This window comes from Symphalangus syndactylus, chromosome 14 (assembly GCF_028878055.3).
Source record: "Symphalangus syndactylus isolate Jambi chromosome 14, NHGRI_mSymSyn1-v2.1_pri, whole genome shotgun sequence".
Lineage (NCBI taxonomy): Eukaryota > Metazoa > Chordata > Mammalia > Primates > Hylobatidae > Symphalangus > Symphalangus syndactylus.
This window is the reverse complement of record NC_072436.2, coordinates 37,157,642-37,445,999: the sequence shown is the minus strand read 5'-3', so window position 1 is coordinate 37,445,999 and position 288,358 is coordinate 37,157,642. Positions and strand designations below refer to the sequence as shown.

General features: G+C 43.8%; 3 protein-coding genes and 1 non-coding gene across 40 annotated transcripts; 3 read left to right on the top strand and 1 right to left on the bottom strand.

The window, feature by feature from the left end:
• Positions 1–76,412: 76,412 nt before the first annotated feature.
• Positions 76,413–76,546, top strand: LOC129463312 (U8 small nucleolar RNA). Its single transcript, XR_008651106.1, has one exon. It is a non-coding gene; the product is annotated as a U8 small nucleolar RNA (small nucleolar RNA).
• Positions 76,547–86,054: 9,508 nt separating this feature from the next.
• On the top strand, positions 86,055–209,984 carry REEP1 (receptor accessory protein 1). Of its 4 annotated transcripts, XM_055243961.2 has the most exons (9): positions 86,062–86,257; positions 142,524–142,596; positions 160,441–160,517; positions 168,443–168,563; positions 171,175–171,288; positions 190,144–190,321; positions 195,564–195,599; positions 203,875–204,026; positions 206,879–209,984. In XM_055243961.2, exons 1-9 carry the CDS (start codon positions 86,226–86,228, stop codon positions 206,948–206,950), a joined length of 855 nt encoding a protein of 284 aa, XP_055099936.1. In that variant the 5' UTR covers positions 86,062–86,225; the 3' UTR covers positions 206,951–209,984. The 4 variants fall into 4 exon arrangements, with proteins under 4 accessions (XP_055099938.1, XP_055099936.1, XP_055099937.1 ...); XM_055243962.2 differs by lacking the exon at positions 195,564–195,599 and having other exon boundaries at positions 86,063–86,257; XM_055243963.2 differs by lacking the exons at positions 195,564–195,599; positions 203,875–204,026 and having other exon boundaries at positions 86,055–86,257.
• Positions 209,985–210,178: 194 nt separating this feature from the next.
• On the bottom strand, positions 210,179–225,365 carry MRPL35 (mitochondrial ribosomal protein L35). Of its 2 annotated transcripts, XM_055243968.2 has the most exons (5): positions 224,899–225,006; positions 218,113–218,302; positions 216,761–216,905; positions 213,397–213,530; positions 210,179–210,341 (listed from the first exon to the last, which is right to left on the bottom strand). In XM_055243968.2, the coding sequence occupies exons 1-5, from the start codon at positions 224,939–224,941 to the stop codon at positions 210,320–210,322; spliced, it is 534 nt and encodes a 177-aa protein (XP_055099943.1). In that variant the 5' UTR covers positions 224,942–225,006; the 3' UTR covers positions 210,179–210,319. The 2 variants fall into 2 exon arrangements, with proteins under 2 accessions (XP_055099943.1, XP_063473677.1); XM_063617607.1 differs by having other exon boundaries at positions 210,179–213,530; positions 224,899–225,365.
• Positions 225,366–229,056: 3,691 nt separating this feature from the next.
• On the top strand, positions 229,057–282,860 carry IMMT (inner membrane mitochondrial protein). 33 transcript variants are annotated; one of them, XM_055243953.2, is made up of 15 exons: positions 229,057–229,309; positions 244,353–244,426; positions 246,416–246,602; positions 252,526–252,637; positions 254,981–255,061; positions 255,419–255,514; positions 259,621–259,757; positions 264,203–264,306; positions 266,618–266,753; positions 267,730–267,859; positions 273,214–273,228; positions 275,288–275,511; positions 278,970–279,101; positions 280,610–280,739; positions 281,917–282,860. In XM_055243953.2, exons 1-15 carry the CDS (start codon positions 229,265–229,267, stop codon positions 282,528–282,530), a joined length of 2,217 nt encoding a protein of 738 aa, XP_055099928.1. In that variant the 5' UTR covers positions 229,057–229,264; the 3' UTR covers positions 282,531–282,860. The 33 variants fall into 33 exon arrangements, with proteins under 33 accessions (XP_055099928.1, XP_055099922.1, XP_055099925.1 ...); XM_055243947.2 differs by having other exon boundaries at positions 254,960–255,061; positions 255,422–255,514; XM_055243950.2 differs by having other exon boundaries at positions 254,960–255,061; positions 259,627–259,757.
• Positions 282,861–288,358: the final 5,498 nt, after the last annotated feature.

Below are 288,358 nucleotides of genomic sequence, written 5' to 3'. Positions count from 1 at the left end.
CATGGCTGCTTGAGAGCTCTTTCTTACTAATAGAATATAATAATAGTTTTTAAAAATTGTTTTATTTATGTAGTATTTTTTAAAGATGGTCTATTAAACATAGGTTTACCATATGGCCCAGCAATTCCACTTCTAGTTATATTCTCAAAAGAAATGAAAACCGGTACTCAAATGAAAAATTATACACAAATATTTATAAGCAGCACTATTCACAATAGCCAAAAGGTAGAAACAACCCAAATGTTCATCAACTAATGAACATATAAACAAATATCCATACAATGGATATATATCCATACAATGGAATATCCTTAGGCCATAAGAGGTAATAAAGTACTGATACATGCTACGACAGGGATGGACCTTGAAAACAGTAGGCTAAGTGAAAGAAATCAGACACAAAGCCACATGTTGTGTGATTCAATTTATATGAAATATTCAGAATATGACATTCCAAAGAGACAGAAGGAAGATTAATGGTGGCTAGGGGTTGGAAGGAGTGGGGAATGGGGAGTGACAGCTTAGTGGATACAGGGATTTTATAGGGGGTTGTGATGAAAATGTTCTGGAACTAGATAGTGGTGGTGGTTGCACAGCATTGTGAAGGTACTAACAGCACTGAACTGTATACTTTAAAATAATTGAGATGGTGAATTTTATGTTATGTGAATCTCACCATACACACACGCACACACATGCAGCCTATTCAAATGGAGCTGAGAAAGTGTAGAAAGCTGGTTGAGTTCTTTCTCCTTCTGACCAGTTTTCCTTCCATTTTTACCTTCCTTGTGACTTCCTGTTGAGCAGGGATGGTAACATGTCTAGGGCACATTGCCTCCTTGGCTTTCACCACAAACCACTGGGCCTCCAGTCCTCCTCCCCCTGGCACTTTTTGAGGAAGATTCTGTTTGCCACCGGACTCAGTGCTGGGCCCCTTTTGCATAAGGATCAAGGATCTGGAGCAACAATCTTAACTGTAGAGGTCCGATGTCTAGATGGTCTTCAGAGCCAGATCTGAATAATTTGCCCCTACTAAGATTTAGGGCTTAAACCTATGCATGTTTCAATGGATACTAGGCTAATCCTTTCAGGGGATGTGGTAGACAGAATAATGATACCCTAAAGATGTCTATATCCTAATCCTTGGAACCTGTGAATGTGTCGCCTTACATGCAAAAAAGACTTTGCAGATGTGAATAAGTTAAGGATTTTGAAATGGGAAGATTATCCTGGATTATCCAAGTGGGCCTGATATAATCACAAAAGTCTTTTTTCAGATTCAGAAAGATAGATTCAGAAGGAGATGTGATAATGGAAATGGGAGTCATGGAAGAGAAAGAAAGGGAGGGGGAGGGTTGAAGATGCTGCTGACTTTAAAGATGGGGGCAAGGGGTCACAAACCAAGGAATGCAGGTGGCCTTGAAAGCTGGAAGAGACAAGGAAATGGATTCTCCCCTTGAGTCTCCAACAGGAACACAGCTCTGTTGCCACCTTGACTTTAAACATTCTGAGCTCCAGAACTGTAAAATAATAAATTTGTGGTGTTTTAAGCCAAAAAAAAAAAAAAAAAAAAAAGATATCCCAGTTGAGCCTTTTCGGTTCCCCCTCAAGAAAATCCTAACACCTTAAAAATATTTTGTCTTTTTTTCTGTATAGCTGTAATAAAAAAGAACTTTTTTCTTCTAGCAAGTGAATAATATAAATAATAAAGGCTGTCATTCGTTCATGGTTTGTAATATAATTTGTAAGCTTTATCTTGTGGAGCCTTCAAAATAGCCTTATAAGATAGGTGTAATTATTACTGTTTTTCTGATGAGAAACTTGAGGCTTCGAGAAGTTAGGAAACTTACCTAACAGCATGAAGCTATGAAGGAGGAATTAGTGTGTCTTCAAGTTGGTGCATGTATTTACAGGTCCTGTACTGTTTGTGACTCTCAGAGTGAAAAGGTGCCTGTCATCCATAGGAATTATTGACTGCTGCAGCTGCCGCTGGGCACATGCAAGGGGTGAGGGGGCCTCCTGGCAGGCTCTGTTGCTTTGACAGATTTGGGCTGCCAGCTGCTTATTATTGCAGTGTGGTTCCTTTCCTGGAGCTTTCCAGGGGCTCCCACTGGGGGGTGGGGGCTGGGGTCCTGCTCCCTTTCTCTGCCCATCCAGGACCTCCTTTTAGTTCCCTATCGTGGCTGCTGCAACCCTAAATTCCTTCTTAAACACTCACCCTTAACTATTTTTCATGTGTATTTTGTACCTTATTAAGGATTTAATCTGAAGTATTTTTGCCTTTGTACCTTTGTGTTGTCTTAGTATGTTTTTTTATTCTGACTTATTATATTATATTATTTATTCACCTTTCAGGTTTTGCTATTTTCTAATTTTATCTTTCCAATCTTTTCATATTTCTGTTTTGAATGTTTTCTTCCTAAACTTTTTATTTTGTATGCAATTTGAACAATTGCATACAATTATTTCTAGCGTTTTGTTTTATTTTTAATGTTTTGGGGGGGCTGTTTTTCTTTCTTTAATCTTTTTCTTTTTTCACCCTGCTATACTTTAGCAATCACTATTTTATCTTCAATATTTTTGATCTTCTAGTTTTACTTGTTTCTGTCTTTTTAAAAAATTATTTACATTTTAAATTATTTAGCTTAGTTTTTATAGGCCATTTAAAGAACTTTATATTTAGCTTCTTTATTTTTACTTATTTTATAATTTCTGTTCTTTGTCTTTTATTCCCTTTTATTAACTGAGCATGGCATACTGGCTTTGGGATTTATTTAAAGGTCATTTTAGTACTTTTTGTTGGTGTTCATTTTCGTATTTTGTATGATTTTAAATTCTTTTAAAAATAATTTTATACTTAAACTGTGCCATTAATTTTCCCAGATGAATGATTAAGCTTCTGGTTTTTCTGTTTTGAATTTGTTTCATGCATTTGAACCATGATTCTTTCCTTCCTCTTTTTATTTTTTTACCTTTTCCTCTTAGAAACATAGCTTTTCATCTTAATAGTTTTATCTATTTCTTCCTATTCTTAAATTTGGCTCTTTACTGTTTGTTTTCATAATGGTTATCAGGAAGTTGGTGGGAAATTGAAAGCTTCGGGAAAAACTCACTGTAAACTAGGGAGATTTATTTGCATCTATGGCTACAGCTGTCTCGCTGGCTTCTCTTAATAGATTTCACATGCTCTTCAGCACTACTGAAAAAACTTGAAAAGAACAGTAAGAGAAATAAATCATCCCTCCTGACACGAGGGCCTTTCCGGCCGTGCAGACCTCCTCTCATTTGCCAGAGCTGCGCTGTCACTGTCCTTCCACTCTCTCTCTCCACCCTCCTGGTGTTCCCATCCCTCCCAAACCTAGGTCAGGACTAGCCCTCAGAACTCTGTATGGAACCAATGAGTTGCATCTCTGGAACTGCATTCTCTGCTAAGCCAGTCTTCCTAGCCTCAACCTCTTTCATCTCTTGGCCTTAACTGCAACCCTCTTCTGCTGTAGCACCTTGAGTGTGGGGAGTTCATTTTCATTCTTCATCCTAGAGGAAAGGCCAGTGCTCTTTTTGACCCAAACCTTTCCACCTTTGTGTAAAAACACCTCCTCCTTAGAGACTGGTTCCGCTGGCTTGTATCACCTTCCCTCCTTATTCTCACTCATCCACATTCAAGGAAAAATTTAGTTCCTGCTTGACAGTATTTCTGCAATCATCCCAGGTGATTTCATTGTTGATGTGGATGACCCAATGACTCTTGGTTTCCATAGTAAACTCCCAGACTGGTCAATTTTCCTAAGGTTTTTCTAACCGTTAGCTTCTCTAAGGGTGGCTTTACTTAAGATCCATCTTCTTTTTGGCATCTGTGTGGGTGGAATCTTCATGCCTTATGTTACTGGCATGGATTACTGAGTGGAAACCTTGCAACCTCACTTTGGAGTAGTTACTTTTATTAAAACCTACTTTGCAGATGAGAAAACTGAGGCTCAGACTCTAGGAGGAACCATTTGGCAACATTTATCATAATGTAGTAAGCACTTACCCTTGACTCTACAATTCCATTTTAAAGACTTTGTCCTCCTGGTCTACTCAGGCTCATGTGCACATGCTCAGTGACTTATGTAAAGATGTTCACTATAAGATTAAGAGACTGTTAAATAAAGTATGATACAACTCTGGGATACTATGCAGCAGGGAAAAAGAAAGGAAGTAGCAGGGAATGATTGTCAGGCCATATTATTAAATGGAAAAGCCAGTGTAAAACAATGTGTATCATTTACTCCAATTGTGGTTTTTTTTAAAAAAACACATCTGTGTTTTGGCCAGGTGTAAAGGCTCTCACCTGTAATCCCAACTCTTTTGGAGGCTGATGTGGGAGGATTACTTGAGGCCAGGACCTGAGCAACAAAGTGAGACAACCCTTCTCTACAAATTATTTTTTAGGCCAGGCGTGGTGGCTCACACCTGTAATCCCAACACTTTGGGAGGCCAAGGCTGGCAGATCATTTGAGATCAGGAGTTTGAGACCAGCCTGACCAACACGGTGAAACCCCATCTCTACTAAAAATACAAAAAAATTACCCAGGCGTGGTCGTGGCTGCCTGTAGTCCCAGCTACTTGGGAGGCTGAAGCAGGAGAGTCACTTGAACCCAGGAGGCAGAGGTTGCAGTGAGCCGAGATCGCACCACTGCTCTCCAGCCTGGGTGGCAGAGTGAGACTCCATCTCAAAAAAAAAAAATTTTTTTTTAAATTAACTGGGCATGGTGGCACATGCTTGTAGTCCCAGCTATTTGGGAGGCTGAGGCAAAAGGATTATTTGAACCCAGGAGTTCAAGGCTGCAGTGGGCTATGATCACATCACTGAGAGAGACAGAGAGAGAGAGAGAAGAAAGGGAGAAGAAGAAAGAAGGAACGAAGGAAGGAAGGAAAGAAAGAAAAGAAAGAGGAAGGAAGGAAGAAAGGAAGGAGAAAGAAGGAAAGAGAGAGAGAGAAAGAAAAAGAAAGAAAGAGCAAGCAAGCAGGCTATTTTAAAAAAGAAAATAGACTACTAACTTCAGCTGAGCCCAGCTGACCTACCAGCCCATCGCCTACCTCAGTCTATACCATGTGGAGTAGAAGAATTAGCCAGTCAACCCATGCCATGACAATCATTGGAAAAGAATTCATGACGGAATTGTCAGATATAATAAATTATCATTTTTAAGCCATTATGTTTAGGGGTGATTTGTTACATAGCAATAGATACCTGATACACTCCTGTACTCTCAAATGCCAGAGAGGTGATATGAGCCTCTGTATTCCATCTGTATATTCCATCCTAGTTCACCCCAGGTGAATGTCGTAGCAATTTCCATTCTTAGAGTCTGCTTCCTAGAACTGATTTCAATACCAATCATCTTATGTCAAGTTCCCTGGAAGCGGAACCTGAGACGGAATTATTGAGGGCATGTGATTTGTTAAGGCCACGCCGTCAGAAGAGAGGGAATGAGAAAGCTAGATAACACAGGGAGAAGGAGCTAGGCAAGGATGTGGTCTCAGCCTGAGCAGCCTGACCACTCAGGAACCTCTGAAGTGTGAATTGTACCACAGTGCTGATCCTGCCTTGAGTCAGGAAGCTGGCTTTTTGTTTGTTTGTTTGTTTTTGTTTTTGTTTTTTGTTTTTTGTTTTGAGACAGGGTCTCTCTCTGTCTCCAGGCTAGAGTGCAGTGGCGCGATCTCGGCTCACTGCAACCTCTACCTCCTGGGTTCAAGTGATTCTCCTGCTTCAGCCTCCCGAGTAGCTGGGACTACAAGGATGCATCACCATGCCCAGCTAATTTTTTGTATTTTTAGTAGAGACGGGGTTTCACCATGTTGGCCAGGATGGTGTCGATCTCTTGACCTTGTGATCTGCCCACCTTGGCCTCCCAAAGTGCTGGGATTACAGGCGTGAGCCACCACACCCAGCCAGCTTTTTAAAGACATCTTTATTGAGATATACATATACCATACAATTCACCCATTTAAAAGGATACACTTTAATGGTTTTAGTATGTTTACAGACATATGCAACAATCACCATCATTAATTTTAGAATATTTTCATCACATCGAAAAGAAACCCTGTACCCTTAATTATCACCTCCCTATACTCCATCCCTTCCAGCCCTAAGCAACCACTAATCTTCTTTCTGTCACTGTAAATTTCCTTACTGTGAACATTTCATATAAATGGAGTCATACACAACATGCAGTCTTTTAAGACTGGCATCTTTCACTTAGCATAATGTTTTCAAGATTCATCCATGTTGTAGCATGTACTTCATTCCTTTTTGTGGCCAAATAATATTCCTCTGTATGGATATACCACATTTTATTTATTCATTCATCAGTTGATAGAAATTTGGGTTGTGTCTACCTTCTGACTACTATGAATAGTGCTGCTATAAAAATTTGTATGTTTGTCTAGACACAGGTTTGCATTTCTCTTGTGTATATATTTAGAGGTGAAATTTCTTAGTTATATGGTAACTCTCTGTATAATTGTTTGAGAAAACTGTGTTCCAAAGTGGCTATACCATTTTACATTCCAATGAGCAGCATTTGAGAATTCTGATTTCTTTGGATGCTCACCAATACCTGCTCTTCTCTGGACTTTTGATTCTAGACATCCTCATGGGTGTGAAGGGGTATCTTATTGTGATTTGATTTGCATTCCCCTGCTGACTAATGATGTTGAGCATGTTTCTAAGTGCTCATTGGCCATTCATATATCATCTTTGGAGAAATGTCTGTTTAGATTTATTGCCCATTTTATAATTGGAATATCTTTTTATTATTGAACTGGAGGAATTCTTTATACATTCTAGTACAAGTCCCTTATCAAACATATTATTTGCAAATATCTTCCTCCATTCTGTGGGTATTTTAATTTTCTTGATGGTGTCCTTTGAAGCACAAAAGTTTTTCATTTTAAGGAAGTCTAATTTATTTTTTCTTTTATTGGTCACACATTTGGTGCCATATATAAGAATCCATTGTCAAATCAAAGTCATGAAGATTTACCCCTATGTTTTCTTCTGAGAGTTTTTTGTTTGTGTGTTTGTTTTTTTAACAGATGGGATCTTGCTTTGTTGCCTAGGCTGGAAAACATGATCATAGCTCACTGCCACCTAGAACTCTTGGGCTCAAGTGATCCTCTAGCCTCAGCCTCCTGAGTAGCTACGACTATGGGTGTGTACCACCATGCCCAGCTAGTTAATTTTTTTTTTTTTTTTTTTTTTTTTGTAGAGGAGGGGTCTCACTATGTTTCCCAGCCTGGTCTTGAACTGCTGGCCTCATGCAATCCTCCCACATTGGCCTCCCAAAGTGTTGGGATTACAGGCATGAGACAACATACCTGCCTGAGAGTTTTATAGGTTTAGCTCTTACATTTAGGTCTTTGATCCATTTTGCGTTAATTTTTGTATATGGTGTGAAGTTAGCATCCAAGTTTATTCTTTTACATGTGACTATGCAATTGTCCCAGCACCATTTGTTAAAAAGATTATTCTTTCCCCATTAAATGATCTTGGCACTCTTTTCAAAAATCAGTTGGCAACAGACATATTTATTTATGGACCCTCAGTTCTATTCTATTGATCCTGATGTCTATCCTTCTGTCAGTGCCACACTGTCTTGATTAATGTTGGGTTTTGTTTTGTTTTGAGGCAGGGTCCCACGCTGTCACCCAGGCTGTAGTGCAGTGATGCAAACACAGCTCACTGCAGCCTCAGCCTCCTGGGCTCAAGTGATCCTACCACCTCACCCTCCAAGTGAGGTGGGATCATATGTGTGCACCACCACACTCAGCTAATTTTTGTATTTTTTATAGAGACAGAGTCTCACATGTTGCCCAGGCTTATCTTGAACTCCTGGGCTCAAGCAATCCTCCCACTTCAGCCTCCCAAAATGCTAGGACTACAGATGTGAGCCATTGTGCCTAGCTGATTAATGTGGTTTTGTAGTAAGTTTTGAAATTAGGAAATTTGAGTCTTTTTACGTTGTTCTTTTTTTTTCAAAATTGTTCTGACTATTCTGAGTCCCTTGCAATTCCATATGAATTTTAGAATCAGCTTGTTAATTTCTACAATGAAGTCTACTGGGATTCAGATGGGGATTCAGGTAGGCATTGAATCTATAGATAAATTTGGGAAATATTTTCACCTTAACAACATTGTCTGGATTTAGATCTTGAATTTCCTTCAATAATATTTTCTAGTTTTCAGAGTGTAGATTTTGCACTTGTTTTGTTAAATTTATTCCTGAGTGTTATTTTTGATGCTGTGCTAACTGAAATTGTTTGGTTTGTTCATTTTGAGACAGGGTCTTGCTCTATTACCCAGGCTGGAGTGCAGTACCGTGGTGATAACTCACTGTAGCCTCAACCTCCTGGGCTCAAGCAATCATCCCACTTCAGCCTCCTAAGTAGCCCAAACTACAGGCACATGCCACTACATCTGGCTAATTTTTTGTGTATTTATTTATTTATTTTTGTAGAGATAGGATCTTGCTAAGATGTCTATGCTGATCTTAAGCTCCTGGCCAGAAACAATTCTTTGTCTCAGCCTTCCAAAGCATTAGAATTACAAGCATGTACCACCGTGCCTAACAAAATTGTTTTTAATTTCATTTTTGGATTGTTCAATGCAAGTATATAAAAATACAGTTGATCTTTTTCTTATTTTATATCCTGTAACCATGCTGAATTCAATTATTAGTTCTAATAGGTCTTTAGTAGATTCCTTAGGGTTTCTATTAATATATATAAGATCTGTGAATAAAAATAGTTTTACTCCCTATCCAACCTGGACGCCTTTTATTTCTTGTTCTTGCCTAATTGCTCTGGCTAAAATCTCCAGCACAATGTTGAATAGACGTGGTAAAAGTAGGCATTTTTATCTTGTTCCTGATCTCAGGAGGAAAGCAAAGCACACAATCTTTCACCATGATGTTGTGTTTTTTTGTAGATGCTTTTTATCAGGTTTAGTTGCCTTCTATTCACAGCTTTTTAGTGTTTTTATTATAAAAGGGTGTTGGACTTTTTTTTTTTCTAAGACAGGGTCTCACTGTGTTGCCCAAGCTGGAGTGCAGTGTCACGATCATGGCTCACTGCAGGCTCAGCCTCCTAGGCTCAAACGATCCTCCTGCCTCAGACACCTGAGTAGCTGGAACCACAGGCATGTGCCACCATGCCTGGTTTTCATTTTTTGTAGAGACAGAGGCTCACTATTTTGCCCAGGCTGGTCTTGAACTCCTGAGCTCAAGCGATCCTCCTGTCTCAAGCTCCCAAAGTGCTGGGATAACAGGCATGAGCCACTGTGCCTGGCCCTAAGGTTTTTAAGTTTTGTGGGTACTAAATAATAGGTGTATATATTTATGAGGTACATGAGATGTTATGATAGAGGCATGCGTGTTTGACTTTTGTCAAATGCTTTTTCTGTGTTTATTGAGACAATTATGTGTTTTTTTGTTTTTTTTTTTTTTACTATTGATATGGTATATCACGTTAATTGGTTTTTGAATGTTAAACCAACCTTTCATTCCTGGGATAAATCTCACTCGGTCATGGTATATAATTCTTTTTATACACTTCTAGAGTCTGCTTGGTAGTATTTTGTTGCACATTTTTGTGTCCATATTTATAAAAGATATTGGCCTGTAGCTTTCTTTTCTTTTGATGTCTTTGGTTTTGGTATCAGGGTAATATTGGCCTCACAGAATTAGTTGGGAAGTGTTCTCTTCTATTTTTGGAAAAGTTTGTGAAGCCTTGGTGCTAACTCTTTTTTATAAATGTTGGATAGGATTAGCAGAGTAGCTCTCTGGGCCTGGGCTTTTCTTTGTGTGTAGTTTTATACTACTAATTCAATCTCTTTATTTGTTATAGATCTATGTAGATTGTCTATTTCTTTTTGAGTCTGTTTTGGTAGTTTGTGTCTTTTCAGAAATTGTCCATTTCACCTAAGATATCTAATTTATTGGCATATAACCGTTCATAGTATTCCTTTGCAGTGCTTTTTATTACTATGTGGTCAGTAATAATGTTTCCTCTTTTATTTCTGATTCTGATCACTTCAGTCTTCTTTCTTTTTTCCGTGGTTAATCTAGCTAAAGTTTGTCAGTTTTGTCGATCTTTCAAAAAACCAAATTGTGGTTTAAGTGATTTTTCAATTTTTCTATTCTCTATTTTATTGATTTCTGGTCTAATATTCAATATTTCCTTCCTCCTGCTTTTTTGGGGTTTAGTTTGATCTTCTTTTTTCAGTGTCTTAAGATGGAATGTGAGGTTACAATTTGAGATCTTTCTTATTTTATTTTATTTTTTTTTGAGATGGAGTCTTGCTCTGTCACCCAGGCTAGAGTGCAGTGGCGCGAACTCGGCTCACTGCAATCTCCACCTCACGGGTTCAAATGATTCTCCTGCTTCAGCCTCCTGAGTAGCTGGGACTACAGGCTCCTGCCACTGTGCCTGGCTAATTTTTGTATTTTTAGTAGAGATGGGGTTTCACCATCTTGGCCAGGCTGGTCTTGAACTCCTGACCTTGTGATTCCCCTACCTCGGCCTCCCAAAGTGCTGGGATTACAGGCATGAGCCACTATGCCCGGCCAAGATCTTTCTTATTTCTTAGTATAGGTATCTACAACTATAAACTTCCTTCTAAGCACTATTTTAGCTGCATCTCATCAGTTTGGAAATGTTGTGTCTTCATTTTCATTCATCTCAGAGCATTGTCTAATTTCCCTTTGGATTTTTTCTTTGACCTCTTGGTTATTTGGGATTGTGTTTTTTAAATTCCCACATAATTGTGAGTTTCCTGAGTTTCTGTTTTCACTTTTTAACATCATTCCATTGTGATGGGAGAACATACTTTGTATTAGTTCTAGTCTTTTAAACTTGAGGTTTATTTTATGGCTTAGCAGACGGTCTATCATGGAGAGGAATCCATGTACTCTTAAGAAGAATATATATTCTGGTGTTGTTGAATGGAATGTTACATAAATGCCTCTTAGTTTTAGATCGCTTCTCGGCCTTTTGGCTAAGATCAAGTGTAGTTTTAGAGTGTTAAGTATTCTATTTCCTTCTCAGTCTTCAGGGCTAGTTGTTCTATTTATTATTGTAAATGGAGTATAGGAGTCTCCAAGTATTATTGAATTGCCTGTTTCTCCCTTCATTTCTGTCAGTTTTTGTCACACATATTTTGGTGCTCTGTAACTAGGTACATATATGTTTATAGTTGTTATATCTTCCTCATGGACTGACATTTTATAATGATCCTTTTTAAAATCTCTACTAATGTTTTTAAATTTTAAACTCTATTTAATCTGGTAGTAGTATACCTACTCCAGCTTTCTTGTGGTTGCTATTTGCATGCTATATATTTTCTTAATCTTTTACTTTCAATCTATTTGTATCTTTGAATCAAAATATCTCTCCTGTGGACAACATATAGTTAGATCTTGCTTTCTTTAATCCAGTCCGATGATTTTTTCTTTTGATTGTATTGTCTAATTCATTCACATTTAATGTCTTAATTTATATAGTTGGATTTATGCATGCCAATTGACCTTTTTGTTTTCTATGTGTCATATGCTTTTTGTTCCTCTATTCCTCCTTTACAGCTTTAATGATTTAAATATTCATTTGATGTATTATATATTCATTAAATACTCATTTAATGCCTCAAACGAATATTTTTAATGCAGCCATATAATTACTTTAATGATTTTTACTATATATTTTGAGTTATTTCCTTAGTGGTTATTCCAGGGCTCATTATATACAACTTAACACTTCAGGAACAAATTTAGGTTTATACTAACTTAATTCCAATGAGATATAGAAACATTATTCCTATATAGCTCTATTCCCTTTTCTTTTTGTGGCATTATTATTACACATATTACATTTATAAATGTTACAAACCCAAAAATATATTGTTTTAATCATTATTATATATGTTTTCATGTGTCTTATAGAAGCTGAGAGAAGAAATGATAGTAAGGATTTATTTCATAGGTTTTGTTATATTAATCTTCTTACTGATCACTTCTGGTTCTTTTCATTTGTTTTTCTGGATTTGAGTTACTATCTGGAGTCGTTTCTTTTTTACTTTATTTATTTATTTATTTATTTTGAGACAGGGTCTCACTCTGTCACTCAAGCTGGAGTCCAATGGCATGATCTCAGCTCACTGCAATCTCCATCCCCTGAGTTCAAGCGATTTTCCCATCTCAGCCTCCTGAGCATCTGGGATAACAGGGGCCCCATACCTGGCTAATTTTTGTATTTTTAGTAGAAATGGGGTCTCACCATGTTGGCCAGGCTGGTCTTGAACTCCTGACCTCAAGTGACCCGGCTGTCTTGGCCTCCCAAAGGGCTGGAATTACAGGTGTGAGCCATCGCACCTGGCCTGGAGTCATTTCTTTAGCACAGTACAGCTTTGCTATCACCCACTCCTTTGTGTTGTTATTGGCAAATATATTACATTTCTTTTTTTTTCTTTTTTTTTTTTTTTTTTGAGACAGAGTTTCACTCTTATTGCCCAGGCTAGAGCGCAATGGCATGATCTTGGCTCACTGCAACCTCCACCTCCTGGGTTCAAGTGACTCTCCTGCTTCAGCCTCCTGAGTAGCTGGGATTATAGGTGCCTGTCACCACACCCAGCTATTATTTTGTATTTTTAGTAGAGATGGGGTTTCATCATTTTAGCCAGGCTGGTCTCAAACTCCTGACTTCAGGTGATCCACCCATCTCAGCCTCCCAAAGTGCTGGAATTACAGGTGTGAGCCACCACGCTCGACTGACAAATATATTACATTTCTATTTGTTACACACCAAACAATACATTACATACATGTTGTTTTATTCAATTGGTTTTTAAATCAATTGAGGAGAAAGGAAAAAGAAAATGCATTTATATTGTCTGTTTAAATTACTTAATTACCTTTACTAGTAGTTTTTGGTTTTGTTTTGTTTGTTTTTTAGGATTCAAATTACTGTCTGGATCACTGCTTTCATCCTGTATTGCTCGTAAGGAAGATCTGCCAGTAAAACATTCTCCCAGTTTTTGTTTATCTGGGAATGTCTTTATTTTGCCTTCGTTATTGAAAGATAGCTTTGAGAATGTAGGATTCTTGGATGACAGCTTATTCCTTTGGGCACATTGAATATGTTACTTCACTGCCTTCTGATTTCCAATGTTTCTGCTGAGAATTTGATCTTACTGAGTTCCCTTGTAAGTGACACATCATTTTTCTCTTGCTGCTTTCAAGATTATCTCCTTGTCTTTAGCTGTCAGAATTTTAATTATGGTGTGTCTGTTTGTGGATCTTTTTCTGTTTATCCTACTTTGGGTTTATTTAGCTTCCCAGAAGTGTTGGTTGTTGTTTTTCAATAAATTTGGGGATGTTTCAGCCATTATTTCTTCAGATTTTTTTCTGCTCCTTTCTCTCACTCTCCTTTTTCTGATAATCCCATTACATGTATGTTGGTGTGCTTACCAGTGCCCCCATATTTCTTTGAGTCTGTTAATTTTCTTATTCTCTTTTTTCTCTGCTCTTCTGATTGTATAATCCCTATCAATCTATCCTCAGGTTCTCTAATTCTTTTTTCTGCCAGTTTAAATCTGTTGTTGACACCTGCTAGCAAATTTCTCATTTCAGTTATTGTAATTTTAAACTCCAGAATTTTCATTTGTTTCTTTTAAAATTTTTATATCTTTTTGTTGATAATTTCCATTTGATACAACATTGTAATCATACCTTCCTTTGTTTATTTAATCATGGTTTCCTTTCTTTCTTTTTTTTTTTTTTTTTTTGAGACAGAGTCTCGCTCCGTCGCTCAGGCTGGAGTGCAGTGGCCCAGTCTCGGCTCACTGCAACCTCCGCCCTCTGAGTTCAAGCAATTCTCCTGTCTCAGCCTCCTGAGTAGCTGGGATTACAGGCATCTGCCACCGCACCCAGCTAATCTTTGAATTTTTAGTAAAGACAGGGTTTCACCATCTTGTCCAGGCTGGTCTTGAACTCCTGACCTTGTGATCCACCTGCCTCATCCTCCCAAAGTGCTGGGATTACAGGCATGAGCCACTGTGCCTGGCCGGTTTCCTTTATTTCATTGACCATATTTATAATGGCTACTTGGAAAGCTTTGTCTGTGAAATCTAACATCTAGTCGCTCTGAGGGGCAGTTTCTGTTGCTTGCTTTTTCCCAGTGTGTGGGTCATACTTTTCTATTTCTTTTGCACACCTTATAATTTTTTGGTGGATATTGAACATTTTAGATAATATATTATAATAAACATTTTAGATAATATATTATAATGACTATTGGTGCTAGTTCCCCCTCTGGGGCTTGTCATTATTATTCACTTGTTTATTTGTGTAATAATTGGCTGGATTATTCTAGTGGAGTCTACTCCCCTACCTTCCATAGTATTTAGCCTCTGATGTTGCTCCTTAAAGGAGGCAGCTTTGGGTATGACCATTTACTCCACATGACAGTGATTTTGGCATTTCTTTCCCTGACCACACCCAGCAGTTAAACTCCACTAATTGTCAGCTGATATGTCCTGGGGCATAACTTGCTTCACAGACTAAACCAATAAAATTTAGCTCCTTTGAAGGGTTAGTTCCCTAGATCAGTGTTTGAGATTTGTCATGATCCCAGGCAAGCTGCTCTAGTTCTTTCCTTCCCTAGTTCTTTCAGGAAAACCGAGTGGCCTCTGGTTTAGCCTGTATGTCCAATGAGCCTACCAGTTTCCTCCCAACTGTATTTCACCACAACTTCCACTGTTTTTGAAAGTGTCCTTAGGCTTTCCACACTCCATTGCAAATAAAGGTAGTTCCTTGAAAAGAGACTAGGCACTATCTACTTTATGGTCTGTTTTTCCTCCTAGGGAAAAAAAAATTCTGAGTCACAGTCCTGGAGGTAGAAACAATGCCATTCTTTTCTTTGAGTGACACTCCACTTGGGAGCTGAATATTTGGTGACAGTGAGGCAGTAGACTTGGATATTCTTGGGTTGTCTTTCCTGGCATGAAATCACTGCCTTATAAGCTGGAGTGAGGGAAATTGGGGTCCCAGTATTCTCAGTGGGTACTACTGCCCAGGGTAGTCTCCCACCCTATGAGTGCAAGCTGAGAGGAAGACAGGAGCCCCCACCAGTCAGCCACACTTACTTGGGATATTTGGGATAGGTAACTGAAGGCCAGATGAGAAATACTGATGCCCTTTACCTCCAACTGGGAACTGGGGAGAGAAGGAGCCCTGTGTTCTTTGCTAAACCAGTCTAGAGTGGTGTTTCCATCTCACTGAGTTGGAAGGTGGAGGGAGGGAGCATGTCTGGGTTCAAATATAACAGACTCTTGCTTTTCATGTCAAATTTTGTTATATTTTCTTTTTTTTTTGAGATGGAGTCTTGCTTTGTTGCCCACCTAGGCTGGAGTGTAGTGGCATGATGTCTGCTCACTGCAGCCTCCGCCTCCTGGGTTCAGGCAATTCTCCTGCCTCAGCCTCCCAAGTAGCTGGGATTACAGATGCCCAACACCACGCCTGGCTAATTTTTGTATTTTTAGTAGAGATGGGGTTTATCATGTTGGCCAGGCTGCTCTTGAACTCCTGACCTCGTGATCTGCCTGCGAAGTGCTGGGATTACAGGTGTGAGCCACTGCGCCCCGCCTATATTTTCTTAAATAAATATTTCTTCATTTACTATATGTCCTTGGGACCATTTCCAGATATTTTAAATGTTTTTCTTTTTAAATAATTGTCACCAGTTTCACTGGGGAGTGGGCCCACAGTGCCCCTGACACTGTCATGCTAACAATTTCTCTTCTTTGGCTATGGGCTACTCATGAATGGGGATGGGAAGGGGAATAATGTCAGAAGTGAGACAGCTCCCATTTGGCTGAGGGCAATTCTCTGGAGAAAAAGTCAGCCATGAGCTGTTAGCGGCCAACTCTACAGCAGCTGGGGGATGGATGTCTTACTCATATAAAGGGATCTGGGTAGGCAACAACAGAGTTCCATTACATCACTCAGAGCTGGGTCTAAGGTGAGGTGATTAAGGCACCCACTCTCAGGGTCACACAAGTGCAGGCTTGATACCTGAGAGGGAGCACATCCTTAAATTGTCCCCCAGCTTCCTCACTTGCTTCACCCTGGCCCTGGCCCCAACACTGCTACTCATCCTTTCATTCCCCCACTAACCATGGCTGTGCCTTTCACCCCACCAATAGCTCCTCTTTGAGGCATAACCAATTCCTCAACCTCCTGTGCATAATATTACCCTGTAAATTCTTCCATTGCAATACATAGGGCATTATATCATTTTTGTGTATGTGTATCTTAGTTTTTCCCTCACATCTTGCTCACTCACTGGACATTGCTCCACAAAGCCAGGAATAAGGTCTAATTTTTCCCAGTATCTTTAATCCCAAAGCATACTAAGCATTCAATAAATGGTTACCCAAAAAAAAAAAAATGAATAAATGAATAGATGTTGAAAGAATCTAACAAGTCACTCAGCTCCTACTTGGCAGTAAATCTATAAAATGCATATTAGAGCTGGATCCCCCCTTCAAGGGCATCTAATCCAGTGCTTCTCAAACTTAAATAATATTTACGATTGTTTTAAACAGAAAAAAAGTTTCACAAAATCCCTGAAACTCATTTTGTGGACCCCAAGGTCCTTGTCCCCTAGTTTGAGAAAAGCTCACATATTGTCTTTAGAAATGGTTTAAACAATTTTTGACAATATCATCAAATGAAAGCAGGAAATTAAAAATTGCTCTTGGAACTAGGCCTCCTGCATATACCCCCCAGGTCTCACCCCAACCCCTCATTTTAACTAAGTTTGCTACAGCTGGGGACTTGGAGTCTGCATTTCAGTTCTTCCAATGTTTCACTTTGGAGATTGGCAAGTTACTATTCAGAGCCTGTTTCCTCATTCATAAAGGTGCAATAATAACATTGATTATTATTGATGTCATGGGGTTGTCACAGCCATTAAATTAGAAAATCCAGGAAAATGCTTTAGAAACTGCACTGGGCCATACACATTTGTAATTATTGCTCATGGGCAAAGCATGGCACAGAAAGCTCCAGACCTTTCCATTAGCACTTTGCCAGGCATTGTGGAGATGGGATGGAACCCAATACATGAGAATGGGGGATCTTCTCTCCCTGTCTCACATTGCTGGCAAATCAAGATTGCGTTGTTTGCTCAGCCAGGAAGGATGGAGGCTTCCCAGGGTACTGTTCTCTACCCTGGGGTGTTGTTCTGTTTCATTCACTGCCTTCTTTATTTATTTATTTTTACATAGTTTATTTTTATTTTTGAGAAGGAGTCTCACTCTGTCACCCAGGGTGGAGTGCAGTGGCATGATCTCGGCTCACCACAACCTCTGCCTCCCGGGTTCAAGCGATTCTCCTGCCTCAGCCTCCTGAGTGGTTGGGACCACAGGCATGGGCCACTATGCCCAGTTAATTTTTGTATTTTTAGTAGAGATGGGGTTTCACCATGTTGGCCAGGCTGGTCTCGAACTCCTGACCTCAAGCGATCCACCTATCTCAGCCTCCCAAAGTGCTGGGATTACAGGTGTGAGCCTGTAACACTATAACAACACTAAAATGGACTAAGACAACTTTGTGATGATTAATGCTCTGTGTCAACTTGACTGGGCTAAGGGATGCCCAGATTGCTGGTAAACAGATAGCATTTGAGTTACAGACTGAGTAAAGAAGATCCAACCTCACTTAATGTGAATGGGCATTAACCTGTTCATTGAGGGCTCAGATAGAACAAAAAGGCAGAGGAAGAGGGTATTATCTCTCTCTTGAATTGGAACATCCATTGTCCTTGGACATCGGAGCTCTTGGTTCTCACACCTTTGGACTTTGGGACTTATACCAACTGCCCCCTACTTCTTAGACCTTTGGACTTGGATCATATGTTGCAACATTGTCTCCACTGTTCTCAGGCCTTTGGACTCAGACTGAATTACAACACTGGTTTTCCTGGTTCTCCACCATGCAGACAACAAATTGTGGGACTTCTTGGCCTCCATAATCATGTGAGCCAATTCTTATAATAAATTTCCACATATATGTAGAGAGAGAGAGAGAGAGACAGAGACTGTGCCTGACTTATAATGGCTCAATTTTACAATTTTTTTTACTTTATGGTGGTGCAAAGGCAATAGGCATTCAGTAGAAATTATACTTTGAGTACTCATACAATCATTTTCTGTTTTTCACATTCAGTATAGTATTCAATAAATTACATGAGATAGTCAACACTTTAGTATAAACTAAGCTTGTGTTAGATCATTTTGCCCAACTGTAGGCTAGAGTAAGTGTTCTGAGTGCATGTGAGGTAGACTAGGCTAAGCTATTATGTTCAGGTAGGTCGTGTGTATTAAGTGCTTTTTTTGAGACAAAGTCTCACTCTGTCGCCCAGAGTGGAGTGCAGTGGTGCAATTTCAGCTCACTGCAACCTCCGCCCCCTGGGTTCAAGCGATTCTCCTGCCTCAGCCTCCCGAGCAGCTGGGATTATAGGCATGTGCCACCACACCCAGTTAGTTTCTGTCTTTAGTAGAGGTGGGATATCATTATGTTGACTGGGCTGGTCTCAAACTACTCACCTCAGGTGATCTGTCTGCCTCGGCTTCCCAAAGTTCTGGGATTACAGGCCTGAGACACCACACCTGGCCCCTTAAGTGCATTTTTTTTTTTTTTTTTTTACTTATAATATGTTCAAATTATGCCAGGTTTATCAAGATGTGACCCCATTGTAAGTTGAGGAGCATCTATATATCCTATTGGTTCTGTTTCTCTGGAGAACCTTGACTAATGCAAGCCCAGAGCACCCACTGCAGGGTCAGCCTGGAGCTCCCCTCCTTGGGACTTGCTGGAAATTGCACCTTGCTTACCTGCTGTGCTTTTGTTGTGTTGGGGGTTTTTGAGTGGTCTGAGTTAACCAGCTTCTCCAAGAGTGACATTTCCCCTTCAGTTAGATTTGCATCAGACATGAGTCTTAGACACTGTCTGATGCTCAATTTATTCTGGTGGCACTTTTATAAGACAGATAGGAGCAGGCTGGTGGCATGGGCCAGATAGTCAGGGGATTAGATGACAAATGACAGAGAGGGTCTCCATCTGGAGACTGTTCTCAGAGTTTGGGGGATGCTTCCCCCTTTCTTATACCTGCATTCAGTCCAGGTCAATTACCTCAGTTACCAAGGGTTTCTTTCATAAATGGAGTTGAAGCTATTCTTGTAAGAGTAAGCTTTGTTTTAGGATTTATGAAAGTTGCATCTATGCCGAGGTGGCCTTGTCTCCTGGAAATCCATGGACCAGGGTTGGAAATCTCCAGGTCAGGTTGTAGCATACTACCAAGTGACCAGTAGTATCAGCCCTGCAAGATGCATGAGTGGGCCTTATGGCTGCCATTAATCTTATAGCCATGATATGCCTTTTCCAGTGTACTATACCTTTCCCCGTCCTGCTGCCCCCCACACCCTCAGAGATGTCTTCTGGAGTAAGTCTACTGCACAAGACCCTCTCAGGGTCTGCTTCTGAGGAATCTCTCCTAAGTGGGGGAATCCCAACCCTCTTAGTCCCTTTGGGCTGCTGTCATAAAGAGTAATAGACTGGGTGGCTTACAAATAACAGAAATTTATTTCTCACAGTTTTCTTAAATTATCTGAATCAAATTTAACAGTTCTGGAGGCCGGAAGTCAGAGAACAGGTGCTGGCATGGTTGGGTTCTGGTGAGGGTTTCTTCCAGTGACAGACAGCTGACTTCTTACATCCTCATGAGGGACAGTGTATTAACTCTCTGACCTTTTCTTATAAGGGCACTAATCCCATTCATGAGGGTTCCACCTTCATGACCTAATCACCACCTAAAGGCACAAACTGCTAATATCATCACACTGGGATTAGAGCTTCAACATAAAAATTTGTGGAGTGGGGGGACACACACTTTCAGTCCATTGCACCAACCTTGAAGAGACTTTCCAGTTTGGCCTCAGGGACTCCTTCTCAGGCTCCTCTTAACATTTGACACCATGCGCCCCTCTCCTTCCAAAGCTGTTTAATGTGACACGGCATTCTCTAGTGTCTGCATTCTCTCTGATGCTCCTTCTCTGCTTCTTTGTCTGGCTCCGAGTACTTCCTCCAGCCACTAAGGGAGTGTTCCTCAAAGTTCCTTTGTCTTCTCTTCTCTCTCTACACTTTTTCACTTGCTGATCTTACTCACCATCATGATTCAGCCAGAATCTGTTTTCTCTCCTGAGCTTCAATATCGCATTACCAACAAATCTCCCATATTACCAACAAATCCTGGTAGTTCATCTTCACCGTGTCTAGAACGGACTCTTCCTCCAACCTGCTTCTCCTCCCTGTCTCCTAGTTCTGTGAGTCGCTCCTCCACCCAACTTCAGTGTCATCTCGGGCTCCTCCCTCTACTTTGTTCCCCTTTCCAGGCAGTTGCCAAGGCCTCTTGATCTTGTGTCCACAATTCTTGACTCATTGACTCTCTCTCTCCATTCCACCACGACCCCAGTGAGTCGAGTCCATATTTAAGTCCAAGACCATCCATGCCTTCTATTTAGTCTTGCATAATTTCTGGTCCTATCCCAAGATATTACAAATGTTGGGACAGATCCTGGGATCCCAAATTTCTTTTTCTGAAAGAATCACTAATGGATTCCATGGCTGTTACATCTGTTTATATCTAGTAGATTCATGTTATGGTGTTCATGTCAGAAGATATTAATACTGGAAATTATAGGCATTAGTGGTCAAAAAAGAAGCGCTAGACATTTGTGGAATAGAGAGGAGAGATGACTTAAATTCTTTGTACCACAAACTATGACTTAATAAGTCTCTTAACAAAGGTTACTATAAAGTAAATGAGAAAATACTCATCTCATGGGCATGCAATGAGCTGTAAAACCACAGTAATTTGCTGAAAATAACTGGATCAAAATACCTTTTTCATGAAACTTTGACTAAAGTGGTTCATTTATATTATTAAAAAGCAAATAGCTTGTTTCAACTGGGTAAAACTTATATAAATATATCACTGACACCATCAAAATAGAATTCAAAAAATACTGACTTACTATTTCACTGACTTAATTTCCTCCACAGCAAAATTTAGCATGCATCTGTGTCGTAGGTAATTATTTATCTCATCTGCTCATAATAGCAACATCCTTCTTCCAGGAAACTGCCCCCAGCCCCCAGCCACATGAGTCTGCCATTTGTGATACTCTGTGTTCTGGCCACCAGTGAATGCAGATGACACAAGTGGGATATTAATTCCCAAGGGCTTGGTTTGGGCCAGGAATTGACACATGACCTAAGCCTGGCCAATCAGAGTTTTCTTGTTAGATTTTTCTCATTCGAACTTGGAAAAGAGAGCTGTGGTTGCACACGGTGTGGATGTAATGCTGAGACTGCCCACGGCCATATCCCTTATCTCATGGAGGAGCCAGTCTAAGAAAACAAAGCTAGCAAGGAGATAAGAAGAGAGCCCCAAGGACAGTATGAGAGTCCTGGCAGTTTAAGCCCTGGATCCAGCTGAACCTACTCTTTCTATAGTCTTTCTCCCTGAGCCAATACATTTTACCCTTGTGCCTAAGCTAATTTAAAGAGTTTTGACCAGCAAATCCTTGTAGGCAGGAGATATATTTTCTATCAATCTGTGCCTCTTGGCATCTAGAGCAAGTGAGGGTTTTAGGAAGACCTGCTGATTGATTAAAGACTAATTTATTAGACAATTATCTGAATCAAATTTAACTGAGTCATTTCTTTGGAATCTCCAAGACAGGCATGCAAGTGTGCACGAGCATATGCACATCACATACTCACATACACACACAGACTAACTTTGGTGGCCAGGCATGGTGGCTCATGTCTATAATCCCAGCACTTTGGGAGGCCAAGGCGGGAGGATCACTTGAGCTCAGGAGTTTGAGATCAGCCTGGCCAACATAGAAAAACCCTGTCTCTACCAAAAAATACAAAAATTAGCTGGGCATGGTGGTGTGCACCTGTAATCCCAGCTACTTGGTAGGCTGAGGTGGGAGAATCACTTGAGCCCAGGAGGTGATCTTGAGATCACACCACTGCACTCCAGCCTGGGAGGCAGAGTGAGACCTCATCTCAAACAAACAAACAAACGAAAACAGACTAACTTCAGCATTCTCCATTTAGCAGACCTGGAGAGTGTGCACGTGTGAACAAGCATACGTGCACACACACACACACTCATCCAATTCACACAATACTCTTTTCTAGGAACACAGAAAAGCTTCACAGGTCATATTGGCAAAACCAAGTTCTTTTTTTTTTTTTTTTTTTGAGATGGAGTCTCGCTCTCTCGCTCTGTTGCCCAGGCTGGAGTGCAGTGGCGTAATCTCGGCTCACTGCAAGCTCTGCCTCCCAGGTTCACACCATTCTCCTGCCTCAGCCTCCCGAGTAGCTGGGACTACAGGTGCCCACCACCAGGCCCAGTTAATTTTTTGTATTTTTAGTAGAGACAGAGTTTCACCGTGTTAGCCAGGATGGTCTCGATCTCCTGACCTCATGATCTGCCAGCCTTGGCCTCCCAAAGTGCTGGGATTACAGGCGTGAGCCACCATGGCCAGCCGAAACCAAGTTCTTTAGGGAATGTTTTCACACTATGTATAAGATGGGGAAGAAAAACAGTATTATACAGCTTTCATTTTGTTTCAGGGACTGTACTTTGTGTTGTAATATATTTCCTCTCATTTTCTTCCCGCAAAATTCTATCAGGTACACATTATTATCCCCATTTGACAGATGAGGGAGCTGGAGACTTGAAGCTCAAGGCCATACAGCTGCTATCTCTATCTGGAATTCAGCATGGACCCTGGCTCCTTGTGGACTATGCTGCCTCCCTGTGGACTATGCACTGCTCCTGAGGCAAAATGGAGACCACAACAATCCATTTCTTGAAACACAGCCCAAGTTTCCAGAATCAAGATAGGTGCATAGCTAAAGTATTTGTCTATGCAAATAGAAATGGGCACAACGGAAAGACCAGGGTCATGAAGGGAAAGTCAGCGAAGGGCGAAGGGGGTGGGGGGCAGAAAGCCAGAAGTTTTGCTGAGGCATTAACCGAGTCCCACAGCTGACACTGGCTCTAGACTATGAGCTCACCCATACACAATGATTATGGAGCCTGTGCCACCTGATCCAGGACTTGGCACAGGGTAACTTCTCAGTGTTTCTGACTGAACTGGGGGAGATTTATTGAATAGCATGGGAAGGAGTAGCAGTCCTCAAAATACTGCCTCCAGTGTTTTATCCATGAAGATGAAGAAAATAACCAGATCTTGCAGCAGCGCTGAAAACTATGACCAACAGGCAATCAATAGACAGATAAATTGGTATCTGATTATGAGGCAGATATAACCATTTTGAGAAAAGCACCCAAGCTACAGCTCCTGGTACGAACCCCAGCTTTGCCTTCTGAGTGCTGGATGTAAGTAAGCAAGCTTGATTCTTCCATCTAGGTTTTGTCCTTGGGCTCAGATACACAAAACATAGGAAGAACAAAAACTGGCATTTAATTCACCCCTCTAAATCCCTTGGATATTTATTTATGCACCTTTGTGCATTTTGTGTGCACTTCCCTTCTCTTTTATACCCTCTATTCTCACATCCCATATTTCTGGAGATAGAGGCTACCAATTCCAGGGAATGGGGCAGTAAGTGAGTCTTGTGTATGTGCATGTTGAGTGGGGGCTGGGGGAAGTGAGTGTGTGTATAGTACATCTTGGGAAGTTAGTTCTAGGAGTAAAGAATTATTGGGCCAGGTGTGGTGGCTCATGCCTGTAATCCCAGCACTTTGGGTGGCCGAGGTGGGCAGATCCCCTGAGATCAGGAGCTCGAGACCAGCACGGCCAATGTGGTGAAACCTAGTCTCTTCTAAAAATACAAAAATTAGCCAGGTGTGGTGGCAGGCACCTGTAATCCCAGCTGCTCAGGAGGCTGAGGCAGGAGAATCACTTGAACTCGGGAGGCAGAGGTTGCAGTGAGCCAAAACTGTGTGGGAGAGACCCAAAGGACCTTGCAGTAGTTCATCCAAGATATTCCATTCATTTAGGGAAACAGAGGAATGCAGAGAGGGTGTATGAGAAAGCTGCCATGTGGGTAGTGCAATGCTTCCCTGGGAAACAGGCAGGGAGATTTAAAAAATCAACCTAATCCAAGCTGTAGATTTGAGAAGAGAAACCAAGCACTGTGGAGATGACGACCCAGAGCTGCCCACCCCCAAATAGTCTGTGTGATCACACCTTGCCTTGTTTGTTGTGGAGTAAAGAGAACTGGATTTATAACAACATCTAAAGTGGCATTTAAATAATTTAAAACAACATTGGATTTACAACAAAATAATGATTTTTTTTTTAACATAGTCTTGCTCGGTCACCCAGGCTGGAGTGCAGTGGCATGATCTCGGCTCACTGCAACCTCCACGTCCTGGATTCAAGCAATTCTCCTGCCTCAGACTCCCGAGTAGCTGGGATTATGGGCACGCGCCACCATGCCCAGCTAATTTTTGTATTTTTAGTAGAGATGGGGTTTCACCATGTTGGCCAGGCTGGTCTCGAACTTCTGACCTCATGATCCACCCGCCTCAGCCTCCCAAAGTCCTGGGATTACAGGCGTAAGCCACTGCGCCTGGCCCCAGCTATCTTTCTTTTATCAATTTCTGATTTAATTCTATTGTAGTCTGAGAGCAGAGATTGTGCAGTTCCTGTTGTTTTAAACTTGCTAAGATATGTGCATTGCCCATAATGTGGTCTGCCATGGTGAATAGAATATATTTTTTACTTTTTAGTATGTGGAAAAACAGTATAATGAACTATATTTTCATCACTAGGCTTCAACTGTTATCAACACATGGCCAATCTTATTTCATCACTGGTTTCTCTCTCCCTGGCTAATTTAAAGCAAATTTTAGAAATTATATCATTTTATCAACAATTGCTTCAGTATATATTATAATGTGGGCTTCACCGTTGAGAATGTGATCCTTAAGAATTCAACAAAATCATCCTGTACCAAGACCCACTGATATCCTTGCCTTTACCTACCCTACTCTTTGCCCTATACCTTGGCCCAGGCTAGATGAATCTAATTTGTCTCTGTGCACTGAAAGGACTCTGCAGGTTGCTGATATAAATATGCCTTTGGGAAGCTACTTCGGGTGGCCAAGGGGACAGTATTGCAGTTGGCAGTCTGACTCCAGCTGTCACCACTTGTGAGCCATGTAGCCTCAGACAAGGCATTTAACCTCTAGAGCTGTATCACAGTTTTTCTCTTCTGATTAAATGGAGAAATAAAACCTACTTCACCAAATTGTTATGAAGCTTAACTAAATAAAAGTGAAAGTCAGGTTAGTCATTATTATCACAGTTTATGCAGCAACAAAATCATGTCAGGGAAGTCTTTAGTGTAGGGATTTCTTTTGCATACAGGAAGCCCTGTGCCAACTTTAGAGAGTCCAGAAAACCCCATGAAACCACAAGACCTGGGCACCGATTCCCAGAACAAGGCTGAATTTAGTCCCTGATAGAGTCTGAATCCTGACCATGGCATGCTAGGCAACTCAAACTGTCCATTGTGAACTGGGCATTATCTAATCCACTGAGTCATAAAATTGGAATGTGCAGCAGTACTCAGTATAAAATGGAAATGGTGTTTACAAGATAAGGCCCAAGCAGGAATAAAAGGCTCAAGAATATTGCACAAGCAGGTGGCTCACCCTCCCACATTTTTTGCTTCTACTACTTTACCACCTCTCTCAGCCCACACGAGTGGCCTCAAGGGGAGTTGCCTGGGACTAATTGACAGAGGAAGGAAAAGCACAGGCTTGGTTTGCAGTGGGTCTGCATGACAGGGCTGCAAGTGAACAACTGCTGTTTTACAGCTCCCCTGAAGAGTGAGTCTGAAAGGCAAGGGTGAAAGGAAATCCTCTTAATAGGCAGAATTTTAAGTAGTACATCTGTTGTCCACTTACTGTAGAAGGAGAGATGCCCTGGAGTATGTAACTATACCAATTTATGATCAAGGGTTAATGGATTAGAAGAGTGGTCACTGACTTCTGAGGAACAAGATTGGAAGACCAGTGACAAGGAAGTCTTCAGGAAGTATGTGAATTAACTCTTCAAAACGGGCACTAAAAATGTACATATTTGTAACCACTATGAATGCTCACCAAAGGGCATCTACTGAAGAGGCAGCTCTCTGTGGTCTAGTGGAGTGCACAAAACAACCCATGTGTGGCTGAAAGTGATTTCCTTTCCCTAAACATTTTGATGCTTACTCAATGGGCCCACAAACAAAATGTCCATGGTGGCAGGGGTAGATTTTACATGAGCTCACCAACTTGGATTCCTCTCACCAAGACTAATCTAGCTAACGTCACTGCTGAGTGCCCAATGTTCTAACAGCAGAGATAACACTGGGGCCTCATTATGACACCTATCCTTGGGCTGCCAGCCAGCCCCAGTGTCTTAGGTTGATTATACTGGACATTTTCCATTGTGGAGGAGACAGCAATTTGTCTTTATGGGAATAGATACTTATTCGAGATAAGAGTTTGTCTTCTGTGCCCACAGTCCTTCTGCCAGCACCATTTGTGGGCTTAAATAATGCCTTACTCAACACCTGCAACTCACACAAAATTGCCTTTATTAAGGAGATCATTTTATGGTGAAGGGCATTCTATAGACATGAGCTCGTTACTTGTGTCTATAGAATTCACTGTTTTTGCCATGTGCTACACATCACCCCAAATCAGCTGGCTTGATTAAACAGTGGAATGGCCTGTGGAGGGCTCAATTACAGTGACAGCTGGGAGGTTAGGGTGCTGCCCCATAGCATGCAGTATATGCCATACACCAGTGGCCAAAACATGGTTATGGTTAAACTCTTTCCTAAAATTTTCCTCTGGATCTTTCAGAGGCTTTGCCTTCCTTTTAATTCTTCCTAATGCTATTTCCTCTTAAAAAATTCATCATTGGCCAGGTGCGGTGGCTCATGCCTGTAATCCCAGCACTTTAAGAGGCCAAGGTGGGTGGATCACCTGAGGTCAGGAGTTCCAAATTTCATATGGAACCAAAAAAGAGCCCATAGAGCCAAGACAATCCTAAGCAAAAAGAACAAAGCTGGAGGCATCATGCTACCTGACTTCAAACTATACTACAAGGCTACAGTAAGCAAAACAGCATGGTACTGATACTGAAACAGATATATAGACCAACGGAACAAGACAGAGGCCTCAGAAATCATACCACACATCTACAACCATCTGATCTTTGACAAACCTGACAAAAACAAGCAATGGGGAAAGGATTCCCTATTTAATAAATGGTGTTGGGAAAACTGGCTAGCCATATGCAGAAAACTGAAACTGGACCCCTTACTTACACCTTATACAAACAGTAACTCAAGATGGATTAAAGACTTGAACCTAAGACCTAACACCATAAAAACTGTAGAAGAAAACCTAGGCAATACCATTCAGGACATAGGCATGGGCAAGGACTTCATGAATAAAACACCAAAAGCAATGGCAACAAAAGCCAAAATTGACAAATGGGATCTAATTAAACTAAAGAGCTTCTGCACAGCAAAAGTAACTATCATCAGAATGAACAGGCAATCTACAGAATGGGAGAAAAATTTTGCAATCTATCCATCTGACAAAGGGCTAATATCCAGAATCTATAAGGAACTTAAGCAAATTCACAAGAAAATAACAACCCCATCAAAAGGTGGGTGAAGGATATGAACAAACATGTCTCAAAAGAAGACATTTATGCAGCCAACAAACGTATGAAAAAAAGCTCATCATCACTGGTCATTAGACAAATGCAAATCAAAACCACAATGAGATACCATCTCACGCCAGTTAGAATGGCGATCATTAAAACCTCAGGAAACAACAGATGCTGGAAAGGATGTGGAGAAATAGGAATGCTTTTATACTGTTGGTGGGAGTGTAAATTAGTTCAACCATTGTGGAAGACAGTGTGGTGATTCCTCAAGGATCTAGAGCCAGAAATACCATTTGACCCAGCAATCCCATTACTGGGTATATACCCAAAAGATTATAAATCATTCTACTATAAAGACACATGCACACATATGTTTATTGCAGCACTGTTCACAATAGCAAAGACTTGAAACCAACCCAAAGGCCCATCAATGATAGACTGGATAAAGAAAATGTGTCACATATACACCATGGAATACTATGCAGCCATAAAAAGGATGAGTTTATGTCCTTTGCAGGGACATAGATGAAGTTGGAAACCATCATTCTCAGCAAACTAACACAGGAACAGAAAACCAAACACTGCATCTTCTCACTCATAAGTGGGAGTTGAACAGTGAGAACACATGGACACAGGGAGAGGAATATCACACACCAGGGCCTGTTTGGGGGTGAGGGGTTAGGGGAGGGATAGCATTAGGAGAAATGACTAATGTAGATGATGGGTTTATGGTGCAGCAAACCACCATGGCATGTGTATACCTATGTAACAAACCTGCACGTTCTGCAAATGTATCCCAGAACTTAAAGTATAATAAATTAAAAAAAAAGCAAAACTAAAGAGGTGGCTAACACAGTCATGTGGTTTGTTTAAAAAAGAAAAGAAAAGAAAGATAGCTGGAAAATACCCAAATACTTGGAGATTAAACAATACACTTTTAAAGAAAACATAGGCCAAAGAAGAAATCTCAGTACAGATTTAAAGATATTTTTAACTAAATAAAAATGAAAATACAACTTATCAAAATTTGTGGTATACAGTGAAAGCAATACTAAGAGGAAAATGTATAGCATTGAATTTATATATTAGAAAAGAAGAAAGATGTAAAATCAATCATGTAAGCTTCCACTTTTGGAAACTGCACAAAAAGAGAAAAGTAAATGTAAAGTAACAGAAAAGATAAATAAAAATTAAAGCAGAAATCAATGAAATTGAAAACAGAAAAGCAACAGAGAAAATCAACAAAGCCAAAAGCTGGTTCTTTGAAAAGATGAAAAAAATTGATAAGCCTCTAGCCAAGCTAAATAAGGAAAAAAGAAAGAGAACACATAAAAAATAAAAGAGGGGACATCACTACAGATCCCATGAACACTGAAGGAATGATAAAGGAATATTATGAAAAACACTGTGCCCATAAATTTGTTAACATAGATAAAATGGACCAATTCCCTGGAAGTCACATTTTGCCAAAACTCACCTAAGAATAAATAGACAATCTGAATAGGCCTATAACAATTAGAGAGATTGAATAAATAATAACTTTCCAAAACAGAAAGCACCAACTCCACATGGCTTCACTGGTGAATTCTACCAAATATTAAAGAAAAAAATATACCTATTTTCTATAATCTCTTCCAGAAGACAGAAGCAGAGGGAGTACACCTTAACTCATTTTATGAGGTCAGCATCAATCTAATAACAAAACTAAACAAAGGCATTATAAGAAAATAAAACTACAGATCAGTATCTCTCATGAACATAGATGCAAAAACTCTCAACAAACATTAGATAATTGAATCTAACTGTGTATAAAAAGAATTATACACCATGAACAAGTGGGATATATACCTGGTATTCAAGGCTTGTTCAGCATTCAAAAATCAGTTAATGTAATCCAACACATCAACGAGCTAAAGAAGAAAAAGTACACGATCATACCAATCGATTCAGAAAAAGCATTTGACAAATTCCAAAACCCATTTATGTTAGAAATTCTCAGCAAACAGAATAGAGGGGACCTCCCCCAACTTGATAAATGGTATCTACAAAACAGTATATAACTAACATCTTATTTAATGGTGAGAAACTCAAAGCTTTTTCACTAAGATCAGGAACAAGGCAAAGATGTCCCATCACACCATTCCTTTTCAACATTGTATTGGAAGTCCTAGCTAATATAACAAGACAAGAAACAAACAAAAAAGGGTACACAGATTGAGAGAGAAGCAACGAAACAGTCTTTGCTTGAAGATGACCTGACTGTCTATGAAGAAAATCCAAAAGAATCAACAAAAAACACCTGGAACTAATAAGTGATTGTAGCAAGATTGCAGAATATAAGGTTAATATACAAAAGTCAATAACTTTCCTTTATGCTAGCAACAAACAGGTAGAATTTGAAATTTAAAACATATAACCACTTAAACACTGACTATGGAACATGGTAAAAAATAAAAATAAAGAAATGAAAACACACTACCGTTTACATTAGCACCCCTCAAAATGAAATACTTAGTTATAAATCTATCAAATATGTATATGATTCATATGAACAGAACTGTAAAACTCTGAAAGATAGCAAAGAAAAACTAAATAATTGAAGAGATATTTCATGTTCATGGATAGGAAAACTCAATATTTTCAAGATGTCAGCTCTTTTCAATTTTACCTATACATTCAATGAAATCCAACTCAAAATCTTAGTAAATTAGTTTGTGGATATCTACAGACCAATTCTAAAGTTCATATGGAGAGGCAAAAGACTCAGAATAGCCAACTCAATATTGAAGGAGAGGAAGAAAATCAGAAGAGTGACACTACCTGGCTTCAAAAGTTATTACAGAGCTATAGTAATAAAGATAGTATAATATTAATTTTTTTTAAGTTTGGTGATGTTTTGTTTTGTTTTGTTTTGTTTTGTTTTGTTTTGTTTTGAGACAGAATCTCACTCTGTTGCCCAGGCTGGAGTGCAGTGGCACAATCTTGGCTCACTGCAACCTCCACCTCCCAGGTTCAAGCGATTCTCTGCCTCACCCTCCCAAGTAGCTGAGATTACAGGCCCACACAATCATATGTGGCTAATTTTTGTATTTTTAGTAGAGACAGAGTTTTGTCACGTTGGCCAGGGTGGGCTTGAACTCCCGGCCTCAAGTGATCTGCCAACATGGGCCTCCCAAAGTGCTGGGATTACAGGTGTGACCCACCACAACTGGCCAGTGTGGTATTAATTTAAAAACAGGCTGAGCATGGTGGCTCACATCTGTAATCCTAGCACTTTGGGAGGCTGAGGTGGGAGGATAGCTTGAGTCCAAGAGTTCGAGACCAGTCAAGGCTACATAGTGAGACCTCGTCTCTACAAAAAATAGAAAAATTAGCCAGGTGTGGTGGTGCATGCTACTCAGGAGGCTAAGGTGAGAGGACCACTTGAGCCCAAGGGTTCGAAGTTGAGGCTACAGTGAGCTGTGATTGTGCCACCACATCCCAGCCTGTGTGACAGAGTGAGGTCCTGTCTCAAAAAAAATAAATAAATAAAAATAAAAGACAAATTGGGCAATGGAACAGAATAGAATAGAAAGCCCAGAAATAGACCCACATAAATATAATTATCTTTGGCAAAGGAGCAAGGGTAATACAGTGGAACAAAGGTGGTTATTTAAACGAATGATGTTAGAACAACTAGACATCCACATAAAAAAAAATTCATCTAGACACAGACCTTATGCTCTTCACAGGAATGAACTAAAAATGGATTATAGATCTAAATGTAATACACAAAACTAAGCTCCTAGAAGATAACATAGGAGAAAATCTAGGTGACCTTGGCCATGGCAATGACTTTTTCAATACAACAACAAAGACAGATCTACAAGAGAAAGAACTGATAAGGGGGACCTCATTAAGATTAAAAATTCTGCTCTGTGAAAAACAATGTCAAAAGAACAAGAAGATAAGCCACAGTTTGGGAGAAAATATTTGCAAAAGACACATCTGATAAAAGACTATCATCCAAAATATACAAAGAAGTCTCAACCATAAGAAAATGAACAACCCAATTAAAAAATGGGAAAATAACTGAATAGACACCACACCAAAAAATATATACAAATAAATAGTATGCATACGAAAAGATGTTCAACATCATATGTCATGAGGGAATTGCAAATTAAAACAACAATGACACACTGCTACGCACCTGTTAGAATGATCAAAATTCAGAACACTGACACCAGCAAATGCTGGTGAGGATGTGGAGTAAAGGAACACTCATCCATTGCTGGTGAGAATGAAAAATTGTATGGCCACTTCAGAAGGCAGTTGGGCAGTTTCTTGCAAAATGAAACATGCTCTTACTAGATGATCCAGCAATCACACTACTTGGTATTTATCCAAATGAATTGAAAATATTGTCTACATGAAAACTTGCACACGAATGTTTATAATGGCTTTAATCATAATTGCCAAAACTTGGAAGCAACCAAAATGTCTCTCAGTAGGGAATGGATAAATAAACTGTGATACCTCCAGGCAATAGAGTATTATTCACTACTAAAAAGAAATGAGCTATCAAGCCATGAAACAACATGGAGGAAACTTAAATGCATATTACTAGGTGAAAGTAGCCAGGCTGAAAAGGCTACATACAGTATGATTCCAACTCTTGGAATTCTGGAAAAGGCAAAACTATGGAGACTGTAAAAAAGATAAGTAGTTGCCAGGGGTTGAGGGAAGGAGGGATTAAATGGGCAGAACATAGAGGATTTTTTAGGGCAGTGAAACTATTTTGTATGATACTGCAATGAGGGATACATGTAATTGTGCATTCGTCCAAACACATAGAATGTACCACAGCAAGAGCAGTCCCCAGTGTAAACTATAAATGTAAAAGTCCCTAAATGTTAACTATACAATGGTGAAGTAGCAGTGTACGTTTATGGATTGTAACAAATGTACCACTCTGGGGCAGGATGTCAATAGTTGGGGAGGCTGTGCACATGTGGGGCAGGGGACATATAAGAAATGTCTCTAATTTCTGCTCAATTTTGATGTGATCCTAAAACTGCTCTAAAAATAAGTGTGTGTGTGTGTGTGTGTGTGTGTGTGTAAAATAGCTTATACATATCTACTTTTAACATAGCTTATACATAATCTACTTTTAAGGGGGGTGAGGTAGGAAAGAGGGAGCTGTACAATCAAATAAATATAATTGGTATGAATCTCACTCTTGCTAAATTTATTTTCCTTAAACCAACTTAAATCTGACCCTGGGACCTTGTCCTTCCTACATAATCCATGTTGGACACTCTTAGGTTCTTCTTCCTGCCAGGGTGTCCAAGATGCTGCTATAGAGCCCTGAGAATCAGAGGGATGTCCCTACTCTGCATTTCATCACAGCTGCCTCTGTCTTCCTCATTGTCCAGGCCTGTAGTATTTCCAGGTAGGGTACCTTTTTGCCTTGAGGTCACATATGGGGCCCAGGAGACTTTGCTGAGGTCGGGGATGCCCTACTGGGGTCTCAGCCTCCCTCTTCTCCATACTCACTCATCCTCTTGAGGCCTGGCTACCCTCTCATGGGACCTAATGCAGGGTAAGAGTAACCACAGCTCACATGCCTCCAGATCTCCTTCCCTTTCCATTCAATTGTGTGTGAGTGCAGGGGGAGGGCCTGATTCTCAAAGGCTTTGCACCTATCTACACACCCATCATAATACTTTTAGTGGTGACCTGCACCATGACAGCAGACAGGCCTCTCTCTCAACACCATCCTGATGTTCTGCTTCAAGAAAAGTCCAGATGGAAGGGACTACTTAGCTTGGCCACCTGGGAAAACTGAGAGGACAAGAAAAGTGGAGGGGGGCACAAAGAAGAGAAAAACAATTGTTTTCTACTTTTTCAATAGATGATCGCACCTGGTAAGAATCAGGATGGGCCATGGGTGCTGTTGAATTCCACCGGCTCCTCCTCCTCTCCCTCCCCACATCTGAGTTATGTCAGCTCTGTGAGGGTCCTCAACTCATGGGGCTGCCCCCTATCCAGGCTCCTCTCTGCTTGTGCCCCACAGCTCACGGCTGGGGCCTCTGTTCCTCTTCCTTGGCCTTGAGGTAAAAAAGCCACTTACCTGCTGTCTCCACCACTACACCATGCATTCCCAGGACCTCAGGGGCTTGGGGAGCTGAGTCTGGGGCCTGACACGCAGAGAGTGATGAAGACAGTTGTGTGAGAAAGGCATTCCACGTCTTTCTACCCAGCAAGCCATGAGAGCCAGGGGGTTAAACTCAACCTGCCTCTCCTCAGATTTCCTCACCTTGCAGCTGCCCAGGAGGCCTCAGGGGCAGAGGACACAGATGGGCCATTCCCGTGGGCATGGCTGCTCCCCCTCATGAAATTCCCTCTTAATCCGCTCTGTGAAATTCCCTATTTCTACTCCTCCCATGCGCACCACAGCAGCAGGAGCCAAGGGGCTGCAGAAAGTGGGTATCCCCAAGCTGCTAAAACTCCAGAGCCTTCCCAAGTTTTCTATAGGCCATAACTGTATGAACATGGGCTCCAGCAGGTGGCTCACCTGGGGCAGCCAGGGGAGTGTGATCCCATCAGAACTCAGGGTGCACTGACATATACATTCTTCCCGAAAGAAGGCTTTTACTCAGATACTGGGGACCAGTTACGCATACACTGACTGTGTATTTATTGAATCCGGGGTCACTGGGGCAAGCTTGAACTGCTCATCCTGTCCTGCCCAACACACTTTTACAGCTGCCACAGGATGCTCTAGGAACAGCTCTCCCACAATGTCTCCCCAGATTCACCCTCTCTTTCATCTCTTCACTCTTTTTTCTTTTTGAGACAAGAGTCTCACTCTGTTGCCTAGGCTGGAGTGCAATGGTGTGATCTCAGCTCACTGCAACCTCCACCTCCCGGGTTCAAGTGATTCTCCTGCCTCAGCCTCCCTGAGTAGCTGGGACTATAGGCACGCACCACCATGCCCGGCTAATTTTTGTATTTTTAGTAGAGACGGGGTTTCACTATGTTGGCCAGGCTGGTCTCAAACTCCTAACCTTGTGATCTGCCCGCCTCAGCCGTCCAAAGTGCTGGGATTACAGGCATGAGCCACCATTCCCGGCCTATCTCTTCACTCTTAAACTCACCTCCAGTGATCATGCCTGCACTCAAAATAGAAATGTGTTAGGTTATAATGTAACGTTTCTACCCTGCGCATGCACTACCTGTATGATTTTTCCCTCACATGTCTTTCTACAATTTGTTAATTTTTTCATGGTATGCCTTTTGTTTTTTACCTAAATAGATATCAAATGCCATAAACAGAAGAACTATAAGAATAAATATATATCTAACAGTGCTACTTTTTTCAATACAGACCTGCCAACATTACTAAGGATGGAGAAGAGAGAATTGAGATTCACATAGGTGGTATTGTAGGCCAGGCAGGTCTGGAAGTGGTGATGCCACTTCTCTCTACAGTTCATTGTCCAGAACTCAGTCACAAGGCCCCAACCCAAGGGCAAGTGAGCTGGGAAGTATAGTTTAATTATGTGGCCAGGAGCATAATGCAACGGTTTGGTGGCCTCTTAGCCAGACTCTGCCTTCCTGATGTAGTGAGAAAAGCATTAGATGAGGCAATAGAGTCATTCTTTCACTATCCACAGCTCTCCAGGCCTTGGTGTATTTGAAGCATGGAAAAAATAATACCAGCCTTATCCATCTCACTGGGTATTTTCAGAAACAAACAACATCAGGATGAAGTTTATAAATATTGTTGTTAAATTGAACTCTAAAGATATGTGTTGGTGGGGGGTGGAGTTCCTAATTGGGGAAGGATCTAGAGCAGCCAGAATTGCTCTGCAACAAAAAATATTTTGTTGACTTTTCTTTAGGTAGGAGTCAAAGTTTCAATCGACATAAGAAAGACATATAAATATATAATAAAATTTCTTGAAAACTGCCACTCATTCAGTTCAAGTTTTTTGGCCTAGTTAATTTTCTTTATTTTAGTGTGTTTTAATTCTTTGGGGAAAAGACACTGAAAACAAAATAAAAGAAAACATACCCCTAAGCTCCTGTCTTTTGAGTTACAAAAATATGTGAAAATCCTTGCTTCTGACTGCTCCTATTTCAGTCTCCAGAGTTAACCTTGCCTACAGTTTATAATTTATCATTTCCTAAATTTGCCACTGCTTATAAAGGCACACTGTTGTAAAAACACAATATAATGGTATATTCACATAATGAAATGCTACCTAGCTGTAAAAAGAAACAAACTTTTAATATACACAATTTGGATCTCAAGGACAATAAGATGAATGAAAAAAGCCAGTCTCAAAAGTCACATGCCATATTATTCCATCTATATAACATTCTTAAAATGACAAAATTATAGCTATGGAGAGCAGATAAGTGTTGCCAGGCATTAGAGAAGGGGTAGCAGGAAATAGTTCCTTTTGGTGATGTAATATAATAGTTCTGTGTCTTAATTGTGGCCATGCTTATATGAATTTATACATATATGTGATAAAACTGCATAGAACCTATATATGCAAACACTCAAATCAGATTTTTATATGCAAATTGGCATATAAAAACTGATGAACTCTGAATAAGCTTTATAACCTAGTTGGTATTGTACAAATGTCAATTTCCAAGTTTTGATATTTATAGTTGTGTACAATTTTATCACTGGGGAGAGTGGGGTGAAGGATACACAAGCTCTTGCTGTACTATTTTTAAAACTTCCAGAGTGGTGTCAGCAAGATGGTGAATAGACAACCCCCAGCACAAAAGTACAACTAGCAACTACAGAGAAACAACAATACCATCCTGAATTCACCAGAACTTGGGGGAGAAGTAGAGAAGCTCCCTGGGCCCACAAAAATGAGAAAAGCCACAACTAGTAAAAGAAAAGGTCGTTTTAGACTGCACCACCCACTCCCCTAAGCTGGAATAATGCCATTCATGGAGAATTTCCATGAATGGACCTACAGTTTCTGAGCTGGGAGGAGGGAATTGGAGGTGGATGTTTGTTCTCCCTACTAGTATAGTAATCTTCATGGAAAACCCACTCTGGTCCTGTTCTACCAGAAGCATTGGGAGTAACAAGAGGGCTGACCCACCTGAGGTGATCTGGAGACAAAGAGTGGGAGTGCTGATCTCAGCAACTACCATGCAGATCTCAGTAGCTGCTCTTCTTTCTGATCAGTGGGGCACCATAGTACTTCAGAGGTGCACGATCCACAGGAAGGCCCAAATCCCTGGCTGGATTTCCCATACAGCCCACATGTTCAAATGGAATGTCTCCCTGACTCAGAAGCAACTGAAAGGTTAGCAGTTAAGTTGGTCAAACAGGAAAGAATCTGAGAGCTCAAAGACAGAACATTTGAAATTACCTTATCAGAACAGCAAAAAGAATTTAAAAAGTGAGGAAGGCCTACAGGAATTATGAGACACTATCAAGTGAAATAACATCTGCATAATAGGAGTTCCCAAAGGAGATAAGAGAGAAAAAGGCCTAGCACACATATTTAAGGAGATAATAGGTGATAATTTCCCAAATATGGAAAAAGACAACACCATCCAGATACAAGAAGCTCAGAGGTCACCAGTCAAATTCAACCCAAAGAAGAGTTCCCCAAGGCACGTCATAATCACGTTATCAAAAATCAAAGACAAAAGGAGAATACTGAACGCAGCAAGAAAAAGAGAGAAAAATATATCACATTCAACAAAGCCCCAACATGACCTTCAGCAGATTTCTCAAGAGAAACCCTGCAGACCTAGAGAGAGTAGGATGGTATATTCAATGTTTTGAAGGGAGGGAAAGAACAGTCAAGAATACTGTACCCAGAAAAGCTATCCTTCAAACATGATAGTGTGACAAAGACTTTCTCAAACAAATAAAAGCTGAGACAATTTATCAACACCAGACCTCTCTTAACAGAAATGCTAAGGAAGTTCTTCAATCTGAAAGATAGATGCTAACGTGTAACAAGAAAACATCTAAAGGTATAAAACTTATAAAACTTACCAGTAAAAGTGAATATACAGATAAATTCAGAATACTCTAATACTGTAATTAAGGCACTAAAACCACTTATATTTTTAGTATTAAGACTAAAATATAGCTTGTAATCCCAGCACTTTGGGAGGCCGAGGCGGGCGGATCACGAGGTCAGGAGATCGAGACCACGGTGAAACCCCGTCTCTACTAAAAATAGAAAAAAATTAGCCGGGCGTGATGGCGGGCGCCTGTAGTCCCAGCTACTCGGAGAGGCTGAGGCAGGAGAATGGCATGAACCCGGGAGGCGGAACTTGCAGTGAGCCGAGATTGCGCCACTACACTCCAGCCTGGGCGACAGAGCGAGACTCCGTCTCAAAAAAAAAAAAAAAAAAAAAAAAAAAAAAAAAAAAAAAGACTAAAATATAACACCACTAAAGATAATAATAACTATAACAATGGGTTAGAAGGCAATATAAAAAAATGTAATTTGAAATATCAGAAAACCAAAAAGTGGAGGAGATACTGTTAAAGTGTAGAGTTTAATTTTGTTTCTTTGCTTTGTTAATAAAGTTAAGTAGTTATCCATTTAAAATAACATATTATAACTATAAGAGTGTTTTATAAGCTTCATGGTAACCACAAAGCAAAAATGTATAATAGATACATTTATAATAGAAAAATAAATAGCAGGCAATCAAAACATCTCTACTAGAGAAAACCACTTAACTACAAAGGAAGACAGAAAAAAGGAAGAAAGGGTCTACAAAACAACCAGAAAACAAGTAACAAAATGGTAGTAGTAAGTCCTTACCTATCAATAATAATCTTGAATGTAAATGAATTTAATTATCCAATTAAAAGACACAGAGTGGCTGAATGGATTAAAGAAAAAATAAGACCTAACTATATGTTGCCTACAAGAAACTCACTTCACCTATAAATACACACAAGACTGAAAGTGAAAAAATGGAAAAAGATATTTTGATGAAAAATGGAATAGCTATACTTATATTAGACAAAAACCAGGGCTGGGTATGGTGGCTCAAGCCTGTAATCCCAGCACTTTGGGAAGGCAAGGTGGGCGGATTACCTGAGGTCAGGAGTTTGAGACCAGTCTGGCCAACATGGTGAAATTCCGTCTCTACTGAAAATATAAAAAAATTAGCTGGGGGGCATGGTGGCACGCACCTGTAATCCCAGCTACTTGGGAGGCTGAGGCGGGAGAATCACTTGAACCCAGGAGGCAGAGGCTGCAGTGAGCCAAGATGGTGCCACTGCACTCCAGCCTGGGCGACAGAATAAGACTCCATCTCAAAAAAAAAAAAAAAAAAAAAAAAAAGGAATAGCTATACTTATATTAGATAAGAAACCAAAAATGAGCAGGATATCTATACTAAAACAGACTTTAAGTAAGAATGGCAAAAAAAAAGGCAAAGAAGGCCATTATGTATTTATAAATGAGTGAATATAGCAAGAGAGTATAAAAATGATAAATACATATGTGCCCAACACTGGACATCTAAATATAGAAAGCAAATATATTAATAGACCTAAAGGGAGAGATTGACTGCAATGCCATAATAGTAGGATATTTCAATGGCCCACTTTCAGCAATGGAAAGGTCATCCAGACAGAAAATCAACAAAGAAACATTAGAGTTAAACTACACTATAGACCAAATGGACCCAATGGACATTTACAGAACATTTTATCCAATAGATGTAGTGTACACATTCTTATTAACATATGGAACATTCTCTAGGATAGACCATATGTTAAGCCACAAGACAAGCCACAAAATATTTTTTAAAATCAAGATCATATCAAGTATCTTTTCTGACCACAATGGAATAAAATTAGATATCAATAAGAGAGGAACTTTGGAAACTGTACAAATGCACGTACATTTTACAACATGCTCCTCAATGACCAAAGGGTCAGTGAAGAAATTGAGAAGAAAATTTAAATATTTATGAAAATAAATGAAAATGAAAACACACCATACCAAAACATATGGGACACAACAAAAGTAGTACCGATAGGGAAGTTTATAGCCATAAACACCTACATCAAGAAAGTCAAAAAATGTCAAATAAACAAACTAATGATATACCTCAAGAAACTAGAAAAGCAAGAACAAAACAAACCCAAAATTAGTAAGACGAAAGAAATAATAAAGATTAGAGCAGAAATAAATGAAATTGAGACTAAAATAATATAAAAGATTAACATAACAAAAGTTAGTTTTAAAAAAAGGTAAACAAAATTGACAAGCCTTTAGCTAGACTAAGAAATAGAATCTGAGATTTAGAAAATATGTTACATGTGATACCACAGAATACAAGGAATTATTAGAGACTAGTATGAAAAACTATGTGCCAATAAATTGAAAAACCTAGAGGAAATGAGTAAACTCTTAGACACATACAACCTGCAAAGATTGAACTATGAAAAAATAGAAAACATAAACAGGCCAATAATACATAATGAGATTGAATCAGTAATAAAAAGTCTCCCAATAAGAAAAGTCAAGGACTGGATGGTTTGACTGTTGAATTCTACCAAACTTGCAAAGAAGAATTAATACCAATTCTTCTCAAACTTTTCCAAAAAACTCCAGAGAAGGGAATTCTTTCTAACTCACTCTACAAGGCCAGCATTACCCTAATACCAAAACCAGAGAAGGACACACACAAAAAAGAAAACTACAGACTAATAACCCTGATGACCGTAGATGCAAAAATCCTCAAGAAAATACTAGCAAACTGAATGCAACAGCACATCAAAAAATTAAAACACCATGGTCAAGTAGGACTTATCTAGGGATGCAAAGATGATTCAACATACACAAATCAACAACTGTGATACATTGCTTGAACAGAATGAAGGACAGAAACCATATGATTATCTCAATAGATGCAGAAAAAGCATTTGATAAAATTCAACATTTCTTATGATAAGAACTCTCAACAAATTAGGTATCAAAGAAATGTACTTCAAAACAATAAAGGCCATATATGACAAACTCACACCTAATGTTATACTGAACAGGGAAAATTTGAAAGCCTTTCCACTAAGATCTGGAACAAGACAAGGATGCCTACTTTAACTATTTTTATTCAACATAGCACTGGAAGTCCAAGGTCAGAGCAATTAGGCAAAAAAAAAAGAGAGAGAGAGAAAGAAAGAGAGAGAGAGAAAAGAAAGAAAAGAAAAGGAAAGGAAAAGGAAAGAAAAGAAAAGAAAAGAAAAAAGAAAAAAGAAAAGAATGGGAGGCCAAGGTGGGCAGATCACGAGGTCAGGAGATTGAGACAATCTTGGCTAACATGGTGAAACCCTGTCTCTACCAAAAATACAAAATTTAGCCGAGTGTGGTGGCAGGCGCCTGTAGTCCCAGCTACTCGGGAGGCTGAGGCGGGAGAATGGCGTGAACCCAGGAGGCGGAGGTTGCAGTGAGCCGAGATTGCCCACTGCACTCCAGCGTGGGTGACAGAGCGAGACTCCGTCTCAAAAAAAAAAAGAAAGGGCATCTAAATTGGAAAAGAGAAAATCAAAATTTTCCTGTTTGCAAACAACTTGATCTCATATTTTTAAAATCCTAAAGACTCCACTAAAAAACTGTTAGAACTGATCGATGAATTCAGTAAAGTTGGATAATACAAAAATCAATGTACAAAAATAAGTAACGGCTGGGAGCAGTGGCTCATGCCTGTAATCCCAGCACTTTGGGAGGCCAAGGCAGGAGATCACCTGAGGTCAGGAGTTGGAGACCAGCCTGACCAACATAGTGAAACCCTGTCTCTCCTAAAAATACAAAAAATTAACTGGGCATGGTGGTGTGGGCCTGTAGTCCCAGCTACTCGGGAGGCTGAGGCAGTAGAATTGCTTGAACCCAGGAGGGGTGGAGGTTGCAGTGAGCTGAGATCACACCACTGCACTCCAGCCTGTGTGATACAGCGAGACTTTGTCTTAAAAAAAAAAAAAAAAGTAGCATTTCTATACACTAATAGCAAACAATCTAAAAAAAATTAAGAAAGCAATTTTATTTATAATAGCTATAAAAATGCCTAGAAGTAAATTTAACCAAGAAAGTGAAAGATATTTCCAATGAAAACTACAAAACACTGATGAAATAAAGAGGACATAAAAAATGGAAAGACATGCTATGTTCAGAGGTTGTAAGAAATAATATTATGAAAATGTCTACACTACCCAAAGTGATCTACAGATTCAGTGCAATTCTTATTAAAATACCAGTTACATTCTTCACAGAAATAGAAAAAACAATCCAAAAATGTGTATGAAACCACAAGGAGCCTGAATAGCCAAAGACATCCTGAGCAAAAAGAACGAAGCTGGAGGCATCACTCTACCTGACTTCAGAATATTCTACAAGGCTATAGTAACCTAAGCAGTATGGTACTAGCATAAAAACAGGCATATAGACCAATGAAACAGAATAGAGAACCCAGAAATAAATTCACCTATTTGCTACCTGATTTTCAACAAAAGTGCCAAGAACATATATTAGGGAAAGGACAGTCTTTTCAATAAATGGTGCTGGGACAATTGAAGAATACATGGAAGAATAAAACTAGACCACTATCTCTCACCATATACAAAAACCAACTCAAGATAGATTAAAGAGTTAAAGACGAGAAACTATGAAACTACTAGAAGAAAACAGGAGAAATGTGTTAGGATGTTAATCTGGGCAAAGATTTTTATGGATAAGACCTCAAAAGCACAGGCAACAGAAACAAAAACAGACAAATGGGATTATATAAAATTTTTAAAACTTCTGCACATCAAAGGAGCCAATCAACAGAGTGAAGAAACAACCTACAAAGTGGGAGAAAATATTTGCAAATTATCTCTCCAACAAAGGATTAATATCCTGGATATAGAGGGAACTCAAACAACTCAATAGCAAAAATAATAGTGATAGGCTGGGCACGGTGGCTCACACCTATAATCCCAACACTTTGGGAAGCCAAGGCTGGTGGATCACATGAGGTGAGGAGTTTGAGACCAGCCTGGCCAACATGGTGAAACCCCATCTCTACTAAAATTACAAAAATTAGCCTGGCATGGTGGCATGCGCCTGTAATCCCAGCTACTCAGGAGGCTGAGGCAGGAGAATCGCTTGAACCCAGGAGGCAGAGGTTGCAGTGAGCCAAGATGGCGCCACTGCACTCCAGCCTGGGCAGCAGAGTGAGACTCCATCTCAAAAAAATAAATAAATAAAATTAAAATAATAATAATAGTAATAATTTGGTTTAAAAATGGGCAAATGATCTGAATAGACATTTCTCAAAAGAAGACATACAAATGGCTGACAGGTATGTGAAAAAATGCTCAACACCACTAATCGTCAGGGAAATACTAATAAAAACCACAATTAAATATTATCTCACCCCACTTAAAGTAGCTGTTATCAAACAGACAAAAAATAACAAATGCTGGTAAGGATGTGGAGAAAGGTGAACTTTTATACACTGCTGGTGGGGATGTAAATTAGGACAGTCATTATGGAAAACAGTATGGAGTTTCCTTTAAAAACTAAAACTAGAAATACCATGTGATCCAGCCATACCACTACTGGGTATGCAGCAAAGAAAATAAAATTCAGTACGTGTATCAGTCTGTTTTCATACTGCTATAAAGAACTGCCTGAGACTGGGTAATTTATAAAGGAAAGAGGTTTAATTGACTCACAGCTCAAATGGCTCAGCAGGCCTCAGGAATCTTACAATCATGGCAGAAGGTGAAGGGGAAGCAAGGCACCTTCTTCACAAGGTGGCAGGAAGGAGAAATGCTGAGTGAAGAGGAGAAGAGCCCATTATAAAACCATCAGATCAGGAAGGAGAAATGCTGAGTGAAGAGGAGAAGAGCCCATAATAAAACCATCAGATCGCATGAGAACCCAGTCACTATCATGAGAACAGCATGGTGGGGGGACTGCCTCCATAATTCAATTACCTCCACTCAGTCTCTCCCTTGACACATGGGGATTATGGGGATTACAATTCAAGATGAGATTTGGGTGAGGACACAAAGCCTAATCATATCGGTATGTCAAAGAGATATCTACACTCCCATGTTTATTGCATCACTATTCACAATAGCAAAGATATAGAATCAACTATGTGTCCATTAACAGATGAATGAATAAAGATAATGTGGTATATATACATAATGGAATATTATTCAGCCATAAAAAAATAATGAAATTCTGACGGCTGACTGTGGTGGCTCACACCTGTGCTCCCAGCCCTTGGGAGGTTTGAGGTGGGAGGATCACTTGAGCCCAGGAGTTTGAGACCTGCCTGGGCAAAAAAGTTAGACCCCATCTCTACAAAAATAAAAATAAAAAATTAGCCAGGCATGGTGGCACACATCTGTGGTCCCAACTACATGGGAGGCTGAGGCAGGATCACTTGAGCCCAGGGGGTCAAGGCTGCAGTGCGCCATGTTTGTACCACTACACTCCGCACCGCTACACTGCAGCCTGGGCAGCAGAGCAAGACTCTGGAGAGAGAGAGAGAGAGATAGATGAAATCCTGTCATTTGAGGCAAAGTGGATGAGCCTGGTGCTGGGGGACATCATGTTAAATGAAATAAGCCAGATACAGAATGTCAAACATTGCATGTTCTCATTCATATGTGGGAGCTGAAAAAGTTGATCTCATAGAAGTATAGAGTGAAACACTAGATGTTACTAGAGGCTGGGAAGGATAAACGGAGGGGGAGATAGGGAGAGAATGATTGATGGTATGAAATTACAGCCACATAGGAGGAATTTGTTCCAGTGTTCTATAGAACAGTAGGGTAACTATGGTTAACAATAATTTATTGTATATTTCAAAATAGGTAGAAATGATTTCAGATGTTCTTAACACAAAGAAATGATAAATGTTTGAGTGATGGATATGCCAATTACCCTGATTTGATCATTATACATTGTATGCATGTATTGAAATATCACATGTATCCCATAAATATGTACAATTTTTGGGTCAATTAAAAGTAAAAAAAAGACAGTTTAAAAACTTTCTGTGAGTCTATAATTATTCCAAAATAAAAAAGTTTAAAACACACATACAGCTTTTTGTTTTTTAACAAATTAAGTTTTATCATACAGATAGAGCTTTTTAAAAACCCAACAGGGAACAATTTCTATATTCTGCTTGGCAACCTTCTTTTTCCAGGTGAATATCTATAGAATTACCTCATTCTTTACCTCATTCTTTTAACATTAAAATAGTACTATTCTGTACTTATGGATATATCATAATTTATTTAACTATCATCTATTGATGAGCATCGAGATTGTTTTTACATTTTCACTGTTTCAAGAAAATGCTGTAATAAACACTGCTTCTCAATATGCCTTTCTGGACTTTTGGTATTATTTCCAAAGTTTCCTAAGTGTGTTATTGCTGGCTATAAGTGTATGTATAATTTCCATTTTAACACACACAGGCAAATTATGCTCCTTCACTCTTGCACTGGTTTACATACCATTCAACATTACAAAGGAGTTCCAATTCCCCCACTCTCACTGTGGATGGATGCTCTAGGTCTACTTAATCTTTGACACTCAGTGGGTTAAAATCATGTCTTCCTGTTTCACCTTGTATATATTTGTTTTTGAGGTTGAGAATTTTTTATTTCTTTATAACCATTAGAATTTCTGCTCCTGTCAATTGCCTGTATATGTGCTCTTCTTCCTTGTACACCCCCCCATTACTGAATGTTAGCCTCTAGATTGCAGAGTCTTTGTTTGTTTACTTCAGCGCCCTATCCTCAGCATGTAGGATAGTGCTGGGCACATGCTTGGGATTCAACAAAACCATTAGAAAAAGATGGATTGATGAATAGCTATTTTCCTATTTCACTGTTCATCTTTTTCTTATTGACTTGTAGAAGATATTTGCATATTGGGAATATTAATGTCAATTTTCCCAGTCTATTGCTATCTTTTTAAAAAGATATATTTATTTATTGGTATTGTTTCCAAAGAAATAATACAATTACTTGATACCAAAATAGAATTACTTGGATAGGGTGGTGAAGTAAACAACATGCAAAAAAGAAAATACTTCAAAAAGTAATCTTCCTCCTCACTCTGTATTACAGCTGCCTACATCTGGTCCCAGCACATCCGTTACCAGTTTCTTGGGTCATTCCTGAGCTGCTGTATGCATGGACACACTCATGTCATCTAACCTGGCTTATAGTGTCTTCCATCTTTCAAGCTATTTTTACATAATCAAACAACACTGTTCATCCTGTAGGACTTCTGCCAGCCTGGATTTTTGCTGATTGTTTCCCCGTGGTGTCTTTTAACATGTTTCTCTTCTCCCTATATTCCCTGTAAATTAGTGAGGTCAAATCACTTCTGTACTCAAAATCCTCCACTGGCTTCTCAAAATGCAAGCCAGAGACCCTGCAATGTCCTCCAAGGAGCTGTGTTAGTGCTGATCAGAACAATGTTACCTGTCCAGCACACTGTGGGGCTCTTGTCCCATGCATATGCTCAGCCACCAGTTCTAGGGTCCTCATTGCCAGCTAGCCAGCAAATGACCCATTTCCAAAATCCCTTTTTACAGTTGGCTTCCTAGGACCACTCCCGGCACCAACTATATTACAATGAATTCACATTCTGAGATGGAAAAAGGCTTACAGAGGGGTTATTGGAAAGTGCTGGCAGTTATGCATCTTGCAGATGGGAATAAGGGAACAAGGAAGGCAGGACTGGAGAGAGATAGAAACCATCCTGTAATGTGGTGACAGATCCTAGATCCCAGGGGGAGCTCTTGAGCTGGAACAATGCCTTATAATTGCTCCAAACTGAAGCAGGACAGGCTGGCTTTTGTATCCCTACATCATCAGCCAGTCACTGACTATGTGTGGGCTGCTCACACCCAGGGGCCAATTCCCCACAGCCAGGGCAATTCCCAGTGGATACTGGTCAGCAACAGTATTCTCAGCAGCTGAGAGATGAGTGCATCTGCCCTGGAGAAGGGATATGGGAGGAGTGCCCCAGAACCCATGATAGCCAGGCCTCCAGTCTTGGTCTGGTCTCATATGATAGCAGTCATAGAGTTGACACTACTTTCTACCCAGTATTCCCTCAAGGCAAAGGGATCCTGGAGATTAGCATTTCTCTCCTTTTTTAAAATCTAACTACTGTATCTTTCTTGCGGAAGGGAGGCTCAGAAAAATTTGACAGCTCCCTCATGCCACTTAAGAGCCGTGGGAACACAGGTAAGACTGTCCCAGGACCCATGTGTCCCTGGCATCTCATTCAGTCATTGTCACGCTACAGTTCCCACTGCAAAAGGGCATGAGACACTCCTGTGAGGTACCAGAGTTCTGGAGAGAAAGAGCGAACAGAGCTCCTCTGCTCTCAGATCTCCAAACTTACTCTGCCTCTGTTTATGCTGTCCAAACAGGAGCCATAGCCACGTGTGGGTATTGAAATTTCAATTAATTTGAGGTCTTGCTTCCTCTCCAGCTGTCTTCTGCCCCACAGGCCAGAGAGGATTTTCATGTCCTTTCTAGTGTGCATGTGTGTGTGACCATGTGTCTGTGTGAGTGTAGGGGGGCCATACTGGTTGATAGTTTAAACAACTCTCCCGGTAGCTGTCCCATTCATCTTATTCTTTCCTATTTCCTCAGTGATATCTGTTATTAAATTGCTGGCCTTCCATCAGACTCTTGAAAAGAGGAAGGAGTTGGTCACACTGTGACTTATTAAAAGTGTCCTATGAAAATTCAATGCTTTTTTTATTGTATAAGAAGCTATTAAAATAATATAGATTAATATATTTTATTACTTGACTTGAAAGTTAGATTATTTTATCATTATGCAGCATGCATATCTTTACCATAACTGAGTTCTTTTAAAAAAGAAAAACAAAACCAGAATTCTGGAATGCTGCTGTTCTGACAAGCGAAAATCTGAGAAAAAGAGAATCTCATCTTATCCCAGTGATTGTTTCAGAAGGAACATCGGATACAAATGAATTGGTAAATATCTAGCAGAAGAGGAGGGAGGGTTGAGGAGGAGGGAGGGAAGTTCTGCAGTCAGTAAATACACAGTGGCTGCTCTCAGGAGCAGAGTTTTATGAAGGCCATGTTATTACACTGCTGCATATTTTTGTTCTCTCTCTCCTTCTGCACAAAGGAAGGAAAGATTCAAGAGATATAGGAAGAGGAAATGATATGGGCAGAAAGATCTCTGTCTCCACCCACACCCCAGTGGAGCTGTAAACAGGCAGTTAAAAGTCTGTACTCCTGAAGAAAAATCAGATCTTAAATGTAAGCTTCCAGAAGGAATCGTGAAGCCAGGCTTCTCTCCTGCTACTGAATGCTGGAGATGTACATATTCCTTAAAACATGCTCACATTTTTTTAATTATAAAGATAACACATGCTCAGTCTAGGAAATATGAAAAATATAGACAAGCATGGAGAAGAAAATAAAAATCACCATCCAGAGATAAACACCATTATCATTCCTTCTGTTTTATTAAACATACACACACATTCTTTTACATTTTAACATAATTGGGAATGTACCACAGATACTATTCATGTCCTTTTTTTCTTTTTCACATTATATCATGAGTATATTCTCATTCCATTAAAAATTATTTTAAAATATCATTTTAATGACCTATATTTCACCTTGTAAACACATCAGAATTTATTGAACCATTCCCCAGATATCAGACTTCTAATCACATTTTCCATCTTTCTAGTAAATATCACAGCAATAAACAATTGTTTACCTCTGCTTGTCCATAGAAATGGAAGTCCTAGGTGAAAAGACATCAATTTTTATAAAGTTTTTGATGCACACATGGCCAGGTACCCATCAGGCATGCCTCTACCTGCATAAACTCCAAACTTAGACAAGATCAAACTGTTTTCTACAGGTAATATGGAATCAAAGGATACACTTTTTGAGTGTCCTGAACCTTCTAAGATAGTTATGGGGTGTCCCAGTTACCAATTCATTGCTTTTCAACTCCAAATTCACCCTTTTTGCTTGCTCTGTGAAAATCAAGCTGGGACCTATAAATATTTTTCTTTTTCCAAGGAAAGTTTTGTGAGTAGAGGGCGCTGGAGAGACATTGCAGGAGGAAAGAGTTTTGCTTCCTGCTTCCAGTGCACTGCCTAGTTCAATAGGTTCCTGCGGCAAGCACAGCTTCTCCAGTCCCAGGCTCCTGCAACACCTGGAGGCCAGCAGCTTCCCCTGGCACTCCACCTGTGGTGGTTTTATAGTGGAGTGCCTCCACTGACACCTCCCTAGGAGCAGCTTTCCCTAGCACCCTAGAAGACTGACTTCCAGCAAGTTGTGCTGGCAAGCACCTAAGCAACTCTGCTATCATACAGGCCCAAGTAGCCCCCAGCATAGCAGCTGCTCCTTATGTCTGCCATTCCTCTATTCTTTAGAGTTCTCTTTTTGTTCTTTTAGCCAATCCCTTGTTATCCAATTCACTTTTATGATTTATTCTTTATATTGAACTTTTCCTGTTCAAATTATTGTGTGGTATCTCTCTTCTGCTTAGATCCTGACTGATCCAGGGGCTAGCTTGTCCTGAGCTCAGAGAAGATCTCTCTAATGAGTGATGTGGTTTTGAGAGGTGACAGCGTGCTGGCAGTCTTCATAGCCCTCGCTCACTCTCGGCGCCTCCTCTGCCTGGGCTCCCACTTTGGTGGCACTTGAGGAGCCCTTCAGCCCACCGCTGCACTGTGGGAGCCCCTTTCTGGGCTGGCCAAGGCAGGAGCCGGCTCCCTCGGCTTGTGGGGAGGTGTGGAGGGAGAGGCACCAGCGGGAACCGGGACTGCGCGGCGCTTGCGGGCCAGCTGGAGTTCCCGGTGGGCCTGGGCTTGGTGGGACGGCACTCGGAGCAGCCGGCCGGCCCTGCCGGCACCGGGCAATGAGGGTTTTGGCACCCGGGCCAGTGGCTGCTGAGGGTGTACTGCGTCCCCCAGCAGTGCCAGCCCACCAGCGCTGTGCTCGATTTCTCACCGGGCCTTAGCTGCCTTCCCACGAGGCAGGGCTCGGGACCTGCAGCCCACCATGCCTGAGCCTCTCATCCCCTCCATGTGCTTCTGTGCGGCCCGAGCCTCCCCGACGAGCGCCACCCCCTGCTCCACAGCGCCCAGTCCCATCAACCACCCAAGGGCTGAGGAGTGCGAGCACATGGCGTGGGACTGGCAGGCAGCTCCACCTGCAGCCCCGGTGGGGATCAACTGGGTGAAGCCAGCTGGGCTCCTGATTCTGGTGGAGATGTGGAGAACCTTTATGTCTAGCTCAAGGATTGTAAATACACCAATCGGCACTCTGTATCTAGCTCAAGGTTTGTAAACACACCAATCAGCACCCTGTGTCTAGCTCGAAGTTCGTGAATGCACCAATTGACACTCTGTATCTAGCTGCTCTGTTGGGGCCTTGGAGAACCCTTATGTCTAGCTCAAGGATTGTAAATACACCAATTGGCACTCTGTATCTAGCTCAAGGTTTATAAACACACCAATCAGCACCCTGTGTCTAGCTCAGGGTTTGTGAGTGCACCAATCGACACTCTGTATCTAGCTGCTCTGGTGGGGCCTTGGAGAACCTTTGTGTCTATACTCTGTATCTAACTGATCTGATGGGGACATGGAGAACCTTTATGTCTAGCTCAGGGATGGTAAACGCACCAGTCAGCGCCCTGTGAAAACAGACCACTGGGCTCTATCAATTAGCAGGATATGGGTGGGGCCAGATAAGAGAATAAAAGCAGGCTGCCCGAGCCAGCAGTGGCAACCCGCTCGGGTCACCTTCCACACTGTGGAAGCTTTGTTCTTTCCCTCTGCAATAAATCTTGCTACTGCTCACTCTTTGGGTCCACACTGCCTTTATGAGCTGTAACATTCACCGCAAAAGTCTGCAGCTTCACTCCTGAAGCCAGCGAGACCACAAGCCCACCGGGAGGAACGAACAACTCCGGACGCGCCGCCTTAAGAGCTGTAACACTCACCGCGAAGGTCTGCAGCTTCACACCTGAAGCCAGCGAGACCACGAGCCCACCGGGAGGAACGAACAACTCCAGATGCACCACCTTAAGAGCTGTAACACTCACCGTGAAGGTCTGCAGCTTCACTCCTGAGCCAGCGAGACCACGAACCCACCAGAAGGAACAAACTCCGGACACGCCGCCTTTAAGAACTGTAACACTCACCGCGAGGGTCCGCGGCTTCATTCTTGAAGTCAGTGAGACCAAGAACCCAGCAATTCCGCACACAGTTTGACTCCTCAGAACAGTCTGGATCCCAGCTCCAAGTGTACTGTGTTGCAGTTTTAAATAATTGAAACTCTGGCTTAAATTTCCTCTTATGCTTTCAGGCTGCAAAGCCTTATTTACATTTAATTTAGGAGGCCAAATACAGGTACTACTGAACGATTGATTCTTCTTTCCTGAAAGCCTCCACCAAGTTCAGTCAAATCCTCCTTCATTTCTTCTCTCCTCCTCTCTGCTGATGTCTCTTCCATCTCCATCTCCCCATTTTGGACACCTGGCCCTCCACACACAGCAACACATCATTGCTGTCACCAGGTGGTTCTCCTCTCTGCATTTTGCTCCTCTACTCAAAACCAGTGGCGTCTGGGTTCACAGTCTCCAGTCCTGACCTCGGGTGATTAGCAACCTTACGTACTGATGAAGATCATTTATTTTTGCTCTCCCATTACCATGAGAACCACCAGCAGATGATGCTGCCTGACTTGCCCCACAAATAAAGATATTAAGGAAAACAATTATTCTGCTCTGTTTGGTCTAAAAGCAAACCCTTGGTTTAAGGACGGTTGAACTATTATTAAGTAATAATCAATTTCTCCTTCTCTGATTGCTGAACATGATACATGCCCTTCAAAATCCAAACCATGAATCATTGTTTCAGTGATTCTTTCTGCCAGCTTATCAGTAGAAATGAATCCCTTCTTCCTCTGCACCCTTACTGTGTTTATCCCTTGGCTGGGGTGCACATCACAGTTGTCTGGGTTAAAATTGAGTTTCCCATCATTTTGTGAACTCCTAAGAAGGTATTATGTCTTTTTCATTTTTGTGTTGGTTCATAATAAATGCCGAACTGATGGATGCTCTACTGTTATATTAACAGTAGTAAATATCAGTACTATGTGATAAAAATACAGAGGAAAATAACCACCAGATGAAGATGAACTCTAGACAGTGATTCTCAAACTTTAGCTTGCATCAGAGCCCCCAGGAGGGCTTATTAAAACAGATTCCTGGGCCCTACTTGTACAGTTTCTAACTTAGTAGGCCTGGGGTTGGAACCTCAAATTTGTGTTTTTACCAAGTCCCCAAGTGATGCTGAAGCCGCTCTTTAGGGGCCATACTCGGACCCACTAGGCTAGCCCACTCCGTCTGCTTCAATATTCCCTCCAAATGCACTTCTGTAATCCTTAGATTAACCCCAGGTGTGAGCAGGACCCCCCCACAGTGCATTTTTTCTTAGAGCAGCACCTGTAATAGAATCACAGATTCCTGACAGATATTTCAATCATAGAATCTCCAGAGTTTTTTTTTTTTAATTCCAATTTTGCACCCGAAGCAGAAATCCCTTTGACCACCAGTGCCCCCAGTCATCCTATTCCTGTTGCATATGACACTCTCTGAGTTGGACATGAACAGTTTCCACCTCGCCTGGCTGCCTCTGATGAACCCAGGACTGAACAATGATGTCTAGATGTCAGCTCACCAGCACTAGGGACTGTCACCCATGCTGGCTCCTGTGGGCACCTCTCTCGTTTTGAAATTCTCATCCATCTGTTACCAATTCATTCCAGACCCTCACAGGAGATAAGTGTTCGATCAGTCTGGATGATACTTGGGTTTAACTTAGGGACTTCACTGAGCTGCAGTATCTCCCGATTGGCCAAGTACCTGTTGAAAGCAATTTGGTCTCTCAAGCCCCGCCTCCTCCCCACCCACTGCGTTTTTTTTTTTTTTTCCAGGCGTTCCCTGCTGGCTCCCCCAGAGGGCGCACCCGCCCCAGGCCAAATCCCCAAGGAGTCCCCTTCTCTGGGTTGCAGAACAGGGTCCTTCTCTGGGCCAGGGGGCTCTCTGGGGAGAGAAACTGGGTGGCCCAGACCGGCTTCTCACAGGAACAGACGGCAGGGTGCAGGCACTGGACAGGAGCCATCTGCTTGGGTTTGGTGGGTGGATACAAATCCTGCTCTGACACTAAATCCCTGTGTGACCTTGGGCAAGTTACACACTGAGGTCTCTGAAACCACAGGAAATTGCACAATTCATTTGAAGATTTAAGGAGAAAATGCATTTAAAGCACTTTCCTCCAGCCTGGTGCATAGCACTGTTATATTAGTTACTATTAAGTTTGGATCAATTGACTTCTGTTTGAGTTGAGTATTTTGTCATCTGATGGAGGGATGTCTGCAGAAAAGAGCCACAATTGGGACTCCGCAATTAGAGGAAAGTGGGGATAGATAAGGAGGGAGCAGAGTAGACTGGGGGTGGGGAGGAACCAACGTGAATTTAGTAATACTATGTGCCATTTGTTTTGCAGACACTGTCTGATATCATCCTTGGAATAAAGCAAAGCAAATACAAGAAAACCATCCCTGTTTTACAGGTGAGGAATGAGGTGTAAGGAGGATAAATAAAAAACTCATCCAAGGACAGCAGGTAGCAGAGCTGGGCTTTGAGCCCGGGAGTTGAAAGACTGTGCAGCTTATCAGAGTAGGTTGCTTGGAAGCCAGGGCACTGCAGAAGCTCAAGGCGAAGGGCACCTGGACAAGGGCAAAGGGGACTCAGCAAGGAGACAGGATTGACCAGCAGGCTGGGTCTTGGAGGACATTGTCCTAGAGCTCCCCTAGAGCTAGTTACAAAGGCCAAGGCCCCAGACCTGCCCACCCCACACACAGCCCAGCAAACCTCCCTCTGCTCCTGAAATTATATCCCAGACCTCCTGACTTTTGTCCCTTACCGACTCTCTCTCGAGATTGGACCACAAATGGATATATCACCTGAGTGAGGCGAAGTTTAATAGTCTGGTGCCAGGCTGCCTGGGTTTGCATCCCAGCTCTGTCACTAACCAGCTCTGAGCCCTTGTGCAAATTATTTAACTGTTCTGGCTCTCAATTTTCTTATCTGTAAAGTGAGAAAATAATAATATTCACCTCTCAGGATTGTCATGAGTTTAAAAGAATGATATTCGTGAGGCCCTTAGCAGTGCCTGGCATAGAAGAAGCATAGGTCAGGGTTATGGGAGTGTTATCTGACAGGTCAAAGATTGGTTTGGCTTGGCTTTGTTACTAGCCAGCCTGGCCACCTGCAGAAGTTGTTTCCTGTCTCTTGTCAGCAGTTTCCTCTCTATAAGTGATAGCAGAATCTTTTGGCTAGTACTAGGTGTCCACACTATTCTATGCTCTTGACATGCATTGAATAATAGAATGCTACTGGCCACCCTCAGAGATAGGTGCTATATTATCCCATTTCACAATAGGGACGCCGAAGTTCAGACAGGTGAAGGAGTGAAGAGATGCGTCCAACATCACAAGACTACAGGGAGCAAAACTGAGCATTCCATAGACATAATCCCGTAATGAGATACTGTGGGTAAACAGCTTGGCGTCGGCCAGGTGCAGTGGTTCACACCTGCAATCCCAGCACTTTGGGAGGCCAAGGTGGGTGGATCACATGAGGCTAGGAGTCTGAGACCAGCCTGGCCAACATGATGAAACCCCCTCTGTACTAAAATTACAAAAAATCAGCCGGGTGTCATGGTGCGCGCCTTGATCCCAGCTACTCAGGAGGCTGAGGCACAATAATCGCTTGGGCTGGGGTGTCGGAGGTTGTAGTGAGGTGAGATTGTGCCACTGCACTCCAGCCTGGGTGACAGAGTGAGACAAAAACAAACAAACAAACAAAAAAACAGACTCAGCTCAGAGCAGTTTGGCTCAGGGTGGAGGAGGTAGGAAAGGGCCTGGAGCCCAGTGTCACCTGATTCTTACCTATCCCTCCCCCAGCAAGTCTCAGGACCCTCCAGCTCAGGAGACCACAGAGTACTTTCCCAATGCCTTTAGTGTTATTCAGCCACCCATAACTGTTTTCTTCATCTCCATGCTCTGGGTCTACACCTGACTTCAGGATAAAATATACCTCTTCTGAATCTCTACTTTTTCTCTATGCAGTCTTTCCATCTGGAAGGCTCTGGATGTCTGCCCCATGCGTTTTAATAATAATTAGCACAGCTCATGTTTATTGAGACCTTACTATATGCTAGACACCCGAGGAAAAATCCTTTGAAACATTAGCTCATTTAGGCTTCAGAACAACCCCATGAATTTGGAATTATTTTGTCTCCATTTTACAGATTTTTCTACCACTGCATGTTGCTTCTTCTGCTAAATTGTGTCCTACGCACATGCTATCTTCAGCTGTGTTGTTCCTTCCTTTCTTTTAATGAGCACATGTCTTATCTGCCCTCTTCTGTTACTTACTAGCTCCTTGACCTTGGGCATGTTATTTATGTCAAAACGCCTGATGGGAGGCGAAAATGACACAATGCTTATAAAGTGCTCTGTGCCTATGCTAAGTGCTCAATAAATGGCAGTTTTGTCATTACATTATTAATAAGAACTAGATTACAGCCTTTAAATGCTTGTGGCCTCCTAGTTGTCTCCTCAGCACCCAGCCTTGCATAGTTTTAACAAAATTCTGCTGATTTACTAATATTACCTGCACACTCAGGGTATGTAATCATCTCTATTGTAGCGGGGGTGGGGAACTGAAATGTGCAGTGCATCCTGGCTCTCAGCCAATCCCTGGACTTTGCAAAGGGCTATTTTCGAAGGGCCACCCTGTGGCTGGCTGTGACAAAGCCACAGTCCTGTATGCTGTGCTTATACAACTGAGAGTCCCACCCTGGGCCCTGTGGGTGATGCAGGAAGAGCCCTGACCACAGAGGACATGGAGAAGCAAAGGCAGCTATAAGGGGGACTCTGAAGGGAACCTCCCTGTATGATCCCCTAGGGCTGCCATAGCAAACTACCATAATCTGGGGAGCTTAACACAACAGAAATTTATTTTCTCACAGTTCTGGAGGCCAGAAGTACAAAATCAAGGTGTTGGCGGGGTTGGCAGCTTCTGGAGGCTCTGAGGGAGAATCTCTTCTGTGCCCCTCTCCTGGCTTCTGGCAATTGCCAGCAATCCTTGGCATTCCCTGGCCTGCAGCTGCATCACTCCCATCTCTGTCTCCATCATCACATGGTCTCCTTGGATATGTCTCTGTGTGTCCTTTCCTGCTCTTATAAGGACCCTAGATACTGGATTCAGGACCCAGCTTAACCCAGTATGACCTCATCTTAACTAATTACATCCGCAAAGACACTATTTTCAAATAAGGTCACATTTTCAGATTCTGAGTAGCTATGTGATATAGTTTAGATATTTGTCCCCGCCCAAATTTCATGTTGAATTGTAATCCCCAGTGCTGGAGGTGGGGCCTGGTGGGAGGTGTTTGGGTCATGAGGGCAGATCCTTCATGGCTTGGTGCTGTCTTATTGATAGTGAGTGAGTTTTCATGAGATCTGGTTGTTTAGGCTGAGGCAGGAGAATGGCGTGAACCCGGGAGGTGGAGTTTGCAGTGAGCCGAGATTGCGCCACTGCACTTCAGCCTGGGCGACAGAGCGAGACTCCGTCTCAAAAAAAAAAAAAAAAAAAAAAAAAATGTGTGGCACTGGGTTGGGTGCAGTGGCTCACGCCTGTAATCCCAGCACTTTGGGATGCCAAGGTGGGCAGACTGAGGTCAGGAGTTCGAGACCAGCCTGGCCAACATGGTGAAACCCTATCCCTACAAAAAAAAAAAAATTAGTTGGGCATGATGGCAGGTGCCTGTAATCCCAGCTACTTGGGAGGCTGAAATGGGAGAATTGCTTGAACTTAAGAAGCAGAGGTTGCAGTGAGCCAAGATCATGCCATTGCACTCCAGCCTGGGTGACTGAGCAAGACACCGTTCCCCAACACACACACCCCCCCCAAAAAAGTGTGTCGCACCCACCTCCCACCCCGTTGCTCCTGCTCTGGCCATGTAATATGTCTGCTTCCCCTTCACCTTCTGCCATGATTGTAAACTTCCTGAGGCCTCCCTAGAAGCTGAGCAGGTGCCAGCACCATGCTTCCTGTAAAGCCTGCAGAACTGTGAGCCAATCAAACCTCTTTTCTTTATAAACTTCCCAGTCTTTGGTATCTCTTTATAGCAATGCAAGAATGGCGTAACACACTATGCATTTTTTCTTTCAATTTTTTAAATATACGAAAACATCACACAATGCAAAGAAATATAGAATGTATTATGAGACTGATGATACTTGTCTGAAGATAACTGAGAGCAATGGTTAAATTAGTCATGCTGCTAATTTATCTCCAAAAGTTTGTTTAGCATATCAGAAATCTTTTCTTTCTTTTTTTTGAGACAGAGTCTCACTCTGTTGCCCAGGCTAGAGTGCAGTGGTACGATCTTGGCTCATTGCAACCTCCACCTCCCGGGTTCAAGTGATTCTCCTGCCTCATCCTACTGAGTAGCTGGGATTACAGGCATGTGCCACCATGCCCAGCTAATTTTTCATTTTTAGTAGAGACAGGGTTTCACCATATTGTCCAGGCTAGTTTCGAGCTCCTGACCTCAGGTGATCTGCCCACCTCAGCCTCCCCAAGTGCTGGGGCTACAGGCAAGAGCCACTGCTCCCAGGCAGAAATATCTTTTATTAACTATGAATTAATAAGGGGACACTATTCAACAGGCTCACTCTCTCACCTCCCATCCCATCAGTGGCAGTACTGCTGTTCCCAGGATCTGACCCAATGGTCCCTCACAGGGAGAGAGAGAGACACGGTCTACAAATTCATGAGACTACACTTAGATTCAAAGAAACACAGAAAGACCTTCCTTTAATTGGGACATCTTTACAAGGCTAGAACATGATGTTTGAATTGAACTGATGCTATCGTTCACTGAGAGTGAGGGAGAGTAGTAGTAGTAGGGATAGAGAGGGGAAAAAAATATAGTGTCACAAATTTAGCCCTGACTTCAGATCTGACAGGAAGACCTCCCAATGATTTTTGAGAAAATGATAGTTAGTGTTTGGAGATTTTTTCTTTTTTCTTTTTTCTTTTTTTTTTTTTTAGACAGAGTTTTGCTCTTGTCCCCCAGGCTGGAGTGCGATGGTGCAATCTCGGCTTACTGCCATCTTCACTTCTCAGGTTCAAGAGATTCTCTTGTCTCAGCCTCCCAAGTAGCTGGAATTATAGGTGTGTGCCACTATGCCTGGCTAATTCTTGTATTTTTGGTAGAGATGGGGATTTCATCATGTTGGCCAGGCTAGTCTCCAACTCCTAACTTCAGGTTATCCACCCACCTCGGCCTCCCAAAGTGCTGGGATTACAGGCATGAGCCACTGCACCCAGCCTTGTGGATAGTTTTATAATTCACTACCAAAGCCAGATATGGAAAGAACCTGTATAAATTCATTAAAGTGTAGTTATGGGCTGCTATAACAAAGTATCATAAACTGGGTAGTTTATAAACAACAGAAATGTATTTCTCACCGTTGAAGGCTAGAAGGTCCAAGATCAAGGCTGATTCAGTGTCTGTTGAGGGCCTGTTTCCTAGTTCCCAGATGGTGCCTTCCTGCTGCATTCTCACATGATGGAAGGAGTGAGGGGTCTCTTTTGGGCCTCTTTCAAAGGGCACTGATCCTAATCATGAGGGCAGAGCCCACACAACCTAATCATCAGCCACAGGCTCCACCTTTTAATTCCATCACCTTGGGGGTTAGAATTTCAACATATAAGCCTTGGGGGAGGACGCAAACGTTCATATAATAGCATGCAGCATTTGGATAAAATGTAAAGATAGATGTCTTGGCTTGAAATATATATATTTTTTTAAGATGGAGTCTCACTCTGTTGCCCAGGCTGGAGTGCAGTGGCATGATCTCAGCTCAACACAACCTCTGTCTCTCAGGTTCAAGTGATTCTATTGCCTCAGCCTCCCGAGTAGTTGGGATTACAGGCACGCACCACAATGCCCGGCTAATTTTTGTATTTTTAGTAGAGACAGGGTTTTGCCATGTTCGCCAGGCTGGTCTCGAACTCCTGACCTCAGGTGATTCAGCCACCACCTCTGCCTCCGAAAGTGCTGAGATTACAGGCGTGAGCCACTGCACCCAGCCAAAAGATTTTTAAATACTGGGTTTTTGAGGTGCTGCCTGAATGTTTTTGAGATTTATAACTAAGGCCTTTCTGCTTCCTGTGTTTTCTAAGACAATCCACTCATTATCCAAAGCAGCATATTTGTATTTGTCTGATTGCTGTTCCAATTTGGGGGCATGTAAAACAAAACAATGGCCAGGCATGGTGGCTCACGCCTGTAATCCCAGCACTTTGGGAGGCTGAGGCAGGAGGATCTCTTGAGGCCAGGAGTTCCAAACCAGCTTGGGCAATATATCGAGACTCAGTCTCTACAAAAAATTTTAAAAATTTGAAAAGTTAGCTGGGTGTGGTGGTGCATGCCTGTGGTCCTAGCTACTCAAAAGGCTGAGGGAGAAGGATCTCTTGAGCCCAGGAGCTCAAGGTTAAGGTAAGCACTCTAGCCTGGGTAACTGAGTGAGACCCTACCTCTAAAAAATGGACCAGTTACTCTGCCCTTACCACATAGACAGTCCTTCATTCAACATATAGAGCACCTACTTGCTCAATTTTCGTGGCCCCTTTGTCCATAAAAATATATTAAAAATTGTATTTTACTATGCCATGGATACAAAGTACATGATCCAGGCTAGACTTATGTTCACTTTTTTCCCTTCCCTTTTTTAAAAAAAATTAAACATTTTCATGGGTCCGAAATATATTGTGGCCCCTAGGCACAGTGACTACTGTGCCTGGTGGATATGTTAGCCCTGCCGCTCCTGGACATTTGGACTAGTGGGGCTGGGGAATTTGCATTTGAACATTATGATCTGACTGCACCTAGAGGAAAAAAGAGATCTGTGTCTTCAGTAATGGCCTTAAATATTTAAAAAAAAAAAAAAAAAAGAACAGGTCCCAAGAGATGGCCCTAGAGAGACCCCCAGGTGGCTTTAACCTCAGACCACCCTGCCCCCTGAATGAGGGGCCTGTGTGTGGTGGCGCAGGCTATCATGAGGAGAGTTGCCAGGAGCGGGAGGTGGAAGCAGAACAGAAGGTGGGAGGGGAGATTAGACATACACTTGGCAATTTCAGGATGAAGATTTTCAGCCTTTTTGGGGAGTGGGGCTGTCAATGACATCTTTGAGAGTTGTGTGGAAGCTTTGGATCCACTCCTGGAACAATGCACGTATGCAAACATGCACGTATGCAAACATGAACCAACATTTACACAAACTTTTCAGGACTAACAAAGGGTTCGTAGGTCCCAGGTTCACACCCTCAGGTCCAAGGCAGCTCCTTGCAGTCTGGAGAAAATAAACAACACACCAGGATCATTTTCCTCCCACACCTCGGGCTCCCTGCTGCTCGAATCCAGAATCCAGGCTGGAATACCTGGCTACTGTGTGGGTTAATCAGACGTCGAAGCTGGCTGGCACCTTACCACTATGGGCAGCACAGTTTCCATGGGGAAATGCATTCCTGCTTCCACAACAGACTTCTAAAGGACTCTTGCAGCACAACTGAGTTTGTCATTTGGGGGTTGGTTGTCCTGATGGTAATCCACTTTAATGAGCTCAACGGTAAGAACAAAGCAGCCTTTTCTTGTGGCCCTGGCTCTAAGCTTAAATGCTTCCCACCTCTGAATCCAAGTGTCCTGCAAGCATGGCTCTCCTGTGCAGCGACTAACCAGCACTCACTACAATAACGTGGCTCTGGAAGGAATAATTAGACTTTATGGTGGTAATTCACCCGGCTTTCACAGAACCCTCTTCTGCGTGGAGAGAAAAAGAGAAGGCTTTAATTGACTCTGAATTAAACTAACTAGAAAAAAAAATCCAATCTACCAATCAGAGAAAGCAGACTTAAAATTACAGCCAGAATTTCAAGTTTCACACACTAATCTGGCTCAAAGTATTAACTCTGATATTGTTTTTGAAGTAACCATTTAAAACTAAATCAATTCAAAGATAAAAACAAAAGATTGTTTTGTTAAGGTAGAATGTTTTGTACAAATGAAAATAACATAAATATGCAGTATACATATAATATTTATATATTGTTTATTTAAATATATACTTATATAGGCCAGGCACAGTGACTCACACCTGTAGTCCCAGCACTTAGGGAGGCCGAGGCAGGTGGATCACCTGAGGTCAGGAGTTCGAGATCAGCCTGGTCAACATGGTGAAACCCTGTCTCTACTAAAAATACAAAAATTAGCTGGGCATGGTGGTACACGCCTGTAATCCCAGCTACTCGGGAGACTGAGGCAGGAGAATCGCTTGAACCTGGGAGGTGGAGGTTACAGTGAGCCAAGATCGTGCCACTGCACTCCAGCCTGGGCAGTGGAGCAAGACTCCATCTCAAAAAAAAATATATAAAAAAAATATATATACACACATATATAAGTAGTATTTATATTATATATTTGTATTTTAAATAATCATATAAATATATTTGGGCATATAGATATTATTTATTTATACATGAATATATATTTATATTCTTTTCATTCAATAGCCAGGTACTATTATTTTAACAAAACAATCTTGTTTCATTGCAGTTGTGGCAGGGAAGCAGCTGAAATTTAGGGAGTGATTTCTTTGTGGCTTCCCTGGTGCTACCTGCTTCATTTACCTCACCTGATTTCATTTTATCTTGTAATCAACCCTGTGCACCATTTGTGGATAAGGAAAGTGAGGTTTCCAAAGCTACCGTTAATAATAAATTATTGTTGCTATTATTATTTCTACTGAGATAGACTCTTCTTCCTAGAATAGCTAAAATTTTTGTTTCCTGAAGGCAGGGGATGAACCAGGTGAGTTTACATTCTAGTCAGGGAGAGAGATACTAAATAAAATAAATTAACAAAGTACAATCTATTGTCCTTATTCCCACTTGTCCTGATCTACAAAGTCCCTACAAACACTGAATTAGCAAATACTGGACTTTTGCTCCTAGAGGCAATACAGGGTGACGTTCCTATGAGACTCTGGGCATGACATTTTCATCAACCAATCAATACGTAACCTTGCCTTATGTGTGTTTCTATCTTATGACAACTTGTTTAATATATATTGTTGATTCATTAACATTGAACTCACTGCCACAGCACTATAACTCTTGCCTGAATGAAGCACATTTTCTCCATGAGACACATCACAGCTTCCTGCACTTAGGAACACCAGCCAGCACTTCAGCACTATGTTTGGGGCCATTTCAGACAGCACAATCACCAACATAAAGCTCAAAAACTCAGCAAAAAAAAAGAGGACAGGAAGTACATCACAGAAAGGACACTTGATGACAGTATGAGAACCAAAACAAGAAAGCAGAACACTGGCTTGTTCAACCTCAGCTGCTAACTTGCACGTTGGACAACTCAAAATTTTCACCATTTTGTGCACGTCTGTGTTCCCTCTGGTAGAACCCATGGCTGGAGTCACCACACAAGGGGAGGCAGGGGAATTCCCACAAGAGGGTGCTTCCAAAATGTCCCAAGATAGAGTGATTGGGATTTCAAAGAAAAAAGCACATGCTACTATAAAGACACATGCACATGTATCTTTATTACGGCACTATTCACAATAGCAAAGACTTGGAACCAACCCAAATGTCCATCAATGACAGACTGGATTAAGAAAATGTGGCACATATACACCATGGAATACTATGCAGCCATAAAAAAGGACGAGTTCATGTCCTTTGCAGGGACATGGATGAAGCTGGAAACCATCATTCTCAGCAAACTATCACAAGGACAGAAAACCAAACACCGCATGTTCTCACTCATAGGTGGGAACTGAACAATGAGAACACTTGGACACAGGAAGGGGAACATCACACACCAGGGCCTGTCGTGGGGTGGGGGGAAGGGGGAGGGATAGTATTAGGTGATATACCTAATGTAAATGACCAGGTAATGGGTGCAGCACACGAACATGGCACATGTATAGATATGTAACAAACCTGCACGTTGTGCATATGTATCCTAGAACTTAAAGTATAATAATTAAAAAAAAAAAGAAAAAGAAAAAAGCACTAAACCTCAGGGTGATCAATCCAAAGCATTTACTAGGGGAACTCACAGAGGAGAGCCGCTGCCAGTGCTCGTGGGGGTGTAGTGGGGGGACAGTGAAAGAAGCGGGTGTTCTGCCTAGGTGTGTCTGCAGCAAGGAGTCAGGGAATGGAGTTTACATGAGGGTTTAAGAAATTTGGCTCAGGGCTGGGGCTAGTTTCTTTCAGTGCTTTGGGCAACACCTGGATAACTTTATCAGTGCCTGAGAATGTTCAATGCTCCAGCTTGGGTTCAAACCTGCTGGGAAAAACAAGTAGCTGGCTGGGTCACAGAGCAGTCAAAGCACTCTGTGTTTCTTGATCAGCACAAGAGCAAAAGTGGGGGGACCTGGGGGACCCTACAGTCTGCATATGACTAAGAAACTTCTGCGTGTGTTGGTTGTGGGGTTACAAATAAATTTTAGCAAGTAGGCAAATTTACACACCCAGAATCTGCAAATAATGAGGATGGACTGCATGTAGCATAGGAGAAAGTGATAAATTATGAAGGTAAATGAAACTCTCTTGAGAAGCTTTCTGAGCTGAGGTGTGGTTTAGGGTCTGGGGTGTGGAGGTGGGCATCAGGGTTCCCATCCCAGAGAACCAGCACAGAGGCTTGCTATGCCTGTAGTGGCTGTTGGTGAATATCCCATAGCCTCCAGGGCTCCTCAGTGGTCAGAAAGCCTTTGATGGGAACAGGGGCCCTTTGCACACCTTTATGTTCACATCTAAGTCTTGTTTTCCTCTCTACTCCAGGAAGGGATAAACATCTCATGGGGATAACAAGAATCACGTGGAGGACTTTACAGAGCAGTCTTATTTGAGCCTCACAACAATCACATAAGGTAAGAAGGGCAAAGATCATTGTTACTTTACAGGTGGAGATGAACCCTGAAGCTTAGAAAAGTTATAACTAGCCGTGATGACTCTGGAATATTTGGCTGATATTTAGAAGCCTAGGCTGGAGGGGATGGGGCTGGGGATCCCACTTCAGATTTATTGATGTCTTGTTGGGTTCAACAAGATTGTATCCAAAGCTCTCCTGTGATGTAAGGAATATAACGTTCTGATTCCTCTAAGAGCATTTATTCATTCATTCAACAAGTATTTACTGAGTACCTGCTATATGCCAGTCACTATTCTAGGTTCTGAGGATACAGCAGTGACCAAAATGAACACATATCCTTGCTTTCATGGAGCTTACATTTTAGTGACCATAGACAGACAATAAAACAGAATATAAAGGAAAAAAGATAGTGCAACATAGCAGCTGCCTCTTTAGGTCATCTGTAACTCCTATTTGTTGAAGGCAGCTTGATGTAGAGCAAGCTTTTCCAACCCGTGGCCCATGGGCCACATGCAACACAGGACAGCTTTGAAAGTGGCCCAACACAAATTCATACACTTTCTTAAAACTCTATAACATATTTTTGTATTTTTTTAGCTTATCAGCTATCATTAGTATTAGTGTATTTTATGTATGGCCCAAGACAATTATTCTTCTTCCAATGTGGCCCAGGAAAGCCAAAAAATTGGACACCCCTGGTAGAGGAAAGAACATGGAAGGCTGTCCTAGAGCTGCCCCTTGCTGGCTAGGTGACCCTGGGTCTGAGTTGCTGCATCTATGATAACTGTGTACAGGCCCTAGAGGTTACAGACAGGTGTAACCAACATGTCTGCAATTCATTTTTAACTTTTATCAAACATATCGAGCATGCAAAAAAAATAGAGAATTACATAACGAACACTTACATACTTACCAGTTTTTAGACATGAAACTGCAAATTCAAAGTGGCTTTGTAATGGGTCCACTTGGTTGGGCTGAGCTACATTTCCCAGAATCCCCTTCCCTGGATGTTTCTGCTTCAGTGGGCCACAGAAGACCATTTTTGAGATTTAGAGGACAGAGCTGAAGCAGCAGCCATATTATTTTTTACACATGGAAGGCCCAGGTGGGTGCTTTTATTGCACGTTGGTGCCTCTCTGCTTACCTTGTTGGCAGGGACAGCGTCCGGGCCTGCACCTGCTCCCCCTGGCCCTGCCCTTTCCTTCAGTTCCTATGACTGCTGAGCCAGGTGTGTGTCTAGCTCCATGACAAAGGGTACCAGCTTCTCCTGCAGGACACCCTTCATCAAGGTGGGAGGTGGTGAGTGACTGACACAGTTTCCTGTCCGTTCTTGTGGGTTTCAGCTTATATTCCTGGGTTCCATCTTGTCCTCATTCTTCCCCAGTTTACATCCATCTTCCCTTCCTGACTGCCTGCCCTGGGGACTTTAAACTCCAGCATCAGAGAAGTTAACAGCTTTCCAGAAACCATTTAACCAGATCCCACAATTGCATAAGGTCAAATCTTGTAACAGAGAACATGTAGTGATGGATGGATGGGTGGTGGGATGGATGGATGATTGATAGATAGATAGATAGATAGATAGATAGATAGATAGATAGATAGATAATCTTCTGGTGTTTTTGCGTCTCTGGCTGATATATCCTGTGTACTTGGATCAGATGATACCCCCTCTATTTCCTGCCTAAAGGTAAAGGATCTCCATTTTAGTATTTTTTAAATTTCTATTTTTACTCTATATGTATATGTCCATACATAATATACAATATTGGTTATTGGATTCTCATTAAGTTTAATATTCAATAAACAATCGCTCAAGACCCCAATGCCTTGATTATTGATTCTCAGGTCCTCCTAGAGCCACAAAGTGTCTTCCTTGGTTATCGCGGGGGTGCCCAAGGAGCACTTCACGTGAATCCACAAATCTCTCTGTCCACTAAGGTTCCCACGCAGCAGCTGCAATGTTCTTCCTTTCTTGTTCCAAAGACCTGAGACAATCTCAGCATGGCTGCCAGCGGTGTACCCTGCATATCATGAGGACTGTGCCAAAGGAGCTGCCTCCCTGGCTCCCGGTTCCCTCATCCACATGCCAAAGCAGGTCTAGGTTCTGTCTGCAGAGGTCAGGGACAACCTTTCCTCTCTTCCTAATACCACACATCTTCACCCCAGTCTCCAAGCAGCCTAGCCTGTGTCTCGGGCCCCATACACTCTTTCATTAAGTCAGGCCCTTCCTATCTTCCCCTCCATCCTCAGACCCAGCAAGTGACACCCTTCCCCCTACTAAACCAAACCAAAATCCACCCCCATCACCACAGCAAGAGGAAGCTTCTCAAAAAGACTGCCTTCTAGATTCATTCACAGCCACATAACATTTACTCACGGTTGGAAATTAAGGATATGCAGAGACAGAGGAAAGGCTGGATATATCCCACAGCTACAGAGTGCAAGAGCGCACAACAACTTCACATTCCCAGCCAGGGCTCTTAATGCTGGCATGTAACCATATGACAGCAACGGCCTCATCTTCCCAAGAACAATGGGTGAGCACTTACTTTACCTTTCGGACACATTAAGTTTTACTGGTTTTGGCCATTTTTATCAAGTCGAAGAAACAGTATGTCCCAAAGGTTCATTCATTCAACACATATTAATTGAGTTCCAGCCAAGTGTCAGGTGCTATTTGAGGTTCTTGGGATCCATTGCAGAATAAAACCAACTAAGAGCTCTGCTCTTGTGCAGTTTCTATTCCAGACTAGAGTTCTAGAACAGACATCTTCTAGCAAAGATTAAATAACAGTTTATTCTGTCTGGGAGGTGAGGAGCGCCTCTGCCCGGCCACCCATCGTCTGGGAGGTGAGGAGTGCCTCTGCCCGGCCACCCATCGTCTGGGAGGTGAAGAGCGCCTCTGCCCGGCCACCCATCGTCTGGGAGGTGAGGAGCGCCTCTGCCCGGCCGCCCCATCTGGGAAGTGAGGAGTGCCTCTGCCCGGCCACCCATCGTCTGGGAGGTGAAGAGCGCCTCTGCCCGGCCACCCATCGTCTGGGAGGTGAGGAGCGCCTCTGCCCGGCCGCCCCATCTGGGAAGTGAGGAGTGCCTCTGCCCGGCCACCCATCGTCTGGGAGGTGAGGAGCGCCTCTGCCCGGCCACCCATCGTCTGGGAGGTGAGGAGCGCCTCTGCCCGGCCGCCCCATCTGGGAAGTGAGGAGTGCCTCTGCCCGGCCACCCATCGTCTGGGAGGTGAGGAGCGCCTCTGCCCGGCCACCCATCGTCTGGGAAGTGAGGAGCGCCTCTGCCCGGCCACCCCGTCCGGGAGGAAGTGAGGAGCGCCTCTGCCCGGCCGCCTCGTCTGGGAGGTGAGGAGCGCCTCTGCCCGGCCACCCATCGTCTGGGAGGTGAGGAGCGCCTCTGCCCGGCCACCCATCGTCTGGGAGGTGAGGAGTGCCTCTGCCCGGCCACCCATCGTCTGGGAGGTGAAGAGCGCCTCTGCCCGGCCACCCATCGTCTGGGAGGTGAGGAGCGCCTCTGCCCGGCCGCCCCATCTGGGAAGTGAGGAGTGCCTCTGCCCGGCCACCCATCGTCTGGGAGGTGAAGAGCGCCTCTGCCCGGCCACCCATCGTCTGGGAGGTGAGGAGCGCCTCTGCCCGGCCGCCCCATCTGGGAAGTGAAGAGTGCCTCTGCCCGGCCACCCATCGTCTGGGAGGTGAGGAGCGCCTCTGCCCGGCCACCCATCGTCTGGGAGGTGAGGAGCGCCTCTGCCCGGCCGCCCCATCTGGGAAGTGAGGAGTGCCTCTGCCCGGCCACCCATCGTCTGGGAGGTGAGGAGCGCCTCTGCCCGGCCACCCATCGTCTGGGAAGTGAGGAGCGCCTCTGCCCGGCCACCTATCGTCTGGGAAGAAGTGAGGAGCGTCTCTGCCTGGCCGCCCTGTCTGGGAAGTGAGGAGCTCCTCTGCCCGGCCGCCCCGTGTCTGGGTAGAAGTGAGGAGCTCCTCTGCCTGGCCGCTCCGTCTGGGAGGTCTACCACGGAGGCCAGAAGCAATGTGGGGGCTGGACGTGGTGGCTCACGCCTGTGGTCCCGGCACTCTGGGGGGTGAGGCGGGTTGATCACTTCGGGCTAGGAGTTCGAGACCAGTCTGGCCAACTTGGCGAAACATGAAGAATACAACAGACAAACCAACCAACCAACTCAGTGACAACAAAACAGGTCTACCCTGGAGTCATACTCTAATTTTTTCTATTTTCCTCCCTTTCTGATCCTTTATCCCACTTTCTTTTTCTTCCTCTTCCTTCTCCCTCTTCTTTGTCAAATAGAGGATTGAGTTATTATCACTGATCCATATAAAGTCCCTCTCTCATTTATTTTAACTCCCACCCCCCATTTCTATTCCCCGACTTCCCATGTGCAACCTTCCTAATATGTTTGATACGCATCTTTTTGTTTGTATGTATTTTTAGAAAATGTTTATTGTTTTTGTATGCAAAAAAATTAATAAAAAAAAGTAAAAAAAAAAAAAAAAAAAAATAACAGTTTATTCTTCCATCCCACTTTTTGTGTCTTCCTTTTATAATTCCAAAATACTTTGTAGCCCAACGTTTAGCCAGGGCATCACATTCCATATAGATAGAAGTTTTGAAAATCAATTTTATAGGGATGTTATTTCCATATAATAAAACCCATACCATTTCAAGTGTACCTTAATTTAATTTAATTTTATTTTATTTTATTTTTTGAGACAGTCTCGCTCTGTCACCCAGGCTGGAGTGCAGTGGCGCAATCTCGGCTCACTGCAACCCCTGCCTCCGGGGTTCAAGCAATTCTCCTGCCTCAGCCTTCCGAGCAGCTGGGATTACAGGCGTGTGCCACCACGCCTGGCTAATTTTTGTATTTTTAGTAGAGACAGGGTTTTGCCATGTTGGCCAGGCTAGTCTCAAACGCCTGACCTCAGGTGATCCGCCTGCCTCGGTTTCCCAAAGTGCTGGGGTTAAAGGCGTGAGCCACCATGCCTAGCATATTTATTGCATTAAAAAAATGTATATACTGTGCAACTGCCACTACAATCAACATAGAGATTTCCATCATCTCCAGAAAGTTCCTGTGCCCTTTCCCACTCAATCTTCTCTGTCTTCCCTATAGAAACGCTTAGTTGCTTTCTGTCACTCTAGGTTGGATTTGTCTTCCCCGAAGTTTCATCCAAATGGACTCATACAGTATGTGCTCTTTGGCTACTGGGTTCTTTTGCTCATCAGAAAGTTTTCGAGATTCATCCATGTTGTTGCATGTATCAGTGGTCCATTCCTTTCTATTGCTAAGTAGTATTCCATTGCACACATACACAAAACCCACATTTTCTCTACCCATGCACCTGTTGAAGGCCATTTGGATTGCTTACCTTTTTAGCTGTTATAATGTTCACAGTACAATGCGACTATGAACATTCATGTACAAATCTTTGTGTAATCATATGTTTTTATTCCACTTGGGTGCATACCCAGTAGTAAAGTTGCTGGACTGTGTGGTAAAAAATTATTTGTTTTGTAAAGATTTATGCCTTTTTCCATACTAATGCATTTTAAGTGCATATTTCACTTCATAGGAAAATGCCACCATATTATCCAAAGTGGTTGTATCCTTTCACATTCCTATCGACAATGTTCAAAAGTTGCAGTGCTCCTCAGGCATAATAGCACTGGGTACTGTCAGTCTTTTTAATAATAGCTATTCTCATGGGTGGGTGGGATATCTCAACATGGCTTTAAATGGCCTTTCCCAGGCACTGTTTTAAGTGCTTTATTTTATTAACTTACTTCTCACAACAACTTTATGAAGTACACATTATTATTATTGCCATTTTACAGACAAGGAAACTAAGGCACAGAAAGGTTAGGTAGCTTGCCCAAGGGTACAACACACCTAGTACGTGGCAGAATCAGTGTTCAATCCAGGTACTCTGGCTCTGGAAATGAGACTCAACCCCTTGGTCACACCAGCCTCCCAAGAGTAAGTTCTTGGGCTCCACCGTGGGTGATCCGTTATAAGCACAGCTAGAAAGACTTGCCAGCCACCTAAGAAGAGGTGTTGTCTAAGATAAAGCCTTATAGCCTAAAGACAGGTGTCTGAAGAGCCACACACCAGGAAACAGAAGAAGCCACAGCTGCCAGCCCACGTTTGAGGGCTGGACCAGGATGAGGGCTAAGAGCCACTGGTCTCAACCTCTGCCTTTCATGCCAAGTGCTGGCAAGGGCCACTGTGGCAACAAAGATCTCAAACAGTGGCCGGGGGTGGGTGAGGGATGACCTTGCCTTCAACAGAGAGTGCAAGGTCATCCCCCATTCACTTCTGTCGTTCACTGTTTGAATCCTCTTGGCGCCTGGGGAAGGGCTCCATCTGACTCAGTAACTGTTACAGGAATCTGGGGTGTGTCTGGAGAAAGACTATCCTTTTTGGAAGCAGGTGGGGGTATAAACTATAAATGAACACATGTGCTAATCCTAAAAGGGAATAGGGAACGTATTAGTCAGGGTTCTCTAGAGAGACACCACCAATAGGATATACATATGTAGATGATAGATAGATGACAGGGGATTTATTAGGGGAATCGGCTCATGCAATTTTGGAGGCGGGGATTTTCCACGACAGGTTGTCTTCAAGTTGGAGACACTGGGTTGCCTGTAGTGTGGCTCAGTCCAAGTCCAAAAGCCTCAGAGCCAGGGAAGCCGACCGTGTAATTCTCAGGGTAGCAGTGGAGGGTTGCTGGCATAAGTCCTGGAGTCCAAAGGGCAAGAAGCCTGGAGTTCTGATGTCCCAGGGCAGGAGAGAAGAGTGTCCAGCTCCAGGAGACAGAGGGAGGAAATCCTATTCTCTCCTTTTTTTGTTCTATCTGGGGCCCCAGCTGATTGGATGGTGCCTGCCCACATGGAGGATGACTCTTCCCCACTCAGTCCACTGACTCACGTGCCAGTCTTCTCAGGAAACAGACACAACCAGACACACCCTCACAGACACAACCAGAAGCAACACTTTACCAGCAATCTCCAGTCAAGCCAACACCTCAACCATCACAGGGAGCAACCAAAGAAAACACACAACCCGGCCGGGCGCGGTGGCTCACGCTTGTAATCCCAGCACTTTGGGAGGCCGAGGCGGGCAGATCACGAGGTCAGGAGATCGAGACCATGGTGAAACCCCGTCTGTACTAAAAATACAAAAAAAAAAATTAGCCAGGCGTGCTGTCGGGCGCCTGTAGTCCCAGCTACTCGGAGAGGCTGAGGCAGGAGAATGGCATGAACCCGGGAGGCGGAGCTTGCAGTGAGCCGAGCGGAGATTGCGCCACTGCACTCCAGCCTGGGCGACAGAGCGAGACTCCGTCTCAAAAAAAAAAAAAAAAAAAGAAAAGGAAACACACAACCCTACAACAATGTCAAGCTTCCAATGGATCCACCTCTGATCTAGGACACCCAAGGAGTAGAACAGAGCAGGGGCTCCTGGACTTTTGAATGTTAAAGACCAGTGAAGCTTTAAAAAGGAAAGGTAACTGAATGGAATAACATAAGCTTCATAATTTTTTACTTTGCTGAGTAAGGACATTAATAAAATAGCCACCATTAAGTGCCATCACCATTATGTCATAAAAGAAATGACACATGAGTAATTCCAAAGGTAGGAAAGACAATCTCAGAATAATATTTGTTTTTTTTGGCTGGGCACAGTGGCTCATGCCTGTAATCCCAGCACTTTGGGAGGCTGAGGTGGGAGGATTTCTTAAGCCTAGAGGTTTGAGGCCAGGCTGAGCACATAGCAAGATCCTATCTCTACAAAAAGTTTTTAAAAAAAATTAGCCAAGCATGGTGGTGCACACCTGTAGTCCCAGCTATTCAGTAGGCTGAGGTGGGAGGATTGACTGAGCCCAGGAGGTCAAGGCTGCAGTGAGCTGTGATTGTGCCACTGCACTCCAGCCAGGGCAACTCTCTCTCTCTCTCTCTCTCTTTCTATATATATATATAATATATATATTATATATAATATTATATTATATATATTATATAATATATGTATAATATTATATTATATATATTATATAATATATAATATATATTATATATTATATAATATATATAATATATATTATATATATAATATATATTATATTATATATATATAAAATTTTTTTCAATGGAATACATTGGCTGTATTAAAAAATTTACTACATTTTCCTGATCTTTTTTTTCTCTCACTAAAATGCTATCACTGATAGGCACCAGCTTTCAGGAACCAGTAGTAAAGTAGAAAGTTCACAATCTGTAGAATCAGCTAGATAAGTTCAAATCCCAACTCTGCTACTATACCTGGCTCTTTACTGGCATCTGGGTTACCTATCTATTGCTGTGTAACAATTTACCCCACAATGTACACCCACAGATACTGTGGGTCAGGAATAGAGGCAGGGGAGAGAGGGAGGCCTTGTCTCTACTCCAAGATATATTGAGACTCAGCTGGGAAAACTCAGATGGCCAGGGGTGACTCTAATGACTGAGGTCTAGAATCATTCGAAGACTTCTTCGCTCACATGTCTGGTGCCTAGTCTGGGGTGATTTAAAGGCTGGGCTCAGCTGGGAATATCAACTAAGCACCCACATGTGGTCTCTCCATGTGCCTTGGGCTTCCTCATAGCATGGTAGCCTCAGGGAAGTCATATTCTTTTATGAGCCTGGTGGCTCAGTGCTCCAAGAATGTGTAATACATAAGCAGAAACTACGTGGCCTTTTATGACCTAGGCTTGGAAGTCATGTGAAGTCACTTCCTCTGTAAAATATTAATTGAGGCCATCACATCCTCACCCAAATCCAACAAAATGTGAGACAGACCCCACCTCTTGATTAAAGGAGCGTCAAAGAACTCACATTTTAAAATACCACTGCATTGAAGTTGTTGTTTTACATTTAGCCTTTACAACAATACAAAGTGTGTATCATTATTTCTATTTTATAGATGAAAGAAATTAGGCCCACAAAGGCCAATAAATTCACTCCAAACTAGTAAAGTACTGCGCTAAATGTCTGCCTCCCTGCATTTTCCTGTTCTCATGGCCTCTCAACACAAACCTTTAATCCAGCTGACCATATCCCCTCACCAAGCAGGCGAAGGGCCTGTAGATGCCTATCGCTGCTTGCAGAGAGGCCAGGGACCTGCCTTCCTCCTTGGCTGATCTAGTCCCATGAACTAGCTTTTCAGGCCCCCCTCTGGCCCCCTCATTCATGGGCTCTTACAGTGCCCTTTGGGCTCTGCGTCAGGTTTTGCTTCTCTGAGTTTTAACTGTTTGCCTTCAAGGATTTTGCCCTTATTGTCCCTCTGCCTTTCGCAGGCCACCCTGACTGTATGAATCCCATCTCCAGCATGGACATTAACCCACTTGTGTCTATGCTGCTCTTGCCTGGCCTATGGCCAGGGGAATATGGACAACCTGAGCTATTCAACAGCCATGATACATGTGTGGTAAGAGCAGTGCTCATCCGGGCGTGGTGGCTCATGCCTGTAATCCCAGCACTTTGGGAGGCCGAGGTGGGCAGATCACCTGAGGTGAGGAGTTTGAGACCAGCCCAACATGGTGAAACCCTGTCTCTACTAAAAATATAAAAATTAGCTGGGCATGGTCGTGGGCACCTGTAGTCCCAGCTACTTGGGAGGCTGAAGTAGAAGAATCGCTTGAACCCGGGAGGCAGAGGTTGCAGTGAGCTGAAATTGTGCCACTGCACTCCAGGTTGACAGAGAGAGACTCTGTCACCCCCCACCTCCCCCACCCCCCACAAAAAAAGAGTTAGCAGTGCCATCTGGGCCGTCCTTCACTGAGGTCTCTGAGAAGGTGGACTGGCCAGGAGCAAACAGCCTCACAGGGAAATACATTTATTTCTCAGGACTCTTCCTTGCAAGTGCCAGAAGCTCACCCTACGCCCAAAGAGGGTGTGTGGTTGGAATATTTACAAAAACGGGAAGGTCAGGGATGAAACTGGACCCAGAGCTCTAGAACCAAAGATACTGTGCTGCTGACATCTTCCTTCCCTTCTCTTGTTTCTGTATGTCAGCCAAAATTCCTCCTAAGCCTGATGGTCTTCTTCCACATAAAGGGGTAAATGACAGCAACAGCTTCTGAGCCATGCACTCTCTATCAGAGTGGGATTATTACATTTCCCTGATTCCAGCTTGAAAAATCTGAGAGAAGGGCTGGATTGAGTCAGTTATCCACCCTTGGGTCAATCTACAATGGCCAGGGAGAAGGTGTCAACCCAGATTTGATCTCTTAGACCCCACCTTCCCATGTCTGAGTTTTCCCCTGTGAGTCAGGCAGCCCTCCTATGTACTAGGTACCTCAGTACAACATGACCAAAATCCACAGGCCAAGAGGCCAGGCGAATTTCTGAGATCTTGGCTAGGGCCAGGGCTCAAGGTTAAGTTTGTTCCTCCTTTCCTTTCCCCACTGCACACCTCAGATTGTCCCTATCATTGATGCCCTGGTGTGGGTTTTTCTAGGTAGAAGCTAGAAGCCCAATGAGTACCTGAGATCATTGTCTGAAGCCTGTTTTTCTCAGTCCCAACTTGGACACCACTCCCTTTTCATTATATCTTTTCTTTTTTTTTGGCGGGGGTGTGGGGTGGGGGCATGGACAGAATCTCGCTCTGTTGCCCAGGCTGGAGTGCAGTGGCATGATCGCGGCTCACTGCAACCTCCACCTCCCAGGTTCAAGTGATTCTCCTGCCTCAGCCTCCTGGGCAGGTGGGATTACAGGCACCCACCACCATGCCCAGCTAATTTTTTTGTATTTTTAATGGATATGGGATTTCACCGTGTTGGCCAGGCTGGTCTCCAACTCCTGACCTCAGATGATCCACCCACCTCAGCCTCCCAAAGTGCTGGTATTACAGGCATGAGCCACCACGCCCAGCCCTTCCTCCTAATTTCTAAAGCTGCCAGTAAGCCCCCAAAAAGTTACTTTGTCCTTACAGGTCCTCTGAACCTGAAGGTGAGAATTGGCAGCAGGGGTGAGGCTATCTGAAGGAAGATGTCAGAGTTGCCATCGGATGGGGATATTGGCAGGAGCTAGGCCCTGTGGTTGAGAAGGTTCTTGTCCATCTGAAGCAGGGTGAGTCAAACACTCTGGAGTGGGCTCCAGGAGAGGCTGGAGGCTGGGAGACTGGTGATAATGGAGCTTCTTTTGGGAAAGCAGGGAGAGATTTTAGGATGTGAGCCATTGAGAGGGCCATCACGTGGAGTAGGACACCTGACTGCTGTAGGTGAGGACCCTGGAAGTATGCACTGAGGGTCTGTCCCAGCCTCGGTCTCTCAGCATTGCATCAGCTATTTGGATGGAGGCATGAATGATAGTTGTTGGGGGCTGAGTTGTGTCCTTCGTAAAGAAATGTTGACATCCTAACCCTCAGTACCTGTGAGTGTGACCTTATTTGGAAATAGGATCTTTGCAGATAATTCGTTAAGATGAGATCATACTGGATCAGGGTGGGCCCTAGATTCAATGACTGTTCTCCTTATAAGAAAGCCATGTGGAGATGCACAAACACACACCAAAGGAAGATGCGCATGTGAATTCAGAGGCAGAGATTGAAGTGAGGCCAAGGAATGTGAAGGGCTGCTGGCACCCACCAGAAGCTGGGAGACCTGAGGAGAGATTATTCCTGGATCCTTCAGGGGTGCATGGCCCTGCCAACACCTTGGTTTCAGACTCTCAGCCTCCAGAACTGACAGAGAGTAAATTTCTGTGGTTTTAAGCCTCCTACTTTGTGGTAATTTGTTATGGTAGTCCATTAGCAAACCAAACAGCAATTTATCCTTCTTGTAGATGAGACACTGCTGGTTGCCTACCCGGCTGCCATTCACCCATTCTCCTTACATTATAACCCTGAGTTTGTTCAGCATCACACAGAAATGTGCTCAGGGAAGGTGGCCCAATACTCGAGGGAAAATGAATGGCCCAAGCCAGTCAGAGTACATTCATTTCCCTTTGCTAGGAATCGTGGAGGGGATGACACTTGACTCTGCTTTGGCCTCTGAAATGTGAGGGAAAGTCTGTGGGCAGCCTCCGGGCAGCACTGAAGGAAAGCCTCCTCTGCCTTCATTCCTGCCTGAGAGATGGTCATGTGAGGATTTACTGTCTGCAGCCGCTGAAGCCCTGGCTCAGCCATGACAGAAGGTGACCCAGGGCCGTGATATTGTTGAGCTGTTAAACCCACAACCTTCAAATGGACTTTTTGTCATGTGAGAAAGATGAACTTATATTATTTGGTTGGATGTGCTGTTACTCACAGCTGAAGACAATCTAACAGGCATACTGGTCCTGATCATTAATACCACTGATAATGGAATCAGGATTAAAAATAACCTAAGACCGGAAGACTTGCTCCAAATAAAACAGACAAACTGGAACAGGAATAAATGCATCATCAGGTGGGATAATTCTTACCTATTTCTCCTTTTGGAGGGCAGAAAGAATAGGCTGATTGGAGATGCATGAAACATGGTTAATGTCTCTGGGTAATCAGGACTTGCAACACCCCGATTACTCCTTTCTGATTCTCTGTGAAGAAAAAAAAAAGGAATAAATGTAAAATTTTTGCATTAGGGAGGAAGATGACTTGCTCTATTAAGATAAAATATAAATGAATATATATTTTAAAATTCTGTATGTCAAAAATACCATGGATAAATTTAAAAGAAAAATTACATACTTGGAAAATTACAACACAATAAAATATGAAAGTTTGTTATCCTTATACAGAGAACTCTTGCAAACCAAAAAGAAAATGGCAAAACAAAAATAAAAACAAAAAACCCCCACATACTTCAATAGAAAAATGGTAAGGAATAAGGAAAGGCAATTCCCAAAAAAAGAAATTGAATTAATCAATTAGATGAAATTCAACTTCACTGAATTCAGTAGAGAATGCAAATTAAATACAATAAAATACACAGGGATATATTCAGGTTTTGTGAAGCCTGAAACTTAAAAAAGTGTGGGAGCTGGGTCTTCAAAACTGTGATTTCAAACCTAAGTGTGAATAAAAACTTTATTTGGAATAAGAAAATAAATCACAGCAAACTATAATGTTTCAAATGCTAAAAAAAAAAAACCCACAAGTGTCAAAAAACAGCAAAAATAACATTATTTTTATTGACTAAAACTTGTTTATAAATTTTTTCCTATATTTTCTGGATGCCTACACTTTCATCATTTCTTCATTTGACAACAACTTTGTATTACTATTTTCTGTAGCGAGGATAAAAATATAATTTGTCCTAACATAGTTTATTGAACTATATTTCTTCTTATTTAGAGTTGAGATTCATAAAATGTATGACTCCACACATAGATTTGTTTGCTGTTTGTAACACTGCTATAGGTTTTTGCTTTATAAAGTCAGACATTCCAATATGTTCTCTTTCACATCATGCCCACCAAAAAGGTTAAAAAATAGATGTAGTGCATTTGTAATGGTCTATACTGCATCATGGAGTATATTCCTGAAAGAGGAGAACCATTTTGACTGGGTACAGATGAGAACTGAACCCTCCATTCATAATTTTCCACATCTGATGACTGGAAGAATAGATACAGACTAGATGCTGGCTCTGTACATTTCAAACTGTGTTTCTCTTCTACTCTTCAAGCAGTTCCAGAACCAAGGCTGCAGGCCACGATCATAGTATGATACAATCTTTATCTCTGCCTATGGTGTTGTGGAGCTGAGTGAGTTGACACAGTGGGCAGTAGCAGTGTTTTGGAGAGCCATTCCTTTACTGGGGAGCAACCATAGCTAAAAGGGACATGGAAGTCACTGTAGCTCCATACATATGTCCCACTAAACTTTAAATGTATTTTCAATTTCATCTTAGCCAACTTCCAAAAATGCCTCCAGCCAGTTGGATAAACACTCAGCACAAGGAGAAGTGTGATTGAGAATTAGAAAAACAGCTGCCTTAACATATTTTAATAAAAATCTTTAATTTTGCACATTTTATTAAAGACATCTAATCATGTTAATAAACTGCTAGAGTCATTCCCAGAGTCCTAATTAGATGTCCTAAAATGTAAGCTTTATCTTCATGGTAAATCAACTCTGGGTGTAGATACACTTGATGTTGAGTTTCCATATCAATGTCAATGTTTAAGGCAAAAATTTGATACAGTAAAAAATTATTTATATGGCCCATAATGGTCTAACACAATGAGCTTTTCCTCAGGTTGTGGATCAGATCACTTTCCACTTTTGTTCATTTCCAGTTGAAGCTGTGGAGGTGCTTATGATCATGTTGTACAAACAATATGGATGTGTGAACACTAGAATCACACACAGAGTGTGGGGCTCTCACAGGAACCAAGGTCTATGGAGGAAACAGCAGAGCCACCTCTCCAGTATCATCAGCTCAGGGCGCCTTCTCATGAAGTCATGAAGAGAAAGGACAGGCAGAACCCCTGTAATACCGGCCATTTTCCTCTTTCTCTTTCTTTCTTGACCTCTGAAGTTTAATTCAAGTAAGTTATTGATTGTATGATGAGACCTTACTATACCACATGTAACACTTATAATTTACAAAAATTAGAACAAACATTTCTGAAACATTTTGGGAATGTAATTTAGCATTATGCATCAAAAGCCCCCCAAAAAGTTCATACCCCTAAAGATTCACTTTCCAGCAATTTATCCTAACTAAATCATTATGAATATATTAAAATATATAGCTACAAGTGTGTTCACTGCTAAATTATTTTTTAATTTTTTTTTATTTTTAGAGAGGGAGTCTTGCTTTGTTGCATAGGCTGGACTGAGACTCCTGGGCTCAAGCAGTCCTCCTGCCTCAAGCAGTCCTCCTGTTGCATAGGCTGGACTGAAACTCCTGGGCTCAACTAGTCCTCCTAGTCTCCTGAGTAGTTGGGATTACAGGTGCAAGCTACCATGCCTGGCCCTAGGCTTTTAATCAGTAAAAACTGGAAATGATCTATTACTATATGGCCAATGATATGGAATTGTTTAAATTAATTATAGTATATTTACACAATGGAATACACACATTGGTTCAAATGGCAATGTAAAGAAATGTGAAAGATCTGCTTGAAGAAAAAATTGAATGCTATTAAGAACACAGCAGATAATTTGTATAAATGAAAACAAATACCTTGCTCTTGGATAGGAAGAGAAATACTGTCATGATTAATTATTAATCTAAAAATTTAACCTCATCTCAATTAAAAATAACAATCAGAATTATCAAAAAATGAGAAAATATGACTGCAAAGTCTAATGAAAGTATAAATGGCAAGAATAACCAGAAAATTTGTAAAAGGAAGTGAAGGGACTATCCCTACTAAATAGTAAAATATATTATAAAACACTGCAGTAATTAAAACTACATCCATTCATGAGTGGATGTGCAGAACTGAACAGAGTCTAGAAAAACTAGACTCTGATGTAATAAGGAACAGAGTATATGATAGAAATGGCCTTTCAACTTAAAGGAGAAAATGGTGGCTTGTTGAATAAATTGTATTAAGACAAGTAACCAACTCATACACTAAAATTAATTCCAGGTGGACTGTAAAATAAAAAGTATAAAATTAAAATTTAAAATGTAAAGGCAGGCCGGGCGCGGTGGCTCACGCTTGTAATCCCAGCACTTTGGGAGGCCGAGGCGGGTGGATCACGAGGTCAGGAGATCGAGACCACGGTGAAACCCCGTCTCTACTAAAAATACAAAAAATTAGCCGGGCGTGGTGGCGGGCGCCTGTAGTCCCAGCTACTCGGAGAGGCTGAGGCAGGAGAATGGCGTGAACCCGGGAGGCGGGGAGCTTGCAGTGAGCCGAGATCGCGCCACTGCACTCCAGCCTGGGTGATAGAGCGAGACTCCGTCTCAAAAAAAAAAAAAAAAAAAAAAAAAAAAAAATGTAAAGGCGGATGCACAGAAATATTTTTAATTTTAAATTTTTAAAAATTAAGAAAAATTTAAAAAATATGTAATTTTAGTATAGGAGAGGCAAATAGTATATATAAGCCAATACAAAGCTCACAAGCCATAAAATATATATAAAAATGATTACATAAAATTTTGAACATTTTGAAAAGAAAAAATGTCATAAATAATGTCTGAAGGGAAAATGATAACTTGGGAAAAAGATTTCAATGTGGATGACAGTCAAAAGGCTTATTTCTCAATATATAAATATTTTTAAATAATAAATAAGAAAAAGGCCAGTAAAAACATGGTTATCCACAACTACAGAGCTTCTCATAAGATATCATAGAAAAATATGTTTTCTATTTTTTATTACTTAGCTTTACTGATGTATAATTTACATACAACAAAACCTGCCAATTCTAAATGTAAAGTTTGATGAATCTGTTTATGGTTGGTAATTACCACCACAATTAGGATATAGAATTTTTCCATCATCCAAAACAGTTTCCTCTTGCCCTTTTACAATCAGTCTTCTTACCCCACCCCTGACATCTGGGAACCACTATGCCCTTTTGGTTACTATGGTTTTGTCTTTTCTAGAATTTCATAAAAATGAAATTATATAGTATGAGTCTTTTGTATCTAGCTTCTTATACTTAGCATAATGCTTTTGAGATTCATCCATGTTGTTACAAGCAAATGTAGTTAATTTCTTTTTTATTGCTGAGTAGTAAATATTCCATTGTATGGATATACCACAATTTGCACCAGTTGATGAAAATTTGGGTTATTTCCAGTTTGGGGCCATTATGAATAAAGCTGCTATGGACAAGTCTGTGTGGACATGTTTTCATTTTTCTTGGGTGAATATCTAAAGAATCGAATTTCTAAGTCATATGTAAGTATATATGTAATTATAAAAGAAACTGGGCCAGGCATGGTGGCTCACGCCTGTAATCTCAGCACTTTGGGAGGCTGAGGTGGGTGGATCACCTGAGGTCAGGAGTTCGAGACCAGCCTGGCCAACATGGTGAAACCCCATCTCTACTAAAATATATTAATTAGCTGGGCATGGTGGCGCATGCCTGTAATCCCAGCTACTCAGGAGGCTGAGGCAGGAGGGTCGCTTGAACCTGGGAGGCAGAGATTGTGGTGAGCCGAGATCATGCCACTGCACTCCAGCCTGGGGAACAGAGCAAGACTCCATCTCAAAAAAAAAAAAAAAAAAAAAACCCTATCAGACCAGTTTCTAAGGTTTCTAAGGTTGGAGCATGGGGAGAATCATTCACCAAAAAAAAGTAGAGAGTTCTTCCCAGAAGAAAGGGGAAGGGTGTGAGGCATAAGTAATTTCCACTTTTTTTGAAATATAGAAAACCATTTTTCAAAGTAGTATCATTTTACATTCCCATCAGCAGCATATGAGAGTTCCAGTTGCTCCATATCCTTGCCAGAACATGAAATGATCAGTCTTTTTCATTGTAGCCATTCTTAAATGTGTGCAGTAATATCTTCTAGTGATTTCAATTTGTATTTCCCTAATTAATGATTAATGATGTTGAACATTTTTTTCATGTACTTTTTGTTTTTCCTTTTGTATTTTTTCTTTGGTGAAATGTCTGTTCAAATATTATATAATTTAAGGCACTTGTTTGCTTATTGCATTATTTCTGTCATTTCATGGTCTGTTTCTATTGGTTGATTTTTCAACCTGCTTACAAGTCATGTTCTTTGTATGCCTGATAATTTTTGTTTGCATGTTGGACATTGTGAGTTTTACCTTATTGGGTGTTGGGTTTTGTTGTTGTTTGTCTGTTTTGTAACTAATTTTGGACTTTTTTTTCTCTGAGCACAGTTAAGTTATTTGAGATCAGTTTGATCCTTTTGAAGATTGCTTTTAAATTTTGTTAAGGCAGGACCAGATAAGTGTTTATTTTAGGGCTAATTTAGCCTCCCCCTTCATTAAGATGATACCCTTCTGTGGACTCTGGCCAATGCTTTGTGTATAAAAGGTCTCTGTTTTGGCTGGTATGAAGACAATTTACTCCCAGCCCTGTGTGAGCTCCAGGAATTGTCTGGCATACTGCTTTCTGGTAGTTCTTCCCATTGCCTCACAGAATTTCACCCATGCATGCTCAGGACAGTATTCAGCTAATGACTTGAAGTGACTGCTCGGCAGATCTCTGCAGCTCTCTCTCTAATCATCTCCCTCCACTCTTATGTTCTGCTTCACAAATTCTAGCCACTTTGGCTTCCCTGGACTCTGATCTGTCTCCTGTGTTCTGTGAAATTTCTGGGCTCTGTTTGGGTTCTCCATCCCTACAGTGATGCCTGGAAACTGCTTTGAGACAGTAAGCTCAGACATAAGACTCACTTCATTTGTTTCTCTTCTCTTACTTATCACAGTCCTGTGCTGTCTGTTGTTCAATACTTAAAAACAACTGCTTCATGCCGGGCGCGGTGGCTCACGCCTGTAATCCCAGCACTTTGGGAGTCCGGGGAGGGTGGATCACGAGGTCAGGAGATCGAGACCATCCTGACTAACATGGTGAAACCCCGTCTCGTCTCTACTAAGAATACAAAAAATTAGCTGGACGTACTGGCGGCTACCTGTAGTCCCAGCTACTTGGGAGGCTGAGGCAGGAGAATGGTGTGAACCTAAGAGGCGGAGCTTGCAGTGAGCCGAGATCACACCACTGCACTCCAGCCTGGGTGACAGAGTGAGACTCCATCTCAAACAAACAAGTAAACAAAAACAGTTGCTTCTTTTTTTGATCTTGTTTTTCTAGTTGTTTGCAATGGGAGGACAATTCCCACAGCAGCCAATGCTTCATAGATGAAAGTGGAATTCTCTTTTTTCTATTTTCAACTTTAAAAATCCCAAGGGAGATCGTTGGCCCAGTTTCTGTTTGGTGATCCCCCATAAGCCAATCAAGATAGTGAGGACATATAAGAAAATCACAGTTTCTAAGGTTGGAGTGAAAAACAGAGAGCTCTTCCCAGAAGAAAGGGGAAGGGTACAGGGTAAAAACAGGTGAGAGACATCTATTATCAAAGCAGTTCTTAAGAAAAAGAACTTGAAGTCAAGCAACTGATAGAGCTGTAAGAGTTCCATTGTCTAGTAGGTGGAGTCCATTCCCCGGCCTCATGTTTTCCAGGGCCAAGGACAAACAAGAGGAGGTCCAGGATAGAGAGATACAATAAGTGTAACAGTTACACTGAAAGAGACAGAATGCAGTAAAAAACCAACTTTCTTTCTTTCTTCTTTTCCCTCCTCTACCCATCCAAGTCCGCTTTATGGACAAGTTCTTTCTCATCCCTTGTGAGAAATATGGGTTGGTCTCACTAGTTTTCTGGTCCACTTCAGCTAACAAAAAGACCTCAAGATATTTTAACCCCATGAATAGTTTCATTTTGGTAATTAAAATGCTCAGTCCTGTGCAATAGTCAAATCTGAGAATTCCACTTATAGGGAGTAGGGAACAAGCATGTGGTCACCTTCTTTATTTTCCCACCAACAGGGTCTCTTTGAACCACAGTAGTCCATCCCTCTGCTGCTCCCCCTGCAAGATGGGTAACAGCGTTTCTGACCCAGGGAGTATAGGTGAGGGGTATGGATGGAGGGGAAGGGAGCTCTCAGGAAGGTCCTCTGTGCTGGGTAGTGTCCTGATCTAGCTTTGGTGTTCTCTCTGCCTAGTAAGTATTGTCAGGCCTCTGAGCCCAAGCCAAGCCATTGCATCCCCTGTGACTTGCACGTATGCATCCAGATGGCCTGAAGTAACTGCAGATCCACAAAAGAAGTAAAAATAGCCTTAACTGATGACATTCCACCATTGTGATTTGTTCCTGCCCCACCCTAACTGATCAATGTACTTTATAATCTCCCCCACCCTTAAGAAGTTTCTTTGTAATTCTCCCTACCCTTGAGAATGTACTTTGAGAGATCCACCCCTGCCCCCAAAACATTGCTCCTAACTCCACCGCCTATCCCAAAACCTGTAAGACCTAATGATAATCCACCACCCTTTGCTGACTCTCTTTTCGGACTCAGCCCGCCTGCACCCAGGTGATTAAAAGCTTTATTGCTCACACAAAGCCTGTTTGGTGGTCTCTTCACACGGACGCACATGAAAAGTATGGAAAGCTTTTCCCTGTGGAGCATTGTTTTACCCGTATAACCTTACCTTGAGTGAGATATGGTGGGGCCAGACACAGATCAAGAGAGAGAAGCTGGAAAGAGTTTTAGAGCTTTTTATATCCACAGTTTCCTGGAGAGATCACAGCACACCATGCAGGGCCACTCAGGGCCAGGGTCTGTCACAGAGAGAGGGAGAGAGGGGAATTGTGGATAAACATCTTTATCATGGTTTCTGAGGGAAGGAAAGAGTGAAATAAGGCAAGCAGATATAGGATAGGCTAATTTGGATAATTTCAGCGGGTTCTGAAGTACAGGGGCTGTAACTAGTTGTTTGGTGCCTAGCCCTGGGCAGGTGTATAGTGTCCCGCGTGTGAGAGCCTGCTAACGGAAGTGGTTGGGGGTATGGGGTTAATAGACTGCTGGAGAAGGGGAACTGACCAGCCTCCAGCCTGAGCCTCAAAACTGGGTCAAGGCAGCATGAAAAAACTGCTACATTACAGCTATTTTATGGGTTCTTTGGAGACCTGAGATATGAGAGCATGTCTCAGCTGCAGTTCCTTTGTTGTCCGTGAAGTCTTTCTTCTGCCTATACCAGGCACACGCACTCACAGATTCTGCTACATCTGAGGGTACTAAGCTGTCTCCTGCGCTTCTCACATCTGACACTGAATTATACATGACACCATCATCAGCAAAGGACAGGGCACTGAGAGCACCACGCAGAACCTAAGCTATCGGAGGGTGGGAAAAGCAGCAGCAGAGCCGAGGAGTACAGGACAAAGTGTTTCCAGTGTAACAGAATAATGTACTATCTGCGGCCGGGACTAGGGTGAGCAGACTGAGGCGCTCAGTGAGGGTGCAACATTTAAGAGGTGCCATAAAATTCAGCAATTAAAATACATAATAGGTGGCTCACTCCTGTAATCTCAGCACTTTGGGAGGCCGAGGCGGGCGGATCACGAGGTCAGGAGTTTGAGACCAGCCTGGCCAACATGGTGAAACCCCGACTCTACTAAAAATACAAAAATTAGCTGGGCGTGGTGGCGCACTCCTGTAATCCCAGCTACTCATGAGGCTGAGGCAGAAGAATCGCTTGAACCTGGGAGGCGGAGCTTGCAGTGAGCCGACATCGCTACGCTGCCCCCCAGAGCGGGACTCCGTCTCATAAAAAAAAAAAAACCATAATGTTTAATACGGTATTTAAAAAAATACATAAAAACGTTTATATAGGGTGCACAAGTTCCCTTTTGCCTAAGACTTCAACGTGGCTCAGCGGGGCACTAGTACTATACAGTCGCAGGTTCTAGTCTCCTCCTGGGGCCCGGAGCAGCCCCCAAGAAAAGGCCTTCCCTAGGAGGAAGTAGCCCTTCAGCCCAGCCTTGAAGAAGGAGCTGAATCAAACCAAGGCAGGACGATGAGGCGTGGCGTGTACGGACAGGGAAGAAGAAACAGCAAATATTTGAGTCCAAGATGCCTGGAGGGAAAAGAATTAGAGGACTATTTGGGGAAATGGTCTTGGCAACACGGTTCTAGGCAGGTACCACGATCATATAGGGACTCTGTAGAATTTTAAGTAGGGAGGCAAGCGCCCAGGTTTGTTTCTTATGCGGAAAGTGCTGAGCAAGGGACAGACTGAAGAGGTTAGGTCTGGATCCAGGTAAACCGTTTATGAGGCTAACGCACTAGCTGAATGAGGGATGACAGCATCCCACCTAGACAGGTGCAGACAGATTCCCGAGGTCCAGATTCGGCCTTCAGTTTCTCCGCTGAAACGCTGAGGATGGGGCGGCACCCGGGTCCCTGCCCTGCAAACGGGGCCGCCGCAGGGTTCCCTTGGCGGGGCCGGTGCCCCGGGGAGCGCGCAGGACGCGCCCGTCTTCAGCCGGGGGCCGGGGCGAGCGGGGCGGGGCGGGCCCGCGGGTGCCCTGACCGGCTCACCGCCCAATCGCTGCGGGCCCGCCGAGCCCCGGGGGGCTGGGGCCGCCGCCGCCGCCAGAACGTGCCGCGGCTGCGCCAACGCGCCAACGCCGGGCAGGGCGGCGGGCGCGCTCAGTCTGGCGGCGGCTGCCGTGAGCTGACGGACGTGCCGGGAACGCCGCAGCAGCCCGCGCCGCCCGCAGCCTAGCCGACCCGCGCCGCCCGGGCCTCGCCCGCCCGCCTGCCCGCCATGGTGTCATGGATCATCTCCAGGCTGGTGGTGTAAGTGGACTTCTCCCCCGCGCCCCTCCGTCCCCTCCCTCCCCGCCCCCGGCCCCGGGCTGCGCGCGCCCCTGCAGAGCCCGGCCCCAGTGGCTCGGGCTATTAATACCCGGCGCAGCTAAATTTAGCAGGTACAGTAGCCGCCGAGGACGCCTGCGGGCTGACGGGCGGCGCAGGACGCGGCTGCTGCCCAGGAGGCAGCAGGCGCCGGCGCCCGCTTGCGGGGAGCTGGGCCGGGACTGCGAGGGCTGGGGCGCTCGGGGGTTCAGTGGGGGCTGTGTCTTGCCGCGCCCCGGCCGCTTTGTTCCCCAGCTCGGTTGATTTGCGGAGGCCCCGAATGGGCGCGCCGCGGGGACACGCGTCTCTCTCCTTTGGGAGAAATGTGCGGTCGCCGGGCGCCGCGCCCCGCCGTCCCAGCTTTTGTCAGGTGGAAAGGACAGCGCTGACGAACCAGGGGCGCTGCCTGGAGGGTCAGCGCGGAACGGGTGGAGAGGCAGAGGCGGGGCTCCCAGTGGGGTTGGAAAAATCCTCCTTTTTAGATGCCTACATCGACAGCGGCAAAGGCAGGTGGGACATGGGAAGACGCATGTGAATCTTGGAGTAAACGTCTGGAGCCCCCGGCTCCGACTCCTTTTGCAGGGGATTGAGAGACAGGGGCAGGTACCTCCAGGAGTGCACGTGAAATTTTCAAGTGACAGCCACCCGCATGGTGGCGATGACACCTCCCAAGCCTTGCAGGAGAGCGCAGTCATCTGGGGTGAGGTCTGTGTGAAGTCATTGGGGGTGGGCGTGGGGGCCGATTTTCTCTTTCAAGCCCCAGGACCCGTAGATGTTTGAAGAGCTTCCCCGGTGGATTTATTCTCCTTTGGAGATTGACGTGGCTGTTCCAAGTCCCTGTTCTTCACTAACCGTCCTGGCCTGAGTCAGAACAGATTTGCCACCTGCTCTAGCTAGCAGGGGCTGAAATGGGTGTGGGGAGTCTAAGGCGGGGAGGAGGGTGGCCCGTACCTCGGGCTTTTTCTTTGTCTGAGAACGCGGGGCTCTGGATCCCAGTGATTGTGCACCATCACTCTCCACGTTTTGAAACACCTCCCATCTCCCTTCACTTCTTTACTGATTTTCCCTTCCGAAGTGGATCTCAGCATTGTCTCCCGCCACCATTCAGGGCTTTCCTCCCAAAGCCAGTGTCTGTGCCTTTCAGCCCCCAAGTCATTCCGTGAAGGCCTCTCCACAGCTGTTCCTGACTGCGGGGGGTTTGCGCTGCACCTTGAGGTGGCATGTTAAATATTTAGAAGATTTCTGCCGGCAAAGCCTACATGAATAATAAGGGAAGTGGCTGACACGCCTTGCCCTGCCTCATGCCTGACCAACACTGTCTTGCCTTCAGGGTGGTGTTTCCTCTCTGGGATCCATATTGCCAGTGGCTTCTGGGGAGCCCTAAGGGTGGGGCTGGAGAGTTGAGCTGGCCTGGCTGGTGGGCTCTCTGTAGGTCCTGCTGGGCTGGGAGTGAGGGCATCTGGTCCTGGGTCATGTGACTATCATTAGTTTTATTAGCACCTCCCTCACCCCTGCCCTTTTTTCCTTTTTTTTTTTTTTTTTTTTTTTTTGAGACTGAGTCTCGTTCTGTCGTCCAGGCTGGAGAGTGCAGTGGCACAGTCTCGGCTCACTGAAGCCTCTGCCTCTTGGGTTCAAGCGATTCTCCTGCCTCAGCCTCCCGAGTAGCTGGGATTACAAGCGCCCGCCACCACGCCCAGCTAGTTTTTGTATTTTTAGTAGAGACGGGGTTTCATTATGTTGGCCAGCCTGGTCTTTTTTTTTTTTTTTTTTTTTTTTGAGAAGGAGTCTCGCTCTTTCACCCAGGCTGGAGTGCAGTGGCGCGATCTCGGCTCACTGCAGTCTCCGTCCCCTGGGGTTCACGCCATTCTCCTGCCTCAGCCTCCCGTGTAGCTGGGACTACAGGCACCCGCCACCTCGCCCGGCTAATTTTTTTGTATTTTTCAGTAGAGATGGGGTTTCACCGTGTTAGCCAGGATGGTCTCGATCTCCTGACCTCGTGATCCGCCCGCCTCGGCCTCCCAAAGTGCTGGGATTACAGGCTTGAGCCACCGCGCCCGGCCCCAGCCTGGTCTTGAACTCCTGACCTAGTGATCCGCCTGCTTCGGCCTCCCAAAGTTCTGGGATTACAGGCATGAGCTACTGTGCCCGGCCCCTCCCCCTTTTTTACAATGGGCAACTGTTGGGGGTGGAGAGGAGAGGCATATATTTGGGAGGTGTCTCAGGGATGTGCTGTTGCTTTCTAAAACAACCACACTCCCTAGAACCGAGACTTCAGAGAATTTAAATGAACAGCATTCTGTGGCCCAAGGAGAGTTGATGGGATTTGCGATTGTTACTTCCACTATCAAATCCAAAAGGTCAGGGATACCACTTATCCCCCAGTCCCTAATTCCCTGTAGAAACCCAGCATAGGCCGGGCACGGTGGCTCACGCTTGTAATCCCAGCACTTTGGGAGGCCGAGGCGGGCGGATCACGAGGTCAGGAGATCGAGACCACGGTGAAACCCCGTCTCTACTAAAAATACAAAAAAATTAGCCGGGCGTGGTGGCGGGCGCCTGTAGTCCCAGCTACTCGGGAGGCTGAGGCAGGAGAACGGCGTGAACCCGGGAGGTGCAGCTTGCAGTGAGCCGAGATTGCGCCACTGCACTCCAGCCTGGGCGACAGAGCGAGACTCCGCCTCAAAAAAAAAAAAAAAAGAAACCCAGCATAAGCATATTGATTATGAGTTATGAATATCATTTTTAATAAACAATACCTGTTCCATGAAGACAATATTTGTTAATTACAGGAAAATTAGAAAAGATAAACTGAAAATCATCCACATTTCCACCACACAGAGATAACTAATAATAATGATGGAGGGCATATTCTTCAAGAAATTTTCCTGTATGCATATATGTACATATATTTGTAATTCAAGGATATTATTGATTCAGCCCAATATTCTACGCTCCACATACCTTGAGGAACTTCTTATCAAGAGGGGGAATACTGTGTTTGGAGTCAGAACACCCGTGGTTCAAATTCCAGTTTTGCCTCTTCCCAGAAGATCCCAGTTCACAACTCAGATCACAGCAGATGCTAGTCCACAGCTAGTTAACCTCATGTTGCTGTTGCAAAGATTTCCATGACACTTGATATATAAATTGCCAAGCACCACGGAGAGCACTAAATCAATGATGAGTCCTTCCTTCTGTCCTCCCCAGGAACCCAATGAGAGGGGCTCTCAGACTTAATTTAATCCTGCGGTTTTCAAACCGGGTTCCCCGAGGGCCACCCAGCCTGAGCAGATGGGCTCTGGGCTCCTCATCCCTGATTCAACCCAAGCAGTTCCCTTTTTGTTTGTCTTATATATTGGGGTTCTAGATAAAATACAATTCAGAAAAATATATGTGTTTTACTGCTAATAAAAACAACTGATCTAGCCCTCCCCCTCATCTGTAAAACTGCAGAGGAAATATGCCTTGCTCAGGGACACAAGATGAGCTGGTAAAGAAAACAGGCTCTGGATTTTTAGTCCAGTCCAGTGCTTTTTCCACCTTCACTCCCCACTGAGAAAAACTGATCTCTTTCAAGCTCCCTAGACCTCTGGTATGGGAGCATCCTATGATTTTATCCATGAGTCACGTTTTGTGTAACCAATCTTTTCATGGATTTGTAAGCCTCTGTCACATCAAAGAACATGTAAGGAAGACCTATCACTGTGTTCTGAGGCTAGAGAGGGAGTGTCTTCCTGTCTTTGTGTGCTCCCAACCATCCGACCAGAGGTATCACGACAAGCTGATGGCCTCCAGGGACAGCCAGCCAGGGCTCACGGTTGTCTCTGTTGCTACTGGCCGTGAGCATTTTGAAGAAAGCGATTATGGCTTGTTTCCCTTTACAACCCCTTTTCCCCTGCCATGGGTCTTTCACGAAGTACCTGGCACCTGAATGCACTGAGTGAAGGTTGGTTGTGTTGAAGGAAATCCCAGGCCCTGGGGACAAGCAGAGTGGCTGGCTAGTGCTGTCCCCTGGGGATGGAGGTCAGCAGGCATCAAGACAGGCTTGTGCCCACGGGTGAGGCTCTTAGAGTGAGGACCAGTTTGAGATGCTTCTTTCTTGCCAGCTCTCTTTCTCCTAACTTCCTTGGCTCAGCCTGTAAAGAATTAAGGAAGAGATACTCAGTGCAATAGCACTCAGAACCTGGTTGATACCTTCATGGGACACAGGGGCTTATTTAGGACTTGCCTGCTTTCATTTTCTTTACACTCAACTCAAGGCCTAGGCATGAATGAATTTCAAACTGAGGAGAGCATGTTTTTGTGCACCCTTTTGGATGGGGGGACACCAACGTTGCTCTGTGACTTCTTGGAAGAATATGCCATTTTTGAAGCATTATTGTAAGGAGCAGGTATTGCCTTGTCTTGGCCAAGGCCCAGAACGTTGGCTGAAAGGATCAAGAGCTTCTCACCCCTTATGGGATTAGTAGACTAAAACCCCAACTCACTACATGGGGAAAAGAGAGTTCTAAGTCCACAAAATTTTCCGAATAACTAATGGCTGTGCAGAAAACATTTTATTTCCACATTGCACATTTTAAAAAATATTAGTTTTTAGAAAATACAGTGTGATGATCAAGACAGAGTCTTAGTTTGATGGCTGAAGATCTGGCTAAGTTCCAGGACTGGGATGTGGAGCATGAAGTCTGTCCTGGGTCAGGGATGTGAAAATGGATGGGGCTCGGAGGAATGTGGATGGTCCTCAAGATGTTCCCCAACTGTTGCAAAACAAATGGAAAAAAAAGAAAAGATTGTAAGTCCTTAAATATAAGCTAGCCTTTCTTTGGGGCCTGCTTTTAAAATGTGGCATGCAGGAAACTGATTCAGTTAATGGAGGGTTCCAGTTGGTTGAGGATTGATTTCCTGGCACCGTGCCGTAGTACACTGTGGGAGCTGGGTAAATGTTTCAGTTGAATTGTGAAAGGAAAGATGTTAGGCTAGTAGGCAACAGACATATGTTCTAGTCCCAGTGCTGGTCTGACTCACTGTCACAGTCCTAAGGGCAACTCCCATCCACCTGAGCCAGCTCCCTGTCTAAGAGACAGGTTTTTGGCCACAGTCACCTTGCAGGTCCTAAGAGCTCCAAGAGTCAGTGTTCCTCTAGGTCCCTTCCTTCTCCAGCTGGCCTGTATGCATCACGTTTATTTATAAACAGGAGGAGTATCCTCAAGGAAGTGAAAAATATCAGCTTAGATTTCTCCGCTGTTGAGCTGCCCTGTTTCTTTGTTTGCTAATCCTGCCTGCCTGCTGAGAAGAAGCTTTCATGCACTTCTTCCCACTGTGTCTTATTTGAGGTTAGCTGACAAGTGAGGGTCTCACCTAATTATTACTGGGTCAGTCTCCCCACTTCCTTCTGAAGCCAGCTATCTTTTTTGGAGGGTGTATTATGTCGGGGGAGGAGGAGCCCTGGGGAGAATGAGGGAAGGGGGAGTCAGGTCCTCTTTGGCCACTTAGTGAGGCTGTTGTTTTGTGTACATATGAGTGTTTGTGAGTGAGCGTGTGTGTGTGTGTGTGTGTGTGTTTGTGTGTGTCTGTGTGTGTGTGTTTCCAGGAAAGTTTGGGAGACTAGGGAAAGGAGAGACATGGCAGTGCAGCAGCCATAGCATGTGGCACCTTTGGAATTTCACTGCCAGGGATGAGCCACACACATGCCCAGCTGGTTACCAGAATTCTTAGTCTAGGGGTGTTTTTCCAACCCCCAACAAGAAGTAAGGAGCGGGTGCACTTGGGCACTAAGGATGTTTTCCTCTCGATTCTGGGCCTTGGGAAGGGAATTGGGATTCTTGAGGAACTAGAAGTTGGATCATTATATTCAGAGTATTTATTCTGAATTTTCAGATCTCATCTGTCTTTATACAGAAGCACATTATTTTCACTTTGGGTTTTTTAAGTCACACTGGGGCTTCCATGGGAATACAGGGAAAAAGGAAATATAGATTGAGGACCAACTATTTGGCACACAGTAGGGATTTCAAAAGGAATCTTGAAAGGTAATTTGGTATAGGCCTTCAAGCATGCATGGGTACCCAGACCGGGATGGCAAGTGAGGTTCATCTCTTATGATTAATGTGAGGCTGCCTAGGACACTGTCTTGAGGAGCAAGAAGCTGAGTTAGGCTTAGTGGGGAAGGAGTCCCAAGAGTGCTTTATGCAGGGAAGATGGCAATGGGGCACATGTATTGGTTCAGTATTTGCTCTTCCACTCTTAGCTCATTCCTGATCAGAAAAGGTCTGCCCCATTGTCAGATTTATTAGATTAGTAAACAGAGAGCATCTGTTATTTGAGTTAACATCTCCTCCTGACATCCCATCTCTCTCTCTCCCGGTGGCCTTGTCAGTCACCTGGCAGTTCTAGGACAAAGGTGCCTCCTGTTGCCACTGTAGGGAGCTGTCCAGCCTAGAGGCTGTCTTGCCCTTCTTCTCTTTCCTCTTAGGACTATCATGCATAGCTACACTACATTCCCCGCCCCCCCACCTTTTTTTTTTCCTTTCACTGATCACAGCTCAGTTAAAGTCTGCCTTAGGCATTCTCCTGCATACTTATGTGTGTATATCCTTTCCCCCTCTTTGTAGGGGACTCTGGATAGTACTTTGGGCTGCAAAACTAGTTTTCCATTCCCTTCTGGTAACATGCTCCATCCTGCCTCCCTCCACTCAGCCACAGAAGTCAGCATGTGACCCAGGGCTAGATGTGCATTTCCCTGGGCACGGATATTGGTCCAGAGGTGGGCAGGTGACCCAAACTGAGATCCTTCCCCAGGGTTTCTTGATTTGGAGCTGAGGGAGAATAGCCTTGCCTATGGGGCCCAGAGTTGGAAAGATATGAAGTTAGGGCTGAGGCATCTAAAGCACCTGGCATACATGGAGAAAGTCCATAAGCAAAAGTGAAGAATACAGCAAAGCAAAAATAAATGGAGATGAGACTTGGGTGAGAGAAAGAGGCTGGCACAAGAGAGTCTTGGTTCTGGTTGCTCGGGCCCCAGTTCCTGCAGCTGCTGTTTTGATGCCATAAGCTGTCCCATATCCTAGAATGAAAACTTTAAATGATGCTTATAACCAATTAAATATTTGTTGTTAGGATGGACTGGGGTATGCTGCAGGAACAACTCCCAAATCCCAGTGGCTCAAGAAAACAAAGGTTTATTTCTTGCTTTCTGCTGCCTGTTCACTGTGGGTTGGCAGGGGTACTCTGCTCATCGCATTCACTCAGAGTCCCAGGCTGACTGGATTTCCTTTGTCTTATCATTATAAGACATCAGGATTCTGGCTGGGCATGGTGACTCACTGTGTAATCCCAGCACTTTGGGAGGCAGAGGTGGACAGATCACTTGAGTCCAGGAGTTTGAGACCAGTCTGGGCAACATGGCAAAACCCCATCTCTCCAAAAAATACAAAAATTAGCTGGGTGTGGTGGTGTGCACCTGTGGTCCCAGCTACTTGGAGGATGAGGTGGGAGGATCACTTGAGCCTGGCAGCTGGAGGTTGCAGTGAGCCAAGATCACGCCACTGCGCTGAGCCTAAACAACAGAGTGAGACCCTGTCTCAAAACACACACACACACACACACACACACACACACACACCAGGATTCACTGTGGTAGGGAGAGAAAAATAGAGAGTCACATACTGGCTCATAAGTACCTGCACTTGGAGATGATAACGTGCCATTTCTGCTCACATGTCATTGGCCAAACCTGAATTCAAGTGGATGGGGAATTACACTCTTCACTAAAGAACAGCCCTAATGACCACCATATATATTGAATGAATGACTCCTAACCAGCTTTGCAAACCTAGAAATGTCCTTGGCATAATATGGTATTGTGCAGCTGGGAGAATCCTGACATACTGCTTGAATCTCTACACTAGAAATATCTCTCTCACTTCCCTTTTAGTCCCTTTATTCTGTTTGTGAGTCAAGAAAGGAGGTCTTAAGTCTGAGGAGAAATTAGCAATTAACAAAGAACCGATGCCATTCCATAGCTAAAGCCTTGGAAGGTGCCCTCTGGCTTTTACTACACTCTCCATATGTGTCTCTACCTTTCTCCACAAAGCCTCCCTTAGGTCCCCTAACCAAGAAAGATTTCTGTCCTCTGGAGCCCCAGAGTGGCATTGTCACTTTGTTCCTGGTGCTATGGTGGTCTGTGCATTGATATCCCCTTATAGACCACATCTGCTTTGTCTCCCTCACAGTTTCTCATATGCAGTAGGTGCCCAGCGAGTGCGTGTTGGATGGTGAATGAGTCAGGACCTCAATCCTCAGAGTGTGATCTGTGCACCAGCAGCATTGGCATTACTGGAGTAGTTAGTAATGCAGAGTCCCAGGCCTAGTGAATCTGCATTTTAACAAGATCCCCATAAAGCCTGAGAAGGGCTGAATCAGGAGACAGGGTGCCATCATGTCCCCTGTGAATTGAAAAGAGATGGACTTGCCTGAGATCCTCATTATTGGCTGTGGACCTGGGACCTGGGATTCAATTGCAGGCCACCATTTGTGCTAGACTGTCATTCATGCTTTCTGGTTCTGAGAGGTTCTGACCCCAACTTTTTATGAGTTCTAAATAGCATACCTGGGCTCTGTCAACCCAGTGCCCAACCAAGAATCTTTTGTTACGGACAGGGGGCAGGGAAGTACTGGGTAGAAGTACTGGGTAGTTCCCTGGCAAAGGCCCCACCCTCAAGCCTGGAAACTGTGGCCCTAAATGAGAACAGTTATCCCTGTTTTCCTGCCCAAACGTTGCTTTTTCCAAAACCACTCTGGCCCACCACACCCTGCATCCTGTATCCATAAAAACCCCAAACTCCACTGGCAGAGAAGCAGAGTGGCATGGCAGAGGAGAGAAGAGAAGCATCTGAACGTTGAGAGGAGTTCGGCCAGGGATGGCCGCACTCCAGGGGAAGATTATCTTCCCACTGTCTGTATCCCCTTTCCAGCTCCCCATCTCGCTGAGAGCCACCTCTATCACTCAATAAAATCTTCACATTCACCATCCTTCTGTGTGACTGGATTCTTCCAGGATGCCGGGTTCTTCCTGGAACCCAGATACCAAGAGGGCAGGGTGTAAAAGTCTGTCACCCTAACTCTCCACTGAGCTGGTTAACAGCCATCTGCAGATGGCAACTGCTAAAACAGCATTAATTGTAACACACCCCTAGACGCTGCCATGGGACCAGAGCCCAAAAGTGCTCACCCCAGCCCTGGCACCTGCTCACCTGCATGCTTCTCTTCCTACAAGGGGTTTGAGCACTGCAGGCCGAATAAGCAAGCCACACCCCTGTCACAAGTCCCACAGAGGGGTCAAGGGAGCCCTCCTGTCTCACTTTCTTTTTTCTTTTTTTTCTTTTTTAAGACGGAGTCTTACTCTGTCGCCAGGCTGGAGTGCAGTGGCACCATCTTGGCTCACTGCAATCTCCACCTCCCGGGTTCAAGCAATTCCCCTGCCTCAGTCTCCCGAGTAGCTGGGACTACAGGTGCCCGCCACCACACCCAGCTAATTTTTTGTATTTTAGTAGAGACGGGGTTTCACCATGTTGGCCAGGATGGTCTCGATCTCCTGACCTCGTGATTCCTCACCTTGGCCTCCCAAAGTGCTGGGATTACAGGCATGAGCCACTGGGCCTTGCCTCCTGTCTTACTTTCACAGATGGGCTGCCTAATTGTGATCAGTGTAAAATTGTCTTGTCACAACTGGGGCTTAGACTGCCAAAGCTAGGCCTGTCAGACAGAATATTGGGCTGAGTGGGTCACACTGCTCAGAGGAGAGGGAATACAACCTGCCTTGAGAAAGAGGCTAGTGAGCCTGGCCAGCTGATGCCGGAGATTCACACTGGATTTCCAAGAACATGCAAGGACTTTTTCTCATGAGCACATGAGGTTGAGAACCACGAGTCCACATGTGCTCCTCCTGAGGGAGTTGCAGGATCCAGCAGGATCTGTGCACACTTCAGGCTGTGTGTTGTGGAATCCAGGCTCTCAGCAAGTTCTCCTAACTCTGCCTTCAAAATACTCACCTGTCTACCCATGACTCCCACCTCCACCACTGCCACCCTGCTCCAACCAAATACTGTTGCTCTCCTGGACCATTGAAAACCCTCCTGACTGTTTTCTCTGCTTCTATTCCTGTCCCTCCAGTGATCTCATTAAAATGTAAGATAGGGCCGGGCGTGATGGCTCACCCCTGTGATCCCAGCACTTTGAGAGGCCGAGGCGGGCAGATCATGAGATCAGGAGATCGAGACCATCCTGGCTAACACGGTGAAACCCTGTCTCCACTAAAAATACAAAAAATTAGCCGGGGGTGGTGGCGGGCACCTGTAGTCCCAGCTACTCAGGAGGCTGAGGCAGGAGAATGGCGTGAACCCGGGAGGCAGAGCTTGTAGTGAGCCGAAATTGTGACACTGCACTCCAGCCTGGGCAACAGCGAGGCCCCGTCTCCAAAAAAAAAAAAAAAAAAAAAGTAAGATAGGCCATCTTTCCCCTGCTATTTAAAAACTGCTCCATCTCACTAAGAGTAAAACTCAAACTCCTTACCATTGTCAACAACACTCAACGAGGTCTGGTTCCTGCCCACGCTCTGACCTTACCTTGCAGTGGCCTCCCCTCTCTCACTTGGCTCCAGCCTCCTCACTATTCTTAGAAGGTGGCAAGCTTGTCCCATCCAGCAGCCTTTGCACATACATATATTAATAATATATATTATTTCTATAATAGAGCTACCAGTTAGAGACCTTAGAATAAGTCTTTTTTAAAATGAAAAAAGAAATAAAGCAAAGAATTGAAAATATAAGAAAATAGCATATCCTTGGGGAGGGAAATAGGCCCATGTGGAAAAGAAGCACTTCTGGAAGCAAAAAAGTTGACATGAAAAATCCAATGAATAGGTTAAAACAGTGAAGGACTAAATGCCAAGAAGGTGGTGTTTTTCACACTGCGTCTTAGAGCTAGAAGGAGTCTTGGTGATGTCGTGCCCTTGTTCAACAGACAAGGAAGATGGGGACCCACAGAGATAGGTGATCTGTGAAAATCACTAGCCTGATTGACTAGGCCAAGACTTAAGGCCAGGTGTCCACGTTCTGAAAATGTTTTAATGTGAGAAAGAGAGTAAGCTTGTTTTATATGGTTAGAGAATTGGACTAGAACCGGTGGGTGGCTAGAAGATAAATTTTTGGCTTGTTGGAGGGAAAAGGTTTCCAGTAGTTTGCACTGACAGCACTGGGCTGCCTTGTGAGGCAGGGAGCTCCTGGCTTCCAACCCTAAAACTGTCCAACCCTAAAACTTTAAGATTTTTTTCTTTTTTTTTTTTTTTTTTTTTGAGATGGAGTTTTACTCTTGTCGCCCAGGCTGGAGTGCAGTGGCATGATCTTGGCCCACTGCAACCTTTGCCTCCCTGGTTCAGGCGATTCTCCTGCCTCAGCCTCCTGAGTAGCTGGGATTACAGGCACGCACCACCATGCCTGGCTAATTCTGTATTTTTAGTGGAGACGGGGTTTCACCATTTTGGTCAGGCTGGTCTTGAACTCCTGACCTCAGGTGATCTGCCCGCCTTGGCACCCCAAAGTGCTGGGATTACAGGCATGAGCCACTGTGCCTGACCAAAACTTTATGATTTTAATCTTTTTCCTTATACTGGTTGAGGAAGAGAGAGAAAAGAGCTATTAAAAATATTTCCTTTTTCAGTGATTAGGACTTCTATCCTTGCTCAAGATTGATTGATTGATTCATAGCTTGGTCAATTTATTCATTGATGTACTGCTCATTTTTTTGACCATTTGATGCCTGCCAGGCACCAGGGATATAAAGACGAATAAGTTCTGATTCCATCTTTGAGAAGTTTATGAGGTCACATAGCCAGTCACTGGGAGACTGGGACTTGAATTCAGGTGTCCCTCTGCCTGCCCAGTGCTGTTTCCATTGGGTGGATATTTTGTGGGTGTGTGTGAATGACTTGTCTGGTTTTGGTTGGAAATTGTAGGGATAAGCCCTTTCAGCAGGGGAAGTGGTATGTCTTACATATGAAGGAATTAAACCACTGCTTTGTCTTCCTACTGGGGGGACACTGTGGCATCCAATGTTGGAGAGAAGAGAAGGCAGAGGACAGGGTGTGCTAAGTGGAAAACAATCTGAGACGAAGAGGTGAGTGAAGTCAAGCATCTTTTCCCACTGTATTAGCCTATGATTGCTGCTGTAACAGGTAACCATGAATTTAGTGGTTTAAAACAACAGAGGTTTATTCTGTCACAGTTCTGGAAGTCAGAAGTCTGAAATGACTCTTTTGGGGCTAAAATCAAGATGTTGGCAATGCTGGTTCCTTGTGGAAGTTCCAGGGGATGCTCCATTCCTTGCTTCTTCCAGCTTCTGGTGGCTGCTGGTATTTCTCGTGGCTGCATTACTCTAGTCTCTGCTTCTGTGATCACTCTGTCTTCTGTTCTGCCCTTACATCTTCCTCTTAGGACACTTGTGATTACATTTAATCACATTTAATCACAAATCAAATAGGGCCCATTTGAATAATCCAGGATAATCTCCCCATCTCAAAACCCTTAATTTAATTCTACCTGCAAAGTCCCTTTTGCCTTATAAGGTAACATTCACTGGTTTTAGGAATTAGGACCTGGATATCTTTGCAGGCCATTACTCAGCTGACCACACCCAAGATCACAGGCCTTACTGCCTCCAGGCTGAGGAGAGTTCATCTAAGAACAGCCTAAAGAAAGGGGAAACACACAAGGGAACACTTTGATGTTCTAACGTCTTTATCTTTTTTTTTTTAATTTTTGTTTAAAAGACAGGATCTCACTCTGTTGCCCAGATTGGAGTACAGTGGTGAGATCATAGCTCACTTCAGCCTTGAACTCCTGTCTTCCAGCAATCCTCTTACCTCAGCCTCCCAAGTTGCTGGGATTATAGGTGTGAGCCACTGCACTTGGCTTCTAACATCTTATTTTGTCTCCGTTTCTGGGCTCTCCTTGATTTGCAAAAAGTAATTAATGAGTCAATAGAAAAGACTATTTATAAAGAAAAGGTGGTTAGGGAATAATGGATAATAGTACAGTGAACACTCATTTACTCACCACCAGTTTATGAACTAGAACACTACCTTTATTGTATGAATATACCACAATGTACTTATCAGGCAAACTCTTGATGAATGTTTAGGTTTTTCTAGATTTTTCTTTTGCACTCTCTCGGAAAGAGTGCTGCAGTGAGCATTCTTGTGTTTCCTGGGATAACTTTTCACAGGTTTTGTTAGGGTTAGTCTGGCCGAGGCAGAGGATAGTTGCATCTACTACTTGACCAAATAACATAAATTAAGTTTCCATAGAAAAGGGGGCCTATCCTGGGGCTTTTTATCCTGTGTCATTGATCACTTTGACTGACCCTGCACCAACACCACACTGTTGTAATTACATAGCGTGATGAAAATTCTTGATGTCCGCCTTGGCAAGTGCTCCACCATTTGTTCTTCATAAACTCTTCTCCAAGCCCGTTTTCTTTCAGCAGTGGGTGCGATTCCATTTACACCGTGTCTTTACCATCACTTGATATTCTCACACTTAGAATTTTTGCCAGTCTGATGGGTACCAAGTGGAATCTCTTTATGGATTTAATTTGCATTTTCCTGAACACTCATGAGACTGAGCATCTTTTCATATGTTTATTGGCCATTCATGTTCTCTCTTCTGTGAAGTGCCTGCTCAAGTCTTGCCAGTTTTTCTCTTGTCCTTATCTTACTGATTTGTAGGAGTTCTTTAACTCTTCTGGATGCTAAGCTCCTGTCATTTATGTGTTACGAATGTCTTCTCCCAGTCTGTGATTTATTTTATCATCTTTTTTATAGTCTACGTTGATAAACAGAAGTTCTTAATATTAATGCAATAGATAGCATTTTTTTCGCTTATAGTTTGTGCTTTTTGTGTCCTAGGAAAATAAAATTGTGAAATTATTCTTCCATATTGCTCCTAGCAGTTTTCTAGTTTTTCTGTTCACATTTAATTTCTTAATCTATCTTGAGTTGATTTTTATATATGATATGAAACAGCAGTCTAATTTTTTTTCTTTTTTTCTTTTTTCTTCACATGAAAAGCCTGTTTCTATTTATTCAAAAGTTCATGCTTTCTCTTCAGACCTGCAATGCCCAGCCCTGTCATAAAGTGAGTTTCTATAATGTGCAGGCCTGTTTCTGGGCCCTTCTTTCTGTACCATAGAGTAGTTCGTCTGCCTGCCACAGTGCCACGCTGTGTTAGTTACCAGAACTTTATGAAAAGTCTTGATGTCTGTCATGGCAAATTCCCCACCTTGTTCTCCTTCAAGAATGCCTTAGTGCAGTGGTCCCCAGCCTTTCTGGCACCAGGGACTAGTTTCATAGAAGACAGTTTTTCCATGGATGGGGGTTGGGGGGGCAGTTTTAGGATGAAACTGTTCCATCTCAGATCATCAGGCATTAGTTAGATTATCATGAGGAGCTGTGCAACCTAGGTCTCTCGCATGTGCAGTTCACAATAGGATTAGCGCTCCTGTGAAAATCTAATGCCGCTGCTGATCTGACGGGAGGCGGAGCTCAGGTGGTAATGCTGCTGCTCACCTCCTGCTGTGCAGCCAGGTTCCTAACAGGCCACGGACCAGTCTCCGTCCCTGTCTGCAGCCTAGGGGTTGGGGGCCCTGCCTTAGTGCTTTCTTCTCCCATAATACATGTTTAGAACTAGCTTAGAGTTATGTGTTATAGCACATACACAAACATACAAATCTGTTGTCATTTTTATTGGACTAGCACTGAATGTACGAAACAATAGAATATTGATGTTCTTTATTTTTAATTTTTGGAAACGGAGTCTGGCTCTGTTGCCAAGGCTGGAGTGCAGTGGCACAATCATGGCCTACTGCAGTCTTGACCTCCTGGGTGCAAGAGGTTCTCCTGCCCTGGCTCAGCCTCCCAGGTAGCTGGGACCACAGGTGTGCACCACTGTGCATGGCTAATTTTTGAATTTTTTTTGTAGAGACATTGTCTCACTATGTTCTCACTGTTTTGCTCATGCTAGTCTTGAACTCCTGACATTAAGCAATTCTCCCACCTCTGCTTGGCCTCCCAGGTGTGAGGCCTTTTATTTTTTTAGAGACAGCCTCTCACTCTGTTGCCCAGGCTGAAGTGCAGTGGGGAAGTGTACTGCAGCCTCAGACTCCTGAGCTTAAGGGATCCTTCTGGTCTCAGCCTCTCGAGTAGTTAGGACTATAGGTGTGCACCACCACGCCCAGATAATTAAAAAAAAAAAAATTGAGGGCCAGGTGCAGTGATACATGCTTGTAATCCTAGCACTTTGGGAGGCCGAGGCATGTGGATTCCTTGAGCCTAGAAGTTCGAGACCAGCCTGGACAACGTGCTGAAAACCTGTCTCTACCAAAATAAATACAAAAATTAGCCAGGCATGGTGGCACACACCTGTGGTCCCAGTTACCTGGGAGGCTGAGCCAGGGCAGGAGAATCTCTTGCACCCAGGAGGTCAAGAGTAGCTCTGGTCCCAGCTACTCAGGAGGCTGAGGTGGAAGGATTGCTTAAACTCAGGAGGTCAAGGCTGCAGTGAGCTGTGATGGTGCCACTGCATTCCAGCCAGGGTGACAGAGCAAGACTCTGTCAAAAAAACAATTTTTTATTTTTAGAGATAGATTCTGTCTCTGTTGCCCAGGCTGGTCTTGAACTCCTGGCCTCAAGAAATCCCCCCACCTCGGCCTCCCAAAGTGCTGGGGTTACTGACATGAGCCACCATGCCTGGCTAATATTGATGTTCTTAATATGTTTGTTGCACTCCATATATATGGTGTCTACCTTTATTTATTTGGGTCTTCTTTAATGACTTTCAATAAGATTTTATAATTTTGCTATAAATGTCATACACATCATTTGTTAGATTTATTCCCAGGTATTTGATATTTGTTGAAGCCAGTGTATTTAGTATCTTAATAAAATTTCATCTCCCAACTGTTGGAAGAATACAACCTTGCTTACCTGTAGGTTCTTTTTGGTTTTCCAGATAAATAGTCATGTCATTTGAGAACAGTGTGGCATTGTGCCTTTCTGGTCATTATTCTTTTTTATTTCCCCATTTTGCCCTGGTTTGGATGGTGCATGATGACTAAAATTGGTGAGGCAGACACTCTTGTCTTGTTCCTGACTTAAAAAGGAATGCTTCAACATTTTCCATAAAGTATCATGCTTGCCGTAGGATTTTCGGAAATATATTTTGTCACTCTCAAGTGATAGTTTGCTAAGAGTTTTCACAATGAATGATAATTATGTTTTATCTAACGCTTTCATTGAGACAATGTGATTTCTTTTTGGTCTTTAATCTAAGTGATAAATTGCATTAATTAATTTTACCATTAAACTAAACTTGCCTTCCTGGATAAACCCAATTTGGTCATAAAGTTGTTTTTTCTTTTTTCTAGTTAAAATGATCCTGGAGGTGATTTGCTAATATTTAGGATTTTTTTTTAAGCTATGTTTGTGAGTGGTATTGGCTATGTTATTTTTGTATGGTTTTGGTATCAAGATTGTGCTAGCCTCATAAACTAAGTTGGGGGTATCTCATCTTTTTCTGTACTCTGAGATAGTGTGTGTAATATTGGATGTCTTTCTTAAATGGTTAGTAGAATATGCCAGTAAACTGCTCAGAGCCAGGGGCTTTTTCAACAGGAAGATTTTAAACTACTGATTCAATTTATTTAATGGTTATAGGTTTATTTGATCTTTTCAGATCAATATTATTTTACGACTTAATTCATTTCTGTAATTTTTCAAATTTATTTACAGTTTATAATATTGCTTCTGCACCGTATTCCTTCTCCCCTCTTCTTCTAGCACTCTCATTAGACATGTGTTAGATGTTCCTACTCTGTCTTTCAAGTCTCTTCATTTCGGCCGGGTGCGGTGGCTCACACCTGTAATTCCAGCACTTCTTTGGGAGGCCAAGGTGGGCAGATTACCTGAGGTCAGCAGTTCGAGACCAGCCTGGTCAACATGGCAAAATCCCGTCTCTACAAAATACAAAAATTAGCCAGACTTGGTGGCGGGTGCCTGTAATCCCAGCTACTCAGGAGGCTGAGGCAAGAGAATCGCTTGAACCCAGGAGGCGGAGGTTGCTGTGAGCCAAGATCGTGCCATTGCACTCCAGTCTGGGCAACAAGAGTGAAACTGTCTCAAAAAGTCTCTTCATTTCTTATTTCTGATTTATTTTTCTGTCACTGCTGCATTATGAATAATTGTGTGCACATCTGTCTCCTCAGCCATGTCTAATCAGCTGCTAAACATATCCGTTGATTTACAATTTTTTAATTATTAGATTCTAAAAATTCTATTTAGTTCTGTTTCAAAACTGGCCATATTTTATGATGTCTGTTCCTTCTACATATTTTAAATTCCTTTTTATTCCTTTAAACATATTAAACATATTTATGTTATGTTCGGAGTCTGATAATTCTAGCATCTAAACTATTTTTCAGGGGCAATTTAGATCTCTTTTTTTCTGGTGGCTCCCAATCAAGGTGCGTTATGTATCTTGTAATTTTTTCTTTTTTTTCACTGTGAGCTTGTATTCCTTGGGATTTCATCTGTAGGAGTTCTTTAGGCATGGATCAAAGGTGAATTCCTCCAGGGAAGATTTGCATTTGCTTCAGTTAGGTGTCTAGGGACACTACCAATATTGGACTACTGAAAAGTAATTTCTTGAGATTTTAAAATTTTGACCACGTTGGTAGTGTAAATTTGGGCTGCAAACTTATGTGAGGATGAGGTTAGTGGTTACAAGTTTTCAGGGGAAATACGGTTTCCTCTTCACCTGCTGCTATGACTAGAGAATGGGTGTTTTTACTTTAACCTTTAGTGATTGCAGCAGGCTTCTCTCTCTTCACCCTTTTACTGATGATGTAGTGCTTTGGGGGCTAGTTTCCTGGTGCTGCCGGCACACAGTGCCTCAAACTGAGTGGCTTAAACTGACAAAAACTTATTATCTCACAGTTCTGCAGACTAGAAGTCTGAAATCAGGGTGTACCATGCTCTCTCTGAAGTCTGTAGAGAAGAATCTGTTCCCTGCCTTTCTCTTAGCTTCTGGAGGTTGTCAGCAAGCCTCGCCCTTCTTTGGCTTGTAAATGCGTCACTTTAATCTCTACCTCCATTGTCACATGGTGTTCTCCCTGTGTCTGTCTCTTTTCCTCTTTTATAAGGACACTAGTCAATATTGGATTAGGGGCCACCTTAACCTAATGACCTCACCTTAGCTTGGTTATATCTGCAAAGACCCTTTTCTTTTTCTTTTCTTTTCTTCTTTTTTTTTCCTTCTTTTCTTCTTTGGCAGAGTCTCACTCTGTCACCCAGGCTGGAGTGCAGTGGCATGATCTTGGCTCACTGCAACCATTGCCTCCTGGGTTCAAGTGATTCTCATGCCTCAGCCTCCCAAGTAGCTGGAACCACAGGTGCACACCACCATGCCCAGCTAAGTTTTGTATTTTTAGTAGAGATGGGGGTTTGCCATGTTGGCCAGGCTGGTCTCAAATTCCTGGCCTCAAGTGATCTGTCCATCTCGGCCTCCCAAAGTGCTGGGAGTACAGGTGTGAGCTACTGTGCCTGGCCAAGACCCTATTTTTAAGTAAGATCACATTCACAGGTATTGGGGATTAGGACTTCAATATATCTTTTTGAGCAACAATTTAATCCATACTACGGTCCAAGCTTTATAGAAGGATGCCCTGGGCCAGTGTTACTCAAAATGTGGTCTGCGGACCATACCATTACCTCACCTAGGAGTTTAATAGAATTGTAAACTCTCAGCCTCGCCCCGTCCAGACCTACTGAATGAGAATATCTGAGGTTAGGGCCCAGGAATCTGTGTGTTAATATACTCTCCAGGCTATCTTATGCAGACTGAAGTTTAAGAAGCATTGCCCTAGACTATGTCTCCTGTACTTGACACTCTGTCAACCCTGTAATTTGAAATTCAGTGCTTCAGTTAGCAAGTGCCCTTAATTTACCTTTCTGGGACTCCACTTTTACTTTGCTTTTGGCCTCTAAAGCATTTTACACTGATATTGAATATCAATATGTTTACAAATATTATTTATATTGATTACACTTTTTGTTTTGTTTGGAAACCTGTATAAAAGTTGAAAGAACAGTACGATAAATACTTGCATTATTCTTACCTTGGCACATCCACTACATCTTTTTTTATATAAATACAAACATTTCCCTCTTGTCTAACCATCTGAAAGGAGGCTGCAGACGTCATGCTGCCTCACCCCAAATACTAAAGTATGTCACTCAAGGACAAGATTACCCTCCTGTACCAGTGGTTCTCAAACTTGTTGGTCTTGGCCGGGTGCAGTGGCTCACGCCTGTAATCCCAGCACTTTTGAACGCCAAGACAAGTGGATCACCTAAGGTCAGGAGATCGAGACCAGCCTGGCCAACATGGTGAAACCCCGTCTCTACTAAAAATACAAAAATTAGCCGGGAGTGGTGGCACAGACCTGTAATCCCAGCTACTCGGGAGGCTGAGGCAGAGAATTGCTTGAACCGGGGAGGCGGAGGTTGCAGTGGGCCGAGATCACACCACTGCACTCCAGTCTGGGTGACAGAGCAAGACTCTATCTCAAAAAAAAAAAAGAAAAAGAAAAAAAGAAAAGGAAAGAAAACTACTTTTTCCAGAAAAAAGGCAAAATAATGTCAAGAAGAGAGTACTGTACATTTTTATAAGTCTTTTTTGTATCAAGGTTAATTTCAATGTGGAATCTGAAACCTTATTAGTGGTGGTTGGTCTATCTTATAGTTTGAGTGGATCTTTTCTGTATGATTTTTAACATTATGCATTGGTCATTTGGAAACTATTGGTTCACCAAATAGATGCAGATCTTCAAATGTTGACACATTTTGTTGTATAATATCCAAAATCCTTATGCATTAATATCACTGTTGATTTCATCAGAAATGCCTTCAAGTATTGGGATACTGTTAAGTTAATGGTAGTGGATAAAAATATCCAAAATTCTAATTTTTGCTTAAAATCTCAAATCTCATCATAGCAACAAATACTGTTTGTTTTTTCTGATGAGATCAATCATTTCTCTAGAAAAGGATTACAAGATACCCAGATCTGAATAACCGTAGTTCATCAGTCATTCAAATAACTGGTGTTCCATGAAAAACGGGGATAATTCAGCACACAACTCAGTGACACAAGTGCTTTTCCTCTAGACAATCATTATACTTTAGTATGCAGCAGAAACACTGTATGAGTGCTACTTATTTCATCACAGAATGATAAGAACATCCGTACTCAAGGGTCTGGATTTAATGAAAGTGATGATTTTTACTATATCATCTATGACATTCTTAAATGGAACAAGATTTTTTTTCCCCCTATTGTATTATGGTGAAGAACACAGTGATGACAGATGGAGTTTGGTGCTACTGCTGTGATTCATGCAAAGTACTAGTGGCAGTTTTACCTTTCATTGGTTTTGCACCATCAGTGCAAATTCAACACAGCGAAAAGGCAAATGTCTTGGTAATATTGTTGAAATTGACCTCATGGACACTCTGAAGGGGTTTTAGGGATCCCCTGAAAGGGTCTTGAGATCCCTTGGGAGTCTGTAGATTATACTTTAAGAATCACTCACTGTTCTGTACAGTCAGAAACCATTACCACCCTAAGAAATTCAACTCTAATTCCTCACCTTTATCCAGCATGAGGTCCATACTCAGATTAACCCAAATTTGTAAAAAAAAATCCTTTATTGATTTTTTTTTTCCTGTTTCTATTGGGATGCAATTAGAGTTCACACACTGAATTTGGCTGTTATGTCTTTTGACCAACCTAGAATAGTTGCCCCGATTTATTGAAGAGTCCAGGTCGGCTGTGTGGAGAGTGTTCTGCATGTGTCAGACTCGTCCTAATGATTAGACCCAGGTCTGACAATTGTGGCAACACCACCACATTGATGAGGAGGTGCACCCTCGACTGCGTCCTGTCAGGAGGTCAGAGTGTCAGACTGTCTCACAATTGGTGATGCCAAACTCAACCACTTGGTAAAAGATTTACAATTTTTTTGAATCCAGAATTTTTCACTGTTTTCAGTGGGACAGTAAGTCAGGGTATCTTGTCCGATACTGCCCAAAACCATGGTCTCCTTTTGATTATTATTATTATTTTTTTGAGATGGAGTTTCACTCTGTTGCCCAGGCTGGAGTGCAATGGCATGATCTTGGCCCACTGCAACCTCCGCCTCCTGGGTTCAAGTGATTCTCCTGCCTCAGCCTCCTGAGTAGCTGGGATTACAGGCATGCACCACCATGCCCAGCTAATTTTTATATTTTTAGTAGAGATAGGGTTTCACCATGTTGGCCAGGCTGGTCTTGAACTCCTGACCTCAGGTGATCTGCCCGCCTCGGCCTCCCAAAGTGCTGGGATTACAGGCATGAGCCACCATGCCTGGCCCTTTTGATTTTTTGTTGTTGTTGTTGTTGTTGTTGTTGTTGTTGCCCGGGCTGGAGTGCAATGGTGCGATCTTGGCTTACTGCAACCTCTGCCTCCCGGGTTCAAGTGATTCTCCTACCTCAGCCTCCCAAATAGCTGGGATTACAGGCACCCACAACCACACCTGGCTAATTTTTTTTTTTTTTTGTATTTTTAGTAGAGATGGGGTTTCACTATGTTGGCTAGGCTGGTCTTGAACTCCTGACCTCAGGTGATCCACCTGCCTCAGCCTCCCAAAGTGCTAGGATTACAGGTGTGAGCCACTGCGCCTGGCCCCTTTTGATTATTTTTTAGGTTTGCAGGCATATCAGTTAAAATTCTTTTGGTTTTAGAAAAAGTAATACAACTGAGGCTGGCTCACACATCTTAAAAGTCTAGAATGGTGCTGATTTCAAGTGAGGCTTGATCTGGCAGCTCAAGAGTGTCACCAGAGCAGCAGGTTTTCTGGTGTCTCATCTGTACTCTTTGGTTGGTGCCTGTTTCAGCCTAAGCCTGGCTCCCCTGGCTGCTAGTGGCTTCTGGGGGCCTTGAAGCCCTCATTTGTGTCCAGCAGAAAGAAGGCACCTCTCCCAGAGAGAGAGCATCTCCTACGGGAGACAAGGAAGCTTTTTCCCTGAAGCCCCTAGCAAGCCTTTAGCTCTCCTGATTTTGGTCACATACTTGTCATTGAGCCACTCCCTATGGCATGGGCATGGGATGTGTTTGACTGAAACCAGCCAAGACCCACCCTGGATCTGGGGATAAGATCAGTTGTCCAAGCACATGGCACTGGGATGGTGACCCAGAGAACATCTGGGTCCTGTTACCAATACTAAACCTGGCCCTGTGGGCTATCCAAAACCACCAGCGTCCACCAAAGAGTTTTGGTATCCATGAGGGTATAAAACACTTTACTGAGTACCCTCTATGCAGCAGCTGTTATGCCATGCCGTTCTTTATTCACTCAACAGGTGCACTCTATCATCTGGTCTTGAGTGAGCTGGCACTGTGAGCCGGATGTGGGTCACCACTGAGGGAAACAGCTGGAGTTTCGCCTCATAGCATTTCTCATGTAAGGCTTCATAATTTAATTAATGCAGCAGTCATACAGGTGGACATTACTTGTCTCTTCCCCAGATGATAAAATTGTAACCTGAAGCTAGGCAGGCTGTGCAGGTTACCCAGCAAGTCAGTGGTTGGTGCCAGACAAGCATGATGGCACCATAGTGCCAGCAACACTATCTGGCCCTGGACTGGATGTGACTTGGGGGTATCACTCAGCCCTTTCTGGGCTGAGTGACCTTGGCCATGGGACTGTGCTTCCCAGGGTCCATGGAGCAGAGAGGGGCTCACCCTCCTGGCAGGCAGCTTCCCTGATTGTTCATACCATCCCATCTTCTACATTTCTAAGAGTCCTGGCTACTCTGAGCTAGATACACCCTCTTAGACCCTCCAGGGTCTCAAGGCCCCTGCAGGGTCTTTGATGTTTATGGTGAAGAGCTCGTGAGGACAGGAGACTAAGGAGGAAAGAGGCCAGAGCCTTAAGAACTGCCTCCAGCCTGGGCACAGTGGCTCATGCCTATAATCCTAGCACCTTGGGAGACAGAGGTGGGTGGATAGCTTGAGCTCAGGAGTTTGAGGCCAGGCTGGGCAACATAGTGAGACCTCATCTCTAGAAAAAATAGAAAAATTAGCTGGGTATGGTGGGGCATGTCTGCAGTCCCAGCTACTCAGCAGGCTGAGGTGGGAAGATGGAGCATCTGCTTGTTGGGCTCAATCAATCCTCCCACCTCAGCCTCCTGAGCCAAGATCAGGCCACTGCACTCTAGCCCGGGCAACAGAGCAAGACCCTGTCTCAAAACGTGCCTTACCTCAAGAGAGGCTGGGATCCAAACTCTGAGGTCAGCCTGAGCCAGCCCAGCCCTGCAGTGTCTTCCACGGTGAGACTGAGGCTCAGCACGTTCCTGGAGGCAATTCATCCAGTTTAATGAGACTCTGGGTGGGGAGGTGGTTTCCCTATAAGGCATGGGCAAATTTCTCAGCTGACAGCCAGGCATCTAAGCTGCTGCCACTGGGCTGGCAGCAGGATGAGATCAACTGTGGTTGTGGCCTTCCTGGCAGTAGGTAAGGCTGGGTGAAGTCACTCAGGTGGAAGCACTGCTCCCGGGAGAATTTGCAGAAGCTTCCTGGGTAGATAGATCATTCTAGTCACTGTGGGTCAGCCTTTCCTTCCCATTAGTCTGCTACTTGGCAGTTTGCAAATGGCTTCACATCTGTTGTTGGATACAAGGTCACAAACATGGTGGCTTCTGGCTGAAATCAGCCTGCATATTGCTTGTTTAGCTTGTGGTGTTTTAAATTTGAATCTACTTAAATAGAGAGATGTGGCACCAAAATCCAAATTTTGGGCTTCTCTTGAAGAGTCAGAAGATCTGGCACTGCAAGATGATTCCATCGGGGCAGCATCAGCCAAGCTGAGAGGTGGCTACCCCCAGGGCCTGTGCTCCCTGATCTGCCTAGCCCCACCTGGCCCAGTTACTGCAGGCTGTGGTGGTTACCATGTCTCATCTCACCTGGTCTTCTCCATCACTGGCCTGGCCCTTGATTCTGTATTTCAAAGCGAACTGGGGAGGTGGGCATTAGTATCTCTGTTTTGCCGGGGAGGAAACCGAGGTTCAAACTCGTTTTAATATGTCATGTAGGAAAATAGTCATGGCCCAATTCAATCGTGGCTCTGCCATTTAACAGCTCTGTGACATTGGGTGAGTCACTTGCCCTGTCTGGATCCCAGCCTTCCCATTCATAAAACAAAGAGGTTGAAGGCTAGCTAGGTAGCAAACTTCTCAGTATCAGAAACAGATGGAATCCAGAGAAGCTGGTAGAGAAGAAGGAAACAAAGGAGAGGTGATGGCCCAGCAACCTAGCAGAAACGCATTTTAAAAGGATCTCTAGCCTGGGTAACATAGCAAGACCTTGTCTCTACACACCAAAAAAAAAAAAAAAAAAAAAACAAAACAAACCAGCCAGGCATGGTGGTACATGCCTGTAGTCCCAGCTACTCAGGGTGTAGGGAGCCTGAGGCAGGAGGATCACTTGAGCCCAGGTGGTTGAGGCTGCAGTGAGCTGTGATTGTGCCACTGCACTCCAGCCTGGGTGATAGAGCAAGACTCTGTCTCAAAATAAAAGAAAATAAAATAATTTCTGATATTCTTTTAATCCATTTGCTTTTCTGTGATATAAACTTGCTCTATGTCCCAGAATTTTAAGCAAAATTGGTTGTTCACACTAAAAAAGAAAAAAAAAAAGAAGAAGAAGAAGGATGGTAGCTAAATGCTCTCTGGGGTTCCCGTCTGAACTGATGTCTGTCACTCTGAGTAGTCATTGGCAGTGTGCTGCTAGGTGCCAGAGGGACACAGGATCTGTGCCCTGATCCCCAGACCTAAAGGCAAAACTTAGATCCATTTACCATAATAAAAATAAGTATGTTTATTGACACAAAATTTACAAGTGTGCTTTATGTCAGATGTTGTATTGAAAGTTTGCATACATTATTTCTCTTAACCCTGACAGTAGCCCCATGGGGTAGGTAGTATTATTTCCATTTTACAGATAAGCAATCAGAGGTTTAGAAAGGGTAAGGAATTTGCCTAGCTCTTTTTTCTTTTTTTTTTTGGAGACAGGGTCTCACTTTGTCATCCAGGCTGAAGTGCAGTGGCATGATCAGCACTCACTGCAGCCTCGAACTCCTGTTGTTCAGTTCTTAAACATTACATATTAGAGCCAGGAAGTGAATTCAAATCTGTCTGATTTTACAGCTCTTGTGTTGTCTTTGCCTAAGTGTTGCTGCAGCCCCGTCTCCATGAATGGATCATTTACAGTGCAGGGCAATGAGATTAGGGTCCAGTGCTTCTGCAAGCAGGAAGAATGGTTGAAATGCAGAAGTGCTATGGGCTGGACTGGCTGGTCCAGGGAGGATGCATGGAAGGGGAGTAAATGGTCTTCCAAACACAGTTTGGATTCCCTTCTGCAGCCAGTATGAAGTTAGGTGTGAAGCTGAGATTGTGCCAGTTGAAGGACCAGACTGGCCTGAAAATTAGTGTCATCTTAGGAGTTCAGGTTGTAAAGGTAGATGTTGAGGTCAAAATACAGAACTTTGCTTACAGGCAGGGGTGAGCTAGTGAGGGTTTGTCAGGAGGCGTGATGTGAAAGCAGTGTGTCTGTGTCAGGTTGGAAGCAACAAGGGCTGAACCTGAGTCTTGGCAGTGAGAATGAAAACAGAGGGCTGAATTGGCAAATCAGTAGAATGGGAACAATCGGCAGGACTTGAACCACACATGTGCAAATCAGAAGGAATTTTGGAAGTCATCTAGTCCCATCTTGTCCCAGCACAGGGACTCCTCCGTTGGTGACCTCTGTGATAGCTGTGCATCAAGTCACTGCCAGTGCAGGATGGTAGAACAGGATCTTACATGGCAGGTAGCTTCTAAGGCCAGCACATAGGGGTGACAGATACTTAGTATCTACCTTGGGTTGAATAATGTCTCCCCAAAATTCATATCCACCTGGAACCTCAGAATGTGACCTTATTTGGAAATAGAGTCTTTGCAAATGTAATCAAGTTGGGATGAGTTCATACTGGATTAGGGTTAGTCCCAATCCAGTGATTGGTATCCTTATAAAAAGAAAATCTGTACACAGATTGAGACATGCAGAATACTGTGTGACAATTGAGCCAGATTGGAGTGATGCCTGTCCAGGCCAAGGAACTCCAGGGATTGGCAGCAGCTGTGAGAACCTAGGAAATGGCAAGGAAAATCCTCCCCTAGAGCCTCCAGAGGGAACGTGGCCCTCATGATACCTTGATTTTAGACTTCTAGACTGCAGAATGATGAGAGAAACAATTTCTGTTGTTTTAAGCTAGGAAATTTGTGGTGCTTTGTTACTGCAGCCCTAGGAAACTAATGCAGTGTCCACTACCTTTAAAAACCCATGGGCCCCTGCTGGCCTCCCTGTTGCAGGAGGAAATAAGGGCAGCCTGGCACCGTGCAGGCAGAACCTGGCAGGACTGGTGCAGGCTCCCGGTATTTGTCTCTTTCCTTTCTAGTGCTCACAATTATTTTAATAATTCCATCTAGAAGTTTGCATTGGTGTTCAGTCACCCCATAATGTAGTCCTAGGGGAACTTCTGTTCCTGACTATTCCTGATTTCTGTGAATTGGCTTGAATCATCACTACCCTCTCCAGAGTGCCATCTCTCCTCCCTCCCTTAGCTATATCTGTCTACTTTTTCTTCCTAGACCCTTCTAGACTAAAGTAGATTCTTTGTTCTGCCACCTCAAAGCACACACTGTTAGCACCAATTATTGGACAATGACCTACATAGCTGTCCAGAGGTATCGTGTGTGTTTTTGTATTTCTTAACTCATAGATTTGTTTTTTTAACTTCACCAGTGTTTATGTCTTGCCTCTTAAGTTTATGTCACAGTCCTTTGAAGGCACGCAGCCTGTCTTTTGCTTCCTTTTATCCTCTATACACTGTACATTGTTATTACTACACACACGCACACACACACACACACACACACACACACACACACACACAGAGAGAGAGAGAGAGAGAAAGGGGAGGAGAGAGAAGTAATTATGGAGGATAATTTTCCTCATCTAGGAAAGATTAGAAAGAAGAAAGGTTGAAAGTTGACTTGAAGGAGAATCTTGATCTTTAGGGTGGAAAGCATGCTCTGGCCCCTAGAAGGTGATGATATGTCTATATACAGTTATGCATTGCTTAATAATAGGGGTATGTTCTGAGAACTGTGTCACTAGATGATTTTGTCATTGTGTGAACGTCATAGAGTGTACTTACACAGACCTAGGTGGTACCGCCTGCTACCCATCTAGGCTACCTGGTATGGCCTATTGCTCCTAGGCTGCAAACCTACACAGCATGCTACTGTGCTGAATACTGTAGGCAGTTGTAACACAGTGGCATTTGTGTATCTAAATATAGAAAACATACAGTAAAAATACATTATTATAATTTTGGGGCCACAGTCGTATATGCCGTCCATTATTGACGGAAACATCATTATGCTCTGAGCAAGTCCAACCTCATTTGTCTGTAAAAGGACAACAGAGCCATTGAGCATCTTCCATGTGCCCAGTTCTTTGATGGACCATGGGGAGGTGATGCTGAATAAGACAGACAAGACCCTTATCCAGTGCTTAGTTTTGTGGGGAAAATGGGAAGTAACTACTTCTTGACCTGATTCCCTGTGGCTTTTCATTCTGGTGGCAAGGTACAGACAGGCTTGGCGATCATGGTAGGCCCCCGGCAGCCTTGTTTGTGCTGCAAGACCTGCCCTCTCCACTTGGCTATGGCCGGTTGGATCACACATGGACATCTGACCCAAGCTGAGCCAATTATATTTTCCCCCTCCTAGAACCACAGACGTTAGATTCAGAGGCAGCCAATTGCCCCCCCAAATTTGTATGTTGAAGTTCTGATTCCCAATGTGATGATATTTGGAGATGCAGCCTTTGGGAGATAGTTAAGTTTAGATGGGGTCATGAGGGTAGGGCTTTTATGATGGGATTAGTATCCTTAGAGGAAGAGACACTAGAGAGCTCTCCTGCCTCTCTTTTCCCACCATGTGAGGACACAGCCAGAAGGTGGCCATCTGCAAGCTAGGACGAGAGCCCTCACCAGAACCTGACCAGGCTGGCACCTGATCACAGACCTCCAGCTTCCAGTGCTGTGGGAAAATGGATTTCTGTTGTTTAAGCCATCCAGTCTGTAGTGTTTTGTTATGGCAGCCTGAGCTGATGAATTCAAGAGGCAGGAGCTGTAAAGAGTAAGAGTCAAGAGGTGTGAAGGCCGTGTTTGGCCATGTGGATTGAAGAGCAGTTCACATGAAGAGCACGTATGTTGTGATTTCTTTCAAAGTTGGTCTTCAGGTCTCTCCTGAGAGTGGCTGTAAGCCAAGATAGCCTTGACCAGGGGGAAGTTAGGCTTGGGTCTTCCAGTCAGGTGAAATACAGTGAGGAGGTGAAACCAAAATGCATGAAAGAGAAGACATTTATTACTTACAGGTCCAGAGAGGTTAGGGGTGCTGAGGGGAGGCCGAGGGGAAGTTTGGAAGTGGCAGAGAGCTCACCCAGGGAGTGGCAGGAGCTGGCTGGAGAGAGAGAAATGTAATTCCCCCACAGCGAGGGGTATTTTTAAACAGGCCAAAGGTGACAGGGTGCTACTGTGTTTCAGATAACTCATGTCAGGCATAAAGGTGGATACCAAGGCAGCACCTATATTAAACAAATTCATGCAGTGTGGGAGGTGGGTCAGCAGAGGAGGAGGAGTGATGGAGACACTGGAGAATGCCGAGGTGGCAGACACATGGCCTGGCCTTCCAGGACCCTCCAGTCCCTATTTCTAGACTGTTACAAGGCCCAGCTGCCTTGGGGTTTGTATGCTAAACCCTCTTTGCACCCGTGTCCTCCCTACAAATTCTCTTTATTGCTTATGTCAGTTTGAGTCCATTTCTGTTACTTATAAATAACCAAAAGAACCTCTACCAAGACACTTCCCACTTTACAAGTGAGAAGCAGAAGAGCAGAGAGGCTGAGTGACTGCCCAGGGTCCACTGGTGAGTGACAGTGCTCAAGTCTCACTCCAGCTCTTCAGACCAGTTCCCTGCTGTGCATGCCCTTCCAGTTGTCACGTCAAGCTCCTTAGGGAAGCAGACCCAGGGCAGTTCTGAAACCACAAGGAGAAATCCTAGTTGTTATTCCTCTAGCACTCCCTCTGTTGCCCAGGCTGGAGTGCAGTGGTGCAACCTCAGCTCACTGCAACCTTCGCCTCCCATGCTCAAGCGATCGTCCCACCTTAGCCTCCTGAATAGCTGAGACTGCTGGAACTACAGGCGTGCACTACCACGCCCGGCTAATTTTTTTTGTATTTTTAGTAGAAATGGGGTTTCACCATGTTGCCTAGTCTGGGCATCAACCTTTTAAAACATGGTCTGTGTTCTGTCATATTAAAAGTGCCATTCACACATCAAATATGCTTGCCCCCTTTTTTCTGTAATGCTGTCAAATGGAGTAGCTCAGCCTTTACCACTTGCATTATTGCCTTTGGATCTTGCATCTAAGAGATTCTTAGCAGTGTGCACTGGTTGATGGCCAGGATCTTCCCATGCCTTCGTGCGTTCTTTGCATTTATCTTCCTTTTGTTCTAGTGATCTGACCCATATTTATATCTCAAGGACAGGTGATTTTCTCTGAGCTATATGATAGGGAATGCCTGACAACCCCTGTTTAGTTTCTATATTTATTTTAAGATATATTTTTTAAATGAGCCAATTAATTGGAAAATATTTATATAGAAAGGAAATGTTATCACTCTTTCCATCATCCTACCACAACTGCCGATAACATTGTAGAGAATCTTTCTTCTAGTTTTCTATTTGTGAACTTAATTTGTAAAAATATATCATTGTAATTATATATATTAAGAATTTTGTATTTCACTTCTCTTGGTAACATAATAGAAAGTCTTCTGTTTCGGCCGGGCACGGTGACTCACGCTTGTAATCCCAGCGCTTTGGGAGGCCGAGGCGGGCGGATCACGAGGTCAGGAGATCGAGACCACGGTGAAACCCCGTCTCTACTAAAAATACAAAAAATTAGCCAGGCGTGGTGGCGGGTGCCTGTAGTCCCAGCTACTCGGAGAGGCTGAGGCAGGAGAATGGCGTGAACCTGGGAGGCGGAGCTTGCAGTGAGCCAAGATTGCGCCACTGCACTCCAGCCTGGGCAACAGAGCGAGACTCTGTCTCAAAAAAAAAAAAAAAAGAAAGTCTTCTGTTTCAAACATTTTGTAAATATCATTTTTTTCTTTTCTTTTCTTTCTTTTTTTTTTTCGAGATGGAGTCTTGCTCTGTAGCCCAGACCTGGAGTGCAGTGGCACCATCATGGCTCATGGCAGCCTCAACCTCCTGCAAAGTTGGAACTACAGACATGTGCCACCAAGCTCAGCTGATTTTTACATTTTTTGTAGAGACAGGGTCTCACTCTTGCCTAGGCTGGTCTCAAACTTCTGGGCTCAAGTGATCCTCCTGTCTTGGCCTCCCAAAGTATTAGGATTACAGGCATGAGCCACTGCACCCAGCCCTAAATATCATTCTTAATGGCTGTATCCATTCTAGTAAGTTGAACACAATTTACTTAAGTGTATCATAAATCCTTTTGGGCACGAATGGACAATAAATAAATATAGGAAATGTAAGAGCCATGCCTCTATTTGTTAGACATTTAGGTTGTTTCTGATTTTTGTGTGTGTGATTATAGGTAATGGTATGGTCTACCCCTTTGTTTTTTGGGGTCTTTTCCTTATGCTAGATTCCATAAAGTAGAACATGGATAAATAGGTGTGACTTTTTTTTTTTTTTTTTGACATAGTCTTGCTGTGTTGCCCAGGCTGGAGTACAATGGCGTGATCTCGGCTCACTGCAACCTCCGCCTCCCAGGTTCAAGCGATTCTCCTGCCTCAGCCCCCAAGTAGCTGGGACTATAGGCAGTCACCACCATGCCTGGCTAATTTTTGTATTTTAGTAAAGATGGGGTTTCACCATGTTGACCAGGCTGGTCTCGAACTCCTGATCTCAGATGATCCGCCTGCCTCAGCCTCCCAAAGTGCTGGGATTCCAGGCGTGAGCCACTGCGCCCGGCCAGGTGCGGCTTTTCAAAAGGCTTTTTTTGTTTTCTTTTGGCTCCCAACAGGAAACTATCAAAGGACTTTTGGTACATGCCATCATGTTGCTTTTCACGAAGAGTACTGATTTATTCCCCTACCATGGGGACCAGCAGTGTGACGCCTGTGAGAATCTCTGCCTTGGCCTCTGAATAAGTAATGTGTAAGAGTAAATACACATGTTCTATTAGTGTCTTTGAGATCTGTTAGGAGAACTACTACCAAACACCAATTTGTAGATCAGATAACACTCATCAGAGGACAGGGAAATGCATTTTGTTCTTTCATTTGATAAGGTTACAGTAACTGCTTGTCCCCAGCCTCTGGAAAAATGTTGCTTATTGCAGTACTTTAGATAGTTTTACATAAAATCCTTCCATTGTCTTTGTGTTTTTTCTGATGGATGAGTGAAGACTAGGTAACAGTTTGAGCAAACTGGGAGTATTTTATTATGATCATACTTTTTCAAGCAAAGGGTGGGATGGAGAGCTAGATTATCTTGACTCAAATATTTTTGTGTATTCTGTGTTTTGGGAAGAGGAGCCTTTGTGTTTTTAGGCTAGGGTGGTGGAGAAGGTCTCACAGAAGAGACCTGATTTGGGATTTCAGACGGGTTAAGAGAGAATGAGGACACAGCATGAACATACTGAAGACTGGGTTAGAATTTATGTGGTATGTTGGTTTTGGCTGGATCAGCAGGTATGGGCTGGATTGCAAGATGTTGGAAAGTCAAGCCCCAGAATCTGGAAAAAATTTAATAGTCCATATGGAGTCATTCAAAAGTTATGGGGAGGGAGGGAATGAAATGGTACAGCCACTTAAAAAAAAGTTTGGCAGTTTTAAAATTAGGTTAAATATATACTTATCCTCTCTCATAGCAAAATGAAAACATATGTCCACACAAGACTTTACTCCAATATTCTTAGTAGCCTTTTTCATAATAGCCAAAGGTTATGAGCAGGTGAGTGGCCCGAGGAGAACTGTACCTCAGGCAGAGGAATCTGGCAGTGAGGCGCAAGGTGAGTCGAAAGGGGAGGAAAGCTGGTTAGAAGTTTCTGAAGTCCTCCGGGCATGCAATGAAGAGGGCTGGAGTTGTGAGAGTAATAAGGAAGGGCTGAGGAGGAAAGTTCCTACAGAGGAAAAGTCCAAAGCCTGGAGCCTGCTGGCTGCGGGTGCCAAGGGAGAGAAGGAGGAGGCAAATCTGAGTGGCAGATGGTGGTACAGAGGGCAGGGGTCTTCAATGGAGGACCAGGGGCACTTGGTAGAAGTGCAGATGTTCAGACCCCACCTCAGACCTGCTGAATCAGACATTTTGGGGGTGGGCCCGGCAATCTGTGTTTTAACAAGCCCACCTGGTGATTCTCATGCCTCTCAAGTTTCAGTTCCTGGAATAGGGAAATTGGCTTAAGGCAAGGATACATGATCCCAGAGGAAATCTCCCACAGGCTGTTAGAGGCAGGAGAGCAGCTGGGCTGATGTGGATGCTAAGCTTGCTCAGCTGGTGCAGACCAGAGTGCAAGGGCTTGCCCTGAGGGAGGAAGCAGGAACACAGAAAGGCAGAGGGCTGGGGCCAAGCTTGGGGAGGTCTCAGGGAGATTCCTTTGGATGCAAGTAACAGAAGCCTGCTTCACACCAGCTTGAGCAAGCGAGGACATTTATGGGAAGGATACTGGCCCAGCTCCTGGACTGTTAAGACTAGAGGGACCATCCGGGCCTCATGAGGGCCCAGAACCCACACAACTTCTATGTCTGTCTGTCTGTCTCTCCTTTCCCCCTTTTAATTCATTTAACCAATATCTGTATATCTGTTGAACATCTAACAAGGTACCTGTTCTAGGTACCAATGGTAAGCTTAAAAAAAAATAATGAAGACTCGACTTTGCCCATAGAGCCTGTCTGCCTGTCTGTCTTAGCATGAAGTGTCTCTGCTTCTGTCTGTTTCGATCTTCTTCTCTCTGGAGACATCCGTCTCTCTTCTGGTGAGCATTTGGCCAGATGTGGCCACCCCACAGCTGCTTAAGTTTACAGTCTTTGTTTTAAGTAACCTGCAGACATCTCAGCCATGATTCTATATTCCTGGGGAAAAAAAATCTGAGAGGATTTTGGGTCCAACTTTGGTCACATCACCTCTAGCTAGAGACAGAGTCCTGTGGTGGGTGCCCAGGGGTGGGAGTGAAGGTGGGTGGTCTTTATAACAGAGGGATTGGGCAGCATAGCTGTGCCAAACAGGGTGTGTTTCAGGGGCATTGTTTTCATCCTTGATGCTGTAAGCTGGAGCAGGGAGATGGTCTTTGTTTGCTTAACTTAACTTTTTAACAAGCACTCCAGCATAGCGGCTTTTGGAGGGGAGTGTGGGTTTGTGTCTGCTAAATGAAAATTAGAAAACCTTACTGTTGGGAGGAGCTTGTGGGTGCAGAGGATTCAAGCTTGCTTTTTTCTTTTAGGGGGTAGGTAGATAAGCTTTAAAGTCCTCCCCACACCCTGAGAGTCTGCGATTGCGAATAAAACAACAGAGTTCGGGCAGCTAACTTGAAGGAAGGGAATTGTGGTGGCATCTGTAGTCTTTCCTCTTATCCAGAGTAGACTCATCTTTTATCTAGTTACTGCTGTGACAAATTTGGATACATTCATCTTTCTTCACTGTGAAATAGAGGGCTTGGTTGCTAATGGTTTTACAGAAATTGTTCCTTTGATTTGCTGGAATATCGATGAGTCCTGGGAGACCATAAGAGCACATATGCGAATGGCTCTTTACCCACCTTCCTTAGTGGGGAACTTCAACTGTCTGGTTGCCTTCAAAGCCTGCGTTGTAAACTGCTTTTCTAACCTCTGTGCTGTACCTTCACCACTCGTACATTCATTCATTTAATCATTCCTATTTACTACATATCTACCAAGTGTCGAGCACTGTGCTAGTAGGTTGGCTTCATATTTTCAGTCACCAGCCTAGCCACCTTCCTCTTCAGTTTTTCCTCCTCCTCTCACCCTTTGGATGGATGCTGTCAGATGTGCTCTGGGGTGATTGCTCCGCTCAGCCTAGCTTCTGCCTGACCCAGCTGCACTGAGCCTTTTGTAGCCGCAAACCCACCATGCTCTCTCATGTTTCTGGGGTTTACTCATGCTGTTCTCCCCTCCTGAAATGCCTCCCCTACCCCACCTTCTTCCAGAATCTACCAAATCCCTGCTCACCTTTCAAGATCTGCTGGAGCATCTCCTGCCCATAGAAGTTGCTGATTTGGAAGTCCAGCCTTAGGCCTGGTGTGGGACTCACACCTGTAACCCTAGCACTTTGGGAGGCCAAGGCAGGAGGATCACTTGAGCCCAGGAGTTTGATACCAGCCTGGGAAACATAGCAAGACCCCATCTCTATACATTTTTTTTTTAACTAGCCAGGCGGCCAGGCATGGTGGCTCATGTCTGTAATCCCAACACGTTGGGAGGCTGAACTGGGAGGATCACTTGAGGCCAGGAGTTTGAGACCAGCTTGGCCAACATGGTGAAACCCTGTCTCTACTAAAAACACACACACAAAGTTAGCCAGGCTGGTGATGCAGGCCTGTAATATCAGCTGCTTGGGAGGCTGAGGCACGAGAATCACTTGAACCTGGGAGGCAGCGCTTGCAGTGAGCCGAGATCGTGCCACTGCACTCCAGCCTGGGCAACAGAGTGAGACTGTCCAAAAAAAAAATTAACCGGGCATCGTGGTGTACTCCTGTAGTCCTAGCTACTTAGGAGGCTGAGGTCAGAGGATCACGTGAGCCTAGGAGTTCGCAGCTACAGTGAGCTAAGAAGGTGCCACTGCACTGCAGCCTGGGTGACAGAGCAAGACCCCATTTCTAAAAAATAAAAATATTTTTTTAAAAAGCAATTCAGCTTCAGCCCTCAGAGCATTCATTTTGGGTGTGATGATCCGCTTGAGTGGACTCCAGCCACACTTGCACTCAGTGAGATGCAGGACTGTCCCACTCATCTTTGTATCATGACAGTAAAAAGGATCTGTCATGGATGAAGGGTCAAATGCTACTGTGGTCAATAGGATGGGGAAGAAAAGGAAAGGATAAAGAAGAAAATAAAAATCACTCATAATTCCACTACCCAGAGATACATTTTGGAGGGTTCCTTAAGACTTTTTGAATACAAAATTTTATGATTAAAGTTACCGTGTATCTTGCTTTTCCACTTAATATTAATATATTAATATTTTCTTATTGCCCATAAGAGTCCTAAGATAAGATTTTAGTGACCTTTTAATGTTTTATAGCCAATTCTTTCTTTATTGTTGGATGTTTATATCATTTTCAGCCTTGGACATAAGAACACCATGGAACATATTTATGTGTTAATCTTTGTTTGCCTCTGATGATTTCTTTTGGATAGATTCCCATAAGTGCAATTACTGGATCAGAGGATAGCAACACTGTTAAGGTTTGAGAAATAAGCCAAATTGTCTCCCCAGACTGTGCCAGTCTCTGTTCTCATCCTCAATTTTTGATGGATGGGTTTGTGAATTCTTTAAAGAGATGGAAGCAAAAAACTGAAGCACCAATGGCCTCATTGGCTGTTGTTTCCATTTGGAGGAAATGGCAGCTTTTCTTGTGATAGGAGCCAGGGTGTAGAGAAAAACCTGTCCCATTGCAGCCCTAGAGTCTGGGAAGCTGGCCCTCAGTGACAAGGGCCCGTGTTCTCAGCCTCCCTGTCCTTTTCCAGGTGGGACTCTGGGACCCAGGAGCCTCCTGAAAAGACTGCACAGCTTTCTGGAATAGGGAAGGGAAGGAAGCTTCTTGGTGACCTTTGGGCACAAGCTGCAGGCAGCACTCCATTAGCTGCACATCCATTAATGAGGAAGTCAAGCTTCAGGAAACTGGGCTGGCTTTATAAAGCCTATGGGGAATTAAAGGAAAAAGGAGTGTGGATGAAGCATTTGTTGCTGTCATGGTTGGGGGAGGTCATGACTGGGCATTCGTCTGCATGGGGCCTCCTGGCCAGTTAATCCCAGCAGCAAATGTGGGTTTTAAGAGGTTAGTCATCTGCCCACAGGGAATTGGACCTGCCTGGGAACCAAACTTGCAGCCTCTTGGACAGGCTCATCTGTTGAAGTATTAAGTATACTCTTGCTTATTTTTGCTGACTTTGACATTTATGGAATTGATGCAACTTAGAGGACACTTTGAAAAATAAAGTGAGCCCCAATCAAGTTGTTATTTTCCAACTGATCATATATAGTGAGGATGCTCTCTCATAAATGATATTTTAAAATTGACGTTACATTGTCATTTAGTAAATTTTGAAAATGAATGAAATAGTTCAATATGAACATGACGAGAGATAGGAAACTAGTATTTCTGGTATTGTCACGCTGGTCTCTTGAAAACTCTTGTTTCATTTAATCCTCAAAATAGGAATTGTTGTTACTTATTTTTGTAGATGAGGGGACTGAATCTTAGAGAAGTTCAATAACTTAATCAAAGTCATAAAGCTAATACTTGGTAGAAATGAGATGAGAATCTATGTCTGACTGCAAAGCCCATGCCCTGCCCGGTATGCAGGGAGTTGTTTTTCCCCTGACCCTGGCAGGAACTGGAAGGAAGACCTTGCAAGCCAGCTGCCATTATCTGCTCCTAGGGAAGTGGGGGATGTATGCCCATGGAAAAGCCTGCTGTGGTTTCTGCTGGTGCTGTGATCTGCTCTGAGAAGCACTTAGAGCCCGCTGCAAGGAGCTTCAAAGAGAATGTGGATGAAGGAGTTGGACAACTCCCAGCTTCTCTGGTCTCACATCTTCACTGTGGGTGCTTGTATTTAGTTGGTGTGATGTGACTTTTTATGCAAACATGCACGTTTGGTGGTCACCTTATTCACATCTGGATACTGCTTAATTGGATTCTTGGCTCTGACAGCTTCTGAATTGGATCCTCACCTTTGGTGCCAGCATAACCTGGGTTTGTCAGTGGTACCCGGAGGCGTGAAGGGCTTTGTACACAGAGATGCATGATCTTCCATCAGAGGGAACTCGGTCAGCCCCAGTGGATGTGAGTTTAAGATGGAGAGGAGAAGGCTAAGGGGACCCAAGTTTTGGGGCATCCATTGTCAGAGGTTTCGAGGGCTGTATCTGAGTCAAGTCCTCTTTAAGCTTTTTTGGTTTGGGTTACATGAACCAAGACAGATAAAACCAACTGGGCTTAGCATGAGCCAAAACGACAACTCTTTATTGTAAAGAGGCAGGGAGTTGCAGCTGACTCATGTGGCCCTGGGACCTGGAAGGCAGTTGAGAAGCCTTCCCTGGGCCCTGGTCTCACTTATCTGCTTCTTTGGCCACATCTGCTCGACTCTCTGTGTGTGTCTCGTACTCTCTCTGACTCTCTCTCTCCCTAGACTTCTACTTTTCATGTGTATATGGCCAAGCACGGCCATGCACAGTTGCAGTCCCCACTCTTGAGTTTATATTCCTTTAGTTCAAGTATCCAGCAGGAATTACTCAAGTTTCTCAGTACCAATGCCAATTCCTATGAGACAGAACCTGACTGTTGAGGGCCAGGAAAGGTTGTGTGGTATGAACCTGGCTTCTGGGGCCCATCCTAGTGGATGAGAGGCGCAGTTCTCAGCGCAGAGGAAGGAGGGCAAGACCTGTCGATGGGAAATAGAGAGAGTGGACCGATTTGGCTAAAGAGGTGGAATTTGGACTGGACCAAGGAGTGAAATCCCAGGTAACAAATTTTAAGTCAGTAAAACAAAGAGCTCCTTAGGGTGGCCCAAGGTGGACCAGCCTGTGTGAGATGATAGCAAGTTCCTATATGTGCAGAGGTTCAAACAGTCCAGGACAGCATTCTAAAGCAGATCCAAGCATCTGCTGGGGTGGACAAGATGGCTCTCATGGTCCCCCCAGTCATGTCAGTCTGGCCCTGGGCTGCTGCCTCTGCTGCAGATTTTTTCCTTGGATTCTCCACTCACAGAAGGAAAATTGGAGGGTATTTTACTGGTGTACTTGTATTAGAGGGCCATATTCAGTCTACCAGTATTTTAACTACTGTTGTTGCTGGGTGTTGGATTGTGGATGATTTTGATTTTTGTTTTATTTTTTACGTATTTTAAAGTTTTTCTACAATCAACATAGATGAGTTGTGCTTATGTTAACAGAAGTTAAACCATAGTTTATTAGTAGCCAATAACTACTTTATTAGTAGCCAATAAATAGTAGCCAATATTAATTGCTACTCTAGATGGTGTTGTGGCTTGTATAAGATGAACATGGTATTGTCCTTGCTCTTAAGGAGCTTGTAGCCTAATGAGGAAGGTATGATATAAGCACATAATGCAAGCTGGAAGAAGGCTAGTTAAGTGCTAATAGAACATTACCAAGTGTATAGAAGGCACACATATAACCCTCATTCTAAGGAGCTCAGGAAAAGGTTTTATAAAAAGAATAGCCCTGGATCTAGACTTAGAACAGTGGTTCTCAAGCAGGGGTGGTTTTTTTCTGAGAGGACATTCAGTGGTGTCTGGAGATGTTTTTGGTTGTCACACTTGGAGTGGGGTCATCTAATAGTTAGAGCCCAGGGATAATGCTGAGGACAGCCCCTCACAACAAAGAATTTTCTGGCCCAAATGTCAGTAGTGCCAAGGCTTCTAGTCCAATGCATTAGAAGAATGCATAGGATTTTGGCAGACAGAGTTGGGGGCAGAGCACTGCAGGCCAAGAGAATGATGACTGAGCACAGTGGCAGAGATGCATGAGTAGACAGGAATCAGCAGAGGGCCCAAGAAGCTGGTGGGACACCTGCAGGTAGATGGCAGAGGCCCTTGATATCAACATAAGCAGCTTGGACATTTTTCTTTGGGCAGTAGGGAACAATGGTATCTTTTGAGCTCTATCAAGAATAGAGTCAGTTCTTAACAGCCCAGCTTTGCTTCATTGATTGCTCATCTGCACAGCCACAAAGATGAAAACACACCCGTTTTCCTGTTTTTCTACCCAGCCTGTCCACTCTTTGTTTTCCACCATCCAGAGGAAAGCTCAGTCAGCACTCTGCCTTGCTGACCCAGGATTCCCATCTGCTGGTGACAAAGGGATACAGCAAAAAGCCATCCCCTTTTGACCATTCTCCTTCCTGCTGCAGTTTCCAGGAATGTACCATGGCAAGGGTGACTGTCCGTGACTCTTCTGCTGGCCTCATAGCAGCTTTGCTTTGCCCACCGTTGTTTGAGTGTTTACTAACATCCTCACACTATCTCCGGAAGCAGGGTGAGTGTAGAGGGCCCAGTTCATGCTCAGAGTGTCCACACGGTGGAAACAGCCCAGCAGAGGCCAGGGCTGGACCTGGGTCAGACTGAAGGCATGGGGATAAACAATGCTTGAGCTGTGGAAGGGGAGGGCACCCCAGAACTCAACATGGTGCTCTCTTCATGTGTTCACTCCTGCCTCACCAGCAATAGAACAGTGTTACACACCCATACTGGTAGGCACTAGGTGAATGTTTTCTGAATGAAAGAATGAAGAGACAGATCCAGGGAGGGGATGTGATGGCCTAAGATTACCCAGCCTGTTGGGATCAGAGCTGAACCTGGAACCAGGATTCCTGACCCCCAGTTGGGAGCCCATCCCTGTGCCACATCTCCCCTTCCATGCCCGGGGACCTGGTGCTATCATCCTGGGTCCTGGCCAGGCACCTTTAGCCAGCACCCTGTTCACCAAACTTCTCCCATTCCTTGAATTCCACGATTCCCCAAACCAACCAATCCATCAACCCAGGGAAACAGCCTAGCATGCCCTTCCCTACCTGCTGCCAGTGGCCACAGAGCTGTTAAACTACTCTCCACTAAAATGTTGGAGACGCTAGTTAGTTACTGTGGTTATCCACTTCCCCCAGGGTGTCTCTGATGATGCCTCAGCCCAGGCATTTCTTAATGGACCAGTTGGGGTGGGACGTGGGAGATGGGACCCTATATGGTGCTGAAGTTTTTGCCAAACTATACCATTTATAGTAAGGCCTTCTTGGCTCAAACACATCTAGGGAAAGTGAACAGTGTGAACTTGTCAGTTATTTTCTCTTTTTGAGAGGGACCCAGGCTGGACCTTAGGCATCCTCTGAGATCTCCCAGTCTTCTGGGAAGAGGCATTTCCCTCCCACCCAGAACCAGTGAATGAGGAGGTAGGTTGCTTTTATGATTCCACCGAGACAGTGACACTCCTCCCCCTGGCTTCAGAAAACATCCACCTTGGAAAAGTAAGTGTTCTCTTCCTCCCTCCAACCCCCAGGGAGAATCTCTCTTGCAGGTAGTGGCTGTTCTTGGTCTCCCAGCTAGGTGGCATCCCTGCATCTTTTAGGTACCAGGGCTTGTACCAACTCCACCCCAGTACTGGTTAAATGACTCCCATGATGGCTCCTATGTCAGCCCTTCCAGTGGTGGGACACCATAGTCCATGGTCCTCTGGTCAGAGCTTCCCCCGTAGGAAAAATATTTTTGCAAGTCTGTGCAGCATTTCCATTTTCAAGTATCATAACGTATATTATCCCATTTGACACCACATTTTGCAGAGGAGATAAAACAAGTGAGGCTTCTGTGCTCTTGTCCATGAACCCATGTCTAGTAAGTGGTATAGCAAAGACCAGAACCAAGGTCCCCAAGCTGCAAGCTCTCCTGAGTGGTCCCTCCTTCCATGGTGCAGCTTGGAGCGGCTTCACAGCCAGGCAGAACAGAGGCCACACCCCTGTCACATGTGCTGGCCAGCTCTCTGGGCAGGGGAAGCCTCTGGATGTTCAGTATGGAAGGAGACCATGTGGGTGGTTGGTAGCACAGTGCCTGCCTGGAGTAGGCCCTCAGCAAGGGGCACTGGGTCTGCACGCCTGACGTGCACGACGTGGCACATGCTCTGGTGGGAGATGCTGAGGGAGGGGGTAGATCCACAACATGGAGGGAGCAACACAGTCCCTCGCTGTTTTGATTGTTTTCAGCAGAACCCAAGTTGTGTTACAATTTTCATGAGGCTTGTTAAATGAACTTATGTATTAGACAATCTAATTTTTTTTCTTTTTCTCTTTCTTTTTTGAGATGGAGTTTCACTCTTGTTGCACAGGCTGGGGTGTAGTGGCGCGATCTCGGCTCACTGCAACCTCCGCCTCCCCAGTTCAAGCGATTCTCCTGCCTCAGCCTCCTGAGTAGCTGGGATTACAGGTGCCTGCCACCACTCCAGGCTAATTTTTGTATTTTTAGTAAAGATGGGGTTTCGCCACATTGGCCGGGCTGGTCTCAAACTCCTGACCTCAGGTGATCTGCCCGCCTCAGCCTCCCAAAGTGCTGGGATTATAGGCATGAGCCACTATGCCCGGCCTTAGACGATCCAATTTTAAACCAATCCTCATCATGACTTAAAAATATTTCCTCAGCAAAGCCAAGGACTTGTGGTAATACAAATACACATGATCAAAATATTTTACTGATTTTGTGCAATCAAAGAAGTTGGGGCATCCATGGTTTAGTACCTAAGCTTTGAAATCTCACATTCTAGTTCTAGCTCTGCTACAAACCTGGTGTGTGACCTTAGTCCAACTATTTAACTTCTCTGATCCACATTTCCAGTCTGTGAAATGGAAATTATAATCATGTCTACTTCATAGAGTTTTTGTATGTGCAAATGGATATAAACTGCTAAAAGCTGTGTACAGAGCGTGCATTATATTGTAACCAGTGCTATTACTGAGGAGTGCTATACTAAGGTTTTTTTCCCCAAAGCGTGAACCTTTCCTTTTTAGTCTTGATTCCTGGATAATAGGACATTCTTCACTTGGACTCTCCCTTATGGTCACCTATGATTGTGGCCATTTGAGACTCACAAATGGAAAGAATGTATATTGTTTTCATTCTGAAGCAAATAAAATTTCTTACATTTCCATGCTCAGAGCTAACTCTTTCTGTTATTGTCTTGGAATTTTTTTCTCCTTAGTGACCTAGTTTTATCTATTCTCTTCAGATCTGCAAAAGCAAATGGCACAGTTGTTAAAGAGGAATTCTCATTCCGTGGTAGTTGAGAGAAATATCTTTATTTTCTAAACAAAGCAGCTGTGGGCCGGGCACGGTGGCTCACACCTGTAATCCTAGCACTTTGGGAGGCCAAGGCGGGCGGATCACGAGGTCAGGAGATCGAGACCATCCTGGCTAACATGGTGAAACCCCATCTCGTGGTGGTGGGCGCCTGTAGTCCCAGCTACTCGGGAGGCTGAGGCAGGAGAATTGCTTGAATCCGGGAGGCAGACCTTGCAGAGGCGGAGCTTGCAGTGACTGGAGATCGCACCAAAGCGCTCCAGCCTGGGCGACAGAGCAAGACTCCCTCTCAAAACAAAAACAAAAACAAAAACAAAAAACAAAGTTTTAACTTTTTAACTATTATGCAGTATTCCACCATACTTTTTAGAGCATTACCGAGGATTGCCCTTCAAAGCATCAAACATAAAAAATCGTTATCCAAAGGAGGACCTCACCTTCCTTACACAGGGTCTGTATTGCACATGGTGGCCAGGGCCCTTGGAGCTGTGCAGCCAGCAGTGGCTCTCCTAAGTCATCTAAAGGGCAGGTGTGCAAGAGGTACATACAGTGGATTCCTGCCCCAGTCTCTCTGCTTCCTTCTTTCCCAGGTTGGCCAACTCAGGAGCGAGGTCCAGAACTTCCAGCCAGAAGCACACTTTAGCAGCTGTGAGCTGCATTTGTTCCCTGACTGTCCTGACTCACTCATAATTAAGACACGTGCTGAAAATTCTCTCAGAATTTAAATTTTGCTCATTGAAGTAAAGCTGCTGTTTTCCAGCTTGCTTTTTTTTCTTTTTAAATAGGTTCTGGGTTCTAATTAGGGTGCCATGCTGGACCTGAGCCAAACATCCTTTGTTTCACACAATCCTTGTTCTTCCGTGGGCAGGTGGGACGTAGTCCCATCCTCCCCTTCTAGTGAGGTGACAACCGTGCTTTTGTTAGCAGTTCTGAGCCTTTCTGCTGCCAGACAAACCCAGTGGCCTGGAATCATGGTAATTTCTTATGAGCCACACAATTATTTATAACCAAGCCATCTCAGATCCTTTCTGGAACAAATCAGAAATCAATCTATCTATCTATCTATCTATCTATCTATCTATCTATCTATCTATCTATCTAAAATATCAATCTCAGAAACATTTTAACAGTGTAACTTCTTAATAGAACATAATATACAGCAATGTTTTTTCCTCTACAACCAGAACCAGTAAAAAACATATTTACTTGTATTACTTGTTAATTTTCACTCATCTTAAATGTCATTACAATGGATTGAATAAATTGAGATGTTTGAAAATTTTAGTAAATTTTACAAAATAGCATTGTCGCATGAAACAGATATAAATTGAAAGATTATATGTTCTGTTTTCTTATAACTTTGTTAGAAGTAATCTTTTATGGATTAAATGAACTAATGACCTATACTAAGTAAATTCTGTTTTTATAAAATTTTTAAGTATGGATGATTTTGAACAAATATTCATGCAGAGATTTTTTTGGTTCATAAATGTCATAAATTTATTTTAATTGTGATAAAAGCACATAACATAAAATTTACCATCTTAACCATTTTTTTTTTTTTTTTTTTGAGATGAAGTCTCGCTCTGTTGCCCAGGCTGGAGTGCAGTGGCGCAATCTCGGCTCACTGCAAGCTCCGCCTCCTGGGTTCACGCCATTCTCCTGCTTCAGCCTCCCGCGTAGCTGGGACTACAGGCGCCCGCCACCTCACCCGGCTAATTTTTTGTATTTTTAGTAGAGATGGGGTTTCACCGTGTTAGCCAGAATGGTCTCGATCTCCTGACCTCGTGATCCACCCACCTCAGCCTCCCAAAGTGCTGGGATTACAGGCGTGAGCCACCACGCCCGGCTTAACCATTTTTAAGTGTACAGTTTAGTAGTGTATATTTATTACACATTGTTGTATAACCAATCTCCAGAAGCTTTTTCATCTTGCAAAACTGAAAATTGTAACTCCACACCCATTATCAACTCCCTATATCCCCCCAGCCTGTGGCAACCACCATTCTACTTTCTGTTTTTATGATTTTGACTTTTCTAGTTAAGGAGTTGAGTTATCTAGAGCAGTCCACTTATAAATGTAACCACTCAGTATTTGCCTTTTTGTGATTGGCCTATTTAACTTAGCATAAATACTCATAGTTCATCCATCTTTTAGCAAGTGTCAGCATTTTCTTCCTTTGAAAGAATGAATAATATTCATTGTTTATTCATCTGTTGATGGTCACTTGGATTGCTTCCATCTTTTGGCTATTGTGAGTAATGCTGCTATGAACATGGGTGTGCAAATATCTTTTTGAGACATAACCACTTTAAGACTTAGCTATATTCTACTCTGTTAACTTGGCTGATTTTAACAGATGAGGAAATCAGTAACTAAATGTATAAGACCAGCCTCATTTGGCAGTGTTTGTTCACATGGTATCACAGGACTGTAAACAGAAGCAATGCAGCCGCAGTACAGCTGAGTGAGGGGGCTGGAAAAACCTGAACTTTCCTGTATAATTTGAATTCAAATCCTGATTTTCCTGATTAAATTTCCTGTATAAATTCCTGATAATTTGCACACAGTGAAATTCACCCTTTTTACTGTATAGTTTTGTGAGCTTTGACAAGTGCATACAGTCATGTAATCACAACTACAGTGTAAATATAGAACAGGTTCATTGCCTCCAAAACTTCCTCCATGCGCCTTTGTAGTCATCATCTTCTTCTACCCCACTGCCAGCCTCTGGCAGCTCATCTGTTTTCTATCTCTGTAGTTTTGCCCCTCATCATTTGTCTTTCTTTCCATACTTAGCACACGCAGCTTTGCCTGCCACCTATCTTGTTCTGATACACCTGGCACCCCGGCCATGTTGTGACTTCCCTGAACATAAAACCTCTGACCTTGAGGTATCAAGTTGGATTAGAAAGAGCAAAGAGTTTGAAGCCAGGTAGAGCGTTTGAATCCAGCTCATTCAGTTAGCAGCTCTGTGACCTTGTGTTGGCCTCAGAATCTGACACAGAGTAGGGACTGAATAAATGTCTGTTGGATGAACAAACGAACGAATGAATGAATGAATGAATGAATTTTACCTCTTAACATCCCAGGTCCCTCCTGTGTAAGAGGGGATGATGGTAGTCACCTCAGCTGACTTCTGTGGGGATCATTGGCTTGTACAGTGCCTGATGGGCATTAGTAAAGGTTCGTCCTGTTCCCATGGCCTTCCCCAGGGCTTTTGATACCCTCTGCCAGACAGACACATGGACTCAAAGTTGGCTGGGCCCTGGCAGAGGACATCAGTACCTGCTGTGTGAGAGCTAAGAGGGCACCAGCTGAGCAGACAAGTCCCCAGAAAACCCCACAGATACCCGCTGACCACCTGCCAGTCAATCTCAAAGAGCTCCTCACTCCTTCCCCCCACCCCTTTTTCATGGTGCACATAGGAAGGCCCAGCAGTCCTTTTCTCAGCCTAAATATATACCATGTAGGGGGCTTTAGATGAAGCCCACCAGGAGGAGAAAACCATAACCCTTTAGCACAGAACCCTCTGGCTGGGGGTCAGGTCTCTGGCTCTGAGGTCTTAGGAGGGGAGCATAAGCTGGGAAATAGGCAACCACAGGACAGTCATTGTAAATGAATCTTCTCTCTTCTTCAAAACAGACTCAGCAGGACTCATCACAATTATTGTGATGACAATAACCACTTTTTTGTATAATTATCTGCTTGCTACCTGCCTTTCCTATCAGATGGCCCAGGGCACACAGTAAGTGCTCAGCACATATTTAATGATTGAATGAACAATATTTTGTGGTTAAAAAAACTGGCATTTGCAGTAACTGTTTCTGTAGAAGGGAGGGGAACTGATATTTGTCATTCATCTAGAGTGTCTCTGGTATGTTAAATTTGTACCTACAATCTCCTCATTTAATCTGCATAATGGCTGTTGAAAGTAGGTGTTCTTGGTCTCTATACTGGAGGAAACTGGTTCAGAGTAGTTAAGAAGCGTGCTTGCCACTCCACAGCGAGTCAGGGATGAAGCTGGATTCAAACTCAGGTCTGAAGTCAAAGCCCAGCCTCTTTCTACCACACACAATAAAGCTGGGTTTCTTAAGAATAGGAATCTCTACAATTAAGACTTAAAAACAAACAAAAACAACAGATTCAGGCAGATATTTGTGGTTGAGGGATTTGTGTGGATTGGATTGTGGAGTGGAATGGTATCAATTGGAAATTTACAGAATGTTTGTTCCTGCTTGCATCAGACTTTCTGTTTTGTGCTTTCCTAAGTTGGGTTTGGGAGCGTAAAAATCTAACTTAAAATGGGATTTTTGCGGCACACATTACAGACAGCTTTAAATAAGCAATGAAACTGCCTCTTCATGCTAAGAGAGGCAGTGTGGACCGGGGACTGGCCATGGACTTGGAGACAGGAGGCCTGGGTTTGCATCTTGTTGGATAGGAGAAGGGCTTTGGAATATCCCTCAACTACTCTGAGGCTCAGTTTTTTTTTTATTTGTAAACTGGGAAAGTAATTCCATTATCTCGGAGGGATACAGTGCAGATCAGATGAGGAAATAAGCAAATGAGATGTTTGTGAGGTGGGTTACCCAAGGAAGAGTTGTGTATGTGTTCACTCTCTCAAATCTGCAGAGAGGAGCAGGGTCTGAAGCCAACTGGGAAAGGAAAGACTACAGAGAGGCTGGCAGAATCACATGCCAAGGTGAAAAAGAAGGACATGGCTCATTTCTGTTTTCCCAAGATCAGCTCAGGTTGGGAGAGAATCTTGTTTATGTGAAGTTTATGTGCTTGAAACCCTGTAATTATACTGTCACCTGTTGTCAGTAAATCTATAATTTAGGGCCAGAGTGGAATTCCATTAGGCAAGGAAGCAGGCAGCAGTCTTCCTCCCACTCTCCTACTCCTCATTTATTCATTCAGAGACCAGCTGCAGACTCTCAGCCATGTACTGCAGATTCAGGAAGGCAGTGCATCATAGCAGTGAGGAGATGGGCAGTGGAGTTAGACATGGGTTTGACTTTGGCCTCCTCCCCTAATTGTGAGACTCAATTATTTATTTTCACTAAACTTCAGTTTTCTCATTATTATGAAGAAAATGATAATACCTGTCTCACATGAAGGTTAAAAGTGAGCACTCAAAAATAAATGGCTTATAAGTCACAATAATACAGTCTTCAGGGAACCAAAATGCATAGTGGGCCAGTTCTGCTGTTTTCCTGTTTCTCCCTCCAGCCCATTAGAAAGTCACTGTGAGTAAGCAGAAGCCCAGGGGTTAGGACCCATGGCAGCCAAAGCCCTAGTGGTTTGCTGTGCTATGGGAACCTGAGCTGTGTGCTCAGACGGAGGATCTCTTTTCCCAGATTAAGCTTCTAGAGAACCATCGTGAGTGAGGATGTTCCCTGGGGCAGTATGGTAAAGGTCAGAGTTTCTCAAGCACTTAGATCCCAGGCCCACAGCGTATCTGAGACAGTCCTTTCAGTGCTAGAGGATCAGTGGGTGTTGGATATGGGTTATGGTTTTGGGAAGGCTTGTTTTGCCACACATGGACCTTCTGACATCAGGAAGGTACTGGTTGTCTCAGAGCTTGGAGGCTGATGCTCAGGTCAACTTGATCCACTTTTGGAGACCCACGACACACCTCACTTGTGAGTGTGAATTCCTCTGAATGCTTTGGTTTTTTTAAAGGACAGGTGTATAGAGGTGAAATTGGTAAAATTCACTCTTTTTAGTGTGAGTTTTAATTCTGAGTTTGTGCAAACATATACAGTTGTGTAAACAGCACTACAGTCAGGTAGGCAGCAGCTCCATCCCTCCCCCAGATTCCTTCACATTCCTGGAGTCAACCTCCCACCTCCCCGTCTAACCCTGGCAATGACTTATCTGGTTTTTGTCCCTATAAACTTCCCTTTTTCAGAAGAGCGTATACCAGCATGGCCAACATAGTGAATCCCCATCTCCACTAAAAATACAAAAATTAGCTGGGTGTGGTGGTGCACACCTGTAATCCCAGCTACTTAGGAGACTGAGGCAGGAAAATAGCTTGAACCCAGGAGGTGGAGGTTACAGTGAGCTGAGATTGTGCCGCTGCACTCCAGCCTGGGTGACAGAGTGAGATCCTGTCTCAAAAAAACAAAAAAAGAAAGAAAGAGCATATAAATGGAGTCATAACACATGTTGCCCTTTGAGTTTGCTGCTTTCACTCACCGTAATGCATTTGAGACTCCAAATGCTTTTGACTACAGAAAGGTTAGTGGTTCTGAGAGCAGCCTGGAAAGTCGGTAGCATTCCTATATACCATGAGTAACCACTCGAAAATCTAATTTTAAAAATCCACAATGCCACCAAAAAAACTCCCAAAACCTAAAGTGCCTAGCAGTAAGACAAAACATGTACAAGATCTTTATGGAGAAATTTACAACACATAATAAAAAGACATTAAAGAAGACATGAGGAAATGGAAGCCACCATGTTCACAAAGAGGAAACTTGAAACCATAAAATGGTGATTCTTCTAGTAAATTTTATGAATACAGTGAAATTCCAACCAAAATCTAAATAAGGTTTTATGTGGGACTTGACAAACTATCATGAAATTTATATAGCAAAACAAAGGGTCAAGAATAGCCAAGATTCTACATTGAAATTTCTGATAAAAAAAAGAATGGCCAAGACAATTTTAAGAATATCAGGATTTATTATAAAGTCATGGTTGTTAATATTATGGTTATTATAAAGACACTGTGGTATAGGTGCATGGTTAGACAGTAGAACAGTCAAATAGAGAGCTGAAAATAATACCTATGCATTTTGGAAACTTTATATATGACGGGTAGCACTGCAAATCAGTGGGATGGGACAATTGGGATCCATGTAGAAGAAAATAAAATTGAATTCCTAACTCACATCATACATAAAGATCAATTCCAAATGAATGAAAATCTAGTATTGAAAAAGCAAAAGTTTAAAACTCTTGTAAGAAAATATACATGACCAGGATTTTCTCAACAAGATAGAAAAAAGCTGGAAAAGACTGATATATTTGTCTATATAAAATTTAAAGCTAGAAAGCAAGAAAATGCACCACAAGCCAAGTTAAAAGAGCTTATATTGAGGAAAAACATTTGTAACGCATATGTCCAAGAAAGGATTTATACCCAAAATTCACAAACTAAGAACAAGACAAACTAATATAAAAGGGTAGTTAAACAGCCCAAATGGCCAACAGGCATAAAAAGTTGCTTAACTTCACCTGCCACTGAGGAAATGCAAATTGAAACAAACATGGGATACCATTTTACACCCATCACAGTGGCAAAAATCTAACAGTCTGACTATGTAAGTTTGGCAAGATGGGGAGTATTAAAATCTTTTACACATGCAGGAAGGAGTATAAATTGGTACAGTCATTCTGGCAAGCGGTTTTGCATTATCTGGTGGAAGATGCTGTACCTTCTGACCCAGCAGTTCCACACTATGTAGATACCCTAGAGAAGGTCTCAAATGTGCCCAAGGAGACATGTATAATAATGTTCATCACAGCCCTGTTTGTAAAGGGGAAAAACAGGAAGGAACCTAAGTATGCATCAACAGAATAAACTATAATATGTTCATATAGTAAAGTGGTACACAGTAGTTAAAAAGGATCTAAAAAAACTGGATGCAGGTGGCACATACCTGTAATCCCAGCTACTTGGAAGGTTGAGGTGGGAAATCAGTGAACCCAGGAGTGCAGGACCAGCGTGGGCAACACAGCAAGACCCTGTGTCAATACAAATAAATAAATAATTTTAGGCTGGGTGCTGTGGCTCACGCCTGTAATCCTAGCATTCGGGAGGCCGAGGCGGGTCGGTCACCTGAGGTCAGGAGTTCAAGACCAGCTTGGCCAACATGGTGAAACTCCATCTCTACTAAAAATACAAAAATTAGCCGGGTGTGGTGGCTTACGCCTGCAATCCCAGCTACTCAGGAGGTTGAGGAAGGAGAATCGCTTGAACCTGGGAGGTGGAGGTTGCATTGAGCTGAGATTGCACCAGTGCACTCCAGCCTGCACAATGGGAGTGAGACTCCATCTCAAAAAAAATAAATAAATAAAACAAATAATTTTAAAAAATGATCTAGAAAGACAAGTGTCAACATGGATTGAATTTCAAAAACATAAGTTTGCATGAAAAAACTTATCACAGTGGAATACATCTAGTGTAATTCCATTTGTAGAATATGTAAACAGGTATAAACACTTTTTTTTCTGTTTATGCATGGCTCATGTAGTTAATAAAAACATAGTGAGAATGATAAACAGCAAATTCAGGATAGTGGTGAGTTTTGGGGAGGAGGAAAAGGATTGTATCAGGAAAGTACATAAAGGGGACTTCAAATATATCTGCTCTGTGTTACAGTTTTCTCCAGAATAAGAATTATAGCATATTTATTGGAATGCCAAAAGGAGCTGAAGAATCAGGGAGGATTCTTCTGTTAGAGTAGACAGCAAAAACAGTCTTGGAGATTAATTCTCATAAAAAGTGATAAAAATGGATTTATATGTTTTTAGAAAGTATCTTCAGAAAACATAATTCAAAATTGTATTTTTATTAAGAACAAAAAGCACAAAACAATCAGTGTAAATTTTAATACATTTTAATGCTCAGATGAAACAGTGTGCCTTCATGAATTGGAAGACTGCAAATTTATTTTCTTGGGTACTGTACAACATTTTTAAAAATTATGAAATAAGGCTGGGTGCAGTGGCTCACGTCTGTAATTCCAGCACTTTGAGAAGCTGAGGCGGGTGGATCACTTGAGGCCAGGAGTTCAAGACCAGCCTGGGCAATGTGGAGAAACCCCGGCTCTACTAAAAATACAAAAATTAGCCAGGTGTGGTGACGCATACCTGTAATCCCAGCTACTCGGGAGGCTGAGCAGGAGAATTGCTTGAACCTGGGAGGCAGAGGTTGCAGTGAGCAGAGCTCATGCCACTGCAGCCTAGCCTGGGCAACAGAATGAGACTTTGTCTCAAAAAAAATTATGAAATAAGATGTGTACAGTTTTATATATATTTGTAATTATAAAGCAAGTGCTCAGGTCAAGAAACAGAGCATTCTAGAAGCCCTTGTGTGACATACAATTTCTTCAGTGTGATTTGTTTTTTACTGGTATAAACAGCTGTATAAATACGCTTGTTATTCCTCTTACATTTAAAAAAATTAATCTTAGAAAAATATATTGCCAGCATTGATTTTTAAATTTTTAGTACAATTTGGGATTGGGACATGTTGGTGCAACTCTGGGATGCCTGAGAAGACTGTGGAAAATACTAGTTTGTTTCATGGTTTGCAGAGGACTTGGCTACGGTCAGCAACAGCAGTGCCACAGCTTGTAGTTATGCCCTAGGTCAGCAATCTCTCTCTTCTGGCCAGAGCCCCAGGAAGTTGATAAGCAACTTCAGAGCTGTGTTTTCCCTGACATTGGCCAGCAGGCTACGTATGTGGTCTTTACCATTTGTGGCCATCCCCCACTATCAGAGCATTTACAGTTTTTCTTGGGACACTGGACAGTTTTTGAACTCTTGGGGTTCAAAAAAATGACTCTTGGGGTTCAAAAAATGACCCTTGATGGTCTGGTGAAGATTCCATGGCCCAAGGACCAGGAAACAGCACACTAGTCTAGAAACTGGGGTTTCTCAGCAGTGGCACAATTGACACTTTGGACTGGATGATTCTTTGTTGGGAGGGGCTGTCCTGTGCATGATAGGATGTTTAGCAGCATCCTGGCCTCTACTCACTGGCTGCCAGTAGCACCCTTTCAGACAACCAGAGTGTCTCCAGATATTGCCTAGATTACCCTGGGAAACGAGATCACCCCAGTGGGGAACAACTGTTTCAGAGTGTAGTATTCACATGAGGCTCATGCTCCCATCTCGATGCTGCAGCTGTGGAGGAGGTGGGTGGGGAGGCAACCTGGATAAAGACCCCTAACTTGGAGCAAGAGGAGGAGTGAAGGGCAAAGATAAAAGGGAAATGCTGCAGGCAGATCCATGGAGCCTTTACACAGAGTTGGGGCTTCAGGGTAACAGTTAATGACAGTGGGGGGAAGGGAGGGTGGGCGCAGAGCTGTGAGGTGCGAGTTGCATTCAGAGATAACCGAAAGGAGTGTGTTAGTGCAGTGCCTGGTCTCTCTGGAGGATGGCACTCCAGCCTTCCACCTTCATTCGGCTTGAGCCCAGCTCAAGCATTAAAGGAGCTTTAGACCCTCTTATTTTACCACAGTTTTTCTGACTTCGTAGAAAGTTATGTGAGTCTATCAGTGGGCTGAGTTCCTTGGAGAGAGATTGAAATTGCTTGTTTGTTACTCAACAGAATTTCAAGCACCCACTTAAAGGGGGAGGTGCTGTGCCAGGCATGAGGAACCCTCCTGATTGCCCAGGACTATATGATCTGACTAGGGAGACAGACTCAGCCAGCACAGGCAGCCCTGGGAGAAGGCAGGCTCTGTTGTCAGGCTGCCTGGGTTCAGATCCCAGCTCTGCACCTGGCTGTTGTGTCTCCTTGGGTGAGTGAGTAATGATGCTAAGCCTCAGTGTCCCAGTCTGTAAAATGGGGTAGTAAGAATTCTTTTTCCCTATGTATGTGAGAGGATTAATTGAAAGAGTGAGTACAGCTTGTAGAACAGTGCCTGGCATCAGTGAACACTCAATGATATAATATTATAATATTATTTTAAATGTTTTATTATTGCTGCTACTACATAAGGCCTGTCACAGGCTTAAACAGTATCAAGAAAACTGAAGGGGCAGTAACCAAAGGCTTCACAGAAAAGGTGGCATTTCTGAGATGGGTCTTAAAGGATTAGTGGCGCTTTATCAGGAAAAACGAGTTGTGGGATTGGGGAAGATCCTGTGCTAACATTCGGACAGAAGAAAGAGCAGCCAGAAAGTCACAGAATGCAAGTGAATGTGGCTTAATCAGGGGACAGCTGCTGGCTGCTGGCTCTGTGAACCCGAGGCTGAGGGAGAGGTGGGAAGCAAGGCCAGTGAGGCCGGTAGAGAAGGGCCGTGTGGGGGTACTTGGTCTGAAGGGGCAGAAGTACCAAGCCCCTTTGGCTTGAGCCTGCTTCCTTCATTATTTCTTACCTCCAAAATAGGTTAAGAAGAACTGACCATTTTCATCCCATTTCCGCTTCCCCAGGGCAGTGAGATGCTAAGTGTTACTGAGCTTTTAGAAACTGAAAAGCAAACTCGTGTGTAGGGACCTTGTGCTGTCACACAGGAGCCAGGCGGACGATGCTCGCAACCAGCTCACTCCAGAAGAGTCCAGCCAACCTAGCACAGGCCTTCCTGTCCTGCCTTCCCTGCTCCGTGACCACTCAGAGGGTGTCACGACCCACTGGGGTTCACAGGGATCCCATCAATCGGCTGCTGGGTAGCGCTGTACTTCTCACCTGTCTCTCCTCTGCTGCTCACATGCTGTCCCAGGGCAGGGGCTGGAAACCATCCTGGAAGACATGGGTAATAACCATGGCACCTGTGCCCGAGGAGTGGTGTATTTATTTCCCCCCAGTCCATGGCGTGGTGCCCGGGGCTTTGCCAAATCAGCCTGGTGCTGTCTGGCGTCCACCTTGCTACCGAGACCTCAGTCCCAAGGTCATGAGCGTTCCCTGGACGGTGCTGGCTTTGGCTTCCCCATTCTGATACTTCACACAGTGAACACTTACGGAGCCCTTCCTGCTATGCAGGGCACAGGGGTGTGTTATGAATGAGGGACGCCATCTCTGGCTTTGTGGAACACACAGTCTTGTGGGAGAGATGCGCCCTGAGCTGACCAAGTAGATACGGTGGACAAGAGCTAAGAAAGGGGCAGGTACAGGAGCTAAAAAGGGAGAGGAGCCCAATGTTCAGGGGGTGACCAGGTCAGGAAAGGCCTCCCCGAGGAAGTGAGGCTCCTGGATAACTGAGAATGCTTAGGAGGGGGCAGGCAAGGAGGCAGTGTGGAGAAGTGTGGGTACCTTCCTCACCAAAGGGGCGATGACCAAACCCAGCAGGCTTCCCCAGCCACCTCCCCCTTGGCCTGCCTGCTGTCTTTGGCACTACCCTGTCTTAAATGTTTCCCCCTCACCTGCAGTCCTACTTTTCCCCCTTCCTTCCACTACTCTCTCGTCCCCCCAGTGGCTCATCCTGCTCTTCACACAGGTCATTTCAGCCTTCCTGGAGGGTGGGCGGCTCCCCAAGGTAGTGCACAGTGATCACAAGAAGCCAGGCTTGGAGGAGGCTGGCCTGGCTGGGCTCCAGCACCTGCCTTACCCTTCACTGGTCATGAGGCCTTAGACAAGTAAGTGACTGGCTGCTCTGTGCATTGGAGTCCTGTCTGTAAAAGGGGTTCCCTTGGACAAGGCAGTCTAAGAGGGATAAAGCACTTCGCACAAGGTCTGTGTGAGTCAGGAGTTAACAGCCCTTTCCCTTTCAGTGCCAGAAACAGACTTGGTTCAGTTAACTTTGTTTTCCCTGGAAACGTGATGATTGTGGAATGTCAGGGTGTTCCCTGGCAACAGTGCTCATGGTAAAGCTGACCCCTGCTAGGTAAATTGCTTCTGGACTAGAAGTTCTCTGTACAGCCTCTCAATACCCAGTGAACCACAGCTTTGGGTTTCTTCAGTGTGGTGTCTTCTGTAACTAGGCTAGCTCTTTGCAGGGACTCTGAAAGCTCCATCTGTGGGGTTGTCACAGGAGATGTCAGCTCATATAGTGGCTGGGCCAGGCCCACTCCTGCACCCAGTCAGCTTGGCCCTGAGTTGGCACCTGGGGTGATCTCATCTGTCAAGTGAAAAGATTAAACCTCCAGCTCAATTCATTTATTTACAAATATCTGTTGAGGGCCTACTATGGGGTAGGTTCTGGGAACACAGTGTTTAGCAAAACAGATCCATTCTCTGCCCTCAAGGCACTTACAGTGCTGTGGAAAGAGGGCTGTCAATCAAAGCATCACACAAACAACAATAAAAGAACACCCTGATAATAGGTACATTGTGCTATGAGTATAGTGGGGAGGTTTGAGCTAGTTAGGGAGGCCAGGGAAGAAGTCATACTGGAGCTGGGATATGATGGATGAACAGGCATTAACCAGACAAAGAAGGGGGAAGGAAGACTCCAGAAGGAGAGAACAGCACAGGCAAAGGCTTTCTGGGTGGGGGATAGTGCGTGGTGGAGAGAATGAGGGCAGGTGGAGATCTGCCGTGCAGGTCCTGAGAGGCAGGGCTGAGCACGAGATCATTTAATGACCCAAGGCAGCCCTGAGCATAGATCAGTGACAGCTGCTGCCCAAACAGTGTCACGTTGTTGGTATTTTTGCTTCTTCATCTTAAGAGCAATGAGAAACAGGCTAATGCAAGATGGGGCTGTATTGGTGAGAGGAGGGCTTGGCCTGATTGGATTTACATTATGAAATGTGAAGAGTTTATTCTAGCTGCAGGATGCTGAGATCAAGTCCAAGGGGAGTGAAATTTGAGGGGAAAGGTTTTGATGGAGAAAGAAGCCTGAGGTGTTTGCAGGCTTAATAGAGCTTCAGAGGGGGGTTAGCAGCAGGAGAGGAAAGGCAGCCTTTAATTTCAGGGGTCTAGGTGCCTTCACATCCTCATTTTTGGCTTCCACAACCCCCAGCCACCCTTCCATGTTGCCAAACCACAGGTTGAAGGAAGATGGGTGTGGGCTTTAACAGAAGATAGAGGTGCCCAAGGATGCCCCAGCTATGAGCAGAACACCTTCAGGGTGTTCATAAAAATAAATCAAGCCCTACAGCAGCACTTTCTGTAGCTTAGAGAGCTGCTCTTGGCATTGAAGACAGACATTTTCCATTAAATAAGATAAATGAAAAATCGTATTTCTCTTTGTCTCTCTTCCCTCCAGGCTCATATTTGGCACCCTTTACCCTGCGTATTATTCCTACAAGGCTGTGAAATCAAAGGACATTAAGGAATATGTAAGTAGCACTGTGTATTTTGGAGGGGGTTGGCTGGAGTGAGGTTGGGTGTAAAATGTTGGGGGAAGGGGATGCCCTCCTTGCTATGGGCACTGGAAGCAGGGAAAAGGAGTCCCTTCATCACAGTTCTCATGAGACATCACAGGAGTCCTCTTTTCTGTCTAGACCTTCCCCTGCCTAGACCTAGAGTGTTGAGGTGAGAAAAGCAGGGAAGTATGGCAAGAGGCTGTGTCATCTGGAATTGGAGGTTTCTCAGCTCTGCCACAAGCCACAGGTGACTTCACCTCTCTCAGCCTTGATTTATTTGTCTGGAAAACACTCTGTAGACCTTAAAGCACTATGATGGAGAAACAGTCTAGCATTGCCGGCAGGAGCACGGGTTCCAGAGTCTGGCAGACCTGGGTTTGGTTCCTGGTTTTGCAGCTCTGTCTCCATTCCATTTCTTTCATTCCATCTCCACAATTCAGCACAATTCAGGCCGTGTTGCTCTGTAACCTTTTGAAGGCAGAGGATTTTTGTTATCCTATATCTGTTTTCTTTTTTTTTTTTTTTTTTTTTTTTTTGAGCCAGAGTCTCACTCTGTTGCCCAGGCTGGAGAGCAGTGGCACAATCTCAGCTCACTGCAACCTCCGCCTCCCAGGTTCAAGAGATTCTCCAGCCTCAGCCTCCCAAGTAGCTTGGATTACAGGTGTGTGCTACCATGCCCAGCTAATTTTTGTGTTTTTAGTAGAGACGGGGGTTTTGTCATGTTGGCCAGATTGGTCTCGAATTCCTGACCTCGTGATCTGCCTGCCTCAGCCTCCTAAAAGGCTGGGATTGTAGGTGTGAGCCACGGTGCCCGGCCCCTATATCTGTTTTCTGTAGCACATTGCAGAAGGTGAGCACATAGGAAGGGTATCTGGGAGGACTTACTGGTCAGAGGATAATATCAATTACTGTTGGATGATCTGGGTGCCCTAGTCACCAGCCCTGAATGTGTTGGACACCTTCAGGCAGGAGAACCATTAGACCACCGCTGGCTGAGAAAGACCTGCTGGGTGGGTGGTGAGGGAAGGGTGTCCTTCCCCACACAGGACACAAACTCAAAATGCAAAAGGTGTGGATTTTGGCATCAGAAGACCGAGGTTGGTCAAGTCCTGGCTCTGACATTTGAATGATGCAGTGCTAGGTAAGTAGCTTAAACTTCCGAGAGCCTAAGTGTCCTCATCTGAACAGCGGGGTGGGTAATAGCCATGCCTTTGCCTCTTTTACTCAGATGTCTCTTGGCAGGTTTGGCGTAGGTAAAGAAACAATTCAAAGTGGGCTTAGAAAGTCAGTATTTTCTTTCTCACATTTCCCAATAAGTCTTTATGATGAAACCGACCATCTCCAGATCAACTGCAACCAAAACTCACCCCCCACCCCGCAATCTCGCACTTTCCCAGAACAACTTGCCTGGGCTTGCACCTTGCTGTTCGTAAGCAGCGAGTTCCAGAGGGGGGCAATTTTTCTTCTGGAGACCAGGTCTGTGGTATGTGTGAGGGAATCTCAGAATGCACGCTATAAATAGCTGTTAAATTGCAAGCACAGAACCTCCTGATTCTCAATTGACTTGGCACAGGGCAAAGCATTAGGCAGCCTCTTCTAGCCCTCCCTCTCCCAACCCTTTCCCGCCTGCAAACTGTGCCAGAGAAGGAGACCTTACCAGGATCACTGTGGTATAAGGTCTAATCCTTCACTTTGCAGGGGCAAAAACAACTCTGTCAGCTCTTCTGAGAGAGATCAAACCCTGGTAAATTGTTTTGCTCTGACTAAACTCAGAAGCCTGGTTTATGACTAGAATGGCAATTCATTAATTTAGAGTGAAAACCATAATTGACGAGCAGAGCAGCTGTTTGTGTTGGCTGCTGAGCACACGCTTTTCCCAGTAGGGAACGTGCAAGAGTTAAGATTAGAAGGTTTCTTGGTAAAAAAGGAATCTGAAGAAACGAGCTGAGTAGTATCAGGAGGGAACTGCCTTTCTCTGCACTCACCCTCCTGTGTTTCCTTCCTGCAGTCCTTTTGACTAATGGGCCCATTTTGTTCAAGAGAGAAACCTGCGAGTTTGCTTAACACACCCACACCCACCTGGTTGGTGACCACGTCCCTTCATCCCTATCTCCTGAATAATCTTCCAAACCAGGTCTGTCTTCCTTCTCTGCTGCCACTCTCAGAAATGAGATTCTCACTATTTTCCCTAGAAGGTTATAATAGCCTCCTATGTTAGTTTTTTATTGTCACCATTACAAATTACCATGAACTTAGTGGCTTAAAACACCTGTGTACTATTTTATAATTCTGAAGGTCAGAAGTCCAACGAGTCCCTCTAGGTTAAAATCAAGCAGGGCTGTGCTCCGTTTGGTGGCTCCAGGGGAGAGGCTGTGTCCTTGCCTTTTCCAGTTCCTAGAGGCCATTCCTGCATTCTTAGGCTTGTGCCCCTTCCTCCTCCTCCTTCAGAGCCAGCAACATTGCATCTCTCTGGCTATTCTTCCATAACCACATCTCCCTCAGGCTCACTGGGAAAGGTTCTCCACTTTAAGGATTCATGTGATTACATGGGGCCCACCTGGGTCATCCAGGATACTCTTCCCATCTGAAGGTCCTTAACTTAATAATGCTACACAGTCCCATTTGCCATATGGGGATTAGGACATGGACATCTTTGGGGAGCCATTGTTGTACCTATCACACCTCCTAACTGGTTCTGCTGCCTCCTGTCCCTCCTTTCCCACTCTGTTTCCACATGACATCCAGTGCCATTTAAAAATGAAAGTCTATTTATTTCACTCCCCGTGGGTCATTTAATGGCTGCTTATCACCTGCAAGATCAAGCACAAACTTCATTACACAGCATTTAACACCCTTCTCGATCTTGCTCCTCCCTACTTCCCAGCCACTTCTCTACAGGTCTTCAGTGCTGTAATCTCAACACCCAAGGTGTGGTTGGTGGCCAGCATTATCCGCGTCACCTGGGAACTTGCTTGAATTGAAGACTCGGGCTTGTCTTTCTGTGGAAGGCACAGAAATGGTTATCATGAAGGAATTTTTGACTTGCATTCCCCTAGAAGTAGGAGGCATGGCATGCCATGTAGGGCCACACAGGGGAACCACCAGGGCTGGTCAGGAAGCAGAGGGAGCTCTCCTAAATAAAAATGGGCATTTTTCACAGGATCTCCAATTAGAAACATTGCTCAGGACATTTGTAACTGCTTATGTCTTTCCAACCAAACTTACTATACCTGGATTCAAGGTTTTGGGATGAAAACTTAAACAGAAAGGAATTTACGAGAATTTGTAGAATTAACTAGGTAGCAGGAGAAAGATACCCAGGAACTGGGGAGGATCCAAGGAGGCTGGGTGGTGCTGATGGCCCAGCTCATGCCATAGGAAAGGGTGTGATTAGGAAGTCTCTGCCAAAGTCACATCTTGGACACTGGCTGCTTGTGCTGTCGAGGCATCCCCTGACAGTGCAGAGTCCTGGATAGGGGCCCAAATAACAGGACTTTCCTCCCACAAAGATGCTCATGTTGGGAGATGTCTCCCAGTTTAGAAGGCTTTGGATGCTGAGTAGTCATGGAAAAAAAATAAGCAATAATAGCTGCCTCTTAGGCTACCCCAAAACTACATCCACATCCTCATCCATTCCTTTACCCATATTTTGGCTTAAAAACAAGCTTCCAACAAGAATTCTATACAACTTACTCACTTGTCAAATCCAGATTCCATGAGTTGCTGAGTCCAGCTCCAGGCCCAGTATCCCTGGGCAAAGTCCTCTCCTCCTCTGGTTCTGACAAGACCCAACCTTAATATTCAGCATTCCGAACACTGAATTGTTAAGTGAACTGTCACCAATGCAGCTCACATACTATTTTACTGGGGAGGGAAAGAATTAAAATATAATTACTTAAAATATTAAAATCTATACTTAACACAGAAAGGAGGAAAATATGGATAGAAGATACAGTCCATATTCATGCAACTGGTCATGAGTTCATAGCTGTGTTTGTGTCTTTTGTTAAAAGAAAAAAGTTTTTAGAGGGTGGAATCATGACTCTTGAATGAATATAAAATGAACACATGTTGAAGATTTTGCTTAACTCATGAACTAATGAGGGAACCAGTAAGGTGTTCAAAGGAGACCCCAAATAACAGACATATGTAGGCAATCAGAAATGTTGAAATGGATTTGTTAATAAATATTAAACTGATTACTCGGAGAGTGGGATGGGGAGATCAGTTGTATCTCTGCTGGACAAAATTTATTTGCACCTCCGTGGGTGAAACTATATGCATTGCAATCAGTTTTAACTTATAAAGTTGTAAAATAGCTCAAAGACATTGAAAAGCAGGACACCTGCAGAATCAAGATAATTCAGAAGGACATGCTGGACACCTAGCATTCCACAGGATACTCATTCTGTAGTCTTTCTCAGGTTTTCCTGAGGCTTTCCTCTTCCACCATCCAATTCATGCTCCCGTTGCCTTCAGCTAGAGCTTTAGTGGGATTGGTTCCTCATCCTGTGATGGGGCCCAAATCTTCATTCCTGAGGAATCTGAGGTCTTGGCAGTTTTGCCTCTGTAGGGCTGTAGTAATGACCCACTGATTTTTTTTTTTTTTTTTTTTTTTTTTGATACAGAGTCTCGCTCTGTCACCCAGGCTGGAGTGCAGTGGCACGATCTCGGCTCACTGCAACCTCTGCCTCCCGGGTTCAAGTGATTCTCCTGCCTCAGCCTCCCGAGTAGCAGGAATTACAGGCATGCACCACCATGCCTGGCTACTTTTTGCATTTTTGTAGAGATAGGGGTTTCACCATGTTGGCCAGGCTGGTCTTGAACTCCTGACCTCAGGCAATCCACACACCTTAGCCTGACAAAATGCTGGGATTACAGGTGTGAGCCACCACGCCAGCCGACCCATTGACTTTTACCCCTGAATAAGACAGTACTAGCAGGCCCCCCCAAGGCTGTTTGACTTCCATCTGCTCTTCTTTCTGTCTCATTGTGTAGCAGCAGTCCTGGTTCCCCTTGATAATTAGGATCAGTTACCCCCTCAAAGCCCATAAGCCCCTTTATCATCTATTTCCTACTGGTGTGAGTATCGTGAAGCCACCAGGAGATAATATAAGTCTCTGCTTCTACTTCGTTGAAACCATTTTGCATCCCCTGTTGGAAGCATCCATCCCTCAAGTACTAAAATCATTAAGAAGCAGAGATCAGAGGTCTGGGGATGAGAAGCAAAAATGTTGTGAGTGCGTTAGAGTAGTGATTCTCAAACTTTAACGTGCATATGAATGAACAGGGGATCTCATTAAAAGCAGATTATGATCTAGTAGGTCTGGGATAGGGTCTGAGATTCTGCATTTCTAACAAGTTCCCAGATGATGCCAACAGTGCTGGTCCACGGACCTGACTTTGATTGCAAGGAGCTGGCATCAGGCTTAATCATAGATTAAGAAACCCTCATTTCCTCAGTTCCTGCACCTTTAGATTCTGGCTAAGAAGCACCACCATATGTTGGTCACTGGTTCAGAGGAGAAACCTCACCCTCCAGGAGTGTACACCAATCTCATAAAATGCCGACTCCCACCTTGCTTGCTTTTGGAACCCTCCAATGCCAGGTAGCACTGTATAAGGCCAGCCACCACAGAGCATTGGGTGCGTAAGATCTGTGACTCCCCAAAGCATCAGCCTATTGCCTTATTTCTTTTGCTATAAAGGAGGGTCCTTGATGAGAAGCAGTATTGTGTGGGATGCATCAAAAGGAAAAGGGTAATCCCTGAGTCCACAGCTTGCTGTGTGGCTGCCAGAAGCAGAGCAGTAGGAAAAGCAAGTACACATGCAGAAAAAATGAATATTCCAGAAAAGACCCTATGCCGCCCGCTCCATGAGGGAAGGGGCCTGGTGGAATGAACCTGCTTCCAGAAGGCTGGCTGGTGCCTTGTGATGTGGTATCACCCTGGAGATGCTTGGTCACTGCTGCTGGCAACATGGTCTCTGAGCAGTGGTTGTGGCCAGGTCAGCCTTGGCGAGAGGGATTCCACATTGCTACCTCTGTCACTTCCACTTGGCTGCTTGGTACATGAGCCCATTGAACATGCACTATCAAGCCTGAGGAAAGAGGCTGGCTGGCATCCACAGACCTGGCCATCTCATGCACTCGGTCACTAGGAGCCTCCTTTGCTGTGGGACCTGTTGGTGAGCATAAGCGTTGGGCCACCAATATATTCATTCTCTGGGCCCATTCACCTCCTTCCCAGACCACCTCAACAGGAGTCTCTCAGCCTCACTTCTTCCAAGAACCTCATCCTCTAGACAGAGCCTTAGCTGGCGTTTGAAAATGTGCCCGGGATTTGTTTTACTCCGGCATGGAAAGACACAAAGACGTGGAAATGACTGCCATGAAGGAAGAAGTCCAGAAGTAGGAGGGCCACGTGCTTTGTAGGGCCACATGGGGAAGCACTAGGCCGGTCAGGAGGCTGATGGAGAATGGGAAACGTGGGCAGTGGGCTTCGTTGTGGTTTCTATGAGAAAGGTAAGGCAAGACAGGGTAAACAGATTTCAGATTAGCTAGGTGGAATCATTTCAGCAGGCTCCAAGTTGTGGGTGCTGCCTCTAGTTGTCTGGGACCTGGCCTGGGGTGGTTATGGTTGGGGAATATTGCTCAACCTGTGGGAGCTCCATAAAGGAAGTAATTTAGAGTATAGGCTCTGGATTGGTTAGTTTGCATATGAAAGGTGTGCTGGGGCAAGGCTAGCCCTGGAAGGGCAGTCCCTCTGTAATCAGTGAGGCCCCAGATGCCAGAGCATCAAGAATACAGAAAATAAGAAAATGGAATTCATATACTCAGTGACAGTGCGTGAACATTAACTTAGGGCATTTCTCCCTCCAGGCTAAGTGCCCTGCTCAAAGTCCTGCCTGCAGGGAAATTTCATTTTCCTGCTCCCCCAGGGTCACCCCTGACTATATAGCCATCCACGGTGCGCTCATACTAGCAGATGGTGCAGAGTCGTCTGTAAAGCAGGCTTGAATTTTTTCTTTCTGTCATATGGCACAGGGAATTCCCTGTGAGGCTGAAGCGCAGGGCCCAGATGCAAGAGGGATGTGAAAGGCTTGAGAAATTGAATGTGCCTGGTTAGAGGAGAGTCCAAAGGTGAGGTGAGGCTAAAGAAGTGGCTAAGCCTGCTCCTCTGCAGCCCATAGGGAGGCCTTTGGCAGGCTGCCAGAAGCTCTGGCCGTGGAGTAGAATGGACCACGGAATTTCAGCCAGCTGCTGTGGCTCATGGAAAGTCTCCAGGCCGCTTCCTACCCTGAGCTCTGGAGCTTCTTGCTGTGGCTGAGGGTCACAGCATCTTTCCCATCTCTTCACTCCTAGATCCTGCTCCTGACCAGTTTAGAGAGACTCCCCAGTCATACTGTCAATGTTCCATTTGTCCAGGAGAGTTACTCCTGAATATTACCTCTCAAATTGGCCATAGCTCCCTCTCTCTATTCTGACTGAAGGCCCACCCAGGCTCCCCATCCCTATCTTGAAGGGAGGTTTGGATAGAATCTTTCAAACGTGAAAAATTATATTTCAAACCTTGGGGAAAATAACTGTCATTTGATTTCCACGAGGAATGATGAGGAAGATAATTTCCTAGTAATTTTAGATGGATATGGTTTCCATCTCTGAGTCACCAGTGTTCCGTTGACCTTGTTAGCCTCAATGAGTCATTCTCAGATCTTTCTTTCTGCATGAAAGTATTTCAAAGGAGTGCATCATGGGAACTTCTTCAGGAGAATGCATTAAGTCCCCTCTTTGCCATGGCTGCAGTATCTCCGTCCATAGCCTCAACCTCCTTCCTGAGCTTTGGTCTTGCCTTTCTAGGAATCTGTTGGGCATTCTTCTTGGCTGCCCTGAGCCGCATAAAGCTCAAACTCTTCTGCCTAAATTGGCTCTTTCTTTACTTTCTTGTTGGTGCAAATGGCCCCATAATTATCAGTCACTGATGCCCTGACTTCAACAGGTGCCTTTCTTCCCATGTTTATGCAGTCGTCTACTCAGTAGGCACTCATAGGGAGCATCTGTTGCCTCACAAGTTGTCTACTTCTGTCTTTTCTTCTCAAAAAGCCATCTAGACAGTATTTCTCAAAGTATACTCCTTCTTAACCTTTTGAAACCATTCTTTCTGTCCCATTCACAGTGCCAGCATTCTAATCCGATCATTTGAAACATACTCATTCAGTACCTATTATATGTCAGGAACTGTTTTGGGCACTAGAGATATAACGATGTGTAAGAAGAACTGGTCTCCACCCTCAGGGAGCTTACAATGTATTAGGAAAAGCAGGGGAATAAACAGGTACTTTCAAAGCAATGTGATAAATGTTATGACAGGGAATGTGTGTGGTACCATAGAGAAAGACAAGGAGAGGGTATTTACCCAAACTTTGGGTATGTCCTAGAGGCTGTCACATTTTTGCTGAGATCTGAGGGCTGAAATCAGAGGCAAAAAAGATGCTCTGTTGAGAATTGAAAGACTCATATGGTTGGAGTGGAAAATGTGAGAGGGTAGGGGTGTGGATGAGCTTTTGATGAAAATAATTAGGGGCCAGCTTGCAGGTGTGGTGGATCACGCCTGTAATCCCAGCACTTTGGGAGACTGAGGCAGGTGGATTGCTTGAGCTCAAGAGTTCAAGGCCAGCCTGGGCAACATGGTGAGACCCTGTCTCTACAAAAAATACAAAAAAACTAGCCAGCCTTGGTGGCATGCACCTATAGTCCCAGCTACTCAAGACGCTGAGTGGGAGAATCACTTGAGCTCAGCAGGTCGAGACTGCAGTGAGCTGTGTTTGCACCACTGCACTTCAGCCTGGATGACAGAGCGAGACCCTGTCCCCCCTCAAAAAAAAAAAAAAAAGATAGGGGCCAGTTCATGCTAGGCCTCATAAGCCAATGTAAGGAATTTGGGCTTTATCTTAACAACAGTAAGGAACTATTGAAGGCTTTAAACTAGGAAAGAAAGTCACCCACTTTAGGTTTAAGAATTTTTTTTTTTTTTTTTGAGACAGGGTCTTGCTCTGTTGCCAAGGCTGGAGTACAGTGGTATAACCACAGCTCACAGCAGCCTTGACCTCCCCAAGTTCAGGTAATCCTCCTGCCTCAGCCACCCTAGTAGCTGTGACTACAGGTGTGCGTCACCATGTCCAGCTAATTTTTGTGTTTTTTTAGAGACAGGGTTTCACCACATTGCCCAGGCTGGTCTCAAACTCCTGGGCTCAAGTGATCCACCTGCCTCAGCCTCCCAAAGTGCAGGGATTACTGGCATGAGCCACCATGCCTGGCCTTAAGAAAATCATTTTGGCTGGAATTTGGAGGATGGATTGTGAAGAGGACAGAGGTGTAAAGACCAGCATAGAGTTGTAACTATTCTAAACAGGAGATGGTGGTGGTCTGAAGTAAGGAAATGGCAGAGGAGAATGGAGAAAATAAAATAGGTTCAAGAAAAAAACAAGAGGGTAGAAGTGACAGAACTTGGGGATTGGTTACCTGTGTTAGGTGAGGAATGTACAGTTTTCCCTAGGGACAGTGTCTAGTCTAGAGTTAGAAGCAGATGTCTAGAACAGAGCTCTAGGGAGGAAATGAAGACACTGAAAAGAAGTAGCAAGAAAAGCAAGTGGGAAACCAGGACAGTTGTAGTGTTGGGAGAGCTTTTCAGTATGTGATTGTTTCACTACCAGCCAAAAAGTCAAGCAAGTCAAGTAAAAACTGAAAAGAGGTTTCTTACACTTCCTTGAAGTATGTTACAAAGTGGAGGCCCCAGTGAGAGCAATTTTGATGTAATGGATGCACTGCAGTGAGCAAGTGAGGAATGAGAAAGTAGATCTTGCAAGTATAGATGACTCACTGGAGAAGTTTGTAGCTAAGGGTTGCATCAAGAAAAGGGATTTTTAAAAGATTTTCTGAGATGGAGTTTCGCTCTTTTTGCCTAGGCTGGAGTGCAGTGGCGCGATCTTGGCTCACTGCAACCTCCACTTCCCAGATTCAAGCAATTCTCCTGCCTCAGCCTCCTGAGAAGCTAGGATTACAAGTGCATACACCACACCTGGCTGTTTTTTGCATTTTTAGTAGAGATGGGGTTTCATCACGTTGGTCAGGCTGGTCTCAAACTCCTGACCTCAGGTGATCTGCCCACCCCGGCCTCCCAAAGTGCTGGGATTACAGGCATGACCCACCACGCCTGGCCAAGGAAAGGGATTTTTTAAATTGTTATCATTGTCCTTTTGCTCTAATTGAAGACCCAAAACATGAATTGACTACTAAAAAGAAAAATCCTATAGAGAAGGAATTCAGGCTCTTGACAATGTGTCTGGATACTGGTGCTGAGAATTCCCAGAGCCTGAGCCCCAGCAGGCTATAGACTTTACAGCTGGACAAAACCTCATTTGCCCCCTGCTAAGGAGTCAGTCCTGCTACAGACAACCTTGGCAGTGTGCGGTGTCTCAGACAGTAGTTATTTGATGGACTAAACCTACCTTGTTTTTCTGATAGAGAAGATCTATAAGTAATCCATTGAGAAACATGTTTTAGAGTCACAAAGACAGCAGGGATTCACCAGAACAGCTTTCATTTTTGAAAGATATTTTTGCTGGGTATAGAATTCTAGGTTGACATTTTTTTTTCCTTTTAGCACTTTAAAGATGTTATTCCATTTTCTCTGATAGTCATTTTTTCCAATGAAAAGTCAGCTATCATTCTTATTCTCATTCTCCTGTGTGTAATGTATCTTTCCATCCTCTCTGCTTTTAAGATTTTCTATATGGTAATGATTTTTCTTTTTTTCTCTTCTTTTCTTTCTTTTTTTTTTTTTTTTTAAGCAGTTTTACTATGACTTGCCTAGGTATGGTTTTCTTTTTCTTTGTATTTATCTTGCTTGGGATTCACTGAGCTTCCTGGTTCTTTGGGTTTGTTTGTTTGTTTGTTTGTTTGTTTGTTTGTTTGAGACAGAATCTCCCTCTGTTGCCCAGGCTGGAGTACAGTGGCATGATCTCGGCTCACTGCAACCTTTGCCTCCTGGGTTCAAGCAATTCTTGTGCCTCAGCCTCCCAAGTAACTGGGACTACAGGCACTCACCACCATGCCCAGCTAATTCTTATATTTTTAGTAGAGACAGGGTTTTGCCATGTTGCCCAGTCTGGTCTAGAACTCCTGGCCTCAAGTGATCCACCTGCCTCAGCCTCCCAAAGTGTTTCCATCATGCCTGATCATGGTTTGTTATTTTTTTAATCAAATTTTAGAACTTTGTAGCCAGTATTCTTCAAGTGTTTTTTTTTTTTTTTTTTTTTTTTTGGTTCCATTCTCGTGTTTCTTTCCTTCTGGAATTCTTATTACATGAATGTTAGACTGCCTGATGCAGTCCAACAGATATTGAGCCTCTCGGTGTTGTTTTCCAATCTAGGCTTTAGTCTGCAGGGCTTTAGTCTGGATTTGTCTTCAAATACACAGATCTTTTCTTTTGTTGTATCCAATATGCTGTTAATTCTGTCATACTGTTTCATTTCAGGTATTGTGCTTTTGAATTCTAGGATATCATTTGTTTCTTTTTTAAGAGTTTCCTTCTTTCTCTTGAAATCCCCCATCTCTCCACTCATTGTATTCACATTTTCTTTTAGATTCTTTAACATATTTATACTTTTTAAAGAAAGACATGGCTGGGCACAGTGGCTCACACCTGTAGTCCCAGCACTTTGGGAGGCCAAGGTGGGCAGATCACCTGAGGTCACCAGTTTGAGACCAGCCTGACCAACATGGAGAAACCCTGTCTCTACTAAAAATACAAAATTAGCCGGGCATGGTGGCGCATGCCTGTAGTCCCAGCTACTTGGGAGGCTGAGGCAGCAGAATCACTTGAGCTTGGGAGGTGGAGGTTACGGTGAGCTGAGATCGTGCCATTGCACTCCAGCCTGGGCAACAAGAGCGAAACTCCATCTCAACAAGCAAACAAACAAACAAACAAAAAATCAAAAGAAAAATAGTACTGAACACATCCTTTTCCTCCTAGGATAAGTATCTTGTTATGTGGTGACAAAACAAAAGTTTAGTTTTCATAATAAAAGTTTTGTTAAGAAGTTGCTGTATATCTGTATATCTTCTTTGTGGAGTGTCTGTTCAGATCTTTTGCCCATTTTTTAATTGGGTTGTTTGTTTTCTTATTGTTGAGTTTTAAGAGTTCTTTGTATATGTTGAGTACAAGTCCCGTATCAGATATATATCTTGCAAAATATTTTCTCTCAATCTGTGGGAGTAAATTGAGTTATTTTCTTATTGTTGAGGTTTAAGAGTTTTTTGTTTATTTTAAATATAAGTGCTTTATTAGATATGTGTTTTATAAATATTTTCTCCCAGTCTCCTTGTTCTCTAAATGTTATCTGTGCAGAGCAGAAGTTTTACATTTTATTATTATTTTTTTCGTGATCACCTATTACCATCATGTCCTGCACTAGTGTTTCAGGTTTATTTTTAAATGTCCTTTGCTTGGAGGAAGGGTCCATTCAGTCGGTTTGGAGCTTAGAATTTTATTTTTGGCTTACAATCCAGTATGTAGATGGTTTGCTGGTAGCCTAAGAATCAAAAGAGCAATGCAAAATTGATACTTTGGCTTTGTTAGAATTCCTCACCTCACAGGGACTTCAGACCTCACTGGACAAATTGTAATATTGTCAAACCGAGGTAAAATATTTAGGACATTTGTCACTGAGTGTCATAAAATGTTATAATCTAGGAGTTAGCTAATTTTGCAGATGAAATGGCAACAACAAATATAACTTAGACAATTTGGGGGACTAGTTGGATATTTTCCACAGTGGAGTCCAGGGTCAAAGGCAAAATTACAACAAATTTAGTTTAAATACCTCAGTTGGCTTTATTATGAGCCTAGAATTGGGCAACACTTCATTCTATAAAATAGAACAAGTGTTCTAACAAGCTGAGCTGAAGGGATTGGCTTTATAGAGAGAAGGGATGAAGAAAAAAAGTTTTGAATTTTAATGAAGTCCAACTTAACGATTTTTTTCTTTCATAGATCATACCATTGATATTGTATCCAAAAACTCAGTGCCAAAGCCCAAGGTCTTTAGATTTTCTTATATGTTGTCTTCTAGAAGTTTTTTAGTCTTATGTTTTGCATTTAGACCTATGATCCATTTTGAGTTAATTTTTGTGAAAGATATAAGGTCAGTGCCTAGATCCATTTTTCATTGTTGTTATTGCATGTGAATGTCCAGTTTTCCCAGCATCATTTGTTAAAAAGACCATCTTTTCTCTACTGAATTGCTTTTGCTCCTTTGTCAAGGATCAAATCACTATACTTGCGTGGGTCTATTTCTGGGATCTGTGTTCTGTTCCATTGATCTATTTGTTTATTTTTTCACCAATTGCACATGGTCTTGATTATTTTAGCTTTACATTAGGTCTTGAAGTCTGATAGTTTTAGTCTTTCAATGTTGTTCTTCTTTGGTATTATATTAATTGTTCTGGCCTTTTACCTTTCCATATAAACTTTAGAATCAGTTTGTTGATACCCATAAAAAACTTGCTGGGATTGTGATTGGGGTTGCATTGAATCTATAGATCAAGTTGGGAAGAACTGACATCTTGACATTATTGAGTTCTCCTATATATGAACATGAAATATTTCTCCATTTATTTAGATCTTTGATTTCTCTTCTTTATATAGACTTTTTACATATCCTGTTAGATACATTTCTAAGTTATTCATTTTTAGATGGTACTAACATAAGTAGTATTTGTGTTTTAGTTTCAAGTTCCAGTTATTATGTAGGAAAGCAATGGACTTTTATATATTAACCTTGTATCCTGCAACCTTGCTATAATCATTTATTAATCCCAGGAGGATTTTTTTGGTGAGTTCCTTGGGATTTTCTACATAGACAGTTACACCATCTATGAGGAAAAATGGTTTTATCTCTTTCTTCCCAGTTGCTATATGTTTTCTGTTTCTTGTCTTATTGCATTATCTAGGACTTCCATTATGATATAAGAGTGATGGAAGAGAATATCTTTGCCCTTTTTCTGATCTTAGGAGGAAATCATCTATTTTCTCACCAGTAAGTCTGTAGGGTTTTTAAAAAAATATGTTCTTTATCAAGTTGAGGAGCTTCCCTTCTATTTCTACTTTGCTAAGGTTTTTTTTTTTTTTAAGTCACAAATGAGTGTTGGATTTTTTTCATTACTGATTCAGTTTCTTAAATAGACTATGGGCCCTTTGCATGTTTTTAACTGGGTTATGTACCCTTTTATTGTTGAGTTGTAAGAGTTTTTTATGTATCTAGATATAAGTACCTTATCAGATGAATGATGTGCAAATATTTTCTACCATTTTGTGGGTTGTCTTTTTACTTTCTTGATGGTGTCCTTTGAAGCAAAAAAGTTTTTAATTTTGGTGAAGTCTGATTTGTCTTCTTTTTGAGGTAGGATCTTGCTCTGTTGCCCTGGCTGAAAGGCAGTGACATGATCATAGCTTACTGCAGCCTTAAACTCCTGGGCTTAAGCCATCCTCCTCCCTCAGCCTCCCAAATAGCTAGCTAGGACTACAGGTGTGTGACACCATTCCTGGTTACTTTTTGAGTTTTTTATTGGAGACAGTGTGTAGTAGTCTGTTTTCACACTGCTATGAAGAACTTCCCTGAGACTGGGTAATTTATAAATGAGGTTTAATTGACTCACAGTTCTGCATGGCTAGGGAGGCCTCAGGGAACTTACAATCATGGTGGAAGGTGAAGGGGAAGCAGGCACCTTCTTCACAAGGTGGCGGGACAGAGAGAGACAGCAGAGGAAACTACCTGTTATAAAACCATCAGATCTTGTGAGAACTCACTCACCATCATGAGAACCACATGGGGGAAACTGCACCCATGAACCAATCACCTCCCACCAGGTCCCTCCTCTGACATGTGGGGATAAAATTGGATTACAATTTGAGATGAGATTTAAGTGGGGACACAGCCATACAGCCAAACCATATCATGGGGTCTCACTATTTTGCCCTGGCTGATCTCAAATTCCTGGCCTCAAGCAATTCTCTCATCTTGGCCTCCCAAGATAAGTTGATTTTTAGTTTGTTTGTTTTTTTTTTTTCCTCCAAAACAGAGTCTTGCTCTGTCACCCAGGCTGGAGTGCAGTGGCCCAATTTCAGCTCACTGCAGCCTCCTCCTGCTGGGTTCATGCCATTCTCCTGCCTCGGCCTCCTGAGTAGCTGGGACTGCAGGCGCCCACCACCGTGCCTGTCTAATTTTTTGTATTTTTAGTGGAGACGGGGTTTCACCGTGTTAGTCAGGTTGGTCTCGATCTCCTGACCTCGTGATCCACCTGCCTTGGCCTCCCAAAGTGCTGGGATTACAGGCGTGAGCCACTGCACCTGGCCTTTTAGTTTGTTTGTTTTGTGCGTGTGTATGTGTGCTTTTGGTGGCATATCTAAGAAAGCATTGCCTGATCCAAGGTCAGAAATATTTAATTGTATGTTTTTCTTGTAAGTGTTTTATGGTTTTAACTCTTACATTTAGGACTCTGATCCATTTGAAGTTAATTTTTGTGTATGGTATGAAGTTGTTCAACTTTATTCTTTTACATGTGGATGTCTAGTTAACTCAAAACATATTGGTACCTTTTAAAGCCCTTGTCTACTAATTCTAATATTGAAATCATCTGTGGATCTGTTTGTATTGACCAATTTTTCTCCTAACCATGGATTATATTTTCCTATTCCCTCACATGTGTAGTATTTTATTGTAAACAGAACCTTGTGTGTGATTCATTGTGGAAACCCCAGATATTTTATACATTTTTCTTATTTTTTTATGTTTATAGCTTTAGGGGGTACAAGTGCAGGTTTGTTACATGGATATATTACATAGTGATGAAGTCTGGGCTTTTAGTGTAACCATCACCCAAGTAGTCTAAATTGTACCCATTCGGTAGTTTCCCTCATCCCCTTCTACCTTCCCACCTTTTCAAGTCTCCAAAGTCTATTATTCCACTCTCTATGTCCATGTGTACACATTATTTAGCTCCTATTTATAAGCGAGAACATGCAGTATTTAACTTTCTGTTTCTGAGTTATTCCACTTATGATAATGGACTCCAGTTCCATCTATATTGCTGCAAAAGACATGATTTTTTATGATGGTTGAGTAGTATTCCATTGTGCTTATATATATACATCTATACGTGTATATATACACGTATAGATGTATATATATGTGTGTATGTGTGTATATATATATATATATACACCCCATTTTCTTTATTCAGTCTTCCATTGATAGACACTTAGGTTGTAGATTTTTTTTTTGCCTTCTTGTGAAGAATATTGAGTGTTGTTCTAGCAGGCAGTTAAATTCAGGCAGATCACCTTGACCCTGTGGCAGCTAGATAAGTTTTGTTTGGGCAGGTATATTTAAATTTTGCTCTTAGTCATAGAGTTAATCTCTTAGTGTTAGGATGTAATTTTTACTGCTAAGATGTGGTCTTCCAGGTGTTTCACTGGAAATTCCAAATGCTTACCAAACCCCTCTAACTTTGCATGACTTGAGTTCCAAACTTTGTTTCTCCAACAGTGGGCAGGAGCTGAATCTCTGCTCAACTCTGAGCTTTTCAGCTTTCCAGCTGTTTATATCTACATTTATATCTATATGTATTTATATCTATATTATTATACAGACTTCTTTGCTTGGAGTCTTACCTGCTTCTGTGCATTTCAGTGACTTGCCAAGTTTTTGAAGGGAATTTATATGTAGATTTTTGGGGCTGCCCCTTTGTGGCTTCCCTAATTCTGAGATTTTTCTCTGTCCACTTCCGGCATCTCTGGCAGTCTCAAACTCCACTCTCCATTTCTTTGGACAAATACGACTCTGGATTTGAGCTCGAGTTCTCTCTGCCCCATGATGTGCAGAGTGAGAACTGTCCTCGGCCACACTGACTTGTACTAACCCAGTACCCAGTGTGGTTCCCGTACTCCAGAGCTTGAATCCCTTCCAGTCTCTGTCTGCTTTTTATATTGCTCTCCAGTGCCTTCAAACAGTTGTTTTGAAATATTTTGTTTGGTGTTTATTATCATTATTAGCAGGAGCCTTAGTTCAATATAAGCTACCCCACTTTTGTCAGAAGCCAGAAGGAGTAGACTAAGGAATCTGGACTTGATTCTGCAGGCTGGGATATTTTAAATGGGGTGATAGTCTGATGAGTTTATACTTTTGGGAGAATAGTACAGGAGTGGCTTGGTATTAGGATGGGTTGCTGAGGGGAAAGTCAGGAAACAAGGGAAGTAGGAGTAGTTCAAGAGAGAGGGGACAAAGGCCTTAGTTAGGGGAGAAAGGCAGTAGAAATTGAAAAGGATGGTCACATGGGAGAGATAAAAAGGAAGGTCAGAATTCTTAGATTACTACCACGCCATCCCAGAGAATGTGGCCCAATTACACTTCATTCCAGGGTGTGTCTGTGTGGAGGCCTAGAGCATTTTCTCCTCTGATGTTCTGAAGAATGACCTGATTGAATCCTGGGTCACTCTTGATCTGCAGGTCTCCCCGGCTCACTTGAGGGCCATTTGACCTTCAGCCTGAGTCAGTTGTGGAACAGCCCATTTGCTTCCAGCTTCAAGATCTGGAGCAGAACTGGACATAAGCTGGGGAAGGATAGGGAGAAGGCTACAAATGCAGGCTGTACCACCTGGACATGCCTCTGTATCTGCCACCGGGGCCTATTCTTCCTGGTGTTGGGCAGTGTTTTTCCTGGACCTTTTCTACCATCTGTGTTGCTTTCTGTTTCAACAGGTCAAATGGATGATGTACTGGATTATATTTGCACTTTTCACTACAGCAGAGACATTCACAGACATCTTCCTTTCTTGGTAAGTACTCCAGGAGTTGGGATGTTTCTGAGGACGATTTTGCTTAGTGTCACTCAGGGGGAGGTGGGAAAGGGCTGAACCTAGCCTCAAACCTCACCTCAGGTCAGAGAAGCAAGTGCAGGGATGTTAACTGGAGCATTTTCAATAGATTAGTCTACAAAGTTGTTCTACAAGTAAATATTTATTGAATGACCTTATAAAGAGCAGTTATTGTTCTAAGCCCTGGGGATATAGTCATGGACAGGACAGATACACATCCTCAATTAATGGAGTTGGTAAAGAAGCATTCATATGTTAAAAAAGAAAAGGAACAAAAGAAACAACGCACAAAAATGCACAGGAAAAACTGAGTTTCCTTCTCACTCAATTAATTGTCAACTAATCACTATTCACAGTTGTGTATCCTCTTAAACTAATATATGGCCTGGGCGTGGTGGGGCATGCCTGTAATCCCAGCACTTTGGGAGGCTGAGGCGGGTGGATCACCTGAGGTCAGGATTTTGAGACCAGCCTGGCTAACATGGCTAAACCCCATTTCTACTAAAAAAAATACAAAAAAATAATTAGCTGGGCATGGTGGTGCGTGCCTGTAGTCCCAGCTACTTGGGAGGCTGAGGCAGGAGAATCACTTGAACCTGGGAGGTAGAGGTTGCAGTGAGCCAAGATTGCATCATTACACTCCAGCCTGGGTGACAGAGCAAGACTCTGTCTCAAAAAAAAAAAACACAAAAAACAAAAAACTAATATATGTGTGTGTGTGTGTATACACACATTTTACACACACTTCTTGTTTAAAAAAGCAGTATTATAGTATACATAAGAGTTCTCACTTTGCTTATTAAATTTATTTTGGAAATAGTTTTATATGAGCATAAATACATCTACCTATTTTTTAATGGCCACATAATATTTCATGGCATAGATGGAGCATAATTTATTTAAGTCATCCCCTTTTGATGGGCATTTAAGTTGATACCCATTTTTTTCTCTTAAAAGCAATGCAGCTATTTCCAGCAATGAAGCAATTAAAAGCAAGCTAGATATTTGTATTGCTATATTGTGCCTTCTTAGGTGAAAGAAGCTATAAATAATATATCGATTTCTGTTTGTATTTAAAGAGTTGAGTGTATGCACATGTGAATGTGAATGTGTATTAAAAGTAGTGTGGAAAATATAGTTAACGAGGGTTATTTCTACGACTTGGGATCATAGGGTTGGTTTTGCATTTGCTGTATTGTGCGAATGTTTTAACCATGGTGAAGTGTCATCAGAGAAAGTAATAAAGATATTTCCACTTTGGAGATAACAGGTTCTTACCCAAAAAGGATCGGTATGAAATTACCCTCTGGGATGTCCTAGGCGAAGGAATAGACCTGAATAGCACTCTCTGAAACCTGTTTTGAGTCAATGGCCTTAATTATCTTGGTATGTACTTTCCCCCACAACATAGCTTTCACCTCCACTGAGAGAAATAGATGTCCCAGCCATTGTGGCCTCAAGCTGCAGTGAAGGAGTCTGGATTTCCTAATTCAATATGCTTGTGCCTTCGTGCCCTGCACTGTGCACAGATAATGCAGCAGACTCTGGATGGAGCTGAGTCTCCTTAAGTGGAGATAGAGCTTTCTGCTGAGCCATCCCTTGTCTTCCCGAGGCCTTGAGGCTGGCCCTGGAAGTCAGGCCATTTTGTACAGAGCTACGTCAGGAAACTCCTGTCTGATTCACAAAGATGAGAGTAGAGGCCGGCCCAGTCAAGACTGTGTAGTCAATTAAATAGCACCTCCTGCCATCCAGCCTTTCCTCCTTAACCAGGCCCTCTGTCTGGTGCTAGGGGCCTCTTCTGTCCCCCCTGTGTTAGTCTCACGAGCTCATTCCTGGGGATATTAGCATTTCAGCTTCACTGCTTTTTCCTGGGTGGAAATCCTATCTCATGATGGCTGTGTTCCTCCTGGGTAGCTGGAATATGCCCTTACCTGTGGCCCTGGAATTTTAGAGTTTCATATCTAGTAAGTGCTCAACAACTATTTCTGGAATTGATTTCATTTTGATTTTGGGAGGCATATTAGTTTTCTATTGCTGCCATAACAAATTATCACAAATTTAACAGCTTAAAACAGCACAAATGTATGATTCCACAGCTTCTATAAGTCGGAAGTAGAGGTGGAATCATCCTCTGCTTAGAATCTCACAAGACCAGAATCAAGCTGTGGGCCAGCCTTGTCTCTTATCTGAAGGTTCTGGAGAAGATTCCCCTTCCAGGCCCATTCAAGTTGTTGGCAGAATTCAGTTCCTTATGATTGTAGGACTGAGGTCTCCATTTTCTTGACACATGCCACCACCTTCATCTTCAAGCCAATGATGGCATGTCGAGTCCTGCCCGTGCTTTGACTCTCTGTCTGCTTCTGCCACTAGTTAGGGAGGATCTCTGCTTTTGTTTTAAGGGCTCTTGTGATTAGATTAGGCCTACCCCAATAATCCCGTATAATCTCCCTATCTTAAAGTCATCTGATCAGTAACCTTCATTACATCTGCAAAGTCACATTTGCCATGCAAAGTAACGTATTCATGGGAGTTACACCAGGGAAGAAGAACTTGGCCCAAACTCTGCCGACCACAGGAGGACGTTTGCTACCTGGTGTGTTTGGAGCATGTATGCAGGTATGGGTAGAATCCCCCTCTCTTCCTGACGCATGTGGAGGCTTCTTCTGCTCCCTTATTTGGTCTCTTAGCTGGGGGTGTCCATGCAGTTTGTGGGTGGGAAGTGAGGGTCCTTTGCTCTTCTCCTGGTGGTCTGAGCTCTGCTTCTGCAGGAAGGAGGCTCCTTAGGAACCTTTCTGCCTGCTTTATCCCACAGCCTGATCATGCCCTCACCCTGCTTTCTCTTTTTCTCCCAACCTCCAGGTATCATAGATCCTAGTCTTCTTCTGGGAGGGTCCTCTCTCCTTTCCTCTCACCCTGAGAACAGGCACAGGATGGCCCATCAGGGAATGTAGGAATTTTGCTTCACTTCCAAGGACATGGGCACCATCTCCACAGCTCTGAGCATTCTTTACTATTCAAAAAGATTAGGGGGATAGTTTCTGTCATAAAATATGTCTTCTGTCTTCCTAGAAGCACCTTTAACTTCTGTTCTCTTCCAGAATTGGAGCCCCTTGTATGGACCCTCTTTTCCTCACTCTTCACTCACCCCCAATTCCCCTCTTCCCACTTCTTCCCTATGGCAGATCCCTTTTCATGGTTAACTTTGTAAAACTTTCCATCTTGATGAAAACAAAAATTATTTATAGTCCCAGAATAGATAAGATGGTGCCTTGTTTCACAGGTTGTAGAGGTGATTTCATTTAGTTTTTTTTTTTTTAATTATAAAATAATACAGGCTAGGCGTGGTGGCTCATGCCTGTAATCTCAGCACTTTGGGAGGCCGAGGCGGGCAGATCACTTGAAGCCAGGAGTTCGAGACCAGCCTGGCAAACATGGTGAAACCCCATTTCTACTAAAAAATACAAAAATTAGCCGGACGTGGTGGCGCAGCACCTGTTGTCCCAGCTATTCAGGAGGCTGAGGCAGAAGAATCGCTTGAACCTGGGAGGCGGAGGTTGCAGTGAGCCTAGATCGCACCACTGCACTCCAGCCTAGCGACAGAGTGAAAGTCTGTCTCAAAAAATATATATAAAAATAAAATAATACATACATCAGGAAAAATGAAATAGAAGCAATACACTGAAGAGTAAGTGTCTCACCTCTCCCAGACCCACAGTCTCCCTCCCTAGAAGTACCACTGTTTTTTTTTTTTTTTTTTAGACAGAGTGCAGTGGTGTGATCTTGGCTCACTGCAATTTCTGCCTCCCAGGTTCAAGTGATTCTCCTGCCTCAGCATCCCGCGTAGCTGGGACTACAGGCATGTGCTACCATGCCTGGCTGATTTTTTGTATTTTCACCATGTTAGCCAGGATGGTCTCAATCTCCTGACCTTGTGACCTGCTCACCTCGGCCTCCCAAAGTGCTGAGATTACAAGCGTGAACCACCGTGCCTGGCAAGTAACACTGTTAAAAGTTACTTGTGTTTTCTTTTCTTTCAGAAATGCTCTATACACATTTATTGCGTGTATTTTGGACAGTTTCATCCCATGTCTAACCCTCTTAGAACACATCTGCCCCTCTAGAGTGTCTGGGTGTTATATGGGGAGAGTGGGGAGAGGACAACTGCCCTGTGCTCCAGTGCTGTGCATATGCCTTGGAAAAGATGGAGGAAATGTGGTGGGTTCCTCTGGCCTTTTCAAATACATCTCAGAGGTCAGGGCTCTTCAAGGAGTTCTCATTACAAAATGAGTAAGGCCTTTCTCTGCCTCTCGAGGTAGGCTGGAAGAAGACTTGGTGGTGATTGTGTTGGTAGAGCCAAGGGACCCCAAGGCCTCTAGGAAACACCGGGTCTGAGTGGATCAGCTTATATTATCTTGTGATGCCTGGCAAGGACCTGGTTTTGTATGTGATGATTCCAGAAGCAGCAGGACTGTTCCCCTCCATCCCACACCCCCGCACTTCAGTGACAGAGATTTTAAGGCTTTATGTGGGGAGGGCCTGGCTTTAAATCCGGAGTCAGCATACTTTTCTTTGTAAAGGGTCAGATAGTAAATGTTTTGAGCTTTCAGGCCATATGATCTTTATTGCAACTACTCAACTCTGCCATTAGCATGAAAGGAACCATAGACAATTAATAAATCATTGTGCATAACAGTGTTCTAATAAAACTTTATTTATAAAAACAGATGACAGGCTGGATTTGGCCCATGGGCCATGGGTTGTTGGGACCCCTGGATCCATTCTAGCAAGCAACAGAGACCCCTCTGACAGACTCAAGGAAAAGAAAACAATGACGCTCTGTTGGTAGATGCTGAAGTAACTCACAGAATAAAAGGAAAAGCGGAAACACTAAGACTCGGGGAAGGGAGGAGCCAGAGTGCCTCAGGAACCCTAGCACTGAAGCACTGATAGTTACTCCCCTCGGCACTGTTCACAAAGAGGTTCCCTTGTAGCTGGGCTGAAGCAGCTAAAGATCATAACCATCGTAAACATCCATTCATGGGGGCCTGAACCGGTGCTCATACACTCGTATGCAGCCGTTAAGATGAGTGAGATAGGCCAGGCGTGGTGGCTCATGCTTGTAATCCCAGGTGGGCGGATCACCTGAGGTCAGGAGTTCAAGACCAGCCTGGCCAACATGGTGAAACCCCCGTCTCTACTAAAAATACAAAAATTAGCTGGGCATTGTGGTGCACGCCTGTAATCCCAGCTACTTGGGAGGCCAAGGCAGGAGAATTGCTTGAACCCAGAAGGTGGAGGTTGCAGTGAGCTGACACCACGCGATTGCATTTGCAGCCTGCGCAGCAGAGTGAAACTGTCTTAAAAAAAAAAAAAAAAAAGATGAGTGAGGTAGCTATCCCTGTAGTGGTATGAGATAGTCCCCAAGGCATACTGTTGATTGTGTGTACGTGCTGGGAGAAGCAAGATGTAGTAATGGGTGTATAGAATGCTTCTGTGTGTTGGGGGCAACTCAGGGAGTCAAATATACCTGCATGATGTATCCCTGGCCCTAGTCTACCTCTGGAAGGATATGCAAGTAACTGATAATGTTTTTGCTTTTAGAAAAGGGACCAGGGGTCAGGCGGGGGAAGGAGACTCTTTGTTGTATACTCCTTTGGACTTTTAGAATTTTTTTTAACTATATGCATGCATGACCTATTTTTTTAAAAAAGACATCTTTTATGTAATAAATAAAAGAGCCGCAGTGCGACAGATTATCTATGTGTCTTGTGTTCGTGTCTGAGCTTGCTGGATTCATTTCCTTTCCCCTTGGGGCTGGTGAATACTTGTTTTCAAAACAAAATTTCCTGCGTTATTAATCACCAGAGTGTTCAAATGTGGGAGAATCATACCCCTGTTCTTCAGCCTCTCTCTTTTCTGGCTATGAAACATTAAACAATCTTGCCACGAAAGTGCCCACTAATTGCTGAGGGAATATTCAGGAAGCACCCACCAGAGGCAGAAGGCAGGGGGCCAGGAGACCTTGGTGAGGAAAGGAGGCGTGGGTGGCGCTGCTGACTGGGGAATGAGGGTGTCTGTGTGAGAGTTAAGGGCCCTCCAATGACTTGCTGGTTTTGATTTTCTGACCGCTTATCTGGGGAGGATGCCTGGAAAGGACTTTCTGATCTCTAAGACTAGGACAGGTGACTGTCTCATCTCATAGCATCAGGTTTTAAGGATACCTGGGATTTGTTTTAAGTGAATGTGGGTAAGACACAGACATGGAAATAATGTCACGAAGGGAGAAGTTTCTTTGGTCACAGATTCCTAGAAACAGGAGGCACAGCACACCATGCAGAGCCACAATGGGGGCCACTCAGGGTCTGTCAGGAGAAGAGGGAGGAACCAGGGTGAGGGCCTTTATCGTGTTCCACATTAAAGGAAGGAAAGGGCAAAGCAGAGTGGGCAGGCTCGGGCTCAGCTGGTTTGAATAATCTCACTGGGCTCTGGGGTGTATGGGGCTGTCTCTGGTTGTCTAGCCCTGGCCCTGGGGTGATTGAGGCAGATGGATAGTGTCCTGGAATGTGAGAGTCCATTAGAGGCAGTGGCTGGAGCCTGGGCCCATGGATTGGTTGGTTTGCATATGAAAGGTATGTTGCAGGTGAGTTCTTTACTGTCTCTAGCAATTGGCTCACCTTGGGAGGGGCAGTTCCTCCAGAGTCAGCAAGGCCCCAAAGTACATCAGAATACAGAAAATAAAAAATAAACCATAAACGCATGGTTACTACACCTCCGGACTGCCAAATATGGTTGCTCAGGTTGTTCACAGCAAAAGATATCTGGCCAAGCAGGTGAATTGGGCTGAAATCCAGACCAAGCTCTGTGGTTCATGTGGCCACAGAACTGCTTCCAGTTGAAGAGGCCAGTTTTCTTCTAATACATTCAAAGGCACCATGTGGGCTAGCACTATGGCGCTTGTCTCAGATTTCTGGTCTATATTATTTGTGATTGTTTTATAAATCTCTGTTTCCCTGACTGGACCCTTAATTCCAAGGATGCCAGAATCTTGTCTGTGTTTCCCACTGGACCAGAAGCTCCATGAGGGCAGGAATCAGGTCTTCTTTGCTCACCGTTGCCTCTCTGTACCTCCTTGTACCTGGTGCTTGGTACAAGCTGGCACATACAGGGAATGGGTGCCTGTGGGGGGACAAATAAATGAGCAGGCTTGAGGGTATACAGGACCGCAAACTCCAGAATTACGTGTTATCTGCACCGTGGACTCTTCTATTTCTTGGCACTAAGAAGATCAAAATCTGTTTGCCTGCCATTGACTTGAGTAGGGTGAGTAGCATTCTCCTTCCTGCCAAGAGCTGGGCTCTTGTTCCTGCCTCTATTTGGGCCAAGAAGGCAGCCAAGAAAGAGAGGCTTTCATTCTCAGTCTAGAGATTTTTTGTCAACTCTTCCCTGCTGTAATTCCCCCTGGTGTTTGTCCCTTCTTGGATGTGACTGAAGAGTGAGTGACTGGGTGTACAGCGTAGAAGAGATCCTCTGAGCCTGTAGGCTGTGGCTGGAGCCCTGGCTCCAATCTAAATGAGCATAGCCCAGCAGGAAGCTCCAGCCTATGCCAGGCAGGCCATGGGGGTGATTGCTGGAGAGAACCTGTGTTCCTGGTTTGCTTTGGCAACAAAAGAAAACATGAACTGGTTTTCAAAGAGAGGCGTTGGGGTTGTACTGTGTGTGTGCAAGTGTGTGCCCTCGCCTTCATAGGTGGAGGACAGAGGAATCTGGGAAACTTGCAGCCACATGCAAGCAGGAGAGGCGTCCTTGCCGCCCACCGGGTCTCATCCTTCGAAAGGGCAGTGTTGCTGAGAACCTAACAGAACTTGTGTTTTCATCTCTCTTTCCAGGTTTCCATTCTATTATGAACTAAAAATAGCATTTGTAGCTTGGCTGCTGTCTCCCTACACAAAAGGCTCCAGCCTCCTGTACAGGAAGTTTGTACATCCCACACTATCTTCAAAAGAAAAGGTAATATATGCTGCTGTGTCTTTCATTCTTTCTAGCAAGTGAGAAAATAAGTAATAAATAAAAAGGGTTGATCTTATTGCAGGAGACTTCTCATTTGGCTCTCATTTGCCTCCAGCAAGTCATTCCTCCTAATCGTTTTTTTAAATGTATTTCTGAGACGTGTTTAGAAATAGTGGTGAAGTTCTCTAAAAGATGTTATTTGTCATTATGTACTGGAAAACATTTCATAAATTGAAACAAAAGAAAGAAAAAATTCACTCACAATTTAACCATGCAAACTGAATTTCCTTTCTTTTGTCATGCTTAGCCCCTGTCCTTTTATAGACATGATTTTTACATAGACTATTTTAAATCTTACCTGGAAGCCAGGTGTGGTGGTGCATGCCTGTAATCCCAGCTACTCAGGGGTATAAGGTGGGAGAATCACTTGAGCCCAGAAGTTCAAAGCCAGCCTGGGCAACCTAGAGAGTCCCCATCTCTTAAAAAAAGAAAGAAAGATTAAAATTTTATGTAGAATTTTTTTTTAAAAAATGACTTAACATAAATAAAATATTTGTATCCTGAGATCTTAAATGTGTTTGCACACAAATCCATTTCTACTTGGTCTTCGTAATACCCATGATGATGTTCCCTTACTGCTAGATATTTAGATTGTCTCTACTTTTTCCTGATATAGATAGTTCTGCAGTGAGCACTACCATTCCTGGAGTTTAGTTGCTTCCTTTGATTGTCTTAGAATTAATTCCCAAGAGCAGGATTATTGAGTCAAACGATTCCAACATTGTATCATTTGTTAACTATATTACTTACTAAGCTGATTGTGTAGTGGGGTTTCTTAACATAAAATAGGAGCGTCATAGGTGGCTCGATAGATTAATGTCTATTGTTTCTGAAAGTTGAATTCTTTGGACTAGAAAGGGGAAGGCTTTGGGAAACATGTCAGTTGAATGAGCAGGCTACTGTACAAGTTTCTGAAAATCTCTTTAGGAACTAGGACCGCAGCACTTCCTGTCTCAGAAGGGTGGATTTTGAGGAACGGATCCCTGTCTTGACCTGGTTATCAAATCTCTACTCGTCCTACTTCCCTTTCCCCAAATGCTGGGCTTCCCCTGAAGCTGCCAATGTAACTTCCATTGAAGTGAAGGTGACTGACTCTTAAGAGTTGCCAAGAATCACTTCCAAAGGGGTGGTGGTGGGGGACAGGCAGGTCACAGTTAGAGGGCCTGCTGCTGTGACTTCCTGGGGAAGCCTTCCACAGGGAATCCAGCAGGAGGTTGCTGACCCACTTGCACACCTCAAAGCAATGGAAATACACTAATGCGTGGAACTTGACTAAGGCTGAATGTCATTGTCTTTATCAAACTCTGAAATGAGCAGCTGTGATGAAAAACAGCTTATTTTTTTGGGACGGAGTCTTGCTCTATTGCCCAGGCTGGAGTGCAGTGGCACAATCTCGGCTCACTGCAACCTCCGCCTCCTGGGTTCCAGCAATTCTGCTGCCTCAGCCTCCCGGGTAGCTGGGACTATACGCACGTGCCACCATGCCCGGCTCATTTTGTATTTTTAGTAGAGATGGGGTTTTACCATGTTGGCCAGGCTGGTCTCGAACTCCTGACCTCAGGTGATACACCCACCTCGGTCTCCCAAAGTGTTGGGGTTACAGGCGTGAGCCACCACACCCAGCCGACAAACAGCCATTTTCTTAAAACAATGACAACAACAAAACACTCCCAAACAAACAAAAAGAATACACCAAAGTTAATCCAAATTTGAACTAAACCAATATTGTACTTCGCTTTGGTCCCTGAAGAAGATCTCAATCCTGTTTTCCATCCCACCTTTACCTTGTAGCATGACACTGGATGACTTCTAATTTCTGATTTTATTTGAATATCTGTAAAACAATCTCCCTTATCCAGTAATACTCATTTCTTTCGGCTTTGTAATACCTCCCATCAATATATAAATGGGGTGATATTTGATTTTAGAATTAAATAACTATAGAATAACAGAATTTTAGAACTGCAAGGGATCAACCCTGTCAAGATAAGGAAGATGACATGGCTATCATTTATTGAAACTAGCCACTGTGTTAGATGTTTTACTGGAATTACCTCATTTAATCCTCACCACGCTCCGCAAGTTGGGTATTATCATTATCCTCGTTTTATCCTAAAACTGTGTGTAGAGAGGCTAAGTACTTGCCAAGGTCTGACAGTCAGGTGGGGCAGGTCTGAGGCTAGAAGCTCGGTCCTGGGCATTCTCTCTACCCTGGGTGCTTTCAGTGTCTGGTGAGTGGCTGTGTGTAGAACGGCAGGCAGGGCTGTCCACATCCAGAACCTCCTAGAGCCCCCTGGAAGGTTAGAGGGCTTTAGAAACAATCTCAGGGCATCGCTGGATCCATAAGTTGCAGTGTTTTCAGAGTTCCGTTTTCTACTCTCCTGTATCTCTGCTCTCCACTCTGCACACACACCCTCAAAGTGCCTACAGCTTTTCAGGCCCAGCAACAACAAGGATTGGGCAAGCTGCCAAGCCCAATGCTCAGAGGAAAGGAAACAGAGATGTATTTGAACCTTCCAACTCAGTGTGCCTCTGTTTTTTCCTTTGACAGGAAATCGATGATTGTCTGGTCCAAGCAAAAGACCGAAGTTATGATGCCCTTGTACACTTTGGGAAGCGGGGCTTGAACGTGGCCGCCACAGCGGCTGTGATGGCTGCTTCCAAGGTACTGTGCTGGAAGTACCACAACTACACGAGTCTCAGTCCCTCTAGTTTGCCCTGCTCATCACCTGTGCAACCACACAAAACAGGCTAAGGACCAATCAGTGGTTTTTCACCTTTTGGGGGTCCTTTTGAAGATCTGATGGAAAAAAATCTTGCCCCAGAAAATTCTCACCCCCAACACACATGTCCACACACTTGCAATATCAAGTTTCCCAGAGCCCCTGAAGCTCATCTGTGGGTCCCAGGTTAAGAATTTCTAACTTATTCAACCCCACTGGAGACAAGAAAATAATAGAATTTCTAACTTACTTGGCACTTAGGCCTGGGAGAAACAGAAGAGGGCAGGGGAGAGAGGGAGAGAGTGCTCCTCTGCAGTTTCCTAGGGTGCACTGGGAGAGTCAGTTAAATGCAATGGACAGGTGGAGAGACTACCTGAGCAAGCGGGTGGACTCACTCACGCCCATGTGGCCCAGCAGATCCAGGGGAAGGAACCCAGGTCCCAGAATAAGTTGAGTGGTCTAGACATAGTGGTCCAGACATGGAGGTCAGTAATGTGCCAAGCCATAACAACTGAGGCGGAGGAGGTTTGAAATAAACATCGGTCTGTGGGATGTTGCGGTGTGAGCATTACTTCTTTCTCTATTCTCTCCAGCCCTTTTCAAAACTGTGTTTCTTCCTAGCATCTTCTCACATCACCTTCTCATTGTTGTTGTCAATTTATCATTATTTATGTAGACCCGAAAAGTTAAATTGGTCAGATATTTCCTCTCACGTGAAATCAGCAGATCATCCTAGTGTTCCCCAGGGACAAGCCCAACAACCATATGTGAAGTAGAGACCTACATTCGGCTGGTGGTGGAGGGAAGGCAGTTATGCTGATGTTTGGAAAGACAGTGGTTGGGAGGTGAGTTGTATTAGCATAATGAAGTTAGTCCCTCGTGGTGATGTGAGGGTTTTGGGAAAGGAGGCGATGGGGCTGTAAAAGGTTTGCAAGAAGATGATTGGTACAGATCTTGGTGCTCTATGAGCATTGCGCGGATGGCAGGATGGAGGGTGCTGAGAGCCAGTTTCAAGAGACTGAGCTGGGTTTTCCTTGCCCTGAACCAAAGAGAAGCACGTTAGGATCATTTCTGGAAGAGACTCAGCACACTGGGCCGGGTGATTGCTTGAAAAGTACCTTTCAGGAAGCCAAGGAATTCTGCAGACAAAGCCTGGGCAAGAGGGAAGGGGAACCCAAAATGAATGATTCCTCTTTCAGACAAGACCAGCTCCGTCTATAACACAGAATTGTAGCTAGGTGTCCCGCCACTCCGTATGGCAGATTTCGGGGTTGGGGGTCCAGGGGGTCTCTGCCCCCGTAACTATAATAGCTGCTGGCAAAATGAGGGATCCCGGTGAGTATCTTTGGAAGGGAAATTCTGCTTTGGTTTCCCAAGATCAATCAGGATTTATGAACAGCAATAAATTCCAAGAACCTTTTATTTGAGATGCAACCATTTTATGCTTTAATCTTTAAGCTGAAACTGAAACAAAAGAGAACTCAGAATTGCTAAATTCTGAATTCATCAGGCCAACCTGGCAACGTAAAGCTACGGAAACCCTGTCTCAGCCTCTCTCTACCCCATCTGTTCTGCCTCTGAAGCCTAAGGAAAACAGGCTGCTGCTCTTTCCTCCGTTCGTCCATGGAGTATAAACGTGCTGTATTTGTCAGGGTGGTTCAGTGTGGGTCACCTGGTGGCACAGCTGCGTGCGTGTAGATTTCATTCTGACAGTAACTTCCGCAGGCCATCCTTTTCTGGGTCTGCCTCAAGATGGAGCCTCCAGAGTCTTCCTATCATCCTGGCCAGTCACTGCCTGTCCCCTAACCACCTGGGAAGCCCGTGAGCCTGTCTTCTGCATCCAGGCACCTTATAGCAGCTGAAACCTAAAAGAAGCGCCAGACAGTCTGAAAGTTGCCTCAGGAAATAACTGCTCATTAGTTCTTTCCAGCTGGACTAACGTAGTGAGGGACATCTGCTTTCTGTTGAATTCGGTTTCAGATAGAAAATTTTCTGCCTTGTGGGGCTTTGCTTTTTCTCTCTAAATATAAATATCTGGAGAGAGAAAACACATATTCTCTTCTAAAAATAATGCCCTCTATTTTTGAAACAGATGTGTACTTAAAAAAAAAATAAAAGAAGAAGAAGTAAAATCCAAAAATCCAATCTAGCTGAAGTGTACATCAGTGTTTTCCATAGCAGCAGTGGATCACTTCAGGCCTTGGTCAAAGGATGATGACTCACCAGTGGGTCCAAATCTGGCTTGCATGCCCAAGGCACCTGGAGAGCTTTGCTTTTTATTTTTTTTAATAGATTCTCAGATGTGCTGAATCAGAATCTCAGGCAGTGGGCCCATGAATCTCTATTTTTAACAAGTTCCCCAGATGATTTTTAAACAGCCAGCTCTGTGCAAGTCACTGCCTGAGGCCTCATACAGAACCATAGGGGGCACAGGTGACTAGGGTTAAAGCAGTTAACTTCTGTAACATTCCTGGAATGCAGATTCACCTCCTTGGAAGCCTTAACCTTGAGAATGAGGAAAGCAGTGGCGTGTGTGTGGGAACCGGACAGCGGGGAGGGGGAGGCTGGTGTTTATTTCTCCAAAACTTACTGCCAATTGAGAAATACTATAATGGGACTACAAATTCTCCCACTTTTTTTTTTTTTTTTTTTGAGACGTAGTCTCGCTCTGTTGCCTAGGCTGGAGTGCAGTGGTACAACCTCAGCTCACTGCAACATCCGCCTCCCGGGTTCAAGCAGTTATCTCTGCCTCAGCCTCCCGAGTAGCTGGGATTACAAGCGCCTGCCACCATGCCTGTCTAATTTTTATATTTTTAGTAGAGACTGGGCCTCGCCATGTTGGCCAGGCTAGTCTTGAACTCCTGACCTCAGGTGATCCGCCCGCCTCGGCCTCCCAAAGTGCTGGGAATACAGGCATCCCACCTCTTTTGTAGTGCTCCCGAGAGCCTAGCACAGTGCCTTGCACCTGGCTGAGCCCTTATCAACCTTGTTGATTACCCAAGGGGAATAATTAGAGCAACTGCCTGAGAAAAAGACACCCTGCAAAGTCACCCATGTCTGAGGTGACTATTTAATTTATTGTTCAAACCAGGACACATTTGAGAATGTAAAGGATGTTTATAATAATTACTCTGAAACAACAGGTCTAAACTAGGCCTGTTTGGCCAGTCATGGTGGCTCACACCTGTAATCCCAGCACTTTGGGAGGCCGAGGTGGGAGAACTGCTTGAGCTCAGGAGTTAAAGACCAGCCTGGGTAACATAGTGAGACCCTGCCTCTACAAAAAATTAAAAATTAGCCAGGCATGGTGGCATGTGCCTTTAGTCCCAGCTACCTGGGAGGCAGAGGCAGGAGGATCATCGCTTGAGCCCAGGAGGTAGAGACTGCAGTGAGCCATGATCATGCCACTGCACTCTAGCCTAGGTGACAGAGTAAGACCTTGTCTCAATAAATAAATAAAAAATAAATAAATAAGTAAAATAAAATAAATAAAATAAACTAGGCCTGTCCCAAGGAAACCTGAGTTATGATCAGGTGACTCCTGGCTTCATTTTAAATTTCTTGGACCTGCCTGTCTTCTCCTCCCACAAAACACCCTCAACTTACAAATCAGTTCTCACTCTCAGTATCTGCTGCATTTAGTGAAAGGGATGCAAGAGAGAGTGTTGCATGGTGAGAATACTCTTCCTTAGGATCATTCCTGGAAGAGACTCAGCACACTGGGCTGGAATTACAGGCCAGGAAACAGATTAGTTCTGACGGATTAAATGGAGGCTGGGATAAAATGATGGGATGAAAGAGTAATTCCTCCTTCCGTCTTCTTTTTTCCATACTTCAGTGACTTTCTAGGAGGAAACTATGGAGCTTAAACTGAAGAATGAAAAATCTTTTGACTACACTTTTAGTTAATCCTTTCAAAAATAATGTTGAGCCCTGTGTCCTTTCTCTAATAAAATTAATGTTTGCAGGAGTGTTTTTTTGTATCATCATGAATTGTGGAAAAAATTTCTAAACCACATTATTATATAAATAGAAGTCCTGGCCAGGCACGGTGGCTTATTCCTATAATCCCAACACTTTGAGAGGTCGAGGCGGGCAGATCACTTGAAGCCAGGAGTTCGAGACTAGCCTGGGCAACATGATGAAACCTCCTCTCTACTAAAAATACAAAAATTATCCGGGGTGGTGGCAGGCATCTGTAATCCCAGCTACTCGGAAGGCTGAGGCAGGAGAATCGCTTGAACCCGGGAGGTGAAGGTTGCAATGAGCCACTGCACTCCAGCCTGGGCGACAGAGTGTGAGACTCCATCTAAAAAAAAAAAAAAAAAAAAAAAAAAAAAAAAAAAAAAAATGGAGGTTCTTAATTTTTTTTTATATAAGGTCTTTCTATGTTGCTTAGGCTGACCTTGTATTCCCTGGTTCAAGTGATCCTCCCACCTCAGCATTCCAAGTAGCTGGGACTACAGGTGTGCACCACCATGCCCAGCTTATTAATGTTAATGTTACTGTTTTTGTCTTAGAACTGGAAGAGCTAAAACAAACAGAAAAAATCAGGCATGAGAAATTTCTTCCTGGGAAGTTAACCCCTATCCCACCCTCAAATTCCCTACAAGGCTAACCCCTATCCCCAGGAAGTGTTGATGCATCTTTCTTTGAGTGAAAACTGCTGTGCGTCCTTCCTGAGGAGACACTTCTCAAGTACCCTCTGTCTCCGCATTCCTAGTCTCTGCTGGCTCTGCTCCTACATGGTACCTGTCGCCTAACCCATCATTCCATCCAGAGGGAAAATTGAACCCCAGGTCTTTTTAAGACTAGAAATGAAAAAATCTCTCTCTTTAAAAAAAAAAAAAAGATAGGGCTCTAGAAATTTATTTGTTAAGCAAAACATATTCTCACATGAAAAATAAACCATAGGCTGGCCGCGGTGGCTCACGCCTGTAATCCCAGCACTTTGGGAGGCCGAGATGAGCGGATCACCTGAGGTCAGGTGTTCGAAACCAGCCTGACCAACATGGAAAAACTGTCTCTACTAAAAATACAAGATTAGCCGGGTGTAGTGGTGCATGCCTGTAATCCCAGCTACTCGGGAGGCTGAGGCAGGAGAATCTCTTGAACTCGGGAGGTGGAGGTTGCGGTAAGCCGAGATCACACCATTGCACTCCAGCCTGGGCAACAAGAGTGAAACTCTGTCAAAAAAAAAAAAAAAAAGAAAGAAAGAAAAAAAAGAAAAGAAAAGAAGAGAAGGAGAAACCATAGTGAGACGAACCACTGAACAAAAGTTTTAAAACCATGGGGTCTCCAGGCTACCTTACTTCCCTTGCAGTTTGAACCACATATAGGTTTCTTCTGCCTGCTGAATTCTCGGACCTGGTAAACTAACATTCGTTTTTCACTTGTCTCATAACTCGAGAAATAACGTTTTAGTTTCCCTGGTGATCTTGTCTCCAGAACATTTCCAGTAGTACCAATACTATTACTATAGTCCACCTATTGAAGAAAGCTGCTCTAAGTAAAACCAGCATTCTGTGAATTAGGGATTCTCTGGCAGTTTGTTTTCAGAGTTGTGTTTGTGTGTATATTGCTCCATCCTCCACCATCCCCAAATCTGGTATTGTAAGCTTCTTGAGATGAGGGGCTCTGGCTTCTTTTCCTTTGTTTCCTGCTTAAAAAAATAAACAACAGAACAATGTTTTGTTGTTTAGTGCTTTGCACTCATAGCTGTTCATTAAGCCTTGTTGATTGATTTGAAGTATATACCTTTTTGATTCCTCCAAACCTGCCCTGTCTAATATAGTAGCCACTTGCCACATGTAGCTGTTTAAATTTAAATTAATTAAAATTGAGTATACCAGCTGGGCGCAATGGTTCATGCCTGTAATCCCAGCACTTTGGGAGGCCAAGGCAGGCGGATCACGAGGTCAGGAGATCAAGACCATCCTGACTAACACGGTGAAACCCCGTCTCTACTAAAAATACAAAAAATTAGCCAGGCGTGGTGGTGGGCACCTGTAGTCCCAGCTACTCGGGAGACTGAGGCAGGAGAATGGCGTGAACCAGGAAGGTGGAGCTTGCAGTGAGCCAAGATAGTGCCACTGCACTCCAGCCTGGGTGACGGAGTGAGACTCTGTCTCAAAAAAAAAAAAAAAAATTGAGTATATGTTGGGGACCAGCCTCAACACCACCCATAGGGTACCTGAAGTCCGGTGGCGACAAAGGAATGAGAAGAGACAGGTTAAGAGTTCCTAAAGGTGGGAGCCAGGGGGCCAGTTGCAAAATGGAGGCTGCAAAAGGCCCAGAGTTCTGGTCTCCACACTATTTATTGAGTACAATCCCTTAGATCTAAGAAGCAGATGTTCAAGGCAAAACAGTGAAAAGGAGGCAGTACGCCATGGGTGCAATCTATAGCAATAGTGGTTTAAATGAATCTCCTTTGTGCTCAAACAGCATATCTTTAACTTATCAGAGAGTAGCTAGTGGGAGTGGGCTTAACTAGGAGCCTGCACGTCTGTCCACATTCCAGTGTTTCAAAGGAGTGTCTTTCTCCGTGAACACAGTGTTTACAGATAAGAGAGCAGGTCTTGCTCTGAGCAGGGGAACATGATGGCAATTAGGAGGCTTTCCTCCACAGAGGCCTCTTGTGGCTTTCCACAACTTATTGTCCCATATTTTTATGGCCAGTTTATACAGGCACCCGACAAGCCCTTTTCCCAACAGTATACCTAAAATTGAATTCCTCAGTCGTACTAGCCTCCCACCCCCTTTTTTTTGAGACGGTGTCTCAGTCTTGCCCAGGCTGGAGTACAGTGGCACAATCTCAGCTCACTGCAACCTCTGCCTCCCAGGTTCAAGCAATTGTCCCTGCCTCAGCCTCCCGAGTAGCTGGGATTACAGGTGCCTGCCCCCATGCCTGGCTAATTTTTGTATTTTTTAGTAGAGACAGAGTTTCGCCATGTTGGCCAGGCTGGTCTTGAACTCTTGACCTCAGGTGATCTGCCAGCCTCAGCCTCCCAAAGTGCTGGGATAACAGGCATGAGCCACCGCACCTGGCTGTACTAGCCCCATTTCAAGTCCTCATTCACCAGTATGGCTGATAGCACATTTCCATTATTGAAGAAAGCTCTTTTGGACAGCACTGCCCTAAGCCCTCTGTTAACCCTCCAGGGTTCTCCTTTGCCTCTTTTTCACCCCTTTGCCCACAGTTGCTCTGGCTTCGACAGGACACCCACCTCTCCTTACCTACTCAACTCCTTGGGGCCTCTGTATATAAGGTTCACCAGGAGCTGGAAACTTAGCCTATAGCAGCACCCATGCTGTAGCTCTTATTTCTTCTTCCTCTTTACTGATCTGGCCCTGCTTTCACACCATGACCTCTGCTTTCCTGACTTGCTGTCTAAAACTCAGGCACTTGGCCTGCAATTATAGTCAGCGGCCAACAGGGGATAGCCAAGCCTTGGTTATAGCCCTTAGCATCTGAACAGCCAGGCGCAATCCACTGAGAGTTAAATTATTTTGTTTTTCCACTTAAAAAAAATTTTCCCACTCTTTCCTTGAAAAGAAAAAGAAGCTCTATAAAACAGTTCAGCACAATAGAAAAAAAAAAAAAAGCCCTTTCCCACATATCCTTATCTTTTATCCATCAATGCTCTATCTAAATGTCTAGCTTGAATAAAATACTGCTGTAAAATCACCATGAAACTATTTTTGGAATCAAAAGCTCATTTGAGGAAGTTCATAAGCCCAGTGATTTGGGGTTTCTGACCTGACTGGAGTCAGTTGCCATGCCTTTGTTTTGCTTTCTAGCAAAAAAAAACTACCTGTTTACAATTAGTCAGAGGGCAGGCATTGATTTTCTTTCTATAAAACCTCCCTGTGTCAGCTCATACTTAGGAGATATTTCCAAGGATGGAGAAGAGATGACTGCTGTCCCCTACCCAGATCCGTATGTTTCACCTCTCTGGCTTTAGTCTCTACCATCTATTGAATCAAAGAGGGTAAGGATTCCAGAAAGCCCTGTGTTTGTCTCTTCATCCCTCAGAGGAGCATTTCCTGGCCACTGTGCTAGCTCACATCAAGTTAGCCTTCTTTCTTCGTTTTTTAGCCAAGGACTATGTGACATGAAGTTAATATTTAGAATTCACCACAGCAACCATTTTTAAACACCAAGATTATCTAAACTGTTACAGACAAACTGCTGAAAAAGTTTGGAAGTATTCCCTACCCTCCAGTCTCCCAAATATTAGTCAACTCGTACCCAAGTTTCACCCAAAATGTGTCGAAGCAGAACCAAGTAAGACTGTTTACCAGTGTGCTGGATTCCGGCTCTCCCAGTGTTTCTACCTGGAGTGTTACCTCACCTCACACTGCTCCATGCATAGTGAAGTGCATTCAAATGAATGAAACACCCACATCACCCTCTGCTGAAGAGGAAGGGCCAGGAATTCACACGGAGTTGGTGGTCCGACATTACTTACCTACTCTGTTCTGTGGCTACCTGTGGAGACTGTGCAGCCTGATGCCTCAAGGGTGCAAGAGGAAAGAGGGAAGCCTGCCTGCCTGACCTCACAGGGCCCGGTGGAACCTAGAGGTCTGAGGAAATATTTGAGGATCATGCGTGAGTGGGAAGGGCTGTCTCTTGGCTGTGGTGACATGGCACCTCCTCATTCTCCTTTTCTCTCTGATTCCCCTCTCATGTTTGCCTCCTCCCTCCTTTCCTCACGCCTCAGTGCTAGATGAATTTCTCTGGGCCCCACCTTTCTCTCTCTCCTAGCACCATCTCATCCTGTCCCTGACCTTCCGCTGTCATCTGATGACCTGGTTCCCAGATGGGCTTCTCTGCCCAGGGCTCAATCCAAGTGTTCCCGGTTCTCTGCTGAACATCTCCCTTGTTTCCTTCGTACTTTAGTCGATAGTCCTGTAACTCCAAATCTGCCCTTCCGTGTGTCCCACCATTCTGATGATAATGAAATTACCATCTTGTCAGGCACCCAAGCTCCAAATCTCTGTCACCTTTGATGCCCCACCTTCCTCCCACTTACCTTTCAAGTCCTGACCATTTGACATCCCTTCTCTGCATTTGGGCCTTCCTCCAAACCCTTTCTTCTAGCTTGGACTGTTGCAGTAGCTACCCAAATGGTCGACTGCTCTCTCCCTTCCTGTTTAAGTCCTGTGCAGTCCGACCCTGATCCTAGCCTTTCAGTCTTGTCTCTCCTTACCTCTCTGGCTCTTGTGGTACTGCATTCACAGAACTGCCTTCTGTACTATTCTGGAAATAGCAACTCTGAGCGCTGTTTTCAAAATTTTCTCTTTCTTACCTCTGCCTTTGCTCATGTTGGTGCTTCATCTGCCTCTGTTTCTACTTCTTTGAAATCCTCCCCACTCTTCCAGGTTAATGCCATCTCCTCCGTGAAGCCTCCTCTGATCCCAGGTAGAACTGGCCTCTCACTCCTGGGTCCTCTGCACTAATGTCATCATGTATATTTGTGTCTTACCTGCATCTCCATAGGTGCTCAGTAAATGTTAAAGGAATGAAAGACTGTTGTGCATATTTTTAGCTGCCATGACCAACAGAGCAATACTTAGTATCAAGGATATCCAAAGTGGGCTTTGGAGATAAGCAGGCCAGGTTTAAAAGTCCCAGCTTCCTACTTACTGCTGCACCTCTGTGAACCTCGCTTCTTCACCTGCAAACAGGGATGATCATAGTACCTACCACAGGAGTTATGAGGCAGTGTAAAGACTTCACAGAATGCAGAGCTCATAATAAATGTTTAATAAAGGTTGCCTGTTATTTGCTCATATGTCAGTTTGATCTCAGGCTGATTATGATCTTCTTTTTCTTCACTGTTGAACAGAATAAAAAAAAAAGTCGGGCCCTGGCATTGAGACGTTATTTACAAGGCAGGCTCTTCTGCACAGGAGGCTGACTTTCCTACCTTGTCCTGGCCCACCTCGCATGTGCTGTGTCTTCCTTTGCAAGCCACACTCCCCTGGGCTCAGGGTTCCCAACTGTTCTGGGCCTGACTTTTCATAGGGGTGCTTCTTCCTCCTCTTCCACCCTGAGGTGTGTGGGCCCGTGAGGGGCAGCTTATGATACGTGAGCACCTGCCACCCGCCAAGACAGGAGGAAGGTCAAACGTGGGCTGCTGGAGCAGCTGGAACCCTCATTTCAGGGAGGAAACCAAGCAGGGGTTTGAGTGACTTGCCCAAGGTCATGCAGCTGTTAATTGTTGAGCCGTGATCAGCACCAGGGTCTCTATTTCCTCCAGTGTCCTTGCATCACTCCAAGCACTCCCCACCCTAACACACACACCCTAAACTGATACTTCCTGGCCATTTTGTGCTTGGATTACACTACCAGGCCCTGGTGGCTGAGTACCTGGACTGTCCCTCACTGAGGATTTTAGAGTCTGTCACACCCCAGGGTACTGCTCTTCTGACGATCGATCAGCTCTCTCTTGGCCTTGCGGCAAGGCTGGGAAACACTTAAGGCAGGGTGAAAGAATGAGGATCACAAGTACATGTCACCGTAAGTCACAGTTCTGTAAAACTCGATCACGTGCGATAGCATGGGCATGTTTGCACACCAGTATAATTAGAGCTCACTTTGCACCAGCGGCTGGGCAGATTTGTCCTGTGGGTCCCCCTTCCCACCCTTAGTCCTTCCTGCCTTCTCATTGTCCCTTTCCAGCAGGGCCTTTGCCTCTGAAGGAGGAAGCATAGACGAGGCAAAGCTTCCAGCTGAGACTTCCACAGGCAAGGCCGGGGCAGCTGCTGTATGTGGAGGGTCCTTCCTGGTGGCCCTGACTCCCCATCACTGGGCAAGGGCCTGGCTCAGATGGCCAGGCTTGGTCTGGCTACAGAGACCTGACTCGCCTGAGCACTGTCATTGGTCAGCACAGGCCTGTCTCACCTCCCAGGCTTCCACTCCTCACCTCCCATCCAGCCTGCTCTGAACCAGAAGCACCAAGCCCACCTCCCTCACCAGTTAATGCTTGTTCTTGCATGCTGTCTCTCCTTAAGGGCACTTCCCAGAAAGGAGACTAGAAAATACTATCTGTATTCCAGACAACCACGTGCCTGCTGCAAAGTGAGAGAAAAGGAGAGAACAGATACTGGGGGCAAGTTCTTGGTGTGTGCCACATGGCATATCTAGGATGTTCTCATCATTCTAACATCCTGCCTCCTTCACTGCTCACCTCTCAAAAACCCTCAGTGGAGTGCTCAGTTTATTGTCAAAAACCAAGTTTAGGCAGCTGAAGCCCAGTTCTCCCAGGCTGGTCTCCTTTTACTCACTGGCACCAAAGCCTCTTCTCCCCAGGTGGGTTCACTCACCGTTTTCCAGGTGCACCTTGGGTTTTCATCCACTCTCACGCCCTGGCCCACAGCACTTCCCCCCCAGCACGCGCCTTCCCCCGCCTGCTTCAGAGGATGCAGCCCTCACCTCACTCCTCACTCGGGTTTGACTCCTTGTGTAAGAGGACGAGGCCTCTGCGCGTGCTCAGCCACGGTGACGGTGCTGTCCCCTGCCCTGTACTCTGGCATGATGTTGGTCATCTTTGTCACTTGTGGCCTTGTATGCACTTTTGTGTCTTGGTGCCCCAGCTAGACTGTGAGCTCCATGGGAGCAGGGACCGTACCATCCTAGTCTTTGTTCCTCTGCGGTGCTTCACGCAGAGCTTCGTGGACACTCCAGCAGCGTCTGTTGCGAGTGAGTGAATAAATGGGTGAGCGAGCGAGGGAGTGGTGGGGGGAAAGAGGTGAGGACTTGGCTCCCTTCCACCCCGTTTTGTTGCCTTGGTGCCCATGGCTTTTTTCTCCTTTTCCCCTTTATCAGGTGGCTCGACTCTTTCATTTTATCTTCTCTTTGGACCTGAGAGAAGGGCAGGTAACCCTGTTGAGAGGTGTGACTAACTCCAAACTGATCCAGTCGGGCAGTGAGTCCAGGTCGCCGGCTCTGCTCACCAGCACGTGGTCTGGATCAGAGGCAGGTGTCCCCCCTGCCTCGGCACCTGCGTGTGCGTGTGTGTTAATCCATGTGGGGCACACGGAGCCGGGCCCCACTTCATCGTATTTCCAGAGACTCTTATGGTGTGAATTTGGTAGCATCTAACATATGATTAACTTACTTGGGTTTTTTTTTTTTTTTTCTTTGTTTAATGCCTGGAGAATGGATTGAATTTGATGATGGATGCTATTGCAGTAGAAATTCTCCTTCTCTGTTTGGTTTGTTAATCCCATTTTGTGTCACAGACAAGGGCCTGGTCCTCATGCAGCATGTCACTGGGAGCCTGCTTGGCTTGGATGTGGCGCATGTATGGCTGTGGAGGCTCACTCCACCAGTGAGGCGGGCACCCCATGGGGTTTGGAAGGAAGTACTAACTCCTGAATTACCGGTGGGAAATGCGGTTGTGCTGGTGGCTTTGTTATCAATTTCCTGACTCACTAAAACCCTTTGTCTTTATTGTTGTTGTCCTCAGCAGCAGGCATTAGATATTGTGTCAAGTGAGATGGGCTAAACTTCGTGCTTTGCTGGAGCCTTCCCCTGTGACTTGGTGTGTCCCTCTAGAAAAGAGGGCCTCATTAAAGGCTCAACACTCATTCAGTTTCTGGAGATACCATGTACTCCTTCTTAGTTCTGTGTTGCTGTTATTGCTGTTTTAATTACTCCTATGTCTTTTTTTTTTTTTTTTTTTTTTGGTCTAGATGGCATTGGTCAGCATCATGCACACTGTATATTCACAAAATGAGGTCCTCAGGGTGACCTTGAGTGAGTGCTGTAGGTGTTACTGAAAATTAAATTGTACTGATTTTTTAAAGGTAACGCATGTTCTTGGGGCGGAATTATAAAAGGACAAAAGAGAGTGTCCAGTGAAGAGTAAGTCTTACTCTTACCCCTGCCTTCCACTGGCATAGTTGTTTACAAAGAAACTACGTAGTCTTTCTGCAGGCATTTCCGCTATTCAGATACATCCCTGGCCGTGAACAAGGTATAAGTGGACTAAGTGGACCCCCATCTCCTTAGCACACAAAACTACAAAGACCTCACTTGGGGTGGATTGAAGTGGCCACTCTCAGTGGTGACAAATACTAACACATATTCCTTCTTTTTCTACCTGGTCTCCATCTTCACCTACCCAAGTCCTCCACCCACCCAAGTTCAAGTGCAGTCTCCTCTGGGACGCCTTGCCTCTCCGATGTGTGCCCTCTGCCCTGTGCACCCACAGCCCTCTGACACTTCTTATACACTCCTTGCAGACACATCTCAAGGCTTGTTCAGCAGGATCCTCTTTCAGGTCTGGGACCCTGGCTGATGCATCAGGCTGAGGTGGGGATTTCCCACTGTCACGCTTCACCCAGGCGGCAGCTCCATAAATGGTCATACGTTCATTCACGCAACTCCTTAACCCCAAATGTGTATCAAGTAGAGTGGCAGATGTCAAGGCTGCAATAGTGAATAAAACAGACAATAGCAATACTTAAATATCATTGTGTGGAGTACAAGAGAGAAGTACAACTCAAAGGCTGTAGTGACAGCATATTACAGGGAACTGGGATGAGTAGAGAAAGCTGCTCTGAGAAGTGCAACCATATTTCATTGAATCTAAAAAGCTGTGGTTTCTGAGACACATCATTATCTTATGTTCCACTAAGAAAGATAATATTGCCAATTAAATTAGGACACAATGTTTTTCACTTAGAATGTTTATTTATTTATTTATTATTACTATTTTTGAGACAGAGTTTTGCTCTTGTTGTCCAGGCTGGAGTACAATGGCACAATCTCGGCTCACCGCAACCTCTGCCTCCCGGGTTCAAGCGATTCTCCTGCCTCAGCGTCCCGAGTAGCTGGGATTGCAGGCATGCACCACCATGCCTGGCTAATTTTGTATTTTTAGTAGAGATGGAGTTTCTCCATGTTGGTCAGGCTGGTCTCAAACTCCCGACCTCAGGTGATCCACTCACCTTGGCCTTCCAAAGTGCTGGGATTACAGGCGTGAGCCACTGCGCCCAGCCAGAATGTTTATTTCTTCTTATTAAAAAGACTCTTAGACATCTTTTTTTGTCACTTTTATAAATACATTAAAAGGAACACAGCTGGGCACGGTGGCTCACATCTGTCCCAGCACTTTGGGAGGCTGAGGTGGGTGGATCACCTGAGGTCAGGAGTTCGAGACCAGCCTGGCCAATATGGCGAAACCCCGTCTCTACTAAAAATACAAAAATTAGCCAGGCATGGTGGTGGGTGCCTGTGATCCCAGCTACTCAGGAGGCTGAGACAGGAGAATCTTTTGAACCTGGGAGGCAGAGGTTGCAGTGAGCCGAGATTGTGCCACTGCACTCCAGCCTGGCTGACAAGAGCAAAACTCCATCTCAAACAAACAACAACAACAAAAAAAAAAACAGAGAGAAAAAAAGAACGCATTAGCACAATAAGTGATTAATTTAAGATCTCTCTAACCTCATTTTTTCACTTTCAGAGTCTCCTAAATCACTTTTCACCTCAGCGTGTCAGTATCCACTTATGACCATGCCATATCATTCTCTGTTCCTTCCAGTGTGTTGGGTGATGTTGAGCTGTTGTTTCTGGGATTTTCATTCATGCCAGTTGTGATGCTGCCACTTTCTTGATCATACCAGAAAGTGTCAGTGAGATATGTGTTAGACAACTGAGATTCATATTCCTTTCTCAGTTCTTAAATGGTTTGTTAATTAAACACTCAGGTGCTTCAGTTGTCCAGTTATGCCAGGGAGAATAACAACCAAGTATATCTATGTGTAGGCATTGACAATGATGTCAGGGCAGCAGCAATTGTAAGACCCACCCCAATTTCAGAGATGAAAAATATGTCTTAAAATTGATGAAAATCATTTTCAAGAAGTCTAGGAGTAGGTGGGTGCTGTCATTATTATTCTGGTGACTTAGTGATGTCTATTTTAAATTTTAAAAATAGAGACAGGGTCTACCTATGTTGCCCGGGCTGGTCTTGAACTCCTGGGCTCCAGCAATCCTCCCCCCTCATCCTCCAAAGTGCTGGGATTGCAGGCATGCACCACCAGATGGGCCTTCTCAGAGCTTTTAGTATGATAATGTGGCCCATGGAATTATGGGGAATATGGTATTAACGCTTTCCAAATTTAGAGAATCCAAATTTATTTCCCCAAAGTAGGGAAACCAATTTTGCAGAATACCAATGAACAACTCGTGGTTCTTCCCAGAAGACAATGGTCTAGAATAACAAAGATTCTGCAGAGTGGAGCTGAACTGACACTGTGGAATGGGGTTTGTGGAAAGTGAATAGGAATGAGATTTTGTGTAGAAACTCAGAAGGGCTGAAAGGTTTACAAATGAGAGAGGCATGTTGATTTTTTTTTTTTGAGACAAAGTTTTTGCTCGTTGCCCAGGCTGGAGTGCAATGGTGTGATCTTGGCTCACTGAAACCTCCACCTCCCGGGTTCAAGAGATTCTCCTGCCTCAGCCTCCCGAGTAGCTGGGATTACAGGCGTGCACCACCACGCCTGGCTAATTTTGTATTTTTAGTAGAGACGGGGTTTCACCATGTTGGTCAGGCTGGTCTCAAACTCCTGACGTCAGGTGATCCACCTGCCTCGGCCTCCCAAAGTGCTGGGATTACAGGCGTGAACCACTGTGCCCGGTCAGGCATATTGATTTTAACCATCTCAGAGTGTTTCGATGGGCAAGGGCTAATTTGTTTTCAGGAGTCTTGTATCTATGCCACTATAATTTCCTCTGACACAGGCCTAGGTTGATACTGAGCTATTATTATCTCCCTCTCTTTCCTAACCTCTGCCCACTGCCAGTGTGATATTGGAGCTAGACTGGCTGGCTTCTGGGAGTTGAATGGAGCACTTTGCTAAAATGAACGTGTACAATGCCTGCTGTTGCTTTCTCTCACATATGTTGCTGAGCAACAATGAGCAAGAACTGGCAAACTGTGTTGAGGGAATTCGTCCCTGGCCGTTTATTTGGGCTTGGGGTCATGAAGCTCAGGAAGTGACCTTTTCCACCTCTGCTTTCAATAGCAACCTTTGTGTCTTAGGCAGCTTTCAATAGCTTTCAATAGCAACCTTTGTGTCTTAAGCAGCTTTCAATAGCAACCTTTGTATCTTAGGCAGTAGCCACAGTATCAACATCATTATCATCATAGTTGACATTTTTGAAGACTAAAGATGCAATGGGCTATGTGATGGGTATCTTAAGGATGTAATCTCATTGAATCTGCACCAGCAGCCGGCCATTTGGATCCTCTTCTGCAAATGAAGGTCTTCAGGTGGACAGAGGTTAAGATCACTCAGCTGTTGAATGACAGGGCTGGAATTTGAATCAAGGCCTAACTCAGAAACTAGTGTTCTCAATCTTCACTTTCTGTAGCTTCTGCTAGGGCACTTCTGTGTTGTATCTGTACATTTGTCGTTTTATGCTTTCTCAGAAATCAAACTGTATTTTTGGTGTTTCATGTTAACACCTAGCACCATGTTCTTGCCCATAAAAAGTACTTGGTAATTGTTGAACAAGTAAAGTAAATGAAGAAATGAGAGGATGAATGAAAGAGTGAGTCAGTGAATAGTTTGCTTGAACACTAACCTAACATTGAGTTACTCACTTATAATTAGCAGAATATTTTCTCACTCATTTCAGAATCAAGTTTTGTTCCTTAGTCATCAAATTTCTTCTAGATTCTAGATGCTGCCTAGAATGTTTCTGAGTAAAATGATCATGGATCATTGGCTGTTATATTTGAAGGGGTTATATAATGGGTGTCTGGCTGGTCCAGCCTCCATTTTGTTGGCAAAGACCACCCAGCTGTTCCTGCCAAGGACGTGAGGCCTCGGCCCCTTGCCCACCATCACTCTAGAGCGGTGTCTGAGGCAACCAGGGTGATTTCTGTCTTTTTTCACATAATATCCTCCAAATACTTCTTGGCCTGGACTTACAATTCTATTTAAATAGTTTTCTTTGTGTTATTGTTGTTGGTTTCCTGGCGACATGGTTTTTACATCTTTGGTAGGTTGAGAACAGATCTAGTTTATATTTTAGTGCATCTTTTAGTCTGACACTTCTTTCTTTCTATTTTTTTGAGACAGGGTCTCACTCTGTTGCCCAGACTAGAGTGCAGTGATATGATCCCGGCTCACTGCAGGCTCTACCTCTTGGGCTCAGGCAGTCCTCCCACCTCGGTGTCCCGAGTAGCTGGAACTACAGACATATACCACCATACCCAGTTAGTTTTTAAAATTTTTTGTAGATACAGGGTCTCGCTATGTTGCCCAGGCTGGTCTCGAACTCCTGGACTCAAGAAATCCTCCTGCCTCAGCCTCCCAAAGTACTGGGATTACAGGCATGAGCCACCATGCCTGGCCTCTTCTGGCATTTCTTCTAAACCTGCCTGCAAGCCCCTTTTGTTTCCCCCTCCCCTCTAATGAACTCATTTTGCGTCTGCTCCTTGATCCTATCTGGATTTTTCACTTCAGCGAATTGCTGTGCTTTATTGGTTCGTTTTCATTATTTTTTATAGTAAGTAAAACGAAAAAATCTTCCAAACCCTTCTCTCACCCCTGAAAACCTCTTACTCAACTGTTTTGGCCCTTGCTTGTTTCATCAATCCCACCAGCAGCCCTCTTGTCAGCAGCGTGAATGTGCTGATTTGTTGGTTCTGTTATGTCTGTTGTGCAGTATTGTCCCCAAGTCCCCCAGATCTCTGGGACCACTCTTTCCTTCATTATCCAAGTGGCATAGAATACCTCTCCCATGCCACTGCAGTGCCATGCACCCGAGGGAAGCCTGCACACCCTCCAGGCTTTCTTCTTTCTGAAGATGTCTGAGTTCATTCATTTGCCTGGTAGTTACTTGCCTGTCATTTCTTGCTCCAAATCCTAGCCGATTCTCAATTTCCCCAGTCTCCTCCCACTCTCAGGTTTCCGTAGCCTCTCTCTGCAGCCCCTGAGGCACACTTAAAGCAATGCCACCATCCCTGAGCCTTCACTGTGATCGTTTTCACTCTGACACATTCTCTCATCCAGACAGTGAGGAGCTGCTCTTTCATAAGTAAAATGCATTGATCTTGCTTTCCAAACCAAAGAACAATCCCCCTCCGAGATTAATTCTCTGTCTCTCTCAGAATATGAAATGGTTACAGTCAGCAGGGTTTTTTTAAGTCATTTTTTTCCTTCCTGATTCATTACCATTTGGGTATTTTATGAAGCTGCAATGCACCAGCAGAAGTAAACGTGCCTCGTAGACAGTAATATGCTATACAAATAAAAGAAATTTCTGTTGTCAAATATTTAGAAAAATATTGTCTGTATTTTGTGTCCTTTGAAAATAATAAGAACTAAGCACATAGAATATTAGGTTTTGATTGCCTGACCAGATTCTCATGTACTGAGAAAAACATAGATACATGTGGATTTTTATTTATGCAAAGCAAGAGAAGCAGCAGGTGGCCTGGAGGGAGTAGGAGCTGCAGGCAGTAGTCATGCCCTTGGCCCTGGGTCTGTCTGAGGCTCCGGATCATCATTGTATCATCGTAGTGGTGTCTGAGGGTAGGGAGGGAGCCTGGAGCCAAAGGAGCAATTGCTGAGCCCCAGAAGAGGCCCTGGAAAATTCCGGGATTTGACCCTCTCTGTGTTTCCAGCAGCTATGTCTGGGCACCTGCGCCTCAGAGTTGATCCAGGTCTTGACTTCCATCTTGCGACCATCAGAGCTCCCTCTTGGCCTTTGTCAAGTCTGACCTGTGGAGCAGGACCTCTGATGTGTGCCCCTCCTGTGTTGTATCCAGGGACAGGGTGCCTTATCGGAGAGACTGCGGAGCTTCAGCATGCAGGACCTCACCACCATCAGGGGAGACGGCGCCCCTACTCCCTCGGGCCCCCCACCACCGGGGTCTGGGCGGGCCAGCAGCAAACACGGCCAGCCCAAGATGTCCAGGAGTGCTTCTGAGAGTGCTAGCAGCTCAGGTAAGTGTCACTTTACTTCCCCTCTTTTCGCATTCCTTGGGCCTTGCTTTCATTGAGAGAGGCCCAGTCCGCAGCGTGGCATGCAGCCTGGCCCTGGCCCCACGGACATGCCACCAACAGAGGTGTCTATCAGATCATGCCAGGTCAGCCAAGGGGCGGAGCAACCTTCAGGCCATGCCAGGAAACTGGCCTGGTGACTCTGATCAGGGACAGGGCTAGATCACCTGCACCAAAGGGTCCCCCTTCCTCCATGTGATTGTCTGGGGAATTGGGGGTAGTTGGGCGCTAGTGTCCAGGCAAAGCCTGGAGGCAGCAGGCACAACTGGACCTGGGCCCCGGGAGCCTTCTGTGTTATCTTCTCAGACTCCAGGGAGGCGTACTTGTTGACACCTGAACGTTGTCTTCTCACCCGGGGCTTACTGCTCTCCCGGCCCTCTTCCCTGCCTGAATATTGCCTGTCCTCTCTCTCACTCTGCTGTCTCCTTCTCATCTCTGACCTCTCATGTACCTCACACCATCCCCAGCCTCTGCATACCAAGGGCTGTGCTAGCTCTGAGTTCTCCTTCCTATGGTGACTGGGACCTTACAGTAACCACACCTCTGCCTCCAATGTCTGACTCTGGTGTCACATGCCCGTCGTGGGATTGCCGGTATTGGGACTGACCTGGGGACCTCGTTAAACATGCAAAGTCCTGGGCCCATCGGCAGAGGCTTCAGTAGGTCTGGGGTGAGACCCAGAAGTGTGATTTCATTGAGATGCAGCCACGTTTGGACCCCCCTGGCATTGGATCCACCAGCAAAGGTTTCAAGCTCATGGAGGGTGGGGGCACGGGCTAGGGGCACACAGTTTCCCAGGCTGCTCCTTGGGAGGATGCCAGGGGCCTTGGCTCTCAGGGGCTGAGCACAGCAGCTGCCCAGGACTGATGGTGGGGTATGGGGGACGGTTCTGGATCACCACTTCTGCCTCCCTGTGGTGAGAGGGGTGGGAATCTATGTCCACAACATATGTCTGGTGGCTGCCTGGCCCTTAAATCTACAAACGGAGATGTCTGGCCACTTGTGACCATGTGCTGTAAGGTGCAGCCTGCAGGGGACACCTTGGCCATAAGCCCCACGTCCTGACAGACCCCATCTGATGCTCGGGGGTCTTAGCCATCGACAGGAAGGCATGAGGCCTGCTGCTGCCTGGGAATGGCAACTCATGCTCAGAGGCAAGTGCAGCTCGGGGCTCCGTCCATCTCCTCCCTCTCGGCAGTGTGCCCTTGGCCCTTCGCAGGTTTTAAGACTTTGGCTTTTCTGTTGGGAGATGTTTTAACCCTGTCACTGCTGGAAGCAGGGCAGGGTTGGGAAGGTGGAGGCTCGGCTGTGGGGGTGACGGCCACTTCAGGGAGGGGTTACCCCCTGAAGGACCCCCCCCCCCCAGGAATGGAATCCTAAAAGGCCAGACAGGAAATGACCTCAGGGATCTTTCAGTCAAACCCAGTGATTTTACTGGTGAAGAGACAGAGGTCCAGAGAAGGGGACTGTGCAGGGTCACCCATGCTGGGCTTCAGTAGAGCGTGGCCTCCTGACTCCGGGGCCAGTGCCCTTGGTCACTCACTCATCAACCATCCAGGCTTTGTCAAGCATCTACAGCTTCTGATCTGCCGGACACTGCCCCAGAAATAGGGATACAGAACGGAGTTAGGTCTCATCTCCACACTGCATCAGCTCATCGTCTACCAAGCCTCAGATGAAAGCTGCCCCTTAGATGGAAAAGGGGCCTCAATTCCGTGAAACCCAGAGAGCAGAGAGCAAGAACCAATGGGGTGAAGTTCGAAGGGGGTAGCCACTTGCTTGCTGCATGACCCAGGCAAGCTGTTTACTCTCTCTGCACCCTAGATTTCTTATCTACACAAGGAATGACACCCCTTTGTAGAGTTGTTGTGAGGCTTCAAATGAAACAAGCCATGTAAAAGTGCTTATGGTCATGCCTGGCACCAGTACATAGTAGCTGTTATCATTGTTCTTTTTGTAATTTGTCTCTCCTGAGAAGGCACATTGTCATGCTGAAAGTGTCCAGGAGCAAAATGGGCCATCTTGGGAGGTAGTGAGATCCCTGACATTGGAAGGACACAAGCCAAAGCTGGATGGTCAGGTTCGAGGGAGGGATTCCTGCTTTGGCTAGGAAGCAGGCCTAGGTGGCCCTGGCGTCCCTTTGCCTCTAAGAGTCTGTGTTGCCATTTTAGAGGTGAGCCCAGTGGAGGAAGCAGGCTCAGATAGGTTGTGCACTGGGCTGAGGCCCCCAGGCCCAGAATCCAGGCCTACTGCCTAGACCTCCCCTGGTGAATTATTCAGGGCAGCCTCAGACCTGGGAATGCAAGAAGCTGGCAGGGTCTGCAGGGAGATGGCAGTGTCTTCTGGGCCTAGAGCATCTTCCCAGCCCAGCACCAGGTAGAAAAGCGTCTGGGATGATTTGCTTTGGCACTGGCTCTGCCACTCTCCATGAGCAGAGGTGATGACGTCCCCTGCCATGCCCCAGGGAGGCAGTGGGGAGTGTTCTGGCTGTCCCAGGCTGAGAGGACCAGCTGTGCTGCATCATGCCCCAGCCCTCCTCACTGCTGGCCCCCTCGGCCTCAGCACCTATGACCACAGGGGGCAAAGAGGAAAGGTGTAACCCAGCAGGGAGGCCAGGGACAGTGTGGTGCTCTTTCCAGCTGTTCTGGAGCCTAAAATAAAAGCCATCTCAAAAAGGAAGACAGGAGCCGGGTGCAGTGGTTCACGCCTGTAATCCCAGCACTTTGGGAGGCTGAGGAGGGTGGATCACCGGAGGTCGGGAGTTCAAGACCAGCCTGACCAACATGGAGAAACCCCGTCTCTACTAAAAATACAAAATTAGCTGGGCGTGGTGGCGCGTGCCTGTAATCCCAGCTACTCATGGAGTAGCTGAGGCAGGAGAATTGCTTGAATCCGGGAGGTGGAGGTTGCAGTGAGATGAGATCGCACCATTGCATTCCAGTCTGGGTAACAAGAGTGAAACTCGGTCTTAAAAAAAAAAAAAAAGGAAGACAGGTGAAAGATGGCCTGGGGCCTGGATATGGGGCAGAATTTCCTGGGTCAGAGGCTCTTGGGCTATCATACCCTGAAGTAAGGTCAACATGCCTGGGAGGAAGTCTGGGGAAGGAAGCCAATTTATACCAGGCTGGTGTACTCTTCCCAGCTCCGCCCCCAGTGTGGGCCTCAGATGCCAGGCCAGATCAGGTAGCAGAAAGGGCCCCAGAAGAGGGGAAGAGGCTAGACTTCAACCTGGCTGGGTGATGCTGGGCTTGTGCAGACACAGCAGATGCAGCACAGCAAGGCATGCTTGTTCCTCCTGAGCCTCAATTCAGCCTCAGAACTTCTCTCAGAACAACCCAGGCAGTCGCTACCATAGATTTGACCTTGGCACAGAGGACAGACCTGATTCCCTTAGGCTTTCTTTGTAAAAAAGGCCCAATAGTCCCTATTCAGCCTATGTCTTAGGGTTGTGAGGAGAGAAAACCAGAGAATTTGCAAACCCTGGACAGGTGGCAGGAGTTGAAGACAACGTGGAGAGAGGTGGGAGCTGCACCTTGTGGAATTCTCTGCAGCCGCTGGAAGCAACAGATTAAATGTGCACACAATGGAACTTGAAAGCATGATGCCAGGTGAAGAAAAGTGCAAAACAGAATGAGATTTTATCTAACAATTTATGTAAAAAATATATGCCTATCATGCAAAGTAACAATACGGAGTTTATATGAAGAACATGTTCAAACAAAAAGTTGCACATTAAAATATTAAAAGTGACACTCCTTGAGGAGGAAGGAGAATGTGAGTGGGGTGTGGGAATAAAAGCCATGTAAAGGCACATAAAAAGGGTTGCCAGGCGTGGTGGCTCACACCTGTAATCCCAGCACTTTGGGAGGCCAAGGCGGGTGGATCACCTGAGGTAGAGAGTTTGAGACCAGCCTGACCAACATAGAGAAACCCCGTCTCTACTAAAAATACAAAATTAGCCGGGTGTGAAGGCGGGTGCCTGTAATCCCAGCTACTCGGGAGGCTGAGGCTGGAGAATTGCTTGAACACGGGAGGCAGAGGTTGCGGTGAGCTGAGATCACGCCATTGCACTCCAGCCTGGGCAACAAGAGCGAAACTCTGTCTCATTAAAAAAAAAAAAACAAAAAAGTGAGGGGGATCCCATGAACCAGTGTGGACCATTTGCTGTGAGCCAAGAAGGGACATCCATGCGACCTCCTGCATCTTGAGAAAAGGAAGGAAGATGCACACAAACGAGGAAGGGAGGAAGGGGCACAAAGACTGTCCCTGCACGGTCACTCACCGCTGCAAGCTCCTGGCAGGCAGACAAGGGTTCTGTGCTACCCTCTGTAAATGCCTACCCAACATACCCACCACATGCCTGGCACACAGAGACCTCTGCATGTGCGCTGAGGACACAGGGTCTAGGCGTTGGAGAAGGGGAAGGAGAGTTCTTTCCTGCTGCTTTCAGCACCCAGAATGGGGCTGGGCAGTGTACTTGGCCTGACCCTCTCTCTTGCCTGGAGTTTTCCTCTTTGCTTAAAGGGTCAGGGCAGGCAGGGACTGACATGGCCCTCCCTGCAGAATGAGCTGGGAGGTGTGTAGTCAGATACCATATGCTGAATGCCTAGCACTGGACACCAGGAAGTGTACAGGAAATGTTGAAAGAATGATCCTGGCCTTCCATGGACTTGGAGTCACTCAGTGAGCATGTATTTAGTGGGCACCTACTCTATGCCAAGGCCCAGATGTGCACCAAGACCAATGGCGTGTACAAGACAGCAGCCAGTTAGGCCTTTGCAAATGCCCAGATACGAAGCACTTTGGGGTTCAGAGGTAAGTCTGAGGAGGTTTCCTGGAGGACATTCTGAACTGGAAAGCAAAGAGAGGAGGAGGCTCTGGTCAGGGGTGCTTGGAGTTATTTCCCAGAGGGAACTTTGACTCTGTCTCCTGCCTTCCCTAGGGCTGCAGGGTGCAAGGACTGACTTTGTGTGCCAGGTGAGGGTATCATCTGTACCTGAGCGGAAACTGAATCTGAGATGACTCTTTCCCCACTTTGGTGTCTCTGCAGAGACCCACCTTCCTGGGATCCCTATATTGTACACACTGGGATCCCCACACCTCTCTGGGGCCTCCCTGTTTGCCTGGGGCTGGTTCCTGTCCAGTGGGGGATGTCACTGATGGTGCCCCCACCCCATTCCCACAGTGTGTACCTGCTGCTCCACCTGCAGGACCTGGAAAGGTGAGTAAGCAGCCAGCCTCTCTGCAGCGTGCTGCACTCTCACTCGGGAAGAGCTTCTAAGCAGGAGCGGGCACCTGACCCTGGGGCTCCCTTTCAGCTGCATGGTCATAGGGAGGGGTCAGGAGGTTAACCCTTTATAACAGCAAACACAGTAGCTTACAGTTCCTGTGGGCTAGAAACCTGGGAGCAGCTTAACTGGGTGGTTCTAGCTCAGGGTCTCTCAAGAGGCTGCAGTCAAGATGTCCGCCTGGGCTATCAGAGGGCTTGACGAAACTGGAGGGTCCACTTTCAAGATGGTGCTCTTATGGCTGTTGGCTGGAAGCTCCTTACCTCATGGGCCTCTCCAAGGCTGCTTAAGAGTCCTTACAACATGGCAGGTGGCCTGGCCTAGAGTGAGCCTTTCAAGAGAGAGAGGGCAGGCAGGAAGCCAGGGTACCTTTTCTGTCCTAGGTTTTGAAGTCACACTCATCACTTCTGCCTTATTCTATTTGTTGGAAGCAGGTCATTAAGCCCAGCCCACATTCAAGGGGGGGAGAATTAATCTCCACCTCTTGAAGGGAGGAGCATCAAAGAATGTGTGGAGATATCTTAAAACCACCACAGGGTCACTGGGCACGATGGCTCATGCCTGTAATCCCAGAACTTTGGGAGGCAGAAGTGGGAGGATTTCTTTTTTTTTTTTTTTTTTTTTTGAGATGGAGTCTTGCTCTGTCACCCAGGCTGGAGTGCAGTGGCACGATCTCGGCTCACTGCAAACTCCGCCTCCCGGGTTCATGCCATTCTCCTGCCTCAGCCTCTCCGAGTAGCTGGGACTACAGGCGCCCGCCACCACGCCCGGCTAATTTTTTGTATTTTTAGTAGAGACGGGGTTTCACCGTGGTCTCGATCTCCTGACCTCGTGATCCGCCCGCCTCGGCCTCCCAAAGTGCTGGGATTACAAGCGTGAGCCACCGCGCCCGGCCCAGAAGTGGGAGGATTTCTTGAGCCCAGGAGTTCGAGACCAACCTGGGCAACATAGCAAGAATTAATCTTTACAATTAAAAAAAAAAAAAAGCCAGGTGTGGTGGTGTGCACCTGTAGTCCCAACTACTTGAGAGGCTGAGGCAGGAGAATTGCTTGAGCCTGGGAAGTCAAGGTTGCAGTGAGCCATGATTGTGCCATTGCACTCAAGCTGGGTGACAGAGCAAGACCCTGTCTCAAAAAAAAAAAAAAAAAAGCCACAACAGGGTCATACTTCCTTGTGCTCCAGGTAAGGACGCGGGAACTTCAGAGGACTAAGGTCCTCTGAAATGATGAAGTCCTGAAGTTCCAGGGGTTTCTGGTCCTGGGGCAGCCAAGGGAGCCCTGGTCCTGCTTTGCCACTTACTAGCTGTGCAACTTTGCGTGAATCACCTAACTGCTGTGAGCTTCAGTTCCTCCTCTTAAAACGGAGATGAGATCCCTGCTTCCCAGCCTCACTGTGCTGTTGTGAAAGTGGCTGTGAAAGGGCCATAATAATCCTGGGAAAGTTGATGATGATGATGATGATGATGGTGGTGGTGGTGGTGATGGTGGTGGTGGTGGTGGTAGTGGTAGTGATGGTGGTGGTAGTGATGGTGGTGGTGGTGGTAGTGATGGTGGTGGTAGTGATGGTGGTGGTGGTAGTGGTAGTGATGGTGGTGGTAGTGATGGTGGTGGTGGTGGTAGTGATGGTGGTGGTAGTGATGGTGGTGGTGGTGGTAGTGATGGTGATGGTGGTGATGGTGGTAGTGATGGTGGTGGTGGTAGTGATGGTGGTGGTGGTGGTAGTGATGGTGGTGGTAGTGATGGTGGTGGTGGTAGTGATGGTGGTGGTGGTGGTGATGGTGATGGTGGTGGTAGTGGTGGTGGTGGTAGTGATGGTGGTGGTGGTGGTGGTAGTGATGGTGGTGGTAGTGATGGTGGTGGTGGTAGTGATGGTGGTGGTGGTAGTGATGGTGGTGGTGGTGATGGTGATGGTGGTGGTGGTAGTGATGGTGGTGGTGGTGGTGGTAGTGATGGTGGTGGTGGTGGTGATGGTGGTGATGGTGGTAGTGATGGTGGTGGTGGTGGTAGTGATGGTGATGGTGGTGGTGGTGGTGGTAGTGATGGTGGTGGTGGTAGTGATGGTGGTGGTGGTGGTGGTAGTGATGGTGGTGGTGGTGGTGATGGTGGTGATGGTGGTAGTGATGGTGGTGGTGGTGGTAGTGATGGTGATGGTGGTGGTGGTGGTGGTAGTGATGGTGGTGGTGGTGGTGGTGGTGGTGATGGTGGTGGTGGTGGTGATGGTGATGGTGGTGGTGGTGGTAGTGATGGTGATGGTGATGGTGATGGTGATGGTGGTGGTGGTGGTGGTGGTGATAGCCTGGAGCAGCCAGGAGACCCCAGGGAGAGTGGAGGTCTCCCAGTTCTGGACAGAGACTCCTGTTGCTGCCCTCCCAGTGTGTGAGTGATGGCTCGTTGGAGCCACAGCCACCTGGTGGTTGCCATGACCTGCTTCTCCAGTTACCTTACCTTAAGTAGACACATTAGGGACTAATGAGGGTCCTGGACTAATCCAGTGCCCCTTTCACGCTGCCTGGCTCCACATGGAGAAGCTGCCTTAGGCTCGGAAGGCAAGAGGGGCCGTGCCTGGCCTGCAGCCTGCTGGCTGGTGTCAGGGGAGGAAGGAAGGCACGCAAGGTGCCTAATATAGCTTTTGCTCCAGCCCTGGTGCTGCGGAGGCATGACATGCCCCTCCCACATCAGCAGTGAGCAAGACAGGAAACTGCATTATGTGATGTGTCCTGTTTTCCCTGCATTGCTTTATTTTTAAGGCTCTCAGTGCTCAGCTTTTTAAGTCCTTTATAGAAGAGCTGGGGATTAGGACGGGCGCAGTGGCTCACGCCTGTAATCCCAGCACTTTGGGAGACCGAGGCAGGCAGATCACCTGAGGTCGGGAGTTCGAGACCAGCCTGACCAACATGGAGAAACCCCGTCTCTACTAAAAATATAAAATTAGCCAGGTTGAGGTGGCACTTGCCTGTAATCCCAGCTACTCGGGAGGCTGAGGCAGGACAATCGCTTGAACCTGGGAGGCGGAGGTTGTGATGAGCCGATATCATGCCATTGCACTCCAGCCTGGGCAACAAGAGCAAAAGTCCATCTAAAAAAAAAAAAAAAGCTGGGGATTCTGGAGGCCATAAGGCCAAACTGAACTGACAGAGGAGTCTGAACAGGGCTGCAGGTGGAGACAAGCGTCCCAGCCCATCTCTGACTCTAACCCTGTGTCCCTGTGGGGCCTCCTGGTCCAAGTTGGAAATGAAGGGGCTGCGTTCAGCTGTTTCCAGCACTGGGCACTAGACGCTGGCCTGGTGGACACACTAGTTCATGGGAAACGACCCTGCGGTGCCAGTGGCTCCAGGCAATTGCAGAGATTTCTGTCTATTCACACTGTAGTTTTGAGTCTGCAAATTCTGTGAGCCATTCCAAAAGCCTCTAATTCTGGGAGACTGGCACTTGGGGGTCGGGGAGTGGCTGCCCTCTCCTCCATTCTTCCCCTGACACTGCTCTGTGCTGCTCTCAGAAGCCCTTCCCTGCCATGACACCTGGTGGTTTCATGATCAGACACAGTGTTTCTAGTGCATTTCAATAGAGCTGTGGTTGATTGTAGGAATTGAATAGTTCTGGAAGGCTGCATGTGCATAAGAGTGTGTCCAGGATTCAGTGTCCAAGTTCTGGTTCCTCATCCCTGAGCAGGCTGGGAGCTGCTGGGATGGGGGTTGCTGGACAGTGGGAAGCAGGTGAGGCCTGGTGGTGGCCTCAAGACCTGGAAGCCGTTGCCCTAGCCCTTCCTTTCTCGGGCCTCTGCCTCTCCAAGGGCCTCTTAACACCTGTGCCCTGGCTCTCAGGTCTTCATGCAAGGAACCCTTTAATGATTGGCCTACACCATTCCCTCTGAGGCCTTGGGAAAGCCCCTCCACTCTGCAGGCCTCAGTCTCCCCCTCCATAAGGTGTCCCTTGGTCCTCCCAGCTCTGACAGTCTCTACTGGGTTATGCAGTGGTTGCAGACGGTGTTGGCGGAGGTCTTTCTTGCACCTGGGGCTATAGGCTGACTCTTAAGCAGTAAGAGGATTTCACAGGTGTCAGGGACCCTTTCCTCCTGGTCCCCTGAAGTGTTGTCACAGGAGGTGCTCACTCAGGCCAAAGCCTGGGAAGATTCAAATTACCTCTGGGGCCATGTAAAGCCCCAGGATCCCTCAGCAGACAGGAACATTTTCTAGGAGTTGTAAATTCAGGTCTTAATTCATGATGGGGGTAGGGAAAGGAGGCATTTCGGAGGCTGCTAAGTGCCTTTTAGGGCAGTGACAGAGCTTGGAGGCCCCAGAGGGCAGCAGCCTCTATTCTAAGCTGCACATCTCAGATGCCAGAACATTCTCTTCCCATCTTTCCTCTGTTCCTGCCCCATTTGTCAACCGATTCCCTATTGTTTTCTGCATGTCTTTGTCTCTTTCTGTGTGTCTATTATTATCTCTTTTTTTCTCTGCCTACCTCTATGTAATATAGAACTGAACTCTGGATTACTGCCTGTGTGGTTAGTCATAGAGGTGTCCCTCTCCCCCTTTTAAAATCAAGCGTGTAGGACATAATTTTTAAAAGCAGTCATCGTTTTTGTCCTCTCAGAGAGAGAGAATTGCATTTTGAGTGTGGCCTCTAGGCAGTGTCCTTCCGATTATAGCAGGAGGAGCTGCCTGAGGTTTAGAGCATGGGAAGTGAGTGAGCATGTGTGTGTCTACGTGTGTGCATGTGAGTGTGTCTGTGTGGATGGGGATGTGTGCATGGTGCACACATGTGTGAGTTTCGGTGCCAAAGACCCTTCTCTAACAGAATGTTCTTTTCTCTCTCCTCGGTGCTGTTGGGGACGTGGATGTAAGTGTTCCAGACAGGCGTGCTCTTCTGCAGACATTTGCTGCCTTCCATTAATACTCCCGCTACTGTGTGCTGTGTGGGATGTTTTTGCTAACCTGGGGGAGGTTCTGCTGCACTGCAGGGGTGGGGCAGCCCTGGGCCCAGGGCAGGCTACACAGGCCTTTAAAGGGCTGAGAGGCTCTGCCAGTTTCTCCCTCCCTCCCTTCCCCACAGAGAGAAGAGGTGGAGCCTGCAGCCCTGGCTGCTGTAGCCCTGCTGACACATTTGCTAGTACAGAAACATCAGCCAAGGCCACACACCCATTCCCCTGCTGTGGTAGACAGCAGAGACCCTGCCCTTTCCTAGAAGCAACCCAGCTTTGGGCATCATAGTGGCAGCTCTGCAGGCTCAAGGCCGTGGCCACCATCACCTGAGGTTTGCAAGTTGTTATGGCCATGACCTTGGGCGGGAGACCCTCCTCCCATACACGTTGTCTCTGGGAGCCAATTAGAGTACTAAGATATGGATAGCAATACTCTTTCAGGCCTGTTGCCAGGGGTAAGGACCTGTTGGGTCACCAATCTTTAGATCTTCAGGGACAAGAACACGGAGAAGGCAGAGCATGGGATTTTCTACCCAGCCACTCACTCTCATGCTCCTCCTGGTGCCCCTCTTTTGGGACTGTGTTCTGTGAGGTTCATTTCTCCATGTATACTCCTTCCTGATATAAAAAGGAGTTAGGTCTACTTGTGGAAATATATCTAAAGTAGCAAATCAAAGTAAGAAAATTGAAGCATGGGGAAAAGGGAATGGGCAAGTAAGATGGAATCAGTGGGGAGAAGGACATTTTAAATGCATGCCATCAAGGTGTAGACTGTCGAGGCATCTGACTTCCTTGAAACCACTGCAAAGAGGGAAATACAATTATTAAGAGATTCAGTCCACTGTGCAACAGCCAGCCAGAGGTGTGGAAGCTTGTCTTATTTAGAATGTTTATTCTCACTGGTTCTGAGAGTAAGGCAAATATTATAGACAACACTCTTGGCAGAAATGCTCAGCGGACACAGTGACTAGGAGAGGGCTTCTCTTCTTAGGAGGTTCTCTCCGTAGCTTCTTCCTGAGGCTACTTCTGGCTCCCTCACTGCCCACACTGGCCTCTTTTGCTCCCAGCCTCTGTTGAGCTGAGCACTTGTTTCTATTCCTGCTTGGATATCTGGGTTGTCCTTGAACCATCACTCCTACTGGGCTGGAGGGTCATTTCTTTTCTACCCTGCAATCCTTGCAGTGGAGAACATGCACAAAGCCATTTCGGTTTTATTACTGAGATTATAGTGATGGTGATTTTGGTAATGTGTGAGTTCATTGCTCCACCTCAGTGAATCCAGACTGGATGACTGGCCTGGGTTGTTAGATGCCTGAGGATCTCACGGTGACTTCGGGCCACCTTCTGACACCCACATCCATCAGTACAGGGAAAGCCTTGGACCTGGATGTGGAGGGTACTGCATATGCATAGGCACAGTCTCGAACCGGTACCCACCCCACTTCCATGTCATGGAGTTTGCTGCTGGGGTGGAGCTGGCCAGGCTGCTTCTGCAGTTTTTGCCTTGGTCTGAGGGCTTTTGGTCTTTTTTCCCTCCTGCCAGGCAGGAGGTACCTGTGTCCAGAAGGAATTTCCTGGTTTGGTTAATGGGGGTGTCAAGCTCTGACTTGGGACTAGAGCTGAGCTCTCTGAGATGACTTCAGAATTCTATTTAGTTTAGTTTATGAGTGGCCACTGTGTGCCCAGCCCTGGGTCAGGTGCTCAGAGGGACTGAGGGAGGATCAGCCATGGCCCCCCAACCTCAGGATGCCTTCTGTTGGCTGAGGCAATGAGACTGACATGAGGACCAGGGCACCCAACACAAGCTGTGTGGCACAGCCTCCAAGCACTGTCGGGTCTCAGAGTGGGGAGGCCAGGGAGGGTCAGAGTATTCAGTGAGGGCTCCCTGGAGTCACTGGTCTTTGTGCTCAACAGGAAGCAGCTGATTAGGACAGAGGAAGGGAGCAGAGGACAAACTAAGCCCAGAGTAAATAAGCTGAGGGGAGTGCAGAGTAGAAATAAAATAATAATAATAATAATATAAAAAATCAAAGGAACATCAATGATCTCAGGACTTTATACTTCCTAAGGCCCAGTCTGAACCAATCACACCCCAGCCTAAAATTCAGCTTTGGGTGTTGTGCTGCCCCCTGCTGGCTGTTGGGGAGCACAGCAGTGGTAACTGGTAAAGCTGCCCGAGATTAGGGTTCAGTTGTCTGTTTTTACTCCACGCCTGGTGGTGTTATAGTCTAGCAAGTCCACTGTTGATGGAGAGAGCACATTCAGTGGCTGAATATGTTCTTAGGAGCGGGGTGTCTCAGGAAGAGCTCTGGTTTCTATCTAGAGTCCTCACGGTGATTGGACCAGATGACTTGAGAACCCCTTAGTCTTGCATTCTATGATTCTAGGTAAAAACAATAGATGAAGCATAGAAAAATGTGTGTGTGTGATACCAGATAAGCTGGGTAGGGGCAGAAGATATTTTACATCTCAACTAAGAACCGCCCAGCCAGATGACATGGAATATGTATTAGCATTTAACATTTAAAAAATACTGTGCGTTCAATGAGATGAATTAATTCTGAAGCTTTTCCTGCAGATGTATTCAAGGCAGACTGAAACAGGAATCTTGCTATCATTTTTTTTGGCAGAGGCTTCTGTCAGATTCTCCTTCCTTAGGTTTCTCTGCTTCTCTAGGACTTGGCCTTCACAAAACAAACAAACAAACAAAAAAACTATATAGCTTTGTTTAAGGTTATCCCTTAAGGCCTCCTGGCATTTTATATCCTGTCTCTTACAGAATGCTTGGAATTGAATATGCTAGTATAATATACAATGTCAACATGGCTTGGATGTGTAACATAGAAATTGCTCCCCCACCCCACCCCACATCACTGCTGCCATCCTCTCTAGAGGAGTTTCTTTCCCTGAGCATTCACCTGGTGTGGGATCACAGGACTGAGCTGCAGGGATTGATGTGTCTCAGTTAAAGCTGCTTCTTTCTTCACCCAGGGAAGTGGTGCCCCCTTAGTGAATCTACTGAATTGCTCAGAATTCATTAGATTCTGAGTCTGTGGTTGTTTCTGTGCACAGTGCCTGGAGATTCATACAACTGCACTTTCACAATCCCAGATCCCCTATAAGGAGGCCCCCAGAACATCAGTGCTTCCTCAGACCCAGGGGCCTCAGCTGTCCTCACAGGCCTGGTTTGCTGTGCTGTGTGCCTAACCTTGCCCTTCCCTGCTCCCTGCACTGATGCCTCCTTGCTATACTTTGTCTCCTCTGTGTAGATTGTAAATGGACATTAAGTGGTTGAGGGAGATGTGAATGAGGGTGGTGTGAAGGCATGGGAGCCCCACCAGGTCCAAAACCCATTGGCGTTTTCTGACGAGGAGGAGGAAGACCTGCTGGATTTCATGTACAAGTATAAAGCACCTCGAAGGACGGAATTGCCCCTGGAGGTACACAGTGTCTGGGGCTGTGGGTTGGAGTGTGTTTGTCCAAAGGCTGTGCCCTGGAGATTGGGGGTCCTGGGAGCAGCATCTCTTGGGGCACCAACATCTCCTCAGTACCTGGGGTGGAAAGATCTCCCTCCATCAAACGAGCAGAACCAGCCACTGGATAGCATCCAGCTACTTGCCAAGGAGAGGAAATCCTATTAATTTCATTTAGAAATAGGAGCGTGAGCCAGGTGCAGTGGCTTACACCTGCAATCCCAGCACTTTGGGAGGCCGAGGCAGGTGGATCACCTCAGGTCAGGAGTTCGAGACCAGCCTGGCCAACATGGCAAAACCCCTTATCTACTGAAAATATAAAAATTAGCTGGGTGTAGTGGCGCACACCTGTAGTCCCAGCTACTTGGGAAGCTGAGGCAGGAGAATCACTTGAACCCGGGAGGAGGAGGTTGCAGTGAGACTGCACTGCTGCACTCCAGGCTGGATGACACAGCGAGACTCCTTTTCAAAAAAAAAAAAAAGAAAAGAAAAAGAAAAAGTAGTAGGAGAGTGGTAAAGTATCTAGGTCTTTATTGTTTTGTTTTGGTTTTTCCAGGTATTAACAACTACCACTCTAAATTGATGTACAAGTGGAAAGCAACCCAAGTTGACTGTTTTGGGGGAAGAAAACTCAGAATGTGTTATTTGAAAAGTTTTTATAAATAAGAACAAGGCTTGTTCATCGCTGTATCTCCAAGACACAGCATGGTGCCTGGTACAAAGTAGCTATTCATGAAATTGTTAGTGAAGGGGTATAGCCTTTTAGAGTTACCAAAACCAATACCCTTGACATATATGCTATTGTCAGTTGTAGGATGTGGATGGAGTTCTGGCAGCAGGAGGGCTGAGCCTGGAGCCTCCTGGGCCTTGCTCTGTGATGTCGGTAGGGAGTCACCAGTCATGAGCGCAGGTGCAGGGACCCCAGTCTTTCTCTCTGCTTCCTAAGGTCTCCTCTCCTATTCCCCATCTGCTGAGTATCACGGCCTGAGAGGCCATCTGAAGCAAATAGGAAGTCTTCATACAGACCCTTGTGAGACTTATATGGGGAGATGCCTTGAAATGTTCCCTTCCACAGACACTGAGCAGCCTAGCATTCTTATTCGTTAGGACTGTAATTATGACCACCTCCATGTGCAGTTCATCAGGTTCCTTTGCAAGCTGAGGCACACATGCATCCCTTTTAAATTTAGAGTGTTTGGGAAAGGATGTTCTGGGCTTGGACACTGCTGGTTGAGTCTGGCCTGGGGGCCTGGGCAGCCTCCTGATGGGGAGAGGAGTCCAGCCTAAAGAATTCTAAGGCTGAAGGGTTTGTGCTGTTTTGCTTTTGTTTATTGAAGCTGCACAAACTTCTTTACTGTTTACTGTTCACCAGCCTGCCAAGAGGCAGATTACTGTAAAGGGGGGTTCCTTTGTTTCTGTTTTCAGTCTCTGTCCAGAGGTGGCTGGTAAGCATTTCCTAGTGGTAAGGCTGTAGCATGAGGACTCTATGAGATGGCCTGAGTCTTGTTTTCTGGCTTATTCACTTCCTCCCTTCTATGTGCCTGCCCAGAACTGAGCCACTCACCAGGAAATGGTGGTGAATGCGACATGGGCCTGCCCTCAGGAAGTCCCCAGTCTGGTGGGGAGAGAGTGAGCAGGGCCCCCACACACCCCCTTCCCACTGGGTGCAAAGTACTCTGCTGTGGGACATGTACAAAACATGAGAGAACAAAGGAGGTGACGATACCTGGTTGTGCGTGGCTGGGCAGTGGCAGGACGGGCTCTGGGAAACCTTTGCAGAAGTGACTTGAGCTGGGTCCTCAGGAGGCCTAGAAATACGCCAGACAGAGGAGGGAGGGAAGGGCTTCCAGTCAGAAGGAATAGAGGTATGAATGGGCACAGTGTAGAGAAAGAAGTTCTCTGTGTATACAGAGAAGTGGACAGACACGGGGGCCGAGGGTAGGTTGGGGCCAGTTGTGTGAACCCCCTTGAGTGGTGTGCCAGAAAATGTTCCCTTCACTTTCATTGAAATAGGAACTCCTCCTGTGATCTATGTATCCCATGGAAGAGGGGTGCCTTGAGAGTCATTTGTGGGAGAGATGAGGTGGAGCCCTTTATATAAGTTGAGCATCCCTAATCGAAAAATCTGAAATTCCTTTGAGTGTGGACAAGACGCACAAAGATCATGCTCATAGGAGCATTTTGAATCTCAGATTTTCAGATTGGAGTGCTTAATTGGAATGTATATGCAAACATCCCAAAATCTGAAAAAAAAAAAAAAAAAAAAAAAAAAAAAATCTGAAATCCAAAACACTTCTGACCCCAAGCATTTCCAGATAAGGGATATTCAACCTGTACTTCAAGGTGGTGTTTGCCTTTGTGGTGTGGTGTGCTGTACATTAAGAGGTTTCACATCCAGAAAGGGGACTGGAAATTTGAGGCATGTACCAAAAAACATTAGGCTGGTTCCCAAAGGAAATAACAAAAGCAAAGGAAGCGATGCAGAGGTGTCTCTTTCTGCTGAATCATTTAAGGTAATTTTGCTCCTCGGGCGGAAACAAGAAAGATGTGTCATTCTGCACAACCGTTCCCTTGGTTGATTGAGGAGCATAATTTAAGAGGGAGGCATCAGCCTCTCAAAGGGCTCAGCTTCATGGCATATGTGGGATGGGACTCTGACGATTGCTTCCTGTTGTGGAGATTCAGGGAGACCCCAGCCCTAGCCAGCTGCATTTGGCCAAAGGAGCTGGAAGTCTCAACACAATGCCTTCCAGGTGCTGACCTCAAAAGATTCCACATTTACACCAAACTGAGAGACACCTTTCTGTTTTCTCTACCAGGCACCGCCTAGAATCCTTCGATCTCGCTTCAGGAAGAAAAGTACCTCATCCTCGGCCACCGAAACCACGTGAGTGAGATGAGCCAACAGCACCGGATCCACAGAATGTTTCTTCTCTGCCTTAAAGAGCTATTCACTAATAACATAGAAATCCGCAAGCTGGGTGTGCTTTGAGTGTGCAGCCTCACAAACATGGCCTTTTCTCTCTCCCCTTCCACTTTTAAGGATTTATTTTTCCCCCCTTTTCTTTATTTTGCTGGGGAGAGGCTAAAGGGAAAGGTAGTAGGGGCGGGGGTGGTGACCTTTAAGTCTTCTGAGGTTGGTAATTTTCCACAATTGGATCGTCATTACAGACAGCAGTGTGTTTTTTAGAAAGATAAGAGAATCACCCCTATGCTGCTGAGATGTACATTTGTAATTTATCTGTTGCATACTTAGTTTTTAGTCCTGTAAATGCAAACAAAGCATTTTTTAAAACTTTCTTTGTTCTTGGTACTAATACTTTGAACTATGATGTACATATTTATGGCTTTTGGCTTTTAATATAATGGACTTGCAAGGGCTGCCAGAGGTTCTGATATGTAAGAAAACTGCAAAAACAAATATAGAAAAATATTTTGATTCTAGAGAACGTCTCAGATGTGCTTATAAAGCTTCCAAATACAACTCCAGTAAGACATCCCTTTCCCTGCAGGAATGTGGTCTATATTCTTTAGATAGTTGTTTAGTCAAAAGACCAGACAAGTTACAAACTAAGAGAAACAGTATTTCACAACACAGTAAAGTGTGATAAGAGGTCAGGAGAACATCCCAGTAAAAGAGAAGAGTCACAGGAAGCTCATCTCCTCCCTGGATTCTGGATTAGGAGCTTCTGAATCTTTTCCAGGGATAGGCAGGTAGCTCACTCTTGGTGCAATTTCTTGAGGATGCGAACATGTAGAGCTGTTGGAAGGAGTAATTCTGTGCTTGACAAAGGACGATTTCTCCTTTATCGTGACCAGTGCTGCTGATTTCCCCACAGAGGAGCTTATACTCTGAGCACCTTGTTTTAGCGAACTCTAGCGAAACTTGTTTAGCTTAGCAAAAACAAACACACAAACTGAGAACTCTGCTGTTTCAGATATGCCATAGCATACATCTGAAACACATGTGTAACAATCAAAATGGTGGGCTCTAGAATGGTTTTAGAGCTTGAGATCTTTATGGGTTAGACTTGCTGGTCAGACCCAGGAGCACCTGTGGCACATACCTTCTGTTCCCCTCCTGGCCTGTGCAGAATGTAAACAGCAGACTCACACTCAATGGGCACTACAGGCCTTATCAGACGTTTTATTCAAGCCTGGATTGCTTAGTAGGGGAATAAGGCACTCTCTGAGGGGCTTTCCACTTAGATTGAGAATTTTATTTGAAAAGAATCTGGTTTAAATGGCACTGTGGTCCGAGGTAGCTGCTCTCCCCGCTGAGAGCTGAGCCGAAATGTAAGAATAATATATTTGTGCTTCGAGTTGGTGTTTCTTTCAGTGTAATGCATGCAGTGGTCACAACCCAGTTACTCATAATATTTGGATTGTATTTGTTCGTAGATATGCCCAGAAGACTAGAGAATTAGTGTTATATACCATATAGAACTTACTGTCAATCAACTATAAACAGGCCCAATTAAAAACTGTTCCATTACTACGCAAACACATATTAGAGGCCTTTGCTGATGACACATTAGCTGGATCTTAGCCACCCCAGAAAGGGTTTGATTTGAAGCTGATTGTTGCCAGATACGCATATTGGAATCCCGTCTACCCATAGTTCCTCTGAAGGTGATTTTGTAGTTTGCAAAAGGGTATAGGAAAATATACCTAAAAGCAAATTTGTGGCTGAGAGGATAAACAGAAGCTGTTTGCTCATGTTGTGTGCCCCACACCCACCAATACCTAAATCTGTTAAGGAAGACAGAAAATGTTTTCTTTGTGCTCATTGAGTAGTTCCAGACAGAAGAATATACTCTTTAAAATGTATTTACCTGTTAGCTGGAAGTACCCAGAATTATCAGAAATGAATGCAAAAAAAAAAAAAAAAAGCTTACACAGCTTCTTAGCAATTTTTTTTTTTTTTTTGCCAAAACAATAAATTGCCTTTAGCAGCAGTTTAAAATCCTATTGTGAACAAGCTATATTTTCACCATTTTACAATGGAAAGTTGTGACAAGTACAGGTTATCAAGTTTGCACTTAACTATGCCAAAAAAAGCTTGAAGCGCTCTATTCTCAGACATGCTGTATTATTACTTCTCATTCAAGATTGAAAAATATAAAGATATCCAAACTGCTGTCTTAATGTAAATGTAACTATTTTCCTTCAAGTGTTGACTAGGGAGTCGGTTTCTCTCTTAAAGACACTCACTGTACAACTGAAAGCAGCTGTCATATTTCCAGCAAAATGTGTTTACGTATCTGACAAGCTGTACATTTGTGTATGAACTGACATAAAATGTGAAAGCCTGTAAGTGTACATGTAGTGGTGTGGTGTTGTCTAGAGGATACAACTGAATGTTTTTAATTTGCTGACTTACAGACACAGGCTGTTTACAAAATGCTAGCTGGAAAGTCTGTAATGTTCATGTCATAAACTTTTAGTTAATTGCCATTGAGCACCTGTTCTGAGGAGGTGGGATGTGGACTTGTGCTTATAAACTGGAGAGTTTAGTCATAATCCCTCCTGGCTTTGTGTGAATAGCTTGCTCACTTTGCTGGCCTTTGAAATGTGTTCTCCGTGATAAGCTGTCCATGTGTTTGTGATAAGAGTGCTTGTCAACCATGACCATCTTTGAGCCTTCCCAGTCCTCCACCTGGCACAGTATTTGAAATGGCAAAGGATGTGCTTCATCCTCTAACAGTGTACACTCCCAGAGCTGATATTCTGGATTGTGGCTGTGCACATTTCCTCTAATTCATTTCTGTAGTCCCTATAGAACGATCTGTAATAAAATAGTATACTGGACTGTGCATCAAAGGGATGTAAAATTACAGTATTCCAAAGGTTGAAGTTCTGCTGTTTTGTTATAATGCCTGATACACATCTTGAATAAAGTCTTAACATTTTTCTTTTAAAAAACATCTTTGTAATGTTGGGCTTAAAAGGAAAAAGGAAATACTTTTATTCAAATATGGGAGGTAGCAAAGATTAGAAGCTGAGTGTGCAGCCACCGACTGGCCTGGTGACTTGGCCCCGTGCCTGTTGCATAAGATGTTGTGAGGGAAAGAAGATATAAGTGTTTTGAAAACCAGTTCATCACACAACTACAAACCTGAAAGTATCACTGTTTATTTCACATTTAAAAAAATCATCAGCAGAAACTAGGTAGCTGTGAAAATAGAATAGTCCATTGGTAGAGTTTCAATTGTGCAAACAGACCTTTGGTCCATCATTTTTCTTCTCTGAACATTTCTTCATCTGCAAATGGGGGAGTGCCTGTGCAGGTGACAACAGGGTGGTGAAGGGCCACTGTGGGTGGAAGGGATGCCCTTAAACCTGCTGCAGCCCTTACCTTTCACATCTGAACAGGCAGACTCAAACTTCATTGGGTGGCCACAAAGACTTCGAAGCTCAAAATTTGAAACATCAAAATTAAACACAGACCCAATTTCTTTGCATTTTTAGTCCTGTATTCTATGTTTGACAAAACCACTGTAAAATAAAGCAGCAGTAAGAAAAGAAGCAGATTCAGAGGACTAAAAGCAGGAAGAGATGGTGAAAAAAAAGGCTGGAAATCCATTCATCTGTTTATTTACTGAGCCTGGTCCAATGTTGACAGAACTGGGATTAACCAGGTTAAGAGTTGGCAAAGGACAGGAAAGCAAAGTAATAAAATTTAAAAGCTGAATTGGTACAGTGTTATGAAGAAGTGTTTATTTAGTATTTATAGTACCAGATTACAGTCACTTGTTGATTTAGATATGAATTTTCGTATGTTGTTAGAAGACTCGGGGAAATACACAGGACCCCAAGGAGGGCGATTGAGATTCTGGGTCTTATTAGCTGTACTTTGGGTAATTTACTTAACCCTCTCTCAGCTTCAGTTTCCTCAAATCTAAATTAGGGCTTAACTAATCATTATGTCCTTTGTAAGACTGGAAATGTGGATTAGCAGTTAGATAGTATGTATGTACCCAGTTTTGTAGATATGCTGGGACATAGTAGGTGTTCAATAAATTATACATATACCTGAATAAACAAACTATACATAAATATTTTATAAGTTATACATATAATCGAACATCATTTAGGTAAACTCTTTAATGAAAGATATTTATTGTCAGATTATAAAATCAGTGTTGATGATTGATAAGCCCTCCTACCCATAAAACAGAAATCGTATGTATGAAATTCCCTTTCCCCTAAGTTATGTGCCTGTCAGTCGTCCCACTTCAGTCCGTCTTTGGATGCTGAGGCTCTGGTTGCCAGTCCTTATCTCTATACCTCCTGTCCCTGGTCTAGAGGAGAAACGAAGGTGCTCTGAGGCCCCTGTAACAGAGACCCTTGTCACCATATTTGCGTTAAAGACATCATGGAGGCTGTGCAAAAGTGTCCTTCTCCCCAACTTCTGCAGGTACCATTTCCATCTCACTACCCAGAGGTACATCAGAGGGCAGGAGCCAGGCAGGTGACAAAGATGTGCAAGACTTCTAAGTGGTTGGCTTTGCCGTCTCAGAAGTGCGAAGAAATGAATATCCATCAAAACAGAATGCCATTCCATGTTTCAGGCTTTTACTTCACCTCGAATCAAATGTCTGTTCTTTATTTATTGGTCCCATAAGTAGACACACACTTGGACTTCTGGTTTTAGAACATTCTATTGTTATCCTTTCTCCTTTTAATAAACACACACTAGTTTCGAGGAATCCCCCTAATAATCCTGGCCTGACATGCTGCAGAACTTCAATTTCGTAATTTTACTAACAGAGGAATTTCATCTTATCACCAACTACCACATTAAAGGCTCTGAAACAGTAATTCATGCATAATTCTATTTAATAATGGTTTTCAAAGTACTTTGCTGTTTGAAAATGCTTCCCAGATGATTCTGATCAGAGAGTTGGGAACCACTGCCCTAGACTGTAACCACTCAATTGAATTTTACTCAGTGCTGCCTCCCTGCCCACTTCAAGTAAACAATGCTTAACTTTTTCATCGTTTCTAAAACAACTGAGATTACTTTCTCCCCCTTAGTTTCTACAATGATTGTTGAAAATTTGTGGGAAAAGTTTATCCTTACAAATGAAAACATGAAATCTGAAGTGGATAAACTAACTTTTAAGAAATACATATCCTTACTCAGGAAGATGAGGCAGGAGGACCACTTGAGCCCAGGAGTGCGAGGCTTCAATGAGCTATGATTGCACCACTGCACTCCAGCCTGGGCAACAGAGCAAAACTCCTGTCTCTAGAAAATATAAATACCTATCTCTCAAAACTTCCATAAAAAGCCCTTGTCTTCACTTGTACAGCCTCTTCTGTTTCATGAATGAGCATGCTGAAGGGCTATTTACTCTCCTCTCTATGAAAAAATGTTGTTACAATAAATGACAAGTGTTATGAACACAATGAACCTGGTGTGTTAGACGTTAAGTGTGCTGCCACCCCATGTGAACCTCCAAGTGAAACTGCTCACATAACTGTTTTTTTGCTGCATGCAAACCTGCTAATACAAAGCGGGCTCCTGACTTAAGAACAGCCAATCCCTACTCTAGACAATGACCCAACCAGACCTAGTATAAAAAGGTAGTCTGGCCCAGTTAAATTCCCTCGGCAATTGGAGACTAGTGACAGGAGCTGAATGAAGGTCATGATGTAGAAAAGAACCTCAAAGGTGCAAGTTAAAGTTATTACAAAGGAACAGAAACTCTAAGTATGCAAAAGCTGTGTAGAGAAGTTGGTGAATACAGAGAGAATGGAGTTAACAATGCAAAAAGAAGCAAGTCACATGCGTGCAGAGCCCACGCCTAAACATCCACCTTCCCCTGCTGAGGAGCACCACCCAATTTCTGCTCTTCCTGAGGCTGGGGGGTGATTTCTGGGTGGGAGATGGGGTTGGTGAGGTGGTTCCTGAATTGCCAGGCACATGTCTTTGAAATAATGTCACACTGCTTGAGCTAACTTGTAGCTTTTGAATCTTTTTATGTTTGTCCCACTTGAGATTCCTTGCAACTAAAAGAGCATAATTGAAACAACTAGTTAAGCCAATACCATTTGTTAAAAATAATGCACCATTCTAAATTTGTTTCCCTAACCAAATCTGGCAAAGTCTGATCCATTAAGTTTTAAAACTTTTATAAGTTTAATGTTGTCACTGTATGTTTACATATTCATTGGTACAATTTACATCAAGTTTTGTACTTATCCATTTTTGCAAAGATATCATGTACACAAAGATACATATCCAATAACTGAGAAACAAGTGAAACTTCTGATCTATACTTTCAGGTTTGTTCGATCATGATACTTCTGATAAGGATCATCAACATACCAGTTTCGCCTCTTCCAGAAGGACGTTGTCATTTTATCTAAGAGTTTACTCTGGGTTTTATTGCAGAATACAAATTCCCTCAATCGCTTCTTCCTTGCAGGTGTCTTTTTCCATAATTTTTTCTTATAGCCAGCCTGTCAGATATTACAAAGAAATGTAAAACATCATATTATGTATGAAACAACAGGTATCTTCACAACTCAAGGTTTATAGACCCAGTAAGAACAAAAAACAGACTTCCATAGGGGCTGGAATATTTCTTGGAAAGATGTGATTCTCAATGGCCGGGGGAGGGGAGAGTGGGAGGGGGTGTGGAGAAAGCATGTGTAGTTTGAAAAAGAATTAGTAATAAATAATATTTTAGAAAAAAATGTTATTTAAATTAAACTCACAGAAAATAAAACTAAATGTGTGTGGCTGGGAAAGTACAAGATAATGACATAGAATTATAATCACTAACTTAACAGGTATGATCTTACTATCTCTTCAGCAATCTTTAACAACATACTATTATTCTATTTTACATCTAAAAAAAGAAACCATTGATTAGAGAAGTAGCAGACAGAGGTCTGAGGGCTAACAAGAGTTCTTTTTTTGTTTTGTTTTGAGACAGGGTCTCACTCTGTCACCCAGGCTGGAGTGCAGTGACATGATCACGGTCACTGCCGCCTCTACCTCCTGGGCTCAAGTGATCCTCCTGCCTCAGCCTCTCGTATAGCTGGGACCACAAGTGTGCACCACCATACCCAGCTAATTTTTTAAATTTTTGTAGAGATAAGGTCTCACCATCTTGCGCAGGCCAATAGGAGTTCTTAACCACTGTCTTTCCTAATGTAGAGGAGGATGGAGTGCGGGCTAGGTAACAACATTAATATTTATTAAGGAGGCTGAGTATTACAAGGGCTGAGAAGCACAGTTCTCAAATATATTGCTTAATTTATTCTTTTCACACACAAGCGACCAATTTTTATAGGAAGTACTTTTCTAAGGAATTATGAATATGGTAAGACTATTATTAGGAGTGGTGAAGGAACAGTTAACCCATATATTTAACCCAGAACTTTCATATACACCCATACAGGTATTATTCATTTTGAAGTATTTATTTTTAAAGACGGGAAAGGAAAATTTGATTGAATATAAAAACTGTAACATAGCCTGTTTAAACTAGAAGGGATCTTAGGTGCCACCCAGCTTAACATCTGGCTAAAACCACACAGCCCTTGGGTCCTTTCGTGCCAAGGGCTCTTTATGGCACAATACCAACTGAACAAAACCATGGCTCTTTGCCGAGTATGTGCCTTGAATTTCTGACATGTCTTAGTATCATCATTGTGACCATCAACTTCTATAAGGACAGTGATGAAATAAGGAAAGGTTATTTAAGAGTTCTGGTTTTAAAATGCTAGAGGTTAGATTTTTGCTACTCACTGCTTAGAATTTTAAATGCAAACATTTAAAGCCAAATCTCCCCATTTGTGTAATAATTTCATAGTTTGCAGGCCAAACTGGGTTACTATGGATCTCTGACGTACAAACACATAATGTGCTGCCCTGCTCATTACCACCAGTATCCTTTAAAGATTATTCACGGAATGGAACCACTATGAAAATGCTTGGAATTTTTTAGACAATCTCTAGATTCAAAAATGGAAGGAGGGAATAAACAATAAATACCAAGGACTGCTGGATGAAAACGTGTCATGGAAAATACTTTGTTTTACACATTAGTATGAATTCATCTACCCAGATTTTTTGTTTTTCTCTGAAAATTAGATTTTGAAGAGGCAGGGCATTCTATACAGGGTATACTTTCGGGAGCCCTGAACTGAAGCTAGGTATTATGACTGGAGAGTATGATCAGGTCCTTTATAGTAACATGAGGGCTCCAGAGCCCAGTAAGAGGGACATGGAAAGGAAGGCAAGGAAACCCACCCATTTCATTTTACCTAGGGCTAGAAGAGGACCTGGAAATAATTGGTATAAAAACCAAAGGGGGGGACTATGCGCCATGGCTCATGCCTGTAATCCCAGCACTTTGGGAGTCTGAGGCAGGTGGATCACTTAAGGTCAGGAGTTCAAGACCAGCCTGGCCAACATGGTGAAAACCCGTCTCTGCTAAAAATACAAAAATTAGCCTGGCATGGTGGTTCATGCCTGTAATCTCAGCTACTTGGAAGGCTGAGGCAGGAGAATGGCCTGAACCCGTGAGGCAGAGATCACAGTGAGCCAAGATTGCACCACTGCACTCCAGCCTGGGCAATAGAGTGACACTCTGTCTCAAAAAAAGAAAAAAAAAAAACCACACACACAAAAGGGAAGAAATGTTTCCAGTGGTCCCAAATTCACAAAACTCAGAACATTAGAACTTTAGTTTAGCTGCTTATGGATTATATGAGCTTCTGCTGACTGGTGTAGGAAACTACCCACCACAGTATTTCAATAGAGAAATGAGCTGAGAGTTCCAACCAACCCATTTATCTATTAATTTACTACTGTTTATAAAACAGGGGAGAATCCTTTCAACCTTTCAAACATCAAGAAAGTTCTACCAACTATTTTATTTTTACAGGGAACCAAATTTTGATTTTTAAAGATTTAATTTCCAAGTAATGAAAGGGAATTAGGATTTGGGCAGTTACTAAATCTCAAAAATGGTTTTGCAAAACTGGTCTTAAGCTGCTTTCTTTTCATTTTTTGAGATGAAGTCTTGCTCTGTCACCTAGGCTGGAGTGCAGTGGCGTGATCTCGGCTCACTGCAGCCTCCGCCTTCCAGGTTCAAGTGATTCTCCTGCCTCAGCTTCCCAAGCAGACGGGATTAGAAGCACCTGCCACAATGCCTGGCTAATTTTTCTATTTTTAGTAGAGATGGGGTTTTACCATTTTGGCCAGGCTGGTCTTGAACTCCTGACCTCAAGTGATCCGCCCGCCTTGGCCTCCCAAAGTGCTGGGATTACAGGCATGAGCTACAGTGCCTGGCTGAATTCTGAATTCTGTTTGATTTTAATCTGCTCACACTCCTTTTTTTTTTTTCCTTTCCTTTTTTTTGAGACAGAGTCTCGCTCTGTCGCTGAGGCTGGAGTGCAGTGGTTCGATCTTGGCTCACTACAACCTCCACCTCCTGGGTTCAAGCAATTATCTGCCTCAGCCTCCCGAGTAGCTGGAATTACAGGTGCCTGCCACCATGCCTAATTTTTGTATTTTTAGTAGAGATGGAGTTTCACCATGTTGGTCAGGCTGGTCTTGAACTCCTGACCTTGTGATCCACCCGCCTCGGCCTCCCAAAGTGCTGGGATTATAGGCGTGAGCCACCATGCCCGGCCTCACATTTCTTTTTCAATTTAGTAACAGTGTGAAGACTCACCTTTCTCCTCACCCAAAGGCCACAATGAAGTCGAAGAAACCTATAGATGACAGCTTTCACGGTCTTTCTTTTGCCTTTTCTTGCACTGAAGTATGTTAGAGATCTGACTGGCAGCTTCACGACACTTGGAAGCACGGGGGCCACTCTAAAAATATATTTTAAAATTTTTAGCTTGTAATCAGACTGATTAAAGGATTAAAATTCATATCTATACTGAGAAATGAGAAAAGCTGCTCCAATGGAATGGAACTAACTTTTCTTTTTTTTTTTTTTTTTGAGACGGAGTCTTGCTCTGTCTCCCAGGTGGGAGTGCAGTGGCGCGATCTCGGCTCACTGCAAGCTCCGCCTCCCGGGTTCATGCCATTCTCCTGCCTCAGCCTCCCGAGTAGCTGGGACTACAGGCGCCCGCCAACACGTCCGACTAATTTTTTGTATTTTTAGTAGAGATGGGGTTTCACTGTGTTAGCCAGGATGGTCTCGATCTCCTGACCTCGTGATCCGCCCGCCTCGGCCTCCCAAAGTGCTGGGATTACAGGCTTGAGCCACCGCGCCCGGCCTGGAACTAACTTTTCATATACAATATTACTTCCAATGACCCATGACATTAAGCATAAATTAGAATAGCAACCATCACCAACTCGCAATCTTCTAAAACCTACCCTCTCAATCCCTGTAAAATAATTCATTCTATTATCATCGCTTGATTTCTTATCCATCTTCCCACCAGATTGCAAACTCCTTGAGGACTTCAATTTGTTTACCCTTGTGTCCTTTTTGCCAAGTACAGTGCTAGGCACCCAGGGGTGTTTAACTATTTGCTGACTGAATGACCAACACATGCAGCCCATCCTTATAAGCTGAGCATCTTGTGCACCCTCCACTTTGGATGACAGCTTCCATGCAGGAAAGCACACATACAACATCAGAAGCATGCTGTGTTTGGCATTTTCCTGCTGCAGGCGCCTAGATACATGGATGTCAGTCAGAGTCTCCCACTCAATCAAGCAGACGTCTACATAATTAACTGCAGGTAGGCAAAGAATACCACCTACTTCTAGGATACCCCTGCAGGCATGAATATCTTGCAAAGTTTGTCTAAGCATCATGTTTATTGTAATATACTCTACCAGGCAGGCACAGTGGCTCACACCTGTAATCCCAGAACTTTCCAGCTACTCAGGAGGCAGAGGCAGGAGAATCGCTTGAACCCCAGAGGTGGAGGTTGCAGTGAGCTGAGAATGCACCATTGCACTCTGGCCTGGGCAACAGAGTGAGACTCTGTTTCAAAAAAAAAAACAACAACAACAACAAAAAAAAAGAACAAATAAACCCCACAAAGAAATATACTCTACCTATTAAGGATCGCTGAGGTATGCCCACATGTCAGGTTTCTCTCAGACGTGGTAAGTCTGGGAGTAGAGGAAACAACTGGTGTCTGAATATGACTAAAACGTCCAGTGGACCATGCAGAAATAAGAGAGGCATTCTTGACAGAGTTGCGGTAGGTTGAAGATGCCAAAATATTCAGGGGCCGTAGGATTCCTGTAAAGATAGGAGCATATATATTTAATACTCCAAAATATGCATCCAGATATTAAAAATTAAGAGATGTATCACTGCCACCAAGTATTAAACATAATTAACGTGCCCTGAGCATCAGACTCACCTGTGAAGCTTTTACCACCTTACTAAGGTATAACCATAAATTAATTACTGATTTTATGTATACAATTCAACAATTTTTGGAAAATTTAGAGAGCTGTGCAACCATCATCACAATCAAGTCGGATGTTTGCTAGCTCTATGTCCAGTACTAAGAAAAAAGATGTGTGTAACATTTATTCCCACCTCCCAGATCTTATACTCTGGTGAGACAGAGTTCCCACACACAGTACAATGGCAGGTCAGGGATGCAAGAGCATGGACCCTTCCTGGAGAGACAAGAGTGGCGAGAGAAAGATTCTCAAAGAGAAGAGGCACTTGAGTTCTCTAGAAAGTGAATAGGCCCTTAGAGGAGGAGGAACACATTTCAGGTAGGACGAACAACATAAGCAAAGACATGGGGAGTGAAACAAATACAGGTGACCCTTGAACAACATGGGTTTGAACTGCACAGGGCCACTTATGCACAGATTGTTTTCAAAAAAAGTTACACCGAGTGTGCCTGCCTTTCCAGCCTCCCCTTCTACCTCCTCCACCTCTTCTTTCTCTGCAATCGCAGAGACAGCAAAACCAACTCCCCCTCAGCCTACTCAATGTAAAGATGATGAAGACCTTTATGACGATCCACTTCCACTTAATGAACAGTAACCTATTTCTCTTTCTTATGACTTTTTCTCTAGCTTGTTTTATTGTTAAGAATACAGTGTATAATACATATAACATGCAGGATATATGTTTTTTAAATTCTTTTTTTGAGGCAGGATCTTACTCTGTGGCCCAGGCTGGAGTGCAGCGGCACAATCATAGCTCACTGCAGCCTTGACCTCCTGGGCTCAATCTATCTTCCCACCTCAGCCTCCCAAGTAGCTGAGACTACAGCATGTGCCACCATGCCTGACTAATTTTTGTAGAGACAGAATTTTGCCACGTTGCCCAGCCCAATCTTGAACTCCTGGGCTCAAGTGATCCACCTGCTTCAGCCTCCCGAAGTGTCAGGATTACAGGTGTTGTAATCTGTAATTACAGGTGAGCCACCGTGCCCAGCCTCAGAATATATGTTAATCAAAGGTTTATGTTATTGGTAAGGCTTCTGGCCAACAGTAGGCTATTGGTAATTAAGTTTTGGAGGAGCCAAAAGTTATACTTGATTTTCAACTGCTTGGGGGTTAACACCCCACCTGCTGTGTTGTTCCAGGGTCAACTGTACATGTATGGGTTGAGGACCAGACCTGCCTCAGAGGCTGAGACTGTTTGCCTGACTATCAGAGACGCCTGGGGAGAAGTAGTGGGCAGTGGGGTGGAATAGGTCAGAAGGCAAATTTCAGAGAGCCTAGACGTGTGGTCTGGATGCAGTCCTCTTATCAGTCCTTCCCACTATGGCCAGACTAATAGTTCATGGCTGCAAATCGGAATCACTCGTGGAGCTCTGGCTCCACCCATAAATTCTGACTGAAGTCCAGTTTGGGACTCAAAATTGTGTGTTAAAAAAGTTCCACAGGATGATGAAAATGTCCTCAGAACTTAAAGTATAAAAAAAAAAAATGCACTAATAGAAAACTAAAAAAAAAAAAAAAAAAAAAGTCCTAAAGCTGGAATGTGGTATTGGTTGTACAGCTTGCTAAATTAATAAAAAGATCATAAAACTGTACACATAAAATGGGTAATTTTATGGCATGTAAATTCTACCTCAATAAAGTTGGTTAAGAATAATACTCCGGCCAGGCATGATGTCTCACGCCTGTAATCCCAGCACTTTGGGAGGCCGAGGCAGGCGGATCACCTGAGATCAGGAGTTCAAGACCAGCCTGACCATGTTCAAGACCAACATGGAGAAACCCCATCTCTACTGAAAATACAAAATTAGCCGGGTGTGGTGGTGTGCGCCTATAATCCCAGCTACTTGGGAGGCTGAGGCAGGAGGATCACTTGAACCTGGGAGGAAGAGGTTGCAGTGAGCCGAGACCGCAACATTGCACTTCAGCCTCAGCAACAAGAGTGAAACTCCATCTCAAAAAAAAAAAAGCGAAAAATACTCCACCTGAGTCTGATGCTTGGCTGGGACTTAGAACTACTCTCCTATTTTCTACCGCACTGATTTCAGATAACAAATGAGGGGGCCATGTTGATATAGAAGTGCTAGGATTTGAATCAGATGATTTGGGCTCATATTCTAGCTCTATGACTCCCTTGCTGTGTAACCAGGGGCAAGTTACTTAACCTCTCTGTGCCCCAGTTTCCTCAAATTTAAATGAAGTTAATTATGGAGAGGTAATGAGACTTGAATGAGATGAAGCACGTATAGTGCTTGGAAGCGTAGCACAGAGAAAACGTTTAATTAATGCTAACGGCAGATAATAAAGAAGAGGGATACTTAGCAAAGACGATACAGGTTGAGTATTATCTGAAATGCTTGTGACCAGAAGTATTTTAGATTTTTTAAAATTTTGCATAAAGGAGATATCTTGGAGATGGGACTCAAGTCCAAACACGAAATTCATTTGTTTCATTTAAATCTTACACATATAGCTTAAAGTAAATTTTATACAATATTTTAAATAATTTTGCACATGAAACAAAGTTTTGACTGCCACCCATCACGTGAGGTCAGGTAAAGAATTTTCCACTTGTGGGCCGGGCGTGGTGGCTCACGCCTGTAATCCCAGCACTTTGGGAGGCCGAGGCAGGCGGATCACGAGGAGATCAGGAGATCGACACCATCCTGGCTAACACAGTGAAACCCCGTCTCTACTAAAAATACAAAAAAAATTAGCCGGGCATGGTGGCAGGTGCCTGTAGTCCCAGCTACTTGGTAGGCTGAGGTAGGAGAATGGCATGAACCCGGGAGGCAGAGCTTGCAGTGAGCTGAGATTGTGCCATTGCACTCCACCTTGGGCGACAGAGCGGGACACCGTCTCAAAAAAAAAAAAAAGAATTTTCCACTTGTGGTGTCATGTTGGTACTCAAAAAGTTTCAGATTAGAGATGCCTAACCTGTATATTAATATGTGGCCATCAGTGATAACAGGGCCGGGTGTGGTGGCTCACCCCTGCAATCCCAACACTTTGGGAGGCCAAGGCGGGGGGATCACCTGAGGTCAAGAGTTCGGGACCAGCTTGGCCAACATGTGAAACCCCGTCTCTACTAAAAATAGAAATGTTAGCTGGGCAGAGTGACACGCGCCTGTAGTCCCAGCTACTCAGAGGCTGAGGTAGGAGAACTGCTTGAACTCAGGAGGCAGAGGTTGCAGTGAGCTGAGATCTTGCCACGGCACTCCAGGAGACAGAACAAGACTCTGTCTCCACAAAAGAAAAAGAGAAAACAATTTGCAACTGAAAAGGGTAGTATAAACATTGGTGCAGAAAACTGATGAGAGAGCCCTTACATAGGGCCTTGGAAATCAAATAAATAAGTTAAATCTCAAAGAACTGAAAAGATGTGCAGATGTAATAAGGCAGGAGGTAATCTTTGGAAGATTAAGTGCATTGGAGGACTGTAGATAAGAAAATGTTCCAATTTTCACAGGTCATCAGATTTTGGTATCTCTCAGTTAAAAAATTAAAAAACTAAGAAATTCTTTTGTTCTCAATTTTTATGAAGATCCTGAGGCTGCATAAGACATATTTATCAATTTTCCCAAAAAGCAAGCTGGGAACGATGGCTTGTTAATGTATTTGTGAAGAGACAGAGTATCAGAACTCCAAGTGATCTTAGAGAGAAAAACAGATCAAAACCAACAAGATGAAATCAGGAATAAATACACTGAAGTTAGAAAAAAATGGGTACGGGAACAATAGGAACTGGGAACTTGGTTGAGAGCAGTTCATGGGAAAATATGTGGGGAGGCTCTATCTACTGCGCCTTCTGGTGGATCAATCATGTGATTAAGCCTGTGAGGGAAACCTAACAGTCTAGCTTTGTTAACAAAAGTGCAGTATATCAAGGGAAGTAACTAATTTCCTTCAGTCCTCTGCCCCGTCTGGGCATTTTCATACAGACTAGTCTACTCTAAACACACTGTTATATAGAGAACACAGATGTTTTCACAAAAGAGGTAACACAAAACCAGAGTTTTGAAAGAGTACGAAGAGACAGAGGGAATAGGACGTACAAAGGTGATGATGTACATTTGGGGAATTACAATGGCCCTATGTGGCATGAATCAAAGGCATGAATGGGGGACATGAACTGCACTGGATGGGGGTGGAGGAGAGTGTGACAGTATCGAAACCAGGAGTCTTCAAGATTTCTGATGCTATGTTTCCTAAAAGAATTTTGAAAAACCACCCTTTCACAAATTCTTAATATCTAAAATATCAAATAGCTTAAATTGTTAAAAAGGCTATAATTTCCAGCATATTTAAAATACTGACATTTAAAAATAAGCTGTCACATCACTCTTTAAATTGTTTTCAGTAGAATCTAAATTAATAGTAAGTTGATAACTACCTACATCATCTATTTAAAAATTACAAGAACTATAAATTCAAGTAGATGAAAAATAACTTTTCGTCAAAGGGCACTCCAAAATAATGTAAAAAAGACAAGCCTGAGTGGGAGAAGATAAAGGACACACATAAATGAAAAACAAAAACAAAAACAAAACAAAAAAATACTCTAAATAAATAAGACAAACAATCCAATAGGAAAATGGGCAAAATATTTAAGTGGATATTTCATAAAGGAAATTCAAAAGGCCAATAAAAATGTGTAAACACACTATAGCTTGTTACTAATCAGAGAAATGCTTATTTAAATCTCAATGAGATACCATTACAAAGCCACCAGATTAACAAAAATTTGTAGGTCTGACAATATCAGGTGTTGGTGAGGATGTGGAGCCTCAACGGTTTGGCAGCATCAGGCAATGCTGAATATATACATATTCTCTGACCAGGCAATTCCACAGTGAGTTTCACACATACCCACATCCTTAGAAACAATTAAGACTCATGCGCCAGGACAAGATCAATCAGCTTTGTACATAATTGCCCCAAACTGGAAATGGAGAATTGTGGAACAGTCATATAATATTATATAGCAGGCCAGGCACGGTGGCTCCACCCGTAATCCCAGCACTTTGGGAGGTCGAGGCGGGCGGATCACCTGAGGTCAGGAGTTCGAGACCAGCCTGACCAACATGGAGAAACCCCATCTCTACTAAAAATACAAAATTAGCTGGGCGTGGTGGCGCATGCCTGTAATCCCAGCTACTCCAGGGGAATCACTTAAACCTGGGAGGAGGAGGTTGCAGTGAGCCAAGATCGTGCCATTGCACTCCAGCCTGGGCAACAAGAGAGAAACTCCGTCTCAAAAAAAAAAAAAAAAAAAATTATATAGCAATGAGAAAGCATTAGAGCTATGCAAAATGAATGAATCTCACAATGTAAAAGAAGATACTAAAGCATATATACTGTATGAACCAATTCATGTGAAGTTCAAAACCAGGCAAAACTATGTTCTTGAGAGATGCACATATAGATGCTAAAACTACTATAGGAAAAATAGGCAACCTAATAGTAATTATAAAAATGAGAACAGTGTTTATATTTGGGGGGGAAGTAGAGAATTTTGATACACAGGGGAGAGGAGGCTTCTGGTGGTGCACTGTTTTGACCTGAGTGTTAAACAGGTGTTTGCTTTAGAACTGTTAAACCATTCATGCATACTATATAAAATTTTCTTCATATGTATTATATTTCGCGAACACAAAAAATACTCCACATAAAAAAAGCTTTTCTCTAACGGGAAAATTTACATTGTTGCATTTTCTTGACTGATCTCGTATATTCTCCCACAAAATGTTATCCTAACAATATATTTTGTGTTAAAGTAACTTACTGAGCATCCTGTGGTATTTAGATGATTTTTAACTTTTTGCAAAAAGTACTTAACGTGACGGCAACTTAATTTAGTCGCCTTTACTTCTGCTATCTCTCAGTCAAGAAGTCCTTATACCAGCCCTTGTGCCGGGGGCTGTAGTTAAAAATTAAATTAGCCTTCAAGCTTACCATGTGTCAGACAGACACTGCCCAAGACGCTTTACGTGCATTATCTCATTTAATCCCCAGGTAGGCGGTATGACCCCCATTTTAGAGGTGTAGAATCTTAAGTTAGGAGAAATTAATTCTCAAGGTTAAAGGTCGTGAATGGCAGGTCGTAGCCTCTAAATCAGAAAGTTAGGTGAGACTTTTTGGTCTCCCTCGCCCCCTCCGTTCCAGTTTCTCTGGCTTGTTTTCTAGGGAAAAAAAGCTAGTAAGGAAGCGGCAAATGCGTGACACACAGGCCCGCGTGAGTCCGAGTCGGGGGACTTGGTACGGGCTGCCGGTCACACCGCCCCAGAGAAAATTGGGCGCAATCTTCTTATCTTAAATAATGACCCTTTTTACTTGTTAACCTCCAGTCTAAACGCCCATTCCATCCCTCACCAGTTTCCCCTTCTGTGAAGGCATGCATGGAGTATGTCGCTCTCTACTGACCTGAAGCTGCTCTCACTGCACCAGCAAAGGCAGAGGCAGCCATCTTCACCTTCGCCTACGGCGGCCGCTTTGGGTTTAAAAGCACAAGAGCAAAAGAGAATGAAGGGAAAGCAAGGAGGCGGAGTCAAGGAAGAGGAAAAGAACAAAGGAGTTGTCCACTCAACCTTTATTCAATGTCATCTGCCGGGTTCCGCTCTTCGCCGCTGTAAAACGACTGCCTATAGAAGGTTCTACAAAATTTCTTATTTAAAAAAATTATTGGGGCCGGGCACGGTGGCTCACGCCTGTAATCCCAGCACTTTGGGAGGCCGCGGCGGGCGGATCACAAGGTCAGGAGTTCGAGACCAGCCTCGCCAACATGATGAAACCCAGCCTCTACTAAAAATACAAAAAGTAGCCGGGCGCGGTGGCAAGCGCCTGTAATCTCAGCTACTCGGGAGGCTGAGGCAGGAGAATCGCTCGAAACCGGAAGGCGGAGGTTGCAGTGAGCAGAGATCGTGCCACTGAACTCCAGTCTGGGCAAAAGAGCGAAACTCCGTCTCAAAAAAAAAAAAAAAAATTCTTGCCGGCGCCATCATGCCTGTAATCCCAGAACTTTGAGCGGCCGAGGCGGGCAGATCACGAGGTCAGGAGATTGAGACCATCCTGGCTAACACGGTGAAACCCCGTCTCTACTAAGGGGTACAAAAAATTAGCCGGGCGTGGTGGCGCGCGCCTGTAGTCCCAGCTATTCGGGAGGCTGAGGCAGGAGAATTGCTTGAACCTGGGAGGCGGATGTTGCAGTGAGCCGAGATCCAGCCCACTGCACTGCAGCCTGGGGTACAGAGCAGATATAGGGTGTATTACCTTGGAACACTATTGTTGCCAACTTGATCTCCCACCTATGGTGGCCACTTTGAGTCCAAAAACAGGCACATACGCTAGACAAGTATATTGAAACATTCATAAAAGCTCTTTGAATTGGCAACAGGAGTCGTTGCACACTTTTTTTTTTTGAGACTAGGTTTTGGTCTGTTGCGAAGGCTTGAGTGCAGTGGTGCGATCACAGCTCACTGCAGCCTCGACCTCCTAGGCTCAAGCAATCCTCCCATCTAAGCCTCCTGAGTAGCTGAGACTACAGGCACACACCTGGCTAATTTTTAAATTTTTTGTAGCGACCTAGGTCTCACTATGTTGCCCAGGGTGGTCTCAATTGTTTGGTATGGAATCAAACAGGTGTCCCACCTTGGCCTCCCAAAGTGCTGGGATTACAGGTGTGAGCCACTGAGCCTGGCCTCACTGCACATTTTTGAACAAGTGAGTGACTTGATTTAAATTTTGTTTTTTAGAGACAGGGTCTGAGTGCAGTGGTGCAATCACTGCAGCCCGGAATTCCTGGGCTCAAGGGATCCTCCCGCCACAGCCTTCCAAGTAGCTGGCACCACAGGCATGCATAATCATGCCCTGCTAATTTAAAAAAAATTGTTTATAGAGATGAGGTCTCAGTTTTTTTTTTTTTTTTTTTTTTTTTTTTTTTTTTTTTTTTTTTTTTTGGAGACAGAGTCTTGCTCTGTCGCCCAGGCTGGAGTGCAGTGGTGCCATCTCGGCTCACTGCAAGCTCTGCCTCCTGGGTTCACACCATTCTCCTGCCTCAGCCTCCCGAGTAGCTGGGACTACAGGCGGCCACCACCACGCCCGGCTAATTTTTTGTATTATTATTATTTTTTTTAGTAGAGACGGGGTTTCACCGTGTTAGCCAGGATGGTCTCCATCTCCCTACCTCGTGATCTGCCCGCCTCGGCCTCCCAAAGTGCTGGGAGAGGTCTTGCTCTTTTGCTCAGGCAGGTCTCAAACTCCTGGGCTCAAGTGATCCTCCCACCTCAGTCTGCCAAAATGCCGGGATGTGAGCCACCATACCCAGCCCCTGATAACTTTTTTTTTTTTTTTTTTGAGACGGAGTTTCGCTCTGTCCACCAGGCTGGAGTGCAGTGGTGTGATCTTGGCTCACTGCAGCCTCTGCCTCCCGGGTTCAAGTGATTCTCCTTCTTCAGCTTCCCAAGTAGCTGGGATTACAGGCGCGCACCACCAAGCCCAGCTAATTTTTGTATTTTTAGTAGAGACGGGGTTTCACCATGTTGGTCAGGCTGGTCTCGAATTCCTGACCTCAGGTGATCCACCCACGTCGGCCTCCCAAAGTGCTGGGATTACAGGTGTGAGCCACAGCGCCTGGCCTGCCTGATAACATTTTAAAGCAAAAATATTGACAACTTCCATGTGGAGAGTGAGGACTCTCCACATAGGTTATGAGGGGTTGGGAGGCTAATTTTGAGGTTTGAGATCTTGAAGCTAGAGAGGTTGCTAATGATGTTCAGGAGCAAGTTGTGGCTGTGACGTACATGACTGAAGCAGAATGAAAACATTCACTGGCACTGAGAAATTCAAAGCCAAGGGTGTCAGAAAAGTCATCACATTGGCACGACATGACTGAAGCAGGATGAAAGCGTTCACTGGCATTGAGAAGTTCAAAGCCAAGGTTGTTAGAAAAGTCATCACACTGGCACGACATGACTGAAGCAGGATGAAAGCGTTCACTGGCATTGAGAAGTTCAAAGCCAAGGTTGTTAGAAAAGTCATCACACTGGCACGACATGACTGAAGCAGGATGAAAGCGTTCACTGGCATTGAGAAGTTCAAAGCCAAGGGTGTTAGAAAAGTCATCACACTGGCACCACTGGGCATGACAGCAGTGGGCAAGGAGGCAGCAATTCTATTGCTAAAATTACTAAAGAAAACGGGAGACTGCTCTGGAAGCTAAGTGAAAGAGATACGAAACATATGTAATTACTGTAGTCTCCTAAAAACCATAGAACATAGAACATATACAAACATAACCATTGATTTCAGATAATTTTCAAGTCCATCTCTCCATGCTACAAGTCATAGCGCAGTCTACCTCTAGAGAGAATACATATTGTAACAAATTACCCAGTTAAGACTTGGAATACTTTGCAAACTCAATAGAAGACAGAAAAGTTAGTTTCCACGATATTGCAATAAGATGCTAATAGTATTAACACTAACATATTAATTCTGGAGTATACATGGAGTATTAATATCATGCTTAATATTTAACATGTTTTATTTTGATTACAGAATCAATGGAATACTTTTTTTGTTTTTTGAGACAGAGTTTCGCTCTTGTTGCCCAGGCTGGAGTGCAATGCCGTGATCTCGGCTCACTGCAACCTCCGCCTCCTGGGCTCAAGCAATTCTCCTGCCTCAGCCTCCCGAGTAGCTGGGATTACAGGTGCCTGCCCCCATGCCTGGCTAATTTTTTGTATTTTTAGTAAAGACGGGGTTTCACTATTTTGGCCAGGCTGGTCTCGAATTCCTGACCTCAGGCGATCCACCCGCCTCGGCCTCCCAAAGTGCTGGGATTACAGGCGTGAGCCATCGCTCCTGGCCCTACTTTTCTTTTTAAATTTTTTTTGTTTTGTTTTTCTATATAGAGACGAGGTCTCACTGTGTTGCCCAGCCTGGTATCAAACCTCTGGGCTCAAGCGATCCTCCCGCTTCGGCCTCCCGAAATGCTGGGATTACAGGCGTGAGCCACCGCGCCCGGCCCAGTGGAATACTTTCAACGGTGCTTCTGCACTGACTTCCCATCTTCCAACCCATCCACAAACTGCAGCCAAAATGATGTTACTACAGTAACAACTTGGAGAAAGCAGTGTGGTTTAATCTGGAAGGAGCAGAAGCTGTGGAGTCCAAAGGACTCGTGTTCCTATCCTTGTTGTGCCACTTGACACGTTCCGCACAAGGGTCCCCACAGTGTTAGTTCACCGTCTCCAGCAATCAGGATGACTCCCTGAAAGGCTGTCAAACGAAACAAACGCGCAAACTGAGACAATTCCATTGTTTACGTAACTTTCGCCAAACAGGCTCCTTCCTACGAAATATCCAGCTCATAGAGCAGGCTGAGATGCTTTGTTGCTTTAATTCTCTTAAGAGTCACAGCTGTCCATTTTCCACGTGCAGCTGAAGAATGGATTTCAGAAGACTCTCCCTCCGGCCCTGTTCACCTAGTAACCCCAGCTTGGGGATAAGGACCTGCAGCCCGGGCGCGACCCGGAAAGGGAATCCGCCCTTTTCGCCTCCTTCGCACCAATCGCCTGGAGTTGGCGTTTCCGCAGCCGGGACACAGCCCACCCTCCAAGAGCCGCGGAGTCGGGGACTGTAGAAGGGGCCGCGCGTGCGCAGTGGCGTCGGCTGTGCTTCCGGTGCGCCGGGCGCGGACGCGGGCACGCACACACGCAAGCACGCCTCCACTTAACTGGCGCCGCCGCGGCAGCTCGAGTCCACCAGCAGCGCCGTCCGCTTGACCGAGATGCTGCGGGCCTGTCAGTTATCGGGTGTGACCGCCGCCGCCCAGGTGAGCACTGGGGCTCCCGAGGGCGCGTGAGGAGGCTGACCTAGGACCGTCAGCGAAAAACGGGGGAGCCTTGGTCGCTGCCTAGCCTCCAGGACAAACGCGAGTCTCAGGGCCACCCTCGTCGGGAGAGGCCCGGGCTGGCAGTGAGGCAGCCACCAGGGAGTTCGCCGGACTGGCATGACTTGAGGTTATTGCAGCAGCGGGGTGGGGTGTGGGAGAGTAGCGGGAGGCGCGGCTTCGCGGGGATGTAGTCCAATCAGCGCCGCGCTGCCCTCGTCCAGGACCAATCCTGGCTGCTGGCGTCTGGGTCGCCGGTTGGGCGCGCGATAGGTTTTCAGTGCCGAAGGTCGACGGGGGAGAACTACAGTTCCCGGCAGGACGAGCGGAGCCGCGGCTTGTTGCATCCTTAATAAGGAGGTGCATGGACTTCTAGCGAGAGTACACATTTTAGGGGTCAAGGTTGTAATTATCTGGGAGGGAATGCCTTTCTTTTCGCAGCTGAAAACACTTCTGAACTATTCTTAATCCAAACAAAAGCGAAAGATTTTCATTTGTGGAGCTGAAACTCCTGGTCTTCAAGGGAAGACAGGAGTCATGACCTTGTGGCTCATTTCTGAGATTAGCACAGGGATGTGTGTCTCCAGGCGCTGGCACTACTTTGACATTCAAAGAGCCTAAATACCCAGTTACTTTTAGTTTTGCGTAATTGCCAAAGTCACTTTCTAAAATTGAAAATTAAAAAGCCTGTTTCCACTGCTCATGATTTTCAGAAAGTTGATATTTTGGCAAAATGTAGATAGCAAAACAAGTACTGTGACTCAAGCGGTAATTGAGCAGAATCCCTAGGAATAGTGAGTTAGAGACCATAAAAGTCAAGCTTTGTTTTTTCAAGTTCGCCTCTCTTCCTATTTGCTGCTAGGTAACAGAAGCAGCCCCTTCCATAGGAAATGGAACAAATCTGTGTTAGTTTTCTATTGCTGCGTAACAAATACCACAAATTTAGCAGCTTAAAACAACACCCATGAATGACCTTACGGGTTCTGTAGGATAGAAGTCTGGGCACGGATGATCTGTGTTCTCCGCTCCAGGTCACACAAGGCTGCAAAGTATTAGCCATGCTGTGGTTCTCATTTGGAGATCAGGGTCCTCTTCCAGGCTCATGCAGTTTGTTGGCAGAATTCAGTCCCTTGCAGTTACAGGACTGAAGTCCTTCTTTTCTTGCTGCCTCTTGCCAGCCACTGCTCCCAGCTTCTACAGCCTGCCTACAGTTCCTTGCCTCAAGGCCTCCAGAGGCCATTCATAACATGGATGTTTGCTTTCGTGCAGGCTACCAGGACTTGTCTCTCTGACTTCCAAATTTCTTTTACTTTGGTCTTTCCTCTCTAGACCCAGATTTAAAAGGCTTATGTGATTAGACCAGGCCCACCTGGATGACCTCCTTTTCAGTTAATTCAGAGTCAACTTTTTGGGATCCCATTTGGGAAATAAGAAAACTAATTAAAACTTGGTAATAAAAAATGAACCCTTTTATAGCTCTGAATCAGGATGTCTAAGCTTCTTGAAATTGCTATCTTGTAAAATTCTTTGGTTTATTCTCACCATCTCCTCAATCATTCTGTAGCATTTGATATTGCTGCTTTATGAGGCTCTTTGCAATTTTGGCTTCTATCAAGTAATATTTTGGGTCCCATCTCTCTTGTTTTCCTTTACTGAGTCTACTTCTTTGTACCTCGAAATATACACCTTCTCATCTCTTCCTGTCTCTTTATAGACTCTCTAATTTGAGATTACATCAACTCTCAGAACTTTAATCCCCAAGCAGGTGACTCTCTAGCCTCGTCGTATTTGATTGTGTCAACTTATCCAGAATATCTCACTTGTCAAGATCCTTTCCACTTTATTAAACCCCATTTTCTTTCTTTTCTTTTTTTGGATACGGAGTCTCACTTTGTCACCCATGCTGGAGTGCAGTGGCACAATCATGGCTCACTGCAGCCTTGACCTCCTGAGCACAAGCAATCCTCTTACCTCAGCCTCCTGAGTAGCTGGGACCACAGGCATGTGCCATCATCCCTGGCTAATTTTTTAAAAAATTTTTGTAGAGACGGAGTCTCTCTGTGTTGCCCAGGCTGGTCTCGAACTCCTAGGCTCAAATGGCCCTCCCACTTCTGCCTCCCAAAATGCTGGGCATATAGGCGTGAGCCACTGTGCCCAGCCAACCCCATCTTCTTAAATGTCTTATTGCTTTTACTGTTCCCTCCTAGAATCCATTCTTTACTCTAGGAGGGAATAGTAAAAGCAGTAAGACATTTAGTAAAAGGCTTTTTAAAATGCAAACATGAGGTCATGCTCTTTAGAGACATCCTATCACATTCAGAATAAAATCTAAACTGCTTACCATGGGCTCTTGATGTGACTCTTCTCGTATTTCATTTTTCTACTGCCTCAGATTTTCCTGGTAATCTCCAGCATGTGCCTCACTGCCTTTGCATCAGGTGTTTCTTTTGCCCTGAACTCTTCTCACACGTTTGCTTAGCTTATTCCCTTCAGTTATTTTCTCAAATGTCACCTTCCCTTCAGAGAGGGCATCCTGATCCAAAATAGAATTCTGACTACTCTTGCCTTCCTTGTGTCACTATATCTTTACCCCATCCTACTTTGTTATACTTTGTAGCTCCTAGCACTACCTGATGTTATAATGTGTATTTATTACACAGTTTCCACCTTTAAAAAGTAAGCTCCACAATGGAACTGTGTCCATATTTACTGCTGTATTTCCGGTATTGACAATAGTCCCTGGCTCTGAGTAGATGCTCAGTGAATGTTTATGACATATATAAATGAAAGAATGAATGTGTTCATGAATTTTTTTTTACTTTTAAAAAATTTTTTAGAGAGAGGCTCTCGTTATGTTTCCCAGGCTGGTCTTCAGCTTCTGGGCTCAAGTGATATGCCCACCTCGGCCTCCCAAAGTGGAGTTTTTCTTAATCTCTGTAAGTGGATGTGACCCCCCTTTAAACATCCCATAGATTTTCGAACCTCTGATTATATATTCAGGTTCTCCAGAGAAACAGAAACAATAAGGGTGTGTGTGTGTGTGTGTGTGTGTGTGTGTGTGTGTAGATAGGGTCTCATTCTGTTGCCCAGGCCGGAGTACAGCACTGTGATATCATAACTCATTGCAGTCTCAGTCTCCTGGGCTTAAGCGATCCTCCCACCTCACCTCCTGAGTAGCTGGGACTACAGGCTCATGCCACCATGCCTAGCCAATGTTTTGGACTTTTAATAGAGATGGGATCTCACAATGTTGTTCCAGCTCATCTTGAATTTCTGAGCTCAAGCAATCTCCCCACCTTCTCCTCCCCAAAGTGCTGGGATTACAGGCATGAGCCATAGTGCCCAGCCTAGGAAGATGATTTATTTATTAATTTTTTTTGAGATGGAGTCTTGCTCTGTCGCCCAGGCTGGAGTGCAGTGGCGCGATTTCAGCACACTGCAAGGTCCGCCTCCCGGGTTCACGCCATTCTGCTGCCTCAGCCTCCCAAGTAGCTGGGACTACAGGCGCCTGCCACCACGCCTGTCTAATTTTTTTTTTTTTTTCTGTATTTTTAGTAGAGACGGGGTTTCACCATGTTAGGCAGCATAGTCTCGATCTCCTGACCTTGTGATCCGCCCACCTTGGCCTCCCAAAGTGCCGGGATTACAGGTGTGAGCCACCGCGCCTGGCCGGAAGATTTATTATAAGGACTCTACTCACACAGTTATGGAGGCTGGCAAGTCCAGAATCTGCTGTGTGGTTTGGCAGACTGGAGACCTAGGAGAGCCAATATTGCAGTTGCAGTCCACTGGCCAGCAACCTGGAAACCCAGGAGAGTGGATGGTGCAGTTTCAGTCTGGAGGCAGTCTGCTAGAGAATTGCCTCTTGCTTTTTGTTGTTTTTGAGCCCTCAACTGATTGAAGGAAGCCCACCCATGTTATAGGGCAGTGTTTTTTGTTTTTTTTGTTTTTTTTTTTTTGAGACAGGGTCTTGCTCTGTCACCCAGGCTGGAGTGCATTGGTGCAATCTCAGCTCACTGCAACCTTCATCCACCAGGCTCAAGCCATCCTCCCACCTCAGCCTCCTGAGTAGCTAGGACTGCAGGCATGCACCACCACACCCAGCTAATTTTTGTATTTTTTTTTCTGTAGAGACAGGGTTTCGCTATATTACCCAGGCTGGTCTCAAACTCCTGGGCTCAAGCAATCCACCTGCCTTTGCCTCCCAAAGTGCTGGGATTACAGGAGTGAGCCACCATGCCTGGCCACTAGTTCACCAATTAAAATGTTACTCATCCAAAAACACAATCCAAGTTGACACATAAAATGAACCATCACAGGTAGTATCTACCTTATTCTTTGCCCAGACTGGAATGCAGTGGTGCGATCTCGGCTCACTGCAACCTCTGCCTCCTGGGTTCTAGCAATTCTCCTGCCTCAGTCTCTCGAGTAACTGGGACTGCAGGCGCGTGCCACCATGCCTGGCTAATATTTTGTATTTTTAGTAGAGACAGGGTTTCACCATATTAGCCGGGATGGTCTCGATCTCCTGACATCGTGATCTGCCTGCCTTGGGCTCCCAAAGTGCTGGGATTACAGGCTTAAGCCACTGCACCCGGCACAGTATCTGCCTTATTCTTTTTTTTTTTTTCCTTTTTTTTAATTAATTTTTTTTGCACACAAAACAATAAACATTTCTAAAAATACATACAAACAAAAAGATGCATATCAAACATATTAGGAAGGTTGCACATGGGAAGACGGGGAATAGAAATGGGGGGTGGGAATTAAAATAAATGAGAGAGGGACTTTGTATGGATCAATGATAATAACTCAATCCTCTATTTGACAAAGAAGAAGGAGCAGGAAGAGGAAGAAAAAGAAAGTGGGATAAAGGATCAGAAAGGGAGGAAAATAGAAAAAATTAGAGTATGACTCCAGGGTAGACCTGTTTTGTTGTCGCTGGGTTGGTTGGTTGGTTTGTCTGTTGTATTTTTCATATGTTTCGCCATGTTGACCAGGCTGGTCTCGAACTCCTAGCCTCAAGTGATCAACCCATCTCGGCCTCCCAGAGTGCTGGGACTACAGGCGTGAGCCACCACGTCCAGCCCCCACATTGCGTCTGGCCTCCGTGGTAGACCACCCAGACGGGGCGGCTGGGCAGAGGCGCTCCCCACATCCCAGACTGGGTGGCCAGGCAGAGGCGCTCCTCACTTCCCAGACGGGGCGGCCGGGCAGAGGCGCTCCTCACTTCCCAGACGGGGCGGCCGGGCAGAGGCGCTCCCCACATCCCAGACTGGGCGGCCGGGCAGAGGCGCTCCTCACTTCCCAGACGGGGCGGCCGGGCAGAGGCGCTCCTCACTTCCCAGATGGGTCGGCCGGGCAGAGGCGCTCCCCACATCCCAGACGGGGCGGCCGGGCTGAGGCGCTCCTCACTTCCCAGACGGGGCAGCCGGGCAGAGGCGCTCCTCACTTCCCAGACGGGGCGGCCGGGCAGAGGCGCTCCTCACTTCTTCCCAGATGGGCAGCCGGGCAGAGGTGCTCCTCACATCCCAGACAATGGGCGGCCGGGCAGAGGCGCTCCTCACTTCTTCCCAGACGGGGCGGCCGGGCAGAGGCGCTCCTCACTTCTTCCCAGACGGGGCGGCCGGGCAGAGGCGCTCCTCACTTCTTCCCAGACGGGGCGGCCGGGCAGAGGCGCTCCTCACTTCTTCCCAGACGGGGCGGCCGGGCAGAGGCGCTCCTCACATCCCAGACAATGGGCGGCCGGGCAGAGGCGCTCCTCACTTCTTCCCAGACGGGGCGGCCGGGCAGAGGCGCTCCTCACTTCTTCCCAGACGGGGTGGCCGGGCAGAGGCGCTCCTCACTTCTTCCCAGACGGGGCGGCCAGGCAGAGGCGCTCCTCACATCCCAGACAATGGGCGGCCGGGCAGAGGTGCTCCTCACTTCTTCCCAGACGGGGCGGCCGGGCAGAGGCGCTCCTCACTTCTTCCCAGACGGGGCTGCCGGGCAGAGGCGCTCCTCACTTCCCAGACGGGGTGGCCGGGCAGAGGCGCTCCTCACTTCTTCCCAGACGGGGCAGCTGGGCAGAGGCGCTCCTCACATCCCAGACGATGGGTGGCCGGGCAGAGGCGCTCCTCACTTCCCAGACGATGGGTGGCCGGGCGGAGGCGCTCCTCACTTCCCAGACGGGGCGGCCGGGCAGAGACACTCCTCACTTCTTCCCAGACGGGGTGGCCGGGCAGAGGTGCTCCTCACTTCCCAGACGGTGCCTTATTCTTTATGTTTGGGCTTATCATCCTTGCATTCCTTAGATGTGGGTATTCAGTAAATGTGCTTTAGAATTCTGGTCCCTCTGTTTTTGTTTTCTTTTTTTATTCCTCAGACTAACACCATCTTTCTTCTCTTAGTCTCAATACTGCATCACCAGGCCCAGCCTTTTTGAAGTGGTCAGTGAGTTTGGAGGACATGGGCTTTCCGCCTAGCCTAGCCTTTTCTCAAGCTACAAACCTGGAAGTGGTCATTTACATGTGGAGTAGTCTTTCCTGCTTATAACTTGAAAGAAGAAGAAGAAACATTATTCTTGAGGATCAACGGCACCAGCTTACTTAAGACCAAGTTTGATAACCCAGCTAGTTTAGGATTGAACTTGTGTGTGGACATGAGCGATCATCTTCTAGAATTCCTTCTTTCTGTTAGGATTATGAAACATGATGTTACTCAGTGATAGAGATAGGCAGCCAGCCACAGGTGCTAGAAAGTAGTTTAGCAGATCATGCGGCCAGGTGTTTGCTTCTACCCATGCTAGAATCCTCTTCATTATTCCTTTCTTCGTATCTCTAGACCAGTAGCCTTCAAACTATTTTGAAATACATCTTACGCCGTAACTTACTACACCCAAGTGATAACATATAAAATATATTCACATATATGCAGGGAAAACTAAAGTGTCAGGTTCCTGCTTTTGTCATACTGATAAGTATCTGCCATTTCAATAACTAAAGAGCACGTGTTCTCCTAGAATAGAATATGTTTATACTGAAATGTAATGCTGCTTCAATGTAAAATTGTAACGTAAAATGTAAAATTTCAATGTAAAAACTTACTGGATTTTTTTATGGGATGTACTTTTTAACCTTAATGCATGATTCTTATAAACTATTTTAAATTAACAGTAGAAAAGGTTAATTTGTTGTATATCAATCTATATTTCAAATGTAGAACTGCCCATTAACTTATGGGTGCCTTTTTCATTTGTGTGGGAGGAGTCCTTATGACAAGATCCACAAAAACGTTATCAGTTGACAGCAACCAGCAGTCTGTGGAGGAAACCTGGAACCTCTAGTTAGAGTTCACATGAGGCAGCTCATACTACAGGCTCCATGTCCAGGTTGTCATGCTGGATTGTGGTTTCTTTATGTCTTCACTTTAGTTTGGTAGAGCTAAGGAACAGATGGTCTTTGTAACAACATTAATCATGGGGTGGAACACTTGAGGTCAGGAGTTCAAGACCAGCCTGGCCAATATGGTGAAACCCCGTCTCTACTAAAAATACGAAAATCAGCCTGGTGTGGTGGCAGGTGCCTGTAATCCCAGCTGCTCGGGAGGCTGAGGCAGGAGAATCTCTTAAACCCAGGAGGTGGAGGTTGCAGTGAGCTGAGATCATACCATTGCACTCCAGCCTGGGTGTCACAGCGAGATTCCATCTCAAAAAAAAAAAAAAATTACATGGGAATTGTATGTTTCCTCTTTTTTTTAATATCACATTTCTGTGGGTTAGAAGCAGCAAGGCTAACCTTATAACATATGTCTAGACAGATTGCTTTGAAACAGTGTTGTCCTTTCTATGTCATAGGTCCTTATTAATAAAAAGGAATTCCAGGACAAAAAAGTAGCCAATATTTTGTGCGTTAATATAGGATATTTAGTTTATGTTAATAGTTTAGTACTTAAGAGAGCTCTGGAGACAGACCTTATGTTTGGCAATGGTTTCTTAGCTATAATACGAAAAGCACAAGCAACAAAATAAACTAAAGATAAATTGGACTTCATTAAAATTTTAAATTTTTGTGCATCAAAGGGATACCTGAGAGTGAAAAGGATGAAAGTATTCTAATGGATACTAGGTATTTTGGATACTAGACCCTCATCGTATCTGATGAGGTGTTTCTTTTTAGTTAAGGAACTCCTGCAACTCAGTAACAAAAAAGACTACCCAAATAAAAAATAGGCAGAGGGCCCAGGCTCTGTGGCTCATGCCTGTCATCCCAGCACTTTGGGAGGCTGAGGCAGGCAGAACGCTTGAGCACAGGAGTTCAAGACTAGCCTGGACAACATGATGAAACTCTGTCTCTACAAAAAATACAAACATTAGCTGGGTGTGGTGGCATGCACCTGTAGTCTTAGCTACTCGGGAGGCTGAGAGGTGGGAGGATTGCTTGAGCCTGTGAGGTCGAGGCTGCAGTGAACCATGATGGTGCCACAGCACTCCAGTCTGGGTGACAGAGTGAGACGCTGTCTCCAAATATATACATATATGTATTTGTGTGTTTGTGTGTGCGTGCGTGCGTGTGTGTGTATGCATGCGCAAAGGACTTGAATAGACTTTCATCCAAAGCAGATATACAGATGGCCAAGAAGCACATGGAAAGATGCTCAACATCCTTTGACACTAGGGAAATGCAAATTAAAACCGTGAGATACTCAGTTCACAACCACTAAGATGGTTGTAGTAAAAATGGAAAATAACAAATTAGCCAGGCACGGTGGTACACACCTGTAATCCCAGCTATTTGGGAGGCTGAGGCAGGAGAATCACTTGAACCCGGGAGGCAAAGGTTGCAGGGAGCCAAGATTGCGCCATTGCACTCCAGCCTGGGCGACAAGAGAAAAACTCCATCTCAAAACAAAAATGGGAAGTAACAAATGTTGGTGAGGGTATAGAGAAATTGGAACCCTGCTACATTGCTAGTGGGAATGTAAAATGGTACAGCTGCTATGAAAAAATAGTTTAGTGGTGTCTCAGTAACTTTTTTTTTTTTTTGGAGACAGAGTTTCACTCCTGTTGCCCAGGGTGGAGTGCAGTGGCGCAATCTCGGCTCACCGCAACCTCTACCTCCTGGGTTCAAGGGGTTCTCCTGCGTCAGCCTCCCGAGTAGCTGGGATTACAGGCATGCGCCACCACGCCCAGCTAATTTTGTATTTTTACTAGAGACTAGGCTTCTCCATGTTGGTCAGGCTGGTCTCGAATTCCCAACCTCAGGTGATCTGCCTGCCTCGGCCTCCCAAAGTGCTGGGATTATAGGCATGAGCGACTGAGCCTGGCTGTGTCTCAGTAATTTAAACATAGAATTACCATATGACCCTGAAGTTCCCTGCCAAAAGAATAAAAAACAGGTGTTCAAACAAAAACTTTTAGATGAATATTCATAGCAACATTATTCACAATTCACAGCCAAAAGGTGAGGCAACCCAAATGTCCATTAACTGATGACTGGTTAAACAAAATATGGTATATTTATGTGATAAAATATTAGATTCAGCCATAAAAAGGAATGAAGTACAAGCTACATATGTGATACATGTTACAATGTGGATGAATTGTGAAAACATTATACCAAGTGAAAGAAGCTGGACAAAAAGATGTACATTGTATGATTCCATTATACAAAATATCTCAAATAGGCAGATTCATAGAAAGAGAAAGTACATGGTGGTTGCCAGGGGCCAGAGAGAGGAAAATGGGGGATGACTGCTTAATGGATATAGGATTTCCTTTTGGGGTAATGAAAATGTTCTAAGATTAGATAGTGGTGATGGTTGTTGTACAACATTGTGGATGTACTAAATACCGTGGAATTGTACATTTTAAAATGGTTAGAATGGTGAATTTTATGTTAAGGGAATTTTGTCACATAGAGGAAAAAAAAAATACCTGCCACCAGGTATTTGCAGATGGCCTGAAGTATAGAGGCAGAGCTAGATACACACATACACACCCTAAACTTGAAGAGGCTTCCATTGACCCAAGATAGGAAAATTTGAGCAAAAAGACAGTAATTGCAAATGGTTGAAATCCATCAAAAGTGTTTAAATCTATGAATTTAAAAGTTCTGTTCTTATGAGTTACAGCTGCATAACAGGCCACCTTGAGCTTGGGGTAAAATAACAGTATTTATTGCCCTACTCAGTTCTGGAAAATTTTTGCTCAGAGACCCTCGTGAAGTTGCAGTCAGATAGTTACTAGGTCTACAGTCATCCCCAAGTCTTCTTTACTCTCATGTGTGGCGGTAAATACTGGCTGCAGCTGACACCTCAGCAGGGACTGTTGGCTGGATCACCCATCTGTGGCATCTTTAACTGTCTGGACTTCCATACACTTTGGTGGCTGGGTTCCAAGGGCAAGTGTGACAAGAGGCAGAGCCAGGTGGAAGCTGTATCCTTTTTATGTCTTAGTCTCAGGAGTTACAGAGCATCACTTTCACTGCCTTCTATTAGTGAATTAGTAACAAAGGCCTGCCCTTGTTTAAGGGAAATGTACATAAAACTTGTTATTGTTGGGAGAGGGGCACGTTTCTGGAACAGCATGTGGTATAGGAAGTATTGCAGTCAGTTTTGGATATTATCCTCAGCCTTCTGGACACAACTGACATCCCTCCCACATGCAAATACACTCACAACCTTCTCCAAGACCCTCCAGAGTCTAATGCCATCAAAGCATCAGCATTAGGAACAAGATCTTGTCATCTAAATCAGATCCTACTATGGATAAGACATCTTGAATGTGGTCCCTACGGTATAGCTTCCTAAACACTTTTCTTGGTGATCTAAAGCCCTGTAAACTAAAGAGACAAATTATCTGCTCCCCATACATTCAGCATATGGTGGTATGACAGGCACAGAATAATCACTCTAGACACTCCTGTTCAAAAAGGCAGAAACTAAGAGGCACACAGCAGTCACCATTCCATAACAAGTGTAAAATTCAGCTGGCCCTATGTTTCTAATTCCGTAATGAGAGCTTAGTCCTACTGCTTGGGAATGATTCTCCTCAGCTCTTGGTTCTACCCTTTGGGCTCCTGGTTTTACACTTGAATTATTCTTCCGTTTCCAGAATATGTTGCCTGTTGCAGCTAAATTGTTTCACAGCCTACTTCCTGTCTGTAGAAGTTTAAGAGTCCAGAAGCTTCTTTTCATTTTGTCCTCTTTTTCACTTTAAGCCAGCATGTTTTTTATTGACAATTCTCAACAAGTTTGTGGGTTTCCTGTGAATCTTAATGGGATTTTCTTCATTAGATGCATGATACTCACACATCTTATCAAGATAAGCCCTTCTCCATTTTGGGCTTCCTGTGAGGCTGCTGTAGGTAACACCTTTAACGTTCTGAGTAACCTTATTGTTTTAATAGAATTTGGGAAACACATCCTTATGATTCTTAGAGGGCCTTTTCCTCAAGGTAAAAAAAAGACTCTCTGAGGGGCACCTCCTTAGATCTTTTTGAGATCTCAAAGTATCTTTTGGTCACATACTAGATTTGATCTTCGGCTTGAAGCCCTTCTCTATTTGAGAATCTATTTGAAAACAATAAGCAGTTTTATTTTTGAACCTACCAAATCCTGACTCTTTTATATTTCCTTTAAATTTTGCTTGAAAGCAAAACAGGTTTTTGTTTTGTTTTTTAATGCTCATTTCTGTCATTATACTCAACTAAAAGAAACCAGTTAGCACTTGTGATGAACACTATACTTGGAACTCTTTTTTTTTTTTTTTTTTTAAAGACAGAATCTGGCTCTGTCACCCAGGCTGGTGCGATCTCGGCTCACTGCAAGCTCTGCCTCCCGGGTTCATGCCATCCTCCTGCCTCAGCCTCCCAAGTAGCTGGGACTACAAGCGCACACTGCCACGCCTGGCTAATTTTCTGTATTTTTAGTAGAGACGGGGTTTCACCATGTTCACCAGGATGGTCTCAATATCATGACCTTGTGATCCGCCCGCCTTGGCCTCCCAAAGTGCTGGGATTACAGGCGTAAGCCACTGCGCCTGGCCTACTTGGAACTCTTTAGCCAAGTACATCAGTTCATTACATGTAGCTATAGCTATGCTTAATTTTCTATTTTCCATGTCTGTCATTACAGATGACAGTTTTGATAAACTTCTGTCACTACGTAACAAGAATATCTTTTCCTCCAGGTTCCAAAAACTTTTTTTTTCTCGCTTTTCTTTAAGCCCTCACCAACAGGCTCTGTGAAGGCCATTAGGCTTCTGCTAACAGTCTCTTCAAGGTTCTTCCAGCTTCTGCCGCCCCCAACACCAGTCCCAAAGTCATGACCTCATGTTTGTTTTGTTGCAGTAGCACCCCTCTTCGAGGTATATGTTTGGTTATCTGTAGCTGTGTAACAGACCACCCTAAACTTAGTGGTATTAAATAGCAGTGTAATTATAATTATTATATTAACAATAATAAACGTGTTAATATATAAATTATGTAAATAAAAATTACTCAGTGTTTTGAGAGGCCAAGGTAGGAGGATTGCTTGAGGCCAGGAGTTCAAAACCAGCTTGGGTAACATAGCAGACCTGGCTCTATAAAAAACAAGAACAAAAATATTAGCTGGGTATGGTGGGCATGTGCCTGTAGTCCCAGCTACTCAGGGGCCTGAGGCTGGAGGATCACTTGAGCCCAGGAGTTAGAGGTTACAGTGAGCTATGATCATACCACTGCATTCCACAACCTTGGCAACAGAGCGAGACTCAGTCTCTTAAAAAAAATTATTTATATGCTTGAAACACTCTATTTCTGTATTTTCACCCCTCAGATTGTCAATGATTAAAAAAAAGATACAATACAGTGTGTTGGAGAAAATGTGGGAAAACATACTTTCATATTACTAGAGGGCAGTTTGGCTAATTTGGCAGTATTAATCAACATGGCAAATTTTACTTTTAAGAATAAACCCAAAATTGTGTATACAATGTTACTCAGGTAGCATTATTTATTTTAACAAAAATTTAGAAAAAACCTCAGTGTCCCTCAATAGGGGCTGGTTAACAATTAAATATTAAGTAACAATGGAATACCAAATCATGAAATCCCTTGGGAAGCTTTTCACGTACTGATATACAGTGATTTAAAATATATATCCTTGAACTTTAATAGAGAACTGCATGTATATTATGGTATCATTTGTGTAAAGGTGGGGAAAGTCAGGAAAATATGCACATTTGAATAAATATACATAAAATGTCTCTGGATAAATAAGAAACTGACAGTGTCAGTTGCCTATGGCAAGCATGGAGTGGCTGGGGAAAGAAGTATGAGGGAGATTTTACTCTATGCATATTTAAACTTTTAAAATTATTATTTAAAACCTCAGATTTTAAATTTATTTAGTATTAGGAAGTTTTAACTTATAGTCAAAATACATTCTGTCAAAGGGAGGATGGAGAATCAAGATAAAAGAAAATAGAAGGTAGATAAAGAAACATTTAAAAATACTGATGCTGGGCGTGGTTGTTGATGCCTGTAATTCCAACACTTTGGGAGGCCGTGGCAGGAGAATAGGTTGAGACCAGGAGTTCGAGACCAGCCTGGTCAACATAGCAAGACCCGGTCCACCTCCCAGGCTCAAGTGATTCTCATGCCTCAGCCTCCCAAGTAGCTGGGACTATAGGTGCATGCCACCAAACCCGGCTAATTTTTGTATTTGTAGTAGAGATGGAGTTTTGCCATGTTGCCAAGGCTGGTTTTGACGTCCTGGGTTCAAGCAATCCCCCCCGCACCGCCCACCCTCGCCAGCCTCCCAAAATGCTGGGATTACAGGCATGAGCCACCATGTCAGTAATTGAAATACTTTTTAATACCAGTTGTATCTGCTTTACATATTTTAAAACATTTGATTTTTTTTTTTTTTTTTTTTTCAAAATGTATTACTGCATTAGTTAGCTGTTTACCTCTAGGCTTTGGCCAGTAGAGTGTAAATTATAACTCTAATTTCATGTGTCCTATGATCATGTGATATATTTTCCTAAAACTATAGAAACTTTTAAAAGGAAGTTTGTGTTATTCTGATATTCGTTAAATACAATTTCATTAAAGAACCTAGAAAAAGCATTTTTCCTCTTGCAGTTTGATTTTTCCTAGTATTTTTTAAAAAGATACTTTTATGGATTTGATAAGTGTAAATTTTCAAATTGATAGGTATGAATGGTTTAGAGTTTATGAAAACCTTCCCCAGTAGTATTTAGATGCTTGTTCATTTGCTTAATTTAGGGGATCCACATATTATTAAGAAATATTTAGGTGTATTTTACTCTTACTAAAACCAATCATAAACCATATAGCCCTGATCATTTGTTTTTATGTAAGGATAGATTAGTTATATGGGGACAGGTGTACTTGAGCATTTACAACATTAATTAAAATGTTTTTCTTAAAATGGTTGGCTTTTAGACTAACAACATGCTAAGATAAACCAAAAATCAGCTTTTAAATGAATGCCTCTAGGAGTTGACCAGCTGCATAGTTAGCTTAGAGATGAGAAACCTGGTTTTCTGGATCAGTTAGCTGAGGTTAGATCTGTCCCTTGAGCGTGTATCGTTTAACGCCATGTTTTTAGCTAGACTTTGTGGGTGATTTTTCAGATGTCTAAACTAAGCTTATAAAGTAAAAATAGATTTTTTTTTGCCAATTAAGAAAACATATAGCAAATACCAATTGTATTCAAGAAATAATTAGCATACTTAAGACTTATTTAAAGGTGCTAATTGATCATAGTCTGATAATTTTTTTAAATATTATAAGTAATTTTATGTGAGCCTTGGGGTGTAAGAAGCATCACTGCTTTTAGGAATCTATAAATATGGTTCATGATAAATTGACTTCTAAAAAAAGTAATTTTTTGTTTAATGAAGACATTTTTAATAAAAGTGTTATTTCTGTATTACCAACCCTAAAAGCTTACCAGTTTCCTTTAACTGTATTGGTTGTGATCTGTTTTCCTTCTTTAGAGTTGCCTCTGTGGGAAGTTTGTCCTCCGTCCATTGCGACCATGCCGCAGATACTCTACTTCAGGCAGCTCTGGGTAGGTAGTATGTCTCACTATAACCAGGCTTGTCACCGTGTGCTGCTAAAGGAGTGTGTGTTTTCCTTGAATATGGGAATAGCTGTCTAAACCTTTTTTTTTTAAGGGGTACATACACCGAAGCTTTGCTGTAACATTGTTGGGGTACCTTCTGGAGCATTGTTTGTAGGTAAAAATTTGTTAATAATGTACCTTTTGGCTCTTTGGTAATTGGATGGCATCCGAGGCAGAGCCCTCATGTGCAATCTACCATTCTACGGCAAATAGATTTATATCCAGAACTCAGCATGTTGTAACTTAAATAAGCGTTAAATTTATTTGGCATTTTATTAGCTTTTCATGTTGTGACTTAAGCTAGTGTTAAATTTTTTTGGCATTTTATTATCTATTTTTTTTTTCTTTTTTTTAAAGACAGAGTCTTGCTCTGTTGCCTAGGCTGGAGTGCAGTGGCTCGATCTTGGCTCACTGCAACCTCCACCTCCCAGGTTCAAGCGATTTTTCTGCCTCAGCCTCCCCTGTAGCTGGGACTACAGGTGCATGTCACCATGCCCAACTAATTTTTGTATTTTTAGTAGAGATGGGGTTTCACCATGTTGTCCAGGCTGGTCTCGAACTCCTGACCTCAGGTGATCCGTCCGCCTCGGCCTCTCAAAGTGCTGGCATTACAGGTGTGAGCCACCATGCCTGGCTGGTATTTTATTATCTTTTGTAAAGAGTTTATTGTGTTTAGGCCGGGCGTGGTGGCTCACGCTTGTAATCCCAGCACTTTGGGAGGCCGAGGAGGGCGGATCACCTGAGGTCAGGAGTTTGAGACTAGCCTGGCCAACATGGCGAAACCCCGTCTCCACTAAAAATAAAAACATTAGCCAGGCGTAGTGGCGCATGCCTGTAATCCCAGCTACTTGGGAGGCTGAGGCAGGAGAATCACTTGAACCCGGGAGGTGGAGGTTGCAGTGAGCCAAGATCATGCCATCGCACTCCAGCCTGAGGGACAAGAGCAAGACTTTGTCTCAAGAAAAAATAAAAAAAAAAAAAGAGTTTATTGTGTTTATAGAAATGTTTGATTGAGGAAGAGGAGCCTTGAAAGTTAGTGATAGTTCTTGTTTGGGTTCAGAGAGAATCTCATGATTGTGAACATGTTGAATTAAAGGGTGGATTCCTAGATATTGTATTTAAAAAAAATTTTTAGTTATTCATACTTTTTTTTATTTCTTTTTTTTTTTTTTTTTGAGACAAGGTCTTGTTCTGTTGCTCCAGGCTGGAGTGCAGTGGCATGATCACGGCTCACTGCAGCCTTGATCTCCCAGTCTTTTTTTTTTTTTTTTTTTTTTTTGAGACGGAGTCTCACTCTGTCGCCCAGGCTGGAGTGCAGTGGCGCAGTCTCGGCTCACTGCAAGCTCCGCCTCCCGGGTTCATGCCATTCTCCTGCCTCAGCCTCTCCGAATAGCTGGGACTACAGGCGCCCGCCACCACGCCCGGCTAATTTTTTGTATTTTTAGTAGAGACGGGGTTTCACCGCAGTCTCGATCTCCTGACCTCATGATCCGCCCGCCTCGGCCTCCCAAAGTGCTGGGATTACAAGCGTGAGCCACCGCGCCCGGCGATCTCCCAGTCTTAAGCATTCCTCCTACCTCGGCCTCCTGAGTAGCTGGGGCACGTGCTACTACACCTGGCTAATTTTTTTTGGCAGGAGGTGGTGGGTAGAGATGGGGCCTTACTATGGTGCCTGGGGTGGTTTTGAACTCCTGGGCTCAAGCAACCCTTCCACCGAGGCCTCCTAAAATGAATAAATACAATTTTTGGTGGCAACATGTTATAAACAATCAGGAAAAGGTGATGTGCAGATATGGTGGTAAACTTGGCTGCTATGATCTGAATTAGTGGTAGATAAGTAGGGGCTAGAGGTCTTTGAGATGGTTACCTTGGTATAGGAAAATAGGTGTAGGAGAAACAAGAAATATAAATGTATTTCCTGTTTCTTTCACTTAGGTTGACTACTGGCAAAATTGCTGGAGCTGGCCTTTTGTTTGTTGGTGGAGGTATTGGTGGCACTATCCTATATGCCAAATGGGATTCCCATTTCCGGGAAAGTGTAGAGAAAACCATACCTTACTCAGACAAACTCTTCGAGATGGTTCTTGGTCCTGCAGCTTATGTTCCATTGCCAAAGAAATCGGTAAGAGTTTTAAACAATATTTCAATTTATCCAATGAAATACTTTAAAAGCAAGTTGTTTTCATGTTGAAAATACAGTTGTCTTTTGGTATTCTTGAAGGAGAGGTTCAGGACCTCCCGTGGATACAAAAATCCCATGGATGCTCAAGTCTCAGATATAAAATGTTACAGTGTTTGCATATAACCTATGTATACCCTCCCATATACTTTAAATCATCTCTAGATTAGATGTAATATCTAATACAATGTAAATGCTGTCTAAATTTTTGTTATACCGTGTTATTTTTTTTTTTTTTTTTTTTTGAGACGGAGTCTCGCTCTGTTGCCCAGGCTGGAGTGCAGTGGCACAATCTCGGCTCACTGCAAGCTCTGCCTCCTGGGTTCACGCCATTCTCCTGCCTCAGCCTCTCCGAGTAGCTGGGACTACAGGCGCCCGCCACCACGCCCGGCTAATTTTTTTTTTTTTGTATTTTTAGTAGAGACGGGGTTTCACCGTGGTCTCGATCTCCTGACCTCGTGATCCGCCCGCCTCGGCCTCCCAAAGTGCTGGGATTACAAGCGTGAGCCACCGCGCCCGGCCTATACCGTGTTATTTAGGGAATGATGGCAAGAAAAAAAAGTCTGTCCATGTTCAGTACAGGTGCAGTTTTTTTGTTTTTTTTTTGAGACGGAGTTTCACTCTTGTTAACCAGGCTGGAGTGTAATGGTATGATCTCGGCTCACTGTAACCTCTGCCTCCTGGGTTCAAGCAATTCTCCTGCCTCAGCCTCCCGAGTAGCTGGGATTACAGGCAACTGCCACCATGCCTGGCTAATTGTTTGTATTTTTAGTAGAGATGGGGTTCACCATGTTGGCCAGACTGGTCTCGAACTCCTGACCTCAGGTGATCTGCCCGCCTCAGCCTCCCAAAGTGCTGGGATTACAGGCATAAGCCACCATGCCTGGCCTCAGGTACAATTTTTAAAAAAATATACTTTTTCAATCTGTGGTTGGTTGAATCTATGGATGTAGAACCTACAGATATGGAGAGCCAGTTGTGTTTTGTATGTATGCAGTGCAACTTGCCAGATGTATGTATGTTTTCTTTTTTTTTTCAAGACGGAGTCTTGCTCTGTCGCCCAGGCTGGAGTACAGTGGTGTGATCTCGGCTCACTGCAACTTCCGCCTCCTGGGTTCAAGTGATTCTCCTGCCTCAGCCTTCGAAGTAGCTGGGATTATAGGTGTGTGCCAACACACCCGGCTAATTTTTTGTATTTTTAGTAGAGACAGGGTTTTACCATGTTGGCCAGGCTGGTCTTGAACTCCTGACCTGTGATCCGCCTGCCTTGGCCTCCCAAAGTGCTGGGATTACAGGTGTGAGCCACCGTGCCTGGCCAGTTTTTTTTTTTTTTTTGAGACGGAGTCTTGCTCTGTCACGCAGGCTGGAGTGCAGTGGCCCTCCTGGGTTCACGCCATTCTCCTGCCTCAGCCTCCCGAGTAGCTGGGCTTACAGGCGCTCGCCACCACGCCCGGCTAATTTTTTGTGTTTTTTTTAGTAGAGACGGGGTTTCACTGTGTTAGCCAGGATGATCTTGATATCCTGACCTCATGATCCGCCCGCCTCTGCCTCCCAAAGTGCTGGGATTACAGGCATGAGCCACCGTGCCTGGCCGCCAGTTTTCTTTAAATTGAACTAATAGTAGCTGGTACAGATGGATAATTATTCTTTTGGAGTCCCATAAGTGCTCTTAGTACATATCACATAGAAAATAACTGCTGCACACAAGGGTAAATGGAGGAGATACTTGGGCAGAGGTAACCATGGTTTCCCTATGGACTGAGGGGGACATCTATATATTATCCCATACTGTTGCAGCTATCAAGCTCTTACTTAGAACACTATAAAAACAAGTGCAGAATGGTCATGACATAAAACCACATATTATGGTTAGTAATGGTTCCTTTTAGACCATAACACAAAGTCACAGAATTTTCATCTAGATGCTGATTAGTTGACAGGATATCTTGTACTGTTCCTGTAACTTTGTGTGTATTCTTTTTTTTCTCACCAGCCTTAAAATTTTTTTCTTTTCTTTTTCTTTTGAGACAGAGTCTCGCTCTGTCGCCCAGGCTGGAGTGCAGTGGCGCAATCTCGGATCACTGCAACTTCTGCCTCCTGGGTTCTGGCAGTTCTCCTGCTTCAGCCTCCCAAGTAGCTGGGACTACAGGCGTGCGCCACCATGCTAGCTAATTTTTGCATTTTTTAGTAGAGATAGAGTTTCACCATGCTGGCCAGGCTGGTCTTAAACTCCTGACCTCAGGTGATCCGCCCACCTCAGCCTCCCAAAGTGCTGGGATTACAGGCATGAGCCACCGTGCCCAGCCTAAAAAAATATTTAAACTCTAATCTTAAATGTTTCTTCATTCACACACAGCTTCTCGTAAAAAAAAAAATTCTGTAAAAGAGCATGGATTTTTGGCTCTTTGGTATTGGGCATTTCTTTACGCTAGGAGGCTGGACATGGCTGATCAGTTTATTCTTAGAAACTGGGTGGACTTACTATCCAGTATCTAACATGATCTAGAGACCCATCCTATAGCAAAGTTAATGTTTGGAAAAATAAATGTCATCTAATTTCCTCCCTGTAACCCACCCCAACCATACTTTTTCACAATGTTTTTGACTAGTCTTCTACATCATTTGTTCTTCCCTATGGACTTTAAAATGTCCATACTGGCTGAGGGAGATAATGTTGTAGCTTCATAAGTCAAGGAGCAGAACCCCGTGGATTTATTCTAAAATCTTGAATCTATTTTAAGCTGCATGACCCAGGAGAAATAGCTGGAAGCTATTCTAGGAGCATGGAGTAAGGTTGAAAAATTCAGAGCAGTGTTCTTTTCTCAGTTGATGTGACTTCAGATGTCATTCTTTGTAGATGAAACCTTTATCTCTCCAAATAGCCTTGGCCTCTCCTCACTCCACTTTAGCTACCTTGGAGAACATTTCTACTTAATAACTCAGCATGTTTGTACTACACCACCTCCACACTTACACTACTCCTTATTTGCTTTTTTGTATTAAAGATAGTACCAAGTTGTCAGGTGTAGCTAGGCCAGAATTCGTAGATTCTTCACAGGTTGCCCATATTTTGTTAGCTATCCTATCTTGTTTAATCTTCTTCTTGCATTACCACTATCTGTACCCCTATTCTGACCTTTATCACTTCATATGCAGATTGTCTTCTGAACTAGGCCTGTTGCTCTCCATGCACACAGTCTTTCCCATCTTCCTCCCAGTCTCTACCCACCTAGATCTCTCCTCCTAACAGAATCTGGGTCATCCTTATATTAATACCAGAGAATCTTCTAAAAGAAGTGCTATGATATTTTCATGATAACACCTATTAATGTACTTCCAGATATTTCATATTGTTTAAAAGACGGAAGACCACAGGATGTAAAAACTAGAGAAATCTTTCTTACCTTCTGAATAAGTATGAAGCCAGGAGTGCTTAAATGTCAGCCTAGGAACTGGCCATTGGGCTCCTTTATTTCTGTAGTTTGTGGTCTTTGCTAGCTTTTAAGTTGACATTCAATACCCTTGGCAATCTGGCACTTGTTTACCTTTGCAGCCTTATCTCTGGGTCCTGCACATAAGCCCTTAGCTGTACACCAGTTGCCCTTCATTACAAATATGTCTTTGCTTTCCATTTATTCATTTATTCAACCAATGTTAATCAAGTGATTATTGTGTTGCAGGCACTGTTCCAAGGGCCATGCTTAAAAAGAGAACTCATCTAAGATCCCTTCCATTTGTACAACTTTTTTCAGGATGGTCTCCTACCCAGAATGACTTCCTTTCCTTTGCTCATTAATGTTCTCTTCAAGGGCTGCATCCTTCACTGTATAGATCTAAGTTAATTTTCTCACCTCTGAATTACAATAGCAGTTAGTATTTCTTTTTTTTTTTTTTTTTTTTACCATTTATTCAAGCACTCTCTACTGTTAAACATCGTGTCGGCTTGTTGCTGTGCATTTTATTTCATAGTAACCTTTTTAGTGGCAACATGATTTGTTATAACATTGTCTCTATATTTACTGTCCATGCATAAAATCTTTTTGATGGACATGGAATAACACCTGCCTAAATGGTTACAACTGTTACATTCCTGGATAGAACTTCCTATCATAAAAATGTCATTTCTCTCAAATATATATGTATGTCATTAAAGATAGTACCAAGATAGTACCAAATTACATTAAGATAGTACTAAATTACATTAAGATAGTACCAAATATATATGACATACATATATATATATTTGAGAGAAATGTATATGTATATATTAAAGAGAAATGATGTTTTTATGGTGTGTCTATGCACACAAATCTAGTAAGAATTTGAATGAATTTTTCTAGATGGTGAGGAACCAGATAATACAGTTTTAACATTTATATGGAGGAATTAATGATGTACAAGACTACTCAAGAGCATTTTGAAAAAGGGATGAGGAGGGGTGCTTTTCTAGATAGACTTTTTTATACTGCTACTTTAATAAAATAAGGTTGTGACACAGGAAAAGAAATTAGAGGAATAGAACAACTGAATTTGGAAATAGATCACACACACACTTTAATTGTGGGAATGTGAATCACTAGAACCTTAAGTGAAAGTGATCTGTTAACATCTGTTAAAAATATACAACCCCTTTGACCCAGCAATTCCTCTTCTGAAAACTATCCCATAGATGTCACACTACGGTGCTTTTCATTTAAATGGACAGGGATGGATGTTCGTTGCTTTGTTTGTAGCAGCAAAACAAAACAAAACAAAACAGGAAACAATTTGAATGACTGTAGAGGAGAAGTTGACCAAATTATGGGAAATTGTTATATGAGGATATTATGCAACTAAAAAGAATTTCTTGACCTGAAAGAGAATGTCCATGATATAGTGTTAAATGAAAAAAAGAGCAAGTTACAAGGTAATTTGTATAATATAACCCTATTTTGGTTTGTTGAAGGAAGTGAAACATTGTTTATGTGTATATACTTGAGCTTTTGCTCAGGAGTGGAAGGATAGATTCCAGGCTATTAGCAGTGGCTACCTAAGAGAGTGGAAAGGGAAAGGAGCAGTGAAGAGGCAAGTTAAAGCCACTGATATATCTTGGTATTATTTTGCTTGTTACAGTAAACAGTCTTCATCATTCAAAAATAATATTTTAATGAAAATGGAAATAATTCTGGTTTCTGGTAGTGACTAAGTTCAGAACCATCTCTGTTGTGTTTAAGTAGTCATGTTAGGGATATCTGAGTCCTACTGCCAAGTTAGGGCAAAAAGTGGAATAATATAAGTGGAAATAAAAATAAAAGTAATTTTCTCTGTCACTTATCTGGCAGCCCTCTTAAATGAACAGTGTCTTAAACTTAGAGCAGGCAATAGGAAAGAGGAAGGCAAGCCTTGCTTACAAATTGATCATATATCTTATTGTGCAATTGTATGAATCCTGGAGATCAAAGAAACAAAATTCATTTGTATTTTTACTCAGAGCCTTTAATAATCATTTGCTTCTAACTGAATTTATACAGAAGACATCATAATTTGATTTAGAAAGGAAATGATAATAGTCTTCTTAATACTGTATAAGTACAAGGAATGGTGTTTAATGAGAAGATCATATGTCATGGACTTTATTGGTCACCCTAATAGAAACCTTTGTTACTATTAAAATATGGGCTGGTCATTTGGAATGAAATTTTTGAACTGCACTTTTCTAGTAATGGTGGTTTCTCTCAACTATGTTTAATAAAATATATATGTTACAAAGCGTTGATAACTTTATGTTAAAAGCCTGAAAGACTTGGCATTTGAAATACTGTAAATTACTGTACCCTTTTAAAAAACAGTAGTGTATCTGAAATGTTAAATGTTTTTTATTTCCAAGATTCAGTCGGGTCCACTAAAAATCTCTAGTGTATCTGAAGTAATGAAAGAATCTAAACAGCCTGCCTCACAGCTCCAAAAACAAAAGGGAGATACTCCAGCTTCAGCAACAGGTACTTACATTTTGAACCATCTTTTTAAAATTATAGGTAAATCTCTTCACCAATTCTTTTTTTTTTTTTTTTTTTTGAGATGGAGTTTTGCTCTTGTTGCCCAGGCTGGAGTGCAATGGCACAATCTCGGCTTACTGCAGCCTCCACCTCCCAGGTTCAAGCGATTCTCCTGCCTCAGACTCAAGTAGCTGGGATTACAGGCATGTGCCAGCACGCCTGGCTAATTTTCTATTTTTAGTAGAGGCGGAGTTTCTCCATGTCGGTCAGGCTGGTCTCAAACTCCCGCTCTCAGGTGATCTGCCCGCCTCGGCCTCCCAAAGTGCTGGGATTACAAGCGTGAGCCACCATGCCCGGCCTCTTCACCAATTCTTTATCCTCTCTTCTTTCTTAGTGATGAAAGTGTCTTGCTCTAGTCCCTGCAGATATTTTTTGACTTCAGAAACTACCAGTCACCCCACCCTAATTTACAGCACTTGCCTGTTGAACTCTAACCTGTTCAGTATACATTTGAACTTCTTATGTTTCTCCTTTGTTGCGTCTGTCCTTGATTAAATCACCTGACTTTCTTTAATTCAGCAGATATTTACTGTCTTTTCTGTGCTAGACATTCTTGTAAGCGCTGGGGAAATAGCCATGAACAAAACAGTTAGAAAAATTTTTCAGCTAATATTTCTTGATTGGGTGAGGAGAGGGAATAAACAAGTAAAACGTATAGGATGTCAGACATTGTGGGAGGGAATACTGCAGTTTTAAATGGAATGTGTAAGGAATACCTTATGTGGAAGGGGTTATCTGAGCAAAGATTAGAAAGAGATAAAGGGGGTAAGTCATGTAAAAGAGTGGTGGGGAAAAGCATCCCAGGCATCAGGATTAGCTGGTGTAGAGGCTTGACATAGTCAAGCAAAGGGCAGATGAGGCTAGAGTGAATTGAGTAAGGGGAGAACAGGAGCAAATGAGGTCAGAGAGGGAGGAAAAAGTTTATTGTGGCAGTCCTTGGAAGCCATTGTAAGAATTTTATTTTAGGCCAGGTACATGGGCTCATGCCTGTAATCCCGCACTTTGGGAAGCCAAGGCAGGAGGATCACCTAAGCCCAGGAGTTTGAAAGTAGCCTGGGAAACTTAGCAAGATCCTGTTTCTATAAAAAATTAAAAATTAGCTGGGGATGATGGTGCATGCCTGTAGTCCCAGCACTCGGGAGGGAGGACCACTTGAGCCCAGGAGGTTGAGGCTGCAGTGAGCTGTGATTGCACCCCTACACTCCAGCCTGGGTGACAGGGCAAGACTCTGTCTCAAACAAAAATAAATTGTTTCATATTCTGGGTGGGATGGGAAGAGAATGCTGAGCCAGGGGATTGATAATTGACTGTTACTTTAAAACCAAGGCCGGGCACAGTGGCTCACACCTGTAATCCCAGCACTTTGGGAGGCCGAGGAGGGAGGATCACTTGAGCCTAGGAGTTTGAGACCAGCCTGGGCAAGAGAGGGGAGACCCTGTCTCTACAAAAAAATTTAAAAATTAGCCAGGTATGATGGTACACACGTATAGTCCCAGCTATGTGCCAGAGGCTGAGGTGGGAGTATTGCTTGTTCCTGGGAGGTCGAGGTTGCAGTGAGCCATGATAGTGCCACTATACTCCAGCCTGGGCAACAGAGTGAGACCTTGTCTCAAAAAAAAAAAAAAATACTACACACACAAAAGATTGATTGAGTGATTGATAGAGATGGGGTCTTGCTGTGTTGGCCAGGTTGGTCTTGACCTCCCAAAGTGTGCAAAAAAAAAAAAAAAATATATATATATATATATATGTATTTTAACTCAGTTCTGTTCTTGATCACTGTGACCTTTCATCTTTTTGTTTAAAACTGTAATCTTTTTCCTGCTCACATGTCTTCCACTCTTCAAAGCAAAATATTCTTTGTTTAGTTGCTTTCCTTTGTCTTCATCATTAACAGGCTTTTTCCTTTGTTACACTTTTTCCGTGTTGTGTAAATGTCCCCTTCTTGTGTGTTAATATTATTATTAGAAACCTTGCCTGGAATAATGATGGTTAAAATGCAGGTGGATGGAGACAAGACTTCTTTCTTTTGTTCTTTCCCAACCATTGTCCATTTTGTGTGAGTTTATATATGCAGTGGACAGTGCCCCTGTTTGTGTGTTATTCAACCATGTGGCAGTACAAATATTGTGTCTTAAAGACACAGTGGGTGCTGGTGGTAGTAAATTTCTGTGTGTTTCTCTGTTAACCCAGGAAAGTATAAATACCATGAGTAACATACATTTATAGCACCTACAGAAGCGGCTCAAATTATTTCTGCAGCAGGTGATACCCTGTCGGTCCCAGCCCCTGCGGTTCAGCCTGAGGAATCTTTAAAAACTGATCACCCTGAAATTGGTGAAGGAAAACCCACACCTGCGCTTTCAGGTAATTTATTTGTTCTTTTATACATGATATGCTCATCAGAACTATTTAATGCCTAGGCAACACGTAGACACTATGTATATATACATTTACACTAGGTTCAGGTCTTCAGAGTTTCTTAGGAAATTTTTAAAATTTAAATGTCCGAATGCATCTTTTTAAACAATAAGATTAAAGGCTGACTCCTATTTCTTCATTTTGGAATCGTTAAGAGTAATGATATGGTTTTAGAATTCTTACCACAAAAATGCCCTGCATTGATATAACTGGCCAGTACAAACGATGCTTTTTTTATATCCCTGTTAGCTATTAAAATTCTATGCTGAAATTTGATTTCCTCTTATTTACTTTTGCTGCAAGAAGAAGCATCCTCATCTTCTATAAGGGAGCGACCACCTGAAGAAGTTGCAGCTCGCCTTGCACAACAGGAAAAACAAGAACAAGTTAAAATTGAGTGTATGTAAACCAGACAGCTTCTTAAGGATTTTGGGTCATCTCCCAGTTGCTCTCTTCTTAAACTATCAGCACAAGTTTGTCATCTATCAGCTAGTTGTGGTTTCTTTTGTTGCTGTTGTTGTTTTTTAGTGGCATTGCTTTATTCATTACCTTCATTTCATCTAAACTTCTTTTACCTAAGTGACAAAGGCTATTCTTAGTGTACACTTGGTGAAAACTCCAAATAATACTAAAGATTATGTTAGCGCTAAAGATTCTTTATACTCTGGGAAACAGAAATTGATTATTTATGTTTTAGCAGCTTGCCTAAAAGTCCTTTATTTTTTGAGACAGGCTCTTTTCTGTCACCCAGACTGGAGTGCGGTGGCACTGTCCACTGCAGCCTCAACCTCCCAGGCCAAAGCCATCCTCCCACCTCAGCCTCCTCTGTAGCTGGGACTACAGGCGTGTACCACCATACCCAGCTAATTTTTAAAAATTTTTTTATAGACACAGGCATCTCACTATGTTGCCTAGACTGGTTTCCTACTCCTGGGCTCAAGTGATCCTCCCACCTTGGACTCCCAAAGTGCTGGGATTACAGGCCTGAGCCCTTGTACCCAGCCCTAAGAGTCTTTTATTAATAATTGTTAATTTATGCTTGTAAATAATTGTTTATTAATAATTGTAAATTTATTTGTTGGAGTCAGAATGGCTTACACTGCCTTATCATCTAGCCTCTGGACTCTAGTAGTGCTTTTATCTGACACTGGTGGGGCATGGAATGTTCTACACATCGCTGGTTTCCAGCTAACAAGCATATTCCTTTTTAAGTTTCAGTTTTCTGGTTTTTTTGTTTGTTTGTTTTTAAGAGATGGGCTCTTACTGTGTGGTCAGGGTAGTGTTGGACTCTCAAGGAATCCTCCCACCTTGGCCTCCCAAAGTGCTGGGATTACAGGCATGAGCTACCACACCTGGCCAAGTTTTTTTTATCATTATTACTATTTTTGCTGTCCTCGGTAGGTCAGGATTCTTAAATTTTTCGATGGTTTAAAAAAGATAATAGATACTTATCAATTTATTTTTCTGTCTTAAAGCACATGTAACATAATTTTTTGTACTGTGCTATAATATGTTGATGTCTCTGGAGGTCGTGGGATGTAGCTTTTTGCTGGACAGAGAGTTAAGTACTCATGGCAGCTGTTTATAGTTTTTTGATCTCCTCGTCATTTGTTTTGTTCCTGTTTCCCTTGTAATGTGCTTGTTCTGCCCTACCCTGAGGAACTAAGTTTCTTAGAATAGCATAGGTGTCATTCTGTGCATATGGCATTAGTTTTGCTACTTGGATTTGGATTTTTGTTTTGATTTTTTGTATTCTTCTGATTGTGTTACAAATATTTGAGAATATTTAATAAATGACTTCTAACTAAGTGAAATATTTCTTTTTTGCTACCTCTTTTTTCTTTTAGTCCTATTTTTTCTTCACTTTTCACTTTTCTCTCTTTATCACTTGGGCACCTTGAAATTAAGTTATACATGTAAGATGGAGATGTCTGCTGTTCCAGCTGTTCTTTTCCTTGCCTGGTTCCTCTCATCTTTCATTTTGGGCAAAGTGAAAACTTTCAGAATTTTATCTGTCACCTCTTAATTCCTCCTCAAACTTGACTTTAAAAATTACACACATGCGTTTGCATGTGAAATATTTATCAAGGATCAAAGGATAGTAACTAGACCTCTGAAGAGGGCTGGAAGCAACAGATGCCTCCCAGCAGCCCACTTTCTGTGGCCTCCATAAAGTGGTTCACAACTACCTGTACTTGATGTCCACTGTTCACTCACTCATGTCATGGGATCCAAATACCACGGTTTCTCTCCCTTGCCCCTTTCTCTCTTTGTATCCCCTGCTCTCGTTTCACTTCTATCACTTCTGTCAATTTCTTTTTATTTTCTCCTTATTAGTTTTCTTCTTTTATCTTTCTTGCAGAGGTACCATTTGTAGTCCATCAGGTTCCATTTGTTCATTGCTAGTTTATGCTTCTTTTGCTCAAAATCATCTTTTTTTCTCTTGTCAAATACATTTTTAATTTTTTGTCATGTGGTATCATTTATTTAATTAATTTATTTGTTTTGAGACAGTCTCACTCTGTCACCCAGGCTGGAGTGCAGTGGTGCAATATCGGCTCACTACAATCTCCGACTCCCAGGTTCAAGCGATTTTCCTGCCTCAGCCTCCTGAGTAGCTGGGACTATAGGCACCCGCCACCAGGCCTGGATAATTTTTGTATTTTTAGTAGAGACGGGGTTTCACAATGTTGGCCAGCCTGGTCTCGAACTCCTGACCTCAGGTGATAGGCCTGCCTCGGCCTCCCAAAGTGCTGGGATTACAGGCATGAGCCACTGTGCCGGCCCATTTATTATTAAATTAGTATTCTTACTAGCCTTCTTTCTTCAGATGACCATTTATTTTTGCATTTTAGTGAATTATCTAAAATTGTTGTTTGCTTTACTTTTTGGTATTCCCGAAACAGCATATAGAAATGTGATCTTAATAGGTGGAAGCCTCTTGAACATTGGTGTCTGCTATTTCTTGAGTCTTTTTGTGGAAGAACACTGTCCATTTCAAGTTGCCTTTGGGTTTTGTTTTGTATTTTTTGACTTGTTTTCTTATTTGTCTTTTTCTTTCTCTTGTCTGTTTTCTTGTATCTTGTCAATATAAGTGTTTTGCTAGGAGTATTCCTTCTTGCTAAGGGGATGAAATGGGCACCTCTTTTTCCCTGTTATGATTGTTGTTTAAAATGAAGAAAGCTGATGGATTTGTTGAGTTTATAGCCACAATATGTAAAAGGGGCTATAGTGTCCTAAACCTTGTTTCTCCCATTTGAAATACATTACCCTTCTTTAAATAATTTTGAAAAAAAAAAACAAAAAACACTTTTTATTTTGAAAAAGTTTAGATAATACAGAAAAGAAAAAGTAGGCTGGGCACAGTGGCTCATGCCTGTAATCCCAGCACTTTGAGAGGCTGAGGTGGGCGGATCACGAGGTCAGGAGATAGAGACCATCCTGGCTAACACGGTGAAACCCCGTCTGTACTAAAAATACAAAAAAATTAGCCGAGCGTGGTGGCAGGCACCTGTAGTCCCAGCTACTCAGGAGACTGAGGCAGGAGAATCGCCTGAACCCGGGAGGTGGAGGTTGCAGTGAACTGAGATGGTGCTACTGCACTCCAGCCTGGGCGATAGAGTGGGACTCCCTCTCCAAAAAAAAAAAAAAAAAAAAAAACCGGGCACGGTGGCTCACGCCTGTAATCCCAGCACTTTGGGAGGCCAAGGAGGGCAGATCACGAGGTCAGTAGATCGAGACTATCCTGGCTAACATGGTGAAACCCTGTCTCTACTAAAAAATACAAAAAAATTAGCTGGGTGTGGTGGTAGGTGCCTGTAGTCCCATCTACTCGGAAGGCCTCGAGGCAGGAGAATGGCGTGAACCCTGAAGGCGGAGCTGGCAGTGAGCCGAGATCGCGCCACTGCACTCCAGCCTGGGCGACAGAGCGAGACTCTGTCTCAAAAAAAAAAAAAAGAAGTGTAATAAAGCTTCATAGATTTATCATCCAGACTAAATTATCAGTATTTTACCATACTTTTTTTTTTTTTTTTTTTTGAGAGACTCTCGCTCTGTCGCCCGGGCTAGAGTGCAGTGGCGTGATCTCGGCTCACTGCAAGCTCCGCCTCCCTGGTTCAAGCGATTCTCCTGCCTCAGCCTCCCGAGTAGCTGGAACTACAGGCACCCGCCACTATGCCCGGCTAATTTTTGTATTTTTAGTAGAGACGGGGTTTCACCACATTGGTCAGGTTGGTCTCAAACTCCTGACCTTGTGATCCGCCCGCCTCGGCCTGCCAAAGTGCTGGGATTACAGGCGTGAGCCACCGCGCCCGGCCTTTACCATACTTTTAAGTAAAACTTTGATTCCCTAAATTTGAGTCTCATGTATTTTGTTCCTTTTTAAATTTTTTGGGAAATGCAATGGAAGACTAAATAGGAGAACAGCAAAAGTTTAAAGTCATTTATGGGGGTAGGGATTTGTTTTTTAACTGTTCATTTTTTTTTTTTTTTTTTTTTTTTTTAAGCTCTAGCCAAGAGCTTAGAAGATGCTCTGAGGCAAACTGCAAGTGTCACTCTGCAGACTATTGCAGCTCAGAATGCTGCGGTCCAGGCTGTCAATGCACACTCCAACATATTGAAAGCCGCCATGGACAATTCTGAGGTGAGCCCAATGAATGATTAGAAGTGTTTTGGCTGTCATGACTTGGAGGACAAAAAGAAAAATCGAGGGTGGAGAGAAGTGTAATATTTAACAGACTGCCTTCTTTCATATGATATAGGCTTTCTCTCACTGGCGAAGATAGTCTGGAATAATTAATCTTTTTTTGTTATTGTTTTGAGATGGAGTCTTGCCCTGTCACCCGGGCTGGAGTCCAGTGTTGCGATCTCGGCTCATTGCAACCTCCACCTCCCAGGTTCAAGCGATTCTCCTGGCTTAGCCTCCCAAGTAGCTGGGATTACAGGCTCCTGCCACCATGCCCGGCTAATTTTTGTACTTTTAGTAAAGACAGGGTTTGCCATTTTGGCCAGGCAGGACTGGAACTCTTGACCTCAAGTGATCCGCCTGCTTCGGCCTCCCAAAATGTTGGGATTACAGGCGTGAGCCACTGTGCTTGGCCTTAGAGTAATTATCTTTAAAAAACGAACTGAAAAAAGCCTTTAAATTTTTTAGAATGAATTTTATACATTGTACTTTACTATATCTTACAACACTGATTCAGCACAAGAATTAGTTCAGATTTGCTTTCATATTTTAATAGTGCTTAAATATTTTTGTTGTTTGCTTTAAAATTGCTATTTCCATAGGTAAACTTTTTAAGATATTTTTCAAACTTGACACGCAGTTTTAAGAAATAATAGATCTCATGTTCCCTGAAACACCTGCTATTTTAAATGTTTATGATTATTTAACTTATGCTAAACACTTCAAAGAATGAAGTAGTAACATTGATTTTTCAAAATTTAATACTGGGACCTAATAAATTATTTTATAATTATATTAAGTTATTCAGTATGTATAAATGTATTTCTATTCCAAGTCATTTAAGGAGTAAATTAAAGTAAAATACATAAATTATTAATCTTAAGGATCAGTATCATACATGGTCAGTAAAGTTATTTTGCCATCATAACTGTAGTTTTAAAAAAAATTTTACACACACTTTACATTGTTTCAGTCATATGTACTTATATGACAAGAGTTTAATTAGACCTCTGATGTTAGTAGCAAGAAACTATAACCTTTGAAAATTTAAAGAAAATTCCATTTTATTCAAAGTCCAAGAAAAATACTTAAATATCAGAGTTCAGTCAGCAAAGTGGAAACCACCCAGGAAATTTAATTTGCTGGTTACCGATATGGGAAGGCTAGAAGTTGCGTGATGTAAGGGTGTTGGGTTCAAACCCAAGTAGACCAGTATCCCTCAGAAGGACACAGATTAGAAGCTTTAAATTCCATGTTACTACTTGGGTATAAGGGTACACAGGTAGTATTTCATCTTCCCAGCGCACATAATGTGTAGCACATGGTGATTAGACAGTGTAAAATCTATTGCAGTCAAGATTTTATAATTCAGTGGTAGCAGTTAACAGATGAGAGTATTAGCTAATGTACAAAATAATTAGAAAAATGTATGAACACATTTTGAAATGTTAAGAATGAATTCCATCTTTTGTTTTTTCTAGTACAAGAAGCTACAGGTGCACATGTAATTTCTAATATATACTGAATAACTTTCACAAATCTGTGTTTGTGAAGAGTTGGATTTGGTAATACCAGGATTTAGTTTGATTGTAGGGGAATCTGTGTCTGTTACAGGGTAGGTTTTCCTTGGACCTCTGTAAGCAGGAGTACCTTCAACAAGGGTGATAAATTTTGGCCCCCAGATATGTCATTGACATTTACATGCTTTGTAATTCTATTTGGGTCAGTTCATGTGGCCCAAATCAGCATCCATTCTTTTTTTTTTTGAGACAGAGTCTCGCTCTGTCACCAGGCTGGAGCGCAGTGGCGTGATCTCTGCTCACTGCAACTTCTGCCTCCCAGGTTCAAGCAATTCTCCTGCCTTAGCCTCTCAAGTAGCTGAAATTACAGGTGCCCACCACCACACCTGGCTAATTTTTCTATTTTTCGTACAGAGAGGGTTTAACTATGTTGGCCAGGCTGGTCTCGAACTCATGACCTCAAGTGGTCTACCTGCCTCTGCCTCCCAAAAGTGCTGGGATTATAGGCGTAAGCCACCATGCCTGGCCCCAAATCAGTATACATTCTTGATGTATTTTATTTTCAAGATGACTAAAGCGGGCCAGGCGCGGTGGCTCATGCCTATAATCCCAGCACTGTAGGAGGCTGAGGTTGGTGGATCATTTGAGGTCAGGAGTTCAAGACCATCCTGACCAGCATGGAGAAACCCCGTTTCTACTAAAAATATAAAACTAGCTGGGCACGGTGGCCCATGCCTGTAATCCCAGCTACTCGGGAGACTGACGCAGGAGAATCGCTTGAACCTGGGAGGTGGAGGTTGTGGTGAGCCAAGATCGAGCCATTGCACTCCAGCCTGGGCAACAAGAATCAAACTCCATCTCAAAAAAAAAAAAAAAAAAAAAAAGACTAAAGTGGGAATTCACTGAAACATCAACTTCGTTTTTCACATCATAAGATATACTTCGCAAAATTTTACATAGAATATTCTTTTTTTTTTTTTTTTTTTGGAGATGGAGTCTTGCTTTGTTGCCCAGGCTGGAGTGCAATAGCGTGATCTCGGCTCACTGCAACCTCTGCCTCCCAGGTTCGAGCGATTCTCCTACCTCAGCCTCCCGAGTAGCTGGGATTACAGGCGCCCATCACCACACCCATCTTAGTAGAGACAGGGTTTCATCATATTGGCCAGGCTGGTCTTGAACTCCTGACCTCAGGTGATCTGCTCACCTCAGCCTCCCCAATTGCTGGGATTACAGTTGTGAGCCACTGCACCCGGCTACATAGAACATTTAAAAAGCGATACATGAAGAAAAGTACAAATATTTCTTCCAAATGTATGGACTCTTAACCTGGAGTTGAGTCTGTAGATAGAATTCAGGGGCTCATTGAACTTGAAGGAGGGAAACATCTTTATTTTCCCTAGCCTCAAGTTGAAATTTAAAACCATTTTCTTCAACTATGAATATTGGCAACAAACCACAGTAATTTTAGCAGTACTGTGACCATGTCACCAATAGAAAGCACAGATGTTTTCAGATCACATTATAGTTACTTGCAGATCTCTTGAATATTATGTATGCTCATCACTACTTCTAAATAGGGTATTTATTAGTTCTCCACTAGATCTTGTTTATTATTTCACATAATTTTTTTGTTTTTGAGACAGAGTCTTGCTCTATCACCCAGGCTGGAGTGTAGTGCTGTGATTACAGCTCACTGTGGCCTCATCCCAGGCTCAAATGATCCTCCCACATCAGCCCCTCAAGTAGCTGGGACCACAGGCATGAGCCACTACGCCTGGCTATTTTTTTTATTTTGTTGAAATGGGGTCTCACTATGTTGTTCAGGCTGGTCTCAAACAACTGGGCTTAAGTGATCCTGCTACAGTGCTGGGATTACAGGCATGAGCCACTGCACTCTGTCTAGGCCCTGAGTGTTCTGGGTACCTTGCACCCCCTCATAGTGTGAGACTCTTGCTGCACTTAGTGGTATTAGAGTGTTAGAGGGTTTTCTTCCTAAGATTATATATTCCCTAAATATGAGCCAGCTCCGCTCAAAAAAGTGGCAATCATTTCCATAGCTGGAGAAAAAGATGTTGGTTCTGCCTAAGATTTTCAAGGAAAACTTTTTTGAGAAGTAGTCTTTCTCTGTCGTCAGGCTGGAATGCAGTGGCGTGATCTCAGCTCACTGCAACCTCCACCTCCTGTATTCAAGCTATTCTCCTGCCTAAGCCTCCCAAGTAGCTGAGATTACAGGCACCCACCACCATGCCCAGCTAATTTTTGTATTTTTAGTAGAGACGGGGTTTCACCATGTTGGCCAGGATGGTCTCGATCTCTTGACCTCGTGATCCGCCCGTCTCAGCCTCCCAAAGTGCTGGGATTATAGGCATGAGCCACTGCACCCGGCCAAAACTTTTTTTGTTTTTTAATACACAATTCACATACCGTAAGAGTCACCTCAAGGGAGGTTTTTGACAATAGTTGACTTATATGTGACAAATTAAGAAGAGTAATTCTTTAGGGTAACATTTATGAGGAATAAGGACCCTACAAATATGTAAACCTCCTGTTTATCCTTAAACTCTGATTTTGGTTTGTCCATCCTTTTGAGAATCTCAAAAAAAAAAAAAAAAAAAACAAAAAAACTCTCCTTAGAAAATGCTTATATGGCCGGGCAGTGGCTCATGCCTGTAATCCCAGCACTTTGAGGGGCCGACGTGGGCAGATCATAAGCCTTAAATTAAGAACATAAGCCTTAAATTAAGAGTTCTTACTCTGGAGAAACATTGCATATAAATTTTTACCTTTGAATTTAATGTCACATATTTCTGTGTTCAATCTTGTTGGCCTATCATATGACAATAATAGCAGTTATTTATTATATAATTAAAATTTTTTGTTTAGATTGCAGGCGAGAAGAAATCTGCTCAGTGGCGCACAGTGGAGGGTGCATTGAAGGAACGCAGAAAGGCAGTAGATGAAGCTGCCGATGCCCTTCTCAAAGCCAAGTAATTACTCATGGACTTTAACAAGTAATTAGGGCCTCCTGGTGGCTTTCTTTGGGCTGGGTGTTCTTTGTATTGTCTGTATAGAATAAAGAGGAGGTAGAGAAACCCTTCTCTCACTTTTCCACCTGTGCTTGTTCTGAATTGGCATTAGGAGTTTGTACCGGCCGGGCACGGTGGCTCACGCCTGTAATCCCAGCACTTTGGGAGGCTGAGGCGGGCAGATCACGAGGTCAAGAGATCGAAACCATCCTGGCCAACATGGTGAAACCCTGTCCCTATTAAAAATACAAAAAAATTAGCTGGGCTTGGTGGCGGGCGCCTGCAGTCCCAGCTACTCGGGAGGCTGAGGCAGGAGAATCGCTTCAACCCAGGAGGTGGAGGTTGCAGTGAGCCGAGATCATGCCATTGCACCCCAGCCTGGGCGACAGAGCGAGACACCGTCTCAAAAAAAAAAAAAAAAAAAAAGGAATTTGTACAAAGGTGTAAAAAGAGAGCAGGAATAAAATATAATTAGTCTAGACTGAGTACATTGGCTCACACCTGTAATCCCAGTACTTTGGGAGGCCTAGGAGGCAGATCACCTGAGACCAAGAGTTTGAGCCATCCTGTCCAACATGGTGAGACCCTGTCTCTACTAAAAATGAAAATGTTAGCCAGGCGTGGTGGCGTGCGCCTGTAGTCCCAGCGACTCAGGAGGCTGAGATAGGAGAATCACTTGAACCCCGGAGGCAGAGGTTGCAGTGAGCTGAGATTGTGCCACTGCACTCCAGCCTGAGCCTGGGCGGCAGAGTGAGACTCCATCTCAAAATGTATATATATATAAAATTAGGCCAGAATAAATTTGGCAGAAACTTATATAAAGGATTTTTTTTATTTTTTTATTCATGGTCTTGCTCTGTCGCCCATGCCATAGTGCAGGGGCATGATCAGGGCTCACTATAGCCTCAACCTCCCAGGCTCAAGCCATCCTCCCACCTCAGCCCCCTGAGTAGCTGGGACTGGCATGAGCCACCACACCTAGACATATAAAGGATCTTATATAAAAGTCAGTTTTGCTTTGGATTATTGCTTAGATGATGTATCTCTACAGATGTACTGAGATTCTGCTGTAGTTTTAAGATTTTACTGGGACAGTTTGGGCAGTTTATCAGAATGTAGAAAGTATGTCACAATATTTGCCTTAACCAAAATAGTGAGTATGTAATAGGTATGCCACGTTGACCTTGATTCCTGGAAGTTGGCTAAAACTAGGATTGAGCAAGCATACCCAGATATAAGATCAACCTCTGTTGATGGAAACCTACATTTGACTAAAGATCTTCATCAGCAGTATGGAATAGTTATTTGTCACTCAAAATTTTGCTGTCTTTTTTAAGAAAATATTTATTATTAGTAGAGAAGGAAGTCTTCTGATAAAACTAGCATATCTTTTAGGAGATTTAAGGCATTATGCTCATATCACTTTGAGTTCTGTGTTTTATGGTGGGTAGACCACAGTCTGTCTGACTTATGAAACATTCTGAATCGTGAGGGCTCCCTGAGACCCAGTTAAGTATTCGCCCAGTGAGGTTTTTGCCTTCTCCTGTGCCTTTGCCTTCTTTAGCTCTCTCTCATTGTTTGGTGAGTCAGGTTGATCTTTGCAAGAGCTGCTCTTTATTGTGTGCTCATGATTCGGCCAGGCACTAAGTACTTCTCATGAATTACTTCTGTTCCTTACACGAAAGCATGTAGGAAATGAGAGGCTGATATGGGAGCTGAATCTGGGGCTGTCTTACTCTGAAGTCTGGGTCACTCCATATATCATGCTACCTCTCTGGTTCACTCTAGTAAATCTAGCTTCTAACCAAGGTGTTTTCAGTTGTTGATGAGAAAAGCCTCTCTGTTTATTGACTCCAGAAAACCACTGATGCGTGTCCAAAGGTAGTGAGTTAGCTCAGTTGATTGTTCACAGTCAGTTACGGATCGAACTCTCTCGTTCTAGTCTTTCCTCTCTTCTTACTATTGCACTTGACTAGTCTTTAAAAAAAGAAAAAAAAAAAAGAACAATTACATTTCTTTCATTGACTTTTCTTTTAGTTTTTTTTTAAATAAAATAGAGACATGGTTTCCCTATGTTGCCCAGGCTGGTCTTGAACTCCTGGGCTCAAGTGATCCTCCTGCCTTGGCCTCCAAAGTGCTGGGATTACAGGTATCAGCCACTGCTCCCAGCCTCTTTCATAGACTTTTAACAATTATTTACTGTACTGACATCAAAACTTTTTAATACAGTTGACAAGAAGTTATATTAAATCTTTGTTTTGTTGGTTTCCAGAGAAGAGTTAGAGAAGATGAAAAGTGTGATTGAAAATGCCAAGAAAAAAGAGGTTGCTGGGGCCAAGCCTCATATAACTGCTGCAGAGGGTAAACTTCACAACATGATAGTTGATCTGGATAATGTGGTCAAAAAGGTATGTTTCCTAAGTCTTATAATATTTTATATTTTAAAATATAATCTCTTAAAGGATTTTAAGGATTTAGGAAAACAGCAAATTCCTACCATCTCCCCCTCTTTTCTCCTGCAAAGTATATTAGTTGTTACTGTTTTAAAAAATTTGCCTTGGCTGGGTGTAGTGGTTCACACCTGTAATACACATACGATTTATGAGAGAGAATAATGTGGAGAAATACAAAGTTCAGTCTGGGACCAGTGACTTTTGTTTAGACACTGGATAGCTACCATCGAGCAAAGAGGGCATTGTGGACAGTTTATCCTTGAGAAGGATAAACCAGAGCCACGTTGGCACTGCTCCCCTCACTTTGGCAGGCCAAGGTGGGCAGATAAGTTGAGCCCAGGAGTTTGAGACCAGCCTGGGCAACATGGTGAAACTCTGTTTCTACAAAAAATGCAAAAATTAAGTGGACATGGTGGTGTGTGCCTGTAGTCCTAGCTACTCAGGAGACTGAGGTGAGAGGATGGCTTGGGCCTTTGAGGTTGAGGCTACAGTGAGCTGAGATGGTGCCACTGCACTCCATCCTGGGTAACAGAGTGAGACCAAAAAAAAAAAAAAAAAAAATTTGTTTTTTTGCCTTGGACACCAACCAAGTGGATTGTTCCGTATTGTTGACACTTTCTATAATAGGTAACATTTTTGGTTATGATTATTGTCACTTATGAAAATGTCCATTTTGTAGCAGATCTTCTGCCTGCACTTATATCATCTATATGGAGGGAGGGGGCATAGTAAGATGGGAAAGGGCCTGTCCATGGTATTTGAATAGGAATTAGAAGGAAACAAATAAGGCTTATGTTCTGTTTCTGAGCTTCAGATTTCCTTACACATTTCCAACAAAATGTAAACAAATGAAGGAATACTACTTCTGTTTCTTGGAATGTTTATGGTACTTTTTGTTCAATTTAATCACATACCCTGTGTATTTGCTCAGGTCCAAGCAGCTCAGTCTGAGGCTAAGGTTGTATCTCAGTATCATGAGCTGGTGGTCCAAGCTCGGGATGACTTTAAACGAGAGCTGGACAGTATTACTCCAGAAGTCCTTCCTGGGTGGAAAGGAATGAGTGAGTACAACTGAAGTAATGGTTTTTTTCGATGTTTTAACCACTAATCAATGAATCTAAACTTGCTTAATCTCCATTGTAGTCCAAATCCCTCTGGCATGCATGCATATCTCTTTTTGTGTACAGTACACTGTTACAGCATTTTATTTTAACCACAATCATTGGCCGGGCGCGGTGGCTCAAGCCTGTAATCCCAGCACTTTGGGAGGTCGAGGCGGGCGGATCACAAGGTCAGGAGATCGAGACCATCCTGGCTAACACGGTGAAACCCCGTCTCTACTAAAAAAAATACAAAAAATTAGCCGGGCGTGTTGGCGGGCGCCTGTAGTCCTAGCTACTTGGGAGGCTGAGGCAGGAGAATGGCGTGAACCTGGGAGGCGGAGCTTGCAGTGAGCCGAGATCGCGCCACTGCACTCCAGCCCGGGGGACAGAGAAAGACTCCGTCTCAAAAAACAAAAACAAAACAAAACAAAAAAAAAACCACAATCATTACAGATGACACAGCCGCAACAATACTCTTGTAGTTTTAGCTGTGGTGAACATGTGATTGGTTCTGTTCTGATCTGCTACTCAAAAAAAAAAAAAAAAAAAGTTTGGAATTTGAGTGAACAAAAGTGACATTATAACCTTGATGCTACTGAAATATTGTATATGTATAAGTATTAAAAAACCTTATTACTTTAAAAGTATTTGTAGTGAATTATTTAAAGCACACTTTATGTCTGCTCTGTGACAAAACAACACTTTGTTGAGAATTTACCTAGGGACCCTGCATTGAGAAAGGAACCAGCTGTCTGGCTATCCACTTCCTCAAGCTGAGACTACAGAGAACTTTGATGCTGAAGTCGTTACATGGTGTAACTATAGTCACATTTCCCTGAAGTTCCATGACAGTACTAAGAATCACAGAGATCACCTGTCTCAGCAAAATTAAAATACCGTTTATTTTTATTTTTAGTTTTTTTTTTTGTTGTTGCCCAGGCTGGAGTGTAGTCCTCCACCTCCCAGGTTCAAGCGATCCTCTTGCCTCAGCTTCCCAAATAGCTGGGATTACAAGCATGCGACACCACACCAGGCTAATTTTTTGTACCTTTTTTTTTTCTTTTTTTTTTTTTTTTTTTTGAGACAGAGTTTTACTCTTGTTGCCCAGGCTGGAGTGCAATGGCGCGATCTTGGCTCACTGCAACCTCCGCCTCCCAGGTTCAAGCAATTCTCCTGCCTCAGCCTCCTGAGTAGCTGGGATTACAGGTGTGAGCCATTGCGCCCAACCAATTTTTTTGTACTTTTAGTAGAGACAGGGTTTCGCCATTTTGGCCAGGCTGGTTTTGAACCCCTGACCTCAAGTGATTCGCCCACCTTGGCCTCTCAAAATGCTGGGATTACAGGTGTGAGCCACCACACCTGGCTTAAAACACTGTTTAAATGCTAGCATTTGTTAGAAAGCAGACTTCTCATGTTGTAGGCCTCTCCGGGCTGAAGGTGTCAGGATTGCATCACAGAACCACGGCGGGTCTAAGGAGTGAAGGTAGTAAACACCAGTGCAGGGATTTATAATCATTCTGCATGATGGCCACCCAGGGAGACTGAATGTCAAGAAGTGGAGTTAAGGCTGTCAAAAGATAACTCAGACATTGAGCTCTTTGAATGCAGTTGACTCAGGAGGCAGATATCAGTTAGACTGTTGTCAAATAAAAAAAGTGACAGTACGATTTATGAGAGAGAATAATGTGGAGAAATACAAAGTTCAGTCTGGGACCAGTGACTTTTGTTTAGACACTGGATAGCTACCATCGAGCAAAGAGGGCATCGTGGACAGTTTATCCTTGAGAAGGATAAACCAGAGCCACGTTGGCACTGCTTCCCTCATCAGAATTTCTCAAGGGGTTGTCTGTGCTTCATTGAGGTTACAATTGAAACAGATGTGAGCACCTCAGAGACCTTCCCTGATTATATTCCTCCACAAACCACTGTACCATATTACCTTATTTTATCTTCTTGAAATTCTTATTCATTGGCTTGTTTGTTGTCTCTTTGCATTAGATATATGCAAGCTCCTTGGCATAAATTTGACATTGGTAGGTAGTAGGGAGTCTCCAGTGGCTCAAATAAAATGAAATTAGGTTGACAGGGCAGGACAAATTTTATTTGTGGAGAGTTAGATACGAGCATCAACCCTAAGAATTTGCATTCTGTCTTTGGTCTTCCCAGTAGACTAAATCCTACTAATTTTTCCAAGCCAGCTCTCACGTTTTTAACTTGCTTTTTTTCTGCTTTTGAAAGTGCCTATCTCAAAACTTTTTTTTTTTTTTTGAGATGGAGTCTTGCTGTGTCACCCAGGCTGGAGTGCAGTGGTGCGATCTTGGCTCACTGCAACCTCCGCCTCATGGGTTCAAGCGATTCTCCTGCCTCAGCCTCCCGAGTAGCTGGGATTACAGGCGTGTGCTACCACACCCAGCTAGTTTTTTTGTATTTTTAGTAAAGACTGGGTTTCACCATGTTGGTCAGGCTGGTCTCAAACTCCTGACCTCAAATTATCCATCTACCTCGGCCTCCCAAAGTGCTGGGATTACAGGCGTGAGACACCACGCCCGGCTGCCTGTCGTAAAACATGAAAATGTTAAACAGTGGTTCTCAACTGAGGGCATTTTGTCCCTCACATGACATTTGGCAACACTGGGAGACATTTTTGTTTGCCCCACCTGTAGGGAGCTACTGACATGTGGTGGGTGGAGGCCAGACGTGCTGCTAAACATCCTATAGTACACAGAAAAGCCCCTTACAGCAGAGAACTGTCTGGACCAGAAGGTCAGTAGCACCAAGGTTGAGAAGCCTGTGCTAAAGAAAGGGGCCATGTAGAAAATGAAGGTCCCTTGTGAAGCAATCTCTATGTTGTTTCTTTTTTGAGTGACCTCCATTTAAATCTTTATTAATTTATAAAATAGAGTATATATTCACAATACAAAATTTGAAAGGTACAAATGGCATTTGAAGTTTCCCTCTCACACTGTTTTCCTCCTCAGGGACAACCGGTATTACTCATTTCTCGTGTATTTCTAGAGATAGTAATTATTCCATGATTACCCTAGCCCTCAGTGGATGTCCTCACCTCTGAAATCAGAATACACTAAGACCTAAACCAAATTTGTTAGTACTGGTTTGTGTTATGAGGCATTTTGCTCTTATTATCATTTTTTTTTTATTATACTTTAAGTTCTGGGATTGCTCTTATTATTTCCCTAAACAACAAATGTCCTGATGATGTTCACTACGTCCAGTACTCTTTGTGTGTTATCTGTAGCTGAGCAAGTTTCCAAACGTAGTAATAGCTAGTGGTATTGAGCATTATTTTGTACTGGGCACTGAGTTCTAAGTGTTTCACATATATTAACTTATTTGAAATTCATAATAGCCTTACAAGGCAAATTTTGTTATTATCCCAATTACATAGATGAAAAAACTGAGACAGAAAAGTAATTTGCCCAAGGTTGGGGTAAGAGCCGGGATTTCATTCTCCCCCACTAGCCTCACTATTCTCTGCCTAAATGATTTGTATCAGCAGCACAGGACTCCCTTTTGGCCTTTTGAGAAGAGGAATGATGTAACCATAGTAAGGAGGAAATTTTATTTTTATGAGATTGACGGTGTAGGAGGGAGTGATGTTTAGTCAGTTGATGTTCAGAGCCCCTTGGATGAAAAATACCTGTCTTTGGACTTGTTGAATGCAAAGGTTATTAAAAAGGTCAGGACTGGCCAGGTGCAGTGGCTCACACCTATAATCCTAGCACTTTGGGAGGCTGAGGTGGGTGGATTGCCTGAGGTTAGGAGTTCAAGACTGGCCTGGCCGATATGGTGAAACCCCATCTCTACGAAAAATACAAAAATTAGTCAAGCATGGTGGCGTGCACCTGTGGTCCTAGCTACTCGGGAGGCTGAGGCAAGAGAATCACTTGAACCCGGGAGGTGGAGGTTACAGTGAGCCGAGATCGTGCTGCTACACTCCAGCCTGGGCAATGGGAGACTCTGTCTCAAAAAAAAAAAAAAAAAAGGACATTCATACCAGGATGTTCATCAGCTCATCCTGAGAGGCAGTAGCTGCGACTGGCTGCATTCCCCTTCTCCTGTCATATGTTCACACTGGGTACTTGTGATACTTGTGATCGTGGTGGGGGACATCATTCAAACTATACAGAATGCCATTTTTTCCTTTACTCTCAAATCAGGCCATTGTAGTTCTTTAATTTGCACAGGTTAAATGAAAATTTAGTATGAATTCATTGTTTTAAAAATTTCAAAGAAGAACTGAATTTATTAAGTATCTGAAATGTTAAGAGAGGCCTGGTACTGAGAACAGAGAGTCAAAACTGATTTAGTAAAATACTGTATGGACTAATGAAAATGCGAGGGATAAAAAAAAATTATAGTTTCTATGAAATGCTTAAGTTGAGGCCGGGCATGGTGGCTCACGCCTGTAATCCCAGCACTTTGGGAGGCTGAGGCGGGCAGATCATTTGAGGTCAGGAGTTCGAGACCAGCCTGGCCAACATAGTGAAACCCCGTCTACTAAAAATATGAAAATTAGCCAGGCGTGGTGGGAGGCGCCTGTAGTCCCAGCTACTTGGGAGGCTGAGGCAGGAGAATCCCTTGAGCCCAAGAGGCAGAGGTTGCAGTGAGCTGAGATTGCGCCACTGCACTCCAGCCTGGGTGACAGAGCGAGACTCTGTCTCAAAAAAAAAAAAAAAAAAAAGATGTTTAGGTTGCTGGGCGCAGTGGCTCATGCCTGTAATCCCAGCATTTTGGGAGGCTGAGGAAGGCGGATCGCTTGAGCCTGGGAGTTTGAGACCAGCCTGGGCAACATGGCAAAACCCCATCTCTACAAAAAAGTACAAAAATTAGCCCGGTATGGTGGCACACACCTCTAGTCCAAGTTACTTGGGAGGCTGAGGTGGGAGGATTGCTTGAGCCCAGCAGGTGGAGGTTGCAGTGACCTGAGGTTGCACCACTGCACTCTAGGCTAGGCAACAGAGGAAGGCTCTGTCTCAAAAAAAAAAAAAAAAAACAAACAAAAAATTTAAGTTGATTACTGTGAAACAAGATGAGTCCTTTGAAACCAAAACCACAATTAATATCAATGATTCTTTTATTTTCTAAAATGTTATTTACCTTGATTTGTCTTGTTTTACAGTTTAAATTTTAGAAAATAGCTGTATCATTTCATTTTCCAGTATTAAAATAGCTTTTCCTGGTACTAGTCTCCGATTCCTTCTTGTTTCCTTTTAGATATTTCTGTTTAATGATCAATAACTAAAGTATGTGCATTCTTTTTTTTTCAAACTGTTCTATTTTTTCCTTTGTAGGTGTTTCAGACTTAGGTGAGTGTTATGTATATTTCATGTTTAAAGTCTTTTGTTTTGGGTATTAAGAGACTAAAGTCTTTTTGTTGTGCCTATAATTCTTACACAAAGCCATCTAAATAGATACAAAGTAGAATTATGTCACATGATAAATCTGAATTGGATATTTTTGGCATCTGAATGCTCTCAGGAATGAAAATGTTTCATCAAGTGATTGGAATCCTATAGATGTGAAGTGTGTGTGTGTGTGTGTGTGTGTGTGTGTGTGTGTGTGTGTGTGTAATATGGATTGTAACTGATTACTTTGGAGAATTTCAAACATTAAAAAGTAAGAAGAAAACTAAAGAACTTCCAGGACCCATCACTCAGTTTTGTAGCCATCAGCACATGACCAGTTTTGTCTCATCTATTCCCACTCCTCCTCAGCTTATATAGAAGCAGACTCAAATATCACATTCTTTCACTTGTAAATACTTTCAGTATGTTTCAAAAACATCACCATACTATTATCGCACCTAAAACTTAGTAACAATTCCCTAGTCACCAAATGTCCATTCAGTGTTGAAATATCCCCTATTATTTCATACAATGAGTTTTTACAGTTTTTTATTCGAATCGATACCCGTAGACGTTCCACATGTTGAGTTTAGTCAATAAATCTCTTGCCCATTTTTGTTTTTTGCTTTACAATGTATTTATTAAGAAATTGAGTCATTAGTCATATAGAATTTCCTGCATTCCATATTTTGCTGTTGGAGCCATAATTCTTCACTTCATCTTAGCCAAAAGACTAAGAAGCGATGGAGTCATAATTCTTTTTTTTTTTTTTTTTTTTTGAGACAAGGTCTTGCTCTGTCACCAGGCTGGAGTGCAGTGGCACAATTTCAGTTCACTGCAATCTCTGCCTCCTGGATTCAAGCAATTCTCATTCCTCAGCCTCCTGAGTAGCTGGGATTACAGGCATGTGCTCCCACACCTGGCTAATTTTTGTATTTTTAGTAGAGTCAGGGTTTCACCATGATGGCCAGGCTAGTCTCAAACTCCTGGCCTAAAGTGATCCACCCGTCTCGGCCTCTTAAAGGGCTGGGATTATTGGCATCAGCCACTGCGTCTGGCCAGTGGAGCCATAATTCTTTTTTTTTTTTTTTTTTTTTTGAGATGGAGTCTTGCGCTGTTGCCCAGGCTAGAGTACAGTGGCGCAATTTTGGCTCACTGCAACCTCTGTCTCCTGGGCTCAAGTAATTCTCCTACCTCAGCCTCCCAAGTAGCTGGGATTACAGGTGTCCACCATCATGCCCAGCTAATTTTTGCATTTTTAGTAGAGACGGAGTTTCACCAGGTTGGCCAAGCTGGTCTCGAACTCCTGACCTCAGGTGATCTGCCCGCCTCGGCCTCCCAAAGTGCTGAGATTACAGGCGTGAGCCACTGTGCCTGCTGGCTGGAGCCATAATTCTTAATCTGTGTGTGTTGCTACATTTTTGGATTGAGATTTTGAAAAAACACGAACATTGGTTTAAGCCTAGATGCGAATCTTTAGGTGATTTTAAAAAGCTTTGCAGTGATTCTGATGGACAGCTCTGGTTGCTGTGTTGGGATTTAATCTAGATTATATGTGTTTAAGAAAAGTAAAAAAACTTATTAAGGAAAAGTCTGAGAGAATTTGAATTTGATTTTTAGTTTCAGCAGAAAAGAATCTTCAATTGGATGCCTGTTATAACTAATCAGAGTTATGCCTGAAAGAAAATATAGAAGTGATGGTATATATATAAGTTTTGTCTTTATAGGCAAGGTTACAGTAAATGAGTAAGTCCATTTATAATTAGTTCAGATTAAAAGAGGGTTCCTGGAAAACAACTGATCATCTGACGGCCTACCTGAATTTTGCCAGGGGTTGAAAATACCTTATTGGACACTAGCCAGTTTCTGATTGAACTGGGGAATCTAAATCTCTTTTCATGTTAGCTAAGTTTTACTTTTGTTTACTGCTCTTAAATTATAATCAGTTGATGCAGATTACCTTGTAATGAGGTATAATTTCAGTGACATCATTAATATTTTAACATGCTCTTTTGCTTAGCTGACAAGCTCTCTACTGATGATCTGAACTCCCTGATTGCTCACGCACATCGTCGTATCGATCAGTTGAACAGAGAGCTGGCAGAACAGAAGGCCACTGAAAAGCAGCACATCACGTTAGCCTTGGAGAAACAAAAGCTGGAAGAAAAGCGGTCATTTGACTCTGCAGTAGCAAAAGCATTAGAACATCACAGAAGTGAAATACAGGCTGAACAGGACAGAAAGGTAAAAGAAATGAGAATTGTTGCCTAACATTTAAAGTGACTCTAACTTGATTGTTTACTTGTAGAAATAATACTGGCTCAGCCGGGTGCAGTGGTTCATGCCTGTAATCGCAGCACTTTGGGGGGCCGAGGTGGGTGGATCACTTGTGGTCAGGAGCTCGAGACCAGGCTGGCCAATATGGTGAAACCCCCATCTCTTCTAAAAATACAAAAATTAGCTGGGCGTGGTGGCTGGCACCTGTAATCCCAGCTACTCAGAAGGCTGAGGCAGGAGAACCACTTGAACCAGGGAGGTGGATGTTGCAGTGAGCTAAGATCGTGCCACTGCACTCCAGCTTGGGTGATGGAGCAAGACTGTCTCAAAAAAAAAAAAAAAAAAAAAAGAAAAAAAAAATACTGACAGTCATTGGCTTTAGGATATTGAATATAAGTCATGCCAGTTGACCTTTAGAATGGAGCTTAGTCTTCATTCTCCTCATCAGAACTTCTAGGAAAGGAGTGATCGAGCAGAGTTCCTTTATGTTGAGCAGATGCAGAAGTTTAAGAAAGTAATAAGTTACTGGTATCCAGGATTATCTAGCTCATCTTTCCAGTGGAGCTGAGCCTCTGTCCCTTAAAGCAGTGCTGAATGAATCTTTGTTGGAGTCTGAGTATATTTTTCTCTGCTATTGTTGTTAAGTGGTTGGTGGTTAAAAAACAGGTGAAATAGCTTCTTTAGCCCTCTATCTGGGCACACCATTTATTAAATAGGTGTCCACAGGCTGATTTGGGAACCTAACTACTCATCCCACCTTTGTGTCTTCTTAGCAGTACTATTGGCCACTCCCTCCTTTTTGAAACTATTTCTTCCCTAGGCTCCCTGACACCATACTCTTCTAGCCTTTCTCCTACCTTGCTGGCCACTCCTTAACCTCCTTTTCTGCTCAGCCTCTCAAATAGTGGCATACCTGGCATTAGTTCTGAAACGTTTTCTGCATCTAAACCGTCTCTAAGTGTTCTTGTTGAGTCCCGTGGCTTGGAAGTTTAAATACCATCTATACCTGATAAATGTCTATCTCCAGCTCTGACCTCTGCCTTGGCTTCAGGTTCCTATCCAACAGCCTACGGGGTATCTCTGCTGGATTTTCAGTAGTCATTTCATGCTTATCATGTTCCAAACAGATTTATTTATTCTCTCCAACCTGTCTTCCAGCCCCTCAACTTGTTTCTCTCTAAATAAACTGAGTTGAACAATCTACTCAGTTATTCCAGCCCAAATCATGCTTTGTTGTTCTCCCATCAATTCATATTCAGTTGCCCCACAGAGCCTACCAGTTCTGCATTCAACATAAATCCCAAATCTGTCCACTCCATTACTACCACCTTAGCCCAAGCTTCCACTATTTTTTCTTTTTGTTTTCCTTTTTTTTTTTTGGAGACAGTCTGTCTTTGTGGCCCAGGATAGAGTGCAGTAGTGCAATCTTGGCTCATTGCAACCTCTGCCTCCCAGGTTCAAGTGATTCTTGTGCCTCTCAGCCTCCTGAGTAGCTAGACTTACAGGTGCATGCCACCACACGTGGCTAATTTTTGTATTTTTAGTAGAGACGGGGTTTTCCCATGTTGGCCAGGCTGGTCTCAAACTCCTGACCTCAAGTGATCCACCTGCCTTGGCCTCCCGCGGTGCCAGGATTACAGGCATGAGGCACCATGCCCGGCCTTCACCAAGGAATTTAAACACCAAAGTGCTGGGATTACAGGTGTGAGCCACCATGCCCAGCCAATTTCCCCTTTCTTCATACCCTTCTTTCTGTGTCTATTTACGCAGGCAAATAAAACATAGTCGAATGAGACACTACACTGCCGGAAATCCTCCATAGACTACCCATTTCATTTAATATAATTCCAAATTCTTAACCAATACCCAAAAGGCTTCTTGATCGCTGCATGCCATGAGCCATTTCACTGCTCCAGGCACCCTGGTATTTTTTGTCTGTACCTTGACTGTATCTTTCGTCTTGGGACCTTTATGTTTTCTCTGCCTAGTACATTGTTCTATCTTCTCTGTTTAAACCTTGAGCTCTAAGCTTAAGTTTTAAGCCTAGATGTCACTTTCTTAGCAAGACTGAGATTTCCTATCCCTTCAGTCCAAAGTAGAGCCTCTGTATTACTTTCTGTTATGTTGCCCTGTTTATTTTAAATGTAAGGTGGGGGAAAAGGAGGTTGAAGGGGTGTTGATGCTTCACAACAGGTCCTTGTCTGCTCAAAGTCATTCGTAGAAATATGTATCACAATCTGAGATGTCTTTTTTGTTTACTTGTTTACTGTCTGCTGCCTCCATTGAGATATACACTGTGTGAGAGCAAGAAGTTCGTCTGCCCTAAGCACCATTGGATCCATACAGATAGTAGGCACTGCCTGGCACACAGGGCTGGCACTTCATAAATAACTTATGCACTGACTGAATGGATTCATTGATTTATTATATTGTTTCTGAGAAAAAATAAGTTCTGGATTTCAGGTAATCAGTGTTAAGTAATTTGTAAAGTGACCTATGGCTATTTGTTAGGCAAGGTATATTTTTTTTTGTTTTTTTTTTTGGCCCATGTTGAATTTAAATTCATTTAAAAATAAGCAGTTTCCTTTGTTTAGGAGACTATGTCAATAACTACCAGATACTTACTAATTTTCTTTTTTTTTTTTTTTTGAGACGGAGTCTTGCTCTATTGCCCAGGCTGGAGTGCAGTGGCGCAGTCTTGGCTCACTGCAAGCGCTGCCTCCTGGGTTCACGCCATTCTCCTACCTCAGTCTCCCGAGTAGCTAGGACTACAGGCACCCGCCACCATGCCCGGCTAATCTTTTTTTGTATTTTTAGTAGAGACGGGGTTTCACCGTGTTAGCCAGGATGGTCTCGATCTCCTGACCTCGTGATCTGCCCGCCTCAACCTCCCAAAGTGCTGGGATTACAGGCGTGAGCCACCATGCCCGGCCAACTAATTTTCTTAATGATTCTTCAAAGTAGGCATTATTACTCACAAATGAGAAAGTGGAGATTTGAGAAGATAAATCATTTCCCCAAGGTCACACAGATGGTTGTAGTAAAGCTACGCTTGATTCCAAGTGTATAGTTAGTTTTCTTCATATCCTGGATTTAGTTATTTCTCAGAGGAGCATGTGATTCAGGAAATGACAGTGTTTTATATGAGAGGCAGCCTGGTGATGTAGAAAAACCACAAGTTTGGGGGTGAGAGAGACCTTTGTTTGAAATCTGGTTTTTGCCACAGCCATGTGATCTTGTTTGAGTCACCTCCAGGGTTTAGCTTTCCGTTTCACATAAGAAGTAGAAGTGTACACATGCCTGGCACATTAGAGGGGTTCAGGATATGGAAGCTGCTGTTGTCATGGTTGATAGTGGTCTTTCTGTTTTCCTAAAAGTATATATGGAGAATCGAAAACGAATAATTATTTTGTTTGGTTTCACAGATAGAAGAAGTCAGAGATGCCATGGAGAATGAAATGAGAACCCAGCTTCGCCGACAGGCAGCTGCCCACACAGATCACTTGCGAGATGTCCTTAGGGTACAAGAACAGGAATTGAAGTCTGAATTTGAGCAGGTGAGGACCTGGACTCCCTTCAGCCACACCCCTCTTCCTGACAGGATTAACAGACTCTCCTTTCCTTTTAATGTACTCTGAGGATGTCGAAGATTTGGAAATCTCCTTGTATGTTTACAAAACTGCTTCTTTTTACATAATGGTGTACCTGTGTGTTCATGATCAGATGTGTTTTTAAAATATATATTCTAGTCATTTGGAATCTTCAGAGCTTTAAGGAGAGTTGGTAAAGGGGAATTCAGGAATGCAGACAGTAATATTTGACATGTGTATCTTCCTCCTATAGATGGCATGGTAGTGCTTAGATTTTTATAACTGAGGTAATTTCCCAGAGAAGTTAAGTTTTGAAATCCCAGTAAATTATCAGGATGCCTGTAATCATAGTTTCTATTCAAGAAATCATTTACAGTAATATTAACTTGTTACTTTGTCTTGCAAGAAGATACTGAGGTTTTCTAAGTAAATTCTTCCAGAGAATCGCAATGTATGTCAGTATGAAAAGGTATTTTAAATTCTATTTGATGGATATTTTTCTGAGAAAAATTAATGTATAAGCTCTTAAATATAAGATATTGGAATATAATTTAATCTAATTATTATGTTTAGGTTTGCAATACAGATAATTTACTTTCTAAAGCTGACAATTTGTGGCTGAGCATGGTGGCTCACACCTATAATCCCAGCAGTTTGGGAGGCTGAGGCAGGTGGATCGCTTGAGGCCAAGAGTTCAAGACCAGCCTGACCAACATGGCGAAACCCTGTCTCTTATTAAAAATAGAAAAATTAGCTGAGTGTGGTGGTGCATGCCTGTAATCCCAGCCGCTCCGGAAGCTAAGGCATGAGAATCGTTTGAATCTGGGAGGTGGAGGTTGCAGTGAGCTGAGGTTGTGCCACTGCACTCCAGCCTGGGTGACAGAGCAAGATTCTGTCTCAAAAATAAAATACAGTTGGCAGTTTGTTTCTGACTTTAACAGCCTTCTCTCTTCTCTTGGTATGCCTCCTCTAATATTAGGTTCCATCAGTAAACTTGTAAAGAATTATATACATCAGCCGGGCATGGTGGCTCACGCCTGTAATCCCAGCACTTTGGGAGGCCGAGGTGGGCGGATCACGAGGTTAAGAGATCGAGACCATCCTGGCCAACATGGTGAAACCCGTCTCTACTAAAAATACAATAATTGGCATAGTGATGCATGCCTGTAATCCCAGCTACTTGGGAGGCTGAGGCAGGAGAATCACTTGAACCTGGGAGGCGGAGGTTGCAGTGAGCCGAGATTGTGCCACTGCACTCCAACCTGGCAATAGAGCAAGATTCCATCTCAAAAAAAAAAAAAAATTATATACATTAAATATGAGTCAGGACATTTTTGAAACTTTACACAAAATGTAGGAATTTCATGACAACTCTAAGGCCCTCTTTGCTTCAGCAAGTAGTTGCGGGAAGATTACACAGTTACGTGACATGCATTGAGTATCACTTTTTTCTGGAACTATTTGTTTTATTTCAGAACCTGTCTGAGAAACTCTCTGAACAAGAATTACAGTTTCGTCGTCTCAGTCAAGAGCAAGTTGACAACTTTACTCTGGATATAAATACTGCCTATGCCAGACTCAGAGGAATCGAACAGGCTGTTCAGAGTAAGCATAAGCTATATTATTACAGATAATTTTCCTCGGCATAATTTATTAAAATAATTTTATAGGGAAAATGGGGTACATGTATTGACATCAGGACATAAAAATACTAATCACTCTACTTAATTGCAGTTTTTGCCATTAAAAGTAATGGCAAAATCTATATAACTAGAAATTTTATACCTTGTATGACAAACACAAAATCACCATTTACAAGGCTATTTACCCAGTACCCTTTGGCTATGTCGCATGTGCCTGGGTGGTAAGGGCTAGGGGTCAGTGTGGTCCCATGCTTGCCTTCCACAGGCTTGGTGGGTTATCTGGAGGTGGTGATTTGCCAAGTCCAACTACCAAATGGACAGTATTTATGCTGAGGCCTCCATGTGCCACATTGAAAGAGAAATGTCCTGACAATGAGGGTATTAATAAAATGGGTTTTTTTTAGGATGTTATGGAATCTTTTTTTGTTGCATAACAAAAAAAATAAATTGAATACAGAATTTCAAGATCCAGTAGTCTGTTAAGTTCGTTTGAAGTCTCCCATTTCTTTTTTTTTTTTTTTTTTTTTGAGACAGAGTCTTGCTCTGTCGCCCAGGGTAGAGTGCAGTGGTGTGATATCGACTCACTGCAGCCTCCGCCTCCTGGGTTCAAGCGATTCTCCTGCCTCAGCTTCCTGAGTAGCTGGGAATACAGGTGCGTGCCACCACGCCTGGCTAGGTTTTGTATTTTTTAGTAGACACAGGGTTTCACCATGTTGGCCAGGCTAGTCCTGAACTCCTGACCACAAGTGATCCACCCACCTCGGCCTCCCAAAGTGCTGGGATTACAGGCGTGAGCCATTGTGCCTGGCCCTGAAGTCTCCCATTTCTTTGCAGAAAATTTCTGATGGCCTTAGCGTAAGTCTTAGCCTAATTTAAATAATGTTTCTTTCTCAACTAGTAAAGGTAAATATGTGGATTAGATATCATGCAGATGTGAATGACTTCTGACTTTACTGCCTGATATGAAGAGGCCAGCTAGGAAAATACACCAGAAATAAGTGGTGGGGGTGGGGTTGTAAGAAACTCTGGCCTCATCTTCCACATGTGTAGATGTAGCTTGTTGAATGTGCATCAGTTCTGTGGATGTATGTTGTCAGATGGAGAGAAAAATGTTTGGCTTTGACTTTTTTTCTTTGTAGGTCATGCAGTTGCTGAAGAGGAAGCCAGAAAAGCCCACCAACTCTGGCTTTCAGTGGAGGCATTAAAGTACAGTATGAAGACCTCATCTGCAGAAACACCTACTATCCCGCTGGGTGGTGCAGTTGAGGCCATCAAAGCCAACTGTTCTGATAATGAATTTACCCAAGCTTTAACTGCAGCTATCCCTCCAGAGTCCCTGACCCGTGGGGTGTACAGTGAAGAGACCCTTAGAGCCCGTTTCTATGCTGTTCAAAAACTGGCCCGAAGGGTAGCAATGATTGATGAAACCAGAAATAGCTTGTACCAGTACTTCCTCTCCTACCTACAGTCCCTGCTCCTATTCCCACCTCAGCAACTGAAGCCGCCCCCGGAGCTCTGCCCCGAGGATATAAACACATTTAAATTACTGTCATATGCTTCCTATTGCATTGAGCATGGTGATCTGGAGCTAGCAGCAAAGTTTGTCAATCAGCTGAAGGGGGAATCCAGACGAGTGGCACAGGACTGGCTGAAGGAAGCCCGAATGACCCTAGAAACAAAACAGATAGTGGAAATCCTGACAGCGTATGCCAGTGCCGTAGGAATAGGAACCACTCAAGTGCAGCCAGAGTAAGGTTTAGGAAGATTTTCATAAAGTCATATTTCATGTCAAAGGAAATTAGCAGTGATAGATGAAGGGTTCGCAACAAGGGTCCCAGAATTGTCTAGAAATGAGTGGGTTTACAAGTACTGTTCTAAATGTTAACACCTGTTGCATTTTATATTCTTTCCATTTGCTATCATGTCAGTGAACTCCAGGAGTGCTTTCTTTGCAACTTGTGTAACATTTTCTGTTTTTTCAGGTTTTACTGATGAGGCTTGTGAGGCCAATCAAAATAATGTTTGTGATCTCTACTGTTGATTTTGCCCTCGGAGCAAACTGAATAAAGCAACAAGATGAAAACTGAGTATCTTATCCCTTTTCAAAAAGTACATTTCTGGCCAGGTGCGGTGGCTCACGCCTGTAATCCCAGCACTTTGGGAGGCTGAGGCGGGCGGATCACCTGAGGTTGGGAGTTCGAGACCAGCCTGACCAACATGGAGAAACCCATCTCTACTAAAAATACAAAATTAAGCTGGGCGTGGTGGCGCATGCCTGTAATCCCAGCTACTCGGGAGGCTGAGGCAGGAGAATCGCTTGAACCTGGGAGGTGGAGGTTGTAGTGAGTCAGGATCGCGCCATCGCACTCCAGCCTGGGCAACAAGAGCAAAACTCCGTCTCAAAAAAAAAAAAAAAAATTTCTAGTTTGTTGTATGTACAGAAAATATCCTTGAGAAACAACAGCAGCAGAAGTAGGAACTTCTAGCTCACAGAGTTTCCAGGCTGTGAATTGCGTCACCAGAAGTCCACAGCCTGCTTTTTGGCTTTGAAGGTTTTGGTGAATTGATTCCTGCTGCTCAGACTCAAAAGAGTAATATACAAGCCAAAGTGCCACATGTATTTATAATTGGGGATATATTGTTCTAGTGACTTGTTAAAATGTTGGTCTCTACCCACAAGTTAATTCAGCAGCCCTATGTGGGTCACAGCTGGCAGTTCTAAAACACTGGTAATGGAGCTTAGTTCTTTCTAGTACCTGGGCTGTGAATCCCTTCAAAGTGGGGGGATGGGGAGCCTGGAATCTTAATGAAGAGATTAAATAGTTTTGTTGTGTATTTGATTTAGATTGCTGTAAAACCCAGAGAACTTTCTCAGTTCATCTTTCTAATAGTACAATTGTCATATTGCATAAGCACTAACATTTTTTTTACTCCATGAAGACCACCATCTCTACATAAAAATATGTCAACTTTCATCAAAATTACAACTGTTTGTTGGGGATTGTGTATTTACAAAGAATTTGAGGAGGGACTTTTATCTGAGCAACACATCTGGAATCACAAAAGGGGCAGGTTCTGCATCTGTAGGTGTATGCCAGCCCCTGCATTTGGGTAATTACTTTCTAGTGTCTGTATGGCACTGGCCTTGTCCTTTGATTTTGGGATATATTGGTCCACCTTTGGCTTGTGTTAATGTTGTCAATAGTCCTCATATTCCCTAAGTGGATTTACTTAATTCAACAAAATATATCTAGTTTCTGATTGGAACACATGCTTTGTGTTCCTTCCTGAGATTAATGCCTGTAATCTCAAAGGCAGAGGCACTCTGTGCACCTACCTAGGGGATACTAAGTTTTTATTAGGAGATAATAGGACTGTTCTAAATTCAGTTTTCCCTTTTGGAATGGCACAAAATTGCAAAATACATTACTTGTAAAGCTAAACTTCCCTATTTGTCGTATTAGAAATGCTTATAATTTCAATTCCACTTGTATATGTAAAATATTATGGGTTATAAGAAAATCTAAGTTTCTCTTGGAGCCCTGAAATAACTTCCTTCAGATGTGATTATCTGTCTGAACTTAGAAGAAGCAATACTGAGTGGTTTATTTTTTATTATTCTTTTTTGAGACAGACTCTCGCACTGTCGCCCAGGCTGGAGTGCAGTGGCGCGATCTTCTGCTCCCTGCAACCTCTGCCTCCCAGGTTCAAGCAATTGTCCTGCCTCAGCCTCCCGAGTAGCTGGGATTACAGGTACCCATCACCATGCCCGGCTAATTTTTTTGTATTTTTAGTAGAGATGGGGTTTCAGTGCGTTGGCCAGGCTTGTCTCGAACTCCCAACTTCGTGATCTGCCCACCCCGGCCTCCCAAAGTGCTGGGATTACAGGTGTGAGCCACCGCGCCCAGCCAAGTGGTTTATTTTAACCTGTAAAACAAAATAAGACTACAGGCTTCTGAATCTTAGTAGTTCCTTTAACAGCCAACACACCCACCCCCTTGATTGCTTATTAGGAACAAAGACGATACTGAAAAGGGGACCCTGCTTGGCCAGGCCTTTATTTTCCTTCCTCGTGCTTAAAAATCTTCCTGAGATTTAACTCAGTAACCATGTGCAAAAAGCAGCGGAGCCTCTTCTTGGATTCTCAGTGCTACTTCAAGGAGATGGAGTCCCAAGGGCCAGGGTTATCCGGGAGGTGGATATAGCCCTGAGCCATTAGGGCAGGTCGGCTTCACTTCACCCTTTCATTTAAACTGCAAGTAAAAAGTCACACGACTGCCATTTCCACAGCAAAAAATCATAAAAAGTCAAATCATCACTTCTATCTATCTTGGTTTCATCCTCAATCTGTTTTAGTTTGAAATTACCTTATTGCCTCCCTCCTCACTGATGTAGGACAGTGTTCAACATCTTAAAACTCACGCATCCTGATTTAACATTTTCATGTTGTTTAATATTTCAAAATAATGTAACAAACTAAAACCTAATAATTTTAGACAGTCTTTAAGGCACACTACCTTCGTATTCCTTTGTATTAATTTAAATCCCCTGCTCTCTTAACACGTTCTGGATAAAAGCAGTCTCCAAGTCCCAAATGAGTTGTGCCACCAGTTTTAAAAGTAACTTGCTTGGCTCAGTGCAGAACAGATCATTTGATTTAACACAGAAGGGAAATAAAAAGGCATATTAAATGTCAGGCAGATTTGCTTCATCAGGTCCAGCGGTCACTACACCCCTATTGTACTATAGGTCTATGCTTCCCTGGTTTCCTTCCCATTGATGTATCCACGGGCCCTGAGGTTGGCAGGGAGCTTGAGGAAGCAAAGGATGGGGGCAGGGAGGAGGGTCACCTGCCCACTGCAGCTCTTACCCATGTGAGGAGTAGGTTTCACTAGTCTATTAGTTTTGTTGAAGGGCTTCTGCAGGGGTTGTGAGGCAAGAGCTTGTGAAGGGGCCATTGTTGTGGGAACAGACACCATGGGTACTTGTGGCAGAACTTAGATTTTCCTGGGAGTAAATTCTGTCATGACCTTTACTCCTCTTGGACACTCTTACTTTTTGAGCATCTTAAATCACAGAGCTCTGAAAAACGTTCTTGGGCTTGATCCCCAGCAGTCCTGAATTCTAAAAGTCCACAGCTGGACAGTTTGTTTTTTTTTTTTTGAGATAGGTTCTCACTGTGTTGCTCAGGCTGGTCGTGAACTCAAGCAATCCTCCAGCCTCAGCCTCCCGAAGTCCTGGGCTTACAGGCGTGAGCCACTGTGCCTGGCCTGGACAGCATTTTTTAATAGGCTATTTCCTAGGCCAGGATTAAGACTTGTTCACTGCCTAGATTTTGTGTAATCTGATTATCAACATGTCCTAGCAAATTGCCTTACAGCACCCAAATCAAATACACCCATTTTTTTGGTAAAATGCCACTCTACCATTAATGTTGAATCTAAATGGTTCTATAAAACCTGCCTTATGGTGACTTAACTTCATAGCATATCTTACTTTTTGACCATGACCAGCAGTAAAAAATTTACATCACGATTTGCTACACCTAATGTATATATCTATGCACAGATCTATACTGCAATGCAAAAATGCACCATCACAAAACTGTATGTGATGTGCTTAGATGTTCTAATGCATTTCATTAAAAAATTCCAATCACCCACCAAAACTGATTTCAGACCCTGCAGTTTGAAAGACAAATGCTACCCTATCTTAGAGAATATGGGTACATAACCAGTGACAGTACAATCTGACATCTTTTCCTCGAAGCCTAGTGCTTGGTATAGTGTTTACATAGCAGCTAAATGGGTTTTTTTTTCCTTTTTGCTTTGAGGTTGCTGAAAGGGGAGTCTGCTTTACTGTGGTTACGTTAGGACTTCTCGAAGTTCTGTTTCTTAGGCGGTCATATGCCCTACTTGCAGTAGCAACATGACTAAGGTCTCAAAATCAATGAATACTTTGCAGAGTTGGTGGCATTCATTAAGCATTTACTAAGAAGCACCTACGTGCCAGATTTGAGTTTGATTCTAGACATGTAGAATCTTTTGAGTGCCATCCAACCTCTTGAATACTTTGATGGCTATAAAGCAATCCTCAAATGTTGAACCAAACTAGAAGTCTAGTTTCTGACTTCTACACATTGGTAATGTAACTCTGTGGCAACACTGAGCAAGTTTATTCCACACATAGTAAGATTCCCTTTCCCCTTCCCATTCCATGAGAGTCCTTAATCCCATTTGCTGTTTTTTTTTCTTGGAGACAAGGGTCGCTCTGTCAACCAGGCTGGAATGCAGTGGTGCAATCATGGCTACTGCAGCCTTAGCTTCCCAGGCTCAAGCAATCCCCCCATCTGTCTCCAGAGTAGCTGGGATTACAGGCATGCACCACTACCCCAAATAATTATTAAAATCTTTTGTAGGGAGGGGGGGTCTCACTGTTACCCAGGCTGGTCTCAAAACTCCTGGGCTCAGGTAATCCATGTTGGCACCCAAAGTGCTGGGATTACAGGCATAAGCCACCGCACTCAGCCCCATTTCCTCTTCCGAAATTCTGGTTTCTCCGAGACAGGGTCTTGCTCTGTTGCCCAGGCTGGAGTGCAGTGGTGCAATCAAGGCTCACTGCAACCTCCCTCTCCTAGGCTCAAACAATCCTCCCATCTCACCCTCCTGATTAGCTGGGACACAGATGCATACCACTGGTCTGCCTTTTTATTTTTTTGTAGATCCGGTGTCTCACTATGTTGCCCAGGCTGGTCTTGAACTCCTGGACCTAAGTGATCCTCCCGCCTCTGCCTCCCAAAGTGCTGAGATTACAGGTGTGAGTCACCACACCCAGCCAAAAAGAACATTTTACTGAGAGTAGAGGCTAAAGACTATGATAAAATAAGCATTTACAGAGAATGCAGACTCATCCTGTGAGGCCTTCATTTTTCTCTATGTTCAAGGCAGTTAATTGCTCAGAGTATGGGTTTGGAGGATTAAAAGTACCAAGCTAACAAATCACTCATTTTGAAAGTCTACTACAAATTCATGGGCCATCTACCCAGATGGATTTTCTCCTATCAACTCTAGCTGCAGAGCAACACGGTGATTCAGAATTGGTGCCCGGATAGGAAGAGGCATACCATGAATCTAAGGACTGTATTGAATAGTAAGGCTAACAAGAGTCAGGCATCTGCAGGTGCTGATGAACTAGAGACAGGAAGGGACCGAGTTAACCTTTCAGGTGGCCAGGCTCTCCTTGGAAGCTGTAAACCAAGACTGAAGCCTAATTTACTCTCTCTGTCCTGCAAATCTGCTTTGATATGGAGCAATAACCATGGATGCTTAAGTAGCTAGCTACTATATCGGCTTTTTTTTTTTTTTTTTGTCCCTCAATTAAATGCCTTAAGACCTGACATTCCAAGAGAAAACACAAACCATACTTTGGTTCCTAAGGATGTATGACTGGGTCCTGGCCTTCAGAGGATGGCAGACAGATGGGAACACAAGTATAAGTAGACTAGAGCATCCCATAATTGTCAACTCTGGCAAGGTAAAAATGAAGCTGCTCATGTGGACAACTCATGGGGTACCTAAGTAA

Bases quoted from the DNA above. Each gene is read 5' to 3' on its own strand.
- IMMT (XM_055243930.2), top strand. From the start codon at position 229,265: ATGCTGCGGGCCTGTCAGTTATCGGGTGTGACCGCCGCCGCCCAG. The intron at 259,758-264,202 runs GTGAGCCCAATG...TTTTTTGTTTAG, and splicing joins CCGCCATGGACAATTCTGAG to ATTGCAGGCGAGAAGAAATC. The intron at 279,102-280,609 runs GTGAGGACCTGG...GTTTTATTTCAG, and splicing joins TGAAGTCTGAATTTGAGCAG to AACCTGTCTGAGAAACTCTC.
- REEP1 (XM_055243961.2), top strand. From the start codon at position 86,226: ATGGTGTCATGGATCATCTCCAGGCTGGTGGT. The intron at 142,597-160,440 runs GTAAGTAGCACT...CTGTTTCAACAG, and splicing joins CAAAGGACATTAAGGAATAT to GTCAAATGGATGATGTACTG. The intron at 195,600-203,874 runs GTGAGTAAGCAG...ATGGACATTAAG, and splicing joins CACCTGCAGGACCTGGAAAG to TGGTTGAGGGAGATGTGAAT.
- MRPL35 (XM_063617607.1), bottom strand. From the start codon at position 224,941: ATGGCTGCCTCTGCCTTTGCTGGTGCAGTGAGAGCAGCTTCAG. The intron at 218,303-224,898 runs GTCAGTAGAGAG...CTATCTTTACAG, and splicing joins TGCAGTGAGAGCAGCTTCAG to GAATCCTACGGCCCCTGAAT. The intron at 213,531-216,760 runs GTGAGTCTTCAC...AATATCTGACAG, and splicing joins GCCTTTGGGTGAGGAGAAAG to GCTGGCTATAAGAAAAAATT.